Below are 234,948 nucleotides of genomic sequence, written 5' to 3' on the forward strand. Positions count from 1 at the left end.
CAGGGTCTCCCGACCTTCCAGCCACCACCTCCTGTGCACAACCCCTGTGGGTGCTCAACTCCTCTCCCTCCATCCTGGCCCGACGCACGTGGACAGAGAGACGAATGGAAAAGAGCCGAGCGACACTAAAGCACTTAAGCCCTGGGGTTAGCCAGTTAGCGGTAATGCCAGCGGGAGGAAGCAACAGTCTGGTTCATTCATCCACGTGTCGGATATAACGCAGAACACGATGCCACGGACTACACCAGACACGTGCATTCAATTTACGAGTCCACATTACCCGATGCTGGCAATCGTCATGACAGCATTCGCCTAATCCACACTGGAGAGGTTTCTCACATCATTATTAGTAACTCCGAAATATTGCCATTATGCTATTACAAACGTTTGTGCCACTCACCAGGAGGTGCGGTAGACCAACCAGGACCGGTGCATAAACCCTGACAGTTGCGCAGACTTAGAGCATGAATATGCAGCCAATTGTATGAGTGCTACATACCATCATTATTCACATCCGTTAGAGTACTTGACTTAAACGGAAGGCGAGCTACAATCCTGTTCAAGGGTCGAACAGTAGTTGTCCTGTGGAGAGATCGGTTGCTCACTGTGGGCCAAATAAAGTGGATGGACACTGCCCTATATTCACACAGGTACTTTGAAATTGTACTTTATTTTTACTCACGTCAGGAGCAGTGGCACACAGGCAGGAGTGGGGGTGTGTGTATACAGGAATTTCCTGTTTTGAGGTTGAGTTTGGTCACATGACCAAGAAGTTCCGATTTGACAGCCTTTCAGCCATGAGGCTGGGGGTCGCCATGACACAGAATTCAAGATGGCGGTACAAATCACGTCCCAGTGAAGCCAACTGTAACTGTACATTGTGGGACTTTAAGAAACATCGTCTGTAAGTTCGTTTATGTTCTTATAATACTGGGAATGCTGTTATAATGTTAGAATGACCGTTATAATGCTGTAAATGCCTTTATAATGCTGTTAAATTGTTATGATAAATACGAGGCCTAGTTAACAACGAAGCCTGCAACTTGCCTTATTGTGAATGTCACTTGTAATTGAATAAGTCGAGTCAAACTTGTACCCAAGTAACTATATTGCGATCTTGAGAGCAAAGATGACGAAATGTCTCATTCATCGTGCAGTGTTATATGCAGTGCTGTACATCTGGGGTGCAGTGTGATGATTGCACGATGTGCCTTTGTTTAACACAGTAGCTTGTTCTCTTGTATATCTGTTCAGTGCTGTTGTGGGTGCCTGGTCCATTCAGGATCTATTGTTGAGAAACATGTTATCTAGGACAATGTTGTGATGCTGTAGTGTTCATTTATTGTATTGATATTACCAAGTATTAACATATGCTGTATTTGTGCTATGTTTTTCCATCAGTTTTACCTCAATAAATTACGTTTGGAGTCGGATGTTCACCCTGGCTCTGAGGGTTTATTGGATGCGAGGATAACTACTCGGATAGCGATGCAACGCAGCGCATAGCGATGCTGAGATATATACAAAAGCAAGCCTTTTGTTGTCAATTAATTCCCAATGAAAAGTGTTCAATTTGAACACACTTGGCCTGGTTCCGTCCAATTGTTAATTGCACGATCATCAGCGCATGCACACATGCGATAGGAGAGGACGCTCATCCTGAACCAGAGTCGTTTTCCACACCCGATCCTGCACAACCCAGTGTCAAACAGCTGCCATTGCCAATCACCACTGGTCAAGGGCACAGACTCGTTCGGTCAAAGACCTCGGTTAGAGCGTGGGGATGTTTGAGCTTCATCCTTGTCACGTCCGTTCAACATGCGTTGCAATTTTTTGTTCGATCAAATCCTCCATGCATGCCTATAACTCAGGCTTCTGTGACAACACTGCCGTTTTTAAACATCTTAATCTAAATTTTGATTTAAAGCTTTCGTGACTGCAGGGATTCATCTTCTTGGTTCTTTCGGTAAAGTCACGTAGAAGGGAAGTAATAAAATAATAAAAATAAAACATAATAAGTCATTCAGACTCTGTCGCCTCAACGGACCTGGTTTTCACCTGAGGACGGCTGCTTGCGTTGTGGCCGAAACGTCGTGAGAATAATTTTTTTTTTTATTATGTTTTATTTTTATTATTTTATTACTTCCCTTCTACGTGACTTTACCGAAAGAACCAAGAAGACATCTTAATCCATTGTATCAGTTTCATATTATGTACATGTCACAGAATGTAACCGCACATTGTCGTACATTTTTGTATTTGCTGTCATTATAGACTGGGCTCAGCCACAGTAATGTGGAATTACTATTGTTGGCTTAAGGCTACCAATGAAAACGAACGCCCTGTTTGAGAATGGAGACAGTTTTACTTTTTTTATTGTTACAATGTTATATCACCACATTTTCCCTCATATGCTAATTGAGCAACATACAGGCAATCCATAATTTTGGACAATACCTGCAGTTTCGTTTGTTTATTTACAAATTAGCCATTTGTTTTTTGCAAATCTGACGAATAGCCGGTGACCCCAGCCATGAAACCAAGTGGCTGGGGTCACCTGTGCCAACCTGCCCTGACCAGCGTGGTGAAGTACTCTCACATATATTCCACCAATTATTGGTGTTACAGCATGTGATGTAATAAGTATTACATCACAGGATCATGGTAAGCAGCTTTTGTTAATTTATCTTACAGCCTCGATGTGTCTATGTTTGTGAGCATTATTTTTGCAGTTAATATTCATCCCAACTCTGCTGGCAAAGATATAAAGTATTACGATTTAATATATTGTGATTCGATTCATTAACGGATTTTTTTTTTTACATCGTGGTGAATGAAATCACCGTTATGGCTGCAGGGACCTCATATATGCAACATATACGAATAAAAAAACACGTTGATTTTTGCACACGAAATTAACTGCGTCTATTGCAAGCTTAGGAATCTATTTTCATCGACGCATTGGCGCATTGTTGCACTCCTACTATTTCCTATTGCAAAGGGGCCCCAGCGTATAAGTATGAATAGAACAAGTTTAACTTTGTATCATTTGGCACAATCACAACAAAACTGTCAAGTCAATCAACAACACACAGGTATGCCGTGTTGTAGAAAAGTTCCTGGAAAGTCCACGCTCCTTGTGACATGTCTGGTTATCAGCCAGGAGTCTTCAAAAACGCCAAGCAGAATTTCTTAGCATATTTCATGCCTTTCTCCCACAAATACAAATAATAGAGTTACATGAACAGGGTCCAGTATAGTCACTGCAATTTAAGTATTTCTTCTATAAACAATTATTGTTAAACTAAATTCAATAGATTCATGCCTGTGTTTAATTTGCACTACCTGGGACTATTATTAAACATTACTGTCACTTAATACTTGCACAGTAAAAAAGCAGACGCTGTTTGTTTTTTGGGACCGGTGAAATGCAGCTGTTTGCATAGCGAAGGAAAAAATTAAATCAAAGGAATCAAAAATGTAGCATATAACTCAAACGTACATTGCAAAAAAAATCATTGTAAAAAAAGTGACGTGAAATGTGACATTGTAAAAAATATATATATACAACAATGGTGGATTTATAGCAAAACAAAATGCGCATTCCCAGAATGTGCTGTTTTTGGGCAGAGTTCGCAGCACCTGGGCCAGTAATCGTGTTATGTTGTACAAGCGTTTGCTCAGCAGTACGCTAATGGCAGCTGGCAAAGCACAAACAGTAACTGGCGTAAAGCTGGTGGGGTTTTGTGCCCCAAGTATGTATGGTTTTTTAATGGAGGTTACCTGGGAGAGAGCCTGTTTAACGAGGCCTTGCACAAGGCCAGAGAGCTAAAGACAAAGGCCTAAGCTGGGATGCACAAGAACAAGGGGTCAATGAAGAGATAATAGAGCAGATAATTGTCCGTCAACATTGTCCCTTTTACCTGATGTCCATAAGGCCGGGTGATGCTTTAGTCACAATTGTAGGGTCACAATTCTCTTGTTGATATAATGAGTACTCATGTGTGAGACGTTAACTATGTTCATCCAATGGAGAAACTGGCCTTGATCATGAGAATATGGAAATTCTCATGACAGGTCATCGCTCAACACTTTAACATTCACACCTCCGATCAACACCATTGGCTACGTATGGTGCAAAAGGAGTTCAACATACATATATTCGAACAAGGAGTCACTAGCATCAAACGTAAATGGCCATGACAAAGTGTAAACAACGCTACTAGTATACTGTTTATCTTAGATGGACCTCTTCCTACTAAAGGCCATTTGCTCGGCTATTTTTGACTGATTATTTTCCTGGTTAATTCATTTTTGCAAAGCTTTGTCAATCAAGATATGGCGGCCACAGGTCTGGTTAGAGCACCATGTTAGACATACTAAGTGTCCCATTACTTGCTCCTTCGAATCACCCATATTATTGCTTAATAAGTCATTTATACCCATAGACAATACTGTTGCACTATGATGGCATCTTGAAATGTCGTATTTAAGGTCAAGGAATTTGTTTTCTCTGGCAAAAGTCTCAAATGTAACACTTTTCACCACTAGTCCCACTCTCCCACCCCCATCTTGCTACCAAAACAGCAATTCAGCAAAGACGGTTCAATGAAAACATTCGCTGGCAATTCTTGCAACACGAGAACCACCGTCTAGCGAGACAGTCTGAATGTAAATAATATCAGTGCATAAACGCTAGCAGAAGTTGACAATCCCGGAGAGCGTTGTGATTTAATCATCTCCCTTTATCTCGAGTGCCCTAATTGTAAATGACTCTCCATGAACAAATCCTCTACGTGCAGTTGAAAAGAAATTGTACAAGTAGCATATTTCATTTTCAGGGTTTTTTTAGTCTTTCCCCCCCACACGTGTTTTTTCAAGGAAAATCTCATTCCATTGCTGGAAAATCTCCTTTCCACCTCAGAGCAACCATACCTGACAGGACACAACTTATGATTCAGATGATCAGTCTGTCTGGATTAACAGTGCAATGAGTCTGACTTTCCTCACCAGCAGTCGCTCTGCCATATTGTGCAATAGTCACGTCAAACTATTTCATAACTTAATCATTTTGCCCCCAATTTGCTGGCTCTACCAAATTGGCATGCTATCTAATTATTACAAACTGTACCGGTTTATAATGACTGTAACGGTTATCAGTTGTTTAAATGTAAACATCTAACCAGGTGGTGTAAGTATTGAATTTCACAATCAGAAAGCCATGTGTTAAGCTGCCAATTGGTGATCAGCTCAGCCCATTGTCTCTCCTGGTTTGATACAAATTGACCACTGTGTAGGAACTCAACCGTGTTCCTTTTAAAAATAAAAACTGCCATTTGCCATATGAACGTAGAATTACACCATTAACTCAGGGATGCTAATGCTGTATTTGTGCAGCAAATGATGACCAGACTGAGACCATCACACTTGCTACACACGAGAACACGTTTTACCCTGAGTGATGGTCCACGGCCTGGCTCCAAAAACACAGGGCTGCCGGTTCATTACCTTGACACCATCTCAAACTTCCCCCCTGAGCCACCCATCCGATCTCCCCTCCACGCGAGACACGTTTATTATAAGGGGCTGTAATCCTGCGCGTTGAGCGTTACTTCTCGGGAGCCGATCCGCGCGACGCGTTTTGGGTGTTTTTTTCATTGCGTCTCATTGTTATTACACCATGTCAAAACACGCATTAATAATCTCCGTGCAAGTGTGCGGCGTGCCGGTAATTCTATAGGGGAATGTGCGCACGCCGCTCGCGAGGTTGTGCACCCCCTCTCTTCCCTCTCCTGTACGTCTGTGCTTTGGGACGCCTTTTCATTGTGCCGCTGTTTTGCGCGCAGGCGCTCCGATGACGCACTCGAGTCTTCTGGCTCCCTTGCGCCGCTCTTGCCGCGCGTCATTCCAGGCGAATTGTTTTGCCCGGAAAGGCTACGATTCAAGGGTGGCTCAGAGGCCGGCCAAGCGAGTGTGTGTGTGTGTGTTTTTTTAAAGCTATAAGTATAGTTAGCTCACTCGAATGTCAAAAAAGGTGTGGAGAGTGCACGACCTGCACTCACTCGTTTAACAAGGAGGTTAGATGGACAAGGCCAGCAAATAAATGCAGAATTTTAAAGATGGTACGTCAAAAGCTATAGCACTCAGTGATTTACGTGCATAAGTGTTAAATGTGTGTATTATGGTTTTACTTGGGGAGCAGTAGTATAATGGTAAATATATATGTATGATTACGCCCTGATACAAAAGGCCTCTGAAATAAATAGACCAAGATCTGTCTCTCCACAGATAAAAACAAATCAGTCCTTCCCTTGTACGCTTTCTCAAGCATTGTGTGACAGCGGAATTTGTTCAAGCAGACTTGTTTCAACCTTGTGGTGTGCATCAGCAGAGCTACTCCCATTAACACAAATGCTGCTGTGTTGACAGATGATATTGGCAAGAGCATTCCATTTCGGCCATGAAGCTCGCCGTTCAGCACGAAGAGCTACATTGTAATTGTTAATAATTCACTGTTTAAATTTTGACTTAAAACTTTCGTGACTGCAGGAATTCATATTATTTGGTTATTTCGGTAAAGTCACGTAGATAGAAAGAAAAGGCAGCTAATGTTAATGTAGGAGAAAATAACTAAGCCGGCAGTGGGTCTCCACCAAAAGGGCCTCCAGGCAATCATTGTCCCACTTATGGTCTGTGCATGTATGTACGTTGAACTTCTATCGGACCGCACGTAGCCAACTTTGCTAATCGGAGGTGCGCGTCTTTTTTAACCAATCCTCTTTGAGTATTTCTGAGTTTAGGAACAAACCAGAGTACCTGGAGAAAACCCACACCTACAAGGGAAAAAAAACACTAACTACACACGTATAGGTTCGCAGCCTACTTTCTCTTCTATTCACCATGGGCGCCACCTCCTCATAGATGTGTGTCGCCCACACATGCTTGCTCCATCTCGATGTGTTCTACCAACCCGGCTTCTAAGCCGCTGGATTACAGCATCACCACCACACCCAGCCCAAATTTCAGGACATTATTTTTTCCATTGTCAGAATGCCATAAGCAGGCTGCAACAATATAGCAAAATGTTCCATGGAATCTTAGCTGGCACACGCATACCGGGAGCATGTCCACGGCAGCAGAGAAAGACTCGGTGGAGAAGTTAAACAATTCGAAATCAGAAGGAACATCTAGACGAAGAGTGTATTCGAGCAGCATTTATTGGGGAAGCCAGACATGTCACGAAGATATTTGGAAGACGTACAGGAGTTCATGAAAAGGGCTTTGGAGCTGATCAGACAAATATTTCACAAAGAGAGCTGTTGAACTTTCGTTCCAAATGTTTCCATGTACTGAAGTTAATGGGACAGTATCTACTGGGGCACGGTACCCATGGAGTTGTTTTTACACAACACGTGACCTGATGGTGGAAACATAACGATCTGCAATCACTTTCCGTCCACAAGTCACCCACAGTTATTTTGATACTTTTTTTCCACATTTTTCGTTATAGCTCTTCCAGTCATTATATTTAGTGCTTTCACAATTGTTTTTTGCGATCAACTCAGGTTAAAATTCAGGTTGTGAGTAAACAGAGCCTACCCCCTTTGTCAATCTGCTAGTTGAAGGCATCACCGCGTTGTTGAGGCTATGGGGGTGGCGTGATCAGACTTCACAGCACTCCTCAGTGAGGGTAATTGAAATGAGGAGGGATCCACGAATGTTAGCTTTGGGCGCCAATCAAAATTCAAGTGGCCATTCATTGCTTTAGAGTAGATAAAATACGGACCACTTTTTGGAAAACTGTCATTGTTTTTTAAAAGGGAAAATGGCCTTTTTCAATGGAAATGTGTCCTTCAAATCACTGGCTCATGACTGCCAATGATGATGAGCCATGCCACATTGTGCTCTTGAGCACAGACACTGACTTACATTTTTCTTATTTGGCATTCATAGTAAAGGTTTTTGGGATGTTTGGCATGTACGAATATTTGACTTAGCAGTCCTATATTACGGATAATTGAGTCATAGGCTATATAATGCTAATTTTAAAGCAGAGAGCAACACGGCAAAGGTGCAGGCCTGTACCCGCTTGCTCACGCCACTGCTGGCGTAAGTGGCTCAATCAGAGCCACCTCTAGGGAGCGTTTCTAGTGGGGGTATTTTTGGCCTACTCTTCAACATTTACCAGACATCTTTGGAAAAATGTGAGTACTCACACCAGACACAGGTTGCTGATTGACTAATTTTGGTGTACCTATTTGTACTTCTTGGTGGACAGAGAGGGGAGATTTAGGAAAAATATTAATTGTTTCAACTGCTACTCCGGGTGATCAAACCAGTGAACTCTGAATTGAAAAACCAGTGTGCTTACCATCACAGCTTGGTAGCATCCCCCTAAAGCAGAGAATACATATCCTGGGGAGAGTCCACGGCGATAGGACCATTTCCAGATATGTCTCTTTTATCTGTATCTAGTTCCAGCAAAATGTCAATAGACCCTCACATGTGGAAATATAGGACATTTCACATACACACTTGCAAGCAAGACAAAGCTGCACACTTTGCCCCATGGTGACCATGAGCTGTAGTGTTAAGTGGGGTTGCTACAATTACCCTTTAGAGCTGGCAACACGTTTTGTTTTCCAGGATCTGCTGGCCACGCCGGCCAAAGTTGCAGCATGACAGGTCTATGGGGACTCATTTGGATGCCTTCGATTTACTTGCGATGGAACCTTTAACGTTTTTTGCTGAATGCTCGAAGCGCTTTGTGAACGGCACAGCCTTGAACAAGTTGCCCTGCCCAGTTCTTCCACGTAGTCAATAAAACCATGCTTGTCTGTGAGTTATAGCACAGGTCGTTGGGTATTCAGGATTGAGATTGGGGCGTCTACTCTGCGGAGGATTGATTAACTGACTAACATAGCCCCAAATACGATTCGTTACAAAGCAGTGAGATGAAATCTTTTACCACTTGGCAACTGAGCCATGTGACTTCGCGCTTAATGAAGCCTTTGCTTGTTTTTTTTGTGTGAAAGTGACACTAGTCCTCTGGTGCGTTACATCGGATGCCACTGTGGTAGAAGGTAGTGAGTTAAACTCCCTGCTGGGACCAGTTTAGCCCAAAACTCCTTTATGGTTTATAAAATGAGTACCACTTTCATGGGGTCTCACTAGTGGTTTTGAAAAAGGATGTTTACCGCTATAGGAATGTCGGGCTCGGGACTGAATATGAGCTTCGCTATTTATCTTCTTGAAGTAGAGATATACTTTGTGTGGGACTTCCACAGTACACAGCCGAATGAGAGTGACATAGAGTTTTTTCTGATACGATATATTTAAAATGTCCATGCACTAACCTATCAAAACAGGCTGATTCCAGCAAAACCCTGACTATATTTTGTTGTTAAACCTGCCTTACCCTGAACTTTGGTTGCTTATATTTTATGTCAAACATATCAAATGTGCTACGTTTCTGGTAATATTTGCCAGTTCCATGATTCATCATCGTGAAGTTGAACACGTTCACGTCATTGTAGTGTCTAGAGAGGGTGTTCATATTTTGGCACCAAAATAGGAAACTCAACTGCATTGTATTGTAATGGACTGCTAGTCTGCTTGTCATGTGCGTAATTGTTATAGACTCCCCCAAAGCCTCGTGGTTCCTAACCAGCTGCTGTGGCCTGGCATTAGTTAAATCTGAATGTTGTATTGAATAGTGTAGCTGTGCCCTTTGTCTGTCTTCAGATAACTCTCTGGTGAGCTGAAGTCAAGGATGGACGTGCGTGTTGTATGTCCCAGATAATTTGGCACTTGGGAAATTGTCTAATAATGATGAGTGCTATATGCATGTCCAATGTCATTTTTCACATTTTTGCCACGTCTTATTGATCTTTTTTCTTCTCGGGAGCATGCTATGTGTCTCTCAAACATAACATGACATGACATATGACCACGTTTCATTACACCGACGGGGATTGACTGTGGTGCCTGTCAAAGAAATACATCTACTGGTATGCTCTTTACTAAAATTACTGTTGGGCATTATGCATGTGTACTGGTCACTTTTGCCAGTGGTGGAAAGTAAGCATTCGCATGTTGGGGACCAGTTTCTCTATCAGATGACCCCCATGAAGTGAGACGTGGACTTTGCTTCAGTGCAAACCGTCTGGATGACGTGGTTGATTAAATAATATACATATATATTATCAGAAAGCCACCTCGTCGTTAAGCGCTCGATGTCTCCATGTGATTGAGCTGAATAATGAGTGTAGACGTTTGTGCATAGACGCTGCTGCTACGTATTTGTTGTGCTCATATTTTTTTATGAATTGCATCACTTATCCGCATCAATTCCATTAATTGGTTTGATTATTTGAACGTTGCCAATCACCTAATTTACCTCTCTTGCAGTATTAAATTAAACGCACACCAATTAGCTTCTTAAAAAGACTACATCTTGACAGAGTGATAACCTTAAAGTTGTTGAGAGCCCTTTGAAATTGACATCCCAAGAAGAATGTTATATTCGGAGACAAAAAAAATGAAAACGAAACTGTTTATAATCACTTGAGTAAATACATTTAGATTTTGCTCTTGTTAGTTTGCACATTCCCACTCTGCAATGTCCGGTAGCTACCGCCACTGCCAAAGGTGGTCGTCGATGTAACAGAGCCGCTCGGCTCAACGGGGCCTCGCCAGCTGAAGTAAAGTCAGTCTGAGATGAAAAGGGAAAAGTGCTGCGTATTGCATAATTAATTGCACTAAAACGAGGCTTGGTGAATTCAAAACTGGTGCAAGGTTTCCAGGTTGCAACAAACACACCTGGGAAACATTATTAAGGTGACACATACACCAATATATTGGTTAAACAAACACATTTCATTTTGAATTATATAATAAGCACAATGTAAATGTATACACAAATACATGTTGTGCCATCAACAACAAATGCAATGAATAAAACAACATTAAAAGGGTATAAAAAAAACACCGCTGGGCCTTTGGCAAAGCACATTGTTGAGTAATTTATGCTAAAGTGACCCCTAAGGAGCAAAAAATTACGGCTAAGAATGTGGACAAGAAAAAAGTATTTCCATATAAAGTCGATGAACCTGCAACAATAAGTTTTAGAAATAATTTAAAGCAGAATTATTTCCATTAATAGTGAAATCCAAAACATTTCGCATTCAAATGTACTTTCCCTGAGGTGCGCTGCTTTGCCAAGCAAACTGCAGCCGCCCAACATACTCTCTGTGCACCCGTGTATTTTTTTAGGTAATTATTGTAAAGGATCCTCATGATTACTATCGTAATTATTAGCATACTAGACCCACGGCATTTTTGTGTGCAAACCATAATTGTGAATGGTAGTAATTATGAACAAACAAAAAACAAGGGAATCCGTTCGCGTTGGTCACATTCAGTTATTAACGTCGCAGATGCTGCCCAGAGTATGATGATCAGATTTGTACATCGTCGCGTTTGTGAATTTGCCTCCAAAAAAAGTTGAATGTGCAGTTCTGCAAATGCTTAACATTTCACGTGGTTATTCTGCACTTTCGTAACGAAAAATTATGCTGGTATTTGTGTTGTTAGTTTAATAACTGTAGGTGTCATAATAGCGAGATGTTAACTACTTCGCCTGATATAGATGAGGTCGTGGGTTCGATCCTGACCCTAATGCCTGTATGTTTGGAGTTTGCATTTCTCCCTATATTCGTGTGGATTTTTCTCCGGGTACTCCGGTTTTCCCCTTAAAATGTATAAATATACGTTTAGAAAATGTGGCTGCAATACATTTCCACGTGAAGGGCACTTCGTTTTATATCATTTGTGACCAGGTCGCTTATGAAAAAGAGCTACATAGCTCAGTTGGCCTTACCTGGTAAAATAAAAAATGTTTAGTTTCCAAAACGTGCCTAAATTGGCAACAAAAGGTGTTGTAGATAGGTAACGTTTAAATGTTTAGTTATCTGAAGATGCTGTAACTCTTTCACCTGCACACCTTAACCTTTTACAATAACTCACCTGCATGCAACACACTTCTTAAAAGTGCAGGCTACACGGTCGGGATTATACATTTGTACCCATACAATCTAATAAAGGTGTCGTTTTTCGATGTCTATTGTCGCATTGTTATATTTTTATAAACTCAGTTGTGTGGTTTACTTTGGTATGATTAGAGTCATCGTATTATTTAGGCTACATTGAATAACAAATAATTCACATACGAACAATGCAGTCAAAATATGTGCCCATATTCAATGAGTTTTGGGAGGCGTTTGCACCAACAAAATAGGCACCACAAAATGGTGCCTATTTTAATGACCCTAGAGGGATGATGGGCTTAATCATCTGCCAAACAGGAATTTATGTCCTTTCCATTATGAGCTATGCACTCTGCCACGGTGCCACCTGGCTGGAAATGTACCATTAACACTTTTCGGGTTTACTCTCCAATACACCCGTGTGCTGAACGAGTAACTAATTGGCATGTTTTGTTTACGTGACAACCCTTATTATTGGCTGTGTCGGGTAATCGCAGGTTTAACGACACCTTTATATTTATGAGATCTGACCTAAAAATCCTATCATGGATTAACACGTTGCTTTTATTTATTATACTATTAATGATAAAACAACACTAATGCTTATTAGTATGGTAATTATTACCATTGCAGTAGCAGTGATGGTGTCATACAATATTGGTATTTATATTAATATTTTAAACATTTGTGTTTTATAGACTTTAGTAATGTTTATAAAATAAAAAAAAATAAAAAAATATTGTACAAGCTTAAAAAATTCTGGGGTTTATTCCTTTTCTATATTTGGCACTCTGTGCCAATGCACCAAACGTATTAGGTCGACAATGAGCCACAAGAACAATGTATATTTCACAGCGTCTCATTTCATCGCTGTCAATTAAGCAGTGTTAAAGTTATTACGATGACAACTAACGCACGGGTTTTATTGAGTGAAAAATCTATGGAGGCTCAATGTTGAGTTTTGTGCCAGGTAAAGGTTTTGTGTAGTTATATTTCTTTTTTGTAGGTCTTGTTTGTACTTACAATGATGCATGATAGCAAGTCATGGACGAATGTATAAAGGCAGGTGTTACACCTTGGCATTCACCACGTTGGAAATGTGCAATATTTCAGGCCAAACACATGCAATAATACACCTGCAAAATTCTGCACGTATAGCAGATACAGTCCATGTATGCAGGTGGTAGCTATAAGTAATTGGCAAAAATGTCAACAAAGCTACACTTTTAAAATGTAAGAACGAAACCAAAACGCACGTTATTCCATCATGACGGCCAAATCTAAAAAAAACCAGCGCCGTTGCTTGGAAGTTAAAACCAATTATGCTTTTATGAAGTGTAATGCAGAGTGATCAGAAAAATGATGACTAACTTTGTATAAAGATTTCTAAATATCCTCCCGCCTGCCCGCCTCCCATCGCTCCAACAAGCCCGGTTATTAGTTGTCGGAGTTATAATTACCGGTGCCTTTACACACATCCAGACACTTCTTAAATTTCAGTTTACATTCCCGCGATATGATTTTTAGAGGAAAACACCTGCTGCTTTGGCAAAAGTAATTAACAAAGAGGCATGGCCTGTGTTTTGTAAGCTCGACACATTGCGTGCACAATAACCTCCTGTCGGAAAAACCGCGTGTCTTCGGGCCGCTCTGCCTCTCGTCCTGTGACAGCACGGGTTGCATGACCTTTCCCACTGGACCGGTGCAGCTAATGATTAACTTGCGATTGCCCCGTGGCTCTATCAGCTCCGTGCAGCGCGCCCCGAGGAAGAGGGCTGCACTCGGGTGTATATTCTTTGCACGTGTCGCAGTGCAGGTACAGACCTGTAACGGACCACGCGATGCTGTGCAGAGCTTGCAGGTGTGAATTTGCACACGTGAGACGCGACTCAACTCGGGAATTGTGGAAAGTGTATTGCCAATGGAACACGTTCACTAAAATAGAATTTAAATTTTCGGTCAGTCGAAAGTGCAACAACCGTGACTTTCATGCTAAATTGAGTCGCAGCTACCGCGTTAAATCAGCCAGCTCACCGCATGCAATGCAGCATTATTGGAAACATGATTGGTGGATGTTGTCGATCGTAAACCTAATGTAAAGTACATGGAAGTACAACAAGTAGGTTACAGACCTGTCTGTGTGGACTTCTCAGCAGTATTGTCTGAAACAAATAGAGTTTCTCTGAGTCATTCTCATACAAAAAAATAAACATTGATTGGTCGTGCATCGCAAATAATTACCCTTATGAACAAGAATCTGGAGACTCGATGAAGTCAAAAGAACATTGCAATAAAAATTAAATGAATGCATTAATTAGTGAAGTTCCAAGAGGACAGTGTCATATTTTCTCTGTTCTAAAGAAGAGCTGTGTGGTTGAAGTTGTCGAGAAACCAGTTATTCAATCTCTTTTTTGCTTCGAATTTAGTTTGTGGAAATTATGAAAAATTAAGAGTAGGCTTTGCCCTTTCTGGCAATAAAACAGGAGCTGTTAAGATGTTCAAACACCACATAGATGGCTATTGCAAGGCATCAAGTTTGCATTAATCACAAATACTTGTGCGAAAACATGCAAACAAAGACAATGCATTTTATTATCAGAGCATGTTCGTTTGCATGTTTTGCCACAAATAGGTGTGGTTAACGCAGACTTAATTCCTTGCCATTTGTATTTATTTGGTGTTTGAACATCTTAACACCTCCTGTTATATTGCCAGGAAACGGGAAAACACATTCTTCTTTTTTTCATCATTTTGATACTGGAACAAAGGTCCCGTAGTTGGTGGAAGCTGAGTCACATTGTCTTCCTGCTCAAGCGAGCGATGCATTTGCAAGCACTGATCCAATTGCGGAATTTCCACTTTCATCGAGGCAATGGTACATTTTTGCTTTGATAACACAACAAATCGTTGAATTCCCACAAAGCGATCGTCAGATGAATAACCACTTTCGAAATCTTAAGCCGAGCTCTCCAACTTACGCGTGCCAACAGGATGGATAACTCTTGCACACGCTCGTAGGTGTCCATCAAAGCCCTGACACCCAGGTGCTTACTGGTCAAATTACGACTGCCCGTCTGATGATGTAATGGTGCAACCCCCTACCCCTCGCCCAAAGTAAACTTAATGAGCCGCATCTGACCCCCAGCATTTGGACAAGCGGAGGCAGGCGACGCCGCACCATCGCCGCCATCCGCCCTTCAATGACGCAGGTGTTGACACACCTGCGTCGTTCGGTGCTGCACGCAGCACGCTTCCTCCGTCGGAGCACTGCGTGAGTGAAGCAAAACATAATAATAAAAGAGACGGCAATGCCAGCGAGCGGCGTGAGTGCACGCACTGTGCTCCGCTACCCAAGCGAGGCAGTCACAGAGTAATGCGCTTAATGCGCTGTTTATACCATCGCTCCGCCGCGCACAGGATACACCTCGAATGTGGAATGCGCCATAAATCCTTGACGGGGTTTACATGGAAGTTATCCCGCACGCAAAACCGGCATCCGCTGCGTTACACTCGCGCGTCACCTCTGCTTGGCTCAAGTGACCAATTACTTTTCAGCATTAATTGGAATGTGCGATTTAAAGTCTCATTCTTATTTAAATAAGGCGATGAGTTGGGTTATGTGTGTTGGATCCTGGGGCAATAGTTATAAAAGTCGACTTCTTGTGTTATCCCACTCACAATTCACGCGGGGTGTAACGATGCATCGGTTCACTGAATAAAATTGATTCTCATCCTTACAAGACGTGCATTGGATCTGCGCATACGCATCTATTACTCTATTTACCATTTATAAATCTTGTGTAATGAGTTAATGTGACCTCTGCTGCCACTAGAGGGCGATACATTCTGCACAATAAAAAAAGATGGCTTTGGATGGTGACAATTCATCTCATCACGAGGAAGATTAATTGTTATAGAACTACAATTCACCTTCCTATGTCTATCACAATTCAATGCATATCAACATTCAAAATTTTCACTGTTAAGAACAATAACTAGGTGTTGGCAGGACACATCACTAGAAAGGATGATAGTTGTTGGATGAGACTGGTCATGGAATGGCAGCCAAAGGAAACATGGCTGGGAGGATGACAACTGTGGAATTGAAGTAATGTGGTCAGCTCACGAACTACATTATAGCGAGATTAATCGTGGCAGGACAATCAGGAATGCGAATTACATGCAGAGGCCTTAATCCAGCAGTGAATAAGATACGGCGTATGATGAAGATAATGATACAAAGTGCATTGGCTAAAGTGCCCGACTCACAATCATTCCAGCTGGGATTTTACTCAACCCATCGTCCCTCCGGAATTACACTACGACCATGGTAAACGTTAACAGTGGGCCATGCAATAGACAAACTAAAGTTAGCACTACTCACCCAGGGCTGACAGCCGGGAGACATTTTGACTACACGTTCGACTGTTAAAACAGACAGCCCATAAAGTGGGCTATTACAAATATAAGGAAGACATTGTGTACTTATGGCATTCAGGATAGTGTGAATACCTTTGCGTCTCTCGTGCGGTGGCGTTGCATACCACATTGGAAGCCAATGCACAGAACATTTATAGAGCCCATGGGCACGGTCTGAGGATGCATCCACGGTGCGTTGTGAAGAGCACCTGCCATTCCCTCATGTCATCCCTGTGCAGTGAAATAACTCTGAAATACTCAGCTGGTCCCAAATTAGGTGTATCAATTAACACAATCTAACTACAACATTTAGCATGCTCAAACGAATATAGGTTAGTGCTCCACTTCTTTGGTGGCCAGTTTTGAAAATTCTACAGTCGACTGGTAGTCCTATGATAGACGGGGCAAGTTTCTTTCCTTATCACAATTGCTGTGAACTTTCATCACTCCTGGGGAGAATACATGGGCTGAGTCACTCCCCGACATGGATGTGAACTTTTGAGTCAGGTACTTTACCAACACAGTGCCAAACAACAGTTCATGAGAACCTGATCGCTCAGTCTTATTCAGTTGGTGCGGCTGAAGTCACGAGGGACTGTTTCAAACCCCGATCTTGCCGTTCTGCTGTTATAGCACGTGGCAATTCATCACGAATCCTGGAAACGGAAATAAAACCAGCGGTAAAGCTGCACATGTGGCATGGGATTTGGTGTGCCGCAGCAAACCGTTTAACAAAGGAATATGTTATTATGGATTTATTTGCCAGAACACTGCGATGGATCGTCCACACATGTGTCAACTTCTGGGTTATATTGTGCAAAGAGGCAGATATAGGAAAAGCAGCAAAGGCATAATCCAGTAGCTTCCGAAGTAGCAATGCCATGAGGATATCAACAGATTGGTCTCGTGTCGTGCTTGCAAGAAATCTATTTTTTGTCAATGAATTTGCACAACTGTATTTTTAATAAAGTGTGATCTATAGCGCTAGCGAGATTTCATGGGTATTTTCGATTTCTGGGAGAATTGTAATTTGATGGCAGTTCAACCCAGTGTGTCCCATTTAAAAGTATTCTCAAAGCCACATGCTCCAGTTAGCAGACTGAACTGCATATACTGTATGCACTTGTCTGAAAGAGGCAGGTTTCACAAATCCACAAGATGAGAATGATATTGGTACTGATATGGTCAATACACCAGTCTAATGCCTCTTGACTTGATTTCTGATGCCCTCTTGACTTTATTGAAAACAGAGTTGTCCTACAAACAATACACAAAGGTGAAGTCCACGTCTACCACTCTTGATGATTACTTATTATTTTCAATATGAGTTTGCTGGTGTTCCATTCATTTCAGTGGACTTTTTTGTGAACTAATGGAAGTCAAAAGCGAAACGTGCCTCTGCTGAAACGAGTGAAGGGTGGCGCTCATCTCACCTGGCACGCATCTCACCTGGTACGCTTGAGCACGCAGTGGAAATTCCACATTCCCATAGCAGGGGCCAACCCCTGTTTACTTCCCAAAATGTGTTGTCGATTTGACGTGTCCCAAGAGGATGTTGATCCCAACCAGAATATGAACTTGCAACCTCCCGATTACGAGTGAAGTGCTCTAACCACAGCGCCACCTGGCCGGATATCCATGCTACAGTGCAGTATTTTCTTATGAAAGTCAAACGATGCGGCATGCCACTTACATTGTATGAAATGATGGCTCAAACTCATATTGCAGCTTGGATTGGGAGTACGCATGGTCGAAGTTCTGCTATTGTGTCTATTGAAACTAGCTCGGAATGCCGAATCGGTGTTACCAGTGGCATTGTCTCATATTATGCTTACCCATGTTGAGCTTCGACGAGTTGTTAAATTTTGCTGAATTGGCAACACTAAACGTATTTTATTGCGTTTATGAGTGAATATGAATCGGTGCAGTTACAGTTGCAGCTCTCGTTTAATGGAATTTGGAGGTTCTGATTGCGGTAAAGTTGGAGTTAACTCAGATTTCTAATTGTAAAATATATTCTTTCACAGATGGAGATGAATGAGCCAATTATAAAACGTGTTGTAAATGGGTGTGCGATTACGAATGCAGATCGGGTGTAGAAGGATACAGAATACGCCACTTAGTCACCAGTGATGCCAGCTGATTTGCACTGAAATATCCAAGCGATGCAAACAAGAAACAATGGAGCCATCACGCGTGATTGTTTACAATCATTGGCATGAGACAGATTTAACACGAATGTGGATCCTAAGATAACTTATTCAGGGTCCCGGGTAATGGACGATGTTACCACTATGGCAAATGTATCGTGAGAAGTGGTTCGGCCACTCAAATTATTCAGAACGCCCACAACAGAGACACTCAGTTGGTAACTCTGAGAAGTGGAGTTCAAATCCAGGTTGGTTTCAGCTATTCGAACGTGACAAAGTGAGAGTCGGTAGTGTAGCGATTAGTGCGCTGCGCTACAAACCCGGTAACCTGAGTTCGATTTCCGCTCATGGCCAACACCAGTGACGATTATCTGAATCCGTCCTAGGCCTCCTCCCCTAGGTCGACTCAGCCTCAAATGAGTACCTGAAGCGGTGTATAAACATCGCCACTGGAGAGACAAAGGCAGTCGAGCGTGGTGCTCGCCACCCACCCCCACGTGTACTGTGGCGGCCATCATAGGTGCTCGCTAACAGCACTTGCACCTACAGTCTGTTAAAGCTACACGGGATATCTTTGTTTTGCCTCTACTCAGTCACCCAACGACTGCACACACAACACAACGTTTCACTTCTACTATAACCCAGCTCTAAAAATGTAAACGTATAAATGATCTATATCTCATGATTGACATTTGGCAATTCAACTCGACAGAATATTTTGGTCAGTGTCTACTGTTGGGTTAGAGTAACCCTTCAAAGTGACTGCATACTGTAGATCTGTAATATCATCTCACAGAGCTGTTCCCTAGCACGACACGATGTTCTGCTGGCTGTTGTAGGAGCTCCAGAAATACATTTACATCAAAACACGACTCCAATACCAACACAGTTGGATTGTATAGCAGTCGGTACAAAAACCTCAACGTGCCTGGATCTACATAGGAGAAACGCAAGGGTATACCACAAACAGGACACGCATGGGCTGGTACCGTCGAGGCAAAACTGGGCGTGCGACCTGACAAATGCCAAGAGGTGCAGCCCTCGGCACGGCCTCACAATTCGGCGCTTGTAATGTGGATGATTAATGATCGTCGAGCCGCACCTGATGCAGGCTGGCAAGACACGGTGCGGCACTCACGACTCGCGGTGACGTGCCAAAGCCTTCCTGCGCTGGAGAGGGGGCCGAGCAGCGGTCAGCGGGGATAGTAACACGTAATTTCATCTGACGTTTGTGCTAATGAGCCACTTAGGGGCTGCCAAGCAAGCAATGTGCCCCCCCTTGCAGCTTAAGGGAAGGGGTTTGTTATACTAAAGTCAAAGTGTCTCCCCGCTCGAATGAGAGTGTGATGCCACTGAACTCTGCGAGTGGCAATGAGCCACGTGGCTGAAATTCCACTTTCCCGTAACAGGGGTCAGCCATTCCACAGGGTAGCTACAGCAGACGTCGCGTTATGTCGACTCCGTAAGGTCAGATGGGCTTTGTTGACGCTTGACCGACATTTGAAATAGCAATCTTCTGATTGTAGGTCAAGTGATCGAACCACACTCTACCTGCCCTGATTTTGTGAAAGTGTGAAAAACCGATATTTTACACTTTCACAATGGGCAGTGCGAGTTGGTGAAGGAGGGTGGGGGGGGAAAACTGGCTCAGGTATCACTCGCTGTGGACATTACCCGTGGCCAGGAAGAAAAATCAGGTGGACAGATTCGTAGCACAGTGTGCCGACTGTGACACCACTCCGCTCCATTCTATTCTTGTGTATGCCAATGTCGAGGTCAATGTCGAGGTCCGCTAAGCCATGAGAGGGAATCAGGAGAGAGTTTGTGTAGTTCTGCTGTTTCTGCGATGAAGGAGCACACACTACAATGGTTTACAATCGAGTTCATAATTTTGTGTTGCATGGGCACAATCCTACTGTGGCTTGTCTTTAATTTTTCATTCATGCAGGATATGTGTAGATTGGCCTGCTGACGTTCTGATGCGATTGATGGTACACCAGTGTCTTCGAGGAATTCCAGAGGCCAGGAGGTGCGATGTTTGTGTCTCGAACGAGGTGTTTATTCTGGACGTTCGAGTTGCTCCACTCTGCGTCGCCGCTGTTCTTCCGGATTGTAGGATGGTGACAGCAGCACGATCCCAGATGGGGGGGGGGGGTCGGGACTTGAGTCGGTGGCGAGGAACATTTTTGAGGTCTTCGTTGATGACGAGTAGGTGGCTGTCATTGACAAGAAAATGGGTACATTCCTTTGAAGTTTGCGTGTCTATATTTAGAGATAGAACAGCATAACCTTGGGTTAGTGCAATAACCATGGGACTAGTTTGCATTCAACAAACAAAAACTCTACATTTGTCAATAACACTGTGACCTTATAAGGAAATATGTATAATTGTTGACATTACGGCAAATTACCTTTCTTCATAGCAATGAATATCGCTTTTTTCATCTTCAAGCAGTGTTATTGACAATATGTTGATTTGTTTGATTAGTTGTGCTTGTGCACCGCTGCCAATGCAGCATCACTCAATACTTTGTTAACTTGTAATGGTCAATAGTTATATTCCACCATTCAATACATTTTGTGGGGAATTACCAAAGCCTCGTATTTAATATATTTTATTATCGAATTGGTTGGCACTTGTGACATCACCACAATGAAACTGGTTTTGATTCACAAAAGTGGTTTGAAAGTCAAGTTTCTGTGATCTCGTTTCAAACTGCGGTTGCCCTCAGCAGTGATTCTAAAAGGCGAAGAAAGCAAGTCACTTAACAGAAGAGATTATGATGTCATCAGTCAAATACATTTGTTTGAGCACAATACATCTTATAATTGACAGATTCGTAATTATAAATGTAAATAATTTCCTTTTTAGTTGTACTCGCTAGTAGCAAGTATAGTAATGAGATTAGAGTGGCAGAGAAGTGAAGTTCGGTGGTAAATTTGTGCCAAAAGGCAATTTCCAGCTGAACAGAATTTAATAAATTGTGTATAATGTGTACGAGTCTGTTAGTGCTTTTTGTTTTAATTCATTAAATTTGCCATGAGTTATGAAAATCTTCTGTTTTTAATGGTACACTTACTTCAGTCATATTCCAGTTCTACATTATATATAAATATCTGGAATTGGTCTGTTTTGTTTCCATCATTCACACGCAAGGCTGGCCCACAATTCCCGTGTTACGTACACTGATTGAGCACCGTCAATCACTCCTGTGAACACTGCTGGCCTTTTTATTGTATATATGTATTTTTTCTGAATTGATTTGTGGTATAGATCATCTGAATATAACTTCACAAGCAAGACAATGTTACAATATTTAGTGCTGAGATGGTATTTGTGGATTTTTGTTCTTAACCCACGGAAGCCAGAACAACGTCTCAGCTCAAATTATTGCCAGGATTCTTGGCAGGTTTTATAACATGGAGTTAGCCCGAAAAAGACCATCTTGGCGTCAGTGTTTGTAAATTTAGATAAAGGCAAAGTAGAAATGGCTTCCCAAGAACCAGTGGTGTAAATGTCACATTTCCTTAGTAGCAGCCAGTCTTTAAACACGTCAATTGCTGTTCAATCTCTATTAAAGCATGTGCATTATTAAAGGTCGAGGTAATTGGTGCAGCAATTGTTTGCTCATCCCACTACGAGTGAAAGAGGCTCCACTTGTTAATAATCTTCATGACAATTATGTGCGTAAGCCACAATGAGTCTCAATCATCATTGCTAGTGGGGTGCAGCATAGAACGTTTCAACGATTCCATATCAAATATTTTTCATATCAGCATAAAAACCAGAGTGCGCATTAAAAAAAAACATGTGTGTACAGTATTCCCTCGTTATTCGCGATTTTGCTATCCGTTATTTCGGCTATCAGCGAATCGCATCTGGAACTCTACACGATGGCATCGAGAGAGAGAAAGAAAGTATTGAGATACAATGACGAGAAAAAGTGATGAAATAAAGTGATGAGAGTGAAAGTGATGAGATAAAGAGGTGAGAGAGACAGAGAGATAACTTCTCGAAGCTTTATAAGTATATGTTGCGCATATGATATTCGTAGGCCAATATCATTATCCATAAAACGCATCCCTCGCGAATCACGAGAGAATACTGTACATATAGAGAACACTCAAACACATCGAGGTCAGCACATACTTTCTGTACTGCCTCCTAAAAAATCTGTCTCGCCTGAAGATGGATATCTCATGCAGGCAATAGCTTCATCTCTGTGTGATCCAACAAACCCGACTGTGAGGGGCAGGATTAGGGCCATGCGTCACCACAGCACTCAGCAGCTGTTAGCTCCCTGCTTCCACAGTGCAGGCTTGTGAAGCACCAAAGCCTGCCTTGTGAATCTGTTCTTAAACTTCATACTGCCACGAAATATTAAACATAACAGCTTGAAGCAGAGACTGCTTTCTGAGCAGCCTGATGTAGACAGACTTAGCCATGCAGGTGGCTTCATTTATCCGAACTCAGATCTCATTTAATAGCAAGCCCAATTAAATTCCAACTCTAGTGCAATTTTTTTTTATATTGATGTAATGGGTCTCTTGTATAAAAACCCAAGTCAGGTCAGATTAAATATGATCAGACAACGTGCAGTGAAAGTGACAACGAATACGTCAAGAAGTTGGATTAAGAATGAAAATGTTCACCAAAAATCGTCATCATAATGAGTTTCCAAAATTACTTCGGAAAACTCAATGTTAAATGTGGCGTCAAATTAATGCAGCTGTGTGGCATTGATGTATCGGACTTGATTAACTATCTGTGTAAATAGTGTTCACGTTTTCTTATACTTAAGGGAATTACAACATAACCTGTGCCAGATTTAAACTAACTTAAACCTTAGTTCCAAAACATTTGAAGTTAATTAAGTACTGAAGACAGACAGACATAAAGACTGCAGCGTTGTAAATTGCACGTGGCCAACCACAGGTGATTTGCACATCTAATGTCGTACTTTGGAGGCTCTTTTGGTATTTCGCAGCAATTATCATTATGTGCTCCCCACAATTTTAAACTTGCTATGCTGCAAAGTGGAGAGCAGATGAAAGTACAGATAGTAGATTCCTAACACGTCTGTGCAGGGTTTTGAGATATTGTTCTCTCGTACACATTGAGTGTTCTTTGAGCGCTTAGGGTTCCTCCATGATGCCAAACACTCCTTAACATATAACTGGCCAAACATCTTAATGCACAACCCTCCCTAAAATCTTGAAACTCAGTGTGGCTTTCCTGGACAAATAAATACATACATTTAACTCACTTTTCTTTTGTTATGGTTTTAGCAAATGTCTCACAATCAGAAGGTGAAGTCAACACTCATCATCCCACTGATGTTAATCAAATCAATATTGCTTCATGGGAAATCAACAGTGGCTATCCTATGGAGAGACTGTGGCCCCTTTCGTGAGAATGTGAACGTTCCACTATTTGTTTGAGACCACCAAGGGAAACGAACGCCACCATATTCCTTGTTTGAGTATGGAGACATTGCATTTTCTCGACTAGGTTATTATTATCAAATAGGAGACAGGTTGGCTGAGTAACATGGCCTCTTGTTCTATGAATGAATGCATTATTATTAAAAGGTCCCTTCATTGTTCTGTCTGAAAGATAAAACGGCATCGCGTAACAACCCACGGCACAAAGACAGCACTACGGCACAACATGGAAAGGACACCGAAATCTGAGATCTATCATCCACAGCACCCATGGGGAGAGTTTTTCCCTCTTTTGCCACACACCTGTCAAAATTACTCCTCCAAACAGCGTGAGCTTAAGCTAAAAAAACATGCGCGCACACACACGAAAGAAAACGTGATCATTTTTTTATCCTGATTTATTGCGTTCAAAACTCTGATGTCTTCAGGCAGAGACTGAAATTAATCCAATGTGGAAAATTGAAACGTCGTAAATTATCACACGCTGTGAGACAAGGATCCTGGTAAAGTGCACCAGTCGTCGAAAGTTACTTTACAAAAACAATAATCAAACAGAAATTTGGGGAAGGTGCATTGAAGCAGAAATTTAAATGCCATTCCTGTTGTCAGCCGGAATTCCGTAAAAAAAACAATTCCCCCCACCCCACCACTTGCAGATCTGGCAGTGGGAGCAAGAGTGAAGATCACATAACCACATCTTGGCTTGGACGCCTTCCTCCGATGGAGAGAGAAGGGGGGGGGGGCTAATGAGAAACACGAAGAGACACACACGCAGTACGCTGGCCTCCGCATTGAGCATTTTACCCGACCGGCGAGAAACAAGAGAAACGCAGATGGCTAGCCGACCGGAAGGACAACCACTTGGGTTTGGGGCAGGTATTTCATTCTTTTTAATGTAAACATTTGCTCGGAAAACTATGTAACAGTAGCGGATGAGATTGATATCGCCAGAAGAGCTTCTTGCCAGTGCTTGTTAGGATTGTTGGACGGTTAGCAGGTGCCTAGGACCATTACACTGAGAAGCCGTGTTGTGTTCGTCGACAATTATTTTCATGTGAAGTTAAAACACTTTACTTGTAATATTTCTCGTTTCAGACGGGCGACCTGTAAAGTACAAAGAGATTGCGATCATTACTTCCATTTGTTAAAACAGCAGCCCTAGTTGATGTTGGAATTTTTATATTTACCTTGGAAACTCACATTGGTTTTGTCACCGTTCGCTTTAATTTGTAACGTAAGCAGCGGCGAGCGCGATGATTGGAACGTTTTTGGAAAGGCGTGTAAGGTTTCTATTTTAAAAAAAACCACAGAGAGCCACGCCACGTGAACGGCACAGAAAAGCATAGACCACTGACCAAAGACAGCGGCCTTCACGATCTCAAAAGCCACTTTGGTTAAAGCGGCACGCACTGCACTGAAATGTGTACGTTGAGACGCATTCTCCCATTGTTCTCGCTGACAACATCTCGTTTGTAAATGAAGAGAAGACAGTGGTGGTTGTCATATTGATAGATTAGTCTCGACTACAGTGAAGTGAAATTCCCACACTGCCTCGGGGCTTCGAAGGGAGATCAGCACTGCACACAATCATTTTTAGACACTTTGTGAGCTTGATTTAAAAAAAACAGGACCTTTACCTGTTGGCAAAAAGGCACTTCCTACTGATATTTAGCCTAAAATATCCATGCCTTTGTTATTTTAAGCAAACTTTGTTATTTTCTGCAAAAAATTGGCACAAATTGCAGTTTCTACAAAAACATAACTAATACCGTAACATGTTTCAAATGTTTTTTTCATATGCAGGCTCCGAGTTGTTGTTGTCAGTGACTTTGACTATATAATGTGACGAATAGACAGAACAATGCTATTGCCTACTTATTAAAAGTACAACAGTGGCTTTAACGTACGTGTATTTATATCAACACGAGCTTAGCGCATGAGTGAACACGTTATTCTATGAGCCAAATGTGGTTACAAATGATCAGTAATGTTCTTTTTAGCTTTGGGCAAATACCTTGATTAATACAATCAATTGATTCAAAGTCAGTCTGCTTGCAGTCCGTGTGCCAGACACTAGTTGCCCACATATATATTTATGCAACTAACGAGAGTGAATTACTTGATAATCCCACTCATTTATAATGGTTATCACATCATTCACTGTTATTGGCCACGTAAAGAAATTGAAACCACTCAAGTTATTCCACCTCACGTGGGCCCAACAAATGTATATATTTGGTGTCGGCTTATGGACTCATGCTTAAATGAACGTGGTGAGGTGATCAACTCCATTAGTGGTTCCTCTGCACTCGGGGTGGAGATTCCACATACCTATGGTAGGAATCAGTCTATGTGACAACCACCATTGACTTTCCATGCAGTTATTGTGCGGTGGTTAATGTACTGAGCTATGAAACCAGTGATCTGAGTTCAATTCCTGGCCATGGCTGGAAAACATCAGTAGTTAGTGATTACCAAACTGGCCCCGGGTGCCTCCCTTTGCCAACCCGCACTCAGCAACATGGTGAAGTATAGTCAAACAGCCATCAAAATCAAATTGACATTCAGCAGTGCATTGACAGAGAGTTGTAAATTGTTATTTTCTTACTTATAATTGACTTTCCACAAATGGTCCTTATTTATCGGTCACAAAGCAATGGAAAGCTGAAGCTGCCGTTCAATTGAATAGTGTTATTCTGATGCATTCAGTTAACCAGGTGATCCATAATTTAGGGTATTATCCACTCGGCCTATGTGATTTGTATGGAAATAAGTTTTAAAATCTAGTACATTGCCAATAAAATTAATAATTAAACTTTTCCCTTCCATGATGCTATTCACAGTTTCGAATTGTTATGTTTCTTTAAACAAAATACATTTACGATGGTAACCCAACCCTATCCACTGACATAAATTGTGCACACATCAACTTTCGACAAATATCACAATGGCTTGAAGCAACCATGTTGTAAAATACTTTCCCGTCTTTTAAGTCATTAAAATATTTTGGCTGTCCTCTGTCCCTGCTCTAAAGGGGCATTGTCCAAAAAACGTACGTTGTATGTTTATTTTGTCAGGCAATGTTAATAATGACGGTGTTGGCCTATTTAGGAAGCTTAATTTGAATGCAAAATTCCTCAGAATCCCAAGTTGTGCATTTTATTGCCGTAAACTATCCCGGGTGGTTCCATCCACAACAGGGAACGCCTAGCTAACACTGGGCATTAAATGTCAACAGAACTCAACGGGCGAATGTGGAAAGAAATAAAACTGTCGAAAAAAATTACAACAAGATCCGTGTCGGTGTTTGGCCAAATGCGCCTAATCCTGGCAGCAGTAGAAGAATAGTCGGGCATCACTAGACTGAGCTGCTTTGCTCCCGGGACGGTAAGAGTGGAAGAGATGTCAGATCTGTGCCACAGAACGACGCAGAGAGAGAGAGGGACATGAGGCCGTCTGGCCAACATCATTAACAAATTGCAATGAAATTGGACTCACACACGTGTCCACACAGTGTAAGGTGATTTCATGTGTTTTATAAATAACATTTATTCAAATTAAAGGTGTACAAGTATAAAGTAGCTTGTTCTTGTTAGATAAATATATTAGCAACCAAGTGTCACTACATGCCATTACACAGCGTCGAGTAGCAAAATTACAACATGTACATTATATAATAATCAACATAATTTTCTTACTTGAATTGATTTAAATGCATAGTTTCCCTATCCGTCATTATTATTCACATCAGAATGGTGATATCTTGTGTGTATTTTGATCTTGATTTCATATTTTGAAGCAGGCTTCTAGTTTTATTCTGTATTTGTTTCACGTGATTGCTATGCAAATTTTCCATTCTTTATGAGAGGAATTCAGAACCGTTGGATTATGGGTCGTGTAAAATGTACTATTTCTTTCTTTTTATTGTGGAGAGACAAGTATGGGAAAGTGTCATTTTATTTTTTCTATAGCAAGCAATTCATACATCCTGAGAAAATAAGAATATTCTATCCTTGACCACATACAGTCAGACTCTCTTGAAGACAAATTAACACGCAATACGCTGATACGATGAAGACACCCAGCTGCGTGGTGCTGCAGAGGCAGTGTTCGATGCAGTATTGTAAGGTTACAAGTTCATGTTGGCGAGTTCATGCGCTGGTTGACTCCGTACATCATCCTATTAAGGAACACTAAAATAAGTAAGTCAACCATGGTCATCCTATGCAAAGATTGGTCCTGGCCATGGGAATATGTATATTTTACCAACCCAGTGGTGGGATGACATTAAGAATTAGGCCCAGCTCAGCACGGGGAACATCGTGAAAGCTGGTGCAGAGAAGTGCTGGCACACATTGATCATCAACCTCCAAGGCTGGAGCTGACACTCATCGATGGATGGAACTCAATATTGTCCCGATGTTCTTTGAGCACGAAGACGTCTTTTATATTTTAGATAAAGTAAAAAAAAATAACATAATTTCAACATCATTTTTGTTGAAATATAATTAAGAAATTCACATCAAGCCAAGCTCAAACATTTACTAGCCCATGGGCCTTCTGGCCGCGTGCTGCTATTCCGCCCCCAGGTGGCCAGTGAAGCAAGTGCCATGTTATAATCTAGATGTGTAGTTTTCGTGACTGCAGGGATCCATATACTCTTTGGTTCTTTCGGTAAAGTCACGTAGATATAAAATAAAATGAATTAAACCACGACGTTTCGGGCGCAACACAAGCGTGTCCGTCATCAGGTGGGACAACCACAGCAAGAAACAATTGCTGAAGATGGTATAGCAGGGGTCAGGCAACCTGCAGCACCAGAGGCGCATGCGGCTCTTTGAGGACTGCTTCGTGACGTTATTCACAAAGGACCACCGTCTGGAATGCACGGGCATTGCGGCTCTTGAAATATTGAGGGTTGTTGTTGTTTTTTTTTACCGAATTCCTCCCCATAAATGGCCCTTTTTGTTATTTTGGTTGCCGACTCCCTGTTAGCAACATCACTTGGCAGTACCGCAACACCCCCCCCCCGCACCCCAACTAGGGTTGCTAAAATCGGTTGTTGTTTCCACTAGCGGTAACCGATGTATTTTTTTTATTAGTTACCGGTTTTGCCGCAAATATAGAATGTCTGGAGCAATGAACACAGCGCGTCTACCTCTTTAACGAAGGAACGAAGGGAGATGCTGTGGTGATATTTCACCCTGGATTTGCCATCCACCATGGAAGAGTAGACCAAATATTCTCTAGCGCTCCCTCCAGTATCGGGCTTTGCCCTTGCAGTGGCATGAGCAAGCATTTGCAGGGCTGCACCTTTACCTTTTCTTTTTTGAACTAGAACACGAGGGCAAATCTATCACGCGGTGTGTGCACGTTTGCACCATCATGGTACTCATTACCTGAATTCCACTGGAAACGGTTAGCGGTTCCGGACTTTGCAAAGCTACATGCACGGTCCACTGGTTGTCATGAAACAAACCCTAATCCTTTCCAGCACGACTGCTCTTCATATCTCTGCTAAGATTGCTTCTCACTCCAGCTCTTCAGTAATAACCACATTTTCACATTTCATTCCAGATTTGTTCTGCAGTAATGCCTCGAAAAGTTGTGGCTCCTCCCTGTTCAAAAGCACGGCTAAAGCAGCTTCGCCGAACCTCGAAGATTTCCTCCTCTCACTGGTCTCCGATGTTGTCATCCTTCACGGGGCGCCGCTGTGGCGAGATGTTTACTACCTCGCCTGGAATACGAGAGGTCGTGGGTTCGATCCTGACCCCGACGCCTGTACATTCGGAGTTTGCATTTCTCTCTCCTCGTGGTCGCGTGGATTTTTCTCAGGGTCCTCCGGTTTTTCCTTCCACATTTAGAAATGTGCGTTTTTAGTATTTGGCTGCGAAATATTTCCACATAAGCCACTTCGTTGAGATATCATTTGTGTCCTGGTCGCTTTTGAAAAATAACTATATAGCTATCGGCCTTACCTGGTAAAATAAAATAAATAAAATTAGTTTAGCTCGTTTAGTTCATAGGTTCCCAACCTATATTCTTAAAACTCTTGCCACTAAATTTGACTATAAAAAATAATTATGTCTTGCACTCTTCCTTTCATCTGCTTCTGCAAATTAGAATTTCTCTCCAGTCAGTAAATAATTTCCTGCCTTTGCTGCTTTAAATTGTATATTCACATCCCTTTCCTTATTAGCCATCGCAAAGTCCAAGCTCCCTGAACCTATCTATGGCGCCTTTCCATCTTTTCACTGCCATGTTCACCGATCGCCAAGGGATCAATTGTATTTTTATTTATCAATGGCAACACATTGTACGATGTGAAATAGGTCTTAGTTTAATCGAGATTTGAAGTTTTCGTGACTGCAGGGATCCATACTCTTTGGTTCTTTCGGTAAAGTCACGTAGGTATAAAATAAATAAAATCACGACGTTTCGACTGCAACACAAGCAATCATCATCAAGTGGGAAATCCACAGCAAGATTTTTTTTTGAAGTGGGAGAGAGAATTGCTGTGGTAAGAGGTATAATATGTAAGAAAGGGGGAGGAGCAAGGGGGGAGAGGGAGGGGTGGGGGTGTGGGGTAGGGGGAAGGCGAGCGCTGCGTGGTGTAGTAGTACCCGGCAGATGATAGACAAACACTACAAAGCAGTTAGGGTTTTACCTCCCTCTCCCCCCTTGCTCCTCCCCCTTTCGTACCTATATAACCTCTTACCATGGCAACTCTCTCTCCCACTTCAGCAAAACATTTTTTCGCTGTGGTTTTCCCACCTGATGATGATTTCTTGTGTTGCAATCGAAGCGTGGTGATTTAATTTATTTTAGGTTTTAGTTTGCCATACCTGAGCTGGGCCACACAGCATAGGCCATTTATTGAGCACTGTCAACGTCAGTCGAGTCCTGCTGCGAGAAAACATTGAGGGGGCTCAGCTGGAAGTGTTGGTGCGTTCTTCCAATATAGCCCCCCCCCCACCCTCTGCCACATTTAGATACGCCCCTCCCCCTCCCCTGAAACCAGTATTTAAGATCTTGTCCTTTGGATTTCCCTTCACTTGATACAGTAAATTTAGCTGTGACGGTCCCACCTGAAGACGGAGACTTGTGTTGCCCTCGAAACGTCGTGATTTATTATTATTTTATTTTATTATTTTTTACCTACGTGACTTTTCCGAAAAAACCTAAGAGTACTTTGGAGGCTGACAAATGGGTTCATGATCCTATCCATGTAGACATTTAGTACCTCAAGTTTCAGCCACCTATAATAATAGGGGTTTCCCCCCCTTTTGGCAACAAAACTTAAACCTTTTTACGAGGATTCATGTCTGCATTAACCACAATACTTGCAGTCAAGCACCAATTGGGTCGAGGCTCAAAAGAAAGCCGTCCCTTGGTGTGGACCAATCAGTTTCAAGTACAATGCATATGTTATTATAGTGTGTTTTTTGTTTGCATTTTGACTGCAAGTATTGTGGTTAATGCAGATATGAATCATTGTAAAAAGGTTTCAGTTTTGTTGCCAAAAAAGGGGGAAAACCCTATTATTTTATTTTGGTACTGGCAAAGGAGGTCTAATGATGATTTCAGCCACCTGTTATTAGACCAGGTTCTCAAGTGGTGAGTGGCTGGTCTCAGCCCAGTCACTAACACAAATATACAGTTGGAAGATACAGTATATTTAGAGTGATTCGCTTAATTTAGCCTTCCTCAGTTTCAAGAACTAAAAACAATGTTGTATGATGCACGTGCTGCAAACCACTTTACAGAGCAGAAATAAGCAATGATATAGGGCTGGAAAATTAAGTCTTATTTAGGCAGCACTCTGATGGTAGTTTGTGATATCTTGCAGGCCAATTCTTAAAAATGAGGCTCATGAATGTCTGAACTAGGATGCAACTGGTGATGCATTTCAAAAATGTGAAGATCAATTGTAGAAAAAGAATCATCACAACAAAAACCGCACAAAGCGACAGCACGCCCTCTCTGCAAGGTTGATACCTTTTATTACGTGGAAAAAAATAATTGATCTTATAAAATAAATACGGCACTTGTTTGTGCCCAATTCAAACATCTCAGAATAAAACCTCACGAGTCCGCAGTAGACTCCGTAGAAACCGGTGACAGCATTGAGATAAATGAAGGTATTAAACTGATGCAAGTGTTCATATACCAAATGGCAACGAGTTATGTTCATGCTGTGTCGATTATCTAAATGATGTATTTCTTCCTGAAGGGAAATTTACTCCGCTAACAGGCCTTCAATCGAGACATGAGGGAATCCACAGCAAGGGCATTCGAATATGCATCACCCTAAGAGCCTTATTGTTAAGCCATGCCTTGTTTCCGATTGCAAAGGAGATCCCAGATTGCTATACAAGTTCTCGCAGAGATGTCCGATGCTATGCTTAGATAGCTGGACTCAGAAGGTTGCGAGTTAAAATCGTAGTTCGGATTTGGCTCTGGCTCCAGCACCAATAAAATAATTCCTTGAGCATCAATACATTTTTTACCACTTTGTGGGAAGTCAAAAGTGTTCAACCTATCATGAGAACGCCCCCCCCCCCCCCCACTCTGCAAAGATAGAATACCACTGGTTCTGGGGCTGCCAGCAGAGATATCCACTGCTTCATTGTTATCTGGAGCAGGAGGATACTTGGACTGACGTAAAGGGCTCACCGGTGAGCCATTCCTAACTACAGACTGCCAATAAATGTCTCGAGCATCACAATGTTGAGGAGCTCACAAATTATGGGCCTTGTACGTAGCAGCGGTGGTGAGATGTTATCTGATCGCCTAGTATACAGGGGGTCGTGGGTTCTATCCCGATGCCAGTATATTTGGAGTTTGCATGCTCTCCCCATGGGCGCGTGGACGTTTCTCCGGGTCCTCCGGTTTTTACCTCCACATTTGGCTGCTATACATTTCCACATGATAAGCCACTTTGTTAAGCTATCATTTGTGGCCAGGTTGCTTCTGAAAAAGAGATAAATAGCTCAGTGGGTCTTTCCTGTTAAAATAAAAAATATATTAAAAAGCAGAAATCTACAGAATACAAGGCCTAGTGATGAAAATATGGACCAGTATTTCGGAGCAAATTTTACATTAAAATGTCTTTCACCCAGTGAAGGTGACTGCAAGGAGTTAATCGGTGTATTATGGAGGATTTCATCTGAATTATTTCCTTAAGAAGCCACCTATCTCAAAACATGAATTATTACAAATATGAACAAAATTGTTGGGTAAATGGTGTCACCATTGCCACAGATTTCTACCTGCTAAGTCTGTGGTTGTATTCTTGTAAACGTCATTGCCAAATCTCCAACGTGACTGCAAGTGAAAAGGAGAAGCAGTTTAGTGCATTTTCTCTGCTCTGCTTCAAATTATATTTATTATTCTAATTCATACAAAGGCCAGCAGGCCACGTTATGAGAAGTGATCAAAAGGTCCACGGCCAATATTCTATAGCGGTGGTCCTGCAAGCCCACTGATATGAGGCCAGAGACTCGGACAACCCCTAACGCATTCACCTGCATCTTACAACCCTCTCATTCGCTCCTTATATACAAGTTGCACTAATACCCCTGCATAGCTACAAGTACATTACATTCAAGTACTTAAAAACAAAGTATAGCAAGTGCAAATAATACTTATTACTGTTTTGACAATTACCACAGCACGTGCCACCTTACAGTTTTTTTTTATATATATAGACGTTAACACAGCTGTGTTTAAAGACAACCAACCCTGATGTCAGTAGTGAAACGCATTTGGCATCGTCAAAAGGTCACAAGCAGCCAAGGCCGGACACGTACGCATTCGTGATGAGTCATCGTGGTATACAACTTCAGATGAGGTTACTCTTTCAAGGGCGTGCGTGCAACTCAGGAACACACCAAAGAGTGGTTTACAACGGACGTGAAGTGCAATTTCAAAAAGATATGTAAAATACAGTGATGCACAACACGCACAGCTTACTCGAAACAAAAAAACCCAGCTTCCCCCGACGCCATGTCGCATTACAGTATTATACAGTAGGGCACGCACACACAAAAAACACATACATTAGTACATCTTGAAATGTAAATGCGTACGTGTTGTCTCATAATTAAAAATGACCCGCGTGCATCCGGTTTACAGTTTTCCAGTGCTTGGCACGTCACAAGGATCGCGCTGTTCAAGTGTCTCTCCCACCGCGCTCTGCCGAAATTTTCGTCTCCCCATTTCCACACTGTGGCCGGGAGCCGTGACCACCAGTGTCGGGGGCTCGCCAACTTCATCGAGGTGTCCTGCTAGCATAGCCATGGATGGCGAGTCCCCGGTGGCACTCTGCGGGGAACCGGGTCCACCCACCGGCGGTTCCAGCACGCACGCTAAACCGCGGGTGTTGTCGTGCCCCCGCGCATCGAGCCCGGGGAATGCCGGCTCCTCCTCCTCCTCATCGTCCGTCCCAAGCACGAAACTGGGCCTCGCTTCACAGGCGCTGTCGCCCAAACCCGCTGAGTGCTGCCCATTTCCGCTGCACTCCCCGCTAGCGCTGGGCAGCACCTGGTAGAACGGCGAGGTGGAAGAGCCACTGCTGCTGCTCAACACGGGGCTGAATCCCATCCTCCTGAGCCGCTCCATCAGAGTGGAACTAGGGGGGCTGAGCTCTGGCTTCTTTCTCCGCCTGTTCTCACTCGTCCGCCTTCGGTGGCCCATCATCTCCTTGAGCATGGAGGTGGCCGGCTTGGAAGCCAGGAAGATCTCGATTTGCTTCCCCAGGGCTGGGAAGGGAATGGGGGAGAGCGGGTAAATTGGCGAGCGGCTGAATTTCGCGTTAACGGGAGTGGACGGCACGGCCAGGCTGCACGGCCTGCCGACGGCCGGGAAAGACTGGGTCATGGGCGGGTGGGCCGAGATGCCCCTCTCGCACAGGAGATGCGCCAGTCCCAACGCCACGCTGCAGGTTTTCGTTGACTCTCGAGCATTGGTGAAGGACTCAATGAAGCTGGGCTGGCGAGTGGGACACGAGGAGGAGATGGCGGTGTCCGAAGAGCACGTGGTGGATATGCCGCAGAAGCTGGAGTTAAGAAACACACAGGGCATGTCAGAGGAGTGCTCACACCACACTCGTTTGACAGGAAAGGGTTAATCGATAAAGCCATCACCGTGGATCACGAAGCCACCACCCTGGATTACTGTGTTGTTTAGGGGTTGTAGAGTCAGTTCACCACCCAGCCTGTGATGTTGGAAGGACAACACTACATTGCGAGCAGCATTCCCTAACGAGTGTGATTTGATACCTCCAAATGACATGCAAATCTCAACGAGCCAATCTCAATGAGTACTGACTATGCCAACTTTTTTTTCTCATTCCCAGCCACAACCATCATGCTACACCACAACATGAATAATGTTTGGCCCAATTATAAGTGCTAAGGTTCTGGAATGCTGCTCGATTTTTCCTGGGGTCTGCAAATTGCAGCCAGACTGGGAGGGAGGCAGTCAGAATGTCAAGGGGTAGCCAAGACTCAAGCCTGCACTCCACGGAGCAGAGGTTCCTGGCAACACAAACCGCCGATGGGATTACAGCGAGCATCAGGAAACACTCGTTGTAGCCATGTTAGTGGAGAGGGTAGTTTGGGATGATCGAACGAATGGGGTTAGTCACAAGTCTGCGTGTGAGATTTGCTGTTGCAGGGAGGCGGTCAATACTCTGGCATGCCTGTCGCTCAGCAGACTGCAGAAAAATCAGGCAAAACAAAGCTTCTGATTTCAGACGATTAAACATTGTAAGTTCGTAAGGGGGTATAGCAGTGGATTTGGGGGTGTTCGTGTCGATTCAGATAATTGCTGTGAGCAATGGCATATACATAAGTGGAGAGTGCGAGTCAAAAGTCAAGTGAGTCCTAGCCAAAATTAACAATGGGGCCAATCATCTCTAATAGCGGCCCTGAACCAGTGTTTGAAATTCCACATTTCCATTGTGGGGGGTTAGCCTTTTTGGGAAAACACTGTTTTCTTCCCAAAAAGGTTGTACTTATTTTATCAACACCTGAGGGATGATAGCTTCATTGATCCCTGACCAGCATTTTCAGTATTTCCAATTGTAAGTTGAGTGCTCTAACCAGTGCCACTCAACAAGATGTCAGGGTAAGTTACCAATCACACCAAAATGACCTGGGGTTACACTTGAGTGTCTGCCTGCCCTCTGCTTAAGGACCTTTGAATATGCCAATGCTCATGAGCCCTGCGGGACATTTTAAATAGATTTGTTGGGATTACAATTCGTGATCCTCGACACAATTGAAATAATGTTCACGAACACGCAGGCACCACATTTCCACATACACATTCCTCATACAAGCAGTCTTATCTACGGCTGGGCTTGCATAAGGTCTTTGTGAGTTTGCATTATGAGCAGTTAGTTGTCATATCTTTTTAACAGTCCTGCATGGTATAAATCATGTTTACCTCATAAGACAACTGTACAGCAGCTTGTAGGGAGTTTGTTTGTTTTGGCCATGTTGCTAAAGTTCATATCCAAGGCTTTGAACAGACGCAAATTCAAGCAGAGCAGCAGCATCACGCAAGACCTCATGCACGCCACAGCATGCTGCGGATCCTTACTCTCTGCAGACCCAGCCTAATCTTCTATTAGCAACTCTGTCTGGGGCTGTGTTGATTTCTCCTCACCGCAGGCCCCATCATCACACCTGCGCACAGTTACGCACACCGCAGCGCGTTTGAAATTCACGTCTCACAGTCCACCAGAAGTTTACAATTGTTTTTATGGAAGTTTGTTCTTTTCTTTTCTTATTCCGGAGGAAATCAGCACATGGAAACTCCACCTGCATCAAGCATCACAAAAATTGTTAATATTTTATTTGTTGATGTTTTGCCTATTTCTACAGGATCTGGCCAGGGCTCGGAAAGAGCACTGGTTGGGAAATGTTGACTTCCACTAATCAATTTAAGGTTAACGTGATTACAAACTCAAAACGAGCATGGGGTGGCACCAAACTACATTTAACAACCCTGAGTCAGTCGTGGAAATGTCACGTTTCTATAGTGGGGGCCAGTCTCTTCATAGGGCAACCACCGTCTTTACATGATTAACAGGAACCAAATATCCACTATGAGATTGCATTTCTTGCAAATGAAATGCATCAGTGTCCTCCAGTGTATTTAAATACACAAATATAATTAAAACCCAACACATGCAAAACGTTCAACAGTGCTCACCTTCGAGCTTGCTCGCTACGTTCAGCATACTGAATGCAGCGTACAACATCCTTGCGGTTTAGCAGGGCTAAATAAATACGAGCCAACAGCTCCGTCACCATGAATATGTCACCATGAGCTCATGGGACCCTTGATGGTGAGTGTGGCAGCAGTGTGAATGATGGTGCTGACCGTGGTGGTTTATGGCACTGACCTGGGCAGTGTGCCGGAGGCTGGCTCGTCAGACGGGTGCATGATGCGGCACGTGGTGTAAGTGCACGTGAAGTTGGTCTGTACCAAACACTTGCCCGGGTAGTGAACTGTAGAGTGAGCAAACATATGCAGGAAAGGCATAATTGAGACGTTAGTACATGAAAATAAAACCAATAAAAGTTAAATTGTTTCTCTTCTCCTGTTCACATCAATATGGAGAGGGATGTGGTCATCTCCATTCGTGACACCTACTGTGCTTGTGGTGGAAATTCCACATTCCCAAGGCCGCAGACAGTCTATCTACCTAAGAACCGTTTATGACTTCCCACAAAGTGAAAACAACATTTGTTATTCAACTCAGTCATCCCAGTAATTGCACTTTCCCAATGTTAACGTTTCGAAGTTTGCCACAATTCTCACATTCAAGACGCAGAAAAAAACCACCATAAATTGAGAACTAAAAACACAATTAAATCATGTTTCAGGCCTAAAATAAAACTAAACTAAAACATTTTTATTTTACTAGGTAAGGCCCACTGAGCTATATAGCTCCTTTTAAGTAGTGACCTAGCCACAAATGGTAGCTGAACAAAGTGGCTTATCATGTGGAAATGTATATCAGCCAAATACTCTAAGTGCAGGTTTCTAAATGTGGAGGGAAAAACCGGAGGACCTGGAGAAAAATCCACGCGACCACAGGGAAAACATGCAAACTCCAAATATACAGGTGTCAGGGTCAGGATCAAACGCATGACCTACTGTATACCAAGCGAGAGAGTTAACATCTTGCCACTGTGGCAAAATAAAACATGTATGTTCATCAACCAAAAACCATCACTCCGGACCAAAATTCTACATTTCTATGGTTATAGACAATAGCCTAAGTCTCGTAATAAACAGATACGGCGTTTTAAACGGTGATAAATAGAGAGGCACAAAGACTTTAGTTTGAGAGCCGTCAGCAAGGATAGAGGTGAGGCCGGGAGCAGGGAGCCTTGTGGGATGAGAAGTATACCTGAGCTACCATCCTCTGTCTCTGCAGCACAGTTGTGCATGGAGTCAGGGTGACCACTAGCAGCTTCTGCCCTCTGTGCATCTCCGAGACCTGGCTTTCCATCTGTGTGTGAGTGTGTGGGTGGGTGTTTAGGTTGACAAGGAAGTGAGTGAGTGAGCGAGTAAGCAAATGAATGAGTTTGTGGTTGGGTGAGTTGGTGAGTTACACATGTAAAAAAAAGCAAAAACAACAAAATGAAGACCATTTACATGCACACACGCACACAATAACAACAACAAAAGTATGTGAGGTGTCACAAAAAATGAAGGGCTCTACTGGAACCAGCTAAGGGACACCATGCGCAAGGGCTACAGAAGAGGTGAACAACAGTTTTTTTGGCAATAGGTAAATTCCCGTCGGGTGCAGTCATAAAACGAAAGGGTGGAAATCATCTTGGACCATGGCTATAAATCAGTATGGGCGGCCATTAATGCCATTGTGCTGTGATAAGGGCCAGCCTATCCATAGGATGACCAATCCTGAATTCCTGCAATGTGGTGCTCATCCTATTGGCCCTGAGGTGGTGGGGAGGGGCAGGAGGCAAAGCAGGGACCTGGTTCGTCCTCCTCATAGTCGGTGATGCGGAACACAGCCGAACTGCTGGGGTGGACTAGCTCCAGTAGCTGGGAGTCTTTGACGATGACGCCCGGGCGAGTGTCCAGTATCCCGCCCAGGTGTGGCCGCGCCAGCTGCTGCCAATGCTGCAGCGTTGCTGATCCTGCAGTCACCACCAATGGCACACAAAGACAAAGATCCCACATGTAACCTTTAACAAACGGATGGGGCAAGTGATGTTCACGAGTAGGATCTACAAAGGCCGGCATAACACACGAGGGAGTGGGTGGCCAACACCACGTCCAGCCACCTTTGTCTCCCCAGTGCTGATGTTTAGACACTGCATCAGGTACTAGTTTAAGGATAAGTAGACCTAGAGGAGGCCCAGGACCGGTACAGATATGTCATTGATGTTGGTTGTGAGTGGGAACCAAACTTGGGTCGCCGAGTTCGTAGAGCGGTGTGCTAACCACTACACTACCACTCCCCACTATGCTACTACTCCCCAATACAACACACACCTACATGTGCACTCAGATACATACCACCATAATAAGCATGTTAAGCATCAATGGATGTCGCTATTCTGAACAAGAAACATAATATAAACATCACAATCTGCCCTGCCCAAAGTTTTACTACTTAATAGCAACGGCTACAATGAACAAGAGGGGTAAACTCAAATATTTACAAGAACGTAACCGAAGCCAAAGACTTGTATTACATTTCCCAGAGGCAATTGTCCCTACATATAATACGATACCAATGGGTACAATAAAAAACGCCATGCTTTTAAAATTTTAAACAAATAAGGATAATGTTTCACGTGCCAACTGCACCTAAAACATCACCCGCACACCGCACCTTACACAAATAGGACGGTGGTTATTTTAGGTGTAGCCCAGGTGGGTGAAGGCACGCTGGGGGGAATGGGGCAGTGAGGTGTAAGTAAGCACTACAAATGTCCAACGGTAGAAGGGGGATTTTATATATATTTATTTTATAAATCTCACATTGTTTAAAAACTCTGCATAAATGACCGGTGTGAAAACGTTTGGATAATAGGAGGCCTGCAACTTTTGGCTGATGGAAAGTGATTGGTGCAAGCTGGGCTGGCGTGAAAGGCATGGCTTTGTGCTACAAGTGCTCATTGAGTTTTGAAATCATCTTAGAAATTGCCAAACCTGAGCCAGATACCGATCCTGTCACATCACAACCTGCCCTTCCCCAAAGTAATTTCATGGGGAAGAGTGTTAACATGTGTGTGTGTGGAGAGTGGGACCGCCTACTGCGCTACCATCGTGACCACAATGTGCATCATCATCATAAGTGGTAGTATGTATCGAATTGGCATCATGCCAGTAGAGGAAGCAAACAGTGCACCACCTTGAGCCAGAGAACATAAGCTAAAGATGCCATCACATCTAAAGTTAATTGAGTATAACTCTTAATCCACACCAATGACAGTGGCTTTTGCATGCCACTCACTAAAAACTGCATCCCTACAGCTCATATATACAAGAGAAACTTGACATTCTTAATCAACTGGTACTGTGGATAATTCAGATTTCTGAAAAGTCTGGAAGGGCTCATGTCAGATATAAAGGTAATCCTGCCCCCTGCTGGCCACTCTTAGAAAGGCACTTACAGTGGCAGATATACAAGCATGTTGAATGTCTCACGTGCCCAAGCGGGGGGGGGGGGGGGGGGCGAAATAATACGTTTTTATAACAGTTTTTTTGCGCAGTTATTGTTAAACGAATCAATGAACACGAGTGCAACCTCAAACATTTGCTCAAGAACCCGATTTAATCACAGGTGGCTAAAACCCCGATTCGAATTTTAAAATGTAGGGCCTCAACGGTGCCAGTTCACTTCCCCAACACAGAATTTAGAGTACAAGCGACATGATCCACCCAACTCGGCCAACTCCAGTACAGAGGACTCTTTGACTGTGACTCGATCCTTTTGAACGCAGCACGAACCTTCGAGGGGCTTGACGATCTGCAACTTCTCAGGCAGGTATGAGCGGAAGGCGAGTGACATTGAGGAGTGCGAGTCCTCGGAGGACGATCCACCGGGCGTTCGCTCGCCATCCGACAGGCAGCCCTCGCTGCCCGGTGGCGTGGCCGGCCGACTGGGCTGGCCGCTCGCAAGCTCTGACAACTGCTGCTCCCACTCCTCCTCCATGAAGCGCCTCTCACCTAAGTGAGCCTCGCGCCGCAGCGACAACCGGCGCAGCGCGGCCTCCAGGTCGTGTGAACCGGGAGTGCCAGGCTGGCCCGGGCGCTTCTCATCGCTGCCGCAAGGAGATAGGGCGAAGAGGTCAGGTGGTTTGGATGAGTCGAGGTATGGTATTGAGCAATGATAGGTTTCAGGGAAGCAAGGCAGAGAAATGAGATAGAGGGTCAGTGTGAAGGCAAGGCTGCCCAGAGGTTCCTGAAAGCGCAGAGCTAGAGGCCCAGGGCAGAATGAGACGTGGGGGCCCCCCTTATTTGTTTGAAACGAATAAATAGGCCCATTGTGGGGCCCTTTTTTGTGTGAGGCCCAGGAAAAAATGACCCTTTTAGAAAAATACTTGTGATGCCAATATGTCTAACAGACTCAGGGCATGTTACAAATAATCAACAACTCGCAGCACTAAAATCCGACTACTCACAGCACTAGTATCTGACCACTCACAGCACGAATATCCAACAACACTAATATTTGACGACTCACGTGTGCACTGGTCCAAACTCGGTGGTATCGATGAGGCCGTGCGAGCGCAACTCGGGGGACACGCTCGTCCCGTCCGTCATGAGGAGGCCGGAGCGTGGCGACCCGGCGGCGCTCTGCCTCCTGGAGGCGCGGGGCGAGCTCAGGCGCGACGACACCACCGAGCCCTGATTCGAGCCCGGGATGGGCAACGGCGAGAGACAGGAGGAGATGGACGCGCGCTTCGACGCCGTCGCCTGATTCGCCGTGCGCACCGTCTCAAACACTCGCCGCTGGTAGGCCCTGCCAACACACGCGCCAGCGGCAGTCACTCACACGTCGCGCCGCAAGGAGATGGACAACGCCAATAGCAATAGGGTCGGGGCAAAAGATCACATTGTATCCTGCTCAGATGAGGGAGAGTGGGGCAGTGCTCATCTACAGTGGTTGGATATGCTATATTCCTATGGTAGAGACAGTCACTGTAAAATAATCACCATGGACTTGCCAAAAAAGGTAATTCTTTTATTAATGAATTAGAAAAAAATTAACGATTAGGAATTATGAGTTAAGAGAAATGGGCATTGCTCTAATACTCATTTTATCAGAGAAACCTGTTCTTTGTTTATCTTCGTGTTTTTATGTGTGCGAGTGTGTTACATACATAGGTGTGCGCTCAAGCGGTGATAAAGTGGCTCGTATAATTTATAACGCAACTGGTTACCGGAATTTGATTCAGTAAGGAAATAAACCTTCCCTGGGCTTCTTCTGAGCCAACCCAGCCTAAACAATTCCTTGGTGTGGTCGATAAATGTCAGCGGCCGGGTGTGGCATTGGCCGCATCACACCACCTCCTTATTTATTGGTTCCGCCTTAACACATGCTCACTAAGAGCGTTTGCCCCCAGAGCTAATGGAACTGAACTTGAGATATGCGTCTGTGTGTGCGTTGGCCTGTTTGTCACAGTGGTAATGGCAGTAAGAATGCAGTACTTGGGCACGCCATCCTCCAGCTTCAACGTCTTCCTCATAGTGCCCTCAATCTCAGCCGCTAGCGAGTCCTAAAGGGGGAAGCATGGCCATGGGAGGGGGAGACAGAGCAAAGTTCGCTCAACACGGCTACATTCACCCCAGGGCGTCAATCTCAACAACGACAAAGCCGCCATGCCAAGAGGCCAGCCAGCTTAAGCCACTAGGCATTCTCAAGCCGCTCAGCCAAGCTGACCAGCTGCTAGCGCTCACCATGGGGAAGTGCGTGTGTGAGTGCAGCCAGCGTTGCGCATTGGTGGAGGGCGCCGTCTGATTGCGCAGATTCTTGGCGTCCTCCTGGGCCTCGTGCAGCATCCCAGTGCACTCCACCAGCTTGACCTGCAGCTCGGCAAGCTAACAATGCAATGCACAAACATACACAACATCTAACACAGGCTTATGGAACAAAGTGAGCTCATTTCTGTTTGAGTGAGGGTCCATGACACATGGTTAAGTGAATGTGAGATTCCGTAAATTGGAAACTGCTCAAGTCAAATTCCAAAAAGGTAAAAATGTCTCCCCACTCAAATGTGTCTTGGGTAGTGCTCAGCTTTGTTTACACTCCTAGGCCACTGTTGGAAATTCAACATTTCCAATGTATCCATAGACCTACCACTTATGACGTTTCACAAAGTGGTACTCAAATGATCAACTTCAGCAGAATGATGCGCTGAGCCAACCTCAGAACATGAAGTGAACTCGCCAACCTTCCAATCGCTTTGAGCAATTGAGCAGCCAGTGAATTACATAACTCGATACAAGTGTTTACAGAAGCCTTACAAAACCAAATAATAATCTCTTGAAAATCACTACAAATCCCGCTTGTGTTATCAAGCATGCATGCTTAAACGAGCAGACAACCACAATCTCACTCTGCCAAATGCCTAAGGAAATGCTCAACGTCATTGAGAGTAGGTAAAAACAAGTTAATAAATCAGAATGCTGATAAACCAAGCCTGGCAGATGAATGGGTGGGTGAGGGGGCTCGTGATGGCTATGTCAGAGGTAGCCGGGAAGCTCAAGAGGCTAATACCGTGTCAGAACACTTCATTTGGGCCACCCATGACTGAAACCAGGGTATAGGGAGTCGATGGTCTTAGAAAATGTTACAACAATTACATGAAAACCCCAATCACTTATTTTGTAATATTTCATCTGGGCACGAAGTAAAGTTCAAATTAATTTCCAAGTGACGACCACTCTTTGTACAGCATAAAATAGTGTATTATCTACTGTGGATAAAAGACCTATTGGATTGTGATGTCATCTTCCAGGTACCACTCTCTGACAAAAGGTGATTAACTGCTTGGATTTGAAGCTTTCGTGACTGCAAGGATTCATACTCTTAGGTTTTTTCGGTAAAGTCACGTGACTTTACCGAAAAAACCTAAGAGTATGATTAACTGCTTGCCGCGAGAGTTCCTGATGAAAGTTCAGGTGATTATGTTTTTGATGAGGACCCTCACCTCAGCCGTGAGCTGTCGTTGGGCATCCTTGGCAGCAGAGAGGTGCTGGGTGAGTTCCTCGTTGTCAGCTGTGTACTGCGGGAACACGCAGAGATCCAGGCACTCACCCAGGGCACTTAGACGTGTATCACATGACGCAGCCTCCACTGCAGTTGAAGAGCAGAGCACAACTCGCAATTGGATGGGTAAGAGTTAAAATCTGGGTCAGGGATCAAGTGCATTCATCATTCAACCAGGAACTGTACAGTTCCTCCCCATCTCAAACCTCCCTTTTCTTTACAAAGTGCTAGAAAGGGTCATCTCCTCGTATTCATTTCAATCTTCTTCTTCCACGTGTTTTTCCCACTCATGTGGGATCCGCTGTCCTTGCCAACCTTCTCCATGCTGCCCTGTCCTGTGCCATCTCTCTTTCCACTCCTCAGGCCGCCATGTTCATTTAAATGCATCCCCCCAAAATATCCTCTCACCCCCAGCAATCTGTGCTCTTGATTCCCTGTCTGCACAATTCTAGTGCAGACTCTTCGATGCCAATGACTGACCGCCTTATCTCCAAAGGATATATGTGGTGTACAAATCCCTCCCTGTTCGGCGCGTTGAATACATTCCACTGTTTTGTACAACATTGAGATGCATTTGCTACATGCATTTGCTACACAAATCAAAAAGAATCCCCACGTTTTTTTCTCCTGGAAAGTCCCCTATAACCCAGACAAGTTGCTCACCGTTTTGACCTTCTTCTGCAGGTCCACAATCTGGGACAGCAAATGCGTAATCTCCTCTTGCTGCCGCGATGCGTCCTCGCTCCTCCTCGCCAGCTCCTCTGTCAGGGTCAGCACCTGGGAATTGGACTCCCCTGCACGCACGTGGACACGAGCACAGATATTATTTTTTATTATACTCGATTACCCAGGAAAGCCTCACTGAGTCTCAAGACTCTTTCTCAGGAGAGTCTTGCCAAGTTGTCGCAGTAGGGGGCAATGTTACTGTGTGTAATCCCAACTGAGTAATGTGTCGGTAATATTACAGCATTGGTATATTTGGCCTAGACCAGTTACATTGTATGGGGGTTATTTTAACTATGGGAGGAAACCCATGCGGAACCAGGGAAAAATATACAAACGCCACATAATAAATAACCGGAGTAAAAAATCAAACCCATTGCTGTGAAATACAAGTATTATCAATTTACCACCCTGCCTGAAACACAGGTAGAAACACATGCAATAACACAGGTGGACCTGTACCGGTATTCAGAGACAATCAAAGACACGCAATAACATGGCAAGACACACATTCAGAGAATGCAGAAGCAGACTTGTGCCTTAACGTGTACAGGCATAGACATGTGTAGACACACAGATGTAAGCAGACACACCCACCCAAGGTAATCCAGTTAAAATACACATGCGAAGACATGCATAAATATAAAATTACAACGAAGAGAAACATGCAGACACAAGCGCAAAATATACAATCACAACACAGGGAGTACACTGAGAGACAAGCGACATTTAAAAACATGCACACACGTCCAGGCATGCTGCGGTTAACACGACTGTGCATCGCATGGATTGGTCAAATTTGCCGGATCTCGGAATTTAACAGATGTATGTAATATATATCTGCTGTGTGTGTGTGTGTGCGCAATCCGACACATTGCACTGGTTTTTCAAAGAGATTTGGGATGTTCACTCAAACGCTCACATTCAAAATTTGTATGAGTGGTGCACGTCAGTGTTATTTGCTATACATCCAGCAAAGTAGCCAAAGTTATTTTGAGCTGGGTGTGTGAAAAATGCTAAAGGGGCGACGCCCATTCACGCAATAAGCATTCAGTGAACGAGGCTGCGGCAATATTAATATAGCTGCCACCATTACCTTAGAGTAAACTAAACACATTTCATTAACTCAATCCAGGCCAAAGATGTTTTTTTCAGAGAGCACAATGATCTTTTTAAGTGCTTCAGCAATGTCACTTCCAAACACATGAACAATTTCCAACGCTCAAAAACATAAATTCAGCCAATGGTAGCCAGAGGGCAGACGGATGGTTACAGTTTTGCAGATGTAAAAAAACATGTATAAATTAATCTAATGTGAGTAAATATCCTATAGTGGGGGTCGACTCCCATTATCCTTCCATGGTTGTTAAAAAATATTACCACTGTGTGGTAATAAACAAAGGTCATACTATGGAAAGACTGGCCCTCATCACGGCACAGGGCTGCCAAGCACTTGCTTGGGCAGAAAGAAGCTGTGACGTTCACTTGTAACATATGAGTGAACATGGTACGCTCAAGTAAATCTAGGCCATGCACCGACACCTACACACATGCCCGCCCACCCGTCCATGTGCTCGTTGTTACGTACGTAGCTCTCGGACACAGTCGTTCACCAGCTGGTCCTCCTTCTCCTCGTAGTCAATTGTCTCATTCTGCAGCTGAGATGCCTGGAAAACACACGGGCAGACACCTCACTGCGAAGCCCGGGAACACGGTGCAACATTCACGGTCAGGACAAAAGGCCTTCAGAGTCAACGCCCGAGGCGTATTACAGCTCGCTATGCTTTCCTTCAATTCGCACAGATCCCACAACCGTTCTGCAAAAATCAAATCTGTAAACAACTAGAAAATACATCGTAACAGACGGTGCGCGTTTTGGTGGGTGTGTCGTTGAAACCGACTGTGGTACAGTTGACATCTTCGACTTCGACTTCCAAAGTCCGGATATGGGGGTCTGTATCGGTGAGCGTGAGGGGGGGGTAGAGGAGGGGGGTAGCGGGGGCATGTGCTATGTTACCTCTGAGCGCAGTGAGATGTTCTCCTCCTCGAGGTCACGCAGTTTGCGGTGGATTGTGTCCATGTGCAGCCCGCTAGACCCCAGTGAAAACGTGGGACATGGGGAGCTCACCGCCCTGTGAATACAACACCCCCCGGGACCGTGTTAAACACAAGCAGCAGCGAGTGCTCCGGTGGCTCGTAATGATTCCCATATTAGAGAAAAGAACCAGCAACGTTTACATCCTGGTTTCGTACTTGGGCTACAGCCATTCATAAACTAGGTTACACACAATGTTCCAGGCCCATATCAAACTATGTGAAAAAGAAAATGCAATGTGATGGTTTTAATTATGCATTCATTGGTGCCCGCGTTGAAACCATACAAAACCAGGCTGAGACACTGAACTTGAGAACAGAATATAATCATGGGCAGCTGAAACACGGATAAAAATTCAGTGTAATATAATTCCATAAGAGGGAACATCTCAAGAAGATGACATCATAGAACTACTTCTGAGGTCACTTCAGTAGACACCTTATCTGCATTGAAAAGTGTTTGTCGCATGGCAATCAAGCACAAAAAATGTAAGGGCTCAGAGCTCGAATTTGCGACATTAACCTAAAAACCTAATTTTATATGCTTAAAATAATTAGCTGATAGCTGTTTGAATAGAGAAGGGTGATAAGTGGTGATTGTAACGTGCATCATACTGGTGGTGGAACGAGTCCCGCATTGTGTGGCTCTGAGTGGCTCACGGTAATGGGGACGATGACTTGGGTGCATTGTCATTCTCATCGGACGATCCCGTGTAGATTTGAAGCAGCTCCTCCTTCATGGCCAGATCATGCCTCAGCTGGGCTGCCTGTACGACACACGCATACGTACACAAAACACGGAATTATACAGATGATGCGCAATCACACACGCAGAAATGTATGCAATCAAAAAGATACACACATACAATGGCACACATACACACAAGTACAAAAACAAAGATCACTGGCTTCGTTTATAGTCTGTTAATGACACACAAGTGGTTTGGGTGGCAAAACACCACACATACCACGCCACCTTTGTCTCCCCAGTTCTGATGTTAACAGACCATAGCAGGTACTCATTTAAGGCCAATTCCACTTAGGGGAGGCCTAAATATAGTTCAGATATCTATTCGAAACTGATGTTAGCCACAGCCAGGAATCAACATGTCATTGGGTTAATAGTGCAGTGAGAAATTAACCACTGTGCCACTGCTCCCCCAACAACATGCAGTCAAACACATGCCACCCGAGCAGTGCTGCCAGAGCACATCACCTCCTCCGTGGCGTGCCCGATCTGCTCTTCCAGGGTTTCATTCCTGTCCGTCAGGACCTTGATCTTTTGCAGCAGCGACTGCCCAATGCGTGCCGCCAACTCCACATCGCGCTCTTTCTGCAGGAGAGGAACAGTAATGACGCACTGCTTGTGTAGCCCAAGCCTGCCCTGCGAATGGGCTACAGAAACATGGTGGCTTCCTTCCTTGCTCGTGACCTTTTCCATAAGGTGTAAAAAATATGTATGCCTGTAAGGCTGTTATAAATTAACGATGCCGAATACGATTTTATCCTGCTGGATGGGACCAAGGTTAGAGCACTCGACTCATCCCACCATTCCTCTGAAGTTTACAGTGATGTGAATATTAGTTCGTAGGAAGTCAACAGTGGTCGTCTAATAAAGAGATTGACCTCCCACCATATGAATGCGCAATTTCCACTACTGGCATAAGATGGGAAATGGAGATGAGCACCGACCCACCCACACTTGTATTTTGTACTGCCGACCTAACATGCTACTATTCATATTACAAGGAATTATACATCATTCAAACACGATGATGAGTTTGGAGAACAGATTCCATATTGATTAAGCAACAGTTTAATTTACAGCCCAAGTTAAAAACCAGTCGGGCAACACGGCTGGGTTACCAAAGACCGCATGTTTTAACCAGCAAGAAATATTGTAGAATGGGTTGCATGTCCCAATTACCTCCTCCAGCAGACGGGTGACAGCATCGATGTCGCTGTAGGTCTTGGTCATCTGCCCAACCCTATCGGCACACAGCACTGTGGGAGAGAACACAGCAACAACACCAGCACAATCAGCTGCTATCCTAGCTAAGTACACCTTGAAGTCGCAGGTTTGACGAGACAAATCCAAGCGTTATGTGTTTACAGAGTGTGGTGAGTTGCAGATATGCCACCTTCGCCACTCTCACTGTACCAAGCTAATGCGCTTCAACTCAACGCGGCACATGCGCACATGTAAGTCGCTGTAACGTAAAGCCCTTCAGCCAACACGCACATCAGCTAAAGCCTTGGCCAATCACCTTCAAGACTTCAATCTCTGTTCAATGTCACATGCACACCGACCTGGTATTAGCCTCCCACCGTGAATGCGGTTACTCTTCCAGGCACCATAAAAGCACAACACTGTATTTTGTAAAATGACGCAAAAATCCAGGAGTGGAACACGACCTTTGGACCGAAAGATACTGACGTGGAGTGGTTGTTTTGTCAACATCTATTACAGTACTGTAACACTAAGCAAACCTAGGAAGCACTAGTGGATAGAGGCACACACGTAATATGAACTCAAACTGAGCTGGTGAATATGATGATAACTTTTGAAGTGTGTTTTGCATGCATCAGTCATTGTCATTGTACGAGAGTTTTTTTTTTAGAACAGCAAAACTGTGACGTTGTATGTAAACTGACAGAGTAATACATGTCAGTGCAAAGGGTGCTGCAATAAACAAATCCGATGTCATAACTAACGCAGGTCACAACTCATCGTATTTAATCTCTCAAAAAATACAAAGTTCATCAGACGTTAAGCCATCCGAGTCGATGTATGTCAGTCATAGCAACAACAAAACATGTAATTGGTGCCCAATGAAGGGAATTGGCTTTTCTGGGTAAATACGGCCTTGTGTTTATCATTGAATGTGTTTATTCATAGGCTGAGCAGGAGGCTTCCTTGCCTAGATCCCCTGCCAGCCACCCAAGGCTGGATCACCGACGCTAGAGGAGAGAAGTAAGGCCCTCCACTTTACAAAACATCAGACACGTGGGTCGGGATTTAGTTTAATGGTTCAGTAATGTGCAGCTATGTTCAGTGACAGAGGCCCAGTTGCAATGTTTGAGATTGGCTGTTGGGCAACATTTGAAGAATGCAAAATAGTCACGTGGAGGAAATGTGCACCATTTTTCTTCAGCATCACTCAAAACACTCAATGCCTTGCTCGGCAAAACTAACTTTTATTTGCAATGTGCATTTTTAGATTCAGTTTCATGCAGCATATTTATAGAAACGGAATTAATACAAACCTATATTGACTAACTTTGCGTACATATCAGAGCTGTATCGGAGGCGGCAGAAGGCAGCAGTCAGTGGCTCTGGATGAAGAGGAAAGACCCCAGCTGGGCCCCAAAGTGAGAGGGCCAGGAGGTATGCAGTCAACAATGCTTGACTCAGGGATGAGGACGCCCCTGCCATGCATAGTCCCATGGGATGTTGGCTATCAACAACAAGGCAACTCCTATGACTAATTGGGAATGGGACGCAAGCGTAGGATTGATCACCCTGTCGCTGGCCGCCTTTGGGGAGGGTGTATAGTATGAAAGGCCGAAACACCCTAGGACCCAAAGGTTCACTACTGACGATGCGCTCCCCAAATTTCACCAGGCTCACTGTTCATGAACTCTTGGAAGTGCTTGCACAAAGGATAATAACATCTCATCCTGTGTTCTTTGGAATCTGTACAGTACTTAGACATAAATAGTCAAAGGGGGGGATTAGCACTCACGTTGGTTGGAAGCAGTGGAAGAATCTCATGGCAGGGGCCATCCTCACCATAGAACAAACATTGATTACTTCACATTAAGTGTTATAGATTTTACCCCAGAAGGAGTATTGACCGAGTCGACTCGCAACTAAGATTTGAACTCGCAACCATAACCACTGTGAGTCGAGTATCATAATCACAGTGTCGCCTGGTCAGATTCATAGACCAGTTCTGAACATGTTGATGCAAATGAATACATCAGCTCACGTGAAGTTGTACAGTACTTCTGAGATTACTAGTTTTTAAGTGGCATGGCGTGAGAACCCTCCTTACATTTTATGGTATCATGCATATTTCCAACAACCTGTTGCCCGATGAATGAATGCAGGGTCTCTTAGTTGACAGGTTAATTATCTGAAATGTGTGTTGTGATCGCTAGGGAAACCGGCGTGACAGCATAACAGCCAGGTCTACGTACACGATCACACACGCGTGGGCCCTCCCAACGCCCCACCCTGCCCAGCCAACAACAACCACCCTTCACCACTAAATAGCAGCAATGTCACCACGGCGCTTGTCCCAGGCTAGGTGTACTTTGAGGCCATGTGAAATGCATAAGGCTCGCTAGCAGAAGGTGGTCATGGGACAGACCCAGGTGCTGTGGGTTGACGGACTGAGATAACTGGCAGATGCACTAACTGTGCTCCCCACTCCACCACCTCACTGCGTTTCATCCGCCCGGCGCTCCATTCGTTGTTGAGCATTGCTTCTCTGCCGTCTGCTGTTATTGGAAGGTGATTTCCTCCAACTGTCCAAGAGCATCCTTCACGAGCCTCCTTCATAGAGGCCGATTTTGACACCACTGGTGCCAGTCATCAGCATGTCCATCAGTCCATCTCTTCTCTAACCCAGCCACATCAACATAAAAACATGCAATGCACATTGCTGTACCCCAGTATGGCACAGAGTATTGAGGTCTGCAGACAAAACTAATCTCTGCTACAGATGTGCTGGCATGGTGGTGCTTGCCCCTACCTATGCGTGTTACGATGCATCCGTTAATCTAGTAAAGTCACCTATAATGTTCATGACGCATTCATCGATTCTTACACACATGATATGTGTATCGAATTAAGCACTTGGAGGAAATGTCACATTCCTATAATGATGGCGATTCTCTCCATAGGATGACCATCGTTGACTTCCCACAAATTGGTACTAAATGCATTGAATATGATCTTCCAATTGTGACCTATGTGCTCTAATCACGGTAATACTCGGCTGGTGCGAGCATTGCTTTGACACATATATAGCCAGCCCGATTGTTTATCCATTGCCGAATGGGGGGGCTCAAGTAGGGGGGTGGAACAACGAATTTTACTGCACTGGCCTCTACTGTCCACAACGCCTACTATAGCTGTCTCGAGGATTTGGTGATCACACATCAAGCACTACCCAGGCTCAACCCTGTCTCGCTTCTGAAATCGGACAAGATCAGATACATTTTGGGTGATTTGGTCACAGTCTAACGCATTAGCCATCCTAACAATTATTTTCAGTAATGCTGTCAAGCATGACGTGAGTATAGAAGCCATTTCTTTCATGCCCCTAATAAACAGTCAAACAAAAGTTACCAACACTTTCGCGCTAACTGGCCGAGCATACCGATCGCCCTATCGCTTGACTACCTTAACGCACGCGCCAAACTTTCCAACAAAGCAAGAGAACACAACGCGGCGCCACGTACCCTGCAGGACCTGCTCCCAGGGGACATCTCCTGCCGCGTCGTCAGCAGCGACCTCCTCAACCAAGGCGCTGAGTTCATTGCCGTCGCAGATGAGCAACGCTTCTCCGTTGGGAGCCGCCTCGTACACCTCCTCTTCCCCGTGCTCGCGCACAGCACCGTCCGTGTTACCCGTACTCTCGTCGCTGGAAAGCCAAATCCCATCTCTGTGTTGAGAATCCCAGCTCGTCTCTCTGGAATCCGAGTTAGTATGCACCTGAACACCCCCATTGCTCAGCACCAGCTTTGGTGTTGAGGTGACTGCTGCTGCTGCGGTTGGTCCACGTCTCCCTCTGCCAGAGCGGCTCGCCGGAGGGTTCAACCTCCTGGCCGCCGCCATCCCGTGTCGAACATAGGCGAGGGGGAGGAGGCCGGACTGCACTTGTCTTTTCTCCCTCTCTCGCTCGCTCGCGCGCTATATCTGTCGCTCTGTCCGGACGAACGTGACCAGCTGCCCGTCACCGAAGAGACAAAACAAGCGCATCCACCCGAGGAAGGGGATTCAAGTTCAGCTGCCAAGTCGGGCCGAAGCGCTGCGATTATCTGCAGGCTGCTTATTTGGATGGGCTATTTTTACAACACGATGATTAATCCGCAATGGGAATTAGTCGAAATCCGCAGGTGAACTGCACTGATCAGTCACTAACGACACCCACTCGCAGGAATAACAGAGTAACAAGTGGTTTATCCATAAACGAATTTTAAGTTCAACGCAGACCGAACTTTAATTAAACGTATTCTAGATGCGCACACGCAAGAAAATTGCAGTGGCTGCCCGAGCGCAGGTTAAATGTTAACCCGAGTGCACCTAGTTTTCTCACTTATTGGACACATAAGAAGCAAACAGTGTGTGGAGGTGCAGTGCCTCGCCCTGACTCGCACAACTCCTCCGCCTCTGTACTCAAGCCCCAAGCAAAACATTTATGCGGCATGGACACCTGGCACAGTCCAATCAAGCTTCTCAAAAAAGGGGGAGACTTGGGTTGTACCACAGTCAATGTTGCCCAACTAAACACATTAGAAAGTTTTGGTCACATGCCATGAATTAGAGATCTCGCATTACAATAAAATCGACATTATTTAAGACGAATGTGTTTATCTAGCTGGACGATGCAGTGGTTAGAGAGCGCTCGAATCGCAACGATGAAAATGTGAATAAAAATCCACTTGTGAGAGATCAACAGTGGTTGTCATATGGTGAGAGCGGCACCCACTATGATGTGGAATTTCCACCACTGGCTCAAGGCTGCCAATGAAGAAGAACCCCGCTTCATGCTCATTTAACGAAGCAGATGCTTTGATTGTCATATTGAGAATTTTATTTATCATTGAGATTGATTGCACTGCAGTTAAAGTTACACCTACGCATTGCAACCTTGGCCCAGCAGGGGAGTGACAGAAGGCCATAAACTCACTGTATTTACTTTATACGCTATATATACGTAGCATATCGTGGTTGAAAAATAACGATTTAACGAGTGTGGGGGAAAACTAACAGCGCGAACCACTGTTGTATGCAGGTCATGTTTCGCGTAACAAAGGCGTGTCCTCACTCACAATGTGCAGCTCCTCTGGTGCTATGACTCTGCTTACCATGCCAATAGCTCGACAAACAACACGACAGTGCATAAGATACCGGGCTTCAAATGGAGCAGGGTGTGAATTAATGAACACGCGTGTCCATTTCAAAAACTCAATTATTCGGCCACATGGCACTGTAGCTGAAAAGTTTAAAGTTTACAACCTGGTTGGGAGTTGATTTAGCTCATCATCATTATTTGTCCGAGGTTGATAAAATGTGTAAGAATTTGACTTTCACTAGTATTTAGGTGTTTTTGTTTTACTTAATGCAGGTTATGAAATTTACACAAATTATTTACAACCTCTGCCAAGATATACAAGCAAAATTACGACAGGTAGGTTTACAACTGCAATACAAAAGTGCTACTGGTGGCTTATTGAGGTAGGCAGCCTAAATCCCAGTTCGGGAGCCTACTGTCCATCCACCACATCCTTCAGGGGTTGACATGTCACATTGTTGCGCTGTGTTAAAATGGCCTCGACCATGGGAATTAGGAATTTCCACCATCGTCTCAGGGCTGCAAACAGAGAGATGGGCAACGCCCCGCGCTCGCTGGAGCTTGGATGCCCTTCTAGAGACCACACAACGATAGAAGCCGAGCCAGCGTGCACCGTTTCTGATTTCTCATTCAGGATTTATCCCCGCATAGTGACTTCATAAAAGGTGCCTTATAGACAAATCATGAGCAGTCGTTTGCCTACAAACACAAACTCCACCTTCCACAGCGTCTGTTTGGAGTCTAAGTGCTCCTAAATTTATGGGTCTTCGTCAGATATTTCAGTCTCCTCCGATAAACAAAAATGCTCCAGTAAAGCGTGGGCCAAACAACCCAAGCAAGCACCCCTGAAAATGGGTCGTGGGACTCCATGACACTTTCCGGGATAAATAATAACTGTTAAGGAATTTTTAAAAAATGTGAGTTTAACGTATTAAAGTGACGTATTTAGAGTTTGGCCCCACAACCTTAAACTTGAGAATGTATTCCTGACTAAAGGGGTATTCAGCCCATCATCCATATAGGGTGAATACATTGAATGCCACTTTATGGGAAGTTAATGGTGATTGTCCTATGGATAAACCGGGCCAGTTCCTTACAATCCAATCAAGACTAACAATGTGCTCGGCACTACAAAACCAGCCAAGTGGAATCAATGACTCTGGGGGTGGCTGAGCAGTTATTTGCATGCAAATGACGGTGGTTCAAACTCTTCCTCCAAACAATGAATGCATTTTTCGCAAAGCTGCTTCTCTTGGTCATGTTGGCTGTACGATTCGCGTAACTGTGAAGGGACCTTTTGTGAGTTCTGCAGGACACAACTTTCCATATGCCATCAAAACTGTTGGACGGCCTTCATGCTCGGCTCTGCCTCGCCTGGCCTTGGAAGGATACATAGCATAATACCTAGCAATATTATTCGGTGTACAGTATTTTATTTAACATACGCAGTCGACACTCCGAAGAAATGTAGTTTTAATCTTGATTTGGCAATTTGGTTTTGCCTTGGATGCTTGGATGAGAGCGCAGACAGCAGGAGATCATGTTCTAAACTATGAGGGGTACCTTCCTCCCTTTTTGTGAATAATTACACAAGCACATACAGTGATTCTGCACTGAAATATTTTCAATCAACTTCACACAATGACGACCATTCAGACGTGCCGATTCAGCAGCGAGAGAACCGAACTTGTAAATACGTTTTCGGCCAAGGCGCACTTGCAAGTTACATCATCAGCCCCACTACTATCGTCAGATTAACCCCGGCCTGGCCTTGCAGTTTGTGGACAGAAAGGCAACTAACATGAAAACAAAATAAATTATTTTGCAAGTGTGTGTGTGCTTCCATGTGGCCTGGCATGCAAATTAGCGTTTCTCAGCTTGGAAGGCTTTGGACCAACGGCAGTGATTGGGGGAAACTCACAATCACTTCGCGTGCCGTGAGTGTTCTCAATGGTAATGAGCACATAGGGAGGAACGCAGTTTAAGAATTTTTTTAAAATCCCAACTAAATTCCGAATTGTGCTGGCAATGTCAATGAATGAGATAAAGAAATGTCAATCCAGAACACCAACAATGAGCAGTGGAATATTGTACTACATCAGACTTTCACATCACAGCATGACTTCTGCAGTAACTTAATTGCAAGTGTCTTATCTATCACTCTGTGGTGAACCCGTTATATGCCTTGCGCTCTTTCAGCATTGCAACCCCAGGAGTGTGGGCACAGTGTGTTTAAAGATACCAGCACAGCAGCAACAGCTGTCTGAAACCAACTTCACTTAGGGTACCCACACTTCAACCCACCATAGGTAATTTACCAAGTGACTTGATAAAATACATCCATTCATTGTTTACTGTATGTGGGGTGAAGCAACAAAGTTATGAGTGAATAAAGAATCCATGGTTTAAGAGCCTTAAACTGGAGTCTGGATTCAGACTAAGCAAATAAACTCTTCATATCATAGGCTCAACAACTCCTCGTTGTAAGGATTATTCTGGTCACGTGACAAATAAGAGGTGCCGGAAGAAAAAACAATTGCAAAATTGTGAAATTTGATGTGTATTATCTATAGCTGAAGATAGAGATGAATTGTCTTGTATAGCGCTGCATACTAATATGAGGACATATTATGTGTTTAACAAACTATTATGTTTTCATAAGGTGCTTTAAAACATTGGCTCTCTGCCCAAAAAAATCACACATGATGCACACACAAAAACTAGAGTTCATGTTGTAGGAGAAGTCTTGTTTGCAACCATCTATGAAAGCTGGTGTACAGCTCAAAAAAGAAGTGTGATGTGGTCAGCACCATGGCCTTCTGCGTTTGTCTGTCTGTGGTGAGTTTCCAAACGAGGTACTCATTTCAGTCTGAGTCAACTTAGGGAGGCCCACGACAGGTTTAGACAACAGTTTCCAATTTTATTAGTCCAATAATTTTTATCAGGTTTCTGAGATCCGTAGCGTAGTGTGAAAACCACTACACCTCCGCTCCCCAACCATATGAACATGCACACATTCAACAGCTTACAGGCGTCAGCTACCCAACCTTGTAAAGAGTACAGCAACATAATAAGGCATGGACCTATCAACCAATTATAGTCAGCAAGATGAATGTGGATTTTCCAGAACAGCAACAATAAACAAGATATACATCATGTACAGAATGCCTTGTACAGAATCCCAATGATTGACAACCCCCCGCCCACCTCCTACGCATTTCCCATAAATATGCTAAATCCCTCTTGATATACAAATTATTTTGTCAAGGCGCTCTTCTTCCCCCTCCAACCCAGCTTAAATATACGCTCCAAGCTTGGTGGCGTTTCATTCTTCATCTGAGCACGGCTGCTTGCGTTGTAGCCGAAACGTCGTGAGAATTATTTTATTATGTTTTATTTTATTATTTTATTATTTTCCTTCTACGTGACTTTACCGAAAGAACCAAGAAGATTGACAACCCTGTCAGTGTCAACATTACACCAGTACAGCAAGGCTTTTGCAACCCTCCACAATCCCGTACGTTAAATAATGAATAATGACTTGAAACATAAATAGGATGCACAGTGTTTCTGAGTATATTAATTGCTCAGGTGGCTAATATTAATAAGGGTCGCCATGGTGGCGACGTGTTAACTACCTTGCCTGGTATAAAGGGAGTCGTGAGTTCGATCCCTACCCTGATGCCTGTATATTTGGAGTTTGTATCTTCTGCCCGTGGTCGCGTTGATTTTTCTACGGATCCTCTGGTTTCTCCCTCCACATTTAACAACATGCGTTTAGAGTATTTGGCTGATCTTAATCTCCACGTGATGAGCCACTTCGTTGAGCTATCATTTGTGGCCAGGTCGCTTCTGAAAAAAGAGCTATACAACTCCAGTGGGCCTTACCTGGTAAGATACAAAAATGTTTAGTTTAATTGTTTAAACCAGTTTATCAATGGAGAAAGCGATGTGCAGGCCGGGCGCGCGTGCACTCACGCATGTACTTGAGCGTCTCCTCCACGAGCTCCAGGCCCAGCTCGAGGTCGGCATCCGGGGGCAGCACTGGAGTGCGGATCCAGTCGTCACGGTCGTAGCCCAGCACCGAGTCGGCACGCAGCCGAAACAGCGGCAGCCGCTCCTCCATGAGGCTCACGACCTCCACCTCGGTCTCGTCACCGCCTCCTCCACTGCCGTACGCGTCTGCAGGTGGGAGCACGAGGCAATCATGGTCATTGCGCAGCACCTTCTGGACTTTCACTCCGTGGGGTCAGTCGACCTCGTCAGGTCTGGGGAGGTAAGCTGGGTTGAGCCTGGGTAGGGCTTGGATGGGTGACTACTGTGCATAACAAGTCTTATAGACTGCTGGGTTGTGGTTAACAGAAGGCGATGCTGCAAAATCTATTGTTACGCTGGACTTTTATGCCTCCGTGTCTATGCACTTTGTCTTCACAAACTGACACTGAAGTATGGTGAAATAACTCTCGCAATCCACACAATGGGGAAGTCATCCAGTAGTGAAATGAAAAAAGGACTGTACACATACAATGATAAGTTCCTTTTATGGAGTGCATAAGCACTTAGGAAAATTAGAGATTTCAATCTCACCATTAAGAGATGGATGTTGGAGGCAGTGGCATAATTTTTGCATTACTGGAGGGGTCAGACAGATTCATGTTAAAGCACCTAGGAAAGAGATATTCTGTGGAAATCAATGTAAAATAATTCAGGAAGAGCAGCTTGTGATGATAGCTGTTAGGCTCTATTTTTATGGGCATCCTGCATGGATATGATATCAGGTCTTGTGATGTTGGAGGTTGAGTGTCAACCATGCACCGGCTCTAAGATGTTCCAGAAAACAGGAAGTGATGTGCACAGGCGCGCACCCGTGATGGTGCCCACGTCCCTCCGGTCCCTCCACGCGGCCTCCCGCTCCTCGCTCTCCATGGGGCCATCGTGCAGGCGTAGTGATGAACGTGGGCGCCTGGTGGGGCACCCTCCGGGAGCCTCCAGGGTGGCAGGAAGGCTCACGCAGGCACCTGGGCACGGCCCATGAGGCCCTCCTGGTGCAAGTGTGCTGTCAGGGATGCCGTAGAAGCAGCAGGAGTCCCACTGCAGCCTGGCGGCACCCTCACTGAACCTGTCCAGAAAGCATGGCAGGGGAGGGGCGGCAGCGTGGCGGTTAACACGGTGATGGACGTTATGACATAGGAGACAACGCACTGGGCTGAAGATGACGGGTGGCACTTTGGTTAGAGTGCGAGACTGAAAGTTGGAAGATAAAAAATGCAGATGTCAGTTTGAGGTCAACTCAGAGAATCATCTCTTTGGACTCAACGCAAAGAGCATTGCCTATGGGAAGTCACCAGGGGAACTTCTATTGAGCAGAATGGGCTCTGTCAACAGAATGTGTTACTTCTGGGACTGACTCCAGGCTGCAAATTAAGATAAGAATCACCTACACTCATTTTTTACGTATTTTTCAAGTTGAAGTTGGCTGGGACTATCGTCCGCTATGGGGTGGATTTCCACACAATTCTCTCATTGACATGCTAATTTCTCTACCCCCCCCCCCTCTCTGCCCCCCCCCCCCTCTCTCTCTATTTGAGGCCTCGACACAGAGGCGTTGTTTCTCTGTGTGTCTATGTGTGTGTGTCTCTCTCTCTGTGTGTCTCTGTGTTGTCTCTCTCTGCTTGTGTGTCTGTCTGTGTGTCTCCGTGTCTGTGTTTTGTCTCTCCCATATACAGTTTGCCTTCGAAGCGAACCCCCATTTTCCTGAAGACGACCGCTTGTGTTGCGATCGAAACGTCGTAGTTTTTTGTTGTTATTTTCTTTGAACCTACCTACGTGACTTTACCGAAAAACCCAAGAATATGAATTCCTGCAGTCACGAAAACTTTAAGTCGAGGTCATTTTCATTGGCGAGCAGGTAACAGCAACTCGCTCCATCTCCACCAGAGGGCAGCGTCTACCAGAGGAAGCCAACCTCCCTCCGCTCGTCTCACCAACATCCATTCCTATTCATTCACGAAGCATGTCTTGCATCTAACACGTGCACTCTAGAAAATAAACAAATCCCCGGTTCGATGTAAGGCCGCAGGCATTATTGTAATATTCACAGGAATGGTCCCTTGGTACTGCTTCTCTGCTTTTGTGCTACCTTTTCATTTACATTTGAAGAGAATGATGTCTACACTATGGGGACCTCATTTGCCAGTAAAAATATGATAATTGGTTCTTTACCCTTCTATCTGGCAACAAAACTGACACCTTTTTGCAAGGAGTCATGTTTGCATAGACCGCAATACCTGCAGTCATAATACAAACAAAAGAACATAACTCTGATAATGTCAGACTAGGCTCGAAGGAAAGCTGTCTCGGGTGTGGACCAATCAACTTCAAGGACAGTGCACATTATCAGAGTTATGTTCTTTTGTTTGTATTATGACTGCAGGTATTGCGGTCTATGCAAACATGACTCCTTGCAAAAAGGTGTCAGTTTTGTTGCCAGATAGAAGGGTAAAGAACCAATTATCAGAATGATGTCTGTTTGTCTGAAGTGCAACCATTATCCCTCTGAGGGGATTGATGATGCAATGATGACCACTTTGTGGAAGTCAATCAATCAATCTTTATTTGATGTTCCAATATCGCCTTCAATAAAGTACGAACAAAGTAAATTGCAACCACGTGAAAAATAAAGCGCAATCGTGCGCAACAAATAGCATAAGAGAAGTGGTAAATAAAATAAACGAAAGTAAAGAGACGTTTTTTTTATTTAAAACATTTTATTTTACGAGACGGTAAGTCTGAACAGATGTGTCTTGCACAGACCATGGAATTCAGAGACATTGCAGATTTTTGGGGTTGCGCTCAAGAAGGCTTCGTCCCCCCCAGCGTCGGGTGAACAATCCTGGGCTGGGCAAGTCTTAATCAACAATTGTCATACTTAAAAATAAAATTGCCCATGCATTAATACATTGAGCACCACCGGATTGGTCATTTAATCAGGGAGACTATTTGAATTGGCTGTCTGACAGGTCGTAAATGTGTATAATCAGCACTGTCAGTCTAAAAAAAACCCTTGCACAAGTACTGAAAACCGGTCCAGCACAGTGAACAAATGAGCAGCTATGCTTTTATCCCACCGAATGGTGTCAGTACAACTCCTCCAAGGAAATCTCCCTTTTGGATTGGATGGGCCAGCTGAATGGACATCAGTGAATGCCTGGATTCCTGCTGCATTGCAATGGGTACAAATAAAGAGCAGTGTAATTTCCATGCTGATCACGTTACACACGTGGGCAGCACTCTGGGTGCAATACTTGAGATGACGTTGCCAAGACACTGCCACCAAGAGATGAGGCCGAAAGAAGGGTATTAGTGTTCAGGGCCTTCACAGACATTTGCCCAGGGCTCCTCATTCCTTCAAGCATGAGGACAGTGAGCATATAACCTTAATTACACGTATCTGCGGTGGAGCAGTGGTACAGAAATGACTTTGCCTTGGCTAACAGTGGCAAGTGATGTCTGAACTGGTCCTGTCCAATTCACACGACTGTGGTGAAATATGGTCTCGCAAACACCATGACCAACAGAAAAGGATTGACCAAGGGCTGTCTCTTCAGTGATATGGCATTGTGGTAAGATAGACCCTGGCAGAGTGATTGAAAAAGGAAAATTCGTCTGTCTGTGAACACATCCTGATATATCATAATTAGGATTATAATTGATGAAAATTACATTTATGAAAACAAAGTGAACGGCACAGGTACACAGAGCCGTCCCGAGGGTACAGCGAACCGGGGCGATCCGCCGAGCCCCGTGCTTTAGGGGGCCCCGTGCTTCGACGTCAAGGTGTCAGATGTAATACGTCCGGTTTAGTTTAAAGACGTAGGGAGGCCCACAAATTGTGATTTGCCCCGGGCCCCGCACCTCTTTCTGTGTAAGGGTTAGGCCTGGCGGCCAACCCTATGCCTGTGTGTGGGGTAGTCTGCCAGAAGTCTTAAGGACTTCACAGGCAGGCCAAGTTTAAAAGTAGCAGAGCCACTGACAACCGACTTTGTCGGTGATGTCACCACACCAATCTGCTTGAAAGGCATCGAAGCATTCAACTCAGATTGGTGCAAAGGGAAGAGGTGGGAAGATTATAAATAATTAATAAGGGACGGTTGATAAATGTTGGAAAAGGGAAAAGGGGATTGGAGGAAGAGAAGAGAACCTGCTAGAAAGGGGGATACAGGATATACAAGGGGCCCGAAAGGAAGCTCGGGGCGCATTCTGGAGTGCAGCCTCTATAAGTATGGTCATGGTCTCTGTGTGTTTGCGCGTTATGTGCGAATAAAGCATAAAGTTGAGCTGTACTTACCTCGTCCAAAGTCCTTTTCATATGGATGGTCCTGCAGTTACAAGCACCCTTGCATGTACATATCCGCTCATTAAAAATTATGGGATATGTACCTGCAAATTAGCCACATCTAAGTGCAGATCTTTGAAAGGGCCAGGCTCACAAAGTGTAAAGTAAACTTGCTACTTCCTTTAGAGCATGCCAATTGGTTTGTCCTGCACAGGCGCATTATGATGAGATTGGATGCATGATGAGAAAGCGTGCTCGTTGGCAGCGCACCGGACACTGTGGAGAATTTTAATGCACTTGTAGGCACATCTCCCAGTGAGGGGGGATGACCATAGTTAAATTAAGATGAAAAGCATGGCCATCAAATGCTGGCTGAAATTAAAACCAAAACATGTTACTTGACGAAATCATTTAACTTTCAATTTAGGAAATCTAAACGATAAACTTAAAGTACATCGTTTCTGAAAAAGTTGGTATTTTCCAACAAATGTCAACATTCATGGCATTTTACAGTAGAAATACATACAATTTGAATAGAATGAGGCAGAGGAGAAACACAGGTAGCTGTGGTAATGGAATGGGGAAAATAACAGCCATGCCAAGAACGTTGCATGCTTAGCGTCCATCGAGGCAACCCAAACTGTGAACCTAATATAATGCAGAAGCAGGACAGCCTAGCGACCACATACTGGTTTCAACTACACGATGAAGCAAAAGGGCAACTACTCTTCCAAACATGAACGGGAGACACTAAACAACCCTCACACATCTTACGGTGCTCATCTCCATTGGCTGCTCAGAGCCAGTGTTTGGAATTCCACATTCGAAAGCGCAAGCACTATGAAGATGCATATTCAGGATTAAAATGTAGCTATTTTGGTGAATGTGCAAAAGAAATAATTTTAAGTAAAAACTAAGTTTTTTTTATGTTACTGGAAGAAAATTGCACTTGAAAAGAATGGAGAATTTTTATCGTGGAAAGACGACGGATCGGCTGAGTAAACCCAAAGCTTGTAATTGAACTCTCAACCTTCCCCTTTTGAGTAGATCACTCTAATCACAGCACCACTCAGCTGGAAAGAGCACAATCCGCTGCTGAACGATATATATTTGCAGCACAAGCTTTCTCCGGGGCTGTATTCATTGCGCCCATCTTGGCGGTGGTGCAGGAAGCGGTAGCGCTGCTTTACTCAACGCAGCCACTCAGCCGCATTAATCGTGGCAGGCATCAGGGGGAGGAGCTCAATTATTGATGCCGAGTTTCCATGCAGTCTGCAGGGGGATATGTTGTCCTGAGTACTACAGAAAGAGCTGGGTAGAATGCAAGCACAATGTATATGAAGGCAGAGATATAAAGGGCAGGTGATGGCGCAACACGGAATATATTTTTTTTATTTTTAAAAACATCATCGTGAATAACTAATTTCTTGAAACCAGTATTGAAAAGGTCAGAGTGTATCCCTGCTCAAATGAGCAACGGCAACCATTGCTCACCTCTATTGGCGATTCTGATGCAGGGGTGAAAACTGCTTGTTCCTAAGGTAAGGGAGGCATTCTGTCCATGGGAAGTTCACTGTTCACTCAACACGAATTGGTATACTCATTAAATAGACTCTGGAGAGATGATTATTTTTCCCCCCAACAAGGGGTCGAAATCGCAGTACCATAATAATAGTCAAGCAATGCTAACATCAGGAAAACAAATACAACCAAGAGTGGCTCACTCACCCAAGTGAGTCCAAACCAAACCTCTTTGTTTTGGAGGATCCTGAATTGTGATGTTTTGCATCTTTTTTTTTACTGTCCTTGCAATATGAGAGGAGCCTGGGGTGCCCAAGAAAAAAAACTCCCCCCAACACATCTGAAGGGATAGTGTTAAATACTTCAACAAACGAGGGCCGCCTCACATGAATAGAGTTCACTGGTTAAATAGTAAAAAGAAGTTAACAAGCTAAAAGTGCCTCTGAGCTTGTAAAATGTGCGTCATTTAGTGCCATCACATGAGCATGAATGTACTCGACAATAACCCAAAACGGGGCACGAATCGGAGGGACAAGAGCGAGACTGTGAGTTGAGAAGGGCAAGAGACATGTTTGTTCTACTGATTACAAGCAGGCTATCATAAATTCAAGGTTAATATATGTGTGAAAACTTCACTCCATTCCTGGAAGTGTGACAACATGGCTTAGTATCTGTATATGGTACTATGCACAGCCTTCATAAAGTCAGATTCTATACCTCAACATATATTGGAGGTCAACTTGACACTGTACACACGCCTTGTAGAGGTGTAGCGGCGGTCGGGCAAGTCATTTCGTGAGTGCCTATTAAGGCCAGCAGAAGCAAACATTATATAACTAGCACCATGACCGACCACCTAAAGTCTCAATAATTTCCTGGTATTTACATATCGTAAGTAACCAGGCAATATTTGTTTAGGCTGAGTAAACATATGGCAGGCCAAGGCCACCACTTGCCACCAATGTTCTGCCTGGTAAGGGATCGAATCCCGGTCACTGGTGTCACAGCTGTGGGCTAACCACTAATCCACCACTGTGCACAAATATATATATAGACTCAGATAAAGATTCCCCATGTAGTCTTAACAGACCGTTGGGGCAAATTCTGTTAGCGGCACGGCACACGAGGAGGTGGGTGGCCAGCACCACGCCCGACCGTCTTTGTCTCCCTAGTGGCGATGTTTACACAATGCACCAGGTACTCAATTGAGGCTGAGTTAACCTTGGGAAGGCCCAGGACCGGTTCAGATATTCGTCACTGTTGTTGGCCGTGAGCGGAATTCAAACCTGGGTCGTCGGGTTCGTGGCGCAGTACGCTGCTACACTCCCGCTCCCCATATAACAACCGCCATTCGCACACACATAACAAAGCATAGAAATTTGTGTTGGTCACCAACGTCTCACGCTGTAATCTGTGTTTCCTAAGATGTTAATCCTTAACGAGTATCTCCTTAAAGCTGAACGGATTTACCATTGATCTCATTACATCGATGCCAATCTGTTTATGAACTCGCAAGTCAACAGCATTTGGTGATCTTGAAATCAATTTCTGCTGGTCCCCACTCCATCTACGAGCCAAGCAAGCCACTCATGTGCTGCCTTTTACTCCTTCACAATGTATTCTTCATCTAAATAGCCACTACATAAAGAAGGGGACACTATGCCAACCCGTCCTCGCATCAGTCTCCAGCTAACCACCCTCAAAGCATTGAACTCAGCCCTGCCCATCAATAGCATCTTGCAGTCCTAAAGACCAGCATTGCCTCTAAGTGGCGCTGTTCACTCCAGTGTGCTCCCCTTGGCTGCGAGTTGCACACTTCAAATAGCGCTCAGCATAAAAAGCACTGCCACCTGTCCAGGTGCTCCAGCATCTTGCATGTTCTCATGTCCTTACGTCAGTCACATAAGGTCACGAGGGGACATCGCAAAGGATACTTGCCCCTGGGTGATCTTGTCTGATTCCATAGACTAAAGCTATTAAAATGTGTATTTTTATCTGGAGGAATCCGATGAGCTATAAAGTACTTTTTCACAGATGTCCAGTAGAGTAGTTGCCGTGATATCATTGTTTTCACAAGTAGTGTTATTGCGATATAATGTCTCATGATTCGATAAGGTATTTAAATTCGGGACATGAAAATGATCACGATGCTAGTTCCCAATAATTTTGTAATAGTATTTTGCACTAATTGAATGGGCATATGCAATGTATATTTTTATTGTCGTTTTTCCCATACGTTGTCAGGAATTAAAATACTTAGAGAAAATAGCATATGTAAAGACAATCACGCATTTATAATGGAGACCAGTCAATCTCTCCTGAAGATGATTACTGTCGCAAATCATTTATTTCACTAAACTATTTTAATTTTACCAGGTAATGCCCCCACTGGAGCTATATAGCTGTTTTTCAGAATTGACCTGGCTATCACAAATGATAGCTCAACAAAGTGGCTTATCATCGTGTGGAAATTTATAGCAGCCAAATAGTCTAAACGCACGTTGATTATAAATGTGGAGGGAAAAACTGGAGGGCCCGGAGAGGCCTGATGTTCCAGCATGTGTGTGTGTTCTCTATGTTCACAACAGTAAAGTTGGCCAAGGATAGGTTCAGAAACCAACTGATGTTGTCCGTGGCCAGAAATTAAACAAAGTTAGCCGGAATCATCGCATGAACCAATACTCGCACCACAGCCACCAACAGAAGCAATGTCTACTCTCTCTGTCGGAGGATCAAGAGGACTCAACATCTCCCCCCTGCCATCCTTACAACAACTCCGAAGCCTTTGTCAGTTTGCATGCCTCCGTTTATAACAGTCCCCTGGACATCACCTTGCAGTACACCGACTCCATTACACATGCCCAGGTCTCCCCGCTCGGAGTGCAGTGTTACTCTGGTAAGTACACTGGTAAATATCTTACGGCATTAACTGATTAAACTAAGGGGGTGAGTTAAAATCCTAGGTCGACTCAATGAAATCATCCTTCTCAGGTTAATAAAAAAAAATTACCACTGTAATGGAGGACGAGAGTGGTTGCTGATGGAAAGACTCGGCCCCGCTAAAGGATTGTGGAATTTCCATATGTGGTTCAGAGGCAACAGAGTTGACCGATGCATTGAGCATGAAGACACTGTGGCTTTTTAAAATGAAAACAATAAAACACTGTAATTTATGCTGATGAGCCCGAGGTATGATTATAAAATAAGACTGCACATTAAAACATTGAAACACCGTCATTAAGTGAAAAGAGTGTATTTACATCTGATCAACTATTTATGCTACCACAAGGGCTGTTACACAGCCGTGCATGGTTGTTTTACTTGGATTATAAAAATTACATAAGAGCCCCCATTGAGTCTGTCCTATAGACTGGATGCCGAATGCTCTTAGCAAGCACCTATTATGGCACAGAAAATGGGGAGACTGACCGCCAACGACATTGCCGACCACGTCATTTTTACCGGCCACGTTTTTACAGGCAGCGCTGGTGTGGGGTCACCGCACTGCGTACGCAGTCGACCTTGAAAGAGGCTCGAGACAAGTCCTGCCGCCGACGTTTCACATGGCGAACTGGGTCCCCATCGCAACATCCTCCTGAAACGACCAACCGCACTGACCTTAGGTGAGAGTACAGCATAATTGGGAGCAGGGACCCAACCCTCTCCGGGATTGCCGAGTCGTCTACGAAATTTCTGCGCGGAATGGCAGCGTATTTCAAAGAGCCCCGCACTTCACACAGGCACAATCAAACTGGCAAATCAGCTCATGAAAACAAAGCCCATTGGCTGCTACATCTCACTTCCCCCAACCAACGCCCCCCCCAGCCCCAGCAACTAGCACCTGCATCAGCAAGGTGAGGAGTTGAAGGGAAAGCACCTTTGGGACCAGCCCGATTGGAGAACCTTCTCGGGGTCCCACCCAAACCCACCTGAACCCTCCCTTCCCGTTCCTCTCCCTCCTTGTCCACCCTTCGGTGAGGCTCCGTGCAAACGAACGTGCAGGTGGGAGGAGGGTGTGTACGCTTTATCGGGGCACAGCCAATCGCCTGGCGGGCGAGACCGTGGTGCTGTAACCAGCACAAACACGGCGATCACGTAGACGCATGCTTACGTGCGGACCGGCACGGACGCTCAGCTGAACTTCGGCACCGGAAAATTGGCACGGCCACCTGTGACACTCGCGGTGGAAGAAGATGTGCCGATTGGCAGGGCTTGATTGAAGGGCCACTGGCAATGTGGCAAGCAGCATTCTGGTATCACTCAGTAGATTACGATACACATATGTGCCTTAATATTTTTAGTTTGGCATGAAACGATTCACCACTTTCCACCCAAGTGATTCAATGAATTATGACAATAGTCATGCTATGATTCAAGAATTCGAATTTCATTGCCATTCTGATGCATGTAGAGTGTCTATTGTCTGCAGGGTTTTTTGCAAACCAATTTATTATATGAATTGAAAATGATTAATTCCTTCACCTGCACTATTCAATGCATGTATCTTGCCCATGACAATCAATTCTAATCTATGAACCCATGCACTGTTACATGCTTATTGTTTATCTATGGGTCAAGACTCATTATCAAAAAGAACCCGGATTGGGCTTTTTGACCAATTCCTATTTTAAGAAATGTTTCATTTGTAGAATGACACCAGAAAAAAAAAACACAAATGAGTGGCTAAGAATCAAAGATCCACTTATATGGGCCACAAACCCACCAGCTGTACTGCAATCTCCTGGACACCTGAGTGCAGCACGTTGGCAGTATCACAGCACATGATGCAATTTGTGTGAGCCACCAACCTTGCATTCTATGTGCTGGATTACAGGCATGCACCACCACACCCAGCACTAATTATTTTGTTGAATAACGTACATGTCAGCCCATCATCTTTCCAGGAAAAATAAAATACGTACCACTATGTCGAACGTTAACGGTACTTGTCCTGTCGAGAGATTGTCCCCTGCCATGGCTAAGAGTAAGTAATGGAAATGAGAACCCCACAATGCTTGTTTTTAACCGTTATTGATTATTTAAAAAGTATTGTCACTTACACTATTATGCAACACCAAGGTAGGGAGCGATAAGAAAAATTGTATGTACATAATGTACTGAAAGATTACTTCATTCTAATATGTATACTTTATGAAAGGTTATTACCTCTTCACCACTACTTGGAGGAACACTCAGACAACATAACCAATACTTTAAAACACTTTCTGGCATGACCTATCCTCAAAAGTAATTGGCCATTCCTTAGCAAATATATAACAAAAAACAGCATACCCTGAACCAGAATTTATACGTTTGTTACACTTTCTATAATTTACCACATTATGATGCTAAAAATATCACTGCACTCTTACCGATTCAGAAGCGATGACACCACTACATGTATATATGTTAAGCATATACTTCACTAACCTTACAGACTAAAAACAACTCTGTCAAATCCAATGTCAGATGAAGGATTCTCCATACCATGTCTAATGTGGGGGTTGTTTAACCATACTTCACCACTCCAGTCAGCATGGGTTGGTAAGGGAGCTCAGATTTGGTTCAAATATAACTTGTCACTGGTATTACGTGTGTCCATAAATCAAACTCCGGTCTTCGGGTTCATAGAGCAATATGTCAACCACTGTGCCATCACTCCCGCAATACTAGAACCTGTATTAATGAAATGCAAGGTCCTTTTTAAATCCTTTATATTAAGTTCGCTTGCTTGCTTAGGACCGTGCAAATCTTTCGGTCGTTTTTTAACCCACTTCCCGTGATCCAATCGAGCTGACATTTTGCAAACCGACTCGTTGTGCGTGACAATGCATTTTCGTGAAAAAAATTTCCAAAATTTTACACTGTTTAGGGAAATTTTTTTAAATATTTAATTACCAATTGTTTAATGCTGCCAGACAATCATCTGACCCATAGGTGGCAGCCATCTCAAGCCAGAGGACGAGAGGACTCTAGCCGCCCCAATGCCACGCATATAAAGGATTTATAGTGAAAAACTTTTTTTTACGGGTTTACTTGTTTCAGCATCCACTGAGAAGGCTGCCACACTAAATGATCAGAATATACCCATGCTGCCCCATGCTCAGATCTGCGGATCTTGGTTGTTTTCTCAGACCACAACAAGAAACCAAAAAAGAAAATCAAAATGACGTATGCAGCTTACTGTGTTATTTAGTTTCTTTACAGTTTAACTTCGCAGCACTTATAAGCCATGACATTAAGATGAGCATTGCCATATTGTATCTCATTATATAAATTAAAGCAGGGGTCCCCAACCCCCAGGCCGCGAACCGGTACCGGTCCGTGGCCTGTTAGGAACCGGGCCGCACAGCAGGAGGCAGGAGGTGAGCGGTGAGTCCGCGCGTGGCCCGCCCATTATTTTATTTACCACTTCCATCCGCGCCTCTTTCCCGCACTGTGCAATTGTCTTGGTCACAGTTGTGGTAAGCCCACAAGCTAACCCGAGCCAAAGTGAGTAAAAAACAAAAGTCGCTGGAGAGCTTCTTTTAAAAGGGGGAAAGACCCAATGATGAACCCCCCCCCCGTCCGTGAAAAAATTGTCCTCCACGAAACCAGTCCCTGGTGCCAAAAATGTTGGGGACCGCTGCATTAAAGAACAGAGAATGAGTTACTGAGTGAATCACTGATGCTAATAATAACCTCGCTCCCAATGGCCTCAAGCCACTCGGGATGTTTCAGGCCAAAAAAATATAAAAGCAAAACAAAAATTATAAATTTGACCTCAACAATGGGGTCACAATAACAGGTGACCAAAACGAACTGGTTGCATTATGGCTCGAGCACTCCAACGAGATTTTAACAGTTGCAAGTTCAAATCCTGGTTGGGTGTAAACTCTATCCATTATCGTTATGCATTTGCTAAAATAAACATCAATTTTTTGGGATATCAACTTCGATCGCCCAAAGGAGAGATTAACCCCTGCCATAGGAATCTCGAATTATCACCAATGGCCCAAGGTCACCATCATCCTCAGAAAGTCTACCGCAATCCATGACTTTAAGTTTCTATCTTCTGATTGGCAATTGATAGCTCTAACCACAGCACTGGATGGCCACATTTAAATGTTTATGGTGACTTAAAATTTGAACCCAGGGTCTTAGCATTATTGGCTCACTGCTCTAGCGTGGACATGAGGCACCTGCATCACACAGTCACCTCTCATTACCTCTTATGCACAGGAAATCAGAGAAAACAGGTGATGTGTTCAATCAACTTGTGCAACCTTCTGAGTGGCCTTCCAATGCAGTTCTTCTACGGAACAGGGTCATCAAATAAGCGCAAGCCTTATTCAGAAAAAAAGTGCAAGAGCCAAACGCTAGAAGTGGTCAAGCAAGATGTCAAACACAACTCTTCTGCCAACCACTCCTGAAATTTGAGTGTCTCCCAAATGACGAGAAAGCAGTCGACATCCAAAAGAAGGTGGACATATAAATGAAAAGTATATTAATTTAAAGAGCATGTGGATGATTGCGGAGTCCAAGTGTACAGGTTTTTCGAATTCCACACATCACGTCGGTATATAGCTTTAGAAATGCTAGTGCACAAGCAGCACTGTTTAATAACCAGGCTTGACCGTACCCGACGTGACCGGCGCCACAACGTGAATTGTCTCACGAACCGGCTACAGATGTCACGCACCCCCGGAGGGGTACACACAGTATCACAGGCTGGGAACCATTGTCCTACATCGTAAACACTGTCAGCGATTCGAGTCAAACTCTTCTACAACTAAATAACATTTTGGGGTAAATTGAAGTTAAACTTAAAAATATGAACATTCAGCATACGAAGCATAACTCAGCAGTGTTGGCAGTTGTATTTCCTCGTCACGTTAATGTGTCCCACTGTTCAGTCAAGTGTGGGATGATGCACATATCAGGCAATGCAGCCCATGGTGGGAATTCTACATTCCTATGATGGGGTCCAGTCACTCCATGGAAAAATCGCTGAGGATTTTCCACAAAGTGATGTTAATGTTATAAATAACAGGTAAGATGGGCTCAGTCCAATCTCTGTCCAGAATTTCCATAGCTAACCTTTGATTGTTCGACAGGTGCTCTAATATAGAGGAATTCCCATAGTGAAGATCGTTACACAGACCAGGAGAATAGGCCCTCTGTAGTCAAACATCATCTAAGTTAAATATAGTTTTCAGCAAACTACAAGGTCACACTACAGATGGTGAATACAGCTGGGAATACACCACAATACGATTATAGCTATTGACTAGCATAAGTACCTGGCGTTGCCCGGGTGAAAAATATATTTCTTAATAACCTTACATATATACACAGATGGGCTGCTACCCCTGCCCCCCCCCCCCCCCCAGGCACGATCTCCTCGGCCGCTGTGCAGTAATATGTACGGCCTATAGTGTGGTGGGGTGTCGAGGCCTAGTACCGTGCAGAGCCTCCGGCCTCGCCTAAATTGCCCACCCGGCTGAGGCTAGGTACCGGGGCCGTTACCCCCCCCCCCCCACGCTACAATAATACTGTCTAATCGCTATAATTTTATTATCTACCGACCCTATAATAGTAATAGCACACATTGGGGTGGGGGGGGAGTGAAGAGGACGTGAAACTTTGATGAATTTACCTCAGAGTCGCGTGTTAATGCGTGCGCATATTTTTAACGGGAATTAAAAATGGCGGCCATCCCGCAGCGAATGCGTCGCTACCCGTTGCCAGGGACAACCGCCGGACCAATCGCGTCTCGCAAATCCCTCACATTTCGTCCAATGAAACTGCGTATGGTCCGGCGACACACAGACAGACAGACAGATTTGCGATTTTATATATATAGACTAGCAGAAGTACCCGGCGTTGCCCGGGTGAAAAATATATTTCTTAATAACCTTACATATATACACAGATTTCATTGTTATGTAATGTTTGAAAGCTTTCAGAAGATTTTAAATGTATTTTCCCCCCGGGCAACGCTGGGTATATCGAGTTTATACCACAAAGTCGTCGCTTGACATGGGTGGGGTGTCGAGGCCTAGTACCGTGCAGAGCCTCCGGCCTCGCCTAAATTGCCCACCCGGCTGAGGCTGGGTACTGGGGCCGTTAACCCCCCCCCCCCCCCCGCGCTACAATAATACTGTCTAATCGCTATAATTGTATTATCTACCGACCCTATAATAGTAATTGCACACATTGGGGTGGGGGGGGAGTGAAGAGGACGTGAAACTTTGATGAATTTACCTCAGAGTCGCGTGTTAATGCGTGCGCATATTTTTAACGGGAATTAAAAATGGCGTCCACCCCGCAGCGAATGCGTCGCTACCCGTTGCCAGGGGCAACCGCCGTGGAAAACCAAACGGACCAATCGCGTCTCGCAAATCCCTCACATTTCGTCCAATGAAACTGCGTATGATCCGGCGACACACAGACAAACAGACACACACACAGACACACACACAGACAGACAGACAAAGACAGACAGATTTGCTATTTTATATATATAGATGTACTTTGTTAAAGACATGTTTGCAAATAAGCCCACAACTCAGGGCCGGATCATGGTCCCGTGAGTCACCTGGTAACATGTCTTTAGGAGCCCTCCCCCCCCCCCTTTTTCCTATATTGGTGTCTTTATTGCCATCCTCCTTGCAAAATCATCCACTAGAACGTCAAAATCTAGCTGTCCGACAAGGTCTGACTCTATTGACATAAGTGACAATGAGCTGTGATGTCTTTGGCACATGCTACTCTGCAGGTCATTTTTATTCTGCCTAAAAGAGAAAATGTCCACTCACCCTGGCAGTTTGTCACTGGCAAAGTTAGAAAAATTCGAAGTGCCACGAAAACATTGGAGAACACTGACTACAGATGCATTAGTGTATGAAAAAATATAGCTTTTGGCATATTTTTTTAATGTTTCACAAAACTGTGGTGTATTTTTAATAATTGATTTGTCAACGGCTCTGAACAAACGGCGAGCCCTCAGTCTCACTAGATGGCTTTTTAGTGCAGCTAATTTGGTTGCAAGGGCAGCTAGCTGGCAAAAATGGCAGCTAGCTAACTAATTTCTGTTAACAAGCTGAATCATATGGACAGCTAGCCCGGGAAAATGGGCAGCTAGCTAAAATAAAGGGATTGCTAGCTACGGTAAGTCAATTAACCACTGGCTTACCATAATATGACGCCCTTCAAACTGTTGTTATGGCTCAGTTGTACAGAAGCATTGTACTCTCCGAGAGGCTCTCGTTTTAAGCGGCCCAGGTGTTACGCTTGATGTATGCACCAAGGGGCCTGGGGGCCCTAGTGGTCAGCTCACTCTTTAAACACCAAGGGTTCTGGGGGGCCCTCACATTGTAAGCGCTGAGGGGTCTGGGGGCCCTCATGGTTAGCTCACGATATAAGCACCCAGGAGACTAGTGTTCAGCTTGTGCTGTGCGCACTGAGGGCCCTGGCGTTCAACTTTCTTCGGAAGTCTTGGGCACTGTTTGTGCGGTGTGTTTTTGTTGCAGTAAGATGAAATCCCTATTCAATTCCAATATCAAAAACCACATGCAAACCCAGATATGAATTATTTTGCGATGGAGACCTGGAAAACTGGCTCAGTGGAGTACACACTGTTCACTCGGGTTATACCATCCAACCCAATGAAAATAACAAAGGTTAGACCGTCAAAACTAAATAACAAGTTGGTTAAAAGTTTGCCAAAACTATTTGTTGACCAATCTGTACGAGTCTGCGTGTACCATTTAAATGACAATGCTTTACTTTGGCTGACCATAACAGTGATATTGTGTTTACGATTTAACATCAGACTACTCATTTCAGAGAGGCACAACAGCACACTGAATAGACACAACACACGGCTGGAGGGTACAACACAGGCTACAAAAACCGCATTCAACACTGCTCATTATTATAAAACCAACGTCAGCAATGGATCACAGTGACCTGGTGGTGGCTTCATAGAGGCTGAGAAAGACATTACAGGACATGAATTTTGACAAAATCTATGCTGAATAAATGAACATTTTTCATTGGCTAAGTTGACTCGTACATGCATATGTAAATACATATATGTATTTATTCCATATGATGGCTTCGGTGCGAGAGACTTACCTTTTGTGTAGCCAATAGAGGCCAATACATTCACAACAAAGTTGAAAAGAGAACTGATCCTTAAATAAAATTAGAAACCTGACAGACGAAATTTTAATCGATACACCAATTAGTCACTAACACCCGCTATGCGAACGTTGAATTTCCATGACTGGCGCGGAAACCACTTAACGCTCACCTGAGCAAAGAAACATTTGGACTCGGCAACCTGCCTGCACGCTGTAAAGAGCTGTAGAGTGCGTCTCAGTACCTATGTCGGGTCTCCTCCAGCATAGGCATCCCGCTTGTTCTGCTCAGCGTGCGTGCACAAAGACACTTTATCTCACTCTGCAGCCTGCCTGGCGCAAGGTGAGGCTGCTGCAGCTGACCAGCGAACACGGCCTCCTTTATAGCCCCACTAATACTTCCTGCTTTCAGAAAAGCAACGTTTCCACGTAGGATACATGTTTTTTTTTCTATATGCAAATGCAAATAGCCCAATATATTACACTGGACTTTGAACAAACTCCTCACAATGTATAAGGTTGCCGGACACCAAAAATAGCAGGTGTCAGCAATACATATTCTTTGGGTCTTTCTGTAAAGTCACGTAGATAAACAAAAATAACAAAAAACGACGTTTCGATCGCAACACAACCGAGAAGATGGGTACAAACTGAGCAATCATTGGAAGGACGTTATTAACCAGTTTAAGTCATAACTGGCTGTGATGTTCCCATCCTCCCTTCCGATGTTAGTTGTTATTTTCGGCTCTCTGATTTTACATCAGCAAGTTAAACTTCTCACACTAACACAGCCACCTCGATCGCCGAGCTCGAGGTTGCTGCTCTGCGATCTCCCATTAACATGCTAATCTCTCACATTAACATAGCCACCTCAGGGCGCTGGCCGTGGAGGCCGCTCAACGATTTTACATGAATATGCAAATTTGTACTTGGCAGCCCTTTGATTGGTGGAAAACCCACCACCGTCGTGGTCGCTGCCCACCACTTACATTAACATTGGCTGCTGACATTTGGGCTACGCTCATTTCAAACCTTTATAAACAGTTTATCTTTAGGCTAACCCCCTCTTCCTGATGACGAACAGATGTGTTGCGATCAAAACGTCGTAGTTTGTTAGAAAATTTTGTCATTTTTTGTTCTTTCTTTGAACCTATCTACGTGACTTTACCAAAAGACCCATAGAATATGAATTCCTGCAGTCATGAAAGCTTTAAGTCAAAGATTTGTCAGCAATACACTTGTCTTCAATGTGTGCCCATGTTACTCTTCGTTTTAATATATTCGTGGTTTGTGTTAGATTGAACGAAACAGCAGCCTCTTGCCCAGTCCTTTACAATTAGATGGTAGGAAAGTGTTCAGGAATGTTATTTAACGAGTTACGTGAAATTTAAAGAGGCCATTACAGTCAAACAAAGACCACATGCCACATTCAATCTCATCTAATTTTATATTCACAGAGTGCCTTCACTCAAGGCACTTGACATAGTAAAAAAAAACGGTGACAGAATGGAATGATTTAGATGGCAGGGGCATGCAAGGATTGAGGAATGAGTGACCCGGATAGAGGGTACAATACTTTGGGATCACAAAAGGGAAGGGGAGGGACGGGAAGGAGTGGAGGGGTGAGGGGAGGGAAAAGGAAGAGAATGGGCAACAGAGAAGAGGTGAGGCTGTAAGAGAGGAGATTAAGGAGGGGGAATGCTTCATATACAGAGGAAGTTAATTACAGAGGAAGTTTATTATAGTAGAGAGGTGAAAGGAGGGAGAAGGGCCGAAAACGGGACTGAAGACAGGGAGGAGGGCCAGAGAGAGAGAGAGAGACAGAGAAAAGATTGGGAATGAAGAGGACGAGAGGGGACATGGAAGGAGATGAGAGAGGCAAGATAAGGTGGGGCAAGGAAATGAAGAGATTTAAAGATGAGTATCAGGTATTGCAGTAAACAGGAGGCCAGTGGAGTTGGAGGAGGAGAGGTGAAGTGTGAGAATTAAAGGGGGGGATTGAAAATAACCCCTGTGGATGCATCGAGAATTGGATAGCAGCTAGGTAGGAGGAGATACGAGAGGGATGGTTATGGATAAATGAGGGAAAGGAGAAGAATATATGGATGACATCGTCAAAGAAATTATGAGGAAAGCAGAAAAAGAGTTACTCTTTGGTTCTTTCGGTAAAGTCACGTCGAAAGAAAATAAATTAAATAATAGAATACAACGTTTCGATTGCAACACAAGCAATCGTCATCAGGTAAAACAAACCTAGTAAACTTAGAAAAATAATGCAATACAACACAGAGTCGGCTAACACAACAGTCAACACCCTGCCTGGTTGATTACATTTTTCCAAAGATTGCTAAATTTCAGAGAGACAAAACACAGACACGGAGACACATAGACAGACATACAAGCAGAGAGCGACAACACAGAGAGAGATAGACACACAGAGAAACAATGCCTCTGTGTCAAGGCCTTAAATAGAGAGGGGGGGGGGGCAGAAAGAGGGGGGTGGGGCAGAGAGAGAGGGGGGTAGATAAATTAGCATGCCAATGAGAGAGTTGTGTGGAAATCCACCCCATAGCGGACGGGGGAGAGAAGGAGCAAATTGACCTATAGACAAACAAGCCTGGCAAATTTTCAAGAGAGAAATAGGAAGTTTGAGAAAACAAACTTAGTAAAATTTCTGTTATCTCTGCAACACAGAGATAACAGAAAATAAACTAAATGTATAGAGAGAGAATAGTAAGGGACCCAAAACCAAACCCTGAGGATCACCGACACTGAGACAGGAGAGAGGGGATAAGGAGTGATTGGAGGAAACCGAGGATGGCGAGAAGAAAGGTAAGACTTGAGCCAGAAGAGGGGAGTGCCAGATATGCTGAGGTCGGAGAGAGTGGGAAAAAGAGTGGGATGATCAAGTGTCAAAGGCAGAGCAAATGTCAAGATGAATGAGAATGGCTGCAAGATGGTTCCTAACATTGAGTAGGACTGTTTCGATGAATGTACTGCCACTAACAGTGCTATTTGAACTGGTCCTTTGTCCGAGTTTCACCAACCGGCACTGATCAGCATGCTAAAGGTTGGTCAAACACTACAGGGTTTCATAATTCAGCTGTTTGGCCCGTGTTTTTGTCACAGATAGCAATACGACTCCAGCAGAGGTTTGAAATAGGTTTAGGGAAAACAATAACCAGGCTGTAGATTGAACATCTGTAACTTCCCCATACTGAATCAGTGCTACATTCATCAACATGTTTTTAAATTCAGAAAGGGCCGCGCTTTATCTTGACGTTATCGGGGACATAAACGCGCGTGACCAGCAGCACTATTATACACTGCTGATTGCAACAGACTAATAGCCATGGCCATAAAAGTCAGCAATACACATGGGTGATGTTCTGACAAATGGGGCAGGTGATTCACGGTTGTTCCGCCTCCAAAAGGTGCTGTTGGAAAGCAGAGCTGTTACTGATAGTTGTTTATGATGGCACATAAGGTATGAAATACATTAATTACTGGTGGTAGACACATTCAGCGCTATTGGGCCCTTTTCAGAGCTACTGAAATCCTCTATGATTGGAATCCCCTTGAGGCTTAGAAAATTCTGGCTCAGGGTCACCAATAGGGATGAGCACTGCCCCATGGTTATTTGAGAATGGAGACATTTTGACTGACTATACTCTAGTGTTTTGTTTCATTTACTTTAACAGATGTATTCATTATTTGGTCGTGAGAGATAAGGACTTGGAGATAGAGGACCTAATACTTGAAACTTTACAGGCAAATATAATGATGTATGGCAGCGGTCCTCAACCTTTTTGACACAAAATTAAGAAAACTTCTGTACTGATTGTGGAATTTCCACCACTGGCTCTGGGCCACCAAAAGGAGATGAACCAACTGCCCAACTATGTTTGTTTGACCACGGAAACACTTACACTTGTTATTCTTGAATTTGTGCAGAAGCAGGCAGGATTATTGGAATGAAGTGTATTCACAATGACAACTGTGTAAACGCCTGTGTCTTAGGAGCTCAGTTCTTCGTAAATATGAAACTTACGATGGGAAGTGGCAACCTTAGGTCCCATCTTACCCGAACATGACCCTGTCTGCTCCCGTTACGTTAATTAATAACCATGGCCACGGGGAGCCATACTGTCCCTACATCACCCCCCCCCCCTCTTAAAAACATAGCCATTCCGGCTAACACAATTTAAAATTAACGTTTTTCAGACCAAACCGTACGCTGAACGCAATGCGATGCATAAGCAATGTTTTAGGCCCGAAGAGCAGGAAACGAAATAAATCCTACTCATCAGAAGAACCATGAGAACAACAATGCCAAAATCCGTACAACGCATGCAACGCAACCCCCGCAATCATCACGACAAGCAACGGACATTTCAAACATGTGGTCGCCCTTCAACACACAACTCAAAACACAATTCCACAGGCGATCCGTCACCGAAATGTCCAGTTCTTGTCTCGGTCCTTCTCCCCGGGTGGATTTGTGGCCTTTTCCGGCCAAGAGGGCTTGCACTCAAGCCCGGGGGGGGGGGGGGGGGGGGGGGTGGTTTGAGGTTATCGGAGGCCTTCACGGGAGAGGATGACAGGTCCTATGCCGGTGGCCCCTCGTATGTAGTGGGCCTTCGGGGCACCCCTAACGTCAGGGATTCGTAAACTGCGGGTGGTACAACACATTTCCCACGGCGTCCGATTACTCCAGCCATCCGCCCCGGCCCGTCCGACACCCCATACCCCGACCGCACAAACATTGGGGATGAATAACCCATTACGGGGTTGAACATACGGCCCTAAGCGCGACTTGTGGACAACCCAGCGGCGACATCCCATTCGCTCTTGCACACACCGCGGCCGTCAAATTTCTACGATCTCCACCGGCCACCTCCCTGGCTGGAGCAATTTCGGGGACGTATGCAATGGCACTTATAAAACGTTTAGCCACGCTCTATCCCTTACTACCCCTTAGCTGCCTCGCATACTTCCGATACATCATTCAGCGTTACCTACAGGTTTACTGGCAAAGAAGGTCTTTCCCCTCCTGAGGCCGGACCCCATCAGACATCAATAGAGGTGTAGTTCCACGGCTATAATTCTCTCAACAGAAATCGCACTCAACCCATTGCGCCCTGGACAACTTAGGTTTCACCTCACACAACTCATCCTTCCATGCTTCGTCAGCATTCACAGCATGCATCACCTCTCCCATACCCATCTCCGGGGTGGAGCCGAACACGCCACTCCCCACTAACATCACACGGGCTAAACACCGTTCCCGCCTGAACCACCGCTAATTCCATACCCACATTATGGATTTGCAGGAACAGTTCCTAATCTCCCTTTAACAGTGTTAGCGCCCCGAGCGGTGCGTACCCACGGCCCGCCCCCCTCTAGACAGGGCCAAGGAGGACCTCCGCCTCGGGCCCGCCAGGATCAAACCGTCCGCAACAACGCAACGGGACCACTACCCCCGAGCAGTGCGAGGATTTGTATGCTTGCAAACACCACGCGGGGCCGACGGTCGGTCATATACTGCAAACATCTCCCTGTAGGCCTCCTGATGCGAAGACCTCTTCTCCTCAGGAATAGCCCAGAAAGCCATCCCTCTGTCACCGGCGCCGTTTTCTCTGCACCCACGGGTTGTCTTCCTTCTCCTCTTCTGAAGATGCTACAGGTGGGTTCTTACTCTTTCCTTTCTTCAGCATTATACAAGCCACTTCTGACACCACTGTAATGTAGCTCTCAGAGACACCGTCTTGTTCAGTTATATGTATATTAATTATGAATAAAGTCCGCCAACTCACTGATAACTTAATGAGTAACCGCGAGTGACAATATACACTCTAGCCTTCCAAGACTGCAAGGTGCCCACTCCAGGATGATGAAGACGAGCCACTCCAAGGTGACGACGACGGCAATTTCCCCACAACAGCAGCCCAGCGCCCCGTTCGTGCCGGCTCTCATCCCCCTCACGATCCGGCCACGCCCCTATTCCTGAACTCTCTCTCACCACACCTGGCCCTGTCTATCTCTGCCCTTATTACAATTTACGACCGTTAGGTCCCGTGCTTCCCCTCACGCGACCCTGTCAACGCTTGTCGCATCAATCATTATTAGCAACCACTTAGGTCCCACTTAGGTCCTACACAGCCCATCACACCGTTTGGCTGTTATCTCCGAATCTCTGAGTTGTATTGCCCTGTTAGGTGCCTCTGCATTATCGGGCATATTGGGCTGCGGTCTCACTAACATGGCCACCTCGGCTCCCTTAGCCTCGATGTATCGATGGTTCTGGCTGAGTGATGGGCTGTGTGTTCACTGGCGCGACCACCATTGCGGTGGATCTCTTGCGTGGATGCGCTTGCCTCTTACAGCGCAGTTGGCAGCGCCACAGCTTGTGTTACATAAAGACATGACATTAACTTGCTAATCCCCCTAATCTCTCTGCCTAATCTCTGCCATCAACATAGTGCTATTCTCCCATTAACACTACTGGTGTGCGCATATGCGGGGACGATACTCTTATGCGGCGACGGAAGCTCATTTCATGCTAATCTCTCTCCCTGATCTCTCTCCCCTAATCTCCCCCATTAACACAACTGACGTGCTTGCGTCCGGGGATGGAATTCCTTTCCAGCTCAGACCCCGCCTGCTTTCCCTTCGCCACCTAAATAACCTCTTGTTGTAACAGCTCTCTCGCTGGTTCAGCAGTTCCACTGCTGGATTATTTTTTTCTGCCTGAGGACGACCGCTTGTGTTGCGATCGATACGTCGTGATATATTATTTTTATTTTGTTTTCTTTTTCTACCTTCGTGACTTTACCGAAAGAACCAAAGAGTATGGATTCCTGCAGTCACGAAAGTTCAAATCAATGTGTATAATAGCACCCGTTTGTATTCACACCTATGTAACATTCATTATGCAAACTGTGTGGCAAATAATAAGAATAAAACATGCAATGACTTCCGTGAAATAGGTAATTTTGTCAATAAGTCAATGAACCCGCGAAACATATAATAGTTGTGCATTTGCGTAACGGTCACATTTTATTGCCTACTTCCTCATATAAGGATATGTCTTCAAGTCATAAACCCTATTCCTACACAAGGGTCTGTGATGTGTTCATATTCATCCATGAACATGCCATGACAATGCATAGTATAGCATCCGTTTGTAATCACACCCATGTAACATTCAATATGCAAACTGTATGGAAAATACTAATCAAGGTGAAACATGCAATGACTTCCGTGAAATAGGTAATTTGATCGATAAAATGGTCAATGAACCTGCGAGACATATAGTAGTTGGAAATTTGCATCATGTCGGCCACATTTTAGTGCCTGCCTCCTCATATAAGGATGCATCTTCAAGTCATAAACAATATTCCTACACAAGGGTCTCTTATGTGTTAATGTTCATATAGCATATACCTATTTATTTCATACCAGTTTACACATTTTCTTGGATATTTTATTCGATACTTACAATCAGCTTCACAGCTTAGCCTATGCACTTGTTTGCTCACGCGGCAGCTAAAGATGAGTCAAAGTAAAAAAAATGATGCATCTCAAGTGCGTTATCAGCCAGAAACAGACTGAAGTAGGGATACTTCATGGATTTCTTACAGGCAGAAGGAGTGCAAATCCTGTTTCAAAGTAATAATCTTATTGAACAGTTCCGTAATGCCTCATGTATTAAATCTTGACTTAAAGCTTTCGTGACTGCAGCAATTCATATTCTTAGGGTCTTTCGGTAAAGCCACGTAGATAGGTTCTTGTTATTTTCTTTGAACCTATCTACGTGACTTTACCGAAAGACCCAAACAATGCCTCATGTATTCCGAACTTTAATATATTAGTTTGTGATCGTGGTTAACTATGTGTTTAGAAGTCGATGAATTTTGGCTTGCAAAGATAGCTGCTGCCCATTAGCTTCCATGAACCCCGGGTCAACATAGCTAATGCTTCTGAAGTTACATGCTGTAATATCATTATTTTGACCCATAAATGCGATTTGTGCAATATTCCACCAGGTGCCCTGATGACAGATTTAGCTGCTAGGAGCCATTCAAAAGCACGACCAAGAGGCAATCTGCCCAATGTCGTCCATGTCACAAAGAAGGCCACTGCTTCCTCGCTTCCGCTAGATTCCTCAGCTCTTAACACCTGACTGGTGAGGTCTGTTCTGACTGTAACCCACCATTTGGCTTAACATCTTCTCCTTGGTTACCGACCTTTGGGTGCCACTCCAATCTCTGTCTCGGTAAACTACCCTCCACCACCGTGCACACGTGCCCCACCCAACACGACCTTTTCTTCCCAATTACGGGACACCTACAGCACTTTCTTAAATTAGTTTTACTGTCTTGTCATGATATTTCGAGCATCACTATGCAATAACCTACATTCAAAAGGCAAAACACCTCTAGTTGCTTTGTTATAATCTTTACCAACACCACAGGAGTGCCAGTCGGTACACTAAAGATACATGTGTAGTGTTGTAAATGAAAGCGGATGACTTCTTGTCTTCTTCCCGGGGCACTTTATTACAGTGTTTGTATAACACTTGTTTTAGTTATGCCGAGGATCTGCCGTCCGTCGCTCATTCGCTCCCTCACTCGCCGCGTCACTATCCTATTCTCTACTCTCCTTTCCTCACCCCGTGTCTCGCTGTCTCAGCTGGTTGACACCACGGCAGCCGCAGCGTTAAGCGTGCCGACGTTTGGACTGCGCTTGCACCTTTAGCGTCCTACTCCTGAACTGTACGGGGCCCGTGTCTCTCTGTCTCAGCAGGTCAATACCACGGTAGCCCCGGGGGTCAAGCGTGCCGACATACGGACTGCACTTGCCTCTAGCGACCCTATCCTAGCCTACCCAGGTTCATACAGGACTACTATCGCCCAAGACTACTCTAACTAGCTTGGCGGGTCCGGCTTCAGCTTCTCTTGTCTTTTGTCTTCATCATACTGCCCCTCGGGCTCGTTTTGCCCGTTTTATATATCCCTCGCGACCCCTTCCAGAATATTCTCCAGAAGATCCCTCTATGATTGGCAGATACCGGTCTTTTGAATTCTGGTCCACCTCCCCCCTTGTTTACCCCAACGGAATTACCCCAACGGTCGTCATCCTGACCCTGGCTGCTCTTGACGTTCCCACGTTGCCGCTCACCAACTGCCTCTCGAACCACTACACATGTGTCATTCTAAAAATGTGATGTCTTTTTGGAATTGAATTTGTGATCACCAATTGATGGATCATCCTTTTCCAGGTATCACCCCCGCATACAGATTTTTAATACGTGCTACTTCAGTCACGTGGCTTTGAGGTTAAAGTGTTTATGATTGCTGCATAAGCAATCTCAGACATTCACAGTACTGTGTTATTATTGCCGTGTTAAGGATATGCAGTGAGGGAAAAAAGTATTTGATCCCCTGCTGATTTTGTACGTTTGCCCACTGACAAAGAAATGATCAGTCTAGAATTTTAATGGTAGGTTTATTTGAACAGTGAGAGACAGAATAACAACAACAAAATCCAGAAAAACGCATGTCAAAAATGTTATAAATTGATTTGCATTTTAATGAGGGAAATAAGTATTTGACCCCCTCTCAATCAGAAAGATTTCTGGCTCCCAGGTGTCTTTTATACAGGTAACGAGCTGAGATTAGGAGCACACTCTTAAAGGGAGTGCTCCTAATCTCAGCTTGTTACCTGTATAAAAGACACCTGTTCACAGAAGCAATCAATCAATCAGATTCCAAACTCTCCACCATGGCCAAGACCAAAGAGCTCTCCAAGGATGTCAGGGACAAGATTGTAGACCTACACAAGGTTGGAATAGGCTACAAGACCATCGCCAAGCAGCTTGGTGAGAAGGTGACAACAGTTGGTGCGATTATTCGCAAATGGAAGAAACACAAAAGAACTGTCAATCTCCCTCAGCCTGGGGCTCCTTGCAAGATCTCACCTCGTGGAGTTGCAATGATCATGAGAACGGTGAGGAATCAGCCCAGAACTACACGGGAGGATCTTGTCAATGATCTCAAGGCAGCTGGGACCATAGTCACCAAGAAAACAGTTGGTAACACACTACGCCATGAAGGACGGAAATCCTGCAGCACCCGCAAGATCCCTCTGTTCAAGAAAGCACATATACATGCCCGTCTGAAGTTTGCCAATGAACATCTGAATGATTCAGAGGACAACTGGGTGAAAGTGTTGTGGTCAGATGAGACCAAAATGGAGCTCTTTGGCATCAACTCAACTCGCCGTGTTTGGAGGAGGAGGAATGCTGCCTATGACCGCAAGAACACCATCCCCACTGTCAAACATGGAGGTGGAAACATTATGCTTTGGGGGTGTTTTTCTGCTAAGGGGACAGGACGTCACCGCATCAAAGGGACGATGGACGGGGCCATGTACTGTCAAATCTTGGGTGAGAACCTCCTTCCCTCAACCAGGGCATTGAAAATGGGTCGTAGATGGGTAGTCCAGCATGACAATGACCCAAAACACACGGCCAAGGCAACAAAGGAGTGGCTCAAGAAGAAGCACATTAAGGTCCTGGAGTGGCCTAGCCAGTCTCCAGACCTTAATCCCATAGAAAATCTGTGGAGGGAGCTGAAGGTTCGAGTTGCCAAACGTCAGCCTCGAAACCTTAATGACTTGGAAAAGATCTGCAAAGAGGAGTGGGACAAAATCCCTCCTGAGATGTGTGCAAACCTGGTGGCCAACTACCAGAAACGTCTGACCTCTGTGATTGCCAACAAGGGTTTTCCCACCAAGTATTAAGTCGTGTTTTGCAGAGGGGTCAAATACTTATTTCCCTCATTAAAATGCAAATCAATTCATAATATTTTTGACATGCGTTTTTCTGGATTTTGTTGTTGTTATTCTGTCTCTCACTGTTCAAATAAACCTACCATTAAAATTATAGACAGATCATTTCTTTGTCAGTGGGCAAATGTACAAAATCAGTAGGGGATAAAATACTTTTTTCCCTCACTGTATGTAATGTAAACCAAAGGCATGCAATGTCAACACACATTCTGTTCCTTTAACTGAACATATAAAAACCTTGGCAGCTGTGGTTTGTGCTTTACGTCAATCATCACTCTATTATGTACTATATTACCATAATTCGTATTGTTATTTGACCCAATGCTGAAATGTATTACACAGATAAATATATTAAATAAAACATGTTACGGCTTACATTTTTCTAACAGTGTTTCTCAAATACAGTAGTTTATTTCTCAACATAGAATTGCTGTATAAATTGAAGATATTATGTCATAAAGTTAATGACCTAGCTATAGCAACGCTGAGATAAATATTACTTTATTATAAATTACATTGGATGCTCATTATACTGTATAAAGGTGCTTAATACAGTACACAAGTGACATTACACACGAGTTTACCTCTCCATAATAGCACCAGCAATGAACATATGGTCGATAATGAATTATCTGCACTCGTACAAATTATGCTAAAATAAGACCAGCGTAACGCAACGACATGCCAAAGCTGGCAGCATGGATGCACATTCAGTTCGCTTGGCTGACATTGTGTCCAAACAGTAAAAATAATCATGCATGTGCCTGGCGTTTGGCAATAGCGGTGTTAAAGTCGGTGTCGATAGCATAGAGATAGATGAATCATACAAAATCAGTGATCAGCCTGAGCTGAGCATGCCACGTGTTATTTTTTTATCCATAATAGGCGTTCAGTAAGATGAAAACCAGATTTCTGCCTTTAAAATGGAGTGTATTGTCAGGAATTATCCAGAAAGGTTGCACCTTGGTTAGAGTACTTGAATCACTGTTAGTAGGGTTCCAATCAGCCTCTCACGAATCTGGGATAGATGAAAATACCACTATGACAAGTCACTTTTGGTAATTTTAAAGATGGCATGGCCACTGCCATGAAAACGTTGATTATCCATCAGTGGCTCGAGACTGCCAACTCAGATGAGCATTGTCCTGCACTGGTTTGGGCTCGAACACACTCTGAAATTTGGAAAACCACTCTCGAGTCACGTCACAGGCCTTTTATTGGCATCCTTCAAGGATCTCCATTATCGCAGCTTTTATATATTACTCTGAAGCTGTATGTTGTTTTCATTTTCTACATGTTGTATGCATAGTTTTAGTTAAGGCATTACTTTTTTCATATCTGATCAGTTGAGTCTTGATGGTGAAGAGAATGACTTTTCTACAAGTTTAAGATTTGAAACAAAATAGGTATTTTTTGTTGATCATGATGATATTTACACGAACATCTTAGTCTACAGGCTGCCATAATTAAGACACGCGCCTGGGGACTATTACAGCAATAATGCAACAGTGAGAGTGGTGATTAAGCAATGCACAAAAGCATGCTTTCCCAGCCGTAATATCAGTTTCAAGTTTTAAAAGGACGAGCAGAATCAGTTAATAAGGAATGAAATAAGATGGCCCCGTGTTGCACTGTGCCACTTGTAGTTGGCATATTTCAACCTCTATTTGTTTATTTCTGGCCAAGCCCTAAGTTTAAATTCCACAAGCACAGCTGTCGTGGTGTCCTCCAAGTGAAATGCCTTGTTTAAATGCCAATGCTTTGAAAAATATATCATAAGGCTTCACATTTCAGTGACATAAACCATTTCTGGATGAAAAACCCAGCATCCAGTACCATCTACTCCAGTTGCCCTCAGCCACATTGTACACGGAGCACTTCAGCACAAATGTTACTCCTGGGTGGTTTACTGATCCACAAACTTGCAACCGAGCCAATTAGCACAGTCAGTGGTTCAACTCTTGATTTAGCCCAGCTATGTATAGAGAAATTAATGCAGTGTGGTATTTTCTGAAGAGCAGCCATTCAAAACTCTCCAACAATATGCAAGCGTAAATTACCTGCAACTCATCTTCTTGGGTCTTTCGGTAAAGTCACGTAGAAGGCAAATAATAAAATAATAAAAATAAAACATAATAAAATACAATAAATGTTTTTTATTAATACAATAAATGTATTTTATTATGTTTAATTTTTGTTATTTTATTATTTCCCTTCTACGTGACTTTAACGAAAGAACCAAGAAGATGAAAAAAATAAAACATAATAAAATACAATAAATGTATTTTATTAATACAATAAATGTATTTTATTATGTTTCATTTTTGTTATTTTATTATTTCCCTTCTACGTGACTTTCACGAAAGAACCAAGAAGATGAATCCCTGCAGTCACGAAAGCTTTAAATCGAAATTTACCTGCAACTCATCTCTCACCTGGAGTCAATAGAATGAGTATCACTTCATGTGCAGTCAAATGTGATCGTTCTCTATGGAGAGATTGGCTCCAGACATGGGCATATAAGATTTACACCATCGGCTCATCGCTGTCAATTGTAATAAGTGCTTGTTTGAGCAGGGGCACACTTTACTAATCATCACAATCCATGGACAGATATCCCATAGGTGTCCACTGTACATTTCGTCATTTGTTTCCACTTTCCTCTGTCTTGTGCCAATATTCTCAAGTAGTGCACATCTTTCTGGCACCAATCTCATCTGTTTTTGTAAAGCCATTCTCTGTTAGGTCTTCCTCTCTTTCCGGTTCCTTCCATTTTTCCGAACAACACACTTTTCATTTTTCTGTTGTTGTCCATCCTACATGTGTCTAAAAAGTGCCAGTGTCCTACTCATCACTGCCCGCATCATCAGGTCTTCTATGCGCAAGCTTTTTCTTATTTATACTACTTTTTTTTGTCAGCTATTTAATGTTGTGGTAGAGTGCTCAACATAATCAGAAGGTTATTGGATTCAAATCCCAAGTTGAATGCTGCTGGGATGTCAATCACAAACATCATAGGCCATTCTGCTGCGTAAGTAAATGTTATAACATTATTTATTACGCACTTTGAGGATTGTGGATAATACAATTCAAGATTAAATAACTGAATAGGGTCTGTTTCAAGACAATTTATGTCTTAAGCTTCAAAGACTAGACAACTGTAAACTGTTTACATGTTAACTTTATTCAAACATTCCAGCATTTTCAAGGCATGCCAATTGAGGGCTCTCAAAATATCATGACTACAGAGATAGCAAATGTATAGTTTGGAACATCCAGGGCAATAGTGTTGTAGATGTAAATAAACAAAGATTATTTTAATTGGTGGGGCACATGCACAAAATAGAAGGGAACTCACGAATAAAAGATTATGAATTGACCACCAGGACTGATGTGACCAAATAGAACACCTAAACCCAGAAGATTTTAACGATTGTAAGAGTGGGCCATGGAGTTTGGATGTTGATTATACAAAAAACTGCAATATCTAGTCTAAGGGATGGCGAGGAGTAGGGAATTAATGGTATTGCTCATTATGACCTCCATCTGCTATAGATATTGAGCCTTTTTCTTCTTTTAGTAGAATCCAAGCTGTCTCTTATCTTATTTTTGCCATGATGTGTATTGCATTGACTATGTATGAGTAACCTGCTTTAATATGCTGTAGCATTTAAGTCATTCGAAGTCATTTGTGTCCTTACAATATGCTCTACAACCTCTTCTTGGTTCTTTTGGTAAAGTCACGTAGAATGGAAATAATAAAATAATAAAAATAAAACATCATAAAATAATTCTCACGACGTTTCGGCCACAACGCAAGCAGCCGTCCTCAGGTGAAGAACAGGTCTGTCGAGAAGACAGAGTCTGAATGAAACAACCCCAGGCTTGGAGCGTCTATTTAAGCTGGGTTGGAGGGGGAAGAGCGCCTTGACAAAAGAATTTGCATATCAATAGGAATTTAGCATATTTATGGGAAATGCAGATATGGGATTAGTACTAATTGTGAAATGCGTAGGAGGTGGGCGGGGGGTTTAAAGTCATATTATGCCCGTGCATTATGCAGGATTAGCAGCTCTACAACCGTTACAAAACCCTCTGGCTGCTCTCTTTCTGAGCTCTAAAGGATCATTGCTCAAACATGATCCTACTACATGACTTTATAATCTGTAAAAATGCAGTTATTAATTTTATTTTTGTGAAGACAGGCGAAGCTTGGCAATTTTAAATGATTTAGGCAATCATTTTGAACGTACTTGCGACTCAAGTCTACTGCTTCTGTTGTTTGTTCAGCACCCTTACAATGGCTTGCCATGTTATAGTTTTATTAAAACAAAAATAGTTGTGGTTATCATTATTATTAGAACAATTGCCTGACAATAATTCTCTCAATTGTGAAAATTAAGGGCCATAGTTTTGATCAGCTGCTTCCTTTATAGAGCTCTTCTCTTCCAAAGCTCTGTCAACCCTCTGCCATTTAGGGCTTTCACCATTCCACAATGCTGTCCACCTGCCATGGTCCTCGGTGGCCACAGGCATTAAAAGTTAATCAAATTCAATGTCAAACGGTTACAGTTTGGCAGAGTACATAATACACGTTGTAATACAGTACATATTTTTTTATGGCACGACCTGCATTTGGGTAGCCAAGCTTAGTGATTGGCACATGCGTCACTGAGTCAGTTTGCACACGAACATTTCTGTAGCAGAATAACAAAGCGTTTTGAAGAAATAGTGTGTTGCTTTGTGATCCAGATCTCCCTTGAAATAAATAAAGAATATGAAGCTTGTATGTATCACCGTATTGCGAATAAGAGATCATGCAAACTGTTATGTTTAATAGACAAAAGCGAGATTTATGTCCCAAAACTACAAGGGATATACAATTTAAGATGATCGAAAAAATCCTAATGTTCCTTGGTTGAATTTTTACTTAAAACTTCTGTGACTGCAGGAATTCATAGGCAGGTGGATGACACGTTTGTCATCTGGCGACATGGCCGACCGGCTCTGAACCAATTCCTCAACCACATCAATTCCATACACCCAGCCATCAAATTCACCATGGATGTAAAAAAGGATGGCATGCTACCTTTCTTGGATGTCCTAATCAAAAAGAGACCAGATGGCTCAGTGAGCCATTCTGTCTACAGGAAAGCAACCCATACTGATGCCTACCTAAAACCTGATTCCCACCACCATCCATCCCAAAAGAATTCCCGCATCAAAACGTTACACCATAGAGCTCAATGTATATCCGACCATGAACACCTAACCAGTGAACTCAAACACGTATACCAAGCTCTCAAGGCAAATGGATATTCTGACTACACAATCCGCAAAGCCATCACCCCAACCGTAAGGAAGGAGCCATCTCAGGATCCAATCAAAACCATCACCTTGCCATACAGAGCAGGGGTAACCAAAAATATTTCCAAAATCATGAACAAACACAAGATCCAGGTCCGATTTAACACAGTACATAAAATTTGTGATCTGATCCTATCTGTGCAGGACAAGATTCCTGACATGCAATATCCCGGCATATACAAACTAAGCTGTATCTGCGGCAGCAATTACATTGGGAAACCAATGGAAATGTCTCGGACCGTGTTCGTGAGCATAAGGCAGATTTGAAACATGGTAGGACCAATACTTCTGCTGTGGCTGATCATTATTTTAATGCGGCTGGTTCACACGAAATTGATTTCTCTAAAACGATGGTGCTTTGCAAGCCTACTGGCTATCAACAAAGATTTGTTCATGAAGCCATCCATATATACAGACACAATTTCAACCGAGAGGATGGTTATAAACTCAGCAATCATTGGAAAGATGTCATCAACCACTTTTGGTCATGACTTGATATGTGTTTTCTTGTCAACCTTCACCGTCAGCAGTATGGGTATGTGGAGCGAGGCGTAAATGATTTCCTGGTGGCCCTTTTGATTGGTGGAGAACCACTGCGTTGGCATTGTTTTCTCTTACATTAACATTAGCTGCCCCGCCCATGCTGCTGACACACTTGGGCTACCACCCATCTCTAAACCTTTATAAACAGTTTGCCTTTAGAGGCTAACCCCCCTTTTCCTGATGACGACCGCTTGTGTTGCGATCGAAACGTCGTGTTTTTTATTATTATTTTCACTTCATTTTTTTTGTATCTACGTGACTTTACCGAAAGAATCAAATAATAGGTTTCTTGGTTGGGTGTTCCAAATATCTCAACAAATTACGTGAGATACACACTCACTGCACAGATCTTAGCAATAACGTCACTAGCAGTCACACGCCGACTGCACTTTGTCTCTCTCCTCTCTAAGGCAACTGACCCTTGCTCCCTGCCACTCCTTGTCACTTCCTCCTCTGCACTCCTCTCAGCTGCTATCAAATCTGTGTGGAGGTTTCAGCGCGGTTTCTGTGTGTGCATAAACACTGTTAAAACATCATATTTGCACAATGGGGGTGACTGCAAATAAATAAAAGCGTTAGCTTTTGATTTACAGTACGTCCTGAATGGTTAAGGTGCTTGTGTGAAACCCACTGCAATGACAAGTGGAAGCTAGATATCCTCATGATAGTCAAAACATTAAAGTAAATATAAACAATTCAACAAGGTGAAAGCTGAAATATTTACGTGAATATTTCCCCTTAATCATGAATCATGGGTCAGAATATACTTTACAACCACACAGCCTTCATATAAGTGATCTGACGATTATTATGTCCATAAACAATATTGGCCTGATACATTTGGCACTTTTAAACGATAAAATAAACAAATACATGTAGATAATCAAATATCTGAAATAAAAGAAAGGAACATTAACATGAAACCAGCGGTGTCAATTCCACATTGTTATGGTGGAGACCAGTCTATCCAGAGGACCATTTGCAAAGTATCCAAACACTCTGCAATCATAAAATGTTTCAGTGACTTAGTGAAATGTAGGCAAGTTTCATCAAATATGTTGAGGATCAGCGTAAGAAAAGTAATGGCCGAGAATTGAAACCTCGGAGGATGGAGTGAGCAGAAACATTTTGTTCCCTTGACCCTTGGTCCTTTATGGATGGCACTGACTGACATGACCTCTCCTCGACGTCTCACCTACATCACCTAAAATGTAATATAGTTTAACAGCGATGTTAATGTGTGATTCAGCTATGAGAGCGAGTGGCTCAAAATCGGAAGGTGTGCGAGTTAAAATCCTGGTTGTCAGATGACTCAGCCCACCACTCGTCCATGGTCTATAAAATAAGAACGACTTTGTGCGGAAGTCAACAGTAGTCGTCGTTTTGCGAAACTCACACCCACCATAGGGACGTTGAATTTCCACCACTGTCTATGAAATAATGAGACCTCCTGCAAGTGATGGTATAGTTTCTGCAAATGTCAACGTTGTTGGCTTTCCATTTCACCTTACATCAGTGTTTTCCTGATGTGCCCAAGTTTTATCAGGACAAAAAGCGAATAAAAAATTCAGTAATGTTTTCCTGTGTTTTAATTCCTCATTTCCATGCCATTTGGTGGCAACTGCAGTGTCGGAGCTGGGAAAAACACCGCGTTGCCATTACTTAGCGAGCGCAGTGCGGTATCATAATTGAAAGGCTGTCACAATAAGGGCATGAGAAACAACGCTTTAGAGGTTAGAACCTGAGATTTTACATTCACCAATATTTGAATCTGCTCTCATGTGTCACAATGGTTTACACGTCATGGCTCTCACATCCACAGTGTAGCGTTTTGATTTAAGAAGACGTCTATTTTCAGCTTTAAACTCTGAAGGTCATTTGGCGCACACTGCACTCGTGGGTTATGGATGTAAACAAGATAGGGGGAGCCTCTCTCTCTCAGATCCACAGAACATACTAAAGGATACACGCTCCACCTACATTGTCTAATAGTCTACTCACTTGTCAGTCAAGACTGTAAATCTTGATGAGCCACCACTGCGTGAAATTCATTGTGTTTTCAAATGGGCTTACCACTGCCAGGAATGGAGTAGGTTCAAATAAAACCATTCAACTGCAAGACAAAACAACCTACAGACATACATAAATGGATGAGTACAGTATATTGTCCAGCCCTCTGTCAATTCTATGGTTGACCACACTGCTAACTGCTGTTGAGTGAAGTCGGAGGCCCAGGACTGGTTCGGAAATCATTCGCCAATGATGATAGCCATGGCCGGGAATCAAAATCAGGACGCGTGCAGTCTATGTTACTCGCTGCGTATACCTGGATATCACTACAATGCATAGCTGTTGTTATAGGTACAAAGCTTGACGTGTCTGTTTTAAATATCAACATACGTATTACAAATACCGTACATGAGTGTACGAATGTTTCATCTCTTAATGTATGACCTACGTGGCGTTTGAAGCTCTTAATCCAGCAGTGGTTTGACAACTTGGTAGTACATGCCGATTATGAACTAGGGGTTGTTCGGGGGCGCCTATGGCAACCCTCACAACCATTTACAGCCTTCGGCCAGGAAAGTCACGAAAAAAATTGCACACGAACGACGCATTCACGCAAGCACCCGATGCTCCGTTTTGAAGTTTTCAAATGAAACATCTTTGAATTGTTTTGTTTTTACTTAGATAATTTTATTTCTTCATTAAAAGCGTATATCATGCGGACTTTCACCTGTTTGAGATTGCGGGATCGAGATAAGGCGACATAGAGCTGCTCGCCGTGCGAGAAGACCGCCGTCTGCAGATCGATTCCAACGTAATCGAACGTCTGTCCCTGAGCCTCCGTCGTTCATGCAGGGGGCGCGTAGGTTTGCAGCGCCCCCTACATGAAAACGACAGAAAGTGCAGCGTTCATCACAGATAGATAAAGTTGTACGCTTTTTTTAGAGTATGTGTAAGTGTTCAAATTTGACTATGAGCAAATTTGAATGCACGATTTGTCACAGCTAATAAGACAAGTAGGTTTGAGCCTGGATAAGCACTCTGATGACAGGTGTTGTAGGCTGTGGGGCTTCGTTGTCAGCAGAGGGCAGTGAAGCCAAATACGTTGTTGTACTGTACTATGCCACAAGGCCTATGCTTCCCGCCTTCACCGGCGTCAAGTATGGGGAGGTACTCATCCAGCAGTGGACTGCCAAAATGGTCTGAAGGGCTGTACAAGCAAATTACATCAGTGTATGACCAGGGGTATAAATAAGGCGTGCAAACATTAACACGTTTAACACATTCACACTTTATGCACGGGGGTGTGCATTAAGTGTGCGTGTGTGTCAAAGTATAAGTTTACGTATGAATATGTAAATGGACAGCTATTTATGTCAACGTGTACATGTATACGTATTACGTACATATATTAATGCGTTAAGTGTGTGCGTGTATATACAACATATAAACGCATGACCGACTCCAACGCATGTTAACATATGATTGAATATGTACAGCTCTTTTGTCAATGTACAATGTACATTTGTTTATACGTAAATGTGAGAATGAAAACATTATGTATTCGTTCTCTGCATACGGATATGAAACACCCCCCCCCCCCCCCCATATTCATTCGTGCTGTCCGACTCCCTTCATCCCCTGTTCAGACTCAATAACTTCTCTTCTGCAATAACTTTTTTAATGTATCTTCTTGGTTCTTTCGGTAAAGTCACGTAGAAGGGAAATAATAAAATAATAAAAATAAAACATAATAAAATAATTCTCAGGACGTTTAGGCCACAACGCAATCAGCCGTCCTCAGGTGAAGACCAGATCTGTCAGAAAGACCCTGCAGTCACGAAAGCTTTAAATCGAAATTTTTTAATTTACTTTAGAACGACGTTCAAACATAAGCAGAGTGTACATGAATCCACACACACACACACCCAAAAAACCACTCAGAAATTAACATCCCAAAGCCACCTACCGCCTTCTCGGAGTGCGTAATCCCAGCAAACATTTGATTCAAAACAAGCACAACTCTACCGCTCTGTAGACATTCAATGTCTCATCGGCAAGTCTCCTCCGTGACACATACTTCGCGATATCCGTCGACACGATGCTTCATATGACTGTGGCTCATTGGAACAGTGGGGTCACCTCTCTCCCGTCCTCACCTTGACCCCGCGACCTTTGCCTCCCTCGTTCCCCGGGTCACATTCCCCGACGGACGGACGGACGAGGGAGGACACCTCCGGGCTGGGATAGCAGTCGAGGTGGAGTAGACGAGGGTGGTGGTGTTGGTGGGGTAAGCCGGCAACAGCAGCAAACAACGGCAGCGGCAACAGCGACGGAACCGGGTGCAGCAGAACCGAGATCCACTCCGTCAGGCTAAAGGGGGCGTGGATCGATTCTCGATTAGTGACAAACTTACAAAAGTCAGGGTCGATTCTAACGCTGGCGCTCCCAACATAGGCGATTAGGAATCGCTAGGAATCGCTAGGAGGAATCGAGCGCTTACGATTCGGGTTTACGCATGCCCCGTGTGTGGACATTGTTGGGCCCTGAATAGGGTTTGAGATTTTAAGTTTTCGTGACTGCAGCGATCCATACTCTTTGGTTCTTTCGGTAAAGTCACGTAGAAGGGAAATAATAAAATAATAAAAATCAAACATTATAAGATTATCTTATTATGTTTGTTTTTTACCCAAATAACCAAGAATATGAATCCATGTAGTCACGAAAGCTTTAAATCGAAATCCATACTCTTTGATTCTTTCGGTAAAGTCACGTGGGTTTAAAATACATGAAATTAAATCACGACGTTTCGATTGCAACACAAGCAATCATCATCAGGTGGGAAACCCACAGCAAGATATAAAATAAATTAAATCACCACGTTTCGATTGCGGCACAAGCAATCGTCATCAGGTGGGAAAACCACAGCAAGATTTTTTTTGCTGTGGTTTTCCCACAGCAAGATTTTTTTTGCTGTGGTTTTCCCACAGCAAGATTTTTTTTGCTGTGGTTTTCCCACAGCAAGATTTTTTTTGCTGTGGTTTTCCCACAGCAAGATTTTTTTTGCTGTGGTTTTCCCACAGCAAGATTTTTTTTGCTGTGGTTTTCCCACCTGATGATGATTGCTTGTGTTGCAATTCAGCCTCGGCAAGGTAAATTACCTTTTTTACCGGGTAAAAGGGTAAAGGTAAAGGGTAAAGGTTTCGACATGCCAAGGGGTAAGGTAAAGTGTAGGGTAAAAGTAGCTCAGATGAATTACCCGGTAGGGTAAAGGTAGCGCGAATGATTACCCGGTAAATACAGTACATTGTTTACCGATAAAAGCCCCATGGCGCAGTCCGTGGCCTCCATTATAAATTGCGATAATTGATGTCGGACCAGATGGAGACGGTCCACGTTCTTGAGGTAGAGGTACTAGAGGACGATGATGCCAGCAACGGCATCTTTGGGGTTGCTGCGAACAGCAATCGAAAGAGGCAGCGGCATGCGTTCCCGTGCGAGCACACACGCCATTGGATGGAGGGTGATCCCAATGTACAGCAAGGGAAGCGGCACGAACGTGTCGGGGTGGAAAGCCAACCTCAAGAAGCACAACGTGCTCGACTCAGGCAGCGAGGTCGGGAGGTCGGCGTCGGCTGCCTGAAGGTTCTGTCTAACTGGGCCGGAGCGGCGCAGGATCTTATTGCCTGTCGTTCGTCCGAGGACGATGGCAATGACGAACTTAATCAGGTTGTTGATGAGATCGCCATCGACCAAGACGACTGGGACGAGGAGGTTATGGAGGACAGTGTCGTCGACAGCCTCAACGCCCGATTCGAGAGTATTCTATATGTATAAAGCGCTCTACCTAGCATTTATCATTATAAACCTTTTTCATGTGTTGTACCCCAGTAATTTCCCTGTAATCGGGTAATTTGTATGGGATAAGGGTAAAGGGTAGGGTAAAGGTAGGCTCGTTGCTTTTTACCTTACCTGCTAAAGGGTAAAAGGTAGGGTAGAGCGATTGTATTGTGGTAAGGTAAAAGGTAGGGTAGATTTTGTCTTGTTGTTTTACCGTTTAACTTTTACCTTACCTTGCCGAGGGCTAGTTGCAATCGAAACGTCGTGATTTAATTTATTTTATACCTACGTGACTTTATCGAAAGAACCAAAGAGTAGGGTTTGAGATGGTTGAGATTGGTACAAGCAGCGAGTGGCACTACTACGGGACACTTGAGTACGGACATTAGAGGCACGTGGGGCGCAGTACACACTGACACGTGGGGGGGGGGGGGGCAGTACATACTGACACGTGTGTGAAGTACAGGCAAGTAAGGCAGTGCTGACATGCGTGGCAGTACAGACAAGTGTGGCCGAAGAAACGCGGGGTAGACTTTGATCTGGAATTGTATTGGGAGCCAATGGAGTACGGTAATTGTAGTGCAGTGATTGGATTGATGCAGTCTCATTTTTCGGTGTGCAATTTGCAGATTAGGGTTTTGTGGAGAGCAGAGAGAGTTGCTGTAGGCGAAGCAATATAATAAGTAAATCGAACGATGCAGGACTAAGTCACTAGAGGCAAGGCGACCAGTACAAACGAGGATGGTGGTTCAAATAAGTGCAGACAAGTCATAAGATAAGTGCGGGTTAGACAAGAGAGTACAAATGAGAAAATCAGTACAAGCGAAATAGTTCACAGTACAAACAGGACAACTTAGGGGCCGTCCATAAATGACGTCACGAAATTTTGGACGATTTTTGACCCCCCCCCCCCCCGCTTCGTCACACGGCGTCACAGAAAATCAGACCCCCCCTCAAATATGACGTCACAAAGCTCTGCCCCCCCCCCCCAAATATAAAACATTCTTCAAATATCTTTAAACTATTGTCATTGTAGTGCGTATTTAATGTGGCGCTGCACTCTGATGTTGTAGGAGAAAACATTAAAAAGTATATTTAATTAAGTAGAACGTTTTGTCTATATTTATTTAAAGTTGCGCATTTTAATGTGACGTCACATTTCTCAAACCCTCTCCCCCCCATCGTCACACATCGTCACAAATGTCTGACCCCCCCCCCCCGGGTGCGTGACGTCATTTATGGACGGCCCCTTATGTGTGCGAGACGGGCCAGTCCAGAACATGCAATCAAGACAGAGACTACATTCAGTGCAACAGTTCAAACAGAACAAACGACACAGTAGAAAAAAAAACCTTAAAAAGTACAGATTAAATGATCCAATGTAATGAAACAGGCGTTATAACACACGCCGAGTGCTAACAAGATAGGTGCGATGGATCCGGATCTTGCAAAACGGGACAAGCACAGCCGGTGGTGCCCCAAGTCAATTATTGACACGACTGACATCACGAGCGTGGCTTGCGTCACACGTGCAGTGAGAGCTGTGGATTGCCCAATACCGCCGGTGCCATGCGGGCAGGGGTATTGCTTTCCATCTCGTGATGCGGGCGAGCATTCAATAGAAATGTCATCGAAGTTTGTTTCCTTGAACAGATGAGAGTGAAGCGGTACTCATCTCTATTGGCAACCCTGAGCCGAATGGCTCACAGGGCTATACCAGATAAGTAAATGAAACTGAACTGAGTGGTGGAATCTTTTTGGTTCTTTCGGTAAAATCACGTAGAAGGGAAATAATAAAATAATAAACATAATAAAATAATTCTCACGACGTTTCGGCCACAACGCAAGCAGCCGTCCTCAGGTGAAGAACGGTCTGTCGGAAAGACAGCTTTAAATCGAAATTTGAGTGGTGGAAATACCGCATTCCGATCCGTCTTTCCATAGGAGGAGCACTGCTGACTTCCCACTAAATACAGTACTGTGCAGTTATAATTAATTGACGACCTTATAAGTGTGGTGATTGTGTGAAGTCTACCCACAACCAGGTTTTGAACATGCAACCTGATTGGAACACTTTCCACAGTGCAACCAAACTGGATCATTATCGTCTTCCAAACCATAAATAGAACTTGTATCCATGCCGAGGAAGGAGCCACATCCCTCTCGTAGTGTGCCCATTGAATATCTTGAAAGGCGGTCTCTTAGAGTGACGTTTCAAGCAACAAAAGCGGTTTTGGCTATGGCTTTTAGGACGTGACATACTAAAAGGTTGACATGGTTTTTTGATATTTAAAAATTCTTTAAGTTCAGAGAACCTACGCCTTCATAGGCTATAGAACACACCTCACTTTCGACTTGCTTTTAATGTGCAAACCAGAAATGTAACTGCCCCTCGGGGGGAAAGGTGTGGCAGAAGTGAATAAATGCTGTATAGAACAGGTACAGCGTTACAGTACAGGACAGTAGAGGTTTTATAATTGCCATTTAATGTACTTTCAGTAAAATTGTACAACTATTGTTTTGTGGTTTGTGTAAATCTAATACACTTGGTGTTGATACAAGTTAAATCCATTGGAGTCGGGTAAATATCGAGAATATGCAGCTGGGTGGTCCTGTGGGTTCAATTCCTGGTCAGGAGTTGACTTAGCCCATCATAAAATACCAAAAATGATCGACCTATGGAGAAACTGCATAATTCCTGATATAGAAATGTGGAATATCTTCTATTGGCTCAGGAGCTGCCAATATGAAAACCACTCCATGGTTATGTGAGCAGGAAGACACTTGACTGAATTCATGAATAAATTACCGTGAAAAATAATACAATATGTAACTACAACTTTCACAATTCACACAACATACTGAAATATATTATATTCATATGAAACCAAATGATTATTGTATATATCGAGCAAGCATAGTGTGCCAAAGACCACTAGAGATGTCCTGTCATGTGAAATAGGAGAGACATTTGATGCTCAGACAGGGATGGATAATTTTTGGCCTTGAGGGCTGGGTTGGTCCATGCTTTCACATCAATAATCCCCCATTCATTATACACTTTGTTCCACTTTAAATGTGAATAGAGTTTGGTTGGCATGAAAATATGTACTGGTTTCAGACCATAAGGCCTGCAATTAATCAATTTAAACACATTTTAATATATTTGAAGCACAGGCACTGAGTCAATTTTGTGAAAGTCCAATATCCTAAGAGTAGTCACCTTGAAATTCTAAAGTGAACATTAAAAACCCTCAACGCTTTTTGCAAGAGTAGGCTCATGTGTGCCAGGGTGGCCCTAATATCCAACTTGAAACGACAATAACCATGTACTTATTAAGGTCCGAACAAAACACCTACAAGAGAATGCACTACATACAGTACTGATAAAGATTTCAATGGGTCGCTTCAAAAGAACACTGCCTGAGAAACATTGGTACTCGTATGCTGCCCCCTGCTGTCAATAAAATAAATAGAATCATTGCTTTCGTACCACATACCGGACGTACAAAAAATAACCAATGCTATATCTTGTGACACGTACATAATAAGCATTACACGATGCTTGTACTTGTCTCTAGAAATACCCTCAGGCATGTGTAATGAGTTGCAGCAACATATTAAAAGATAAATGTTGATCACTTAAGTACACACCTGTCAACACCTGATCAGTGCCTACCTTATTACGGTACAGACCAACTCAGATCTTATTGGTTCATCCTACAAAGTCCCATCACAAGGGAGAAACACAAACAAATTATACTACAAGAATACGGGTAAACCGTATGGGTTGACAGCTATGGAAGTAATGTACGTGGGAATGGTGCATGAGCCAGAGCATAAACTTTCTAATTCAACGACAGTATACCTACGAACCCCTGCCACTTACAAGCAAGCGCACTTCAGTCACTTTACATAGCAAAACAGCTTTTAAACCAGTGGAAAAGTTTAAAATTTAAACAATATTGGTAAATCATCTTCTTGGTTCTTTCGGTAAAGTCACGTAGAAGGGAAGTTATAAAATAATAAAAATAAAACATAATAAAATATTGGTAAATTTCGATTCAAAGCTTTCGTGACTGCAGGGATTCATCTTCTTGGTTCTTTCGGTAAAGTCACGTTTTATATTTTATTAAAAAATAAAAGAACATTTTATTTTATTATTTCCCTTCTAAGTGACTTTACCGAAAGAACCAAGAATACCATGGCAACCGTTATTGCAGGAATAGTCTATTCTACATTTGAGGTAGGGGGGGGGTGGAAGGTCTTAATAGCCAAACATTAAAACAACCTCACCACCCAAAAACGCGTTTTTTGTGATTAATTGTAACAATTTCAATTATACTATATTTTATTTGTAATTGTAATGGACGTGAGTAACGAACATTGTACTTAAATGATGTTGTTATTTCGTTGTTGGTATTGAACCCCCCTCCACCCAGGCAATGGTCGAGCCCAACAGCCGAGCGAGACGCGCTGGAAGCCCCACAACGCAAGTATCTTCTTCATTGCTATCGTGAATCATCGATTAGCTTTACATTCAATAACTTCTTGATTGTTATTCTATCACCCAGACCTACATTCGAGTGCCTCATTGTCGTCGTTGTCGCCGTTTACAGAGTTCACTTGCACGGTTCATGGTGCACCCAGTTCTGGAGTTGTCACTGCTGCACTGTACGTACTGTACTATTACTAGTTAGGGTTTATATACTGAACTTTATATGTGCACATTAATTAAATGTATACAATACTGTGGTATTATAAAGAGCGTGTCCGCTGTATAGTACAATGACTGTATTGCGGTTTCCACGTGGATGGACTGGTCCACGTCATACAGTGAGTGGGACTGGCAACCTGATTAAATACTGTATTGTGGAAACCAAAATACAATAAATACTATCTTCTTGGTTCTTTCGGTAAAGTCACGTAGAAGGGAAGTAATAAAATAATAAAAATAAAACATAATAAAATAAAATAACATAATAATATAATATAGTTTTATTATTTTATTACTTCCCTTCTACGTGACTTTACCGAAAGAACCAAGAATATGAATCCCTGCAGTCACGAAAGCTTTAAATCGAAATAAATACTATATTGAGTCGAATGGTTCATAGTGCACTACTCTTAGGTTTTTTCGGTAAAGTCACGTAGGTAAAAATAAATACAAACTATTATTATTTCTATTTTCTTTCTATTAAAATAATATAAATAATAATTATAACTATTATAATAGTTTTAATAATTATTTCTATTATTTAACTATCATAAGAATTATAAATAACTATTATTATTTCTATTATTTGATTATTTATTTTTACCTACGTGACTTTACCGGAAAAACCTAAGATTATGAATCCTTGCAGTCACGAAAGCTTCAAATCTAGAATTCATAGTGCGCTGTGCTAACCACTATGCCACTACTCATATACCTATATTGTGTACTATACTGGACTCTATGTCATCTACTATTTTGTGTACAGTGCTGTACGTTGTTTACACGACAGTCCTCAATAGCCAAATTGGCTCCATATTTAAGTAAGCAATAAGGCTGGGCTCGTCTCCAGCACCCATGGAAGTGCTGAAAAGGAAATTCCCCATGGCGTGGGATTTTATTTACTGAAACCGCCACTGTTAAATTGTCATCGGTACGTACTTTAGTGGCCCTGGAGAAATTATGGACTGATTCGTTTGTCCTGGAATAGGTCAATTTGTATGGCATAGGGTTTTCACTATAAAATACAAACATGTGAGAAAGCTGATATGGTTCAGAATTCTTTTTTACTATATCGACTAATTTAAACAAAGGAGTACTGAAATAATTCTGTATTTTTTTTTGTAAAGTAAACTGAAGCAATTCAAGGTGCGAATTATGCTGAAACAACCTGGTGTGTTAATTGTGCTGCCATTTGCTTGGATCTTCTATTGCAGTAAAGTGAAATGGAAAACTTTGTCCTTTACGAGGAGATTGGCCGAGGCCGTCACACCGTGGTCTACAAGGGGCGCCGGAAAGGAACGATCAACTTTGTGGCTATCCTGTGCGTTGAAAAGTGCAAACGCCCACAAATTACGAACAGGGTATGTTCCAGGCTCTTGGTGCCGATTTGTTGGCTGATCTAAAAAGCATATTTTTATGTCCGGTAATTACATAAAATACAAGAATTGTAAGAAAAATATGTTATGAATATAAATCTTTTCCTAACATAAAACAAATTCGTATTACAATTTGTTTCCATGAGCATTTGGACAGCAGCTATGTGTGGCCCTTAGCCAGAGGTAAACAGTCTATATGGTGGGGGCTATTTCTCTTTAGGGCAATCACTATTGACTTCCCACAAAGTAGTATAAATATAAAAACCTAGGACGATAGGCTGAGTTGACCTCTGATCAGGATTTGATCACATGACCTTTCTGAGTCTGGGTCGGTGCCACCCAGCCACATACAATAATACACAATGTGCCTCGTTTGATAATATTGACACTTGCCTATTTGACTTGATTACAGGTGAGGTTAACCCATGAAGTTATTCATGAGAATATTGTGCAGTTTCTTGAGTGGTACGAGACCAGCAATCACTTGTGGCTGGTGGTGGAGCTCTGCACAGGTACCATGTGAACCATATAAACTTTGTGCAGTGCCTGTGTTTCCTTACCCCAAGCTACATAGATTATCTAGTATAGCAGTATTTAATATTAATTAACCGGTAAATGTGACAGCAATCTTGGCAATGTAGCACTGTCAACTATTTAGCTCTTCAGGAACAGAAGGAAGAAGCTCACAACACATGAACCAAATGTTAGACATCATACCGAACTATCTTACTTATAAAAGTCACTTTTTATCGGTGTGTCTGTCTGTCTGTGTGGACACACCTTGTGACACATTAAACTGACAAACTGCTGGGTTTACGTTTCAACAAAATACACACATACGATGCAATAAGCCCCCGGACGAAACATTGCTATTTGTTTTTCCCATCCGTAAAATGTAAAGTAGTTAAATTAACAATGTATTATTGTTATATTACTACACTGAGGGCAGCGCCAAATCGCGCATCTGCGCATGCTCAGATTCCAAATTTGATTCCAAGAACACAGGATGAGATGTTACTATCCTTTGTGCAAGCACTTCCAAGAGTTCATGAACAGTGAGCCTGGTGAAATTTGGGGAGCGCATCGTCAGTAGTGAACCTTTGGTTCCTAGGGTGTTTCGGCCTTTCATACTATACACCCTCCCCAAAGGCGGCCAGCGACAGGGTGATCAATCCTACGCTTGCGTCCCATTCCCAATTAGTCATAGGAGTTGCCTTGTTGATAGCCAACATCCCATGGGACTATGCATGGCAGGGGCGTCCTCCTCCCTGAGTCAAGCATTGTTGACTGCATACCTCCTGGCCCTCTCACTTTGGGGCCCAACTGGGGTCTTTCCTCTTCATCCAGAGCCACTGACTGCTGCCTTCTGCCGCCTCCGATACAGCTCTGATTGCCGAACGCTGGCTCTGGCCCTTAATTCCCAGGTCTCTAAGCAGTCTGGTCTTGTCCCTAGCAACACACACATTATCGGTGGGGATGGGGGGGAGGAATTCTCATTTGCGTTCAAAATGCAAAAATAACACAACATTGAGGTAAATTCTTCACAGTGTGATGTCCTCTTCTCTCCCCTCCCACCCCAATGTGTGAACTTAATACTATAGGGTCGGTAGATACTACTATAGTCCTTAGATACTATTACTGTAGAGTAGGAGGGGGGTGGTGGGGGGTGGGGTAGCAGGCCAGCACCAGCCAGCCAAGGTACCACCTTGGCCAGCTGGGAAATTTAGGCGAGGCCAGGGCTCTGCACGGGACTAGGCCTCACCATGGCACTCTGTTAAGTTAGTAGTTATACTATTATAGAGTCGATAGATACTATTATAGAGTCAGTATATACGACTATAGAGTAGGTCGATACAACTGTAGAGTAGGTAGATACTACTGTAGAGTTAGTATATACTGCTATAGAGTCAGTACATACTACTTTAGAGTTAGCAAATACTACTATAGTCAGTAAATACTACTGTACCGTTAGTAGATACAACTATAGAGACAGATACTACTATAGAGTTAGTAGATACTACTATAGTCAGTAGATACTACTGTAGAGTCACTAGATACCACTAGAGTCACTAGATACCACTATAGAGTCACTAGATACTACTATAGATTCAGTAGCTCCTACTACAGTCAGTAGATACCACTACAGTCAGTATATACTGCATCAGATTTAGTAGATACTATAGATGCCTTGTAGGACGTAGAGCTTCCAGCTTGTAGGATGTGGAGCTTCTAGCTTGTAGAACGAAGCGACCCCGGTCCCTTTCAGAGACCCACCTTATATCCTCCCGGGTCGGAGCTGGCTCCACCCAGGCCCTACCTGTCTTCTCGAGCGATCTGGCTCCCTCGATCCCTCTCGAGAGCTCTCCCCAGACACGTGATCACCCCCTAGCCCCCCCCCACCTGGGACCCTCTCTGTGGACACTCCGGATCACGTGTCTACGGGGTCAACTAGAGTGCCATGGCCCGGGTCAACTAGAGTGCCATGGCCCGGGGCAACCCTGTCCCTGGGCTGACACTCTCCCGCTCCCCCTTGTGGGAGCCCGCACTACACGCTATGCGCGGTGCCCACGCTATCCCAGCGCTCACCAAGCCCGGCTAAGGCTGGTACTACACCCGATGACGGTGCATCGCACGCCGTGCTGTGCTAGAGCCGGCATCACACAGCAACCCACCCGGTGCTGTCCGCGACGTAGGAACATCGCACGCCACGACCCTCCCGGGCCTGGCACCATACAGTGACATCCCCGATGTCACTACACATACATATAATCACATAATTAATTGCTGGATTAACACCTCTGCACGTGTCTCTCATGGGGATTGATACTACTGATAATTGTGTGAAATACACTGAAACAATTTTGGTCTAAATTATGAAACATATCCCTTTTTACCCAATGGTTTATGTTTGTTAAACATTACAGTATTATGTTTTATTAAACTTTTTTGCAGGCTGTATTTGAACAATTACATCTACTCTAAGAAAATATTTATAGTACAAAATATGCTGTTAAAACTGTTAAATTATGAATTTGTAGAGTGACTTTAAAATGAGGAATACATTTTAAATGTATTCTCCATATAATACAACAAAAATAAATCCAACAAAGTGAATGTAAACTTGACTTACATGTGTTGTGAATCCAACCCCAAGACTTGTGGAAGGCTTGTTTCACGAGCACTCAATAACTCCCGATGGAGAGCTTGTGAACGTCACCTGCATATAACATGGGTGGTGTACTACTCATCCGCTTTGCCTTTAATACATAGAAGCCCTCTCCTCCCACTGCACGTGGTCACTGGCCACGTCATTTGTAACAATGAGAAACACCCGGCTCCAGCTACCACAGGTCACAGGTATTGTGTGGTTGTTGCCGAAGACATAGTGCATGTCAGCATGACACGGCAGCAGCAGTCGCCGCCATGCGGTTGGCATGACAGCAACACCACATACCCTCCTTGGTGAATGTAGCATGTCTAGGGTCACAGAAGGTACGTTCTACAAATAACCCCAATGTTAAGTGACGTGAAGTCAACGTTCCAAGTTGCTGAACCTGTCCTGCCATTAAATTTCTGTCATCCTCTGCATAGATCTGTAATGCTAAGTAGTGCTTCATCACCTGTTGTGCTACTTAATGTGAACCTTGTGCGATCATAGGCTGTCTGAAGGCTAGTCTCTTTGTGTGCTGTTTGGAAGGGGGTTCTTTGGATGCCGTGATTGCCCAGGACAAGCACCTCCCAGAGGATGTCGTGCGGGAATTTGGAATTGACCTTGTGAGCGGCCTGCTTCACATCCATGAGCTTGGCATCATCTTCAGTGACCTCACCCCAGCAAAGGTTAAACTTTATTTCGTTGTAATTGACAGTACTTTATTATGTTAGATACTTAAGAGGTTTTATATTTGCTAGTTTGAATAAAACAGGTAAAGCAAGCTCCTACATTAGGCTTTATACAGTATACAAAGTCAAAGTATCTCCTTTGCACAATGCGCTCTGGACCTCGACAGCACTCATCTCCACTCTAAATGCACCCACATTAGCTCCAATAACAAAACGTTAATTAAACGTCCTGACTTGATGTGTACCATATTGTACCATATTGCAATTTTATATATTAAATAGTAAAGCTTATAAACAGTGTGCCACTAAGCAATTAAATTATGGCTGGATTGGGAAGAAGGTGAATTACAGCTGTATAGGACAGCATGGTATTGTGTCAAAATGAGAATTCCTGAATATAGAAGTGTATAGGAAATTATGATAATGACCATAACAATACATTTATGCAAATAATGGATTTGTACATTTTTTTTTGATGTTTATATATTTCATTAATTGCATTTTGAATGATGTATAGTTTTTAGAATACATGTAATGTACAAGTAACAGAAACTGAACACAGCAAAAGTATTACTAAACGTCCTGGCTACGAGCACACACCGTGGTGTCTGGGACAAAATAATGCCGTCTATCAAACTTTCAAATGGCACTTGCCAATGACACTGATATCCACAGATTATGCTCGATGGACCGGGCAATCTGAAGCTCAGTAACTTGTCCCTGGCCCGAGCCGAGGGGGAGAATTTACAAGAGTTCTTCAGCCTGGTGGCCGGAGAGGACGGGGACTCACCTGACCCTGAGGCTGCTCAAGGTGAGGTTCTCATGTTCAACTCTGCATGTATGATGGGCTAACATAAATGTGCACAGTTCTTTCAGATAAGTGGGGTATTTGTCACGTCTATATTAGTTTTGAGCAGAAAAAATTGTTGTGTTTAGGAGCTGTGATGATAAATATTATTTGCACTTACATATTCGGGAAACCTTTCACAAAAAGTCTCAAGGTGTCATGATGCAATAGATATACTATGCAATCCCCTCCAGTTATAATTATGTAATGCGAGCAAGGATTGAGGGGGGGCGGAGTCTGGGTCACGTGGGGAGTGGGTGGAGTTAGGGTCACGTGGGTGAGAGGATTTAGGGAGAGAACCGGAAGGGGAAGGGGGAGTTGAGACGGAGTGAAACACGATGAGGCCACGCTGGGCAAGACGGAGAGAGTGGCGCGGTCGCCACGCGGTGGGAGACGTCGACACCGTCAGCCATCGGTGTCAGACGGAGAGAGCTAACGGGGCTGTGAGAGGCTAGCTGTGTACGGGGCAGCAGTGACGCTAGATAGCGGAGCAGCGGTGTGGCTGCAAGGATTGCCTAACGGAGCTGTTGTATCCTAACCCTTCTTCCATAATTGAGATTAATAATATTTGATGATTTTTATATATTATCTTTTTACTTGTTTTTTTAATGATTGAAACACACCAAGCGCAGCAAACTGCAAAACACCAGGTGTTGTTAAGTAATGAACTGGAGGAGGGCTAGGATGGCAGAATTTGCAACCTTGCTTCAAGGAAAGATAAGGCCTGATGAACGGGCACATGTCACCCGTGCAGGCGGCAGAGACAGTGGGAGTGTCAGCCAGACATAGTTAAGGCAAAAAGCCCAACCATCCTGCATGGTTTTAAAGTAACGTCAAAATTCGAAATTCAACAACAGAGTAGGCTAAATTATCGATCCTCGCGCTCGCTCAAATTGGAGACCAGGCTGCGAGCTACATAAATGAACCATTGCCCATTTGCTAATCCAATACTGAATGTTAATATTACTGAAGTCAAAACGAATTCTATGACCTCAGCACATGGGCAAATAATAGGGCAGTGTCGACTCAAAGGCAATGGAAGAAGACAGAGGCGCCTTTGTCTAAATCATAACCACAGAAAGCCAGGAATCATCACTGATTGTGTGTTCAGGGATTCCGAGCTAGTTAGAACACGTGCACAGGGGGGGGAGCTGATGTAAACAACCCTGCGCGTCTGAATGTGAGGGGGCCTTGGACCTGGAATCAAGAATAACACTCCCAGAGCAGAAGGTTGGACAGGGGGAGGGCTGATTTAGAAGAGGGTTGTATATCTCTCAAGGCGGGCAAGACCCAGCTGAGTAACAAGGCTGCGGGGGTCACCAGAAGTTCGCATTCGCCTAGTTAAGACAAAAAGCTCAATTATTCTGTATTGCTATTAAAGTAACGTTAAAGTCGGAATTTAACAACAGGGTAGGCTAAAGTTATTGATATTCACACCCACTCCAATTAAACCAGGCCACAAGTTACGCCTACTGAACCATCACCATTATTAAGTCAATATGAAATGTTATTTCCATACTTCAATACTTTCTATACAACTCGACCCGAAGCATATGACAATCAGAACCTTCCTAAGTCAAAATTGAATCGCACCCAGACAGGAGCGAATAGTCGATATAAGGTTGACGAGGGAAGGAAATTAAGAGCACGGCGAACTGCAAACGTAAGCAAAAAGCCGGGAACAACACCAGCCCAGCAACAGCGAGTGGGGCTTCGACAGGCCATAAAGTAGAATAATAACTCCCGGGGTCAGGGGACACAAGAAGAAGCAGGCAGACAAAAACCAGAACTGACTCCAAGGTTCAACCGCCCTCACCTACTCAGGAGTGACGGAAATTAATGAGGCCTTGAATTAACGGCAGCTGGACGGCAACAACAACGGCGAGCAGAGATAGGGTGGGGCAAAGACTGCGGGCTATGGAATGCAACTTCGTGTCAGTAAAGCCCTGACAAACAAGTTAAGTTAAAGACATCACAATACATAATATCGCACATAACATCAATGTTAACGCTATTCACCGTAAACTATATTCCGCTTATATAACCATCCAGGCACCAAGGAATACGAATTCCTAGGATCAAGAAACTTACCCCTTAACCTAAGATATCGGAAATAAATTAATAGTAATAAGTATATGCATGAAAAGACAAAGTAAAACTTATGGAAAAGCCAGGATAACGGGATGAATCACAACCAGGTCGAATATAATACATAATAAAAAAAACGATGTTAAACCCAGGGTCGGAGAGAAAGGGAGATCCCGGCCGTCTTTGTATCCCCGCAGCGCGGGATAGGAGTGTGTATACGCTCGGGGAGACACCTCCACTGGAGTCAAGCACCACGATGGGAAACGACAGACCTTAGGTTACATACAGAATCATAACTGTGAAATAGTAAGGGACAAATGTTAACTTAAAACTTTTAACCATTTCTTTGTGCGCCGGGTCGGAGAGAGTGTTGCCCCTCCCTCCAGGTTGTGCAACACGAACAAAGACGCCTATGAGACGATTTGTAACGTCTGTGTTTTGGGTTCATGAAGAAGGCCAGACAAGAGATAATATTGCACCCAGACAGAGAGACGACTTCGAGGCAATTTGTAACATCTGATTGTTTGCTCGTGGGTTTTATGGAGGGAGTGTGACAACGGAATATACCGTCAGTGATGCACACAAGGACACACGGACGTACGGACACACACATGGACACACCTGCCTACGGACAGATCCTGACACAGCAAAAATCGGAAGCCCCGCCTTGTGGGCGGGATCCAGGGGGATTTTTCGGCATAAAGTAAAGGATCCTGAGCATTGGAAACCAGTGCGACGGGAGGGTCCACTCAGAAGCTCGACCGGGAGGGTCGACTCAGGAACGAGTGCGACGGGAGGGTCCACTCAGAAGCTCGACCGGGAGGGTCGACTCAGGAACGAGTGCGACGGGAGGGTCCACTCAGAAGCTCGACCGGGAGGGTCGACTCAGGAACGAGTGCGACGGGAGGGTCCACTCAGAAGCTCGACCGGGAGGGTCGACTCAGGAACGAGTGCGACGGGAGGGTCCACTCAGAAGCTCGACCGGGAGGGTCGACTCAGGAACGAGTGTGACGAGAGGGTCCACTCAGGAGCGCGACCGGGGGAGTCGGCTCAGGAGGAGTGCGACCAGTGGGTCCACTCAGGAGTGCGACCAGAGAGTCGACTCAGGAGCGAGGGCGACCAGCGGGTCGACCCAGGAGCGAGCTCGACCGGGAGGGTCGACTCAGGAGCGAGCTGCGACCAGCGGGTCGGCTCGACTCATCTTCAGCTCGTCAACCTCTGCCGAGCCGGAAATCTCTGCTGCCGCCGGAGTGGTGATCGTTGCGGTTTGGCGACGATCCAGCGCTGCACGCTACGAGCGAGTTGTGGGCGCCACCTACCGACCGGGTTCCGAACTGCGACAGCGTATCAACAGCCATCCGAACCACCACGGTGACAGGGGAGCGACTGATACGTATGACGCGCACCGCCCCCTCACCACACGACCACCAGGCGTCTGTTTGACCTAAAGAATCGACTCCGAACACTGACTATTCAAGACAACTCTTACCACTCAAAAACACTCGAACCCATAAGCCATCCGTGGCTGGAAAGCATCACAACGAGACCGAGTGATGGCCCTCCGTCTCTTATAAGAGTATTCTTAATTTTTATCTTTAATATTTAGTGGGCTGTACTCTTAATCGCATAAATTCCCAACAGATCCATCAATACGAACTGATTCTTGGCACCTCCTTCCGCCGAGCCACGCTCACGTGGGGAGTGGTGGCCCACCGGACCCTTATCAGGTGATCTGGTCCCCAATTAGTAAACTTGGTATAAGATAACGATCTTCGGAAAAGGAGCACCGTCGCAGGCCCTTACTCCGAGCCGTTCTGAGATAACCTGCCGATGTATCTGTTGAGATTGGTGCCTTTAAGAATAATAACTGTTTTTGATTGTGTTTTTTTTATCGCCGTATAATCTTTCAAGTATCTTTCAGTCATAATCGCCGCACGTACTCGCATCCTCTACAGAATATTCAACTGTTCCGTGACCCAAGGTGTTAACAACGTGATAAGGGTTGCGTATGATCAATAAGGAGTGCGGTACTGCGTGAACAATATTGAGTATAATCATTCATTAACGTTAAGGTTTTCTTAGCATAATATTTGCATGTTTTAACGACTCTCTCTCTCACTAAGAACCATCGCGTTATGCGGGATCCATGTGCCGTTGTCAAAGTGAAATCAGACAATCGTTGATGATACTGTATTGATGCCGTATTGACGTTCCGGGATTGAGAGTTCGCATACTATATCATAGTTAAGGTTGAATTAGTAATAAATTGATCAATACAGAAGTGGTTGTGTGATTCTTTCCTGAAATCTATGCATAAGATCTGCTTCTGCGTTGAGATTTGAACTTGGTGACCTTAATAAACACACTAATACATACTCAGTAAATGTTAAAGCGATAACGGGGTGAACCGGGGACCTAAAAATATAACCACGAATAAACTCTGGGAATGTTAAAGCGAGAATGAGACGAACCTAGACAACGATGCCGAGTTAATCTAAGTTAATCTTGCATACTTACACCACACCTGCATAACTGCATACGATTAATTGCCTTATTCCGATCGATAACCCACCCTCGTCACCGAGGCGGGGTCTGGTTATCATAACGACTTGTATTATCATAATTACACCCATTCGCATAATTAATACGATTACCTCTCGAATTGGCATAATTAAAATGTGCGTAATTACATAAATTAACATATTTCCGGATAATTACACATTTGGCCAAATTTCATTTAATTATTATTATTTCCACTGAATATTCATAACCCACATATACAACATAATAATTTCACCCACGCACGCATACAACATAACAAATTTTCATACCCAACATATACAACAGAGCAGCAGGGAGACTGCATATCGGAGGAGCAGGGAGACTGCATATTGGAGGAGCAGGGAGACTGCATATCGGAGCAGCCGAGGGCTGTGGAGAGGTCGTCGAGCGGGACGCAGCCCTGAGCGAGACGCCGTGGTATCGAGATTCTACGAACCCAATAAAGGACAACGGAGATCGACATCTGAGAGCGAGTCCTTTATTACAATTACATGAGCCATCTTTGGTTATACAGAGAAAATGTCATCTGCACTCGATGTAGCTAATTAAATTATTGATTATGTTGTTTCACAATACATTGATTACATCTCGAGTAGGTAATCTAGATCCAGGAGTTAATTTAACATATTTTACTTTTGTATTGTAACCAACTTTAAGCAAGAGATAGGAAATGGGGTATATAATGAATGTACATGTACAATACTTGTTATGAAAGGCATACATTTATGAAGATATTTAATCCATATAGTATGTCTACACATTGCCTGTCGAGATCATTATAATGTTCACCAATCTGCTGTATTGGCAGTACATTGCAGTTTTGGAATAAAGGAGGGGTTTATTATTTCCAAGAAAAACTGGATTTGAGATGTTTAACATTTTGGTTGTAATGTCGGAGAATGTGTTTGGAGAATTGTAGATTGTGCAGAGATGAAGCTCATTACATGGATTGGGTTGCAGGTTTTCAAAGCTCAAAGTTAATCAAATTGAGCAGCTAAAGTGCAGTCAGTGCAGAGGAGAAATACTTCATAATTTGTGCTGTAAGTGCCATTACAGTTTATTGTAATATGGCATCCATTATGGAACACTGAAAAATATATAACTTGAATTCTCAATAGCGTATGGATTCCAAATAAACTATTTATTCAGACTTCATGTGCATTCATAATGGTCTGTTAAAGCTGGAATCAGTGAATTTTAAAAGCAATAGAGAGAGCAGAGGGTTTTGTCAGAATGACATTACAAATTTAAACAGCGCTCAAAGGTGTCACTGCACAGAGTGCATTGCTGTGATGTTTATGCAAGGCATTCAAGCACTCATTGCAATTGGCATTCAGTCACATTTTTACTGAGTTCAAGGGTCGTAAGTCATGGACAGGTTATGTACAATTCTGTCGATGCCTGGTTTATTCTGGTCAGAATGAGCCCTTCACAATTTACAATAAAAAACTCTTAATACGTGTTATTTACTCACAGAGTGGTAAATTAAGTTTGTTATATACATATGCAATACTAATGTCCATAATGTACCCAAAAAAGCCTCACTGAATCTCAAAACTTTTTACAAGAGATTTCTGCAATGCTGGTGTATGTTGCTAATGCCATTAATGAATGTTTGGCATTTAGGAGACAACTGGAGTACCTGGAGCTAATCTGTACATATGAAGATATCAAACTCAGAGCTCCACACAGATTGATTAAAATATCTGTTTCTGTACTAATAGCTCCTGGCCACCTATAGATTTGCCCCTAGCCTACTTTGGGAATGTTATCCACCAACCGTTTCAGGGATGCCAATGGAGAAGAATGCTGCCCCATGTTATTTTAATCAAAAAGACAATTTGTATTAACTTTCACAGGCAATATTAATCAAATGTAACTCCCAGGTGGTTCTTATGAATGAGTTAAATTCATTTATGCATGAATGCTTGTATTTCTTGATGATATTCATCAGGCTCGCCAGTCTACATGGCCCCAGAGGTGCTCAAGGGAGAGGAATTCAGTGTTGCCAGTGACTTCTTTTCCCTGGGATGTATGCTGTATGAACTGTTTACAGGTAACCATATATATTTAATTTTTGTCTGTTTACCTCTGGTGACCTATGATTAATAAAAGATAAACTATTATGATGGATTTATAATTCAGATTTGGTAGGCCAATGGCATATGCAATACAGTAGTGAGACCCCAGAATCATATTCTTTCCGATAGGTCAATTGCATCTACAAACACAGGGAGAGGAGTTGTTACCTCTCAAGATACCATTATCTACCCAACACTGTACCGTACCACAACATGTGCGCTGGTCAACATTGACCATTTGGTTAAATGTGGCGTCTTGAATTCATTAGATTTACCATACTGTATTCCAATCACAAATTAAAGGCTAGGAATTGTGGATCATTTTGCAAAAAATATGACTGTAAATTACAATCGTATTTTTATCAGAATAACAGGCAATGTTTTATCACACATAATACTGTATATGTGAACCACCGAATTCTCTTTGAAGCTACCTGCATGTAGAGCTACAATTATAGGCAATTTGCTTAAGACATTTGCTAGCTTATAATAGTCACAAAAGCCCTATGTCACTGGTAGATGTTTTTAAGCAAGAGTCAAACGGTTCGACAACATAACTGAAAACTGTATAACAAACATTACAAAAAGTAATATGTATGGTTGGTTGAGCTTGGTTAACATATGTTCTTTTGCGATGCCTATTGTTTGCTCCAGGCACCCCCCCATTTTATTCTGAAAACTTCCCAGAGCTTATGGAAAAGATTCTCAATGAGGTGCCAGCTACCCCAACGGTATCAGGTGTGTGTGTGTTTTTTTGTGGCCCATCTATTATGTATTATGAATATATTTGGGAATACATTGGCAACTCTGAGCCACAGCAAGTGCATATTTTTACCATAATTGTATTGTTGCTACCTCAGTTATATTAGACAATAATGGACAGATTATGTATAAACTGTTATCGGTGAATGGAATGGTTGCTCAAGTTAATACGTTATACAAACACATTTTAATTGTGATACAACAGGGCTTGGCTGGCTTTCAATAAACGAAGGCTTTTAATTATGTAATTATGTTTACTGTATAAGGAGAAAATGCAAAGAAACCCTCTCCAGAATTTGTCAACCTGTTGGAACAACTGCTTCAGAAAGATCCATCTAAAAGGTAACTTTGGTGCCTGAATTCAAAACTGCCTATTTTACTTCATATCGAGTTTTTGAGTGAATCATATTAGTAAATTTATCAAAACCAAAGTGCCCACCTGATCACACAGGGATGGCTCTGCGCTTTTCTTCGTGGAAATTACATGTTCATATGGCAGCATAGGTTCCCAGAAAGTAATGATCATTTTATATGACCGGAACGAGTCCTACTCTGACTGGGATTTGAACTCTCGACCTTGCAATTGTGAGTTAAATACTCGATCATCAAATACATTTCATGAGTTATGATTTGAGTCGAAAATATTTATAGGCTACATGGCACACATTTACTAGTATTACAGCAGCATGTTAGCATCATGGTCAGTTTACTCCTCACTATTAATATGCTGTTCACTGTCTCCGTGTAGTCATACATGTCGTTGGAAAATATATAACATCAATTGGCACCCATTTGGTGAGATAACTACTTGGCTAGCGAGCTCTCTTTTGGTTGGTGTTTAACACAGTGTTTCCACTTCATCTCTGCATGGGTGCAGGCCGGAGAGGCAGGCTCTGCTAGAGCACCCATTCTGGAAGGGCGCCTTTTCAGAATCACTCCCCGGTGATATCGGCAAGCCTGCAGGGAAGAGGTAACGCTGTTCATCTGTTGAACACAGGTCCTTGTGCTAGCACTTATAAAGTGTGTGGGTGTGCTCATATATGTGTATGCATGTGGTCCTGTGCAGTGCTGTAAATGAGGATGTGGTTGATGCTGCATCTGCATCGCCTCCCAAGGGCAGCTCTGTGGCTTCCACAGCCACCAGCCTAGATCGCAGCACCCTCAGCCGGTCCTTCAAGCTCGGTAAGGATTGAGGCAGCACTGAGCTGGCACTAGAGATGAATTTTGGATGAAAAACATAGCATATTTATGATTTTTACAGACTTTATCTTTTTTGGATTTTAGGATCATTTTACATGATGCAATACTTCAACGTGTCTTTTAACATAAGTGACCTGATACAAACACTTTTGGTCGGAAAGATTTAAAGTGATAGCATTTTCTGCGAGGCCATACATCCTGGTCCATCCAAAATAAAACAAAATCTGATCATCCGAAAATGTAATATCTAGGCCTAATTTTCAGATGTTTCAGATGAATTTGACAATTGGGGACACACACCTAAATGGCACTGCTGATCAGATCCTGGGTTTACATTTTCAAATCTGGATTTCAATGATCTGTGATTAAACTGCGTTTTTAAGTGTATTGAGTTAATGATCTATGCCTGGTCACCAGTGACTGTGCATATCCTTTTTTACTGAAATGTACCTTCGTTATCTAAAAGAGAAAGTTTAAGGATATATTAAATTAATTATGCCATGCAACATATTTTACAAAGTATAAAGGACTGTATAGTCGAGCCGCATTGAAGAGATTTCAGAAGTCGCTCATCCAACTTACTCCATGCGAGAAGTTGTCTTTATCTTGGTTAACACTTGGGGCATAAACTTATAATCTCAGTTGTATTGACTTAGATAAATGCATTACTATGAGACGTTGAACCACCCAGCCAGCTCTAATTTCAGTGTTCTCTTCTCATGTGAGAGGAATATTTTTCAATTATATTATATGATTGAGTTTACTTTCCTTGTTAACTGTTACTGCTTCTGTTTTATTTTACAGAGAAACCGGATGAATTGAGGCCTAAAAGTGTCATGGACACGGAGAACAATGAGTCAATGTTTTCTCTCAGGTTTGACATTACTTTTTTCTCATTGCATCTCATACCTTTTGTTACCTGTACACTATTAAAATCTTAACCGTGGTTCGTTTATATTAATTTGATCATTTAGTGGGAGTATTCAAATGTAGTTTTATCCTTTGCCTGTCATGGTTGTACCAGGAATAAGGTATTGTTGTGTTAAAACAAGCAATGAGTTGGTGCCTTTCTCCAATGCTATCCTTGAGTCAGAGGTGAAAATTGCACATTTATATGACACTAGCGGGAAGAACCCAGCGTTGCCCGCAGAAATAATATATTTCAAAACTTCTCTTAGAAATATAACATATACATACACAAATACGAAGCTATTGTGAAAGCCCGGTGTGCCGTTTGTCCATTTATCCGTCAACAAAATTATAAGAGTCTTGCAGAAGTCCAAAAAGTTACATAAAGTGGGGGGTAAATAGTTGATCTAAAAGGTTTCTGAAAATTGTCGACCCCCCCCTCAAAAAATATTTACCCCCGCGTAAGCATATATACCTACACACCCTACATACAATAGAATGAGTAGTATCTAGTGACTCTATAGTAATATCTGACTCTACAATAGTATGTGGCTCTACAGTAGTATCTACTGAATCTAACGTAGTATCTATTGACGCTATAGTAGTATCTACTGACTCTGTAGTTGTATCTACTGACTGTATAGTAATATCTACTGAGCCCAGTAGTAGCTACTAACTGTATAGTAGTATCTACTAACCCTAAAGTAGTATCTACCAACTCTATAGTAGTAACTACTAACTCTATAGTATTTACATCATTGGAACCTCATTTGCCAGTAAAAAATATGATAATTGTTTTTTTTACCCTTCTATTCTGGCAACAAAACTGACACCTTTTTTACAAGGAATCATGTTTGCATAGACCACAATTCCTGCAGCCATAATGCAAACAAAAAACATAACTGATAATATATGCACTGTCCTTGAAGTTGATTGGTCCACACCCGAGACAGCTTTCCTTAGAGCCTAGTCTCACATGGGTTGGACCAGATGACGCCAAAAGGTGCCTTTTGGCGTCATCTGGTTCACCTGAAGGCTCCTAGGCACATACGTCCTCTCATCTCTACTGAAATTGCCAACACATTGGCATGTTGCATAGTTAGGTCTCGCCTTGACTATTGCAACTCCGTCCTAGTCCGGACCTCCGCTGGCAACCTAAAGAAACTTCAAAGACTATAAAACAACCTAGCACGCGTCGTCATTGCCCACACTCATCCCCGTCTCGACTCACTAGCTTGTCTCCGTGCTCTCAACTGGCTACCTATCGCCAGTAGGGTCACATACAAGACCGCCTGCCTCTGCCACAATGCCTTCATATCCGCCTGCCCGCCGTACCTTTCTTCATTATTGACAACTTGCAGCCCTGCAAACGGCAGATGCCTGCGCAGCGCGACTCACGACCTCCTCTTGATACCAAGATCCAGGATGGTCACGTCTGTACGCCGATTCTCGGTGGCAGCCCCAACAGTCTGGAACGATATCCCTCTGCACATTCACAGCATCACCTCAATCGCCTCCTTCAAGAGAAACTTAAAAACTCACCTCTACAATCATGCTTTCGAGCGACTCTGAGCTTGGCTCCGCGCCTCTGAGTTGCGGCCACTACGTCTGCAAATTTGCGCGCTTTACAAATTGAACTATTATTATACAAAGTGCCGTGGTCCCGTGCAGACCCCCCCGACCTCGCCTAGCTTGCCCAGTCGGCCGAGGTGGCGCCTTGGCCGGCTTGGGCTGGGCCGCTACCCCCCCCCCCCACCATCCCCCCGCCCGCACTACAGTAGTAGTATCTACGGACGATAGTAGTATCTACCGACCCTATAGTAAGTGCACACATTGGAGTGGGGGGGGAAATAAGACATCACACTTTGAGGACATCACACTTTAAAGAATTGACCTCAGTGTTGTGTGTATTTTTTTTACATTTTTAACGCGAATGAGAATTCCCCCCTCCATCCACCAATCGGTTGTGTGCGTTGCTATGGGAACCACGGATCAGCATTTCGCGCATGCGCAGATGCGTGCTCTGGTGCCGCCCTGTGCTTATAAAAGTAATACATTGTTCATTTAACTACTTTAAAGTTGATATATGTGAAATACGAATAGCACTGGCTCACCCCGGGGCTTATCACGTGGTATCTGGGTGCTTTTTTTAAACGTATACCCCACAGTTTGTGAGTTAAAACCGTCGCAAGTTGCGTCCACAGACAGAGATACAGGCAGACAGACAAAATTACTTGTATAGGTAAGATAAGCCAGATTATCCATAGGACCACATCATCTATTGTTAATGAAGTGGTCATCCTCATCATAGTCTGGCCCCCACTATAAAAGTTGAATATCTTACCGCTGGCTCATGGGTACTACAAAGAAGATCAACTTACAATAATAGTCGACACAGAGACGTTGTCTTTTTGTGTGCCTATGTGTGTGTCTCTCTCTGTTTGTCTCTGTGTGTGTCTCTTTCTGCTTGTATGTCTGTCTGTGTGTCTCTGTGTCTATGTTTTGTCTCTCTCTCAAATTTAGCAATCTTTGGAAGAACGTTATCAACCGGGTGGGGAGTTGACTGTTGTATTGGTCAACTCTCTGTGTTGTATTGCATTATATTTCCAAGTTTACTATGTTTTTCTTGGTTCTTTCGGTAAAGTCACGTAGAAGGGAAGTAATAAAACAATAAAAATAAAACATAATAAAACAATTATCACGACGTGTTTTATTATGTTTTATTTTTATTATTTTATTACTTCCCTTCTACGTGACTTTACCGAAAGAACCAAGAAGATGAATCCCTGCAGTCACGAAAGCTTTAAATCGAAATTTACTATGTTTGTTTTCTCATTCATTTGTACCTGATGATGGTTGCTTGTGTTGCAATCGAAACGTCGTATTCTATTATTATTTAATTTCATTTCTTTCTACGTGACTTTACCGAAAGAACTAAAGAGTAATTCCTGCAGTCACGAAAGCTTCGAATCTACTTTGTATTGACGTTTATGGAGTATCCTTCAGCTTTATTTTTTGAATTACATTTTAGTTTAAGATGTCATTCATCATTAACCTGTGGTCTTTAACGAAAATTATGGAACTCCATTGGCACTGGTGCACAAACAATGATAAAAAGTTCGTCATATACACTTCCTTGTAATATATAGCATAATATGGTAAAATGTTGGACAATGCCCCTTTTGATTTGTTCTGTGGCCCTTGATCTCCCTTAGTTCACGATCCCGGGCAGGTGTGGGTCCAAGTACTGCCATTCCGCCAGGTACCCCAAGCCGGGCCAGGTCAGCCGGGCAGAGACAGCCTCCCAGAACGACAGGCACTGCAGATGCATCGACAGCCTCGCAGGTCCGTGCTCTCACGCGTTTCTTCATGCACGTTACATTGCACTTTTGAGCAAGCACACTGTGCCACATTCAAATGTGGCTGGGCAGGTTTCAGTTCACTCGGTGTTGTTTTGCTCACGGATGATTCAAGTCAGGGCTGAAGGGAAGGTACCACGTGCCCTCATTGTAGGCAGATGGGTTGCCGTCTGTGGCATTTCGAGAATGACCTTATAATATGCAGGAAATGCAATAGAAAATGAGTATTGCAAATGTCATGCCACGCTATGCACATACAAGTCCATATTTCTGGTATATTTATGCATTTTGGAATATGTTCAGGAGTTAAATGCCAATGTCTACGTCTGCTAGCCACGAGAGGGCTACTCTTCTGTTCATGCAATGTACTTCTGTTATTTTTGTCTCTTTGTAATGAATACCTTGAGCAGCAGAAGGCACATATTTCCTCCTTTAGTGAACATGATTTAACTGTATACAATATTATTGGCTATTTTAATATAATGGATTGTACAGAATTTCACAAATGCATACCAGGCTCTGCGCATGTTTTTCAGTCATGCTAATATTGGACATGCCATGAACATGTGGTCTTTGTATGTTAATAGCTAGTTGTAGTGAAGCCCTTTGCAATGGTTGTTTCTTGTTTCAGCAAACCAGCGAGCAGGTCTTTTCTACATGGGAGCTGATTTTTCATGAATCAGACCTGCTCATCACTCCAATAATTGATAACCCCAAGGTAATTGTTTAATAGGAATAGGAATCAACAGTGTCTGAATATGCTGTTATTGAAGTTTTTATCTCACGATGAAAGGTTTGCTAGTTAAAATCCTCATAAGGGGTCAACTAAACCCAACATCTATTGGGGGTCATTTAATAAGTACCACTGTGCAGGAATTCATTCCTATATAGTTAATTATCTCCTTCCTTGGGAATGTAACATTTCCACGATTGTCCTCAAACGTCATCATCATATACAGACTATATACAAACGCTTAATTTAAAAGGAAAATTAATAAAATATTGCTTTATAATTGAAAATAAACATTGAACTTTTGTCTACATCTGTATGTTAGTTGGCTTCTACATGTTACATATAAGTTGTTCTTTAATCGGTTCAAAGCTCATTGACATACACTCATTTACATATAAATGTAAAGTTCATTTCCACTAATAACTGCTGTATTTGAAACTGAAATGCAATATATCACACAAATAGGTTTTTGTTAAAGGCTATTTGTTTTGTTGTTAGAGTATCACTTAAATGCATGCTCATCAGCAGCATCAGCATGACTGCCTACATTTGGGTTTGTACTGCCGATGCTGGCAAGCCCAGTAACTTGATGTAACACTGAACCAAGAATGCCTGTGCGACACTGATTAATTGTTTCTGTGCTTATTTTTAACTCTGAACTAAATGAAGACCTTTATTTTTTTCCACCGAAAGCATTGTACCAATAATTTTCATACGTTATTGTGTGTACTTCTATCGGGTATTTTTGTTGGGAATTAGTTGTTCATTAATAATTGTGTTCATTATATTGCAGTGTAATCTCGTAGTCATCTCAGCCCATGTTTTTTGTCATGGGTGAGTTTAAAACCTGATGCCCCAAGTCACCCTTGTGTAATATTTGAGGCCTGCCATTAATTCAATACAGCTTTTGCTTTTGTATAGCAACTCGTGTGGTTGTTGACTTTCTTTGTTGTATTAACATATCCCTTAAAATATTATGTTAACTTGAACGTATCTTATAAAAAAAATTAACGTTTTTTATGTGTTGTTTTTTCACATAGATCCTGAAGCCAGTACCAGTAAAGTTTGACCCAAAGACCCTTGGTGTCCCTGCTATTACAGGTGAGGAGCTAATCCTTTGCGAAAGGAAAACATTAAAGACATGACTGTAGGAAGAGCCTTCAATATATTACAATAATGTAATGGGCATTATATGTCCTTGCTTGGAATTACTGAGAGACTGTAAAAGGAATATGTGGATCAGGGAACAAACACACATTATAGACATCGGTAATTAAAAATGTAAACAGGCTTGGCCAGTATACATCACAAGATGGCATGATAGTTGATGACCGAGACTGGTAACAGAATGGCAGCCAAAGGAAATAATGCATCCGAGAGGGTGGCTGCTGTGAAGATGGAGCGATAAGATCAGTTCATGTGCAGGAGTGAGACGAATGGTAACAGCATTGCACCATGAGAGTTCGTGATGGCATTGCAAGGCCCTCATTATTTTAGTGGATAGATAATGGCTAATGATGATAATGATGATTTAAACGTGGTTACATCGAAAGTGGAAACAATGTGCAAAAGCATGTATACTATTTAACTTTTTTTTATACATTATTTTTCTAATTTGCAATCAGCGTTATGTCATGTGAGCAAAAAATATCCATTCAGAACTCACCCTGAGCAGTGTACCACATCATAATGTCAGATAACAGCACCAGGAAGATGACAACACAGAAATATCATTATATAATTCAGACTAGGTGGTTAATGTATTCCCAATAAACAGCATTTTTTCAAGGTAATTACACCATCATTATAAATCCACACAACTTTAATATGCAGAATTTAGAAACGAATGTTATAATCGTGTTTTGGTGAAGTAATTGGTAAACAGGGATGAGTTTGTCAAGTCACTATACTTCAGAATTTGCTTTAACCATGGGTACTTCAAAGTTGTATTTAATTCCTATGAGCATTTAAATATGGAAATAATGTATCAAATTGCTTTACAATGCAAACAAGAAACGTAAAAAACACTGAGGCAATGGTACTACGATGAACTCACACACACAAAATATGGACAACAGCCATCAAAGTTCAAAGAACTAAAGTTCACAGAAAGACTATTGATGAGATGTATCTGTGATGACAGTAGAACCTACATGCGCTGTGAGTGGACTAGTAGCCACGGGAGGTAATGGCAGGGGTATCAGTTGTGAGTGCGAAGGGACTGGTGGCTACGGAAATGATCGAGAAGGGAGCGTGGTCAGGTGACGGAAGAGGACGGTAGAGTCAGCCGGTGGAGCGAACGTCCAGTCAGCGAGAATGATCGAGAAGGGGGGCATGGCCTCGGTTGGTATATAAGGGGAAGATGCGCGGGAGACTCGGGGCTGTTGCAGTGGGGTCTCCGCCTGATGTCAGGGGAACGTGTGCCATCTCAAGAGAAGTGTGTCAAGTCATTTTATATGTATATTTTATGTAGTCACTTAAACTATATTGTTATTCAATGTATCATAAGTTTCTGCACTTCCAAACAATTTGTTCTCGTTATTTTTCAACATCCTCATTGTCTTTACACACGAAGCATTATCATTATATTGAGCTGGTAAGTTTGTTTTCCACCGTGAAAAGGAGAGAAGCTGGCGTACCTGCCTGAACTGGAGGTGGCCCGGTATCTGGAGCAGCTGTGCGGCACGATGGCAGCCACTGACAAGTCAGGCTCTCCACGCACACGACTCAACCTCCTGTGCTACCTGTGCATCATCAGCACGCATCCGCATGCCGCCAACCGTCTTCTCAACTCACATTTGGTGAGGGGGCATCATTTGCATGCCTGAAGTTCAGTGGATTGGCAGTATGTTTGGGGGTTGATGCGATGTGGAGATAGCACATAATACACCTACCTGGAGGTTATGAAAGTGGTTCGTGTAGGTGATAGTATAGCAAGTTGGTTGCTGAAAAATCTGTCTGGCCCAGTTTAATTGTTCTGTCCTGATATACATAGTTATATCTCTCTGCATGAATCTTGCCACAATAAATACATGGGCTTAACATCAGAGAATGTCCCTCCTGAAAAGAGTCTTCAAACATATGGATGCTTTTCTGGGTAAAACTAGAATTGTTTCTGTAATGCTCACCCCTACATAGCACGAAGATTATATCTTCACCACACTCATCGTGAAATGGTCCCCTGCGCATAGCACTCATAAAATTACAAATTTGAGCATACCACAGTACCTTTGTTTCTTTCAATTAGATTGAGATTGCAAAAAAAAGTACAACATTTCAATTCAAAGAAGGAATCAGGCAATGTTCATTTCTCTTTTCTGGTTCTAATCCAGTGCAGAACACATGCCATTTACATAATACAGGTTTTGTTTTGGGTTATATCGCATAAATATAAATGTGTCGTTAAACCCGCCACCACCCGACACAGCCATTTAGTAATGTTTATTACGTGAACAGAACATTCCAATTCGTTACTAGTACAGCACACCATTGTGTTGGAGAGTAAATCCACAAAATTTACAATCAATCAGAGTATAATGTTTCGCCAGTAATTACAAATAATAGCATCATCAGGCGACAGCCAGATTTGTGTAGAAATCCTGTTTCGTTCTTAAATTTCCCTTGCAGCAACCAGCTTACACATAGCACAACTTTTGCTGACTTCTCAGTGTTAAACCTATTGCTAAATTAGGGCACCAACTTATTCAAACACTTCAGAGCAGAGTTGGACATAAATCATTGTTTCAAAGGGTACAATTCTAAGTTGTCATTTAAATCTAAGTAAATTGGTTTCCATGGTTCACTTCTCCATTATCAGTGGAGTAATTAAAAAAGTGTACACTTATTGTTTTAAATTGCATACATGGTATTTTTAGTAATCAATAATTTTGTTTACGTGTTTGCAGTTGTTAGTGCTGATCCAGCAGCTGCAGTCTGCTCAAAACTGGGACATGTGAGTACCTGTTTGTTCTACTCATAGAATGATTAAATTAATAAATGTTTTTATTTCAACCATATGACATCTTATGTAAATACATAATCTCTTGAGAAAGATAATCAGCATTTACCTCGTAGGTATGTATATGTTTGATTCAGACGATAAAGTGTATCCCTGCTCAGACAAGCATGAGAGTGGTGTTCATTTCCATTGACAGTCTTGAGCCCGGAGTGGAAGTACTTCATTCTTATGACAGGGGTCAGTCTTTGCCGATTGGCTTCCAAAGTTGTACTCATTTCATCAACCTCAGACCAGGAATTGAACTCACAATCTTATTGATTGCGAGTCAGGGGCTTTTTCAATAGTGCTACCAATTTTTATTATACGACGGTATTAGAAATTAAAAAGTAGAATGTTAAATTTTTTTGAAATCTCAAATAGGTAATTACCCAAATTTCGATTTAAAGCTTTCGTGACTGCAGGGATTCATCTTCTTGGTTCTTTCGGTAAAGTCACGTAGAAGGGAAGTAATAAAATAATAAAAATAAAACATAATAATTCTCACGACGTTTCGGCTACAACGCAAGCCGTCTTCTTCACCTGAAGACGGCTGCTTGCTTCTTCACCTGAAGACGGCTGCTTGCGTTGTAGCCGAAACGTCGTGAGAATTATTATGTTTTTTATTTTTTATTTTATTACTTCCCTTCTACGTGACTTTACCGAAAGAACCAAGAAGAAGAGGTAATTACCCACTTACAAAATAAGAAAAATACAATATTATAATAACTATACATATTTTCCTTATAAAATGTATTATAAATCTCGATTGTGCTTACTGTGGCGTGTTGTATTTATATTGCTGTATCTGTAATTTGCTTGCTGAGTATGACTGCGGAAATATAATTATACAATTTACAAAGTGTGCTGTCAGTAATGATAGTACCCATGTGAGATATTTTATGCAATTATAACATTGGTGTGGTGTGATTACTCTAATCATATGATGGTTGAATATTGCTTGAGGTGGCGTATTTGCTGTGATAGTAATGCTGTGCGTGATTGGTGTCTCACGTGGTGTGGTTATGCGCACTCAGCCGGGGGAAGTCGGCTCGTGTTCTGGCTCTGCTGGCCCATCATGCCACGGAGCTCAAGGACACCACCGTGATATCTGAGGTGTGGAAATTTAATGGGCACAGTGGATGATCTGAGATGATGAGAAGCAAAGTGAATATCATTAAAGATGCTAAAATATCACTCAACAACCCGGCCGTCCAGATGACCATGTGTCACTGTGGATAGCATATGCTGGGCTTATAATCGAGTTCAAATCCTGGTTAGTGGGTTGAAGTCAGTCTGTCATCCATTTGCAGTCATGGAAATTTGTACAATTTTGTAAAGCAATAACACATGTTGTCATATGAACAGCCTAGCGTTGTTCCATAAAACACCTCAAGTTCAATTTCGATTTTGTAATTTTTGGTTTTATAAGTAGAAAAATATACATTAGAGTTTTATTCAGCTGGGCACCAGTCAGTGAACCCTCAACTGATGGAGTTTACATGATTCGGTGGAACAATCCTACAGCTGCCTAGTCAGAGAATGCTAGCTGCATGAAAGTAAATGTTAATGAATATATGACATGTAAAAGCATAGGCCATGATGTATCATGTCATGGCAGACATTGCACATTTGAAACACATTTAATAGCATATTGCACTATCAAAAAAGCTCGGCGTTACATTTGTCCGTTTGTCAACGAAATTATAAGAGCCTTTAAGAAGGCCTGAATGAAAAAGTTCTAGAAAGTGGACCCCCCAGATGTGGGGGTAAAAATTTGATCTCACAGGTTTGCAAAAATTGCCGACCCCCCTCAAAAAATATTTGACCCACCCCCAAAAAAATACATTTATTTAATATGTCCTACACACCCTACATACAATAGAGTCAGTAGTATCTGTACACATTGGGGGAAGCGGGGGGAGAAGATGACATCAGTGGGGTTGATGGGCGAGGCGCGAAGCGCCGAGAAGCTCTCCGCAGGAGCTAGAATAAGGCGGCCATAGGCCGCAGAAATTCTAGTAAATATTAATATCTTCTTGGGCTTATAGGTGCATAGCATGAGGCAAGTGTGTAGACTATCCCATTGTGTGCATGTTCTTGATGGAAGGCCATGACTGCCGTGACGGAGCTGGTGCGCGAGAGCTATAGGAACAGCAAGCTGAAGCAGTGCCTGCTGCCTGCACTGGGGGAACTCATGTGCCTTGCCACGAGACAGGTAAGCCTTATTCCTCCCACCCATCTTGTCAGTAGACAAGCCAGTTACCACCAGCAAGACTGCCTCAATAAACTACCTGGCATCCAACCTCAACCAACAAACCTTATACAAACCTTTACCTCATTCTCAACCAGTAATGCAACTTTGAAGCTAACTATAACAATCCACCCCAAACCAGCTGTCTAATTAGATAACTAACCCCATCCAGCAAACCAGCACCAACCAGCTACCCAGCCACCTTCATTTCCCCTTGCATAAAACATCTAACCAACCTCATCTAGCAAGTCATCCAAAAAGGCATTGTAAAATTCTAGATTGTAAAATTGCATTGTAAAATGTATCCTATGATATTTCCATGTACAGTACCTTTTTATGATATCTTTAGCACTGATCTAAGAATTGTCTTGTGTGCTCGATGTGTATGCCTGTTGTATGCAAATGTAATTGGTTGGAGCAGTGAGACACGTGTGGTCATGTCTTGTGTGTTGGTTAACCATTTATCATGTGGCAGCTGCCGAAATCTCCAAAAAATGTATTAAGAGCAGTTGGAGGAGAGTGCATGTAGAGCAGTTGATCGATGTTCTTCAGGAAGATGTGTTAAACACTTGTGTCATGGATGTGTTATGTAGTCTAAAAATAACCAGAGTAGATGTTTCATCAATAACAGATATCAATTACTATATGGTCGATTTTATTAGCTGTATCATTCAGTGCTTAAAAAGCATTAACTTCACTGTTTGTATACCTTTCATTAAATCATTTACTTTCAGCACCATGGCATTTATATATTAAAGATGAATACCTTTTTTGTCAATTATTTTGTACTAGTTCATGAAGCCTGTCTTCGCCAGGCAAAAGTTTTCAATAATTATAATAATTAACCAGATGTGATTTTTTTACAATTTGTATCTACAATCAGATACTAACTAGTCAACATTTTTTTATTTTTCTGCAAAAAAACTAAAATTGTTGACTTGCTTCAATGTCTTATATTTAAAGACGTACCTATCGGAAACCGCTCAATTTAAAGATTCCTTTCTTATTTTACTAGAAAGAACCAAAAATTATTAACTTAATACTCTCTGAGAGGAAGCTCCTGTCTTTTACTGTTTTCGAAATATTCAGATTTTAACATCATAAAATGCGTATTTTTTCATTCAAAACCGGTTTAATCCAAAATATCTCAAAAACAATTAAAGATAGAACAATGGTTTTTACTTTTAAATTTTCTGTGAAACGCTATATCAAAAGAAAAAACGCAATGTTATATTTTTTTACAGTTTCTGAATGATACGTGCAAACATTTTATAGGGTACTTAAAATCGAGATTTGGGGACCTTAAAATGAAAAATCTTAGATTTTCTAAATTTTTCTGTTTGTGTCCAAAAAGTTACCTATGTACCACATTTTAGCTTTCTACCTTGTTGGGAAGTACCCTAGAGGTTTTTGAGACATACAGATTAAAGTCTTTATTTATATAGATGTGTGTGTGTTTCTACCATTTGGGGAGCGGTAGCAGAGCGGTTGGCACACTGCACTATGAACCCTGTGAGCTGAGTTCGACTCCCGCTCACGCTAACTCCAGTGACAATTATTTGAACCAGTCCTGGTCGACTCAGTCTCAAATGAGTATCTGGTGAAATGTGTAAACATGGCCATGCGGGAAACAAGGCAGCTGAGTGTGGAGTTGGCCACCCACCCCCTCATGTGCCGTGCCAGCCTTCATAGGTGCTCGCTAACAGCATTTTCCCCAAAAGTTTGTTAATGCTATATGAACGACCTTTGTCTTTATCTACCATGCAGGAGGAGAAGAGAAGGGTATCGAATGAGAGCTGGCATATCCCAAGTGCTGCATTCACTGTGGTACTGCGATGCTTACGTGATGGGGTACGGCCTGCAATGTTCACCACTTTATCCCTTTTGTTTTTACACGCGGAAAAAATTCTACATTACCACTGAATTCATTCGAGTTCCATTTTTTTAAATCAGATAGATGGGTAATCTTACTGTGAATACCCTTATTACTGAGCCAGTTTTACTATTGGTTGACAGTTTGATTCATGCAGCTCTCCAATCAATTCAATACATTATTAAAATAATAAGTCAAGGTGTCTTGCTGGTCCAGTGAGCAATGGGAAGTGACTTTAGTCTTGTTAATATATTCAAGCCATATTCTTTGGGTCTTTCGGTAAAGTCACGTAGATAGGTTCAAAGAAAATAACAAAAAACTACGACGTTTCGATGGCAACACAAGCGGTTGTCATCAGGAAAAGGGGGTTAGCTTCTAAAGGCAAACTGTTTATAAAGGTTTGAAATGGGCGTAGCCCAAATGTCAGCAGCCAATGTTAATGTAAGTGGTGGGCAGCGACCACGACGGTGGTGGGTTTTCCACCAATCAAAGGGCTGCCAGGTAAAAATTAGCATGTTAATGTAAGATCGTTGAGTGGCCTCCACGGCGAGCACGCTGAGATGGCTGTGTTAATGTGAGAGATGAGCATGTTAATGGAAGATCGCAGAGCAGCAACCTCGAGGTAGGCGCGCGAGGTGGCTGTGTTAGTGTGAGAAATTTAACCTGTTCACGTAAAATCAGAGAGCCGAAAATAACAACTAAAATCGGAAGGTGGTAGGATAGGAACATCACAGCCAGTTATGACTTAAACTGGTCAATAACGTCCTTCCAATGATTGCTCAGTTTGTACCCATCTTCTCGGTTGAAATTGTGTCTGTATATGTATATATAGATGGCTTCATGAACGAATCTTTGTTGATAGCCAGTGGGTTTGCAAAGTACCTTTGTCTTAGATAAATCAATTTCGTGTGAACTCACCGCATTAAAACAATGATCAGCCACGGCCGAGGTATTGGTCCTACCGTGTTTCAGATCTGCCTTATGTTCACGAACACGGTCCGAGACATGTCGCCTAGTTTCCCCAATGTAACTACTGCCGCAGACACAGCTTAGTTTATAGACGTCAGGGTATTGCATGTCAGGGATCACATCCTTCACAGATGGGATCAGATCACGAATTTTATGTACTGTGTTAAATCGAACCTGGATCTTGTGTTTGCTCATGATTTTGGAAATCTTTTTGGTGGCCCCTGCTATGTATGGCAAGGTGATGGTTTTGATTGGGTCTTCAGATGGTTCGTTCCCAACAGTTGGGGTGATAGCTTTACAGATTGTGTAGTCTGAATATCCATTCTTCTTGAGAGCTTGGTGTACGTGTTCCAGTTCACTGGCTAGGTGATGATGGTCGGAAATACATCGAGCTCTATGGTGTAGAGTTTTGATGAGGAATTCTTCTGGGAAGGATGGTGGTGGGAGTCAGGTTTTAGATATGCATCCGTATGGGTGGCTTTCCTGTAGACAGTGTCCCATTGAGCCATCTGGTCTCTTTTCGATTAAAACATCCAAGAATGGTAGCTTGCTATCCTTTTCCATCTCCATGGTGAATTTGATGGCTGGGTGTATGGAATTGATGTGGTTGAGGAATTGGTTCAGAGCTGGTCGGCCACGTGGCCAGATGACGAACGTGTCATTTACGTACCTCTTCCACAAGGACGGACGTAGAGTGGATGCCTGGATGGCATCTGTCTCAAATTTTTCCATGACAACATTGGCTACAACTGGAGATAAGGGAGAACCCATTGGGGTACCTTTCTTTGATCTTAATAGCTCATCTTATTGGAGAGTATATTGAGCACATTGATTATATTGATGTAGTTTATATTTAGTTTTTTCACATCGGTTTATTGTATGGTAGTTGGGTAGTTGCAGTTCTTTAGCGTCAATATGCTAAATTCCTCCGTTTTATTATATTTTATTTTGATTAATTTATTATTTCCCTTCTACGTGACTTTACCGAAAGAACCAAGAAGATGATAATTTTTACCTGGCAGCCCTTTGATTGGTGGAAAACCCACCACCATCGTGGTCGCTGCCCACCACTTACATTAACATTGGCTCCTGACATTTGGGCTATGCCCATTTCAAACTTTTATAAACAGTTTGCCTTTAGAAGCTAACCCCCTTTTCCTGATGACGACCGCTTGTGTTGCAATCAAAAGGTCGTAGTTTTTTGTTATTTTCTTTGAACCTATCTACGTGACTTTACCGAAAGACCCACATAATATGAATTCCTGCAGTCACGAAAGCTTTAAGTCAAGATATTTAAGCCAGTGGCGGAGATACCATATTTCCATGGTGGGGTTCAGAATCTTCATAGGATGACCACAGTGGGTTTTCTAGTGTTACTCATTTTGTCGACTTTGGAAGCATGAATAATGGGCCATGTATTTTTGTATGAGTGTTTTCCAGCAGAAATTGTTTGAACAAATCCCTTGGTCAATGGGATAAAATGTTGTTTCATTTCTCGATGAAACACCTATCTTTGTTTAATGCATTTTATTAGACATAGACCACCACCGAGACAGCACATAATGATTCTTCATTTAATGACTTTATCTAAGCAAAGTACCACCAGGTCAACAAGCTAAATAAAGGAGTTCAATAGAACATTTCGAGAAGGTGGTGCTTTTCCTGGGTTTGCATGGGCTGCTCTGTGAAAACCTGGTGAGCAGGAGGAGCCTCTAACGAACCACCTGGCAGCAAAGGTAGTGGAGAATGTGTGCAGTGGAGCCTCCGCGCAGACGAGCGGCTTTCAGACGGCAGAGGTGGGGCCCATGCTGTGGTACCTGTTCACCCACTGCACCGTCGACTCCCTGCGTGTCACTGCCATCTCTGTGAGTTTGTTTGCCGCAACATTTTTTTGTATGTTGAGTTAATACGTTTTAATGTTATTGAATGAATTATTATATAAATGTATTAATAATCAAGTGTCTGCTCAAACGACTTTGACGACCCTGAGCCATTGGTGAAAATGTTCATGTAACGGGGACCATTATCTTCCTAAGATGACCAATGTCGACATCATGCAATGCGTTAATACCATATTAAAATATGTTAATGTATATGCAATCTGATCAGACATTCAAATATCCAAACACAGCAAGTAAAAACATTTAAATATTAAGTAAAATACAGAGGTTATTACAAATATTGGAAAGTTAAACATGCAACAATTGGAGCTGACTTGGCATGCATCTTGTGAAGTGCTTACTCCTCACTCCCCTGCTCTACCTATGCAAACAATGCAGTGTTTGTAAAGAATAAAAAAATATGTTACCTGTTAGTTCTATAACTACATTATTATCTTTGTACTTCACATTTTCACACATTTTAACTCGATCCATCTGAAAACCCTTATCGTTGAAGGAACCATTAAGTTTTGGCATCTTCACCCAAAGGCTTGCATCCAGGAGCACAGATGTGCTGGCTTACAGCCCAAAAAAAGTCAGTGGTTGTTAAATTGATGTCAAGACATAAACAATAGTAATACAAGGCAGACACCTGCCCCCTGGCTACACCCTTTTACAATATATCCTAACACTTAGATGCCTTCCCTCTGCTCACCACATTCACAATACACCCAAATATATTTCTTTGATGTTACCGTGTTTTTTTGTTTTATTGGTGCTTTTGATGTGCATGTGATCGTGCCATGTGTGTGTTGTCATGATAATTTCTTCATCGTGTGTCCTGTGGTGATGGTTGTATGGTTTATGTGAGGTGTATGTCCATGTTATGTGCAGAGTGACTGTACAGTTTAAATTAGTACATGCACATGATGCAAGGAATATCACTACATGTTGAGTTGATCGCATATGCAACACTGTACCTTTAACTGATAAATCCAGCCAGGTGGTGCTGTTAGTAGAGCACCCAACTATTGAAGGTTTTAAGTTCAAATCCTGCTTTAATATTGACTCAGCCCATCATCAAGTAAGGCCAAAGTAATGAACACTATTGTGTTGGAAGTCAACAGTGAATTTCCTATGGATAAACTGGCATCCACCAAAGTAATGTGAACTTTCCACCAGTGGCTCTGAGCCACCAATTATGAAAATAACAATTCAACATTAATTTGAACCATAGAAGTAAATCACAATAAAATAAGCAATAGCACCAGAGATTAATCACAATTTGTATAAAAAATATTTACAAAATTCCTAATTATGGATGTATTGTAGTGGATAAGATGACTTGCAGTTATAATGTTGCACATAAATGTACACAACTTTTCACTATTACTTGTGGCTATTGTTAATATTCTAAGTTTCTCAAGTGCAGTGTATGCATGTATGTTGAACTTCCTTCGTGCATGTGGCCAACCGTTGTAATGGGAGATGAAACATTAGTTGGACTTTCATCCTCGATAAATTGTTGTTTTGCGAATGTAAACACTACCATGCAGCGTGGAGGGATTGGCAGCAGCGATAGAGGAGTATGGCACAAAGCCATGCAGCTCATAGGAGTACAATTTAATTCAGCCCAAAGTACAGCTCGAGGCTACATTTTTTATTGGCTCTGGATATACAGCAAATGGCATTGGTGATTATGGTGGCGTGCGTATGCTTGTGTGTGCGCCCCCCCTTCCCCCCTCCACCCATCCTGGTTTGGTAGGCACTTTGTCGCGTGAGCCGCCGCATGCCAAGCTGCTTTCAGAACGTGCTGGAGAAGGTGGGGCTGGCACCTGTGCTTGAGGCACTGCTGTCGAGCATTGCGCGTGTGCAGCAGTGCCTGCTCACCCTGTTCTGCATCATGCTGGCGTCGGGTGGCCACCTCCAGCGCCTTGTTCATGAGAAGGTCCTCTCTCTTTCCCGTCTGTGTACACACTGCCATTCTGTATCACTAATAACTCCAAAGTGATTTCATTTTATATGATATTGAGTTACTACTATAACAATACTCAAAAATAGATGCCAGTGGTCATCCCCATTTGGAGTCATGAGCTACGGCTACTACAACAAAACTCAAGAATAGATGCCGGAACTCATCTCCATTTGGAGTCCTGAGCTATGGCTGGATATTCCACATGAATATAGTTAGTACCATCGTCTCCAAAGGATACCCACTGTTACTTGATTCTGTTTTAATCAGGTCCTGAGAGATTATAGCCACAATTGGTATTTTATTTTATGACTTTCCCATTGTGAGCTGGGAACAGGTTTCTTTTAAATAAGGTGTTTTACACAACCTAAAAAAGGAAAACAGCAGTAGGTATCACTCTAAGCTGCATATCACAGGCTATGTAATATGAGGTTGAAAATTTGTCAATGAGGAAATAGAATGAACTCAATGTATTGTCTTGTAACAAGGAACAGTTATTTGAGATGATTCAATTAATTATTATGTATAGGAATTGACTAAAACTGTCACACTGATACAGACAAATGTAGGTATGGTAATGAAATAAAAAAGCACTCATTTCATTATTGGACTGTGTCCTCCCATAAGCTTCTCTGCTGACGACGCCATTGGTGTGTGGCAGGAGTTTGTGGCAAAGATCGTGCGTCTGCTGGAGAGTCCGTCGGTGCTAATCCGAGCCAAGGCTTTCCTGGCACTCCATCAGGTGCTGCAAAACAACCCCGACATGCTGCTCTACTGCTGTCAGTCCCGGTGAGTGAGCACTGCCACACGCACGCTCACCACTCTGTTCCCAGTTCAATGTAGTTTAATCACCAGGTTAGAGTGCACTGGTATTTATCACATCAAACTGGCTACCCACAAAGAGGTATTCATAATGTCAAGTTGATCTACTTAGTCAACCACCAACGATGATTCAGGCTCTTAGCTTTCAGACTGTGAGATAGGTGCCCAAATGATAGCACCATCCAACCAGATGGCCCTACCATAGTAATCTATCATTTTCAACACTGATTCAGGGGTACCAATGTTGATGAACGTTGCCTAGCACCCATCTCATGATCAGTGAAACACTCTTTCCAATCTGTTTGTTGCCATTGATCTTCATTTTTTTTGTTGATGATGGGGATGATGATGATGATAGTGACGGTGGCGATGCGTTCAAATCCTCGACAGGCTGGTGATGTACATTGAGAGGGACTCTCGGCGCGCAACTCCGGGTAAGGATCAGCAGCAGGGGGGGTACGAATACCTGTCCCGGTGCCTGGAGATCCTCACTGCTCTCATTGTCCACCAGCTGCCCCTGCTTACTGGTAAGGAACCTGTGAATGTGGAATGAACTGCATGGGTTGTGAATGCATGAATGAACTCCTGTACAGTGAAACCATAGCCTTGGTCTGAAATTAAAATAAGTTCAAATTAACAATAATCCTATGTACTGTATATGTGTATATATATATGTCATATATATGTTAGTGTATATCGTGTACGTGCGTATTATTAAGCAGACCCAAATTCAAGAGTGTGTACGGTATGTAACTGTGTGCTGTGTACTGTGTGCTGTTAAGTAGTTATGTTGGTCCCTCCAATCCCCACCACCCCTCCCCTATCACTCCCACCTGCCACCCTTCACCATCGCTCCCCCACCACTAACGTATTACCATTTAATACAATTGAACGACATTTATTATAAAATTATGTACAATTAAACATGTTCTCTTGCATTTTATTTTACGTAACATATTCTCAGGTATTTAGTATGTAAAAATGTTTTATTAGATTTTCTACGTTCTTGCATTTAATACACAGACTTTTCTTTTTAATTAGTTGCTCTGATCTGGCTAAGTACGAAATCAGGGTAGCTGGGGTATGACTGCATACGAACATTGACACACCAGCCTGATGGTAATGAGAGGTCTGTAGGGGGCGGTGCAGTAAGAGATTTGCTATTACTGTACTTCACAAACATGAGTTCACCCTGGACATTCCTGTTTCCTCCGACAAGCAAAAATACTTTTACATAATTACAAATTAAACACATTCCAAAGTACCACCCTAAGTAAAGTGCGTCTTTACACTTAGTGAAGCCTTCTAGACAAAGCAAAGAAAATATTACTTGAATTCATCCAGCCAAGTGGCAGAGTGGTAAGAGGATCATCTCATTATCAAGTTCCACATTCAAATGTTAGTTGAGGATAGACTGAGCCCATCAACCCTCTGAGGTCAATAAAATGAGCACTGCTTTATGGGAAGACAACAGTGGTTTACCTGTGGATAGACTGGCCCCCACCATAGTAATGTGGAATACAAATGTGGAATTTCAGCTCAAGACCACACACCAAGATGAGCACCATCCAATACTTGCTTGAGTGTGGTAAAGACATTTTTGTTAAGTATATTCAAAATAATGCATTGCTCCTGTAAATATATCATACAGCAGTTGTGAGCAAAGCAATTGCATTTACTTACCTCTATTGCATGTGTGAACTTGCCCGGTCTTTGTGGGACAGGTGAGGTTGTATCAGTCCTGGAGAGTGTGTCCGGTAGGCGGCACCCATCCACAGTCCAGGCCAAACAGCTCAAGCATCAGCTGCCCATGCTGCCCGTGCTCTTACATCTTGTCACCTCACAGGTCAGTGTGAACACAAGGGCATTTATTTCCAATTCAAGCCAACCACTCATTGTTTATAATGTGAGTCAATTTTAGTTTTGTTTACCGCGTATTCTCTTTATGTTGGTGAGATTGTGCCCAGTAGTCACCCCACAATGGACCACTGGAGCATGAACCATCCTCATCTCACTTTGTACACATCTGGGGAACACATTGCATTTTATTGCTGCAGAAACATAATCCTCAGGCAAAACTCTTGAAAAATATAGGTCACGTGCTTAATTCGAGGAAAATGTTCCCATCAGTTTGAATTCATAAAATATTATTTAATGTTTGAGCTAAATATTAACACTGATATATTTGTCAAAATGTTACATGAATGACAAGAGGCACATAGAAAGTGGTTTTGCCTTGTGAGGTCACTTTTGCATGAAAGTAATGCACGGTGAATAAAGTATCACAACCTGATGTACATTACCTCACGCATAATATTCTATCATCCTTTCCTCAGTGATCGTTCAAAAAATATATTTACGTACCATTCAAAACCACTGTGCTCGTGGAGAGAATTGTGTTTTTGTTCTTTTTGTAGCTGATACTCATATATCTCATGAGCACAACATGACTTCACAAACAATGAATGATCATTGATCATGATCACACCTATTTCCTATATTCATTCCCTGTGCTCTTTTCCAGGTGTTCAGGCCACAGATTGTGAATGATGAGTTTCTCTTCAAATATGGGATTCTCTTGGTAGGTATACATTCAGTCAATTTTTCTAATTGTTTTCTTCCTTAGTTACCCTTGAATAACTGCACTTTCAATAAAACCCTGTATATAAACGAATGCAGAGCTTTAGGCTTCATTCGGGTGATGTGTTCTGTGTTATGTACACAATCTGCATTTGACGCGGTTACATGGCCTAGCAGTAGCGTGTTTGCAGCTTGTTGCAGAGATGCATGGTTAGAAACGGGTGGTCACCTTGATTCATATTTAGTGTTGGCGTACTGTTCCAAATTTGAAAGGTTATTCAAAAATTACTTATTTGGGAAACACATAGCAATCATTTCCCTTTACTGCACAAACCTACCAAGACCATGCTCGGTGATGCTTTCCTGGATTAACAAGGGTAATGCAATGTAAATTTAATATGAGGTTTTACATGTATTTGTGTATTTTGTAACATTTCACCTGCAAAGCACCAGTTCCTCGTCTGTGTATTTTTTATTGCCAAATTGGCATATCTATAATTTCTCAGCATGAATATGTAATTTGTATCTTTGCAGGGGACATGTATCTGAGATATGGTTTACGTGTATGATGTTCTGAGCCTTGCAGAGATGCATTTTCACTTTTAAGGAGTCCCAGTGAAATATGGCATTATTTTATTTGGAACAGTACTTTTTATGATTAAGATCAAGAGCTCTTACAGTCTAAACACTGAGCAGAATAATTGCACAGCCTCAAAGCCTGCATTATAATGTTTTTCTCCATGAACTGCTTGCTGTGAATGTATTAAAGAAGTGGCTTATCTTTCTTAGGGGTATATCAAATCAATCGACTATGGAGAGACCAGCATTGATGGCGCTGTTGGTACGTAAACAAGTCATTTATAAATTAGCATATTTTTTTATTTTCTGCCAGTATTGGCAGCTCCTGACTGTATCTTAGGAAGAAAATATATATTTATCTTATATTTTACAGTTTAGGTAATAGGTATAGGTAATTTAAGGTAATTATAATTTACGAGAAACATAATTAGCCTATGATCAAATCACCTGGAATGTACCTGATCTCGTCAGATCTTTAACACACAAGACAATGAGACTTAAAAGATATAGTTATTTTATGTAACATGAGATGAATTATTTGATCAAATGTGGCCCAGAAATAACCAGACATTTTATATGCTGAAATGAATATCAACCACAGATTTTACCAGAAGTCTCCCGACATTTAATACACATGGCTGTATGTCAGGGGATCATACATTCATAGAGGATGCTGCTACTGCTGTTCATAACCTAATGCATGAGGAGGACACCGGATTTCATTTCAGAATTCAACAGTGTAGGGGAATACGGGCGTCTTGCCAAGCCCACTCTGATCAGACGTTAGAGGGAGGCGCTGGGCAATAGCCCTAGACGTACGTATGTATAGGCGATGAGTAATGAGCAAGGAGGGTGAGATTGGAGGACAGCCACAGTGGGAAAAAGGAGTGGGAAACTTGAAGGGAAAGTGACAGTTGGAAGAACAGAGAAGGACAATTTGCGAGTGTAGATAGGGGGTGGAGCAGAAGGAGGAGTGAATGAAGGGGAGAGAGAAAGAGGAGGAGGGGAGTTCTGGGTGTGAAGTCTGCTGCAGCACGTGTTACCTGCTGGGTAACCCGTGGGTCATCAATAAAGAAACCTTTGTTGAATGTAGCGTGAGCTGAATCCCTTTAAATGTATACAGACATATACAATAATCTAATAATATGTTGCCATTATATGAAAAATTTACAAGACCTTGTGAAGCTCAGCCTAATAGTGTTAGTTGCAACTGACTTAAAGCCTTGGCATTAAAAGCAACTTGGTGGTTTACAGTTTGTGCTGGAACTAACAGAAAAGAAGGGTGTTTGTGGATCACACTTTTGTTTACTGATGGCCATCATCATCAGCCATGATCTATCCACCGCTCCCCCACCCATGATACCGATGCCTTGAAACACGTTTTTTTTATTCCAAAATCCATCTTCTGCACATTAGTTAAATCTCATCACTCCATCTCTGAAGTTGTTGTTCCCTCTGGCACATTCTCTCCTTTGGATGCTACTCCAGTACCTCCCCATCAATCATCATCCGTTTCAGTGATGTGTCTTACCCAAGACTAGTTTTATTCATAAACAAGGGACAACTACACTTGAAATTACGCAAAGAACGAAACAAAATACTAATCAGGACAGGAATAAGTTAAGGAGATCCACTCTCACCAAAGCTACTATTTGTGTACAATAAGACTTTAAAATCTGCTGCGCTGGGAGTTATCCAAGTGATGGTGGTACAGAAAATGGCTCGTTGATCTATATACATAGATATTCTTTGCCATTCTATCGTGTTTATAGGTTTTCTGTAGGTATTTATCTTTCCTCCCACATGCAAAATCTCATTGCCAAACCTCCCAGTGCAGGGCCCTCCTGAAAAAAGAGCGCTGAGATGCAGTAAGCATTTCCTGGGTAAATACAGGGACATTTTATTGTGTTTGCAAAGGCTTGCTTGATGAGTGGGTGTAGTGGCGGTGCTCATTCCTATATTTTGTACCCAGGCCAGGCACAGGCGGACGAAGCAATGAGAGTAACGCTATCGGTCTTCGAGGCCATCACCCAGCACCCTGTTCTTCTGACTCAGCACCACGTTGCAGTGAGTGGCAGTGAGGGCAGCCACAGTCACTGCCCTTGCGGCACGAGGCCAAGCAAATACATCATGCACATCGATATATTAATTTACTTTAATTTAATTCGGTGGCATTCGTGGAGTGAGAAAAAGGGGATTTTTTTGCGGAACACATTGCCCATTTGGGATATCAGCATTGTGTTCGTTCAAATGAAGCAGACAATGTTTTATGTTGCAGAGGCATTTGTGTCATTCTGGCATATAGTGCTTAAATGTTTTACATGTCATCTTGTGCCAAGTTGTGGATATTTCTTCCATGTTGGAAAGAGGATAGCTACTGTGTTATTCATATTAGAATCTCCATAAAGAGGCTTCATTGAGAAAAAAAATCTCCGTAACATTTTGGACACTTCCTACACAAAATACAGAGGGAGGATTATTTTAAAAAATACTTTAAAATACAATTGCACGACCTGTTTTATTTACAAACAATCTGCACTAGGCTCAGAGTGATAGGAGTGCAGTACTCACAATCTCAAGATTGCGAGTTAAACTTTAGTTCACCGATTGACTCGGGCCATCATCTTTGGTTTATAAAACGTGCATCATTGTGAGAAGTCAAACGTAGTTGTCTAATAGAAAGACTGGCATCAACCTAGCAATGCAGAATTTCAACCAATGGCTTAGGACTGCCAGCATACGGGTGTCATCTCGCACTCATTTATGCACAGAGGCACTTTGAATTTATGGCATGAAAGTTACATACATCCCCTTTGCTGGGATCTCTAGACTATTTAGAATGTCCCTTCTCATGTAAGGCTTTTTATGACTGCTGTTGTTTGCAGGTTGTGGACTCTGTTCTGCCTCCTCTGACTGCTCTTGTTCTGAGCCAAAGTGGTAAGGCTGTGCGATTTAACTGTGCAATATCAACAAATGGCCTTGGTATGTCAGGGCTGTAGATTTTTCTCTATTTCGAAAAACAGCCGTATACGAGAAATGAATGAACCGCTGCTGTTGCATTATTAATGGTGTTAAATAGCTTGTACTCATTGTTGTTTATCAATAGCACTCTACAAGATCAAGAAAATATTTTTAACACTATAAACTGGACTACAAATTGGTTAGTGGATTGAGTCACTGGTCACCTGTGGAAAAAATCAGCTCCCTGAAATTAAGAACTTGCTTTTATAATGTGTATGTTCAGGATTACAGAGATGTTGGCATTGATCCCCGGATCCACCCTGCCACCTCATCATGAATGCATTGATTTTTTCAATAGAAGTATGAGATATTAATCCGCTTTAAAGAATAACATGTATTCCCCCTTTCCTTCACTGTATCTTAAATGCATTTATTTGAGAAAACAAGGAGTTGTACAATTTATCTTGGTCTTGAGTGGGATATATTTTTAAAAGAGACATAGTCTTTCACCATTTTCAATTAACTAAACCTTTTTCAATTAAATAGCACTTGTTTGAGCAAAACATTTTAATTTAAACCCACTATGTCTCCACTGATGTGGTGAATTGTATCGTATTGCTTAGTTGCACCAGTGTTTTTTGGTGAAGAAACATTCTAGAACAGCGGCTCTCGATTAATTACACGAGTAAAACATATCACGATATTCTTTCTACCTACCCTCCGTCTCCGTTAGTGTGTTCCCCCCAGCGGAGCGCCGTATGTTCAGCTTGCGGCTGCTGTCAGAGGCGGCATCTGTACTGCTTGGACACGAGGCTGTGAGCAGCAAGGCCGGCGGTGTCTCGCCTAATGCCGGCCTACTCCGCCTCGTCCAGGAGACCCTTCTACCAGAGTGAGTGTCATTTCACCGTGATCCCCCATTTGTGAAGGGTTCCTAAGTATAATGTCAGGCAAGTCAACAGCAGTTGAAACAGGCCACACGCTATTGATGAAAGTACAGAGGGTTACAACTTAACTGCTGATGGAAAACATTGATCCACATGGTCCATGGATTTATGGATACCTCACCTATCAACCCTTATCTGTTTATAAATGTCTCGTAAAATTTGTTTTTAGAAGGAAAAGCCTGGACTGGTTTTGATATAACTGAGTCACATTGGTAGGGTGCTACTGATACTCATTTATTCAAAAAGCCTGACTGCTGATGTGACACCATATGTTAAAACCGGTCTTGAATTTTCATGCAGTGAATTAATGTTGCTGAAAATGTACCCTCCCAGAAGGCTATGGGGCCATTGAGTTGTGTAAAATATACTTGTATTTTATCTGAATAAGACAGATATATGAAGGAGACAGCTGCTTACATGTTTTACTTATATTCTGTGATTTGGTGATACTTTTATAGGTAAGTAAAATATGTTAGGTATTCTTATAGAATCTATATCTGCATTACCACTGCAGCTCCACTAGATAGCACAAGAGATATACAGTAGTCTCTCGGTTAACAGTGACATCGGTTAACGGTTTTTCGGTAAACGTTTCACCTCGCATAGGACCCCATGGTTTCGACTAACATTAACATTTTTATTAACGGTATGATTACGGCCAATCCGACCGCTCATAAGTGGGCTGAGTACCTCAATCAGCGACGCCCATTTATGAGCATTTAGACCTCGACTAGCTTTGTGTACATTACAGATGGATGCTTTTAACATGTATTCCTATATTAGATTAACAGTTATTTTGGTTAACAGTTTTCGTGGAACGGATTAAAAACGTAAATCGAGGGACTACTTTAAATCATTCAGCTAGGTGGCACTGGGTGGAGAGTGCTCGACTCACAAGTACAGAGTTGTTCTATGTAGACTTTGTGAGTACAATTTCCAACAGTGCTTGTCCTGTGGTTAAAATAGTCTCTGCTTGATGAATGTGTGTATGGTCTGTGTATGTTGTATAATTATATAATTTGTGCAGTTCTTATGGCATGTGTGGAGGGGGTGTGTATGTGGTGGAGACCTATGCAGTGTTTGCGTGGGTGGGTGAGTGAGTGGCGTGTTTGAAGTGGTTTAATTTGTTTGTATAACATGTGCACTGTGGTGTGTGTCTGAAAGTATACTGTAGCTTTGCGTGTGGCATACTAACCCAGATTAAAGTCATAGTCTACCATAAAACAACATCATATTGGTTTATCACCGTTTGCATGTTCCTTTGATCATATCACCTTCCCATATTTAACATAGTTGTTTCACGTTCTGCCTACTCATTCCATTAGTTTTTCCTTGACAGACACAATAAGCACATTTAATTGTCCAATGCCGTACTTCAGAGGCTGAGGTCTGTGGCGATGCTCGAGTGTAGAGATGCTCTTAGTCCAGCTATAGAATTATGGATAGTAATATATAATGTTTGAAACTGCTGTTGTGGGACCACTCAAGAGCTGGGATTTAATACGGATTCAGCGATAAATGCACAATTATAGGCAATAATGTCGGTCTGCTTGCACATCTTATAACAGTGGCTAACCCAATCCTGGTGGTATGATATTTTGTTGAGCAGGTATGAGAACCTGCTGATGGAACCAGATCCTGTGCCAGCATACGCTCTCAAGCTTCTACTCGCCCTGGTGGATTACAGTCCTGTGTTCATCCGGTACCATACCCACACTCTGTCGTGTAATTATCCCTTTTTGTCTGTGCTCTTCACAATATTTATTTCTTTATTTCAAGGCTGCTTTTCCAATACTCCCTGGTTCAGAAGTTGTAGTGTGCCTATACTCAGATGAGTGTAAGGTGGTGCTGATCACGTTTGGCAGCCCTGAGCCAGCAAAATAATTTTCACAATTCCTTTCTCGATGGCACAATCACTGTTGAATTTTAACAAAGTAACACTTATTTTGTGGACCCTAAAGGAAATATGACCTAAGTCAAGCAAAACCAACCAGGATTCAAACTCATGTCGTCTAAAACAGCTTGAATACAGGGCAACCCAGTACTTGCATAATAGTAAAAATAATGCAATGCAAACGAACTTGATAACATAAAAACATAGATTCGTATTTTAGCTATATTATCTTAAACTCAAATTTAGTCAAAATAATACATGTGGTATAATAACACATGGTGTGTTGTTTATAAGGTCATAATTCTAATAAGTTCAGAAAACTCTCGTTTTGTCTTTTGCTGTTATTACAACACCGCATTCTCTGGGTTTTAAAGACAAGCAGACATTACATGGAAAGATTAACATTTGTGGCTTGTGGGTACTATGATAAAAGTTCTGATTAAATCAATATTTTCATAATTGTTGGTCTCGGTGCAAAAGGGGCAACATTTATCATTTTTTATTGCGGCATAAGACATGTAAGTAATATATCAAATGCAAATGCTGGCAAGACAAAGACATGTGGCAATTATTAAAGCAATGTTAGGCAAGTGTTCGATGTGGTTTCAGCAGATGTTGATATGATGTCATTGTAACCAATTGTTTTAGACCAACGGACCCTCCATTGGCCCAACCCCAAAGCCTATAGCATCCGTAAGAGAGCTTTACGAGTAAGGTTAGAATGTATCATGATTAATACAGCCATACATCAATTGTTTTACAAACAAATAATATGCTGCATGTTTGTTTAACTGCATACATTAAGAGACTAGGTAGCTATATTATAAGCCTCGTGACAGTTTCACTAAGCTACGTAGAATTGCTTGGTTGTACACAGCAAGTGCTGCAATGATCCATCTTAACTTCCAGCTATTCAGCAAGAAATCAAAATCAGTGTCTCCCTGCTCAAAATAGCTTTGGGACAGTGGTAATCTCCAATGGTGGTCCTAAGCTACCTACAAAAAGTCTACATAGAACAACCAATGTTGACCTCCCAGCAAGTGGTAATAATTTTATTGACTCATTAGATGATGGAAGTTGACCTACAACCATAATTCAAACTCGCAACTTTCTATTTGTGGGTTGAGTGCTCGAACCACAGCACCATCCAACTGGATAAAGTCACTGCTATCATTCTTTAACATGTTTGTTTGCCTTGAAAAGTATATGAGAATAAATGTACCATCCTACACAGCAGCTGACTGTCTTTACATGATTTAATAGTTTCTGGACAGACACCAACATTCCAAAAAATGACCGCCAGTAAACCTTCCTACTTTATCTATGATCAGTTTTCTTTTTACCCTGACAAAAGCCACTCCTATGTAATTCAAGATGGGTTTTATGACATGGGCGTATGTGTGGGTTAGCAGGAATGTCTGAGTATTTTGTTCATCTTTGGGGGTTTGTTGTGTCTTCATCTGAACTCACATGGCTGATTTGCCACTAGACTTTTCCCACCTCCTTATGGTTCACCTGAAAGGCACACAAATAATGTTATTGCCTTGATTGCTTTGCCTTTAACCAGTTACTAATTTCTCTTTATTTAAAATATTCATGATCGCACACCATTTGATCTAAATATAACAATGTATGACACCCTATAGTGTTTGAATTAACTATTTGTTGCTACCCTTATATACAAATTGTGCCACTGGAGTTGTTCCACGTGGTAAAACATTTTTTTAAACTAACATTTACTGTAATGTACGTGCATATTACAAAGCTTATTCCTCTTTTGGACACTCCTTAAGTGTATCCTTTCTTCCCCAGTGTGTGTGTACGAGTGATTTATGTGTGGTCAGTAGGTGGAACCTCTTCCCTTTGTCATGTCTACTCCTAGCAATAACCAGCCGTACATGAGATGTACGTACATGAGATGTATGGCTAGTTATTCCTTTCCATCTTATTCTATCTTCTATAGCCTGTAGAGCATCCACCTCTTTCAGACTGGTCCAGTCCTTCATGATGGTCGTTCAGCTTGTCCTTGTGGTTTGACTTGACTCCTCCATCCTTGAATTCTGCCATTCGGTATTGTGTTTTCCAGTCTGTGATGTCATGTTACAGGGCCAACCAACTGCAGTTTATCTTTATTTTTGCTCATTAGTCAGGGCTTATGCTCACCTATTTCTTTTGTGATTTTGGAGCAAACAGACTCGCTTGTGGAGTGTAACGTGCATGGTTCTGTGCAAGGGGCGTCGAAAACACTTTGGGGGAAGTCTCTGACTATTGTATTGCAACCAGACAATACAATAGCCACTTCACTCTGTACCTCCCTTTACAATGTGTATACACTCCCTCTGTGCGCCTGATATTACACCAGCTGCTTGACGTGTTCGATTTTTTTTACTGTACTGACTCAATACGATTCAATATCTATTTTACAAGGGAGACCCTGATAACTGTAGTCATGTATGTATAATGAGCGACTTCCACAACACATCGTGTAGAGGGTACTCTTCTTTATTCCACGTACGGCACGGCACAGGCCAACGTTATCAGCGTCCTCTCCAGGCCCACACGTAGATGTTACATTCTACAGACTACACACACGGTTGATCACGCGGCTGGTTCTGCCCATCCGGTCCCGGTCTCGCCGCTGGCTGACGGCATGCCGGGGAGGGCGGTGGAGCTTTGCCGGAGATCCGCCACGTGGTCGAACGACGGAGAGAGATGATGGCGAGCAGCGACGCAGTCCGGACCTTAGACTTCACACACCAACCACGAGTCCGCCTCCGCTTATATTCTCGCAGGCGCGCCTAGACTCTGCCTCCGGCCACGCCCTCTCGTGGAACTTTCCATCCAGTTCTCGGGAGTTTCTCGGCCGTCCCTACCCCTCACCTTTGGCCGAGATACCTTCCCCTTTGGGGATTGGATAATGTTTATAATGGTGCCTGTACCCGTGCTACCCTTTACCAACCAGTAGATGTCACTATCTCATTACATATGGATGGATGGTCACATGTGAGAGTAATTTTGAAATATTGCATTTGGGATGCAACACTAGCACACAGCTGCCTGCTCTTGCAAATGCTTCTTGTATGTCAACCAGTTGATAGATGGTGTCCTTTAGTAATTCCCCAAAGATAATACACTGAAATTCAACATTGAAAATTTGAAACATAACATAATTTATTATGTTTTAAGTGTAAACATACTTTGTTACGTGCATGTATGTGCCCATATTCATGAACTCATGGAGTGCTTTAAATATTACTATAATAGAATATTATATTTGCATGTTGATCCAAAAAAAACATCTTGACACATTACATATACGATTACTGTAAATGCCAAGTAAAAACTATACGTTTAGAAATGTGTAATTAATCATACATAAAATGTGAGATTGTGCTTATCTCCTTGGTAGTCTTGGGGCAGAGACATGGCCTAGCGGTAACAAGTTCGCCGCTTTTTAAATCCTTTATATTTAGTTCGTTTGCGTGCTTGCTTGCTTGCTTACGACCGTGCAAACCTTTCGGTCGTTTTTTAACCCACTTCCCGTGATCCAATCGAGCTGACATTTTGCACACAGACTCGTTGTGCGAGACAATTAATGTTCGTGAAATTTTTTTTCCAAAATTTTACACTGTTTAGGGAAAACAAATTAAATATTTAATTACCAATTGTTTAATACTGCAGACAATCATCTGACCCATAGGTGGCAGCCATCTCAAGCCAGAGGACGAGAGGACTCTAGCCGCCACGCATATAAAGGATTTAGAGTGAAAAACTTTGTTTTTACGGGTTATACTTATTCAACATCAAGCGGCCGCTCTAATGCTGCGGGTGTATGTTTCACAGTGGACGTTACAGATGTTAAAGCTCCAGCGACGTAATTTGCAAGAGTAAGCCAGTGTGTGCTAGCATCATTACTTGCAAACTACTCAATTTGAATGATACATAGCAACCATCGCCTGCTTCTGAACAAACTTGGCAGAAACAAGCATAATTATAATAGTAATAATCAGGAATGGATATTTCACATTCCTATGGTGGGAACCATTTTAACCATAGGATAATTATTGTTTACTTTATACAAAGTGTTACTTACTTTATCAACCCTGAAAAGATAATGGGATTACACTTTCCAATTGTGTCAAATTATTAGCCATAATGCTACCAAAGAGTCGCAAAGGTCGATTTAAAGCTTTCGTGACTGCAGGGATTCATCTTCTTGGTTCTTTCGGTAAAGTCACGTAGAAGGGAAATAATAAAATAATAAAAATAAAACATAATAAAATACAATTCTCACGACGTTTCAGCCACAACGCAAGCATCCGTCCTCAGGTGAAGAACAGGGCTGTCGGAAAGACAGCCCTGTTCTTCACCTGAGGACGCATTTTTCCTTGACCTGGGAAAAGGCATAAAACATTAATTTAGTACTTTACTGCTTAACTTTTAAGATGCGTTGTTGTTGAGCCATTTTTGCGATGTGCAAATGAAAGTCTATGTTGAGTATAATTAAATGAATTTCAGCACAGTTTTGAATATTTATCAATTATAGTTGTTCCATGGAGTTACTGAGCTCTATCTTAATTTTGGAGCTTTCGTGACTGCAGGAATTATTCTTTGGTTCTTTATACGTGACTTTACCGAAAGAACCGAAAGAACCAAAGAATAATTACTGAGCTCTGACAGAGGAATGTGGAATTTCCCCCATTAGCTCCTGCCCATAAACAAGGATGAGTGTGAACCAAAACTCGTTTGAGTGGGGAAACACTTAATATAATACTAAAATATTAATTATTACACCAATTTTGCTGTTAAAATTATGATATAAGATGGAGATATATCCTGGAATTGATACAGCCAGTAGACCATGACATCGTGTCAGACAAAGGCCTCAGTAAATGATACCACAGAACTACTTTTGGAGTTATTTCAATAGTCCTGTTTTACCCAACTCTATACGATACTACATGCTTTGTGAATTATAATGTCCGTACGTCAGTCAGTTTATACATTTCGCGGAGCAGAGATGGACAAAACATTGTGCCACCATTGGTGATCAGGCTGAGACAATCAACCCTCTACACAGAACTTAGTTGAACCACTATAACTCTAATGCCTGTCTTGGTTACCTGCTGTCCATCCTACAGAACATTTACTTTATTGAACAATATACATCCTTATTCGGAAACAAATAAATTACTAGAGACATAATTTGTTGAAACATATACAGGAGTTCATTTAATGTTGATGAATGCTGGTTTGGCCATTATTTGTTATTTAATATTTCAGTATGTGCTGAAGCAACAGTGAGTGTCTGTGGTTGCCTCTTTATAACATATGGCTTCTGTGTCCTCCACCCAGGCACCTGGAGGAGTTAAACCTTGTTCCAGTACTATTGCAAGTATTGCAGGTATGTGGGTCAACTCATCGTTACAAGTATCACCTATGAACCAACGCTAAGAAGAGGCTCTTTTGTGACATATCTCAGAACACTGGGAATTCAATTATTTTCAGTATGATTCACTGCCGTGTAGCATAGATGCTTCTGCATTACCTGGCTTTGTACCATGAAAAAACACTAAACTTTAATGCTTTGTTTAAAACCTATAAAATACCCCTTATAGAAATAGCATTTTCATTTATCATTTGTGTCAACACATAAAAATTGTCAACTTACAAAATTAAGCATTGCAAAGTGCTCAAATCTGTTTGTAGGCCTGAGCCAGGTGTGGATATTGACATGCATATACATTGGGCTAGTTTCTCCATAGGACAGGGTCTTTAAATCACTACAAATTGGAGCTCGTATTGATGGCCTGATTCATCTTCCAACTGAGATTTGAATCATCGACCTTCCAATTGTAAGTTGAGCACTCTACATACAACCAGGTAGAACACTTTATACATTGAAAGTATAAACATATATAATCAATTAACAGTAATTTAATATATTAGCTGGATACCAGGATGGAGTACTTTTAGAAATCTGAACTTAATAATGAAAGCAACTTACCAACGTGCCTGAAAAAGAAAGTTGTCAGTCGGTACATATTGTCAGCTCTGACATTAGGCACGTGGATACTGATACAAATGGAACGAAAGCTAAAAAGTCTTGCAAAGAAGTATGGAAATATACACGCTTGGGAATTACACTTAGAGACAGGTAGAGGAGCACATGGATCAGAGAACAAGTGCAAATCAGACACATTGTCTGTTAACTAAAGACAGTGGATGTGTACAGGACACCTAATTCGTAGGGATGATGACCGATGGACAAAATTTGTGATGGATTGGCAGCTATGGAAGAATGTACCCCATAGAATGGCCACTACAGAGATGGAGTCATGAAATAAATTAATGTGCAGGAGTGAAATATATTGTGGCATCGCAAGACCATATGGGATAAGGATGGCATGGGGGGGTTATCTCCACTTTGGTATTGATTAATGTCATTCCTTCCAATTGAGTGATCATGCTATACGAGGGTGAAACATTTTTACATATGATTCAAATCAATTTATATTTAATCCCATAAGAAACCCCGAACGATCCCGCCTTAATTTTCTGGCAAGCTGTGCTAATTATTATTCCATGGTGCTTTTTACAACTGTTTGGGGCTGTTTGAGGCTCTGCTTCCAAATGTTCTGACGTTTAGGTAGCTCTAGTGGCAATACGCTCCCCTGGAGTGGCACTCACAGATCCTCCCACCACTCGCAGTGGGAACAAAAACACTCCTTGAATCTGTCGTTCACCCCTGTTTGATCTTTGGGAGCGTGGCTTCATGCCAAACAAGCTGTGTCTACAAGGCGGTGCTTGCCAGATGTTGGAACAGCTTGTGTAAATTCACGTGTGCAGTATGCGCTCAAGTACATGCTCAGTTTTATTCGGTTGCATGAATACCTGTACAGTCCTCATTATAATGTACTCTTCATCTATGATGGTCATTAGTTGATTTAAAAAAGAAGTGCATGAGGTAGATTTTTTTTATAACTGAGAAGTTTAGTAATATAAGTACAAGTTTGGAGTTGTGGGGCACACATCTTAAATTTGGATCTTGGGAGAACACGATGGTGATTCCTGAAGAGGAAACCACATTGTATGAGACTCTCAGTCTGTGAGGTGATAGTACAGCAAGTTGGTTCTTGAGCCATATGCATGGACCCACCTCCTCTTATGTGTAGATTTTCTTCAGCTACCCTTGCTTCCTCCCACATAAAAGACAAAAAAGAATGGACTAAACATCCCAATATATACATAATCCTTCTGAGAAAGCGTTTTGATTCTCAGTGAGGCTTTTATTGATACATAACAAAACATTTTTATTCATTATAGTGCTGATCTGGCCAAATTGTGCTGATTAGAGAACTGGGCTCACAATGTTTTTTTAAGTTAAGAGTTAGAACCTAATTAGGGGTCAATTCAGCCGATCAACCTTCTTAGGTCTATATCCTTACCTGGTAAAAGAAATATTGTCTAAAGTTTTTTTTATTTAATAGTTTATCCTATGGAGATATTGGGATATGTTATGGAAATGTTACATTTGCACCACTGAGTCAGGGTTTCCAGTATAGATTAATGCCATCCCATTTCTCATTTGATCCACGAGTTACTTTGATATTTGAATCAGTGATAAGTCAAAATGATTACACGTGTTGCATAGTTGGGGATCCTTTTCTATGACAGGATACTTGGTCATTGCTACGTTTCATTTGTAACTTGCGCCATGGCCACATCAATAGAAAAGCTAGTTTTGTAAAACCCTGCACGTATCGGGGCGTGTTAGAGGGAGGAATCTTTGCCCGGGAGCAGATAAAATCATTAAATTTAATTTGAGTGCGATCATCATCTGCAAGGAACAAAACAAAGATGCGCTTCAGCAGCCGGGATGAGCTTATGTTCCATAATGGTGAGCGGCACCCAGCTGCGACATGTCCTCCGCACCTGTGAATTTTCGCAATGAGCTGGGGACCGCCAAGGCATTAAATCAAGAGCTCTCTCAAGTGCATGTGGGACACAACAATTGGGAGTATCATTTGTGAAAAGGAGTCGGTTTGTGATTACTCATCTCCATTGATCAGATCTGTAAATTATGAGAAAAAGCCATTGAAATAATAAGAGTGCCGGCTGGAAAAACATATGCAGAAATGTATTAAGAACCCAAAGCCTTTGTGCAATTGCAAAAACGATCAGCATTTCCTGAAGAACTGCATTGTGGTCCTTTTGTCTTACATCATCATCAAAATTAATCTGAACAAATATGACCAGCCGAAAGCATCAGTGATGCAGTAATCGGCAACGTGAACCATTTTTTTTATTTTGATGGTGATCTAAGTCCAAAGGACCCACAATGCAGTTTTTTTTAGGAAATACTGCTTGTTTTTACATATGCACAAAGGCTGTCTACTCTTCACACATGTATCTGTGTTGTTTGAAACTCATCTCCTAGTTGCTGAATAAATTAGCATTTGACTTGTAAGTTGCTACTCCTAATTATATAACCACTTATACATGATATTAATATACAAGAATATCTTTAAAATGTAAAAAAATATGTAAATATTTACTTCTTGTTAACCTATCATATCCCATTGTCATATCATCATGTAGGCGCAAAGCAAAAAATTATTGCATTTTGGAAATCGACCCCATGTTGCCGAACTGCACGCCTCACTGCCAAATGGCCCATAAGTAACAGCACAGGGCTCGATTTGGCATCCTTCAAGTATCTGCCTCACGCAGGCAGAAGACTACACTCATTCAGCGGCTGTGGAGATTAGTGAGTGTGTTCGTGCTCAGCTGCATTCATCATAATGAACCAATATTTGATTATTTTTGTGGTGATTAGTTAACAAGGCTGAGTTCACTAAATGTGCTCCACTCGTGCACCTGTCGCTTTAATTTATATTTAATTGATATGCAAAATAAAATCTTACATTGGGTTCAGTGTTCACAGATAAAGTCTCCGACAAACAAAAATAAATCAAAAGTTACGTTAATCCAGCACACTTCATAATAAAACGGTGCCAATAATGAAAAACTTAAATTTGTAAACCATATTACTAATATGCCCTTACTGAAAACAGAACTCATAACTGATTCATACAGTTTATTGTTACGTGCAGGTCATTGTCGTGAGGAAAACGTTCCTATGCCTCTAAGTTAGATAAAGTGAGTACCGCTCTGTAGGAATTCAGCAGTGGTTGTCCGATAGAGAGAGGGGCCCCACCATGGGAATATAGAATTCTAGTTACCTTCTCAGGGTCACCAACAGAGACGAACACTGCTCCATTGCTTACTTGAGCAGGGAGATACACTTTGACTATTTTTACTTGTACATATTGCAGTGCACGTGATCAGTTCAAGTATGCATATGGATGACAGCAACACAACATGAATGTGGACCAAGGGGGAAGAATGGTTGGCATGAGCTCAGTGGGTGAGCATCCACCACAGCTGGCCAGGAATAGACCCTAAGGCCATGGGGCCACATGCCAATACACCCACTCCACTCGCTTGCCAAAGCATACAAAAAACACACAGACCCACACTCGCATGCGCATGTACACGCATACCCGCGGGTCTTTCAGCTCAACTGCAGCACACGCAAACAGGCAACGCAGCGTGCACACGAATGTGGCGGATTCTGTCACAGGAGCCAGGGTGTCCCACAAATGCATGACGGCACGCAGAACATCCGCAGCATTGACAGTAATAATGCATATGCAGAGACACACCCGCACTTGCCACTGGTGTTCTGTCCCACACATGCTTGAGCCAGGGTAGAAGACAGATCGGTGCACGTGCGGACATGGTGCTTGTGCTAATACGTGTAATTTGCTCATACCAATTTTGCAAGAAGTATAACACAGGACTAATCAGTGGATGGTCCTTTATGCTTTTATGCAAGCCAACCTGCTCACAAATGCAAGATCATCCATTTACCCTTACAAGACCGCAGGGGAAAATGCTGTTGGCAACCCCTTGTTAAGGTCAGAAAAGCACATGAAGGGACAGAATTACCAACACCACACCTGGCTGCCTTTGTTTTCCCAGTATGGATGTTCACACACCACACCAGGCACTTAATATAATGCCGAGTCGAATAGGGCAATACGTGGGACAGGTTTAGATGCAACCTGCCACTGATGTGCATGTTTAGGCATCAAACTTTTGATGCTGAGATTGGGCGCCACGGTGGCGAGATGTTAACTTCCTCTCCTGGTATACAGGAAGTCATCGATTCGATCCCGACTCTTGACACCTGTAAATTGGGAGTTTGGATGTTCTCCCCGTGGTCACGTGAATTTTTATCTGGGTCCTCCGGTTTTTCCCTGAACATTTATAAACATGTGTTTAGAGTATTTGGCTGCTATAAATTTCCACGTGATAAGCCACTTTATTGAGCTATCATTTGTGTCCAGGTCGCTTCTGAAAAATATCTGTAATAGCTCAGTGGGCCTTGGTAAAATAAAACATAGTTTTAATAGTTTATATTAGTACAACCACACCCACTACACTACAAATGCTCTCATATATGCATGTAAAGGAAGTTTAATATATACGATATTTATAGCATTACAAAGCAAAGTTGACAGCACAAGTGTTATGAAAATCCAGGAGTAATGGTTTGTCAACAGCCTTGTCTAGTCATGTTTAGTTTGAGATGGTGAAGAGTTAAAACAGCTTCTTCCAGCTGCCTGAGTACAAACGACTTACGCAATTAAAAAACATGCTTAAGCCCAGACTTGTCCTACCTCTTGATTCCGTACGGGATTTACGCGAGAGAAATTGCGTACATTCCGTGAGAACTTGGGGACGGTGGGGACTACCTTCAAATTCGTCATTACTTATGTGCACACACATGCACCATCACAAATACACAAAGATCCCCCATATAGCCTTAACATACTGTTGGGGCAAATTGTCTTAGCAAGCACTTATGAAGGCCGGCACAGCACATGAGGGGGTGGGTGGCCAGCACAATGCCTGGCCACTTTTGTCTCCCCAGTGGCGTCATTTGAACCTTATGGCGGTACCCCGGGGTAGCATAGTACCCCGGCTCTTGCATAATGTTCGTGATGCAGTCATTTTTAGTCTGTTGATGGTCGGCGTTGCGGCAATCGACTCATCTCAACGAGCTGTACACGATGCACTATTAAAAGTTGAATTTTTTGATAACGGATTTTTTATGCTAATGTTTGGCATTTCGACATCGTGGAGTAGCACTGATTTCGGATTGATTGGTACCCCAGTCACGGAGTTAAGTACACCCCTGGAAAAAATTGTATTCCAGGAATAAAATATTTTATTGCCTCGGCCATTTTGTATTATTTGGTACCCCGGAGTACTTCCATAAGGATCATTTACACATCACACCAGGTACTCATTTGAGGCTGAGTCGACCAAGGGAAGGCTCATGAACAGTTCAGATAATCGTCACTGGTGTTGGCCTTGAGCGGGAATCTATCTCGGGTCCCCGGGTTCGTATCGCCGCGCACTAACCGCTACACTACCACTCCCCACAAATACAAAGACAAACACACACGTGTGCACAATCACATATAAATACTCTCCCCATGCAAGCACACACTTTCATAAATAAGAACAAAGATCCACCATATATAGAGCCTTTTAACACTCTTCATGAGTACCTAGTAAGGCTGCACGTAAATAAATTATCACGCAAAGCAACATACTCAAACAATTTCACACACTCATCTACAGTCACACAAATAAATTACCACAACATTACACCTAAATGACTTTTTTAAAACAATAATGTAAATCCACAGATCGGCTGAATGCATGGAGTGCACGGGGACTTCACTGTGGTCATGTTGCGGCAGGGTTGTTTTCCTGGTAGCTGATTGGCTGGTATAGTTGGAGTGATGACATGATCCCTAGCAACCACTGACGTACGCCCATTTTTTAGATCTCAAGAGGGCGTGCCCAAATACTCTGCATTTTCACCTACACCGTTTGGCAGTCTACAAAGTTTGGCAACCTGGTGGATTTTACGAATATTTTCTGTACTTAGCCCCCAGGTCATCATGCCTCCAAGTGTACAAATGTGCACCTGTACACAAGTGTACAAATTATTCCTCTGCTGCTTTACATTAGCTATCCGTTTATCATATGTCTACATTAATACTGTTTTAGTTTATGTAAAATTTACCACACAAGCCTTGGCATTGATGTTCAGGTTCCAACTTGAATTTAAAGCAGATTTGTATGTGTATGTGTGTATGTTGAATTTCTTTCAGGCGGTACATAGCCAACCGTGCGAATCGGAGGTGCAATTAGCATGGTTGGCTACGGAGTATATACATATTTGATAGTCAACTTATGCTACAAATGAACATACAGAAATACTTTCTTTTTAAATAAATGTAGTCAAATCCAGCAATAAAGATTGATTTGCCAGACAGACACATAGCAAACCAGCCATTAGCTGATGATGCTCAGTCTTGTGGTCATAGAAGGCAGGCCCTTGAAGAAATTGACTGAAGGTATTATAATTCCAATCTTGGTTCATCAGGTGTGGCTCCAGCTTATTAAATGTTTCGGAAATTGGAAAGAAATGCTACGTGTCTAGACACTGATAGAACATTAGGATTTTCAATTTTATATCTTGAAACGATATATAAAATTTAATATCCCTGCTTCCTGGGACTTCTCACATTCATATCTGTTGTTTTTGTATATATAATAGGCTTGTATTGAGGAAACAGACATGACCAGTGCATTCTAGATTTGAAGCTTTCGTGACTGCAAGGATCCATACTCTTAGGTTTTTTCGGTAAAGTCACGTAGGTAAAATACTAATAATAGTATTTAATAATATGTTATTATTTTATTTATATTATTTATTATTATCATTTTATTTATGTTTTTTTTTCTATTATTTTTCTATTATATTATTATTTATTTTTTACCTACGTGACTTTACCGAAAAAACTTAAGAGTATGACCAGTGCAACCAATGGTAATTCTGCAAGCATTTAAACCTACATAGTCCACCTTTCTCCAGTACTCCTGAAAATTTGGAAAAAACAATACTTTCAATCTTTTTGCTTTGTCTATTTCCTGCTAGCATTTACAGGGACCCAATAGTATATGCTTGATCAAATATAAATGTATATCGCTTGACACATATCTTAGATGCAAATAGTGTCGTTGAAGGCATTGCACACAGGGCCCATGCATAAGCGCATAGCTCATCTGCACTTATGCGAGCCCAGCTATTGCAGCTGTCTGCTGTGAGCAGATAAGTACTTTGCTTGCCGTTCAGAATGTATGAAGCAGGGATTGTCTCTGGACCCCTGCTGTGTTGATCCATCCGCAGTCTGCCTATTAATGCATTTAGAGCTATGTTTATGCAGTCCACAGCAGAAAATTGGCCCTGCTGAATGGCGATAAGTAGCTATAAAAAATATGTGAATGCAGAGCGTGGAATTTTGTTTTGTTTTTAAATTAGATATTTTTTCGCACATTTTTAATTACGAGTTTCACGTACTGCCACAAATTACACGTTCCCCGATGATGGCCGTCCCTAATCTGCAGGTAATGTGGTAGTGTGGGTTACACAATATTGTCAGGGCATTGAGGAATTTTAAGCACCAATGGATACAGCCAACGTTTATTTTTATGTGCACAGCTTAACTTCCGATCCCGTAAAGTATATTTTAAACAAAAGTTCATTCAATTTAATTATATGCCCCTGCTATACAGATACACACTGTCTGCATTATCTCTGTGGAATGTGAATTGGACCTTAAACAGGTGTTTGGAATTGAAGGGTTTCTGCTGTGTCAGTCATTATTATTCACTGTTCAGTAATTATTCACTGTTTTGCATTTTCCTTGGTACAAAATGTCCTCTTGTCTTACATTAATTATATTTTTATATCATCATCGCACACTTTGAGGTTCTGGCGATGCTAATAAGGTGTAATGTATTCCACACATTGATCAGAGTTAACATAATGTTAAACACGTGGGGAGAAGGTGGATGTTCAACCGTGTACTAAGCAAAATGATAATTAGCCGTTTAAAAATATGCAGGTTATGAACAATTACATATTTGCAACCAGAGTAAACATTTTCTTTGCAAAAATGGGAATGTGTTTCTCATTTAAGTTATCACCTAAATGCGTTTCATACAACCATTAATTCAGCGTTTTCATCTGCATATGAAAATGACTACTGAGACCATAAACTTACTATATGAAAGAACCTGGTTTAATCACATATTGGTGAGACCTGCATTTGAACACAGGAACTCAGCAGCGGTGATGGCTCATGCGTATTTGAGCCAGTTGAGAGTCACCTGGTCACCTCTCCTTCTCTTGTATCCCCTCTTCATGTCGTGTCAAAGCATCTTCATCTGTACTGTTTGCTTCTTTTGTCATTACTCACTGCTGCAGGAGCACCAGGAGAGCATGTTGGGAAGCAGCATGTACAACGTGGTGTGCTTATTGGGCAGTCTGGTTGCCAATAAGGACACCAACATGACCACACTCTATCAGCAAGGTGGGCTAAAACTACACACCAGATTCTCAAAGCTCTTCACCACAGATTTCGTCGGTCCCACTGAGCCACCACCTGCCGAGCTTCACCACTCGCAGCCGCCGATGGCTTTGTCGTAATCACCCCCACTGGCAGGCCTGGTGGAGCGCTTGGTGCCTGCGTGCATGGATGCCGGTGTGCTGGTGCTGGAGGGGGAGAGCACCAGCAGGTCGGCCTCTCTGCTGCTGTTTGTACTGCTGGAGATGCTGCAAGAGCTTCTGAGACGCACGGCGGACATGGTGCGGCGTGCGCTGCAGGTACCAGCCCCCTCCCCATAACTCAAGCACCACCGGTGCACTCTCCGCAAAAAGAGCCCCGTGCTCGATCAGCAGTCATGTCCACTCGAGGCATTTGATGTCAGTCAGGCTTGAGGAATTATTTAAATGCAAGCAGTAATAAGCCTAATGGGAATGATGTGTATGTGTGTGCTTAAGTGTGTGTGTGTATCTTCTTGGGTCTTTCGGTAAAGTCATGTAGAAGGGAAGTAATAAAATAATAAAAATAAAACATAATAAAACAATTCTCACGACGTTTCGGCCACTTTACTTCCCTTCTACGTGACTTTACTAAAAGAACCAAGAAGATGAATCCCTTTAGTCACGAAAGCTTTTAATCGAAATGTGTGTGTGTAGTACAGTAGTTAGCAGACTGCGCTTTGAATCCGGTGACCAACACCTGTGACGATTGTCTGAACTGTTCCTGGGCCTCCCCAAGAACAATTCAGCATCAAATGAGTACCTTGTGTGGTGTGTAATCATCGGCACAAGGGAGACAAAGGTGGCTGGATGTGTTGCTGGTCACCCCCTCGTGTGCCGTGCCGACCTTCATAGGTGCTCGCTAACAGCCTTTGCTCCAACAATCTGTTAAGGCTACACAGGGGATCTTTGTCTATGTTGTGCTGGCCACCTACCCCCTCTTTTGGCATGCCAGCCTTCGTAGGTATTCAGTAGCACCACTCTCCCCTATGATCTATAGGGCTGAATGGGAGATCATTGTATTTGGTGTTAATGGCCAACATTTGTGTAGTGGTTTTCGCTGCACTGATCATGATGGCCTGTGTGTAATTCCTGGGCATATACAACATTAGTGGCAAGGTTTCTCCTGTAGTTTGGTTGAGCCTTAAATGAATACCTGGTGTATTGCCTAAAATATTAGCAAAGATGGCTAGGCATCCATTCTTGTAGTCACACCACCCTCACTGTATGTTGTGGCTGCTTTAATCGGGACTCACCAAAAACACTTGTCCCAGCAGTCTGTGCAGGCATAGCAGGTTATTTATGTTGCTATGTGTGTGTGTGTAAATGTCTATGTGTGTGTCACGTGTCTCCACAGCAACAGAAGGTGGGGGATTCACGCAGCACGCAGGTTGCGGAGGACATGCTACTTGTGAACAAGCCGTTCACTAAGCTGACCTGCACCTTCATACAGCTGGTGAGTGCAGTGCCTCCTTCAAGCACGCTCTACATTTCATAACAATAAACCGGCTTGCATTGTATGTGCACTGCATCGCAGCACGCACCAATATTATTGATTCATTGATGTCCTCAAATCAGGTGACAGTCGAGCAAAATTCATTACTTGTCTCTGTTTTCATTAGAGATCCAAATTACCTTAGTTATGAAAGAAAAGTATTTTTTTCAATCTTTTGTCAGGTCATTTTGTAATTTGGGCCAAGACAACAACATACAGTGGCCTACTTTTGCAAAGTTTGATGCGGTAGAGTCTGATGTAACAGGGCATTTAACATCCACTTCACAGAATAATGCAATTTGGTAATTAACTGCAGACATTTTTTAATGGCAAAATTTCCGTTTGGCATAGTCAATTGACGAATGTATTGTTTTTTTTAATTTGGCTTAGGCAATCTCATGCAGCACACTGCACATAAATGTACTATGTTCATAATACACTGCATATGGTACATAGTGCAGCACAGCATGGCTGTCATCATTAGTCGCTTGCCCCTGGCTGGAGCATAGCGGTCCCCATGAGATGCTGCCGGGCGACCCTATCCTGAGCACACCGCCACTCTTGAGAGCAGTCCATGACTGTGATGTTTGGCGTCAGCCTCAACATTCTGCGTCGTTGTCAACAACATGACACTGTCATTGTAAGGCACAAACTGTAGCATACACCAAACCCTTGCCCATCGCAGGGGTTACGTTCTTGAAAATTGCCACAATCGGCAAATCCACGATCTGCAAAATCGAAGGCAAATGGGAAATAATAGGGTTTAGTTCACGGTTCGTCATAGGACACCCCCTCCTTTTGTTTTATGCTACCCTATATTAACCCAAACATGAAACCGGAAGTATTTAAATGTAAAATATGATTAATATTTTGTATCTGTTAAATATAACTTGTACACGTGAAGAATGAATAACAATGTACTGGACACTTATACGTAAAAGTAAACCTGAAAATAAAGACGAGGTTAAATTTCGATTTAAAGCTTTCGTGACTGCAGGGATTCGTCCTCTTGGTTCTTTCGGTAAAGTCACGTAGTAGGGAAATAATAAAATAATAAAAATAAAACAATAAAATAATTCTCACGACGTTTCGGCCACAACGCAAGCAGCCGTCCTCAGGTGAAGACCAGGTCTGTCGGGGAGACAGCGTCTGAATGAAACACCACCACGCTTGGAGCGTCTATTTAAGCTGGGTTGGAAGGGGGGAAGGGCGCCTTGACAAACGAATTTGCATATCAAGAGGAATTTAGCATATTTATGGGAAATGCAGGTATGTGATTAGTACTACTTGTGAAATACGCATTTCACAAGTAGTACTAATCACATACCTCACTGGCAGATGCACCACCTGAGTCGACCTCAGGGAGGCTTAGGACCGATTTCGATAATCGCTACTGGTGTTGTCCGTGAGCGGGACGCAGCGCGTTAACTGCCACACTACCGCACCCCACTTTAGAGACACATACAAAAACAAAAAAATCATACTTCCACCCCTGTTTGTGTTTGCCAGCTGTGCGTGGAGGAGAGTGAGGTGGGGGAGCGCGCTCTGAGCTGCCTGTCGCTGGTAGTGCAGCTGTACGGTGCGGAGGATGCCGACTGCACGGGTCCCGAGAGCGCCGCACGCCTCGCCACCGCTCTGCAAGCCACTGCTCCACACCCCAAACAGCAGAAGCTGCTCCTGCGCATCATCAAGAGACTGGTGAGTGGCAGAGTGTGCTGCAGGGCCCGGCAGCCTAAATTATGTCGAAGCTAGGCCGTAGCACCTGGAGTGTAAAGCTGACCCACAATCTTTTTACCATACAGAAAAGCATAACAAGAAGGGCGTTCATCGTACTTGCAATGGCCATATGAAAGCCATTGAGCAAGCTCGGCTGAGATCAAAGGCCTGAATTCAGGTTTCAGCCACCCATGATTGAACTGGTTTCTCATGTGAAGTGAGTTGATGGCCTCAGCTGTAGCAACCAATGGGAGTAGTGTATCCACTGATCTAATGTACCGTGATAAAAATATATGGATACATTTTCGTTGTTGATTGACACACAAAAAAACACACTAGACGAGTTCATGAGCTACCTGAGCGGCCCTCCTTCACCTCAGTAGGCTGCAAGCTTGATACTGTGTTTGTGCGCTAATTATGACCTCCACGCATCACCATAGACACGCTTAGACCAGGCCACCAGGAGGGGCTGCATGGACTGCATGTGGCCTGCGGGCCGTAGGTTGTTCACCATTGCTTTATAAGGATGCAAAGAAGTGCCGTCTAGCACTTGGCGAGAAAGGTGCAAGTGACCGCATAAGCAGTTGTCGCTTGTGTGGTGTGATTTTCTGAGGCAGTCGACAAGATGTGACAATTTGCTGTTTGTGCAAGTTTTGTAATGAAATACTGTATAGAGATCAGGAATTTAAAAGAACTGCGATTGTTTTGTGGGTGTAAACGTTAAATAGTACCTATATTTAGTATATCTACACTTAGGGCATTGTGTTGTCTTTGTATTTTATTATTTCACCAGAGTACAGTATTTATGGTGGGGACAAGACATGTGTTTGTGTATTCGTACATGTATTTATTAATTTACATCCGTATGAATTCAAGTTTATCCTGGAAGTCTTGTAACAGAGACATTCGTTTTTTATGAGAGTCCTGTTACCAAATACGTAAAGCAGTTTAAGTGAAATATTTCCTTTCTTTACAATGATTGGTTCTTCAAACTTAAGGAAAAACATTTACATTTTTTACAATACCAACCAGGAGGGTACGTAATATGTAGATGCTAGAATTTGATACTAATTATAGTCAAATAAAATATACCAAGAGCATTTCATACATATTTAGATACAAAATGAATTTCAAAAGCATTAAAATGTTGCAATGCTTGGTTAGAAGTTCACTAAACCCATTATTTCCCTTGTTGCATAGGTAAAATTGACCACTTTGAATGAATCACACGGTTTTTTGTCGGGAGTGCTGCCAAGAAAGATGAACACCAGCTACTTAAAACATTAACTTTTTTTGTTACTTTGACTATTTAAAAAGGACAAATTGACCGTTTTGTTAGCTTTTTTGCATGTTTACATATACGAATTGCTTAAAATATTAACACATCCCACTTAGGAGTAAGACACTGTAGGAAAAAAATCCCAAAGAAAGTCTTCACATGCCTGTTACTATCTCAGTATGCCACCAATTTAATGTTTGTAGACCCCTTAATTTCATGTCCTCGCCTTCCATGCTCCACGTACCTTATTTCATTTATGTGTATAAAGAGATATTTAGGCTCGCTGGTCTCGTCATGAAACTGCAATGAAAAAGCACCAGGGGAGGCAGCTATCACATCTGCCTCACTGAGGGGGGCGTGTCAGACACGCCCCCCTCAGTGTGTGAATCTGGCTGTGCCTCCCCAGCCATTGACCTCACCGCACGTCACTGGTCGCGACATGTGATAAATAGCCATCACCTGCTGCTATTGCCTCTGCACACCCTTTCTTTTCAGAAAACAGCTTACATCGGCATGGCAGCATGTTTTTGAAATGTGTTTCTTTTGGTGCTAACATAATTCGTGACCCAACATTTTCTTAGCACAATGCATTTGAAGAAGGGAGTTTGTTTCTAGCCATGGTGGTCCTTTAAGTGTGTTAAGTGTGTGTGTGTGTGTGGGCAGAGCGATAGTGTAGTGGTTAGCGCTATAAACCCAGCGACCCGAGTACGATTAAAGCTCACCGTCAACAGCAGTGACTTACCTGGTCCTGGGCGGTGTGTAAACATTGCCACTAAGGAGAGAAAGGCGGTTGGGCATGGTGCTGGCCACCTACCCCCTCATGTGCCATGCCAGCCTTCATAAGTGCATGCTAACAGCACTTGCCCTAACAGTTTGTTAAGGCTATACGGGGATCTTTGTGTTTGTGTGTGGAAGAATAGGAGAGGGAGCAACTGTGTAGTTATAGCAAAATCTGCTAATATCTCTTCATACTTCTAGATTTGAAGCTTTCGTGACTGCAAGGATTCATATTCTTAGGTTTTTTCGGTAAAGTCACGTAGGTAAAAAATTAAAATTAATAAAAGTAAAATAAAAATAAAATAAAAATCACGACGTTTCGGAGGCAACACAAGCTTCTGTCTTCAGGTGGAACCGTCACAGCACGATTGCTGTACCACCTGAAGACGGAAGCTTGTGTTGCCTCCAAAACGTCGTGATTTTTATTCAATTTTATTTAACCTTTATTAATTTAAACTTTTTACCTACGTGAATTTACCGAAAAAACCTAAGAATACTCTTCATACTTGCTTTAATTTTTGTCCGTGAACAACATAAGAGGCAACTTATGTCTGCACCTGGAATGATTGCACCTGGAATGATTGCACCTTAAACAAGTACCTGGTGCAGTGTGGTTAGCATCAGCAGTTTTGAGACCAAGTTTGCGGAGCATGCATGGTTCTGGCCACACAGTCACCTCTTTGTGCCAAGATGGCCATGCTCAGTGCCAACTAACAGCACATTCCCTGCCAACCCATTTGGCTACATGGGTGATCTTTTGCATTCTGCAGTGTGGCAACACAATATTCTTAACACTTGGGATTGTATGTAGCACTGATTGGGATTGTATGCGTAATTTTATGAACGAACCTAGCATGATGCTGCCTCCACATCAGCCTCATTGTCTGTGAATGTAGACCCAAAATAGAGCAACGCGGCCAATATACAAACATATATTCTGTCCACCATTATAAGGGAAGTCAGTCGTCATTGTTTAAGGATACCGGTCTTTGCCAATGGAATTTGGATTTGTTCTCCACATCTCAGGGCTGCCAGTGGAGAAGAACATTGTCTGAATCTTGTTTGAGTGTGGAGCCACGCCATGTTATGTTTGTTGAACTTCTTTCGCACCGTACATAGCCAACCATGCTAATCAGAGGTTATATGCTCGATAAAGCGCATGAGCGTTGGACTGTCTTCGTGTTTCGAAAACAAGCGTGAGATGTGCAGGTGTGCTTATGTTTGATTGCACCAGTGTTGGAATTCTTAACATTCCAAGACTTTACGAGGAGCACCTCTTACCCAGCCAACATTCACTCCTTTAGCTCGATGATGGTGCCAAGCATGTCATGTACTGTGTGCGTAGCATTTTGTTAGGGTCGGGAAGTAGGAAAAGGTCAGGTATTATTTGTAATATTCTGAGTATAGACAGGACCCCTCCCCCCCCCCGGGAAGCTTCTGCTAATTATGGGGTGAGCAGCAGACAGCCACATGTTGGCACAACTCCTGCATATGTTCTTTGGCATTCATGTTTATGCGCACACACATGTATCTGTGTACAAGCATGTGAATTCACTTTTGAGCACGTGACTGTGTACGTGCAAGCACATGTGGCTACTTATTTGCGTGAATGCACATGTTCAGGCAGTCCGTGGTGTGTAGCGGTCCTTTTGAAGGAAATTACACAGCATAATTGTAGGTATATATAATAATATTGTGTTCCCGGGGGTGGGTGGGGGGTTAGTGGCTGGAACTTCTGCACATCAGGAAAGGTTTAGTAGCCATACGATGGAAGACACAGCTGTAGTATAAACACAGGCCCCTAGTCTACTATACATTCTGGCACCAAGATTTAATTAAATTTTGAGCTTCTTTGCAACTTTCTTTGACTTCATAATGTATATTTTGGTGAGGCCACATAATTGATGATGAAACAACTCATCTCCTTTGCAAATAAATGCCAGGGTAACAAAAAAGGATCCAACTCAGTTCTCCTACTGAAACGAGCAGTGGGTGGCACCCATTTCTCTTGGCCAGTGGTAGAAATTATATAAACATCCATATGAGAAATATAATTAGAATATGCAGATTATACTAAAAATAGCTAAACTAATTTTAGTTTACCAGGTATGGCCCACTAGCTATTTAGCTCTTTTCAAAAGCGACCTGGCCAAAAATGATAGCTCAAGGAAGTGACTAATCGTGTGGAAATGTATAGCAGCCAAATACTCCCAACGCATGTTTCTAAATGTGGAGGGAAAAGTCCACGTGACCACGGGGACAACATGGAAACTCCAAATATACATACATCAGGGTTGGGATCGAACCCACGATCTCCTGTATACCAGGCAAGGCAGTTAACATCTCACCACCATGGTGCCCCAAAAAACGAAAACTGAAACATTAATTCAGTAGTGACTGGTATAATAACGCATCTGGAGTATATATGTGATATGATAACTCAATAAGGTCCAATTTCAATTATTCACTGTCAATGGCATTTATAAATGAAAATGTTGTATAGCTCCCATAGTGGCTAGTTAATTTTTGTTTAATAAAATTTGTATGTATGTAATATTTGGACTAATATAACATCTTAAAGCATCTACATATCAAAGCAATGTACAAAAAGCAGGACACACACACATTGTAGGAAAACCACATGCTGTATGGCTGAGATATCATGCTTAAAATATATTACAATATGGATATGTATTTGTGATGGGGGAAAACAATTCTCAATCACTTCCCAGCTTGCAAAGGTTTGCCTGGGGTAGATTCTTGACTCTTCATCAGAATATGTTGAGTACAAATTCGAATCAGGGGACATCATCCATTATCCCTCCAGACTTGATTAAATGTTTACTTTTTAGTGGGATGTTGACAATGTTTCAAGCAGAGTAGTGGTACCAGCTTGGGAAGGCCTTCATCCATCAGTAGATTGAACATGGCTTTGATGATGATGATAGTAGTTATTGTTCTGTTGATAACGTTCCCTCCATCATGGGAATGTATCATTTTTGCGACTGACTCCCCAATATTCATTTGATCAGGTAGACACTGACATAATCAAGTCAGAGGCTCCATGGGGAATGGTGTCACCAACATCAACATTAGCTCCCTTTGACAACAACCTGGCATTGTGCAGTTACTTTTGAAGTATTCGACGAGCCCATCAGTGCATATGAAGCCTTAACAATTTTTCGAGGTGCAAATAATTAATTTACCATTTTGGAAACTAGGTTAAAAAAAGTTGCACAAAATACCTGACGTTATTTGTTTCCCTAAATACTGGACACTTCTAAGCACCAGTCATGAAAATTATGAAATTGCAAGCATTAAAAATGATTTGTTCACGACTGACCTAGTGGTGTAGAGAATATTTGTTATTATCTCAGGGGTCATTGAAACAATGCAAACATCTCTTTGCGTCATTGCTCATAAGGTGATGGCATTTCTACCTTACACGTCACTGGCAAATGTAATTAAGGATTCAGTAATTTATTATGGGTGTGTCGGCACACACGGCTCAAAGAGACTTAGAACCCAGCTGGCAATTCCAAGAATCCACATTAAACGTTGGGCTACGTGCAACCCAAGCTTGTATTTTTGGTGTCAAATTAACTGTAGATGCTGACAGTCAGATGGCTGTTTACACACCTTGGTGAAGAAGGCAGACCAATACATAATAATTCGCAGCCCTTTTATCACTCCACTGCTGGATGACGACCTCGCTACAACATGTCGATCGTGCGGTTTACTGGACCATACTTCACTAGTCTGGTCAGTGCTGGTTAGTGAAAGGGGGAGGGGCCCAGTACCAGTTAAGATACCGTGGCCGAGAATCAAACTCAGATCCCTGGGCTCATAGTGCTATGTGCTAACCACTGCGCCACCACTCCACGGCCAGATTGCATTGCTGTCAGTTGAACTTCTTTCGTATCGTACGTAGCCAACCGTAATAATCGGAATGACACACTGCATAGATGTGCTATTACTCTGGTTAAAACAACCTCCAGCGTTGTGTTATGGCATATGCTAACCATCCCACAAATCGGTGTTCTATAGCCCATTGGCTGCCACATCTTGGCCTCTAATAGATCTGTATGTACTGGCATTGAAATTCCTGGTTCAAATTCAGATTTCAGCCACTTAAAAAATATATATCTGGTAACACACAGCAACATTCTAATATAGCATGATATTCAGAATGTATCCATATATGCTCCTACAGTGCAATAACAATAACTGTCATTTCCATTCCTGACACACGTATTTGTGTGATGTTTTATATGTGATAGACAGTTGAGTTAATGAAGTGAGTATCACTCTGTGGGAGTTCAGGAATAGTTGTCTTTTTCGTAAAATGGTTCTTGTAAAGAATTTTGACCATTGGCTCATGGGTTCTCAGAGAAGAATGCCACCCCAAAGGTTTGTTTGAGCAGGGAGATCACTTGAGTTTGTTTTGTTTAACTAGGTGAGAAGTCAAGAGAACAAGACAGCCTCGAAATGGTAAAAATAAAATCAAGCACGGCAATGAACTAAAGAGAAAACAGAACAAAAAATAAAGAGGAAGACACTTTGATATTGGCATTGACATATCATCACTGAGTCCACGAAGGAAAGCTGCAGCAAAAAGCACCAGTGTACAATGAATATATCTGCCCCTTTGTGTGAGCAGGTGACTGCAGATGAGAAGCACACCCAGAGCGTGAGGCTGCACGGCGATGTCCTCACCTCAGCGCTACAGCAGCTGGCCATCACTGCCAGGTGAGATGAAGCCAAGCTTAACATTGGCTTGACAATGGAGCCGATAATGGCTGTCAGAGCACCAAGTCAACAGCACTGAGATTCCTGGCTCAAATCTATATTTATGCCATTTTTTAAAATCGATAACACACACGTGTGTTATCTAGATTAGAAACAACAATAGTTGTACTCAACCAATGTTGCAAATTCCATATGACGCTCCTATATGGGTATCGTAGGTGGTTATCTTGAAGATAAATTTGCTTTTCATAGGAATGTTATATTTCCACCACGATGGAGATGGACACCACTCCGTTTTAAGCAGGGAGACACTTTGGCACTTGACTTGTGCAGTAATGATAAGCTTTGGTTCTGCAATTGTACTTATTACCATTAACATATTGGGAAGGAAACATTTTCCAAGCTGAAAAGTCAATTATATTACATGCATTTCCTCGTAACTATTGCATAATTATGATCCATAGCACAGCAATTTTGCACAGCACAAACATGTATAAACTCATATGTATGCGTGAGTAACCATTATTACTCACTTGGGGCCATATGTTATGAAGCGTTTTATAGTCATTTGTGAGTGTTAGTCTTTTTGAGGAAATGTGCAAAAACAGGACGAACCAGTCTGGGTTATTCCTATAGCCCACTACTGTCTGGCTTGACGTCTGACTTAGTGGCTTTGTTTGGCCTTGTGCCCATCTCGCATGAGAAAAGCACAATGCACGCACATTATTCAGAAGTTGTACTGGTCAGGTGGCGCTGTGGTCAGAATCCTCGACTCTAGGATCAGATGTCATATGTTGAAATCTCAAGGGGTTGGCTCCGTAAATTATCCGGGTTGATACGTACCATGTTGTGGGAGGTTAAAAGTGGTTATCCTATGGAAAAGACTGACCATGGGTATGGCAATGTAAAATGTCTACAAATGTCTCAGGGCTGTCAACAGAGATGACTACCCGTAATTTGAGCAGACTAACACCGGACTTTTCACGAACTCTAATTGGTTGAGAGTACGCCTGGTCTTACACTGCAGATGTAGGTGTTAACATTTTCATATTTTGTGAAAAGTCTATGGAAGATGTGCTGTATGAATGTATGTTTAACATGATGTATTTTTTCAGTTCTGCTGCAGATGTGACCGTGGCATCCCTGGCTTCTGAGATTCTGCAGCACATCCTGTGAAAACGTGACTGAAGAATATACTTCTTCCTTCTCAAAGTATGCCTTATGTAAATACATATTCAAAGTTAAATTGCTTAGTTTTGGGAGAAAATATTATCTTAATAGGCAATCATGTAAGTAAATTATGTGAATACAAAGTGTCTTTGTTTTACGATGTTGCCCTGCAATGTGGTCGACAAGTAAAAGCACAAAGATATCAACAAAACCCAGGTGGCAGAATCACTCAATGGTCTCAATGGTCATGTTTGAGAGGCAGTGGTACCACCCAAACTTAGGTTTAAAATCTCGTTTTAGATACGGGTTTCAGCTCGCCGTTATCAAATCGAAGAAGTTATATTCTTTGGGTCTTTTGGTAAAGCCACGAAAAATGAGAAAAAATGTCTGTCAATGTTAAGTGTGATTGCAAGAGAGTCTTGTCTAAGTTGTCTAGTTTAAACTCTTTGGTTCTTTCGGTAAAGTCACGAAGATATAAAATTAATAGATCACGATGTTTCGATCGCAACACAAGCAACCGTCATCAGGTGAGACAAACACAGCAGGGGAGCTGCTGACGCAAACATCACAGTTCTCCTGCTGTTTGTCTCACCTGATGACAGTTGCTTGGGTTGTGATCGAAACGTCGCGATCTATTAATTTTCTATCTACGTGACTTTACCGAAAGAACCAAAGAGTATTCATTCCTGCAGTCACGAAAGCTTCAAATCAAAATTGTCTAGTTCAAATCGGAGCAATCTGATTCTCTCTGAGATCAGGGCTAGGCTGGCCCTGAACAAGATCTGTTTAGCATTAGAAGTGACAGCAGCAGATGTGAGTGTAAAGGCGATCGGTATTACCTTAGTGTCGCGATATCTCTTCAGAAAAGTGAGCGACTCGATCAGATGAGCCTTTGTCTCGAAGTTTGTTAAACGATCTAATAGTTGTGGATAAACTCCCCGTAGAGGCAGTTAAATCTTGATTTAAAGCTTTCATGACTGCAGAAATTAATATTCTTTGGGTCATCCGTTAAAGCCACATAGATATAAAAAATATATAAAAATATAACGACGTTTTGATCGCAACACAAGCAATCGTCATCAGGTGAAAAAGCGGGAGAGCTGCTGCAGCAGGATGTAATAAAGGTTTGAGATGGGTGTAGCCCAAGGGTCATAAGCAAAGTGGGCGGGGCTAGTGATCAAATTTGCATGTAAATGTAAGATGGGGTACAACGGAGAGCTACGTCCACAACGAAGCTGCGGAGGTGGACATTGAATTGAGAGATTAGCATGTCAATGTAAGATCTATCTACGTGGCTTTACTGAAAGACCCAAAGAATATGAATTCCTGCAGTCACGAAAGCTTCAAGTCAAGATGGAAGAAGTTAGTTTCAGCCCCTTGAACAATGGCTGCATAATAAAAAGCCACCATCGTGTAGTGCATGTTATAAAAAAAAATTCTGTTTATCAGATGACCAACATGTTAAACCGTTGGTCGACTGCGGGCCACCATGTTGCCACTGCCTTCCTGGGGCCTTCACGATCACTCTTCTTGGTATCGTGGGGAGCATTCTGCCATGGCATCCCCACAGACAGGATACGAAAAACAGCGGGCATCGTTTGCTTTTAAAGAGACATTATACTCACCTCGCATCCCCACACTGTACTCAGCAGCCATCCTTGGCACCAGTGGTCACCCTCACAAGCAGATGTGGCCTCGATTGAGTCAACGCTGGCCTTATTTGCCATGGTGAACAGCACATTTTTGTGGAATGAAAGTCCAACTATGTGTCCTGTCAATATGTTGCATTATAAAAATCTTCAAGGGACAGGGCTAGAAATTAAAAACATTCAGATGACAGAGCATCAGTTGTTACATCAGCTGTGTTGTGGAGGACCCCATGGGAGTCACTATGGGCTTTGTTTTACAATTCTTGGTGCCAGCTGAAGTTTGTATTTGAGCGTGTTGTCCGTCGCCAAAATAAATCCAAACTTTTCCACTTTTTTCAAGACTTCTTTTGATTAGATTATATGCACTGCTTACACGAGCAATATTAAAGTCTGCCAGAATGTGCTGTGGCAGAGCACTTAACCGTCAGTAGGTTGCAATTTGGTTCTCAATCGTAAAAAAAACTAAGTATGTTAATACATAGGTTTAATGAAAAATAGTGCTTAATTCGTTTCGATTTACCTTCTAAAAAATCTGGCATGTCTCACACCCCCAGATAGGGCATCTCGCACTCCCAGGGGGTGTGTGCACCCCAGATTAAGAACCACTGCTCTTTAGCCATACATATGAATAATTTTGTACAAACTTATATATTGTAATGTAACAAGGTTTTTTGGTCAGCATTCAAGGTTCCTTAATGTTCTCATTGTCTGGCACTTTGTGTCAAGGTGAATTGCTGGAGCCCAATGTCTAACAACACATTCCTGCAAAGGGAGCTTATAGGAACGTTGGGTTGCTCGGTCAATGGCGGCGTGGTGTATTCCGCAAATTTGGCCGACTGAGGGCGGGCACAAGCCGGCGTGAGTAGGTTAAATGTTGAGTTTTATAAGCCCCTCCCCACCCAGCCCCTCCCTGCACAATGGACGGACACAATAATCCCGTGGGCTGGTGTAACCAGGTTCCTCCCAGTATTATGGAAACATGTGGATATGCCATCAACAGATGAGCATTGCTCGTTAATAGACTATGATGATCACACAGTATCGCGAGTTTTGTCAGCTGTTCACTTGTCAGCTGTCCGAAGACATGCAAGCAGTCACTTAATGCTGTGCAACACAGCAACAGTGACGACCAGCAAGTGTAAACATTGGTTACAGTTGTCTTCTCACCTTGGAGCAAACCAGTTTTTCCATAAGGGGCTGGGCCCAGCTTTCATTGCTGCAATTTTAGCTTTTGGCCTGAGCTCAAACCACATCAGCTTCAGATCAAGCAGAGTCCTTATATGGCAAGGTTCGCGCAAACACACCTGGTTGCTACAGGGCTTTAACAGGGGTTAGCAGCTTCAAAGGAGCCTGTGCTGCATCTACAAATTTGCTGTCAACTTAATCCAGCCGTAAACAGTTGTGGCAACAGGTGTCTACACAAGTGGACGTGACATTGAAATCCCGGTCAATTAGTTAAACTGCCCTAAATTACTTGTTTTAATATAATTAAACATCCAATACTCCTAACATCAGTTACACATCACGATAGTGGATATATTTGTATGTATTGTGGCATTTGAAATTGACACGGCAATTAAGGGGACTTTGAAATAGGTGACTGATAATCTCATGTCATTTAACAGCTGTGCAAGGCAGTATTAATACTATAAATATTGTCAGTGTCTCCATATACAAATATCTGTGCAGTGATGGTCATTTGTTAGAGGCCAAGGCAGTAAATTCCATATTGCAATGCTAGGAAGCCAGTTTTACTATAGGGCAACCACTTGTCTTCCCACTACCTCAGTGGGATATGACTGAGCTGACCTCCAATGGAGGATTTTAACTCAACCTAATTTTGAGTTGAAAACTCAACCTACAGTATTACCCAGTAAGGATTAAAAACAAATCTTAAGTAAAAAAAATTATAAAGTTAATATGAAATGCTACAGCAGATGCATATCATTACGAATGACTGAAGTGATGTAAAAGCAGTGAGTTGAATGCAATAAACCTCTCAACATTTTACCTGAAAATCATTCTGCCAATGTGGCAGATTGGCATTGAACAAAATCCGAAGACAAATTTTCCCACCAATGGCATTTAACATATCTTAAACATCATGACATAGTAATGTGGTCGCTAATCTAGTTTTACCTCAACTTAGACTAGTAAAATATTTCTCACAGACTGCAAACGGTATTTGTTAAATGTATAAATGTTAACACACCTATAACCAAGATACATGACCATCACGGAATAGCGATGGAATCACCAAGTAAGGCTAGACCACAACCAAGACGTTTACTGAACAGTAGCAATGCAAACACAAAACCACATTAAATAAACCAAATTTACCCACAAGGCACATTTTTTTACTTTCCAGAACAAAGCATGGCCAGGAGTCAGATTTCAAAGTTAACTTTGAAGTTGCTGCCTCAAGCACCTGACTTTTGAAACACATTTTAAAGGTGACAATTATACAATGACAATGGCTAGAGGCCACCATCAAGAAAGACGAGGTCCCAGAGAAGCCTTGCAAAAGCACACATCGTTTGACAAATCCACATCAGATAAGATCACAAGAGATACAGCATGTCAGAGCTACAACTATTCTTTATTGTTTAATACTGGAATGCTCGTTTTACAAAAAAATGTTCATCAATTAGTGTCAAACCAACTGCAGGTATACAGAGAATGATTTTTAAAAAAAGGTCATGCAAAAGATTATTTTGGCACCTCTACACCTAAAAACCAAGCGTCATAAGTAAAAAGGAACGAAAAAGTCCATGAATATCGATTTCTATCAGAATTGTTCATTTTACTTTTGTGTATGTTAATGCTACAAAGATATTTTATTCAAATGTAATACAAAATTACACTAAAGTCTTTATGACCTAAAAATACAAGTAAAATACCCAGTTAAAAAACACGAGCTACATAATAAACTAGTCTCAATTAAAAGCTTACAGTATATCAATGAAATAGCCACCATGTAAGAAGGCCAACCCTCTTCCCCTTTACCACCTACATTTCAGCCAAAGTACACCATTGTACAAAATTGTCCGAAACAATCATTTCTTGAATATCAGGCACTTCCTTCGACTTCTTCCCAACTCATTGCCTCTACACCCTTCAGTTCACTTGCTTTGTTCCTTCATCGGCAACAGTTTCTTAAGGGCCTTCTTTTGAGTTTCCTACAAACAAAATACATTCATGATTAGACCATGGACTGTTTTAAAGTTGCTGATGAATGGCTTACATCTTCAGCAAGCCATAATGCTTTCGAAATGGATACAACCTTTTCCCAATGGAATCGTAAGAAAAACGAAACATAAAATAACTTTATCGGGACTTCTTCAGGTCAGAACACATACTAAGGCTCCCACAAGGCCAAGCAATTTTAAAGCCATATGATCTTCGAAATTTGTTCACAACTATTTTAAGTTTACTGTAAACATAAAATAAATTCTTAAAACCCATGAATATCTATTCAAACTTCCACATCCAGTGAACCCTCAAGACTCCCTCCTTTCTTCTACCTCTGCTTAACCATGAGGACAACACAGATTACTGTCCTGCAGGAATTTGTTGGTAATGGTAAATAGTTAATGTTAATGTCATACAAGGATGCTTAATAGGAAGTACTTTAGATTATATCAGAGTTTAGTATTTGCAGCCCAAAATTTGGGAGCAGTACTCTATTCTGGAGCACACAAATGAATTGTATTATCAGCTGTTGCTCAAGAAACAGTGAACTCAAGGATTTGAGCAGTGCATTGTAGAAACTACCATGACTTCCTTCAGTAGCTTACCGTTTTACCAAAAGTAACTTATAGGTACAAAGCTTCATTGTCACACCCTACCATCCCCCATCAGAACAAGTTGCGACTGAGAACCAAGGCATAATATATTAAACAGCCTCTCGGAAAAAAATAATGGGGATAGGAACAAGAGCACAGGTACAATAATTAACAGGTAGCAGAATAATGCTTATTGTGTCTTTTCAGGTAAGCACAATATAACACATGACAAAGCAATACAGGTTAGGCTTGAGTGCAAATCTATAAGGGGGTTCTTCTAAGGAACTACGATGGATCAGTGACATGAATTAAACAATATCAATGAAGGCCCAAATTTGTATTTAAAACCAGACAATGATGTTAATAAGATATTAGTAAAGTCACGTAGAATGGAAATAATAACATAATAAAAATTAAACATAATAAAATAATTCTCACGACGTTTCGGCCACAACGCAAACAGAGACAGAGTCTGTCTTCTCGACAGACCTGTTCTACACCTGAGGACGGCTGCTTGTGTTGTGGCCGAAACGTCGTGAGAATTATTTTATTATGTTTTATTTTTATTATTTCCATTCTACGTGACTTTACCGAAAGAACCAAGAAGATGAATCCCTGCAGTCACAAAAGCTTTAAATCGAAACTATATTAGTAATAGATATTCCATCAGAGGAAGATGGGAAGGGACTAAGCTCAAAGGGCCACACGTGAAAACAATATTTGAGCAAAAGCTGTTTCAGAAGCAGCATTGTTCTGTTCTAGTTATGTATTATCGTGGGTACACAGGATCTCAATTGAGCAGGTGGTGGCCTCTTAACAGGTGGACGATGTATACATATTATAATTGTTTTAGTATGCAATTATAATGAATAATTTTCAGTAAATTTAATTCATGACATTTCAGAGGTGAATAAACTCCAATCAAAGTACATTAAATACCTCCGAAATATCAACGGGCTTTGCACTAGTATATCATGACCTCCATCTGGAAAACCCTCATGTGGTCTGCAATTTCAGATGTCTGGCCATGTACTTTTTTCAAGTGCTTTATATGCGAGGAAACCAGAGCACCCTGACTATTGAACATGTGATTGAATTTAGCTGCTTTACAAATACAAATGTTATTAATGGTTGTATTAGGAGAAATAAACCATGACCTATTCCCAATAAAAGTGGCAGGATATGTAATGCAGCACTTACCACCTCTGCTTGCTCAGGCTAGAGGTCCGTATCGAACCAGGAAAGCTGGCTGTTGTCAGGGGGTGGAGGGAGCCCGAAGTTCAAGTCCTGAGTGTGGTGCCTCAGGTCTGGCAGAGGTTCCACCCCAAAGTCAGCAACTGCGTGCTCCAGCATGGGTTCCACACCTGACAGTTCCGCACCCCCAAAGCCAGGGCTCAAGTGGTATGGCCCAAAGCCAGTGTCTACACACGGGCCATTTCGGAGGGCAGAGAGAACGGGGAGAAGACTCATTCATTTACAGCCAGCAAATTAGTATAATGCAAGTTTACATTTTTGTTATTCATAATATTCTTTATTCAGGGCGTTTGACTCAAAATCCTGATTATGGTTTAATTCAGGTGAACACTGTCCCTCCAAAGCAGTAATAGTAGTATTCTTTTTTTGGAAGAGAAAAATGTTCATGCCAAATCTCCATTGGAGAGGCAAGTTTTTCTATAGAACCCCTAAGAAAGATTACACATTTTTATTAATGGTTTTGAGCTCTTTCTCAATCTTCTGAGTGAGTGGATTGTGATCATCATAAGAGCTCCAAGGATAAACTATTTCAAATAACATAAACCATGCACACATTCCCCTACAGAGCACAGCCACATACCTTCTGGATGATAGGCCATTGGGTCTCCAGGAGGAAGCATGTCCATCTGCATGTCACCTCCCTGAACAGAAACCATTACCAAACATAGGCATAAAACACCAGGGCAATTTGTCCATGACTAGAATGCTCCTACTGGTTCAGACCCAACACCTCACCACCAAAAACTATTTTGCACAATTAACCGAAATACATTTTTTTGGTCAGACCGTTATTTTTTTTAAATTTACTTTTCTTTCCCACAATTCACAAAGTGCATGAATCCATCCACTTTTGCGATATTATGTTTAACAGCTCTATGGTGTTCATCGAGGGCTCTTGCCTATATCACCAGGCAACTCCGCAGCATTTGCAACAGTATCCAGAGGTCTAGCCTACTTAAATGCTACTAGAAAAAAGTAGTCTGGAAAGCACTGGCTGGTGAATCTAACTTTTATTTCATGGTGATGACACAGGCCCGAATGAGTTTATTTATTATAACTACTTAGCCACCATTATTTGGAATATATATCGATTGGACATATGTAAAAAAACTGCGTTATAGCTCATCCGATTCCTCCAGTATAAATATTCTTCTATAGAGCATCACAGATCTTGTGGTTACCATGGGTTTGACTCATGTCTCAGGCCCCTGAGCCACACAGCCAGCACTCACAAAACCGTTAAAATGCTATCATAACCCAGCAAGATTTTCAAAGCTGCATCACCTATATCCTATGGTATAAAGGTGGAGTATAGAAAGAGAGGCTCCCCCCTTACCTCGTGCCAGGAATTTGGGTCATGGCGGAACAGAGAGCTTGTGAGTTCCACCGATAGGCGCTTACGGAAGTCCTGGGGTTTGTCCTCCGACAGGCGGAACAGCACAGCTGCCGCATATGTCGCTGTGGGCACATAGCACAGGGCAGAAGCATAAAAAGGGTTGATGACTCATGCAGACATGGAGCAGTCATGTGAGATGCCCATTCACAGTACAAAGGAGGTAACCTGTATTAGGCAATACATGTTTCTAGCAGGCAATCTAGATATCCAGTCAGTGGATATTCAAACTGGATGGCCACAAGTTCAATACCTCGCCAGGGGTCAACATCATCTTCCTTATGAATTCAATGAGTACTACTTTTTGACAAGTCCACAGTGGACATTCCTATTAAGAGATGGCTACGGGTCTTATAATTGTAGACTTTCAACTACTGGCATTCCGCCAACTCAATGATGCCATCCTAAATTATAACACAATAACTGTGCAATGTGCCTCAAGGCAGAGTTGTTCACAGCTTATGCCAGTAGCCGAGAAGTCTTCCTCACCGACATCTCAATAACCATCACTGTTACTTCTCAGGGTAAGGTGGAGGCAAGGCCGTTAAGCTACCAGAGATGGAGTGCAAACCCACTGTTGGATTTCACACACAAAACCTCCAGTGATTAAGGATGGGGTGTGGTGTGAGCATGTCAAGACGTATTCAACATTCGTGTATGTGAACAGGTTACAAAAGACAATTTTGCCAGCGTGCTGTCGCTGGTGTTCAGGTTCGGCATTGTGATGTATTGTGGGGTTAGAGTATAGAACAGCCCAATGTCCAATTTCACAAATGTAACACTGGGGAGGTGCAGCTAGTGGACTCCATATGCCATTCACATAAGTCTGTTAACCCATGACACCCAGTGTTTTGTTACTTCCTGCCCGTTTGAGACTTCACCTCTCCAAAGCACATTGCCTGGGTCTGTCCCTCTATCACTTGCCATCTACTCCTGGTGACCTCAAAGCACCAATTGCCTGGCAGCTGTTGCTGCCAGAGGCACCATCACTGTTGATATAACCCCAGCTGCAGCAAACGCTGTGGATCTCACCTACGCCCTCGTTGCGCGAGTGCAGTAGCTCGGTGAGAACGGGCGTCGCGCCCTCCCGCTCGATGGCATCGGCCGCCTCCTTGTCCTGCGCCATCTCGCACAGAACCCCTGTCGCCACGCGCTGCACATTCTCGTTGTTCGAGTACAGCAGCTGCAGCGAAGAGGGATGTGGCACCATCTCAAGATTAACATTGTGCATTAATGAAAAACGTGCCCATAAGCACTCAAGTCACCCACCCTACATGGGTAACTACGACATCTGTTCGACATCATCATAGATTCAATTAAGGTGTTTGTACATGTGCAGTGTTGTGTATTACATTTGCATAGCATTTGGATAGCATTTGGATATTGAGGGATCATACATATTACAGTTTTCAATAATTATATTTCAGGTGCGCCTCATATCTGGACAGATGTTGAACGATCCTGAAACATGACATAACCGATATAATTCTGCTCTCTGAAATCAATCTCTTACCTCAATTGCACCTTTTTACGAGTATGAGCGTTTGAATTTGTGGCTTATCTATTAAAATAAGGATCAAACTCCAATATGCGATTTTAAAAAGTACAACATGACTCGCTCCTCAAATTATCGTCATGTGATGGTGATCACTGTTGGCATTCCAGAACCACTGTTCGAAATTTCAATCTTATTGGGGAACGAGTGTCTACACAGAATGACCATCGTTGACTTCCCACATAGTAGTATCCATTTTATCATCTCTGGAGGAATGATATGGCAAGTTGAAATAGAAGTGCAACATTTAAATACACATTAATGTAGATACATTGCTGTATGGGCTGAAACCATCATCATTACATACAAAAGTCTGTTTTACCTTGAACGAGCAGAGGAATTAAACCTAGAATTACAGCAGAGATGGCTTAACCCCATTAGTCATCCTACTACTTATTCATGCATCTTCATCATTTGTGTCAAATGTTTGGATCATTTTCATAATTAGTCCGCACATGTCCTGTTTATTTAAACCAAAAGTGACAGGTTAACACAAACAGCAAAGTGTTTTGCAACAACGGAATCATTGCCAGTGGCACACCTGCACAAAAACGGGGATGACATTGAGGCTGTAGATAACTTCACGGTTGGCAGCATCTCGTGCCAGGATCTGCAGAGCACCAGTGCAACCCTCCACTATCTCCTCCATACGGATGCCATCCTATTCCATGAACACACACACACAAAGAAGATAATCCCCCATTAAATGTCATGGTTCTTAGGGGACAAGTACCATAAGAGGCACATTAAAACTGGCATGGTCCACAAGGAGCTGGTGTAGCCAGTACAATGTACAGCTGCTTTGGGTTCCCAGTGCTGATGTTTTACACAGCATACCAAAGTACTAATTTAAGTGCAAGTTAACTCACAGGCAACCCAGAACAGATTCAGATGGCAAGTGCCAATAACGAGAAAAATCATGGCTAGGATTGAAACTCGGGTAGCGGGTTCATAGCAGTGCACTGCAATTGGACTACTGCTCATGCACAAAGATCGGCACACACCTTATAATTCAGTAGTGGCAAATCTGTAATGCTTAAAGAGGGCACTACCCCATGTCCCCACACTGATGTAAACATTCTTGGCAATAGGACTGTCCAGCTGTTGGAAAATTACACGTGCTAATGTAAAGCACTTGAATAGATTTTCAATGTTTAACTTTTACAATTATGTTTTATAGATATATACATGAATCAATGCACTTAATATAAGCCCTAAACTGGTAAAATATCAATAGTCTACAATATATGAGCAATGTAAATCCAGTAATGATTTGCATTTATTCAGGATAGCCTCATTGAGTTAAGAATTGGACAATGAGTGGCTGTCGGACAATTGGTTAATTCCTAGAGTATTTTCCTTGTTCAAGGATACCAGAATGCCCAGAGAATAAATCTCCACAAACATAGGAATATATTATGTAAAGATACATTATAGACATATTTTCTGTACTACTTTCTAGAGACACATCACTGCATTGTGAGCCGAGTATCTCTTCCCAAATGATGGTTCAATCCCTGTGTCATCCCCGAACCAAGTCCCTAAAGTACAGGCATGCATCACCATATCATTACTAGGCAACACGTTTATCAGTTTTTAATTCACACAGCTGCACACAGGGAGGACGTGTAGTGTGTATGTGTGGGGTGCTCCCACTACCGGCTGCGACTGCTGCATGGTTCCCATGGTATGACGCTGCGTGTCCTGGTGCGCCCGCACCAACAGCTGAACCAGCCGCTCCAGCACGCCCTGCTCACGCAGGGGCGCGTGGTTGGCAGGGCACAGCGCCAAGTTGCGTATGAGCCCCACGTCGGCCTGCATAAAGACAGCAGCAAACACCAAGCACAATGTTAACAGCTCCACCCGCTTGGCTGAAAATTATCAAGACATTATTACTTTCCTCTAAAGTGAAGTCACAATGCTTATAATCAAACAGCACTGCTGTTCAATGGTAGCTTGGAGCAAGTTATGTTAATTCCACATACTTATGGTGTCGGGAAGTTTTCCCATCAGACAAACACACAACCTCTTCCAAATAGGCACTCATTTTATATTTTTTACAGTCTTCTAAAGGAGAAATGTTTCCCTCAATGGGTTCTTACTGAAGATGACGATATCAGTCTATAAGAGGATTATTGAACAAGCAGGGCGTGCACCAATCACCTTGATGAGCGGCCAGTGTGAGGGCGGCTGCAGCAGCTTCACCACAACAGGTAGCCCATAGTGCAGGCGCACGGCATTCTGGGCCATCTCGGCCTCGGGGTGGCGGCTGGTGAGGTGGCGCAGAGCACAGACAGCCGGTTCTGTGATGTCCTCACGGTCGCCAGCCTGCATCAGGGTCTTTACCAGCACCTCGATGCCACCCATCTGAAAGACAGCCATGGTGTTTCAATTATGTTATTGGGTGAATGGATGAACTGTGGCCCATATGATATGCACACTGAAGTGCAGGCACTCCAGGCTTTTGCTGTTTGATTAAGTTACATATGCATATATAAGATACAAATTCTCTGATCAACAAGCATTGGGGGTAGCAGTAATACCTGTTGCATCTGGAAGGAAGCAATAGAAAGCCACACTTCCATGGTAGTGGACATGGAAATAATCAGAGCCGACTTCCCACAAAAGTAAATTTTTTATCAACCTCACAGGGATAATAGGTCGGAGTCAACCTCCAGCTGGGATATGAGATGTGTCCTTCCAATTGTGAATCAAGAGTTACTGCTAAGTAATTGTACAAACATGAAACCAACAACACAGTAGATGTATTTTTTTAAACCTGGTAGTTAGACTGAACACACTTAAATGGCATCAACTGTATAGCAAACAGTAAATGGCCAGGAGTTGCAATGGCCAGCAGGGCAATAGGGGCATTGTCTCACCTGGCAGGCCATGAGCTTGTTCTTGTAGTTGTTGCAGGTAAGATTGGAGAGGATGCCCGCAGCACATGTCACCACATTCAGGTCACTGGAGTCCAGCGCCTGGACCAACATCTGGAGCAGCCCATCCATGTTGTCCTGGCGAACGCAACATGCCTGCTTAGGGGAGGCACCAGCCCACAAGCTCCAGGTGCACCACAACTATCACTTCTGTTGAGAATCATCCCAGAATAGGTCACTGCTGTTTGGTGCTCACTGTACGGCACCTCCTGAATGTATGCACTATCCTTACCCAAACACTATCCTACCCGACAATATTAGCCTGTTACCCAAATCCTAAACTTACCTTATATCCCTATGCTACCCTACCCACACTCTACCTATATTAACCCTAATTATTTCTCCTCTCAACCCAACTCCAACCGTACTCCTCTCCAACCTCAACCATAGCACTCCCCCAACTCCTATCATACCCATATCATATTCATACCCTAATTCTACCCATGTAGACCTACATACCAAGCAAAGTAAAGTGTACTTTTGGATTTGAGTACAGCCAATGTTGGGTGATGATTGGTCATGTGGCGAAAAAACATTTTTATTCAACAATTTGTATATTGTTTCCATGTAGGCACATCCATGTATTATTTAGATATTTTTTATCGGTATTTCCACTCAAATATGCAGTGCTGCTTATCCGGAAACTATTTTACGCCATGGCTTCAAATCCAGAATCTCTAATTATCCCATGCTTACTAACCAACCAAACATCAGCGTTTGCTTGCAGCACAGTACCAATTATACCTAGGTTACTCTCAGTTGCCAAAGCAAAATGTAAAACAAACGTTTCCAATTACTTAATTCGTAAGTTCACTTTGGACCAGACATCTGTAAAGGTCGCATAATACCTGCTTAGTAGCAGCATCGGAAAGGTTGCGAAGAGTCCACAGGGAGTTCTGGACCAGGCGCTGGCTTGGATGGGACAGGTGCAGAGCCAAAGCCTGCATGCCTCCTGCACACATACACAAGGACAAATGTACTCTCTCAGATACATATAGTCACAGACAACTCAACACACATATGCAAACAAACCCACAAACATGAACACACAAATTCATAAACAAAGCATATACGCTCAGACATCATAGTGCAAGTGCTATTAGCAGAGAGCACTTTATGAAGCCACATCATGAGTACGAACCAACTCACCAGCCTCGACGATGGCTGGCTTGTTGCTGGAACACACCGAGAGGACCTTGATCACACGTGACGTGGTCCAAAGCAGCTTCTCATAGTTGTACGTGCGCATGATCTGCACCAGCGCCGCAGGGCCGCCGCTTGCCAGGATGATGAGCTGCGGGTGTTGCGAGACACAAATTGAACATTTGAATCTGAAGAGTCCTGCATGACAAGAAATCTAAAAAACACAGAGCTACATGTCTATTCACAACTTATTTAGGTCTAAATCTCCACTCTCACATAAGTGGTATGATGTAAGGCAGTCCTCGACTTACGAACACCCAATTTATGAACACCCGCATTTACCAACCAGCTTCGATTAAATATTTGTTTTTAACATTTATTTAAAACAGGAACTCACTTGCAAATTGAACCGTGGAACCAATTTGTTTCGCTGAGCGATCCTCTGCGAGATGTAAGGAGTTAGCCTCGTGCCAGGAGTGAATGTTTGTGTGTGGATATTTAAATACAGTAGATTACTGTTCCTACTTATGAACCGTTGGACTTACGAACGGGCCCCAGGAACGAATTGTGTTTGTAAGTCAATGACTGTGTACTCATCTGCGTTTGGGGCCTAAGCCAATGGTGCAAATTTCACACTTCCTCTGTGATAAGGGCAACCCTTCCATAAGACAACCACTCTTGAGTTACCACAAAGAAGTATTTATTTAATTAGCCCGAGAAAAATGAAAGACTAAGTAGACTACTCATCAAATGTTTATTTCACAGCTTTGAATTATTATTCAAGTGCTCTATGGACAATAAAACGATAAGCACAATATGAAAGTTATTGACCCAATTATTGATTACAAGTCAAAAAACCAGGATTCGAACTCACGACATTTCGAATGCGAATAAAGCACTCCACAACAGCTCCACCTCACTTAACTACTCTAAACAGATGAAGACGGAAGCTTGTGTTGCCTCCGAAACGTCGTGATTTTTATTTTATTTTTATTAATTTTAATGTTTTACCTACGTGACTTTACCGAAAAAACCTAAGAATATGAATAGGATATAAAGATATTATCGTTTCATGTGTGTGCTTTCTCTAGGAACTCTGACTTTCTTCCGCATGCAAAAAACAAGAAAAAACTTCCCAAAGCAAGACTTTCCTGAAATTGTGTCTGGAGTCAAAAGGCTTCACGTATATATAAAGGGCTTTTACAATTCCATAAATGTAGACATATTTGAGGTCTTTGTATTAGGCTACATGTCGCTATTTATTTGTAACAATGCAGTTATATGTCCTCACGCAACTCAAACAGCCCTGGACTACTTCCACTTGCTCTCCAACGAACCTTACTCTCCTGGTTGCCGTAGGCGAGGATCTGAAGGCAGTCTGTGGTGATGGCCAGAAACTTGACGTTTGTGCGGTTAAGCAGCGCCACCATCTTCTGCAGGCCACCAGCCAGGCGCACGGCCATTTTGCTGCCCTCTTGGTGCAGCAGCAAGTTGTGCAGTGTGGTGATGGCATAGAACACAACCGATTCCACGGGAGAGCTGCAGGGGCAACGCACGCGGAGGCCTCAAGCTAAAGCCCAAATACAATTATCTGAGTGATCGTGCAAATCTTTACACGGGTGTTTTGAAAGCAGCTTTGGTGGACAATAAATACAGAGATCAGCATTATCTTTAAGAAAATCGCCAACCGGCGTAGCTGCGAGGTGGAAGTATACAGTTAGTGAGCTCTGAACCTGTCTGTATAGATTTTGAGTCATCTCCTTATGCATGTGGGTTTGAAGATGTATATGTGAGAACATATGCAATGAACAAAAACTAGCAAAATATTTAAATGCAGGACTCAAGTGATGATTTTATGTATGTCTTAAGATGTATTATTTATTCAACTATTGTATGTGAACGATAATTGATGTTCAACTAAGACAGTGGATAAAATTAATGGCACATGTATTACCCTGGTGCCTTCTACAATACATCCGATTATCATGGTTGGCAACGTACAGTCTAAAAGAAGTTCAACATCCATACAATTCACCAGAGGCACTCGAATATCTGGTATGTACACCAAAATCAGTGTACAATGCTTAAGATGTCCTAGCTAGACTATGCAAGCAGTTACATGCTCAGCTAGGCACAATGTGGTTTATCTTTCAATGCACAATAGAGCAATGTCATAAAAGCGATGACATTAGAATGCCTTGCCCCATTCGTCCTTCCTGCATTAGTTCCACAACAAACAATACGCTCCGCACACCAAGATCACACATACTGACCAATAGTAATTCTGGTAGGATTTTTCAAAGGCTTTTCACACAAAGGACAGGGCAAAGAACCTTAAAAAATATCCATTAAATCCACATTTCTCACGCATCAACTTTTGTCCCGTTCAGATGCCCAACACGTCCCGGTTGCTCGACGTATAGATCAGAAGTTCAGGCTTAACACACGCAAGATAGAACAAACCAGCGTTATTACCAGACAGCCGATACCGTAGCATAGCAGGCCACACCTGAGCATCTTGACAAGGGCAGGGATGCCACCAGACTTGAAGATGGTGAGCAGGCCCTGCTGGTGGTGGGAGAGGCTGTGCAGTGTGCCAGCAGTGTGGCGTGCCGTGTCTACGTCGCCCGTGTTCTGCATGGCACGCACGAGTGCAGCCACTAGCGGTGGCGAGTTGATGATGGAGAGACGCGCCGCGTCTTTCTGCGTCAGCTGGTGCACCATCATGGCTGCCTGGCCCACCACCACCTGACAAGAGACAAGGGAAAAAATTAAGTATAACAAGCAATGAGTGCACATTTCTCCAAGTGCGGCTGGGGGACATGTTGGTGGCCAATAGAATGAAGAGACTTGTGCGAGTGTTATTCCTCACGTATGTTGCTCATCTCCAGTTTCCACCCTCCACATGTAAAACACTCCTTATAAAGAAATTGGCCAAACATCCCAAACTATGACCCCCCTGAGAAAAAGTCCTGAGGATCAGAAAGGTTTTCTGAGATAAATAAAGGGCACTCATATTATAAATGCCAGCTCCGTGGCACATTAGTTAGTGGGCTTGGCTGACAATTGGTAATACAGGAGTTAAAATTGCTGCCTGGGGTCAAAAATTATGATTTTTCCATCATCAATGTCAATAAAACAAGTAACACTGGGAAATCAAGAGTGGTTATCCCATGGAAAACCTGGCCAACACCTGAGAATGTGAAATTAAGGCCAATAGTGCTACGCGGTCACTCCAGGCTCATTGGCTGACTAACTTCAGCACATGAAATACAAACCTTACTTATATTGTGCTGTTTTTACAATATTGACCAGCGGCGCATCACAATATTAATTCTGAGTTTAAGAATTAAGTGTCATATTGAAAATATGAGATTTAATAATTTTCCGAAAGATAACTTAATTGCACAATGCATTTGCATATCACAATCTCCAATAAATTGGTTCTTCTTGACCAAGATTTGGACAAAAAATCTTATTGCCAGAAAATAACCACGAGTCCAGGGGAGTAATCACCGGCACAAAGTGGCGATGTGCTGACCACAGGCATGAAATAATTCAACCACCCCCACTTTTAAATAATTTCTGCAATCAATTATCGATTACAAGTCAATTCAAGAGTCCATTCGAATTGGCTCATCTGCACTTTTTTTTATCCGTACCACCTCATACTATCTTAATTTAATGCGTGACTAATAAGCACAAGATTGCTAGTCTAATCGCAAATCCTTAGAGGTCTACTGTGCATTATCAGCTGTTCCCTGCCACCCCTCACGTGCCTGGTCCTCATCGTTGAGCAGCTTGGTGAGCTCAGGGATGGCACGTGTCGCTAAGTCGGCGTCGTCCTGGTAGTTGATGAGATTGACGACGGCGCTCTTGAGCATCTGGGCGGGCTCGGCGAGGCGCTGCACGTTGGTCGGGTGGTTCCCGTCGAACTGCGTGGGCATCACCTGCACACCTTCCTCCAGCGTCTCAGGGAACAGCGCCCCGCGCACGCGGTGGGCACGCGTCGCCGCATACGATGTCTCCACCTCTGAGCAGGGAGGAGGGAAGAACAGCGAGTGTTAAACCATGGCGCAGAAGCAGCTGTGCACACGCAGAGAACAACCACAGCCGTTGTGATCAAGAAGACTGTGCTTGCACTTCAGCTTGCCTCGTTTAAAAGTTTGTAAATGCAAAAGTGAGGCTGGGTGACAGCTTTGGTTCAAGTTCTTCACTAACAAATGGAAGCTTGAGAGTTCATATCCAGGTTGAAGGCCAAACAAGTCTACCAGTATCATTCCTCTCAGGTTGATATATGTACCACTATGGGAAGCAAACTGTGGTTGTGCTGTGAGATGACCGATTCCCGCTCACTGGCTCAGGGCTGTCAATGGAGAGGAGCACTGCCCCACACACTTGTTTGAGCATGGAGACCCTTTTTCTTTTGATAAGTGGTTGCCATGATACACAGTATGCCAGGGACATTTACAGAAGACAAAGGCATCTGTTGTTTGGCTTGCATTGCCAGGGTATAATGCTGAAATATTTCACGGGAAATATGACAACAGTAAAGATATTTCATGCCGTTATAAGCGACAAAAAATAATCCAAAGAATCTAACAAGGCAGTCATGCAAGAGGATCTGGGAAGTCTCTCTCACTACTATGCAAAATCTCCTTAAGAATGAGCAGTTTTGGGTGTTTATGTTGAATCCCAAGTTTCCACCTAAGTCAGTTTGGCTGTGAGGCACATAATCTGCATACAATCAGAAGCATGGAAGTACAAACAAAGACTAAGTTAAGAATATGGGACAGCTTTATCTTGAACTGACATGGAGGCCTGCCAGTAAAACTATAACTTGGGAGAAGCCGGGTAGATGGGGAAATAAGTGAGGAAAGACACCATGCTTACTGAGCGATCGTTGTACTCACCGGCAACCTGTCTGGCATTGAAGCCCTGGTGCTGGAAGCCCTGCTCCCACTCAAAGCCCAGTGCCGAGTCGGCTTGCTCGTCCTCCAGGTGCTTGCCGTTCAGTGACTGAGTGCGTGTGACTGCCCCGGAGTGGATGCCAGAGTCCAGGTAGGACTGCTGCTGCCACTGGCTCACCTGGACCTTACGGTCAGGATCCACCGCCATGTCCAACTCCATCAGGTCGGCTGCAAAAGTGACAAATCGGTGTGTGGGTCTCCGGCACATGCACTCCCCAACAAATATCACTCCGGACCACAGGCCATATGAATCTATCGGGAATTGCAAGGTTTTGTGCAGAATTATATGAAAAGTTGCTTCGTCTCCATAACCTACAATGAGGTTAATTGTACAAATAAATGTATATCAACCATTTTCTATAAATGTAAATCTTGCCGACAGTGTCTCCCACCAAAAATTTGTTTGGGTGACACTTGGAACCAGTGGCACACCCATAGGCCAATCACGGAAACTCCACATTTATGTGGTGGGAGCCAGTCTCTTCATAGGATGACCAATTTTGACTTTCGCTAAACACCATGTACATGGCGAATTACATATTCATATTCCTATTTTGGGTGATAGCAAACTTGTAATAATGTACCCCCCTATGCCCTTCACTCATATTTACACCACTGCTCATTATCATACCTACTCATCATATAATTTTCTTAAAAACTGGGGTTCCCAAACCGGTGCTCCTGATAATCTATTCTATCGTGTATTTTGGATTTGAAAGAGATACCAGCTTAAGACTACTGGTGCAAATAACAGGTTTCATAGAGTTCAACCTTACAATGAACACCAAAAAGGGACTTTAATGTTACGTCTGACCAACATCGGTAAGCATTACATAGGATGTGAACAAAAACACAAATGTTAGAGAGACTTTACTTTGAACAAAGAAAAGACTATTTCAGATCCTGGAACATTTAGTTGGGACGTGAAATGCAGTTAAGGGAAAAAACTACGAAAATGCATCACAATAGCTACTTGTGCATGCAAAGTAAAAGTCATCGTGAACAATATTCATGACAATATATTTACATTAAAATCATTAAATAAAACGTATGATCACTATACATATGCACACATTTTAATTCAGTGTATTTGAGAAAACTCTTACCATGTAAGGACATCTTTCGTTGAAAGTTCCTTGTCACCAAAGATTATTTGAAAAGTTCCTGCAACAAGAGAAGTCATTTTGTTGAGCATGGACACTTAACGAATGCCCTCATTGCAAGTACAACATCTACAAATCCCATCGACAAATGTACCCAACAGCTTAGTGTTTAAAGCAGAGAGAAACACGGGTTGGCTAATCAGAATACTAACTAACCCCCCTCCCTTTTCTTTTTTTTCTGAAATACTGAAACAGTTAATTCACTCAACACCAATGACCTAGATTCGGAAATGCCTTGTTTTTTGTTTCAAAAGTTCAGCCAATTCTGTTTTTAAGAAGCCTAAAATTCATGGGGCACAGGTCCAGGTTAGCTCTTGTGGATCTGGAAAGTCGGGGCCCATTCAGAACCACCCTAGGAAAATCCCCTGCAGCAAAAAGTGAATATGCACACTTGACCACTGCAACTGCCCAAAAAATACTCATGGACACTTTGCAACTAAGCAAACTTCTATAGTGTTGAAAAAGTTACTTACCAATTTTTTCTGAGCATAACAGTATTTACTTTCAGGTGCTCAAAACGTGGGTCTTTTAACACCTATCTACTTAGCAAGTGTTGTAAAAGTTTTAAGCAGTGTTTCTATATCTTGCATTCACTTTTGTGAATGAAGGATTATTCATCTTTACAAAAAATGAATCCTGGCACCCAAATCATAAACTGATAAAACAGTGTAGAGTGCATTTACAACAATAGTACACAGTCTTAAAAAAACAAACTGGATATTAGGCACCTACACATACTTGTGGCAGTCGGTGCTATGTCTCTTCCAAAATGTACTATAGTCACTACATTCACATTATAAACATAACATGCAAATGAAACTCGAGCAAATATAAACATAATTTCCACAATATGGTTAAAATCAGGCATGGTCGGCACATGCATGAAATCTAGATTTTTGGATTCAAAAGTTGGCAGATCATAAATCATATGCTGTGATACTCCCAAGCAGCTGGGCTGCGAGTAACCAGGATATGGCAGGACAGTGCTTGGATTGAGGACGTTTATTCTATTGTAATGTATTGGTTTTCGATAGGTACTCTGGCTTCCTTCCAATTGCAAAATACTGCTTAAAATTAAACAAATAACCTAATGCAGGACTCTCCTGAAAGTCTTTAAATTCACATCATTCTTTCCAGGCTAAATTACTGTTGTAATACCTGGCCACTGAGAACAGTGAAGAGGTTCATGTTTAAACAGGTACAACGTAGAACCTCAAAATGCGAAAATGCAGCATGATGGTGGCCAGGAAAAGTAGTGCTCACTGCCGATTCAAGTGCCCATTAAATCTTATCCCCGAAAGTTGTTCTGCTTAGCGGCATACAACCTTCATATAACGCCAGCCCATAAAACACTTTTTTTTCAGTCAAGGGCCTACATCTGTAAGCAATTTATCTGACAAACAGCGTCACATTCCAACAAATTTCATAGTGCCCCTGAAAAGAGCCTGCTGCAAAAGCGTCCTGGGAGCAGACAAGCGAGTCCAGTTGATCGGCACAGCACGTGTTGTTTAATGGCTCATAGACCCATTACATCTTTAACAGGAATGTGCACAATGGCAGATTCTAAAAGCAGCTCTTTTAGGCTTTATAACCATAGGACAAGTTCAAATCCTAGTCGGGAGTGAACTCAGCCTATCATTCTTTGGTCGATAAAATACATTAATATTTGTGGCTGTCCTATACAGACTCAACCCCGCCATAGTCTTAGGGCAGCCAAAGGAGATATGTGCCACCCCTTGTTCGTTTGAAGAGGCAATTAATTTTAACCACACAATAAAACAAATGTAAAACAAATGTAAAACACAAGGTACCATTATCTTGAATGCGATTGTTAAATATACAATCAAATGTCGACAATGACCAAGAAAAACAAGTTGCTTCTACAATACCAAAGCACTAGCATTGGTAAAGTTACTTTACCATCCCCTGCATCCCAAATGCATATCCCATAAACGTCATATGACCTCCTTTGCCAGTACCAAAATATGAGAAAAGGTTTTTTTCAACAGCGTTTGAGACGAGGCTCAAAAGAAAGCTCTCTCCGGTGTGGACCAATCAGTTTCAAAGACAATGCATATATGATCAGAGTTTTTTGTTTGCGTTTTGACCATAGGTATTGTGGTTAATGCAGACATGATTCCTTGTAAAAGGTTTCAGTTTGGTGTTTTAACAACTTAACACCTGTTTTGTTACCAGATAAAAGGGGAAAAACCTATTCTCATCCCATGAATGGTTTAGCAAACAGGCAGCGCATTATTGCTCACTAATCTAGGTGACGATTTTCAAACAACTTAAAAGATTGCAGAATTAAATGCAACAAAAACACGGCAGGGAATTTGTAAGAGCCAATGGTCAAACACGTTGCACTGAATAAAACGTTTGTCCCCCCCCATACCACACGGCCCCTTCAACCCCCCCACCTCCGTGCCACACCATCCACACAACAACCCTCCTTATTCGGAACAACGCAGATACGGCGCTCCCTTCACATGGCACTGAAGTGAGGGCGGGGGATGGGAGATGGCTTAGGAAGTCTGGACACACCACTCCCACCAATGACTTCATCGCCATCCAAGTACACTTGTCTGCACAGTTCTGACTCAACGCTACTTAACAAACACAACAATGATCCACTATTCGGCGTTATGAACTGTAGGGAGCAAAGTGCTGTGAGCGAGCGCCTATGAACGCTCGTATAAGCACAGGGTGGTGGTGTGGCCAGAAACAATTAAAAGACAAAGATCCACCGTATAGTATTAACAGACTTGGGGCAAGTGCCGTTAGCGAACACTTATTAAGGTCTGCTCGGAATTTATGGATGGTGGATGACTAGCACCACACCAGGCCGCCTTTGTCTCCCTCATGGCGATGTTTATGCACCGCACCAGGTACTCATGAGGCAGAGTCGACCTAGGGGAGGCCCAGGACAGGTTCAGATAATCGTCACTGGTGTTGGTCGTAAGCGGGAGTCGAACTCGTGTCGCCGGGTTCGTAGCAGAGCACGCTAACCACTACTCTACCGCTCCCCACTAGGTATTTACTCGGTGGTCAGAACACACACCCAACATCCACCTTGCCCTCCACCACAGATATTTACTTAAGACTGAGTTGACCCAGGAGAGGCCCTTCAAAGGTTCAAATAACACGTTATACTTGTGTTATTCATGACAAGGAATACATGCAGCAGGCCAGCATTGTTTGGAGAATGCAAACAACTGCTCCCAAAAACACATAAGCAGTTACACACACAAGCTAGATGATACTATAATAGTGTAGGGAAACCTGCTCATGGATACGATGCAAAAAAGTTCACCATACAGACATAATCTTGATTTAAAGCTTTCGTGACTGCAGGAATCCATACTCTTTGGTTCTTTCGGTAAAGTCACGTAAGTATGATGGACGCTTGTGTTGCGCCCGAAATGTCGTGATTTATTTTATTTTATATCTACGTGACTTTACCGAAAGAACCAAAAAGAGTATACAGACATAAGTAACCCCCCCCCCTTATTCACAGGTTCGTTTTCACAGCACACCCACCAGACTGCCTTACCCCGTCTTACTCATCTCATTCTTTTCAAATGGTTTACTTTCGTCATGACACACGACTGCAACAGCGACACACTAAACAGTGACAAGGGTTTGACGTGTTCGGCAATGGTGAATACATGCCTGCAACCTGAATCAGCAACAATGCCAAAAGGCGTAACAATTTCAGACCAGTTATAATTTCAACCTGCCCATGCCTGCAGGAAAAAAAACATTACGATATCTGCTGTACTCTGCTGAATATGACTTCGGGCCCTATGTGTTTACGAACGACTCTTGCCTATAACCCCAATAGCATTTCTTTAACTGGACACGACTGAAGAGACTAAAGACCAGTGTTTTGCTTTTTTTTTAAACAAAAATTATATTGTAAAACAATGGTCCAGAGGATCCATTCATTGACAATTAAATATTATGTTGGTTTATTTTCAAGTTCCACTGAAGCTGATATTGGCAGCCAAACTTCTGAGCGAATGTTTCATTAAGTTGTGCATTTCAGCAGCACAAGTAGTGGGGGGTAAAGGTGCGTTTTGATCCAAGTACACGAACCACAATTAATAATTATATTAAATGTTTATTTACATATGCAAATAGCACTTGATTACAAGGCTACAATTGCAGTTCATTACGTCAACACTGACTTGAAGTAGAAAAAAAACGGATGCAAAAATAGCCTTCAATTACTTTATCACTTGTGAGCTTAAAGGAATTACTATTTTCCTGGGTATCATATATGTAGTAGTACTTTTATCCTCAAATAGTATGCACTTTAATAGCTTGTTAGAAAACATGCCAATCAGCAAAATACCAAACCCCTCCTGTGCAAATATATTTTTACCATAATTTGACCACTGCATAAAATACAACTTCACTTGCCATATTAAACATGTGTTTAATAATAACACAGATTAAGCTCCACAGGTACAGCCTACCAAAAGTTAGCATAACTCTGAAAAGATGGAACCGTACGGTAATACAATTGGTGGCCACTACTGAATATTGCCAAGCAAGACACACGTTGAGGATTGATAATGCATGCATATTACAGTCGTACTACCACCTAGAAATGCATTTTAATTTGAACAACTAAACGTTACAAAATTCCTCTCACATTAAAGTAGCTAAAGTATGTGAAACTATTACAAATGGGTTATTCAGAGAGAAACGCCGATCAGAAATCTGCGGTCCACTCACGACTGCAGCTGAGATCTCTTTTTTTTGTAAACCATGTTGGATTCTCCCCCTTAACGTCAACATTGGATTAGTCTTTAAGCATTTAAAGACCGGGCCTAAACCAACGCTTTAATGCAAGCTTAATTAGGGGCACCGCAAACTAAACCCGAACCAACTTACGCCTGTGCAAGTCCTCGTTTACACTCAACAACAGAAGCACAATGAACACATACGGTGGTACTGTATATGTTTAAAAAAAAACAGAACTACCCAATAAATATTACAATCAACGTATATATACTTAAAACGTGTAAATGTACATCACCCATTTCACCTTGTAGTTTGTTGGAATAAATTCTGTTAGCGAGAACCTATTAACGTGAATCATTCTAACCCACCTCACAAACCAGCCCAGATGTACATTGATGGCCAAGTCTATCTCGTCAAAGCCATCAGATTCCAAATGCCAATGATGTTGTGCACCAACGATAAAAATCTAACCCAAGTCACTAAGATCATAACCCATCCATCTCCCTTAACACCGTGCTTCCAAAGCACATGTGCAATAGCAATTTAACACATAGTGTGTAAAACACGCGTGAATTAAAGCTTCGCATGTACAAAACGTGTGCAGGTCAACACAAATTAGAGGCACTAAAAAACTAGTTAAAAAGACACGCATGGAAGAAAAATCTCGTGACTTTTGACCTCCTTAGAGCCACAACCACCACCACCACATTCAGATGTCTCAGCCAAACTTTGCAAAGCACCCTTCTTCCCCTACCTGGAGTTTATGATACTGGAGTCTGCACAATACTCAGTCGGGGTTGTTTCCCCTAGAGGTTTGCGTTGCTTTGCTCCGAATGTTGATATTGAACACGAACTAGTGAGCCTCTCTTTTTCTTACTCCCCACCGCTAGTAGCCACAATGAACGCAAGACAAGCACATACACATTGTGTTATATACATCTACACATACACATTGTACTCTACAACAGGGTGTGTAACGTGTGGCATACACAAGGTACACACAGTTGTGCAAGTATAAATAATCATGTGCCCAATACAACTTTAAGTGCCCCGCATTTTAAAATGTAATCTAATAACAGTACTTACTATCGAAATGATAGTTATGCTTAAATGTGGTGGTAATCATACGAGTAATGAGTTAATGATACATCTGTAAACCAAAGCAAAGATAAACAATGACACAAAATACACACACAAATACACACAAAATACATACAAAAAGACAACCAAAACACAGAATACACACAAAAACACACACAAAGAAAACATAACACAAAAACACACACAATACGCACCAAAACACACAAAGTAAACACAAAACACACCCAAACACACACAAAGAAAACATAACACACATAGTACAAAAATACACAACACACAAAATACACAAAGTAAACACAAAACGCACACATCACCATCACCCATTGCATTACAAGAAACACGAATACGTAGACCTGTGTAGTTTAAAGGCGGCAGTGGACATCACTTACCAGCACGCATCTCTCAACTCAAATGCAGTTTCACGTGTAACAATAGGAACTATCCACAACCCTGTACAAATAGCACGGTAATGATATTCGCAGTGGGATTTAAAACTTTAAAGGAAGGATTGGAATCGAACACACAGGACAATACGGGACAGAGTTACAAGTTAAGTCCCGAACGTAACAACACACATAAGAGTTACCACCAAAAACCAAACAGTTGATCCGACAACAAACAACACTTAGCGAGACGATAACATCGACAACATCATCATCACCAACATCTTCGTTGATTCAACATCATCACCAACATCTTCGTTAATTAACATCATCACCACCAGAGCCGCCTCAACTCCTCACACGACCAAGTCTCTTGTCGCGCTCGCTCGACTCGCTCAACGCTGCCACGGCTCGACTCCGACTGTGTCTGTGTGTGTAGGTGAAGGGAAGACACTGACCGTGAGGGAATGTTGTAGTGGAGGCTATGGAAGTAGAGGGAGGAAGACGAAGCAGCAGCAACAGCGGCAGCTGGAAACCGCCTCGGTCTCAAGAGCCCGAGGCGAAATGGCGGCAGCGGGGGCGGAGCACCGCGGCGAGTGTATCCGTGCGCCACGCGGCGAGTTGTATCCCTGCGCTACGCGGCGTCGAGAAAAGTAGTGCGCACATTCCCCCCCCCACTCCTCGACTCTCCCACTGGGCTGCTAATGCGGACTACGAGATCCAAACGTGTGCGCCTATGCAGGCTATGCTTTACAAAGGGATGTTATACTCCCATTTGCGGTTTAAAGTTTATAGATTTGAAGCTTTCGTGACTGCAAGGATTCATACTCGGGTTTTTTTTCGGTAAAGTCACGTAGGTAAAAATAAATAATGAAATTTATATAAATAATAATAGAAATAAAATAATATATCACTTATTTTCTATTATTATTTCTATTATTTTTATTATTTATTTTTTACCTACGTGACTTTACCGGAAGAAAAAAAACCTAAGAGTATTAAACGTTATACTTTACACAATTGCGCAAATCTCCGACGCTTATTGTCCGCTCAAACCTTCGTGCTTCTCTAGTTATGTGCCACGAAAAGGGGACATTGCCCGAAACGTCGCCTATTATATACCATGCTGTAGTTGTCCTTTTTTTTAATGGCGAATGTGTTGAGTTTTATTGCCTTTTCCAGGCGTGTCTCGCTTAACGACAGAGATACGTTCCGCAACATTCGTTAAACGATCTTTCGTGTTCCCGTTGATTCGTCCCATGTTAAAAGCTTGCGCTACGTTTGAGCCACAACATGTTCCACGCCTGAACAACTTTCTTCTTCTTCAACGTTAGAAATACTAATTATAGATTTAAAATAAAGTGATAAAACATCAAATGCAATACTTACCACACACGAAAAACCACAGTGCTTGCTTGCAGGCGTCTGCAACAAACCGATAAGAGACTTTGTTATGATTATTAGCGCACTCTGGACCTTATAAAATACGAGTCATCTGAGAATTGCTTGAGAAAGTGTCAATTGTACTGTAAAAAATTACTTGAAAAATCTCAATCTAGATTTGAAGCTTTCGGGACTGCAGGGATCCATACTCTTTGGTTCTTTCGGTAAAGTCACGTAGGTATAAAATAAAATAAATTAAATCACGACGTTTCGATCGCTACACAACCATCATCAGGTGGGAAACCCACAGCCAGAATTTTTTTTTTCTGAAATATCCCACTTACATTATTAACATATAAGATGCACAATATGACTTGTTCGTATTTTTTAGGGGGGGGAAGGGGGGGCAAAAGTGGACGCCGTTAGCGCAGTTTGAGATGGGGTTCATTTTTTTATATCAGTGGAGGGCAGGTGTGGTGGTGGTGGTAGTGGTGGTGTCGCCTTCCCTTTTGTTTGTAGGGCACGGAGGGGTGGGGGGAGTGATGAGGCCTCGTACGTCACAAAGGCCCACACGCTCACCTGGCATGAAAGCATACCGTGGAACTGAGCACAGCAGACAAGCTGCCCCCACTTGAATACGACGAACAAGCCATATGCTCATCACTAAGGGTGGCATTATTCACGCCCCAAGGTGGTTAGATACATTTTCACGACTCAGGACCACGATTCGATCCAGAGATGTATTTTACTGGTAGGAACCTCCTGGTTACACCAGCCCACAGGGGATTATTGTGTCCGTCCGTCCGTCGTGGATCCAAAAATGGGAGGGGTGGGGAGGGGCTGGGGAGGGTGGGGAGGGGCTGGGTGGGGAGGGTGGGGCTGGGTGGGGAGGGGCAAGTTGGGGAGGGTCGGGAGGGGCTGTCTGGGGAGGGTGGGACTGGGTGGGGGGTGGGGAGGGTGGGGCTGGGTGGGGGGTGGGGAGGGTGGGGCTGGGTGGGGGGTGGCTGGTCATCCCGTGGTGCCCTTATAAAACTCAACGTTTAACCTACTCACGCCGGCTTGTGCCCGCCCTCACAGTCGGGCATATTTGCGGAATACACCACGCCGCCGTCTACCCTGGCCATTGACCGAGCAACCCAACGTTCCTACCAGCTCCCTCCGCAGGAATGTGTGGTAGTCAGATTATTTGTACTACCTCTATTATGCACTGTTTCACTTTTTTCGTCTGTCTCATATGACTATTTTTGGCTGTTGCCCATTGCCTACATGTAGAACTGTTCACGCATTTGCATACACAGTAATTTGCCTAAATAAACAACATGTTATTTTTCACATGCATAATTAAATGCATGGATTTTTGCAAAGCTACTGCTAGTAAAATCAAAGTCTAAGGGTAAGTCAACATGTATAAACTGATCGATCTAATATTGGGATGTTACTCATATCCACTCGTAGCATTGAGCCTATATTTTGGAAATTCCGCATTTTTTATGGTGCATGATGACTATTGTAGGCTTCTCTCATTTTCTTGGCCTTGGAGGGATGATGTGATGAGTTAACCTCCACTAGGATGTGAACTCATGGATTTTGTGAAGCAAACACCATAACCACAACAGCACATCGTCAGAGAGACCAGTTATTTCTGTTTAACCCAGAAAGCATAATTCAATCTCAAGACCCTTTTTGGGGATTGATGGCCAAATCACCTGGAATGTGCCCAACTCCTAATTCATATCTCAAAAACTAATCAGAGTAGGTATCACTTGTATTGGTTACCATGAAAAATAGTGCTATAGGCTTTAAGGACCGTGTGGTGGCCAGCAGAGGGCAGTGGAGCAAAATCCATTGTTGTACTGTACTCGTGTGCTCCTACATCCTTCAACCTGCACTGAGGTAAAGTCAAATAACCACCAATACCCTCATGGCATACGAAGGTCCTCATCCAGCAATGGATTCACAAGGGGCTGTCTGTACATGCGCACATACCTGCAGAGGATGTTTGCCTTTTCCCCCTTGTTTTTGGCAGCTCCTGCCACAAGGGCTGTGAGATTGTATTTCTCCTCGTTTACATCCTCTCCTCTTCCATTATGTAATTGTTTAAACATCGGCTCTCTCCAACGACGTTTCGCAAGCCACTGAAAAGTAATACACATGAAACAGGCTCGCGTAAAACCTACATTTGATTTCATTTTTCATACTGCACAGTACTGCGTGAACACAGATTCTGACTCTTTTAAAGTGATGTTGAAATTGCACGTGCCCTTAATGAGGCCATGATTTGAAGAAACACCCTGCAGCCACATATCGCAACTTCAATGCAATCTGGACCAAAACAATCCAAAGGCAATTTAAAGGATGAATGAAGACACCCGCCCATTAAGGAGTAATGTAGTAAAATGAGACGCAATTGCCTACTTATACATAATCCACGAATCTTCCTGACAATCTAGTCTTATAAATGGAAATGTTGATGTTTGATTAATTCTTGCACCTTTCGAACAAAATTAAGTTCCCAAGATTTAAATATCAATAACAAAGACAAGTAATGGTGCCTTAACGAGTGTGAAGTGGTGCTCAATTCCATTGGCAGCTCTGACCCAGTGATAGGAATTCAACAGGAGCCAGTCTCCTTCTAGGGGAGCCAAGCACCCCAGCATTTAACGCAATTCTGTTGAAATAATCCCATAAGATCGTGACCTATGTGACCAATACAATAATGAACATGGATTCAGAAATAACCAATCAGAAGCAAATATAAAATACAGCACCCAATACTGTACAGACCTCGTCCTATATCGCACATTTGACTGAGATTCCACACACATTTAACGAAGAATGTGGCCTACTTTTTTATGTAACGACTAGATTGCAGGTGTAAGTAACGCTGTTGAGGAGACTAAGGGATGCACATTGCAACATGTGATTTTTTTTAATGCACTGTGCACACTACCTGTTTATGTTTGAGTAAGGTAAACCTCTGCAGCCACTTTCCACCTACGCCCTTCCTTCCATTGCTATGCTCTCAAGAAATGGTGTTTCTGCTGGTGATAGAGTCCAACATCCTTGTGTTCGTATTTGGAGTCTTCGTGAGTGATTGTCCCTACCAAAGTACACTTGTTATAATACAATTGCAATATAGAATTTAAAAATATATATCTGTTTGCCGACCACTTGGTGCTGTGCGTAAAGTGCTCGACATACATTGTCAAGATCACAAGTTCAAATCCCACTATGGGGTGTACTCGACCTATCATCACTCCAGGGTTGATCAAATAGGTACTAATTTGTAAGAAATTGCATGCTGGAGAGACTGCTCCATATCGCTGAAAGCTGTAATTCACAACACTGGATTAGGACCGTCAATGAGGATGAGCATTGGCCATTGAACCTCGACTTATGCCTTTTAAAAGTGCACTACAAATGCTTTGTAAAGTACATGTTTTCTACATCATTGACTTATTTCTTTTCTTTTTAAAACGTTAAAGTAATTTTCTTAATTCTGAGCTAAAAAAAGATATGACTTACTGAACTATAAGCCTTTTAAGATCATTGCTAAACTTTGAGTAATAAGCTGAACCAGCAACACATTTGTCAGTGTGAGAATGAAGGAGAGAAGCCTGCAAGGCCTGTCCTGGCAAAATGTCATGGGAGACAGCCCTGGTTCATGTCGCTGCAAGGCACCTCGATTAACATCGCCACTGCCATGGCCCTAATAATATAACTGGCAATTAAACATAACTTAAAAGCTACTTGTGAGCTGATGAAAGTAACGATACGGACATTAGTTCTCATAATGCGCCTTGCAGCTTAATTCCTTGCTGCAAAAGGGCAAATTCTATTAAAACCACAAATATATATTTATTTTAATGTGTATTTTGGGAACATAAGTCAAAGATCAACATGCCGCCATGTTCAAAGGAGTGCGGAGTGGTGCTAATTTAATTTGGCGTTAAGTGAGCCAGTGGTAGCCATCATGACATAGGACAACCACTGTAGGATTTCTATAAAGCAGTACTCATTTTACCTGCAATGGACGGATAATGGAAGACGTGGACCGGCAACCAAGATAAGAACTCGCAACTTTCCGATTGTTAGATAAGTATTGCAGTCGAAAAACAGTATCAATGGGATAGAATATTGACAACTCATGTATAATGTTCAAATATGCACATTTGTAGATTATCCATCTGTAAAATAAACTCAAGAATAGCATGTGACAATTGGCAACAACACTTACAATGAGATAAACATATCATGTCATAGACTAAAACCTCTTTGCGACTGTGTCTCAAATACATCATAATTATATGCTATAATGGCCTCACACGTCTTTCACAGCAATAGGCTTCTGCACCTGAATCCACGTTATTTACAGCACAGTGCCATATCCGTGTTTTGGCTACAATGCTTATCTGTGACCCCATGCCTGGCTAATTCGCCACACTGCAAAAAGAGGTGTTGCATCTCAGCTATGTGTCCAGGGAAACGCCTTACATACGAACAGAACGATTGCAGAATTGTAATTCAGAAAGTCTGAGACTTTTCCACTTTCACAGATAAGCACTGCATCCATTAGTATCCCAGACAATCCATCTGGTGTTCAGTTTACACATGAGCATCACCACTGTCTGTTCGTTTCACGGGCTCATATTTTGCATAAATTGTATACGTAAATTGTGTGACATTACAGTAGTTCTAAATAAATCATGCACTGGTATTAGTGGCATTATTGATATCCGTTACATTCAATTAAAATCAAAGTGCCTGCCTGCTCGAACAATCATAGAGCATTGCAGAGGGGGCCGCCCTAAGCTGGTTGGAGGAATTGTATGTTCCTGGTAACGAATGAGATCCAAAGCTATCCTGGGAAACTGCTCATCCAGCAGTGGATCAACAAAGTTCTGTAAATTACAATTGTTGTATGCATGTTGAATTTCTTTCGCATCATACCTATCCAACCGTGTTAATCGGAGGTGTTATTATTACTATGAAAGCTGGGCAAGGTATAATATAGAATAATGTGGTTATGGTCATGATAACAATATCTGGTCAGGTAATACTCTGCCAGAGTGCTTCACTCACACTTGACCATGGGTTCAATTCCTGCTTGGTATGGGATTAGCTCAGCCAGCTCATCATCCCTCTGAGCCCATTAAATTAGTGCCACTTTGCAGAAACTAATTGATGACTTTATCTTTGATGAAGAGACTGGCCCTCGTCATGATTAAATCATCATAAATGCACCGATCTCACCAGATCTCTGAAACTAAGCAGGTTTGAGCCTACTTCGTACATTCATATGTAGGATGTAATGGTAAAGTTACTTATTTATAGGACAACCATTGTTGATTTCTCACGAAGTAGTAAATGCGTAGTTGTAATTTAATGTGGAGTGGTAATTGGTTGTAATTGGAAGTCCATTTACTCCGTTTTTACAAAAGTAATTAAGGTCATTTCCCAAACCTCTGTAAAGAACAAGCACACAGATACGTGTAATACAGACAATCCCACCCAAACCCACTCCTCTTCCTTGCAGTGTCCCAAGGCTGCCATTGTAACTCAGTGTAGGTGGGGTGACACAGCACTCATTTCATTTTGCACACCCTTATGAGCACAGATCAGAACACTGTAACCAAAGGTCACGCTGCTCTCATATTCTTTGGCAAAGAAGAATCATGCATCACGCCGTGAATGTTATCCATAATGTTTTCGAATTGGAATACGATTTTATGAATGTTATGTGACGTTTAATAAACATACCAATATGCAGATACTATAGAGAGTATATTGTGTTTTTTTTTACTATTTTTCAATGAGTAAAATCAAGTATGGATCGCTTCTGAGTCAAAGTGCGTGCATGATGAGCATGGTGCAGTGGTCATCTCCAATTACAGCCCTGAATTAGTGCCGGACATTCCACATTCCCATTCCAAGGGGCAGTTATTCCATTGGACAAGCATTGCAGGGTTCCCACAAATCGTCCCCAGAGTGATTTTAAATTTTAACCCTTCGATTGTCAGGCGAGTGTTCCAACCACAGGACGACCTGGCCAGATTAATTGTTTTTATTAATTGTGGTTCTTTTTTTATTTGGGAATTTTATGTGGAGTAGTGTTTATGTAAAATATGAAGAAAAATAAACTCAGTTTTGTTTAACTTAAAACCAGTCACCTTTCCCATAATAACATGAAGGTTTTCCAAATGTTCTGCTAACACTTGCTTTCCTGTCCATTGAAAAATAATCATGCTATTGTAGCACTCGATGAACTGATGTCAACATAGACAACATTTATTTATTTGTTCTACGCATGGACGTCGCGTGTGTGTGCCCTGCAGAAAACCACACAGTAATGAATTCATGAAAGAATGTGTTCAAATTCAAATCACAAATTATAATAGTCATCAATAGGCTCTTTTTCCCCCAGCATATTTGTTATCTGGGGGATGAATTTCACAGTGACCCTGCTTTTAATTAGAAAATCAATGCACTTATTTAGAGGGATATACTAATGTAGAATAACACCAGTCGAAATCAAATGCGGGGAAATGTCCCAGAGGCCATCTACCATGGAGCAATGAATTCAGCTCATGTGCAGAAGCTAGATTAATAGAAACAGCTATGGTAAGCCTTCATCCAGCAGTGGATAAATCATGGTGGTTAATGATGAATCGGTAAAGCCATTGCATGTCATTTAATTTCAGCAATTAAACACACATATTTAGCAGCTTCGTCTACTTATTTTGTTTGATGGAAATAAACCAATGGAGTGGTTAATTGTGACCAAAAGAATATAGTGCTGTCACGATTGCCTTCTACAGAGAAGACCTGAAGTCACATGGTGAGATACGACTAGAGACGACCTTGGAGGTTGAATTTCAACTTTGTAATAAATGTGAGGTCTGGCACAAGGGAGGAAATTAAGGCAAAGTGCGTTGGCATTAATGGCAGTGGGTCATGGCCATACTGAGCCTGCATGACTGAGATTCTTCAGTCGCATCCTGAGATTTTTAAGCCGAAATTTTAAAAAACCAAGGACTCACGAAATAATCTTAAGCTGGTCATTGGTTGACATAATTACAATTCAGCCTTCATGCACATGGGTTTTCATACGATGGGTCTTTGAAGGATGTTACAAGCATGCTTTGCATTGCTTCCAATTAATTCTGCAATAAGGTGTGTGGCTATGCTATTGTCGGAGATTCAGAGCAGATTACGATGTGTCCTTGCCTTTATCTACGAAGAACAGAATTTAGTTGAAATAAATGGGGTTTTGTTTTAAATATACACGTGTAGTGACATAAATGGAGTCACTATGGCGTTTAGTGCCAGCTACTGTCACAAGAGTGGAACTGTGCATCTTGAGCCTCTCTGGCACCAGAGTGGGTATGGCATGGAAGCGGGCCCTAGGGGGCAGGGTTCTGGTGACGGTCAGAGAGAGGGTAAGTAACGACGTGACAGCCTGGGTGAACCCAAGAGGGCACGTGACAGGGACAGGGTAGCGAGGGGTGCCAAAAGGGGGCTTGAGAGACACGTGATGCTCGGTCGAAAACCTTCTGGTAATATCCAGATGGGGGTGTGGCCGAAGGCGGGGCGAGGCCACGCTCGGGAGCATAAAAGGGAAGTCCCGAGAGCAATCGCGGCTGTCTGTTGGAATGGAACCTGTCGGTGCTACGTCTCTTCAATCCTCGGTCCTCGGTCTTCGGTCTTTACGCTTGGCATCGTGGGTCAGGCAGTGTGTTACTGACTGACCCGGTTATGTAGTTACCCCGTTGTGGTCTAGTTAACCAGTGTATGTTCATGTAGTTACCCTGTTGGAGCCGTGTAATAAACGTGTTGCCTCCAAATTCAAGTGTGTGCCTCTCCGTAGAACCCACAACACACGTATACAAATTCCCACACGTATTATTTTCCCTTGTACAATTTTGTTACGATAAAATTAAGACAATAATTTTGAAATTAAATGTAACCCATTAAAGATGTTTTTCAATGTAGAAACATCAAAAGCTCATTCTCGGCAACCGATTTAAACAGTTGCAGTGGCTGATGTTCATTCGGCACCAGGTACTCATTTAAATCTTATTCATTCCTGGATAAGTTCGGATAATACTGATTTTATCTATGGCTAGGAGTCAAACCCAGGTTTGCTGAGATTGGAGTGAAATGTGCTAACCATTACACTACCACAACCCACAGTTGTATACAGTACGAAAACAAATATCTTCCATACATCCCTTTTTACAGCCTGTTTCGGAAATGCTACGGACGAGCAGCTATTTAAGGCTAGTACAATACACAACACCCGCTTGACCGCATTTGTCTCCCCAGTTCTGATGTTTGCACATCACAGCAGGTACTCACTTAATTCTTGACTTAAAGCTTTCGTGACTGCAGGAATTCATATTCTTTGGGTCTTTCGGTCAAGCCACGTAGATAGAAAAATAATACAATTAATAAAATAATAACAATATCACGACGTTTCGATCGCAACACAAGCAATCATCATCAGGTGAAAATATAGCGGGAGAGCTGCTGAGGCAGGAAAAATATCATATATTTTATTTTTTAAAAATTCTATCTATGTGGCTTTACCGAAACACCCAAAGAATACTCAGTTAATGTTGAGTTGACCTCGGAGTGGCAAAAACCAGTTCAGATATTCGCCACTGATGTTCGCCGTGATTGGGAATTGAAATCAGTCGCCGAGTTAGTAGCACAGTGCACGAAGCCATTACGCTACTACTCGCTGCGGTTCTACACACACAATTACCTACGCACATTCACTCAAAGCACCAGCTAGTTACAATGTTTTTGTGGTCAGACTGCCCATTGCCAAAAAAGCACCACAATAAAAATGCACTGGCTTATTTGTGGAGTGGTCCGTGTCCTCTGCTCCCAGCTCAGCATTGTGTGGAGGAATTGTAGCACATCCCTTTGTTTATTTTTTTAAGTATCAGACCCCTGTGGGGTTTGCATAAGCCTGGGGCCACGACGACAAAAGTCCCCCTTTAAACGATTCTAGTGAAAACACAGCAAAGGCTTACCAACATCCAGAGCTTCAAAACGAAAACAAAGGGCTGTGGAGGTTTATTTTGTCACAGTTTGAGGGACATACATTTTATTTTTTGTGTATATGTGTGTATTCGTGATATTTGTGAAGCAATGGCGCAGTGGTTTGAGCACTGCACGATCCTGGAAGCCTGGATTCGACCCCTGATAATGATGCACACTGGTGGCATTTGGTAAATGGAAGTGGTATATTCTGTACATTCTGTACCAGGTAATTATTTTAAGACCTAGGTGGCCTGGTACAGTATGTAAGCATCAGCAATGGGGTGACAAGGTGACAAGGCATGTTTTGAACCGCACCTTGTGTTTGGCTTTATAGTACTAGGGTTGTTAAACTGAGAACCGTTTAAATTATTGATTATAGTTCTAAAAATCAAGAACCGGTAGCCGTTTTATGTGAAATGTTAAGAAGTAATGCACCGATTGGCGCGCGAGGACGTACAGACAGCAAGGAGTGTGTGACTCTGTTTTGCAACATTCGTGTTCAGTGTATGTGTGCAATTACAATCGGTTGTAAATTAGAAATAAAGTCCATTAACAGTTAATATACACAGAGTGAAGAACAGGCATTAATTTTATAATAATATATTTCTCAATAATATATTTCCCAAATTGATTTAAATTAACACAGTCAACTGTAATTTAGAAACAAAGAGATGTACAGTTATGTTCAATTGTGCTTTCAGAGTAATGCCATGGCGTCAACTTTTTGCAGTAATGTCAGGGGATGATCCTGGAAGATGGCAACACTGAATAACTTCTCTAGTTACTTCAATGCTCTCTCACCCAACACCAGACGGCAATGTTGTTGCTGTTCTCGGAGCGTCAGTCACATAGTACGCACAAGTATCTTGATTTTCTGTCGTGAAGTAGATGTGGTGCGATCGGACGTGGTGGCCCGAGGAGCGGAAAGAGAGATTTCGCATTTTAGGGCAGCGTGGAGAAGTTGACAAGGACAGCGGACCCCACCTGAGCAGGACAAACGCATGGAAGAAGAAGAATAAGTAGAATTAAACAAAAGCCAAATTTGATTACGGGTCTTTATGCAATCGTCGGTGACTGTGACGAGACCATCACGCGCGCGACACCCAAAAACCTGTGGCTGTGGTTTCATCTCACTGTCTCTGACGTGGCCTTTATGATGAACCTCCTGAGCTACCTGATCACCTTATTTGCTTTTTTAAGGGATAACATCAGAAATTAATTTTCTTAACACGAAACATCTAAATCCTTCACTTGATACATTAATCCGGTCTGTTTCCACTAAGTCAGTGTTCATGATTACTGCAAGGAATTACAATTGTAGTGTTGAACACGGAGGCACACACTTGACTTTGAAGCAACACGTTTATTACACAGCCCCAACAGAGCTAACTACATAAACGCACACACACTAGACCCTAACTGGGTAACTACATAACCGGGTCAGCCAGAAACGTCCTGACTGACCTACGATGCCAAGCAGAGACCGAAGATCGGAGAGACGTAGCGCCGAGGTTTGATTCCAGAGAACAGCCAAGAATGCTCTCGGGACTGCCCCTTTATGCTCCTGAGCGTGGCCTCGCTCCGCCTTCGGCCATGCTCCCTTCAAGACCTTTCCTGAAGGATCTCGACCGAGAATCACGTGTCCCTCAAGCCCCCCGCGGGCCCCTTTCACTACCCTGTCCCGGTCACGTGCCCTCTCGGGTTCACCCAGACGACCATGTCCTGACTTGCCCTCTCTCAGCCCGTCACCAGGACTATGCCGTACTCATTCTGGCCCCAGAGAGAGGTTCCAGATGCACAGTAGCACTCTTCTGACAGTGCCTGGCGCTAACACCAATTACCGGTGTGTTTTTGTTTACAGGCAGATTACTGAGGTGAAAAATTGAGTGGCACTCAGAAATCAGTGACCGTGGGACAGTCTCAATGCGAGGGAGTGGTAATACGACGAAAACGAGCAGTCCGTGGTGATTGGGTGTCAGCTGTACAAGTGTTGTAGGATCTGGAAGAATCATGGAAGGAATGATGTGGTGTAGTTGCATCAGTGTGGCATGGTGGCATTCGTGTGGTGTGGTGACATCGGTGTGGTGTGGTGACATCGGTGTCGTGTGGTGACATCGGTGTGGCGTGGTGGCATCAGCGACAATGGCCGTGATCACTTCTTGATCTGGACATTGGCTGTGAAATAATAACGCATTATGTGGCTTACCACAGCCTTAATGCCAGATTTTTTTTAAAGTCGATTACCAGGATTTATAATATAAATGCTTTTGCATTCTTACTGAAATCAGATTTGATATTTTAAAAAATTCCACCTTAAATGATAGGTATTGCGGCAACACATCCACAGGTTTTGATGCATTTTTATTGCAGCTGTGTTTCCCAGTGACTGCAATCTGAAAGTAATTTGTATTCAGTTCATGCATCCCATCTTGTATGTACGTACACACAAGCACGCTCACACTGAACACACGGCTACACTTGTGCACGTGTATGAACTCTGACTCAGGTGCACACAAGACACAAGCCGTACATATTGATGCACATCCACATGCATGCCTCTAAACTGCATACATTTTCAAGCACACTCACGTAAAATGCATGCGGATACATCCACAAGATTACACAAATACATAACAAAAGCACGCGTACAAACGCATGCACAGTTTGCACACACATTCAGAAATATTGCGTTTATAGTCCATAAAACCCGTTCAGGCGAGTGCTGTTAATGTGCCTAGCATGGCATGAAAACCATATCCTCATGTCTCCATTAAATCGTGTTAACTAATATACCCCCAGTGCATATAGCTGTCAAATTGGCATCAGTGTGCAAGGTCACAAATTAAATATAGGTTGCAAAATGTGTGCACTAATCATCACCCTTCCCCAATGCCAAAAGAGACCGAGATCTCCCATTTCGCATTAATAAGCATCTACCTATTAAGGCCCTGATTAGTCACATACGTGTCTGCCCACAAGTGCTGCTGGTAATGACCATACTACTTATTAATTAATTATAAGCCGAGTGAACCTCAAGCACACCCTCACGTTCATCAATAAAACTGTGGACTTAAAATAAAAATTAACAATATATAACATAGGTGATTATTCCTGCAATGGCTCTTCTTCATAGCACATATCCATACTAGTTTGCTAATATTTAGTGTTGGCTGGTTGATAATTATCATGACCAGGAATCAAACCTAGGTTGTGGAGATCGCAGTGGAGTGAGTTATCTATTATGCTGCCATTCGTTATACTCACGCAGTGATAATTTCATTTCCCGTAACTCAAGCTTCTCATGAGTGATTTAATAAGTCATGTTTTCATTTTCCTACAAGGCTCATCTGCCTCAGCTGGTTACTTCTTTGCCTCAAAAGCAAGTTGTGAGAAATAAGTGGCGAAACGAATACGACAGGCGCTACATGTGCTAAAATCATGCATAAACTTTCCCAATCCATGCCGTTAAAGCCAGAGCTCTGGCTGGGATAGTGTGATCTGTCTGCTGCAGTTGAATGTAACTCGGCAGAGTAATGTGAACATTTTTTTCCAGGCTGCTGTCCTCCACAGGAGACATCAAGATGAACATCTCATTCTGAATGAGACCATGTTTTTAGTGAAATATGGATTGAAATGGGTTTGTATGTATGCAAAGCATGCAGGCATTCAATTATGCATTTAAGAATTGATGTTTTATTCTTACTTTGTCAGCAAATTACAAGCGAATGTTACATTTTGGTGAATGGGGCAGACAGAGCTCAACAAAGGTAACAAGAAAATGCGAAGGAATACAAACTTGATAGTAAAAGCAAGGCAAGAATATGAAATTTTCAATGTAATCATGACCCCAAATTGTGACGATTGGTTAATATGCCGAAGGAGAAGAATCAGTACGTGCCTCATGTTGCTGTTATTTCCATAATTAAAGCAACTCAGCATTATTATATCAGTAAAGTAAAACTAACAAAGATGGAATTACGTTACATTACATGTTCAAGTCACCTTCTCAAAACACTTAAAATTATTTGACCACAATGCATGAGGGCATTAAATGTGTCGCAAAGATTGAAACCCATGCTCACTGAAGGGCGCAACAATCGCCTTGACGGCTGCTGATCGCACACACAATCCATCCGTTCAGACCACGAGAGGACAAATGCAGTGCCAAAGCTTTGATCCCTTGTGAGTAAACAGAACAGGCAATTACACTCCACTAGTAAAAGATAATGAGCCCACAGCAATTAGTCTGGCCGCAATTTGCCGTGATAACAATTGTGTGTTTTTGTTGTTGTTTTCTTTCAACTTAAAAGTCTCGCTGCATCCTGAACTGAAGTGTTTATCTCATCAAGTTGCATGATAACCCATTGGGTTTTGAGAGTACAGTGCAAGTCATCTTCTAGTGATTCCTTATTGAATTCCAAGATTATCCATCAAATTCCAATGTTTTGTCTGTGCAGTTCTGGGCACCATCTATTGAGTTCAGCTATCACATACCACACACATATTTAGTTCTGCTTGGGGAAAGCATTTAGTTTAAGTGTAGGGCTAGGGCTCAGGACAGCAATAGCAGAAGTTGATGTGGAAACTTTCTCTGGAGCTCAAGCAAGCCAGAGCTTAATGAATGTGAGTTAACTTGGAGAGTAAACCTACTTGCTTTATTGCTTTTTACAGGTACCTCAGTGCCCTTCAGGTGGATAGCATACGTATGATGGTGCTATTGCTAGGTAATCCAACAACTCCACTTCTAAACTATTTGATTACAGGCTCCACCATTGCCATCACACTCAAGGAAACATGAAAATACCTTGGTAACGATTGAATGAAAAAAATATGGATTGAATGAAACCGCACAATATTAAGAAAAGTAATTTGCATTTCTAAAGTGGGGTAGTATTATACCAATCTAATACTACCCCAATACAAATAAAAAAAATAGAAAAAGCCCTTAAAAATAAGTGCGTATATGATGTCATTAAAAGACAGGGCTGCCCAGTGTAATTACAAATGTGACTGCAGCTGATCTTTACAATGCGGAGTTCTATTTCCCCTCCATATTCTTTGGCCCATAAATGATTTGTCCCCATCCCAATACCATGGATTGCCATGATAGAGGATCACAACCCTATCAATAATAGAGCGTTTTATTTAACATTGTGATATATTGTAGCACATACCTGATTTGCCGCAAGTATGGTGAGTATAAGAATCAATGTTAATTGATGCATCTCACAATCTCTTCTCTACACACTAAGAACCAAGACCGTCACTGCCTGGTGTCGTTTCTACGTGCCAACCCCCTCGATCTGGAACGCCATCTCGCTTTACATCTACAGCATTCAATCTACACTGAAGTTTGAGCTCAAGGGCACCCACCTCTTTTACCTGGCTTTTGAGTGAGGCTCACATTAAGCCTGCATCTCATAGTTACGGTCATTTATGTCCTTGGAATATTGTGTGTATTACAATTTGCATGATTATTATATGTACACAATACTAAGCAGCCTGCCTGCCCTTCCCCTGGTTACTCTGTCCTTGCCAGCTGACATCCTACTTCTGAATGAGATGCTTGTTGCCATGAGTGTAGTGCAGATATGCATGCCCTACACATTCAACACCTACAGGTCATGGCATTCAATCTCACTGAATGGAAATCAGTTAGCCCCACAGTCAGCACTTATTTACTGAGCATGCAGAAATGTTGGCGACAAATAAGTCCGGTGTTCGAGCACAACACACGGATGTTATGCATTTGTTTGCAGTATTACAGTTTCACCTGTCACACAAAGCTGGAAATCCCAAGAATTAAAATGACATTCACTCATCTCCAGCAAGTCACAACTAAAGCCATCACAATTTATATCAACTTCTTGCAATGTCTGTAGCACTGCTGGATCCTCTGTGCCAGAATTATTTGTCACTGTGACAGAGTGCTCATCTTAACATTTGAATCTATTGAGTTCAAATTCTGCTTAGAGGTCGGATCAGTCCATCATCCCTCTAGTGTTGACAAAGTACTGCACAATGGGGCGTTAACAGTGATCATCCTATGGAGACCGACCCTGACCATGGGAATGATTCAGGGCAGCCATTGGGAATGAGTGCCAACCACTGCTCACTCGAGCATAGAGCTGGTTTCTGTTTCACAAAGTGACTTGGCTAGTTCTTTATAAGAGTACTGCAGGGTGTGTTTTATGCCATTGCTCAATTGAGCATGGGGAGACTTTAACTTCGGACTTTTGCCAACTGAGGTCTAACAGATAACTGATTAAAAGATTCACTGCTACGTCTCGTCCTTGACCGTGTCTTACCCACCCACACCTCCTGGGATCTTATTGTGCATTCCTCCACCATAATTAACTTTTCATTGGCGCCAATTTAACAGAAATAGGTGTGCCAGAGCCGTACAACTGAATTGCAAATTGCTCAGCTCACAAAGGAGAGAGAATGTGAACTTTGCATCCAATTAGGCGCACACAGCTCCGAAACTACCACATTCCATCAACGCATACATAATCTATACCGTTTGCTCATTACGCTACAAAACAAGAGTGTGTCTGTGTGCAGAAACGCGCACAAGAGCGGACACCTGCACAAATAGTGCACAAGATTACACGGTGCAAACGCTTTGTGTGCGTGCGGTATCGTGCAGCACCTGCTGTCACAGGCCAGCGCTCGTGATGCAAAAACGCAGGGCCGCTTATCGGCAGATGCAAGAGAAGTGTGCTCAAGCACACAAATTATTTCGGCAAAACTTAGCGACGGTTTTATTTTTTGAGCCGTTCTCGAAATTCACAAAACCAGGAAATGTGCTAGTTTCTGTAATACGCTGTCGCAACAATGACAGCACAGCACTGTATAACATTGAGGTTGCAGTGGTCGCCCTGGCTGACATGATAATGTGGAGTTTCCACCACTGCAGGGAGACACTTTTGTTTGAGCAGCTTGAAACTTTGACCGCACTCTGGTCCACGACACGCACCGGTGAGAGGATGTACATATTATATGCAAAGACAACACGTAGACAATCCTAAATCATACAAATACACAACATAATCATACTTGCATTTATACAGTGTTTTAATGGGAACGTTCATGGTTATGTAACGCTGGCACTCGTTATGTTACTTATCGGTAATTGGCATCCGTGTATGGCCCCCTTATCTTTATATTTAAGTATTACATTTGTAGGACTCGTACTCTCGTTGTCTTTCTCGTCTCGTTTATTCACGCGTAGAGTTCACACCTCATCATCATCGCTCCGTGTCTCTCCGTTCGCTCCGATGCACAACTCGCCATTAACAACACTCAATGTCTCCCCGTTTCTACCGTACACTGCGTTCTCTCTATCCACTGCTACCATACACTGCGTTCTCTCTATCCACTGCTACCGTACACTGTGTTCTCTCTATCTACTCTACCGTACACTCTGTTCTCTCTATCCTTATCGTACTTATCCCTGCTCACTACTGCTTCGTCTCTCTCCCGGGCACCAACCGCTCCAGCTCCAACCCCAACCAAGACTCCCGTCTCTCCGTTACGCTGTGCCCTATATCCCCGCACCAATCAGTCCCAATCAATTACTCCATCCTCCGCTTTGCTACTTGCCCCCAAGCCCCCAGCCTCACGTGACCATGTTATTGCCGCCAGGCCGGCGTCGGTCATTAACCACTCACCCTCCTGACCAATCACCAGCCTGCGTCCTCAGTCACCACTAACACCTGTCGTGTCTCTTAACGACCCCCCCTTAATGCCACGACAACAACAACCGTGTCCTCAGTTGCTCCCACTGTACTCTGCTCGCTTGCTTTGCAACAGAATGCGTGGCGCGTGATTTCAAGTCTTACACATTTAATACAGATTATTCTTGACTTAAAGGTTTCGTGACTGCAGGAATCCATATTCTCTGGGTCTTTCGGTAAAGTCACATACATAGGTACATATTCATAAAAGTGATGAATATAAAATAAACAAAAAACTACGACGTTTCGATCACAACACAAGCGATCGTCATCATGAGAAAAGAGGGGTAAAGGTGCTGAATGCAGACTATTTTTTTTATAGGTTTCAAATGTAAGATGGGAGAACGGCCTCCGCGACGAGTGCACGGGTGGCTATGTTAATGTGAGAGATTAGCATGTTAATGTAAGATCGCAGAGCCACCGCAACGTAGAGGTCAGTGTCCGGAGGGGGCCACATTGGCGCGAGAAATTCAACCTGTTAATGTGCAATCGGAGAGCTGAAGCCACGGGGAAGGAAACATCTTTTTATTAACATCGGAAGGTGGCAGGATGAGAACATCACAGCCAGTTATAACTTAAACTGGTTGATGACATCTTTCCAATGATTGTTGAGTTTATACCCATCCTCTCAGTTGAAATAGTGCCTGTGTCTAGATATATGCATGGCTTCATGAACGAATCTTTGTTGATAGCCAGTGGGATTACAAAATACCTTCATCTTAGAGAAATCTACGTCGTGTGAGCCAACCGCATAAAACAATGATCAGCCACGGCCGACATGTTGGTCCTACCATGTTTCAAATCTGCTTTATGCTCACAAACACGGTCCGAGACATGTTGCTTAGTTTCCCCAATGTAACTACTGCCGCAGACACAGCTTAGTTTGTAGACGCCAGGGTATTGCATATCAGGGATCCTATCCTTCACAGATGGGATCAGATCACGAATTTTATGTATTGTGTTAAATCGAGCCTGGATCTTGTGTTTGCTAAAGATTTTGGAAATCTTTTTGGTGACCCCTGCTATGTATGGCAAGGTGATGGTTTTGATTGGGTCCTCAGATGGTTCTTTCCCAACGGTTGGGGTGGTAGCTTTACGGATTGTGTGGTCCGAATATCCATTCATCTTGAGAGCTTGGTGCATGTGTTTCAGTTCACTGGCTCGGTGATGATGGTCGGAGATGCATCGAGCTCTATGGTGTCTCCCTTATCTCCGGTTGTAGCCAATGTTTTCATGGACATTTCATTTTTTAGACAGACGCCATCCAGGCATCCACTCTACATCTGTCCTTGTGGAAGAGGTACGTAGATGACATGTTCGTCATCTGGCCACATGGCCAACCAGCTCTGAACCAATTCCTCAACCACAATAATTCCATACACCCAGCCATCAAATTCACCCGGGAGGTGGAAAAGGATGTCAAGCTACCATTTTTGGATGTTATAATCGAAAAGAGACCAGATGGCTCAATGGGACACTCTGTCTACAGGAAAGCAACTCATACGGATGCCTACCTAAAACCTGACTCCCACCACCATCCATCCCAGAAGAATTCCCTCATCAAAACTCTACACCAGCGGTCCCCAACATTTTTGGCACCAGGGACCGGTTTTGTGGAAGACAATTTTTTCACGGATCAGAGGGGGGGGGGGGGGGGGGGGTTCATCATTGGGTCTTTCCCCCTTTTCAAAGAAGCTCTCCAGCGACGTTTGTTTTTTTACTAATTTTGGGTAGGGTTAGCTTGTGGGCTTACCAAAACTGTGACCAAGACAAGTTGAGCAGTGCGGGAAAGAGGTGCGGATGGAAGTGGTAAATTAAATAATGGGTGGGCCACGTGCGGATTCACCGCTCACCTTCTGCTGTGCGGCCCAGTTCCTAACAGGCCACAGACCGGTACCGGTCCGTGGCCCGGGGGTTTGGGACCCCTGCTCTACACCATAGAGCTTGATGCATCTCCGACCATAATCACCTAGCCAGCGATAATATATTAATTGTCTTTGAAACTGACACATATGCTTATTATATTTATTTTAACAAATAATGTACAGTTATTTCATTTATTTTAACAAACCTTCTTGGTTCTTTCGGTAAAGTCACGTAGAAGGGAAGCAATAAAATAATAAAAATAAAACATAATAAAATAAAATATTTAATTTTATTTAATTATGTTTTATTTTTATTATTTTATTGCTTCCCTTCTACGTGACTTTACCGAAAGAACCAAGAAGATGGATACCTGCAGTCACGAAAGCTTTAAATCGAAATTTATTTTAACAAACTTGCATTTATATGAATGCACGCATAAGTTATCGTTCGAAATTTAATTTGGACTTTGTTTTAAATATTACAGCTGTCTTCTTTAACATGCCTAAAAACAACGAATTTAACTTGGTCGTCTCCCGTCAATTTTCTTTCCATTTTTAAACGCCATCTGAAAAGGAGAATGAAAAATCTATATTATTAATGACAATCGATGAAATATTACCTTAAAGAATAAACAATTACAATTTTTTAACGCCAGCGTTAAAATGAATGAAATACCCCCTCTCCCCCTGTCCCTTTCCTTCCCCTGAGTATGTTAGTTACATTTCTCCCTTCTCTTTTCCCCTCCCCATATTTACGATTACTACTATTTTTATTTTACCAGGTTAGGCCCACTGAGCCAAATAGCTCTTTTTCAGAAGCGACCTGGCTATCCCAAATTATAACTCAACCAAGTAGCTCATCATGTGGAAATGTATAGCAGCCAAATACTCTCAATGCATGCTTCTAAATGTGGAGGCAAAACCCGGAGGACCCGGATAAAAATCCACGCAACCACGGGGAGAACACGCAAACTCCAATTATACAGGTGTCAGGGTCGGGATGAAACCCACGACCTCCTGTATACCAGGCTCCCCATGTCTTCACCTGAGTGGTGCAGTGAGCCCAGTTATCCTCATGTCACTGGGCTCTGTCGCGTCGAACTCGGGGCTGCACTTCCCGGAATTTCTGTCCCCGCCCATTCATTTGGTAACCAGCGCTTTGTATCGGGCTTGCGTTGAGTTGTCATATAAATTTATTTTTTAATGAAATAACCCTCTTTGTCCCGAGTTTTGGGCCAACCTGTAGACTCGCAAGCACCTATTGTTATGCAAGAGAGACGTTGGTAATTGCAGTGAAAAAGTGCTAATTGTTTCCCTGTTTATACTAGTGTAATGACAGGGTGCCACCTTTCGGCCACGGGTATGGGTGCGTTATATACTGTAATAATCAACTAGAAGGGGGGCGTATCTGAGTTAAAAGTATCAGTCAGGATCAGTCGGGAATCTCCGGGAACCTGCTCGAAGGTTCTAGAAGGGGACATGGCTGGAGACGGGGCCTGGCCACGCCGGGAAGTATATAGGGGGGACGTAACCGAAGGTTCTTGGCTGTCACGGGGTCCAGGGTCCTGGCTGCGTCGCTGCTCGCCATCATCTCTCTTCGTCGTCCGGCCGCATGGCCGATTCCCTGCACGGCTCCCATCGTCGTCATCGCTACCTTAGTCAGCCAGCTTTATAGTTAGATACCGATGATGGGATTGTGTAGAAAGGTCGGCTGTGAATAGCTATGTAGATACATTTCTATATCTCACCCAGTGTTTGTGCCCAAGTGGGAGAAATAAATAAGAAGCCCTCTACACGTTGTGTCTAGGAAGAATCTGATTACATTCGCATAGGACACTCTCATCAACATTGATGGCCCTCAGCCAGTGATGTAAATTCTACATTATTATGAGGAGTGGACGGATGTGGGACAGTCTATCCATTGAACAATGACTGCCAACTGCGATTTGAATTCGCAACCTTCAAATTGCGAGTCAATCGCTCTCACCACACTGCTGCCTGGGCAAGATTAATGCATACTCACAACATGATATTGTAAATGCGAATGTTGGTGCGTTAAACATTACTGTCACTGGCGCAGGGATGTGGAGTTTCCACCGCTGGTTTGGTACCTCTTGCGGAGGCGAGTTCCACCTAACGCTCTTCTGCAGCAGGAACGCACTTAGATTTGACCGAAAACACTTGCTCATTCACCGAGGAGTAGCGGAGTGTGTGCGTGCAACATCAGGTGGCCGGTACGTGCACACGCAGGTATGCTCGTGCTTGTGTGTGCATCCACACATGCTCACGCGAGTGTCCAGTGTGCACATTGACGTGTACCTGTGAATGTGCACACCCAGGTGTGCTCACACTTGCGCATGCATGTTGACATACTGCAGCTACGCTTGTGTGCGGTGTACACACCCTGCTGTTTGCGACAACGAGTGTGCTTGCGATTGCTCAGTGGGGAGCGGTAGTGGAGCGTTTAGCGCGCTGCGCTACGAATCTGGCGACCCGCGTTCGATTCCCACTCACGGCCAACACCCAGTGACGATTATCTGAACCGGTCCTGGGCCTCCCTTTGGTAAACTCAGCCTCAAATGAGTACCTGGTGCGGTGTGTAAACATCGCCACTAGGGAGACAAAGACGGTCGGGCATGGTGCTGACCACTCCCCCCTCCCCCTCTCTTCTGCCGTGCCGACCTTGATAGGTGCTCACTAACAACACTTGCCCCATCTGTTTGTTAAGGCTATACGGAAGATCTTTGTCTTGTGTGTGCGCGTCTACCGGGGGTGAACAAAGGGCATCCAAGGCTCACGGTTGCACGTAATGCGGGGCCTTGCGTGATCGCAAACATAAACACGCGGGCGGTTTATCGTGCCATGCTGGCTGCAACATGACAGAGCAAATTTCATGATCTCTATTCTTGTTATTATTAATTTGTACGTAATTTTAAATTAGCTCCATTCCGTGGGAAGCCAGCCGTGTGGTTGGAAAACAAATGGTTTTCAAATGTTGTATCCTGTATTCAAAGTGAAATCAAACTGATACCGTGCCTAAACGGCCAATGAGGCAGTGCTCATCTCTGATGATGACCCTCAATCAATGGTGGAAATTCTACATTGCTATGGCAGGGGCCAGTCCTGTCGATAAGACATATTCTGCGCTTCCCACAAATTGCCATCAACCCGCATGGGTTGATTTACCCTCGTGTGGGAGGCAAGCACTCTTCCCAACATAATTACCATCTATTATTATTACTATTTTCATCATCGTTACAACCCATCACAACGGTATTCCACATGGTTATGCCTAATACTCACTTTAGTGGTCATGTTTATGGATAAACAGCGCCATGGGACGTTGAATTTCTGCCCTACTCGTTGAGCACCACCAGTGGAGGGGAGCAGTGCCGGATTAAGCTAGTGCGGGGCCTGTAGCATATGTTATAAAGAGACCCTAAAATAAATAAAAAACACCTAAATATGAAAACATACAAATGTTTAACTTGCATAGTAGAGTAATTGTACTTTTTTCATTTGCTATACGGCAAGATAATACGACAAATCGCTAACCTTAAACACCCAGTCGTTCATAAAAGTTGAAGGCAGTATAATAATATAGTAACAGAGCAAGTGCACAATCACTGAACCGGAATTGATAGCTTGAAAGCATTTAGCGTGGGCCCTTGAAAGTGCGGGGCCCGTAGCTACATACGTATGTAGCTACTTTTGCTCCTAGGATAATCCGGCACTGGAGTGGAGCACCAATCTCTATTGCTAACTTGAGACGAGGCCTTGATTGAATCGTTTCAATGAACGCCAGATCCACTGGTGTGCACACGGGTCCCTGCTGAATGTCACACATCGCCGTAAGTGAGCACTTATATGAGTAAACTGAGCTCTACTTGCTCGCCTCATCTTGGCACATGCCTGTCTGCTGTGCGTGAGTTGGAAATAAACCAACCGCTATCTTCCTGAAACCGCACACAGGTAACGATCGCCCAATCGTCTGGGATATCTAAGGCACTCTCCTTTGCGGTACCCTGTATTTAACCGAGTAAGATTGATCTATGTTGCGAGCAGAAACACGTGGTATCTTATCCACGCCATACCCATACGTACAGTGCGTAATATTTCTGCAATTTCATTGTTTGTGATTTTTGACAATTTTTAGATTTGCTCGATGACACACGCACATGCACACTATCATCTGTTCTTGAGAATTAGGTCAGAGGTTTTCTTAGCAGCCACTTCACGCAGGTAAATCTGGCCGGATGGTGCTATGATTATACTGCTCGACTTATCCCTTCCTCCATAATAGACATTTGCTCCAAATAAGCACACCTCATTAGAAATCAATAATGGTGGCTTGAAAGCATACTGGTCTTCACCCTCGTAGCGTAAAAAATTCACAACTGGACCAAATCTGGCAATTGAAATGTGATACTACCCAATATGTATTATTTGGGTCTTTCGGTAAAGCCACGTAGATAGAAAAATGAGCATCATAATAAAAAATATAAATATCACGATGTTTCGATCGCAACACAAACAATCGTCATCAGGTGAAAAAATATAGCGGGAGAGCTGCCTCTGTATATTTTGTTTCACCTGATGACGATTGCTTGTGTTGCGATCGAACGTCGTGATTTAAAAAATAATTTTTCTATCTATTTGGCTTTACCGAATGACCCAAAGAATATGAATTTCTGCAGTCACGAAAGCTTTAAGTCAAGATTTACTCAATATCTGTATGAGCATGGTCATGCACTGACTTGACATTCACACCAGATGGTTCATGGAGCTGATGTTCTACTTCTCATACCGTAGGGTGACTATCAATTGTTTATGTTGATGTGGAGGTTGGTGAGCCAGTTGAGGTCTACAGGAGTGATGTTGTGATTGTTGGGGAGGGCTTCCTCAATGCGTGGTGCAACGCGGGAGAGTAATGCCCTCCCCATACGTTTGTATGGAGTGGAGAGGAGCACCTCCAATTAGCATGGTTGGCTACGTGCGGGTGAGAAAGATGTTCAACGTTACGTAAATATCGGCCTGGAGTTGGCAGCTCACTTCGGAGGTTTGCCGGGTTTGATCACAGCGTTTACCGTGGGCTCTCACCAGTTTGATGGTGCCTTCCCCATCCGACGGATAACAGCAAATATATTTTGACAACCATTTTCGTGCCTTGGTTCCAAGATTATTCAGGAATTCGGGGATATACTCTGTCCATGTCGGCAGCATTTGTTAATTTTCACGGCCAACAGAGCTGTATTGATATCTCATTGGATGTAAGGGGAAGATATGGTGGTCACGGAAAGGTGCTGAAGGTTGTGGAAGAGATATTTTTGCACAAAATGTCAATGTTTTTTTTATAGTCAAATAACTGAACTCTCGCATGCAATTGTTGCACACAGCATGCCAATGGTGGGAACACTGAGCACTCAACAGCCCAATAACTCTAGCAATGTCTCAGAAAATAAGTCGTAGTGTCTCCCAGCTCGAGTGAGTGTTGGGGAAGTGCTCATTGCCTTTGGCTATTCTGAGTCAGTAGCTCTTATTCTGCATTCGTATTCTGGGGAGCCAGTCTTTCCGAAGGACAGCCATTGTTGAATTCTCACAATATGGTCTTAATTTATTCAATCATGAAGGAATAATGATGATGATGATGTTCTGAGTCAACTGCCAGTAATACAACTCCTGAAAATACATCTTGAATTTTTTTCTACCTGGATCAGAATCTGCACGCCACTTAAGCCTATCTGCACTGCAGCGTGAGCATACGCGTCACAAAGCACAGCAACAAACTACGATTTCCGTGACGGTGATAAAAATCGATGAGCGTGAGACTTGTGTGGTGGAATGCGAGGGTTTGTTTACGACACGCAGAGCTCAGGCCAGATTTTCTGGCGCGGTGCTTTGTTTGCGTGCTTGATACGGGCACAAAAGCACACCACGAGGCTGTCCTGTTGTTTTTTTTGTAAACCTCATGGTACACCGATTAGCACGGTTGGCAATGTATGGTGCGAAAGAAGTTCAACATACATACATAGAAAATGTGCTATTGGTGTCAGGGCATGAGGTTGAAGACATTTACATTTGGTACGCTTATAGTGTGTCAGAGTTGCTGTATCCACGCTCGGGACATGAGACATTTAACGGAAAAGAGTGTTCATTACATGACAGTAAAAGCAACGTTGTGGAGTTTGAGAACTGGAAAGCGTGAAAAGCCAAATGTTTTTTTGTGCACGATCATTCGCGATCGCACTTGTAACCATCAATTCGCTATACTTAACAATCGAGTTTCATTGCGGGCGGATGAAACCCAGATTCAAACCCAGTGTTTGCAGTGACGGCGGCTCAGTGCTACGGCTTCGTATTAGCCCTGCGAGTCACACAACACACCTCCGTTCTGCAACTCAGACGTGGATTTACTGTTACCATGGGTCACTGAGGACTGCCTTGACAATTGCCAAATACTTGCATGCCATCGTGCATTAACCGGTTCATTAGCTTGGGAAGCGAATTCATTAATCAAACGCTAATTGCAAAAGAACGTTACAGTAACCATTGTTTGGGTGACATTTACAGTGTATGTTGGTTCTTAATACGAATAATATTGCACTGCAGGTTATGTAGCAGAACGACTTTGATATGAAAACTGGAGAATAACTGTATCTAGCCGTGCGGTGATGTGGTTAGTATGCTCTTTCTACAGTTGAAGGAACATTGATTCCAATCTTGGTCAGTCAAGGGCCAACTTATCATTCTGGGGTTAATAAAAAAAATAAGTAACACTTTGTGGCGAGTGAACATTCCTAAAGTCGGGCCCAGGCTCTTCAGGGGCCAGTGGCTGCTGACTTCCCACAAAGTGGTGCCTCAATGTATTGATGAAGAAGGGATAACAAGCTGGGTTAATCCCCCCCAACCCCCCAACTAAAATTGACTTCACATATTTCCGAATACAAGTTGAGCACTATAATTACGGCGCCACCCAGCTGGATATCCACAATCTATGGTGCATGCTTGACAACTTTTAAGACCCAATCATACCACAAAGGACATGGCTAATTTAGCCCGGCCATACTTTGATGGTCCCAGCGAACACAGCGATTGCATTATGCGTGTTACATGCCACTCCTCCACTCTGAACAGTCCAGGCAGGGACACAATAAATCAAACTTTAGTTCTGCATAAAAAATACTGTTCTGCCAATTCTTTGGCATTTTATGAAGAATCTTTACGCTCTGAGCCTCGGGGTCCAATTGATGCGGCCTTTTAAATTAGACCATGCAAGATTGTATCCATACTCAATGGCCAGTGCTTAGCTCTGCTTGTAGCCCTGAGCCACTGCTGGACATTTAACATTTCTGGAGTGGGGGCCAGTCTTTGCATAGGTTGACCATATTTCACTTCCCGAAAAATCGGTACTCTTTATATCCATATTGGAGAAATGATGGAGAAAGTCGACCCATGTACAGGGATTTAAATTCGCAACCTTCCAGCCGATAGTCATGCACTCCAACCACAGAGCTGCCTGGCCAATATTCTTTTTTCCATAAAAAAAGTTAAATACTGCACAATACGTACTTTGAATTAATATGGACTGCACATGTATAATCCAGTGTGCACACGGCAGCATATCAATGCATTATTATATATCTGACAACAACCAGTATTTGCAACTTATCTGTGCAAATGCTGTTATAGAGTAGTCCGTGTATCGGCATCACGGGTTTTTTTTTGTTCAAGAACAGTGCAATGACCTTCAGCGTTCTTAGTGGGTTTAAATAGCACACATTTGCTGACCATGTAGGTGGTTTGTGCAAATAAACAATTTGCATTTAATACTGTTAATTGATGGCAGGAAAATAGGATCAACTAAGCAGTGTATGCATGTGTACCTTAGTGGACGACGATGTAGTTTATGTGCATTTTTCAAAGCAATCGAATTACTGATTACTTGACGTTGTCAAAGTAACGCAAATGAATCGCGTTATTGGTAATTATTTTTTTTATATTTGAAGTTTTCGTGACTGTAGGGATCCATACTCTTTGGTTCTTTCGGTAAAGTCACGTAGGTATAAAATAAAACAAAATACCTACGTGACTTTACCGAAAGAACCAAAGAGTATTTTATTTATTTAATAGAATGTTACCAGATTTTTGTACATTTTATTTTTGACAAATTCCTTCGTGTTAAACACACATTGTGTTGTTGATGAAACAAGGGACATACTATAACAGTACGTCACCGGTGTTGGTTATTTTGTACAATCTGTATGCAGAGTCTGCTGCTATGTTCCCAACAACTCAGATTGCCGACTGTGTCATTTCCTTCATCCATTTGAATAGTCTTTTGTTAATTGGTTTTCTATTATTTAAAATGAAAGTAATCATTACATGTAATCCAACTGTACAAGTTGATTCATTAGACTACATACGAAAGAATGGAGTAACAGCAGACTTCCCAGTTTTGGTATTTCATAATCTGATTACAACCACACGGTACCTGTTACACATTACTCCTCAGCACTGCTTGTAAAGTATTCGAACACATGAAGCTAATTCTAAATCATGGCTCGCGCAGTCCTATGAAACTCCTGCGAACAGTTGTTACTGCTTTTATTCCAGATGTTCACAGTGTGCGGGGTTTGCATTCTTTTGAGTGATGGTCAAGCCATTTACAAACGCATATGGGCAGCTGATATAAACAATGTCCGCATTGCTGTGTTCAATTGCCAGTGTCTCCACATCTGCTTGTGCTAAGTCTCAAGTTTGTGACATGAAGGCAGCATAAATCCCCTGGCAATGAAAAATACAGTAAAATGTAAACACAGAAATCTTCAAAATAGATTTCTTAGAAGTGTTGTTATTGTTTTATTTATATTCTTTAAAGGAGATTGACATCGGTCACCTTAAAATATTATCAAAACAACACATGGCAATGGCATTTATTTACAGTTTTAAAAGTCTTTGGGCGTATTATGTGGTGATTCTACTCACAAATGGTAATCAGTTGCAGTTTCATTTCAAAAATAATAAAAATGTAAAGATAGACGATAAAAGATGTTGAGGTAACTGTTGTTTTGTTTGAATCTTGCCTTCATTAAAATGTTTAAGACGTAGGCTTTCACGACCAATATCATACATAATAGAGTTTTTTTGGGTTAGATCGCGTAAATATATAAATGTATTGTTAAAACACGCCACCACCCGACACAGCCAACTAGTAAGATTTGTCACGTAAACAGAACATGCCAATTCGTCACTAGTACAGCACGCCGGTGTGTTGGAAAGCCAAGCCACAACATTTACAATCTGAGTACGACGTTTCGCCAGTAATTACATATAAGGAACGAAACAGGTGGACTTCTCCACAAATCTGGCTGTCGCCTGATGAAGCTAGTTGTAATTACTGGCAAAACATCGTACTCAGATTGTAAATGTTGTGGCTCAGCTCTCCAACACACCAGTGTGCTGTACTAGTGACGAATTGGCATGTTCTGTTTACGTGACAAATCTTACTAGTTGGCTGTGTCGGGTGGTGGCGGGTTTAAACGACACATTTATATATTTACGCGATCTAACCCAAAAAAAACTTTGTTATGGTTCATTAAAATGCTTTTCAAAAGACATCTGTAAAAATAAAACAAATAAAACCGTTCAAACGATTTATTTAGAGGTTCCGTGTGCTCTGCTGAGCGTCGAGTGATGGTTACCTTCAACGAGGTCCTCAGTCAATGGTGGAGACTCCACATTCCTGTGACGGGGTCTGGATCTTTCCGTATATAGGACGACCAGTGCTGACTTACCACCAAGTAGCGCCCATATGGAAAATGTGCTCGGGGGTTGAACATAATCACCACAATAATCTCCGAGTACCGAACAAAAATAGGTAATATCAAACAATTACACAATACAATTTCTTTCCGTGAGAAACGTCACCACAATCACTGTGAACGACGTTTCTGACGTGCCTTTAAAGGCTGATATTTGGGTCTAAATTTGACCACATTCCTGGCATGCTTCTTATTTCGCCAATGATCGTAAAATAAAGGAACAAAAAGTCCAACAAAGTTAACAAGTTCCTCGTTCTTCGTTAGAATGTTGGTGAAGTCACGTTACTAAGTATGCAATGCACGGCCACATACACAAATACCTATTCGCCATGAAGTGGCAGTTACATCACCACGGCACCTGTGCCAGGCCAGGTGCACTTTGAGGCCACGTGAAGTGTCGAAGGCTCGCTGCTGACAGGAGGTCTCAGGACAGACCCAGCAGGTGCCATGGGTTGGCTGACTGAGATGACCGGCAGATGCACCACCTGTACCCCTTACCGTGCCAACTGATAAAGACAGGGACTTTACCACTGTATAACTATGGCGTGGCACACAAGGATGGTATGGTCAGAACCACTCCTGGCCACCTTTGTCTCCCAAGTGCCGATGTCACCACACTCTACATCAGGTGCTCATTTAAGGCTGAATAAAACATATAAAGGGGCGGCGTTGACAGGAGTATAGTACAGCAGAACACATGTAGTAGGTTCCAGGAGACTTGGACGACGTAGTTGGAGGCACACTTATTTATTAACCACAATGTACATAACAGGCCGAGATGTACAACACTCGAAGGGGTATCGGCCCCTTCACCCGTCTAACAGGGAGATCACACAATCTATGTCACGCTAGCCTACTCCTAGGTCCTCCACTACAGGGCTAGGGGAGGCTAGCTAACCCAGCTCTGGTTTAGCTGGGATTACGGCACCCTGAGTCCCCAGACCGGCTCTTACAAGAGCATCGGCTCTGGGCTCTTGGGGCCACGCCACTGGCTTGCCCTGGTCGGTCCTGAGAAGGACAGCGATCCAGGGGAGTCCCAGAGCCTATCCAGCCGGTCTTCTTGCTTCGCTGGTTAAGGCTGAACACTGAACCCCGAGCCCTCCGGCTCACCGCCTTATATAGCAACTCCCCCCACTGAGGGGTGGGGCCGTGGGGGATCCCAGCGCCGTGTTAGCCCCGCAGGCTAAACGGTGCGGACGTGGATGTAAGCACCTCTCGGCGTACGGGCATAACCACGCCCAGTGTGTTTGTTTGCCCTCCGTAACACCTCTACATCACCCCCCCCCCTGTACAGCCCGCAGCCGTCCCGGCTGCAACAAAATCACAATAAAGATGCGTCCCCCCAAAACCGTGTGTGCCTCGCGTAATTAACAAGAACAACAACAACAATCAACAACAACAACAAGAAAGAGAAAAATAACCCGACGCACCCCCCCGAATAAATACCCCATATATACAATTTCCAAGACCCCCACCTGACCCCGCGACCCCTGCCAGGGCTGCACAAGCGGCCAATCTCACAAAAGTGTGCGCGTTTTGGCGCGCGTTATTGCAGCGGGGCCGTCACAAGGGGCAACCCCGGTTGGCCCAGTGGTAGGAGTCAACAGTCCGGGTGCGAGAGTGTCTGGCTTCGCTGCTGAGCGACCCCCGACCCCCCCGGGAGGGGTTGGCGGTCGTGAGCACGTCAAACCTGGTGCACCTGGAGGTGGAACAGTCAGTGGCAAGTTAGGCGAAAGCAGCGAAGTCAGACTCCGGGAGTCGGTGGACCCCTCACATGTTTGGCCACGCATGTGTGCGGTAGGAACATGGGGCGCAACGAACGGTTTCAACCTGGAGGGGTGCACGAACCACCGACGCTTCCCCCATCGGATACGCACACATTGTGGCCGCAAGACCTGCACCACTTCCACGGGCCCCCGCCACGGCCGCACCAGCTTAGAAGAGGTCGCCAGTGGTATTTGGCGACAGTGCAACCACGCCTTGTCATCTGGTTTCCACTGGAGCACATGTGCCCGACCCAGCCTGAGCCTCTCATTCGCCCTTTGGCAGAGTTCTGAATTCTGGATGGCTGCCTCCCGCGCCTCTGTCAATTTAGCGATATTGAATTTGACATGGTCGGTCAATTTTGATTTAGCATGCGGCGTGGAGATCTGCAGCTGAGTCGCGACAGGTAGGTTAGCCTCGCGGCCGTACATTAGGAAGAAGGGCGAAAATCCGGTCGCAGCATGAGGAGCCATTCTGTATTCCGCCAAAACCCCCAGAATATGAAGGTCCCAATCGGTCTGGGATTCAGAGACCTGTTGGGACAGCATGCACGTGATAGTCCAATGCAGACGCTCCACCATCCCGTCAGTTTGCGGATGATATGGGGAGGTACGAATTTTTTTCGTTCCCAGGAGCTCGCATACTTCGTGTAGAAGTTTACCCGAAAATTTTTTACCCTGGTCGGTCAGCAGCCGCTCCGGAGCACCTTTGTCGAGGACGTAGCCCTGGACAAAGGCCTCCGCGATGGCTGCTGCCGACTGGTTGGCGAGGGGCCAGGCCATAGGCCATCGTGTAAAATATTCTACCCCGGTCAATAGGTATCTATTTCCCCTAGGTGTAGCGGGGAATGGGCCCAGAATATCAAGCGCAATGAGCTCATTAACCCGGGAAACTTTTAAAGACTGCAATGGTGGGTTGGACCCCGCGCTGGTGGCTTCCGTTGTGGGCACTGAGTACACGACCCTAAAAGATCATCCACGTCCCGTGCCATGCCCGGCCAAGAAAAATCCAGCTGGAGCATGGCAAGGGTTTTGTGAGTCCCCAGGTGAAGGAGTCGCTCGTGCGCAGCCCAGACCACTCTACCCCTCAATGCGGAAGGCACTACCAGCCGGTGGCGGCGGGATCTCCCATCCCAATGCATCAAAAGACCCTGAAATAACCCCCACGAGTCGACATTTTCCGCCCCCCGACCAACTCCCCCGATGCGACGGCACAAAGCGAGGAGGGAGGTGTCCTCCATTTGGAGGCGCCCCCACTCCGCAACAGACAACCCCAACAAAGAATCCCTCCCTTCTTGCTCAATAGGACCCGCAACCGAAGGCGCATCAGCGGCGGCCGCAAGGACCGAATCAGAGATCACATTCGGAGGTCTGCAACGCCCCGAACCCAGGAGGCAAGCGCACTCGGAGGTGGGCGGCAACTGCGACAGAGCGTCTGCGTTCGTGTGGCGAACGCCCTTACGATAAGTAGTTTCAAAATCGAAATCTTGGAGAATCTCCAACCATCGAGACAATTGTCCCGATCGCTGTTGAACCCGCAAGGCATACTGCAGCGCCGCATGATCTGTTTGGACGGTGAAATGTTGACCGTACAGATATGGGCGATATTGCTGAATGAAGTAAACGATTGCCAATAGTTCCTGACGGGTAACACAGTACCTTTGTTCCGCCGGAGACAACACCAGACTGCCATACACAACCACATGCTCTACGCCCCCAACAACCTGTGAAAGCACGCCCCCAATGCCCGTGTTGCTTGCGTCTGTATCGAGCAAGAAGGGTTTTGTAAAGTCAGGATAACTCAATGGCGGAGCCCCCACTAGGGCGTCCCGGAGGGAGCGAAAAGCAGCCTCCTCCTCCTGACCCCAATGAAACTTGACCCCCTTTGATGTCAAGGCATGTAAGGGTTTCGCAATTGTAGCAAAATCAGCGACAAACCGTCGGTAATATGACGCGAATCCAATGAAACTCCTGACCTCCCCCACCGAGGTGGGAGTCGACCAGGAGCTGACACATTGTGTTTTGGCGGGATCTGTGGCAATACCTGAGCGTCCGACAATGTGACCCAAATACCGCACTGATTCGCGGAGCAAATGACACTTCTGGGGCTCGAATTTCAAATTAGCAGCCCGCATTTTGAGAAAAATGGCACGCAACCTCTGGAGGTGTTCATTGAATGTTTTACTAAAAACGATGACATCGTCTAAGTAAATCAAACATGAATCCCATTGCAACCCAGCCAGGACCAATTCCATTAATCGCTGAAAAGTTGCCGGCGCTGAATGTAGCCCCATCGGCAAGCGGTTAAATTGGAAAAGGCCGTGCGGCGTACGGAAAGCAGTTTTCGGTTTAGATTCATCATCCAGAGGGAGCTGCTAGAACCCGGACAATAAATCCAATGTGGAGAAGAACAGCGCCCCCGCCAGGGCATCAAGCGATTCATCCATCCGAGGAAGCGGGTATGCGTCGGCTGCAGAAATCTTGTTCAGCCAACGAAAATCGACACAAAACCGCAATGAGCCATCGTGTTTCTTAACTAAGACGATCGGCGCACCCCAAGGGCTGGTAGAAGGGGATATAATATCCGCAGCTAACATGTCGTCTACGGCCGATTTGACATGATCCTTTTCGGTGGGACTCAACCGAAAAGGATTTTGGTGGATTGGCGCGCTGTCACCCGTGTCAATATGGTGTCGCAGCAGTTTAGTACACCCAATATCATATTTGTTTAGACTAAAAACGTCAGAAAACTCGCGCAAGAGGATTCGAAGCCTCTCACGCTGTGAGTCGGACAGGTCCGATGATCCCGCACAAAGCGCATCCAGCCACCCCTCATCACGGTCCGAATGCGGTCGCGACGGAGGAGCGGCGTTCACCTGACCAATGACTGGTTCCTCACAGGGTACCAGCGTCGCGTGCGCAAGCACGGTCCCTTGAGGAACCACAGCCGTTCGCGATCCCACATTGAGGACCGCGATGAAGGGGTCCCCGTCCCCTTTCACAATGGTCTGGGCCGCTATCAAATCGGGTCTGTTGACCCCGGCCCTAGATGGTCCCAACAGAACCCCCCGATCCCCAATGCCCTTAGCAAATGGTCGCCGCAGCCTAAGAGGCACGAGCATCTGAGCTCCCGGCGGTACGCGTACCGTCCTCGCAACCAGCGCCTGTACCGTCGCAAATGCCGTACGGACAGTAGCGGGGGAGGACAAAAACATCATACGTCGGCCCGACGGGAGTTCGATGCAACCCTGGTCGACCAAGATACGAATCGGCATTTTGGCCAAGAAATCCGTCCCCAACAGGCACGGAACCGCCAGCGAGGAGGAGACCAATATCGGGCCGGATAATTTGATGTCCCCAATACAAATTTGCGCGCAGATCTGTCCGATAATGCCCAGCGAGCCCCCGTTAGCAGCATAGCATGGAACATCAACGGGGAGCAAAGGACGGCTTTGAACGGGGAGAATGTTATGAATTAAATCGGATACAATAGTTGCCAATGCTCCCGTATCAACTAAGACCCGCACCTCAACCCCATCAATATGCCCCACAACGACCGACGACCCCGACGACGCGGCAACAACGCGATGGGCCAACTCGGACCACTGGCCCGGTTGGAACGCACTCCCCACCATGGCACGTTTCGGCGCGACGACAGGCAATTTTTGACCCCTGTTCGTTGCAGTGCGTGAGTGTGTCACAAGTGTGTGCGTAGGCCAAACATGTGGGGTGCCACGACTCGATGGAGTTTGCTGGTGAAGCTTGGGTAGAGGCGCGACGTCCGGCCGAGGCGTCGCACCGCGCTGTCGAGGAGCCCGGCATCCCGAAGCCACATGGCCCCGAAGGCCACAGTTGTAGCAGCGCGTGTGCGCCCCAGATGGCTTGGGCTGATCCTGGCGGGTCGGTCCATCCCGAGCTGGTCGTCCCCTGGATCTTTACTCCATTGGGCGATCCACAGCGCAGACCTCTTCCGATGGGAAGGTGGTTGCAGCCACGGCATGCCTGGCCGCCGCCTTGCTGGCCTTGCGACGCTGGGACAGCAAGTTAGCGTGGATGTGCCACGCGGCCCGCAGGGAACACATCTCCGTGTCGTCTTGCGCCAAGACGACAATGTCCAAATCGTCCGCCAACAGCAGTATCTTCTCCGCCACCATGGCGTCCACCCCTTCCTCGTCCATCCGAGGGAAAGCCGCCTTCGCTAGGGCCAGCAGAGCTGTGCGGTATGCCAGAGGCGATTCCTTGGCGCCCCGCTGGCGATCGTAGAACAGCTGCCTGCAGTCAGAAGGTGGTCCATAGACTGCAGACAGGAGTTGAAGCGCCATTTGCAGCGTGGCGCGCTTCGCTCATGGCGCCGAGGTGAGGGTAGCGAGGGCGTCATTGTCGAGCATCGCCGGTAGCGCGCGTAGTGCTTCGTCATCCGTCCATTGTGCCATTTCTTGGTGAGCGAGGAAGCGTCTTCGGAAGGCTCCCCAGTCACCGTCTTCCTCCAAACTCTTTGAGGGGTGGTAATTGCTGCTGTAATGCCGCGTCCGCAGCCGTAGATCGCCCCCCGTCGTTCCCGCCACTCCGCACAGTTTCGGCGGGAAGGGCGGGTGCCATCGGCGGTCGCTCTTCTGGTGAAGCGCCGGCCACTATTGATGACGTGGCGGCTTCTGGTTGGCGAATGTCGGTCACCTGACGTAGCCCGGCCCCGCCCTCAGCACCCACTGTACTGATGGCGGCAAAGCCGACTTCCAGGCCCGTAGAAATGGCGGGAACCGGCGTCGCGTGTCGTCCGTCGTCGCCCCGTGCAGCTCCTCCAGCCCCCAGGCGAGTAATTTCCTCCAACGTGGCGGCTGCCGCGTAGAGTAGCTCCGCCAGGCGGGAGTGAGCCAGCCGTAGTCCGTCAGCCGACGGTCCCCACCCGTCCTGCCGTTGCGGTGTGGGTGGTTGCTCGGATTCGCCCTCCGCAATCTCGGGCTCTGAGTCGGCCGAGGTTTCCTCCTCCCCCGGTTCCCTGGTACGAGCCGTCCGTCTTGTAACCATCCTTAGAAGACCACTTCTGACGCCAGTTGTAGTAGGTTCCAGGAGACTTGGACGACGTAGTTGGAGGCACACTTATCTATTAACCACAATGTACATAACAGGCCGAGATGTACAACACTCGAAGGGGTATCGGCCCCTTCACCCGTCTAACAGGGAGATCACACAATCTATGTCACGCTAGCCTACTCCTAGGTCCTCCACTACAGGGCTAGGGGAGGCTAGCTAACCCAGCTCTGGTTAAGCTGGAATTACGGCACCCTGAGTCCCCAGACCGGCTCTTACAAGAGCATCGGCTCTGGGCTCTTGGGACCATGCCACTGTCTTGCCCTGGTCGGTCCTGAACAGGACAGCGATCCAGGGGAGTCCCAGGGCCTATATAGCCGGTCTTCTTGCTTCGCTGGTTAAGGCTGAACACCGAACCCCGAGCCCTCCGGCTCACCGCCTTATATAGCAACTCCCCCACTGAGGGGTGGGGCCGTGGGGGATCCCAGCGCCGTGTTAGCCCCCCAGGCTAAACGGTGCGGACGTGGATGTAAGCACCTCTTGGCGTACGGGCATAACCACACCCAGTGTGTTTGTTTGCCCTCCGTAACACCTCTACACACACACAAACCCCCACCGACACTGTCCGTAACACTGTATGGCGTTATACAACAAAGCGAGACGCTGTAGTCGTGTAATGCGTTGCACAAAGCAACATTCTGAGCAGAAAGTGCAGCCAGATTGTTGGTCTCCCCAACTGTAACGCAGCAACGTCTAGGGCTGCTTTCTCTCCACTTTGAAGAAGCACCCTTGCCCATAACGAGAGGCTACTGCCAGGGTATCCCAACGCCAGTCCTCGAGACCCACCATGCTTTACCAATGTATCACCAGCCCCCCCACCCCGCATTCAAATGATGTTCGTTCCACGCTGCACGCGCCCAATGCTTGTTAAACACTTTGCACGTAACGCGCTCAGCCTATTAATTGGCACCTGTAATTTATTCCTTTGCGAACGTGAAGATATTGTCAGGTGGTGGAGGGTATTTTACAAGAAATTTTAGGTATAAAATTACCCCTGTGGTCACCCCCCCCCACCTCCCAAAAAAAACAGGGCTCATATATGGTTCTGTTAAAATGTCGATGTAAATAACAAGAGACGTGAGTGGTGGTGGTTTGTTTTTTCTTGTCGCCTTTATCAACAGCTGAGTCGACACATTGTGGGAGCTAACGACAACGTGTTTAGATACCACTCTCGATGGGCATTGCGGGGAATCAAACCTAGGTCCAGCGGGACTGAAGGGTGTTGATCTGAAAGACAACGATCCCCCCTGTACATCCTTAAAATAGACATTTGGGGGCAAGTGCTGTTTAGCGAGCAAGATGACCAGCGCGGCGCGCGAGGGGGTGGCTGGGTCAGCAACCACGCCCGGCCGCCTTTGTCTCCCTCGATGCTTACACACCGCAAAACGACGTAGTTACT

General features: G+C 43.1%; 3 protein-coding genes across 14 annotated transcripts; 1 reads left to right on the forward strand and 2 right to left on the reverse strand.

Moving 5' to 3' along the window:
- Positions 1-32,047: 32,047 nt before the first annotated feature.
- On the reverse strand, positions 32,048-96,395 carry LOC133344888 (trafficking kinesin-binding protein 1-like). 9 transcript variants are annotated; one of them, XM_061555195.1, is made up of 19 exons: positions 75,469-75,549; positions 59,107-59,360; positions 58,220-58,423; positions 49,081-49,157; positions 48,370-48,486; positions 47,814-47,920; positions 47,077-47,191; positions 46,648-46,726; positions 45,000-45,130; positions 44,278-44,352; positions 43,025-43,165; positions 42,776-42,843; positions 41,808-42,086; positions 41,072-41,385; positions 39,085-39,249; positions 38,493-38,594; positions 37,479-37,584; positions 36,671-36,756; positions 34,952-35,120 (listed from the first exon to the last, which is right to left on the reverse strand). In XM_061555195.1, exons 1-18 carry the CDS (start codon positions 75,495-75,497, stop codon positions 36,687-36,689), a joined length of 2,433 nt encoding a protein of 810 aa, XP_061411179.1. In that variant the 5' UTR covers positions 75,498-75,549; the 3' UTR covers positions 34,952-35,120; positions 36,671-36,686. The 9 variants fall into 9 exon arrangements, 8 of the variants coding, with proteins under 8 accessions (XP_061411177.1, XP_061411173.1, XP_061411174.1 ...); XR_009755391.1 differs by having other exon boundaries at positions 34,996-35,120; positions 36,515-36,756; XM_061555193.1 differs by lacking the exons at positions 36,671-36,756; positions 75,469-75,549 and adding an exon at positions 96,154-96,395 and having other exon boundaries at positions 32,048-35,120.
- Positions 96,396-102,286: 5,891 nt separating this feature from the next.
- ULK4 (unc-51 like kinase 4) lies at positions 102,287-171,261 on the forward strand. 4 transcript variants are annotated; one of them, XM_061555197.1, is made up of 38 exons: positions 102,287-102,326; positions 102,454-102,508; positions 103,766-103,912; positions 104,340-104,439; positions 107,625-107,764; positions 108,443-108,578; positions 115,219-115,320; positions 116,000-116,083; positions 116,374-116,449; positions 116,985-117,077; positions 117,174-117,289; positions 118,112-118,181; positions 121,432-121,561; positions 122,207-122,293; positions 123,349-123,409; positions 124,931-125,109; positions 126,214-126,260; positions 127,340-127,418; positions 128,413-128,520; positions 130,324-130,407; positions 133,102-133,263; positions 135,044-135,226; positions 135,912-136,039; positions 136,463-136,599; positions 137,797-137,918; positions 138,597-138,653; positions 139,442-139,493; positions 141,204-141,298; positions 142,117-142,168; positions 142,940-143,081; positions 144,746-144,838; positions 150,386-150,434; positions 159,450-159,555; positions 159,688-159,848; positions 160,924-161,022; positions 162,571-162,759; positions 169,494-169,582; positions 170,698-171,260. In XM_061555197.1, exons 3-38 carry the CDS (start codon positions 103,775-103,777, stop codon positions 170,756-170,758), a joined length of 3,807 nt encoding a protein of 1,268 aa, XP_061411181.1. In that variant the 5' UTR covers positions 102,287-102,326; positions 102,454-102,508; positions 103,766-103,774; the 3' UTR covers positions 170,759-171,260. The 4 variants fall into 4 exon arrangements, with proteins under 4 accessions (XP_061411181.1, XP_061411184.1, XP_061411183.1 ...); XM_061555199.1 differs by having other exon boundaries at positions 102,313-102,330; XM_061555200.1 differs by lacking the exon at positions 102,454-102,508 and having other exon boundaries at positions 102,288-102,326.
- Positions 171,262-174,981: 3,720 nt separating this feature from the next.
- LOC133344891 (catenin beta-1-like) lies at positions 174,982-197,452 on the reverse strand. Its single transcript, XM_061555202.1, has 17 exons — positions 197,298-197,452; positions 190,547-190,604; positions 189,384-189,608; positions 188,250-188,503; positions 186,980-187,218; positions 185,808-186,009; positions 184,477-184,621; positions 184,176-184,279; positions 183,271-183,405; positions 182,552-182,755; positions 182,048-182,203; positions 180,930-181,049; positions 179,866-180,016; positions 178,777-178,898; positions 178,021-178,081; positions 177,387-177,607; positions 174,982-175,580 (listed from the first exon to the last, which is right to left on the reverse strand). Exons 2-16 carry the CDS (start codon positions 190,557-190,559, stop codon positions 177,405-177,407), a joined length of 2,334 nt encoding a protein of 777 aa, XP_061411186.1. The 5' UTR covers positions 190,560-190,604; positions 197,298-197,452; the 3' UTR covers positions 174,982-175,580; positions 177,387-177,404.
- Positions 197,453-234,948: the final 37,496 nt, after the last annotated feature.

This window comes from Lethenteron reissneri, chromosome 20 (genome assembly GCF_015708825.2).
Source record: "Lethenteron reissneri isolate LAM-NWPU_2019-01 chromosome 20, ASM1570882v1, whole genome shotgun sequence".
In the NCBI taxonomy this organism is placed as follows: domain Eukaryota; kingdom Metazoa; phylum Chordata; class Hyperoartia; order Petromyzontiformes; family Petromyzontidae; genus Lethenteron; species Lethenteron reissneri.

Coding starts and splice junctions, on each gene's coding strand:
- LOC133344888 (XM_061555189.1), bottom strand. CDS start 75,497: ATGCCTATGCTGGAGGAGACCCGACATAG. Junction 59,361..75,468: donor CTGGAGGAGACCCGACATAG/GTACTGAGACGC, acceptor CTTTCTGGACAG/GTTCAGTGAGGGTGCCGCCA. Junction 44,353..44,999: donor TGCAGAAGAAGGTCAAAACG/GTGAGCAACTTG, acceptor GTGTTCCCGCAG/TACACAGCTGACAACGAGGA.
- ULK4 (XM_061555197.1), top strand. CDS start 103,775: ATGGAAAACTTTGTCCTTTACGAGGAGATTGGCCGAGGCCGTCACACC. Junction 107,765..108,442: donor GTGACCTCACCCCAGCAAAG/GTTAAACTTTAT, acceptor TGATATCCACAG/ATTATGCTCGATGGACCGGG. Junction 123,410..124,930: donor TGGTGTCCCTGCTATTACAG/GTGAGGAGCTAA, acceptor CACCGTGAAAAG/GAGAGAAGCTGGCGTACCTG.
- LOC133344891 (XM_061555202.1), bottom strand. Junction 184,280..184,476: donor GCCAGCCATCGTCGAGGCTG/GTGAGTTGGTTC, acceptor GTATGTGTGCAG/GAGGCATGCAGGCTTTGGCT. Junction 178,899..179,865: donor CTCGCGCAACGAGGGCGTAG/GTGAGATCCACA, acceptor ATGTGCCCACAG/CGACATATGCGGCAGCTGTG.